The sequence below is a fragment of the Syngnathoides biaculeatus genome, chromosome 12 (genome assembly GCF_019802595.1).
Source record: "Syngnathoides biaculeatus isolate LvHL_M chromosome 12, ASM1980259v1, whole genome shotgun sequence".
Classification (NCBI taxonomy): Eukaryota; Metazoa; Chordata; class Actinopteri; order Syngnathiformes; family Syngnathidae; genus Syngnathoides; species Syngnathoides biaculeatus.
Window position 1 is genome coordinate 6,933,822 of NC_084651.1, and position 288,358 is coordinate 7,222,179.

The window sequence follows — 288,358 nt, forward strand, 5'->3', positions numbered from 1 at the left end:
ACTGAGGGACGTCCATCAGACGATGTCTTAATGTTTGACTTTTTGCGATTCGTGTTTGACATCCACCGAGAGGCGCTTTTGTCTTTTTTTTTTTTTTTTTGCCAGTTTCAACAGACGACAGTTGATCCCGGTGGACCGTCTGATAACCTGATATCATTCAGTCCGTTATCTCGACTGAGGGTACTTGGATTCAACACTGTCCGATGACGGCTAGCGTACGCTCCCCGAAGAGGTGAACAACAGATCGCATCTTGACACTTGATAAGGTAAAGATGGCTCCACACTACATAGAGTGCAGTGCATTTAAGGTGTTGTCTGTAACTGCTTAAAATCAAATACAGCACGCAAAATATAATGCGGTAAACCGACCGACGTATTTGTGGAGGATAGGGAGCAATCCCTGCCGCAAATGGCGAGAATCGAAGTGGGGAAAATTGTTTGCAATTGCTGATAGGTGTTGAGGCAATGGTCTCACTAAATGAAGCTCCTCCTCTGATGTCAACAAAGTTCTTTGGCACCATGATAGCTCCGAAACATTGTGTTTTTTAAATTACACATAAATTTGGTCTTTTTGTTACTTTGAATGTATTTATTGCAAATATCCATCCATCCATTTTCTTCGCCGCTTATCCTCATGAGTGTCACGGGGAGTGCTGGAGCCTATCCCAGCTGTCAACGGGCAGGAGGCAGGGTACACCCTAAACTGGTTTCCAGCCAATCCCAGGGCACATTGAGACAAACAGTCGCACTCACAATTACACCTATCGGCAATTTAGAGGGTCCAATTGATGTTGCGTGTTTTTTCTGGGGATGTGGGAGGAAACCGGAGTGCCCAGAGAAAACCCGCGGAGGCACAGGGAGAACATACAAACTCCACACAGGCAGGGCCGGGATTGAACCAAAATATCAATTAAAATTATAATTTGTTTTTCTTTTTAATTTTGCATTATTTAAACACTTGCAATTTTTTGTTGTACAGTATTTAATTTAATTTGTAAAATTGAAGTTTCTACTATTTATGACTTGATTATTTTAATATCATTGTGTTGTATTCAATTGAAATCAGTATAATTATATTGTTACATTGTTATTTTGTAATTTCAGTATTATTTTGATAGAATTCTTTAAAATACTGATTTGGCATTCTTTTTATTTTCACTATCCATCATTTTTAATCATCATTATTTTTAGTGATTTCATTTGAAATGACTTTTAATGCGTTTTTAAGTTATCCACCCATCCATTTTCTGAGCCACTTATCCTCACAAGAGTCACGGCCTATTATTTTAATAAATGAGTTCTGAATTTATTCAATTCCCGACAAGGCAGGGGGGGAAAAAATCTTTTCGTAATTTGGAAATCTGGAGTTCTAAACGACATTAACGCTTGTAAATAAATCACACGGATAAGCCCCCCCGGCCCCCCGTGCCTTATGACCCCTTGGGCCGTTCTTCTGTGTTCGGGACTAATCAGGAATGTGCGAGGCAAGGAAGCGCATGTAGGAGAGTTCGTCTTGAGCTGAAAGTAGAGATGATCTTGCATCAGGTCCGCTTGCCAGAAGGAGGGATCGACCATCGCCGCAGGAAGAGGATAAAAGTATGGAGCGGCGAATGTGATAATGAAGTGCTATTTTCAAACGTGACGAACCGGTGAGTGTGATTGTTTTGTTTTGTTTTTTTTTCCGCATCCTCTCGCGTTGTGTACTCCCACCGGGAGTTTCTACAACTGAAAGCCCATCGACAGCTCCCGTCAATGAGGTGAACATCTCCCTGCCTCGTTACCTGCAGGATCACGTCACCTGGAAAGTTAGCGAGTTTTTGTTTTCATCGCCGCAATTCCCCTCGAGGAAGACACGACGCCGTACAGATGTCCGCACGAAATAATGGCGATAGAAAGTAACCTGTTACCGTCCGTAAAAGCTTTATTAGGCCTGCAGATGACGTTTGAAGTGTTTTGACCCCAAAAACATTCAACATTAATTGGAGACTCGAAATTGCCCCTAGGTGTGACTGTGAGTGCGGTTGTTTGTCTCCATGTGCCCTGCGGTTGACCAGCGACCAGTTCAGGGTGTAGTCTGCCTTTCGCCCGAAGCTAGATGGGATAGGTTCCAGCTTTCCCGTAGCTCTTGTGAGGATAAGTGGCTTGGATAATGACATGACATGACTTGGTGGGGTGGTGTGACATCAGCAAGTCTGGGTGCAAGTGTCTGTCAAGAACAACTGATATTTGAACACAAATGGTGCAGCAACAACACATTTAGGCATCTAATATATAACAGTACTAACAATCCTATATTCCTTATACTCTGCGATGAGCTGAGATGATCGGAATGATACTGTACAGACGTCGATAGACAATCGCAGGGCCCACCTATGGACAATTAGAGTTTTCATTTAACATACATACTGTATGTATATTGTAAGCGGCACGGTAGATCAGCTGGTAACGCGTTGGCCTCACAGTTCTGAGGACCCTGGTTCAATCCCCTGTGTGGAGTTAGCATGTTCTCCCCGTGCCTGCGTGGGTTTTCTGCGGGCACTCCGATTTCCTCCCACATCCCAAAAAAACGCGCAACATCAATTAGACCCTCTAAATTGCCCATAGGTGTGATTGTGAGTGCGGCTGTTTGTCTCCACGTGCCCTGCGATTGGCTGGCAACCAGTCCAGGGTGTAGTCTGCCTTTCGCCCGAAGCTATCTGGTCTAGGCTAAAGCTTTCGCGTGACCCTTGTGAGGATAAGTGGCTTGGATAATGTGCCCTGCGATTGGTTGGGGACCAGTTCAGGGTGCATCCTGCCTCCTGCCCGTTGACACCTGCGATAGGCTCCAGCACTCCCCGGGACCCTTGTGAGGATAAGCGGCAAAGAAAATGGCTGGATGGATGAATTGCCCCGAGGTGTGATTGTGAGTGCAGCTGTTTGTCTTGATGTCCCCTGCAGCTGGCAACCAGTTCAGGGTATAACCTGCCTCCTGCCCGTAGACAGCTGGGATAGGCTCCAGCATTCCTCGGGACCCTCGTGAGGATAAGAGGCACAGGAAATGGATGAATGGATGAATAGATGAATAGCCTTCTGATATGCAGGTGAAAAGGAGAATGAGGGGTACTACGTTGCTTGGTAGGTTAGCAACAAGTTCCCGGGTTCGAATCTCGACCTCGTGGAGGTTGAAGTTCTCCTCTGATTGTTTGGCTTTTCCCTGCCCACATTTTCAAAACGTGCACGTTGGGTTAATTAAAGACTCAAAATCGAGCGCCCGAGAAGGAGACTGGGCTAATTGCGTCGTTCTCATTTTGCGAGATTTGTAATTGAAAGTTTTGGGGCAGTGATTCAAGGGAAAGTTTGCAATTAAAAAAAAAATTGGTCACGTTTGTAAAGTATTGCATTTGTGAGATGATCTGTGAAAAAAATTAATTTAATGTTTTTTTTTTTGTTTTTTTTTTCAACAGAGTGCCTCAGGTAAAACAACCAATCATAGACAGAAGCTGTGACCGACGAGGTCCCCCACAGGGTCATGCTGACCTGTTACCTCGGGCTTCAGGAGCTTTGCTGAAACTAGGGCGGAATGTCCACGTAAATATGATATATAAATATAAATATATCCCTTTTCGCCATTCATTTCTGCACTCAACTAAATGACAAAAATGGAGTTAGACCACTTTAGTTCTCCGAACAGCTGTAAATAATGCACAGATTTGAATCTGAATGCGTATCGTGTGAAATGAACAGAACGAGAATTGGATCGATCCCCTCTGAATTCCTTCGAGCTTTGGAGAGCCGGCAGAAATCGTCCCAACGATTTAAAAGAGATGTTTTTTGTCCAAAAGAGAGAGAATATCACACACCCTTCAAAGAGAGGAGGAAAAAGTGAGGCATCCGTCCGCGTGTTGTCAGAAAAAGCCCGCGCAGAAATAAATCAAGCGCGCGACGGAAGGTTTGATTCCTCACGGCTGGAGGAAGAGGCGAGTGTGGTCCGCTGTCAAATCTGGACACGTGTACACTGGACGGTATTTCAAAATCGAGTTGTCATGGCAACCTTGGGGAGAACAACAAAGCAAATGTAAAGGATAATGACGTTGTCTCTTAAATAATACCAGGTGTGTATTACATATTTTCAGTCTTTTGCTGTGTTTTCTTTTCTTTTCTTCTGTTTTACCACCACAGAATCGTAGCAGCGACTGCAAAGGAGGAAAAGAAACGTAATAACATAATAAAAAAATCATGAAAAAAAATAATGCAGTCATAACATAGAACAGAGGAACGAAATTAAAAAGTTAGCGTCATGCAACACGTTTACTGGCCAAGTCATCAAAGCTAAAGGGTGAGTATGCAATTTATTGTCCGTACTTTTCACAATTTCTTTTAACACTAGTTTGACAGCTAAGTAGAGTAACCCTTGCCACAGCGATAATGTCTCCTTTTCTTTTGTTCCTGTCCTGTTGTGTTGTTAGTTTGCCCCAGAGTCATCGGACCGAGCTGCATGCGTTTTGGATCCCGCCTAGCCTAGCGTTTCTGTTCCTCTGCCTTGTCGGACTGCTACACCGTGTATGACCCAGTTTCCGGAATAAACTACATTGAAGATTATGCCTCTGCCTCGAAGTCCCGCATTTGATTCCACCCCTGTACCGGAGGTTGGGGACATTCTATAACAGTAAAGAATATTTCAATTAAGTAAATGTAAACCATTTTGTAGTTTTTAATATGTGACAAGTATCCATATGTTTGTATACCATAAAGTTGTATTTTAAGGATTGGTCAAGAATGTGAAAATCAAAAACGCATACACTTTTTATGATAGCAAATTGACGAATTTTAACTCTTTAATTCCTGCATAGGCGCTTGTCCCAACTTCCAAGTTTTTCCAAGTTATTAGTATGTTTGCCACATTTTTTTCCCCCAAGAATCGTACAAAGGTGGAAAGAAACAAATGACCGTTACAGATTAAGGAGCAAAGGGACATTTAAGGTCAAAAGTTCCTCCAAAACTAATCGACTGCTTTTTGGTTTCTGCTCTGGATCCAACGCGTTCCAGTACACTCCAGATCTGGAATCACTCAGGCCACGAGAGTCTGCAACGGCCGACGGGATCTATGCCAATGGGATTCTGCAATGATGAGGCCTAACGAGGGCAGACAAGCCCGCTCGGCTACTGATGGATCGACGCCGAGCGGTCCAGGGAATCGGACGGTTCGGGTTGCGGATGGGGATGGAGAGCCGCGCTTTGTGATAGATGGCTCAATCATTCAGACGTCTCCGCCGCACTCCTGCCGGACCTGCATTCGCAGAGAGGTGCCGCCGAGGTGCACCAGCGCCGTTGTGTTTCTGGACAAGCTATTTACGTTGTCCCTGGCGGCACCGGACTGTAGAGGACCTGGCCAGAACCCCAGGTACAAGTCCACATTGTTCGTTCGACTCTGTGCGTCAACCGCAAAAGAAAGATCCAGAAGCCTCGAGGCGAGCGTGCCGGGCGGCGGACTGCACCACGGTGGCGAGAGTCGGGGTCATCGACACCAAGATGGCGAGAGGTGGGATCAGCGTGGAAAACAGCCACGTGAGTCACGTTTGAAAAAAGTTGATCATTTCCGTAACGCTTTCAACAGCAGACCAGTTTTGAATTTCACCACTTGGACCAAACGGCGGAACGCTAACACCGACCTTTTTACCAGCTATTGTGGATAAGATCGCGTTTCCAAAGCGTCGCAGAGATTGAGCGTTCGGATGTCGCCTTAAAAGAGGTGGAAATTCTTTGCCATTCCCCCACGCTCTGCCTTTCACGTCTTGATTTATTCCGTCTCCACTGTCTCACTCTTACAAATTTCCACCGCATTCATCCCGCTTTCACATTCACCACCTTCCAGATATAAATCCCCACAAGGTTCACGTGCAAAATCCGCTTTCAAACAAAAATAAAACACATCCGTGTATTCTCCTCTTTCTTCATACCCCACAGTGGTTTGAATATCTCCTGCGTAGTTTTCTACGTGCAAATGAAAATTGCAAAAAAAGGAAAATGTCTCTGTCTTTGGAAATGGCCAAAACTGACCCAAGAAGCCCCCTTTTGGCAGCCCAAAAGTAAACGATCCATTTCCAGGGGGATCAATAATGTTTCACCCCCCAGTCGAGGATTTGCACTAAATGATCTATTACATCGCAACGTTCCAGGCAACTGGCACTTGCTCCAAAGCGCCCACGGCAGGGAGACTTCCACTTTTTTTATGACCTTATTCTTCTGACTTCTCTCTGTGACATGCGTCCACTCGCTGCTGACAACAAGGTGCTCTAAAATGGCTACACCAGGCGAAAGATTGCCCTCAATTCTGACTTAAAATCAAATAATTGGCCCTTTCCTTTCCTGTGTGACGTTCGGGCACTCACCGCAAACAACGAGGCGCTCTAAAGTGGCAATGCAAGCCGAGTATCCAAAGGGTGGCGGTTCGATTGCTGATTGCAAAGTGTTTGCTGGTTCTCACCCGGACGTCATCGTCTCCACATCTGTCCTCATGCTCCCGACCTCCATTAGAGTCAACACTATTTTCCGCATGCAGAGTATACAAAACCCATTCGAGGTGAGCAAACCGTGGATTTAGGGACTCTGTGGGCAAGTTTGGTACTCGTGCACACATCTGTCTTTTGCACTTCAAACCTCTAAACCAGGCGTGTCCAAGACTGGACTCAAAACCGCAAGACTGAGGCTCCTTTTTTTTTTACGGCAATAATGAGTGCAAACTGTAAAGGTAAATACATATCAGTTGACCTGTTTTGTTAAATATAAATGGGCCTAATGGTTTTTTACAGAACTTTGTTTCTTCATATTTGTATATTCTAACTGTATTTGGGATTGTATTTAATTTTTCATCTTTCGCGCTTCGAACGTCTCAACCAGGGGAGTCAAAGACTGGACTCAAGACCTCAAGACTGAAGATGCTTTTTTTTTTTCAGTGCAGACATAGCTAGCTAGCTAACTGGATGTCGCATTTGTACCTGATAACCACTGTCGTAAAGGAAGTTGCTCAAGTTCTTATATACTGGGCGAGTTTTACCCACGGAATCAAAATCAGAACAAATGAATCGGTTAACAATGCTCCAGAACGTTACAGGGTCTTTAAAAGAAAGATTCCAGATGATCTCGTCCGTGAGTTTACCACAAGCACGCGTGACACTTCGTGGCATCAAGCCATCATCATCTGTCATTATTTATAGCCATGGTTCTCCCGCGTCGACGCTTCCAAACGCGTCTCTCTACGTTATACAGCGGGAATCTTTACCGAAAAACCACTCAGAAAGCGACGCGGCAGCCTTGGGCGTCTCGGTCCTGGAAGGGAATTGAGCTGCGATCTTCCATAAAAGCAGGGGGAACGGAGGGAGATTACAGGAGCAGGATAGATGCACTGTCATCTTTTGCATTATTCATAGGCCACACTCACGTTGCTAACAGCTTTTTTTTTCACTTTATGGGCTGCGGCTGGTGGTCATTCCGAGGTGTCTTCATCTGAGTCTTCTTCTCGTTTAAGCGCATCATAAAGTTCCCGTGGACCTCCGAAGCACGCTGAAATTATTTACTGTGAGCCCACATGTTCTGATGTGAGCCCGCAATGTCAAAGATGTCTACTTCCCATTTAAAAAAAAAAAAAACAAAACATGTCAGTCACCCAATGTGGTTTTTCTCCTCAGCAAAACACAGTCAGGCAAGGACAGAAGCGCCACCAAAATGTCTCGCACAGCTGCCAAGAGGAGCCGAGGTGGATTATTGTCATTTCTACCTGAAGACAAACACACCGGAAGCCGCAACCAAATCCCCCAGTCTCAAAGTAGGTTGATTTTAGTTTTTGAAAATACATTGGCAACACATTGCACTCGTGGGTTTCAGTTCTGGAATCAAATATGTCATATATGGTGTTAGCATGTTCTCCCCGATGCGTCTGTAGGTTTCTTTGGGCAGTGGTTTTCAGTTCTGAGGTTCTGGAATACAATATGTCGCATATGGTGTTAGCATGTTCTCCCTGATGCTTTTGTGGGTTTCTTTGGGCAGTGGTTTTCAGTTCTGAGGTTCTGGAATCAAATATGTCATATATGGTGTTAGCATGTTCTCCCCATGCTTTTGTGGGTTTTTTTGGGCAGTGGTTTTCAGTTCTGAGATTCTGGAGTCAAATATGTCTGATATGGTGTTAGCATGTTCTCGCCAATGCTTTTGTGGGTTTCTTTGGGCAGTGGTTTTCAGTTCTGAGGTTCTGGAATCAAATATGTCTGATATGGTGTTAGCATGTTCTCCCCGATGCTTTTGTGGGTTTCTTTGGGCAGTGGTTTTCAGTTCTGAGATTCTGGAGTCAAATATGTCTGATATGGTGTTAGCATGTTCTCCCCGATGCTTTTGTGGGTTTCTTTGGGCAGTGGTTTTCAGTTCTGAGATTCTGGAGTCAAATATGTCTGATATGGTGTTAGCATGTTCTCGCCGATGCTTTTGTAGGTTTCGTTGAGCAGTGGTTTTCAGTTCTGAGGTTCTGGAATCGGATATGGTAAATATGGTGTTAGCATGTTCTCCCCGATGCCTTTGTGGGTTACTTTGGGTAGTGGTTTTCAGTTCTGATGTTCTGGAATACAATATGTCGAATATGGTGTTAGCATGTTCTCCCCGATGCCTTTGTGGATTTCTTTGAGCAGTGGTTTTCAGTTCTGAGGTTCTGGAATCAAATATGTCGCATATGGTGTTAGCATGTTCTCCCTGATGCTTTTGTGGATTTCTTTGAGCAGTGGTTTTCAGTTCTGAGGTTCTGGAATCGAATATGTCGCATATGGTGTTAGCATGTTCTCGCCGATCCTTTTGTGGGTTTCTTTGGGCAATCGGATTTCCCAAAACATCCGCGCTAGGTTCACTGAAGACTCTAAATAGTAAAAACCATTTTGTAAGCATTTAATCTAAATACTTGTAACCAAAAAGTTAAATAAAACTGAACTCTACTCAGGCAGTGATTCCATTTTAGTAAGCACTTAGTGGGCGCCTGTACACCATTTGTCGTAGAACGCGTTGAGGACCATTGCCAGAAAGTTGTCACATATATGAAAGAAAAATAACATAAATTCTACTCAGCTATTGGAAAAATTCATTTTGGTGGTTTGTCGCTTTTTCCACATTGGACCGAATTTGCAAAATAGCCAACGAACAATGACGAATGATGATACTGATGAAATGACAATCATGTCGTCATCACAAAACATACTCACAATGTATCATTGATTTTTGATATTTGCTGCTCTTTTCACTGAATCCAGGGAGGTTCTTCCCATGGGGATTGTGGATTCCTCCCTTTCCTCTCATCCCGGCTAAAGCAGAGCATAACGTTAACACCTCCTCACTATTACAAGGCCGTGGAGAGGATTTATCAAGGTTAAGGAATAGATTATGTTCCGAGCAGGTTGAACCCTGCCAAGACTCCTTTTTCCCCCCAACTCCATCTTCCTGCGGGATTAGTGTCAAAGGGCTGCTGAACTTCTTCCCGCCAATAAGCAAGGGGCTCACTCTGGCTGTTCTACCCCCCCCAAGCCCACCCGCCTCCTTCTTTCCCGTCCCAGGAGGCTCTGGAGCTCTTCAGGCCGGGCTTCATCAGCCGGTCCCGGGGTCGAGTGAGGAGGATGGAGCAGGAGGCGATGAAGAGGAGGATGAAGAAGAGCTCCAACCCGGTGCAAGACGGAGGCGTGCGAGGGAGGAGCTGCACGGCGCCGGATCCGCTTAGCGGTGAGCGCCGATCCGGAACATCCGGGGCTGCTTTTAGTTGTCCTTTTATTACACATTTGTTACAGTTGTTACGCATACATAACGCACATTAGGGTTTGGGATCTCGATGAGTGCCACTGAAGGGGACATTATTACTGTTAAATACTGCATGTGGACTACTATATTTCTACTTCAAAGGCCCAATGAGTCGGAGACTTACAGTGATAGATTTTTATAGCACGGGCTTCTGGCATTTATCCAACTTTGCTCTCTTCTGGCAGTTTTGAGCATTGCAGTTCGATACAAGCACAGGTCGAGAAATACACACGAACATTAGGTACTGTAAATGAAACCCGCATATAAGATTTCACATGTATTGAAAATAAATGACAGGCAGTCAGATTGGATCTATAAAAGGTCTACACACTGCTGTTCAAATGCCAGGATTTTGTGATACATAAATAAAAATGCCCCCCCCCCCCGCCCTTACTAGAATATCTGAAAGGGATTCTGGGTTAATCTAAGACCTTTAAATGGTGCCAGGTGTGTGCTGACTCCTATTTAACATAAATTTGAATGTGATTGGTTCATTTTTGAAAGCTGCATCCCTAGTGATGGGGGTGTGCACACTTTTGCAACTACATACTTTACATATTAACTACATATTATATTATTGGGTTTTGTTTACTTCCCTTCTCAGAATTATTGTGAAAAGTGCCTATGTCCCTGTTTTTCTTAAATGGATTTATGTTACATTTTGTACACAGATCGGAAGTTTTAGTGCCATTATTATTATTTTATTTTTTGTTTTAATCATTTCAAAAATCAAAATACGTGAACAGCAATTCAAATAACACAGGAATAGCAATTAAAATAATACATAAATATTAATTTTGCCATTTTATTTCTTGAACAACAATACATTTGTTACAAAAAATATATATTTTGGGAGAAGAAGTGTAATAAAAAAAACAGAAGGTAAGGTTTGAAGATAAAATTCGACTTTGTTGTAATAGTATAACTTTTTATTTTTTAAAAACTGGATAAAAAATTGTTTATTTATTTTATTTTTGATACATAAACAGTTTTTTTTCTTGAACACCATAAATCGCACTATTTGTTTAAGAGAAAAATGTGAGGAAAAAGTATGTTTTCTTTTTTCTCCGGATTTATTTTATTTAAAAAAAATTTTATGTTTTTTTTTTTTTTAGAGAAACATTCAAGGACTTCTCGATCCACAGTCTGATGCTGTTAAACGGAGATTTTCTGCCCTACCCTCTTCATTTGCATATTCTATAGTCATTTACATCTATTATTAATTCCTATTTGCAATTCTTGTGTGTGTGTGTGTGTGTGTGTCCTAGATAACCTTTTCAAGCCAAGCGCGAGGTCAATATCAGGCAGAGAGATGCTGCAGAGGTCCAGAAGGTGAGTTCGATTCCCAAACGTCACACGATGATGTGGCTCGCTTACACTACTTATAGTTTCACAGCAACTGTAGTTTTCCACCTCCAATTTGTATTTTCAAGCACCCCCCCCCCCCCCGCATACGAAGCGATGGAAAAGCCAGATAAATTGTCTGACAGTCAAACTCAATGTTGATCAAAGATTTAGCAGCGCTAACTTGTGACGTTTTTCGTGCCTCTCAGCTATGTTGAAGTGAGTGGAGGGGCTTCATTTGTTCAGGCCACAGCTCCCTCGAATAGAAAAGTAGTACTTTGTCGTCATGTAGTGGCATCTGTGCACCTTTTCATTGTGGATTTTACCCATATAGCTTCAATATTTACATTCATCTAGCCATTTTCTTCGCCGCTTATCCTCACGAGGGTCGCGGGGAGTGCTGGAGCCTATCCCAGCTGTCGACGGGTAGGAGGCGGACTACACCCTGGACTGGTTGCCAGCCAATCGCAGGGCACATGGCAACTGACAACAGTTGCACTCACAGTTACACCTAGGGGCAATTTACAGGTGGGACCGGGATTGAACCCGGGTCCGCAGAACTGTGAGGCCAGTGCTTTACCAGCTTACCCACCGTGCCACCTACAGTATACATACAGTATGTATGTTAAATGAAAACTATAATTGTCCATAGGTGGGCCCTGCAATTATCTATTGACGTCCGTACAGTACATTTCAGATCATCTCAGCTCATCGCAGAGTATAAGGAATATAGAATTGTTCATACTGTTATATATTAGATGCCTAAATATGTTGTTGCTGCGCCATTTGTGTTCAAATATCAGTTACTGTCAGCTCACACAAGACACCCGCACCCAGACTTTCTGATGTCACGCCACCCCACCAAGTCATGTCATTATCCAAGCAACTTATCCTCACAAGGGTTGCGGGAAAGCTGGAGCCTGTCCTTGCTAGCTTCAGGCGAAAGGCCGACTACACCCTGAACTGGTCGCCGGTCAATCGCAGGGCACATGGAGACAAACAACCACACTCACAATCACACCTTTGAGCAATTTAGAGTGTCCAATTAATGTTGCGGAGTGCCCGGAGGAAACCCACGCAGACACGGGGAGAACATGCAAACTCCACACAGGCGGGGCCGAGATTGAACCCACACTTCAGAACTGTGAGCCTTACACTTTACCAGCTGATCCACCATGCTGCCCAGTATTTACATACTTTTTTATTTTTTAGAAAAATGTGAATTGCACAACTTCGATCTAACCAAAGACGCATGCACGCACACACACACACACACACACACACGCAAAGACATACACATACACGCACACACACACGGACACACTATGTTAGATGTCCAACCGTCTTCACGGGAGATATGAACAGCCCTCCATGCGTCTTATCTTCTCCTTTTTTATGTTGCTTATCTGCAAGTTGCCCCCCCACACCCCCACTCCAAATCCCCCCCACTCCAATCCCCTCCAATCGGATGGTGGCCAGCCATTGTAACTTTTTCAAAGGTGACACTATCTGACTGCCAGGATCTGCTAACGCGCCGCCGGCGGAGTGTAAAGGAATGAAAAGGGAGTCTTGTGTGCGTAAGACGCGTTTAAGCAGGTAGATAACTCGCCGTGTATAGCAGTACAGTAGAGTATTTCCCAAATCCTGTGTGTACAGGATGTACAAAAAGCTGCCAGAGGTGGCAAAGAAGAAGGAGGAGGAGGAGAAGAGAGCTGCGTCACAGGCCAACAGAGTGAGAGCAGCCCTCTTTAATAAGGTGAAGACTTTTTTAAAAAAAAAGAAAAAACTTTAGTCGGGAACTCTATGTAATAATGCATTTATTATGAAGGTCAAAATAACTGATTTGTGTAGAGTCTTTCCAAGGGACCCCGAGATGGCTAACTGTGTTTCATGGGGTAGTTAAAAGTTCATATACTGTACATTCTGTGTGTGTATGTGAATTTCATTTCAATGGTTTTATTCTACATTATTTGTAATTGGCATTGATTAAATTATATTATAAATATAATATAATTATTTAATTATTTATAAACGTAAATTTATATATATATGATGTTTTTAATTGTGTTTTTATTTTTATTTTTTCTTGTTAATTTATTTGATAATTTATTTCTTCATTATTAAAATTTATCATTTTGCAGCTATTTTTTGTGGTTGATAACAAAAGCGAGTCAAACATTATATAATTGCGATGAAAGGGAGTTATGAATTAAGTTTGGTAATCATTCCAAATTTTCAAAAGGTTACGTTGATAAAGTGAAAATAATATGATGTGTTACAAAATGTTTTGTTTAAGTGCCCTTTAAATGTGGTTTCGAAAAAAATATGTTTTAATGAGAAGCTAATTGTAGTGACCGAGGTTTAGTCACACGCTATTTATTGTTTTTACATTACTTAAATATGTCAGGAATTGTACTGCAAAATGTATTAACAGTCTTAGATTATTCTCGTGCAGCAGGGGGCGCTGTCGACCTGCTAAAGTCCACCTGCAATATATTTTTTTTTTTAATCAGCGTCACAACACATTTAATATTCTGGATCAAATCGAATCATAATCCTGGAAAAATTGTTGATGAATAAAGCAAAGAACAACAACGACAACAACAACAAAATAATCCGTGACATTATATCCCATTTGATGTTTGGACTTTCATTCTCCTCACCGAATGTTAGAATTATTACCATAACACCCCCATTAATGGTCTAAGTCATGACATTTTATGTTTATGCAATCTTTAATTAATCTGTAAAACACCTTAACACCTAAAATGTCATTATTAGTCTTATACACGGAAGATGTCAAATGATGGTTATTTACTCAAATTGAGTTTTAGTGGTTAAAGGTACAATTTGCAATTTTTAATGGACTCTTGAGGGGGTGGGGGCACAGTCACAGTCGCGGAGGGGGGGGGGGTATCCTTTGTAATTTTGCTTTTCTTCTTTTGTAGAAACTTCTGGACCAGATCCTGCAAAGATGAAAGATATACATGAAAGGGGAAAGATTTTTTTTATTATTATTTCATCCGTATTCAATTCAGTATTAACAATGTCATTGCATCTAGTTGAACTAAGATGACGTTAGTTAGTCAGTTCATGTCAAATCTTACAAATGTTATATAATATAATGACATAAAGCTGTTTAATTAAAGACCTTGAGTCACCATGCAGTGGGTGTCATTTTAATTGCATAATTTTTTTTTTTTTTTATCATGGCAGTTCATTCGGTATAAAATATTCCAAGAATGTTGTAAATCAGCAAAAAGCAACTTGACAGTGTCACTGCTAATGATGATGTTAATCAAATGCAATGGGGGGGGGGGGTGTCAAACCGACAAACACGAAACGAGAAAACTCCGCTGCTGTCGGCCGCAACTCACGCCCAGACACTCACACGCTGAAGAACCTGACCTACTTCATTTGCTGGTTTCACTCACTGGGTCCATGCCCCTTAAAGGCACAAGCGCAACAATACATTTGTTCTTGACTTGAAGCTCATCCCAACATATAGTAAGTAAACTATATAATTATTTTAATTTGCTTTTATTTTTGTTATATACAGTATAAGCTATAATTTTTTTTTAAAGGGCGGTAAGTTTTTTGGCACTGGATCTGATAATTGGCAAATCAAATCATTTTAATGGGGAATATGAGGGCTGTAGGGAAAAAATATAAAAATAATTCGGCTATGTTGACTTTAAAAATAGGTTGACGGAAAATTTCTACCTCCATCTTGCGCCAGGATCCCCCCGGAAATGGAAAAGTAAAAAGTTCCGCGTTTGTACTGCCATGCCCATGTTTCCAACAGACGCTTATTGCAGACGGACGCAGTGTTGGGTCACTGATAAATGTTGCCAAAAATCCAAATGGAGCGTCTGTAAGTATTTTTTAAAGACACTGTTAGATGGGTAATGCTCCTGTAACACAATAAGTACCGTAATTCCCAGCCTACAGAGTGCACCTGGTTATAAGCCTCACCCAGTACATTTGTAAAGGAAATACCATTTGGTACATACATACACCGTAGCCGTGTAAAAGCCGCAAGTGCCCACATTGAAACCGACATTGAAACACGAGGTATTTAGAATGGAAGACAGTACACAGAGTTTAACGCTGGCGCCACCGCGCTAACAATAGGGCCGCTGCACTATAGCTAACGCCGCCACGCTAACACTAATGCTAACGTTGCGCTAACAGGGCTGGTTAAAAAAAACATACTGGTAAAAATCACTGACACACGGGCAGTAACACGCCAGTGCAGAGCTAACAGTGCCAGACTGGTAAAATTCACTTCCTCGGCACATGTATTCCACCGGTCTCACTGTTACCTTTTCCGCTCAAGTGCGCCATTGCGGCCATTAGGGGAAAAAAATGCACAAATTAGCTGCATCCCCGCATATGCTGCAGGGTTGAAACCGTGTGAAAAAAGTCACGGCTTATAGGCCGGAAATTAAGGTATGTGTTGGTTAACTGGTAGTTAGCATTTTCCTTTTTTCATTTTTTTTTTTACTTAAAATGGTAATTGCTAGCACGCTAATGCTAATCAGGATCATGAACTGTTTAGGTTTTAGCATTTTGAGGTCTCTAATTCTGTAAACGAAACAAATGTATTTTAAGAGTTGAAGTCCCTCCCTCATAGATGAGACTAAAATGTATATTATTAAAGAATCATAGGAGAGGGTTATAATTGTATTATTTGATCAATAATAGGAGAACTGATTTTAAAATATTCAATCGGCAAAATAGCCCTTTTCTTACTTTTGGTGACATTTTGTCAGGTCCTGTGGTGTGAGTGTCTTTAAATGTAAAATATGACTCCCTTTAGCTTAGATAAAAAATAAAAAGGTTGTGGAAAAAGTGCTCAAATACAAGCTCCGCTAACAGAAGTTGCATGGATGAGCGTATTCCGTTTTCTTTGTTGCCGCATGCAAATCCAGCGACTTGGGAGTTTGTCGTAATGAGAGAGCGCCCGACGTGCTCTCTCAGGCTTACGATTGATTACAACCTGGGGCGCTCGCCACAACGTCCACGTGCCGGTTTCTGACATGGCAGATGTTAGTGACGAGGGGGGTGTTGATGCCACATCGCTTGCTTCCAGATAACGAGCACGAACTGACACGCAGTCGAAATCGAGAAGACGCCCTGCCAGGCTGCTGTGTCACCCCCCCCCATCATCATCAAAATCGTGTGGATGCTGTCTGCTGGGGCCTCTTGACTGGCTCCCCTGCTGACTCACATCCCCTGGGTGGGGGGGGACCCCGGGGTTGGGGGTTCTGATCTCACGCGGACCATTGCACTCACGCCAAGCCGCTGATTGCAAAGTGTTTGCTGGTTCTCACCCGGACGTCATCATTTCCACATCTGTCCTAGGGGGCCGCCCCTCCCGCTCCCGACCTCCATTAGAGTCAACACTATTTACCGCATGCGGAGTATACAGTGGTGCAAAACCCATTCGAGGTGGGCTGAAGTGAGCAATCCGTGGATTTAGGGACTCTGTCAACACATTTGTCTTTCGCGCTTTGAACCTCTCAACCAGGGGAGTCCAAGACTGGAGTCAAAACCTCAAGACTAAGTCTACCATTTTTTATGACAATAATGAGTGCAAACACTAAAGGTATTTACCTCTACATATCAGTTGACCTGTTTCGTTAAATATAAATGGGCCAAATGCTTTTTTACAGAACTTTCTTTTTTCATATTTGTATATTCTAACTGTAATTATAATTGTATTTGTGATTGTATTTAATTTTTTTTAGATTAAAATCTTAGCTTTTTAAGGTTTGTTTTGGCATTATTTTTTAACTGTATATGTAATTTAACTTTTAATTGTATTTTTAATGTTTTAAATATTTTTAATATAACATTATACATTTTCCTACATTGACAATTTAATTGTATTAATATACCATATTTAATTGTGTGAGAATTAATTTCAAGAGAATAATTTAAAACTTAATTTTGAATACAAAGATTGTAAAAATAATGTAACTTCTTACATGATTAGCAACATGGAGGTGCAACTGGTTGGGGCATTGGCCTCACAGTTCAGAGTTCTGGGGTCCAAATCCCTGCCCTGCCTATGTGAAGCTTGCACGTTCTCCCAGTGCCTGCGTGGGTTTTCTCCGGGCACTCCTGTTTCCTCCCACATCCCTAAAAAAACTGTTAATTATTGGAGATTCTAAATTGCCCTTAATTGTTATTGTGAGTGTGACTGGTTGTTTGTATCTATGTGCCCTGCGATTGGCTGTCGACCAGTTCCGGGTGTGCCCCGCCCCCTGCCGGATAACACCGAGATTACGCTCCAGCACTTCCGTGACCCTTATGAGGTTAAGCGGCTAAGAAAATGGATGGATTATATAATGTGTAATATGTGAATTATTTTTCCATTTCTTCTCACTAACTTCTTGATTTTTATTTGAAAATTACACGCGCACAGGCACAGTGTGTCAAAACTAAGCACTAGGACCCCGCGGGCTCCTCAGTGCACATGGCTCAACGTCGTCCGCCCGCTGTGTTTGCGGTCTGCCGGCGAGTCGTCCGCTCCTCTCCTCTTCTCTCCTCTCGTCTTCTCTCCTCTCGTCTTTCATTCTCCGTTCCAGCTGTCATGTCTTCAGCGCTCAGGCAACACTCCCCAAGGGATACGCGAAGCTAGCACATGTTTCCCCTAGCTTCAGACTTGTGCGTGGCGGAGTCGGGAAAACTTTCCCCCTCCGCTTCTCGTTGACAGCTTCGCGTTTTTTTGGGGGGAGGCTGCCTGGTTAAAGAAGCCTTTAACCTTCCCGCTTTCTACTTTTTTTTTTTTTTTTTTTTACCTTGGGACGCTTCCCCAATCTCGCTTTGTGTGTGTTTGTGTGTGGGCTCGAGTCACAAGTGGAGGGTTCCCATCCGTTTTTCACCATGAGAATCTGGCGGCGGAGGAGGAACTCTGGCTTGCTCGTCTTCGCTGTCATATGGTGCCTGACCCCGGCTATCGCGAACACTGACACCGCGATTTACAATACGCTGGAGGGTAAGTGAAAGCCGCACACCCGTCAGAGCCATTCATCCATTTTGTGCAAACATTTAACGTTTTTTGATTGTTTATTTTATTGATTGTATATTTGTTGTGAATTTGTTTCACGTCGAAGTAAGGTTTATGTGTGATGTTGTTCAGTGAACTATGAATTATCAACGCCAACTTCCCACCTATCTATCTATCTATCTCTATCTATCTATCTATCTATCTATCTATCTATCTATCTATCTATCTATCTATCTATCTATCTATCTATCTATCTATCTATCTATCTATCTATCTATCTCAGGAATCTCTCAAAGCAAACCAAAAAACAAAACTGTTCTCAAAAGTATTGAAATTAGGATGACCTTGTCTCTATTAATTCAAAAATGTGCTCAAGTGTGAAATCTGGGCCTGTTTAGTTGAATTCCAAAGCTGGAATTGGAAAATGGATATCTTAATCAACAGCACTGCTATCTAGTACAGCCATATTTGATTGTTGTGCCTGCCACGATATGTCGTCGCATCTGACCAAAGGTAGGTGTTACCTATTTAGAAAATAAATCTTTTTTTTTTGACCAATTAAGTGCAATTGGATAACAGTTGTTGGGAATAACATTTATAACTTTATGCCTTTACACAAACATTAATGCTCAGTTTTGACAAGCAATACAGTACTGTACAGTATGTGTGTGTGTGTGTGTGTGTGTGTGTGTGTGTGTGTGTGTGTGTGTGTGTGTGTGTATATATACTGTTGCAGTTTGCAGGTTTGTGTAATGCATCATTTTCAGAGCTATTTCTAATATTTTGGGCGCCTTTTGGTTGCCTTTTTTGTTTCTGAACCGTATTCATCATTTAAATGCATCGTACTACATTCCAAGCGGATCAAGAACGCTATCCAGATGTTTAACGCTCACATCATCATCTCAGCAGAGTCGTTAAAACTTTCACTCACAGGAGGAGTCGATCCGACTATGAATGCGGTGTGTAGTAAAAATAGTGCGAACCATGAAGTAGGGCAGCGGGAGGATTCTTTGATATCAGCGGGGTAGCAATTCCGCCGCCTGCATGGATTGTTTGTCGTGGCTTTTTTCCAATTTCCACCTCAGCCACAACATTAGGTACTAATGAGATCCAACAAGATCGCAACTTTTTGACCTTGTTTGACGGTATAGCTAAACCTAAAAAAAAAAAAAAAAAGTGTTTACAAGCCAACACGGGAACTCAGTGGTCTGTGTCCATGTAGATGCCAGACGAGCGAGTCAGATTTGCGATGAGAGCCAACGTTGGGCTGTTGCCACGCGCTGACTGATTTGTGTCCAAATCCAGGCAGATCGCAGTTTAGTAGTTCAGTAGCCCAAACATGGCCAAACGCCTGAAATGTAGTCAAGAGAATATCAGAATGTGCAGCGAATTGGGAAATCCACCTGGACCGAGTTGAGAAACCCAAGTTAGCGATGAGAACATCCATTTTGTATCTGCTTGTCCTCAATAAGGTCGCGGGTGTGATGGAGCGTTTGCAAATCGACTTTGGACCAGATGTGGGCAACACCCTGGACTGTTCGCATTGTTTTTAGATGAACAACCAAAGGAGAATTTAGAGTCCTCAGCAAACCAACCACGTATAGTTTTGGACTGTGAGAGGGAGCTGAAGAAATGGCAGAACCGCTAATCACTTACCGTAATTTCCGTCCTACAAGTCGCGACTGTTTTTCACACGCTTTCAACCCTGCGGTTTATGCGGTGATGAGGCTAATTTGTGCATTTTTTTCTAACGGCCGCAAGGGGGCACTGAAGGGAAAAGGTAAGTATGAGACCGGTGGGATATATGTGCCGAGGAAGTGACTTTTACCGACCCTGTTTGTGCTGCGCTAGCGTTAGCCCTGTGCTAGCGTGTTGCTGCTGTGTTACTGGCGTGTCTCAGTGATATTTACCAGTAAGTTTTTTTTTTTTTTTTTTTTTTAACCGGCCCTGTTAGCGCTAGCGTGGTGCTAGCGTTAAACTCTTTCTGTACCGGCTTTGTAAATATCTCGTTTTTCAATGTGGGCACTTGCGGCTTTTAGACAGGTGCACCGTATGTATGTACCAAATGGTATTTCCTTTACAAATGTACTCGGTGAGGCTTGAAACCACGTCCCCTCTGTAGGCCGGGAATTACGGTAATCACTCTGAAACTCCTCCCCTGAAAACAGCACCTTGGAAAATAAATCTGAAACATGTGAAATCAATTAAGCCAGATTTGCACAGTTAGAGAATTGTAACAGGATGCCAATGACATGATTTTTTTTGTCAAAAATACTCCAAACATCAAGAATTAGATGCAAAAGCGTCACTGCTGTCTGTCCCCTCGACTCCAGGGCTCGTGCCGAGTGTGGCTCATTACTACCCGTTGAGCCCCGAGTTGAAAAAAGCCAGAACAAACTGGGATTGTCCACACAAGACCTCAAATAGAGCTAAAAAAAAAAATAAAAACAGATTTTCATTTGTGGGGGAAGCACTTCATTACCAAGCTGCCATATTATGCTTTCTATTAGTGTTGGATCACCAGACACAATAGAGTTAAAACGTTTTGGGTCACGAGAGATCGGCAATTGTTTACATTGGCTTGATATACAAGGATGGTAAATGAACCATCAATTAATTAAAGTTGGGTTATTTGCAATTGATAGAAGACTAAGTATGTCGTCTATTACGATGGCAAACTAGATGAGATAACATTTAAAACATGGGAAAGAAAAGCATCACATTTTAGTCTGCATCGAGATGAAACTATCATTCGAGTCACTGTGTTGGCATCAATTGAACCGTCCAGAACCATATCGACACTGCCCCTCGGCCTCGGTATCAAGCACAAATGCATCACTTTTGTTTACAGTCAGGGCTCGTGGAGGTCTGCGCTCTACTGCGTGACTTTCAAGTTGGGTCTACTCGTTACAACAGTGCTGAAACAACAAAATCTAAGAATTACCTAGAACTTATGCAGTAATGTATCGTCCATGAAACTGTCCATTGTGATTAAATCAAGATAAGAAAAAAAACGTGCTGTGTTTGTGGAATTAAAAAGACTCATGCAACATCGACTACTAGACTGTTGAACTCATTAAAAAGGGAGATAAAAAAACATTTTGGTTTAAATCAAGGTTTATCAGCCCACAGAGTCTGGCACCGATGATAAAACAGCACAGAAAGTGGAAATAATTTCACAAGCTGTATTTTTAAAGTCTGATAAATGTCTCTCCTTGTACCTATCAAGCACTTGTCCGGGGGGCTGAGGGTGCGGTGCTCTGATCTCATTTTTGAGTCGGGGAAGCTCAATAAATAATTAGCGAGACGACCAAATGACCTGGATTAGATTTGTGGATCTGGTCTGGTCCCGGCTGCCGCGTCAGACAGCATTCATTAGAAAGATTAGCGCGTCTGTGCTGGCCAAACAAACCAAAGGCGACGAGAGCGAGACATCCCTGTCCTTTTCTCCCGTTGCCCCTGTGGGGGCGCAGCTCACCTTTCAGCGGTGTGCGCCCCCCTTCAATCCCCCCCACACCGGGATGTAAGTCACACATCCCCCTGATGAATGGCTGCCATCCGGGTTAAAACAAGCGACGTCTGCTGAAGTCATTTAGGAAATGACCTCACCGTGGCTTGTCTTTTCAAAGCCTGTCTCTTGACATTTTGAGGATGGGCTGGCATTGATTTGTCTTCCTCTGCGAGGCACCGTTGGTCATCGCGCCCATCGCCGCGATTCAGCGTCTTCCTCTCTGGCCCCGGGAAGCTACGCCACTGCTACGCTGACGTCACCAGACGTCTGCCCGGGTATACGATACGTGCTGATCCATCTGGAAGGATGCTTTGCACATGTCATGAGTACAAACGCATCTGGAAGACAGACAGTAGTACACCCTGCCCCCTGGAGTGTTTGATTGATGGCTGTGTGGTTACACTTTCTCGATCTGCTTCAAACAGGTGCTAGAAATAGTTCCCAATCTCCATTAAGTATGTAATTACCTCCACCCAAGGGGATACGCTTTTAGTTTGTATCTTGGCAGGATTACGCAAAAACTACTTAACAGGCAATGTCTGAGAAAAGGACAGTTTCAGTTTACAGATACATGTAAGTGCTTGTGTAATGTTTTATAAAATAGCCAGGTATGAATTGCACAAGACAAGACAGTTTAAGGCCAGAATGAAGAAAAATGGAAACTTCGGAAACAATGTTTTGATTAGTTGTTGATCAGTTCAGTAGTTAGTTTGCAAGTCACTCGTTCAATCCAGTAAGACTGTAAATCAGTTAGTTGTCGACTGGGGTCACATGGGCACAGGATTGATTGATTTTAGTTTGTTTGTAGCAGCAGACCGGTGCCACAAGAGCGAAAGACCAGTGTTGATGCCCCGTTAACGGTTATGGTAAACCTCAATTTCTGTGCGAACTTCAGTTCATCGTTCCAAAAATGAACTGCTTCAGTTCGTCGATCATAATTCAAGATCTAAAACTAAGTTTGCGGTTCCAAACATGAACTAGTTCGTTTTTGGCACTCTTGGATGAAAATGATCAAGAGGAAAAGAGGCCAGAATAGGCGGATTCTTGTTCACGTTCACCAAGCTCGAACGAACTAAGTTCAGTTCACGTTCTCCCAAAATATAAACTAATTCATTAACTTTCATGCATGGAACTTGTTCTGGTAGCACACTGATCAGTTAGTAAGTTTGCTCGTCAGTTAGCAGTATTATTGGAAAAAATATATTATACGGATATTTTTGACACTTTGGACAGTGTTATCCGTCTGTTTTTTAGTTGGGTTTTGTTTGTGATTTGTAGGATTTTCACAAAAAGTACACAACATATTTTGGAGAAACATTTTGTATCTTGCAAAATTGGCAAAGGGCCATTGTTAATCTCCATTGATCGTTAGTTTGGTATTTAATTAAATTGCGAATTAGTTGGTAGGTCATTTTGTCTGTTAGCAGAATTACACATAAAAAGTACAAGACAGATTTTTAGGATACTTTTGTTCGTGGTGTCACGTGGGTTAACGGCCAATGTTTTAGTTGCTGTTCATCAGTTAGTTTTTTTAGTTTGCAAGTCAGAATTACAGTATATAAAAACCACACAAGGGTTTTGAGGAAATCTAGGCAGCTGTGTTGAGCTCGTTAGTTGGCAGAGTTATGATAAAACTACTGAACAGATTTTTCAACTTTTGGTCATTGGTGTCATGCGGGCCAAGGAGAAATGCTTTCATTTGTACTGGATGATTGAGTTATCCTGTGGCTAAGGAGGAAAACAGAAACTCGCTCTGCGTGGCGCTTGTCACCGACTTTGTGATCCCCATTAGCGCCACTAACAGGACTGGAGTGGAACAGTCGCCCCACATGTCAGGATTTTTCCTGTAAAACTGAAATGTTTGGCTTTGGAGAAGGTCTGCAGGGGAAATCAAAAGATAGATATAATATTTATCCTCACTATTAGTACTCGGGTAGTTAGGAACCCAGCTTGTAATGCTAGGACCGTCACTTACAGGACTGGAGTACTACAATAATGAGTGTAAATTACATGTTTTCACATTCCACCTGCACTCTTTATTTTTACATTTCTGATTGTTTTTTTCCCCCAGTGAAGCTCAGACAGTCTAAGTACAAGTCTGTTGTCTGTTGACATTTGGATCACAAGACAGCAGAAACCTTCAGTTATTCGTAAAAATCTGTCCCTGCTCCCAGCAGGCATTCCGAATCATCTGCAAAATGGAATGTTTTGTCGCTTTGGTGATTATCCAGCATTACCGTCCCATTTTTATTACTCCATTCTTCGTTCAATCGATTCATTAGTGAGTTTGCGCGAGTCGAAAAAACACAAACAAAAAGTCCCAGATGTCAGATTTGTAAGCAGTGCATACTTGCAGTTGTCACTCTTAAATGCGCAATGGGATGAAAGGGAATAAAGGTTCCATTGTTTGAAGCATTTTGTGACATTTTTGTCCTTTTGTTGACATTGCGTGTGTGTTTTACTAAATAGAAAGAGATGTAAATGTGTATAGACATTTGCATTTTTAGAAATATGCAGTAAATTCACTCCTTGAATGCTTTTTAGAACAAGTAAAAGGAGAAGAAAAAAAAACATGACTTTGGGAGGTTGTCAACTCCTTATCACTGACTGGGAGGTGACCCAACATATGTAATAAATTCCCGCTAATCCCTAAATCCCCCCCCCCCCCCCCCCCACACACACACATTAAATTCCCATCCGGCCAAATTCTGTGTGAGACAAGACTGGAATTGACTCCTTGATCGGTCGCTCCCTCAGGAGGATTCTTGATAAAACCCCCCACAGCGCTCGGGTCTTCCTTAAAGGTTATACCTTTTTGCGACGGTTCAGGGAAGGGATGGTGGGGCCGGGTCCCACAGAGGCGGTGGATTAGCACCTTCTCGGTTTATCCACTAATTCCACTGATGTGTTGTCGCTTGGGAAATAAAATAGGAGGGCGATGACAGATGAGAAGTCAGCAAAGGGAAAATACTGACACACGTCAATGTTTTTCCTTGGTGGAGGTACTGAAGCTTTTTCTTATGAAACAAAGCACTTTGCTGCAAACACAACTTGATTGGATTTGAAGGTTTGATTTGAAGATTTGTAGTGGAAAATTTGGGTGGGTTTTCTACAAAAGTGTCATTTGAAGATGCTGACATTGCGTGACTTTTTTCTTTTTCTCTTGTTTGTACTCGTTAGGCAGTTTTATACTCAGGAATCAGTGAGTGGAAGTACTCAGAAAGCTCCATGATTGTCTTTTGTTTATTATTGACTGAAAATGGAACAAAAGCAACTCTCGAGAACCCTTTTAGTAAAATATTTAAGTGGTGATTAGCCCTCGCCTAACATTATTATTTTTTTAAATTAAATGTTCTATTTGTTCCGAATGACTAATAGTGACTCTCTTTTTAAATAAACTTTTATCAATTCGTGGGTTTGTTTTGTTTACTTGGAAAATTGAATGTCAGAACTACTTGTGTGCTTTGATGTTTTGTAACATGAATTATATTATTATTGTTAATTGCATGACTCAGGGGCACAAGCATGTCGCACTGTAATTCAATGAATCGATCCGGAATGAGAAGTTTAATTCACAAGTTTTTGCGTGACTATGCCTTTTTGGAAGTCCTTCTTTTTGATTAAACTTCAAACCGCAGAATTTATGTGAGTCACGCCGATGCATTTCCAAACCAACACATCAAATCTAGTTTTAATGTAGGAGCACTTGTTTTATGGATTAACGCACCCTCACTTCCAGCGTTTGAAGTCGTTAGAAATGCAGTTACGGGCTTGCCTTCAAAGAGGACGACAGACTTTATTTACAGACTCTATCCTGGCTAAAAATGAATACATGACCGCTGGGGACGAGGTGCATGGTAAACATTGTAAATGTTGAGGCAGGAGTGTGCCACTGAACTCTTCTTGCACACCCCCATCATCACCCCTGTTGCATGATGTTACAGTCCCGGGCGGACTTCTATCCTATCTGATGATGTATTTGCAAGGGCAATTTCCATCTTGTGTGATGTTTCTTGAATGTTGAGGTCTTTCATACAGTAAACGGTGTTAGCATCTATTGTGGATGTAGCTGTGCTACAGTTGCCGATTTCTGTTAGGATACAGCGCATCTCCTCCCAAAGCACTTTGTCGCTCATCTCAACTAGCGCAATTCGTGATGGCTCCAGGTTTCCAATGTACACTTGTAAGCCTCTTCATAATGTTCACCTGCATCACCTGATGAATTTCAATACAAGAGTTAGATAATGATGCTCGGTTTTGATTGAAATTCATTTAATAATACACCGGAGCTTCTCGGGTCCAACGTGATCTGTGATAAAAGCTTGGTCAAGCTCCCAAAATGTCTGAATTTCATTCATCCAGTTTCTATACAGTGGTACCTTCCTGTAAAGTTGTGTTGTAACATACTATATTTGTTGTGTTACACTTTCTCAAGTCAACATACCTCTTACTATTACTTGATTGTCAATGTTAAGAATAAAAACTTCATTTACTCTATTACATTGAGCAACATTTTGTTCGTTAGTTTAGGTTTTATGTGCGGTATCTGTACCAGGTTTTCTTTTTCACCAATCCAATGGAATCAAACAGAGGCAGGGAGTCGTATTGCTGCACACAAAGCCTCCATGGCCCCGCCCCTCGTAATTGCAAAGTTTTTAAAGTGGCTCATTTTTTTACGTGAAGCACCCCTGGCCTCATATTCAATCTATATTTACCTTACATCCCACAAAAAACAACACCTGTGTCATGTTTGACTGCCCTAAAAATGTCCACATTTCAGCCTGCAAGAACTTCATTCCCAACTCATGCTGTTTTGCAAATGCATACAAAAAAAGTTTTGGGAAGCCTGTTTTTTTACTTTAGTGATTTTATTTTAAAGTAGCAATACACTTACTTGAGAACAATTTCTGACCACCCTACCCACCTCTACTTTCCTGTCCAGGTAATTGATTTTTCCAAAGAGTTTTGAGGCATTATGTTTTGTCTCTCCATATCTTTCAACACCCTCTTTATTTAAAATTCATCGCTCATTTCGAACCCTTGTGTTGTCACTGTGACTTTAACAGGAAGTGCCTCTGCCAAGGTCGAGCAGCCAGCTCAAGAAGAACGCTACGGGACCACCGTACCACTGTTGCTTACTGGCCGACACAGCAGACCCCTCAGCCAACATGAACCGGGGGTACGTACTTGCAAGCCAACAAACCCAATAATAATATCTAGAACAACACTTGGTGGACCTCCATTTTGGCCAGTCAGCAGGGGCTTGTTCAGTCATTTTGGCCCCAAGGTAGTTCAGAATCCCTGTTTATCTAATAACATGACAAAAACAAAATTAAAGTACAGAATACCATTCTCTCCTCCTGGAATGATGATGATTACATATATTAATCTGTACACCTCGCTTTTTGTATGATCCTGCAAACAAAAAAAATAAATTAAAACAAAGATGACAACATTTTCCTTTTCAATCTGTTGCCTCTGTGAAAAATATACTGGAACATGCTGTCCATAAATTTTTTTGAATTAGAGCTCAAACCGCAGCATTTGTTTGAGTCACGCTGCCGCCGCCACGAAAAGCAACAATCCAACATGTGTTCTGATGCTTGTTTAATGTGGCAATGCTTTTTTTTTGGATACATGTGCATCTGTTTAGAGCTTTTCCAGATGACAGAAAAGCCGTTAGGAGTCATTGCTCAGTTTTGACAACAAACTTTATTTAAAGATGTAGCACCTCCCACCAAACATGTTTTTTTTTCTTTCTTTTTGTTTGTTTTCAGTTTCTTCCTTATAATTGTTTCCCTCTGCAAATGAGGTTCTGCGTAGGAATACACATAAGCAGAGTGGCTGCGGAGCCTTAGAAAGTCTGGGCTTAATTGTTTTTCCCCCCCAGATGAAAATGTCTTGATAAAAACTACATGTAATCATTCAGTCCAGTTGAAATTAATTTCAAATGGAGATGTGATAAGGCAAATTCTTTATTCCTCTGCAGGCTATAGAAAAATATTGTTTTATATACTGTATATGATGATCCTTATTTGTATTGTTCGGCCCCTGACAAGGTCTCACCTCGCCCTTTCTAGTGTCATTCTAGTTGGATATGAGTTTGTTTTTTTTTTTTCCCTGCAGGCATCATCAGTGTTGCAACCCACATTGTGTCATGTCTTCGCTGAGTCGTGACCGTAATTGACAAATGCTTTCCATATGCCCTGTCAAGCAAACCTCTCTTCACTTGAATGCTTGCAGATCTTTGGAAAACAAAAAGAAGCTATCAAACACGTCTTAAATAAAGTTAGAAGCATGTGTGCGTAGGTTTTGACAACTCCCTAAACATTTTTCCTGGTAGAGGGAACTTCCTGTTCCCGCTCTGTGTTCCTTCCAAAAAGTCGGTCAGTGAAGTGTGGGCACGAGTGTTAATTGCTCAACACTTATCAGCCACTCTGGAAAGATAGAAATTGGAGAATATTGGAGATGTGATTTAAAGCCTGCCGCGGTTGATCAGTCATTTGTTTTTTTTTTTTTTAATTACATCAGATAGGTTGAACCACAGCTGACGGATTATAAGAGGTGAGAAGTTGACTTTTTTTTCACCCAATTAATAAGCTAATGATTGTTTTATCTCAGGAGGTGAGCACTGCTTGGCTGCAACCGCCCTAGATGCTGGCCTAGCCTCAACTATAAATGAACATCATAAACTACATTCCGTGTCTGTCGTGCCAAATCCTCGTAGTGCCAAAATCACTATTATTTCTCGAGTTACCGAAGCACCATCATCACACTGTCACAACTCAGCAGTAATGCCAGAATTTGTGATATGCCGCCGCTGGAGTAAACAGAGCCACAAATGCCACAAATTCAGTTTATTGGGCTCCTAACGTGCGTGACTCACGAGACCGCAACCCTGAAAGGGGAGCTACACGAAACCCTAATTTGTTTTTGCAAGAATACGTTATATGTGCCCCCTGTGATTGATATTGTAGGCATGAAATGAGAATTAAAGAGATTCACTAATTTTTATCCCATCTCAGGGGGGCGCCACGTTGGGAAATATCGCCCTCTGCTGTCGACGGAAATTAACGTGATGTCCCTTGCGCTTCCATTGCAAAAGTCACGTGGCCCAAACCAGAAACCAGATAGCAAACTGTCTATGCTGTGATAACTAACAGAACTACACGTTGACGACATGATGGTTCGAACCCATTTTGTTTAAACCATTACTTATTAATTAACATCACGCCTACACGGATTGTGATCGAGAGTGAGGTGGGGTTTGTCCAAATTGAGGTGTACAGTTGGGGTACATCCTGTACTGGTTTCCATCCAATTACAGTTTAGGGACATATCTCATCATCAAATGTTTCATCAATTCAAATTAATGACCAACTCCATACATTCATCTATTTTCAATTTGTTTCCTACTACTTTTGTCCAACCTTGTGGGAAGTGGATGATGTGGAAGCAGTCTTTGTCTTTCTCCATCTCCATTGCGTCTCTTCGCATCCTGCTTTTCTTTGCGTGTGCTTATGTCAAGGAGAGGTGAAGTCGGACACGTGCACAGTTAGACTGGCAGGGTGGGTGAGATCGGGTGGCCACCTTCACTGCTGTTATCACCCGTTTCTTTTTTTTTTTTTCTCATTCCAGAGTTATCCGGCGTCCCTGCGGCTGCTGATCCGAGCTGAAGGTGAACAGCTCGTCCTGCTGCTCGAGAAAAACGAGTGAGTTTTAATGCGATTCATAGTGGTATTCATGGACAGAGGACACATACATCTTTAATCGTATCAAGGTGAATGAGTTACTATCTGTTCAAGAATGGAAGAGAAGTCATATAAGTCTGGACTATGATAGGTGGGGACAAAATAATATACCCCCACGTGGTTTTGCCCTTTTCGAAGTTCTCGTTCTCGGAAGGGCCAAAAAAGAGATGAAAGGCGATAAAGGCGGCGGCGGCGGAGGAGAAACTCTTGAGGACAAGCTTGTTCTCACTCTCCCTCTGCTTTGCCTCTCTCTGTTCTCATCACTCCCCTCCGGACTGCCGAGAATAACAGTGGACTGCGAAGCGAGGGGCGGGGATCATGTGGAGTTCATAAATATGGTGATGCACACATAAACACAGGGGAAGGGAGGACGGGGGGTGGACGCGGCGGAACTGTGAGACAGGAGTGTGTGCAAAGGCTAGGTTTTATGTCAAGGGAGAGTTACAGTCTCTAAAGCATGATGCTATCACTGATTCATGCCTTGTGTCTGCCAGTGATTCTTGTTCAAAGGGAGTGGAGTTATCATATTTTATACTTATCGTGTTTACACTTTTATTTTTGTTCTTTTGCCTATGAAACATTTGTTGTGTCACACATTTGGTCTTGGTCTACCATTTAAAACGAGTTCCAGGTGTCGTAATAAGATGTTTGTGAAATTTTCTCATCAGTGTCCCCCAAGGATTAAGGTTGATGACACATGTTCCACACCCTTGTTGGAGATCCCTGTAAAATGAAAATAAATCTAAAGTTGACACGAAAGAGAAGAGTTGTTAACAACCCTTTAAAATGTTTGGCAGAAAATTAAAGCAGAAGCAGAAGTTAACATAAACTACATCAAACGACAAATGCTTTTGGTTTTCTCACTTTCTGACATGAAAGGATTACCAAAATTATTTCGATTGTCTGAAAGTCAGAATAATGAGAGAAGGATTTTTTTAGTTAATTTTTCACAACATTCTTTAAAGTCAGAATTTTACATAGATGATCATAAACATGCATTTAAACAATGAGCTTTTCAGTGATGAGAATTTTCTGCCGATCTGTGGATTTCCGACCTTTTTCAGACCAAAATGACCATTCTCGAGATAAGCGCAAATCCGTTGAGAAAATTTCAGGGGTGGGGTAGGGTATCGTGCGCCTGCCTCTCAGTGGTGAGCTCCGAGCTGCAAGTTCAGCTTAGTGCTAGCACAAGCACGACTATCATATGCCGTTCTAACTTGCTCGGTAGTGTAAATATTTGCATTTTGCGACATAAACATTAAAACTTGTTTGCGGCAGATTACTCGATTGGACAACAGAGTTATAAGTATAACAATCCAATCGTGTTAGTGGTTAATCGAGTTTCACCATTGCCTTGTACATGCGTTCTCGGTTCTCAGAAATCGCAGTGTAACTTGTTAGTTAGCCAAGTAATGGCGCATGGGACTTAGATAGCGCGAACTGAGCGACGGTGTGTTCAAAGTTTTACGATGGCGAAAGTGTTAGAAAAAAAGGATGAAGATCGAGCGAGGGAAATTGACAAGGATGCTGGAATCAAAAACTGTTTAAGACGGGCATGGCTTGAAAATAGTGTAACCGTGCAGATAGGACTCAAAACGGTATCAACATGTCCAACCGAACACATACAAAAAGTGGACATTCCCGGACAAGTGCTGTGCACTCTGTGTTCCGATAGGAGCAGAAAATATTCAGGAAGAAACTCAACCCCCCACCCCCCCACCCATCGACAGACATTTTCAGTTTTTTTCCAAATTGATCATTCTCATCCCTGGCTTTTCCACGCCACAAAAAAAAAGAGCAATTAGGCGCTCTACAGCTGTCATTTTACATGTTATCACGATGGCTGTCAAGTCGAAAAATGGTCAAACCTTGAGCGGACGCCCTTCGTAACTTATTGCGCTGTTTTCGCAATTGTCTCTGTTACTGTTATCTTTTGAATTTCATACATACCTTTGTCCCTCCCTCAACTCGGACATAAGACAGGCAAAAAAAAAATCCCTTGGCATCCACAACAAAGTCAACAGAGATTGGGAACAACACCCGTGCGTTGGCACTGAAACGGAAGCCATCAAGGTCCACAACATTCCCGGGCACGGTGGCTTTGTGAGGTTGCCTGGCGAGCGCTTGGCTAAATCTGGAAAGCAGCAGCGAGAGATAAGGAAAACCTGGGTGTAGATAGACAAGCAGGCCATGCGTGTGACAGGAAGAGAAAAACAAGTCAACGTGGAGGAACGCGGGAAGCTGCAATTGTTTGCAGAAGAAGAGTCAAACAAACCACTCAGATTTACAATATCTGACTTCTCAACAAACTGAGACATCAGAGGAACAAACCAGTTTATTGTTTTGTTATAAAAAAAACAAAACACACACACACAGACCAGTTTACAGACTGTTTATCTCATTTGGCAATTTCTGAATCAATGTTGTTGCTGCAGAATGGAAATAATACATTTCCGAGCACACACCGGGAGATGCTGGCATCATCGGCTGAGTGTTTTTGTATACGCCGTGCATCTTCTTTCCCTTTGAAAACACACAGAGGATGTTGCTATGGGGGTTCTGTCAGCAATATAATGATGTTGTTGCCATCTTGCCGTCTGTATCAAACGGGCCTTTTCCTCTTTTCTTTCCTGCCGCAGAAGAATGAAAGGAAATGTTGTCAATGGGAAGTTGGGTTTTTCTGCGCAAGAGTACCAACCGAGGTATTGAGCATTGTGTTTAAAGCAAAAAAAAGTGTGTTGGAATAGGGACAAAATAGGATGGAGCGGACGGCTGATTTTAGCTTAATGTTGGGAGCAGATGACCTCCATTGAACCCGTGATCGCTTTTCTCCTGACGGTATTTTTTTAACATTTTGTGAAATCATGCTAAACGTCATGTAAAGTGAAAACCCACTTATCCATGGTTTGCTATTCACAAATTACCCGACAGAGGTGCCTTGACTTATGCCTTTAGTTTGTTCTGTGACCATGCTTTTAACTTAAAGCGTGTATCTCAGATCATATTTCCATATTGTAATGAATGGACATGTCATTAATGTGTTCCAATTGTACATTCTGTTTGTTCTGGTGCTGTATGTGCACCTTAGCTACCAAAGAGTAGTACCATACATTCAGAAACATATAAATAGTTTTACAATGAGTCATAGTCATGAAGCTCTAATAATAGTAATATTAGTTGAAGACGACAAAGAATATATGCCTGTGAGTATTGTGATATTATCTGTGTCGCGCTATTGTTTGTGTTCAAATATCCTTCACACTGAACTTTTGATGCTAAATGTTGGCCCGTCAATCATGTTTTACATGATAGGTTAGAATTAAGATAGCTATTCTCAACGCAGTTTTTTTGCGGTTGTTTTACATTTATACACATGGAAGGTGTTTTTCCTTCTTTTTATGTTTAATTGTGAGTTGGATTGTTGTTTCCCTTTAAGTGGCTTCCAAATGGTTAGGTCCATGCCATTCACCAGCTGCTGGTACTGAAGTAGAAGGAATGCTACGTTCATTTAGAAATAATGTGAGAGAATTATTCTAGAAGTGCCACTTCAATATCTTGGTCATTTTCCAGAAAGCAAAGTTATATTGTCTCAACTATCAAACAGAAATTTTGGGAGATCTAATGGTTCATTCAAGCTGCACACCCGTTTTTCATCGCTAATGCTCTCAAACAGGGGTCAGGAACCTTTTCGCCAGAGAGAGCCATAAAGGCCAAATATTTAAAAATGTTATTTCAACAGAGCCACACAGTACTTTAAAAACTTAGTACAAGTGTATTTGCGCATTTATGTAAGACCAACACTTTTAGAGTACAATAAGTCTCTGAATTAATTTAGATAAGATTGTTACAGTGTTGCTCACCAATGATGACAAAAGTACTTCTTACCATTAATGCGACAGCAAGTGCTGCACAGTTTTGCTGATGGCTTGGGCGTCTGTTACATACATCGTCACGAAGTGAAGCGTTGAGACTTCCAATTCAATTTGATTTGCCATCATGTTGGTCCGATGGTGAACAGTTCGTGCCGACAAAGGCATGTATTTTATACGTTTGATTATCCTGTCTTTATGTAAAGTTGGCAAAATGTTGCTTGGCAACGTCGAGTATGAATGCTTTGGCACACTCCCCATCTGTGAATTTAAACACAAAGCAGAACCCTCCCTACACAGAAAGGCTGTCCATTCTTGTTCAAAACTTCAGTACTCCTCATATTTTTTCCTTTGTCAGAAGCGTTTCCATAATTAGTTGTTCCGACACGATCAGCGTTGGACCCTTTTGCACCTCTCGACATCGACTAACACGCAAAAACTACGGCAACCCCATTCGGCCAAATTGTCTCTAAGTCATTTGCATTGCCTCCCACACCTAACTACGGCAACCCCAATCGAACAAACTTTCTCTGCACGACAGAAATCACATGTACAGTATGTCGTCATGAGGGCTCCGCGAGCCATATGCAATCACCAAAAGAGCCAGGTATGGCTCTCGAACCATAGGTTCCCGACCCTTGCTCTAAAATATCATCAAACCTTGATGCCAAGCTCTAACCACAAAGGCACAAAAGCTTTGCAATTTATCATCTCACACCTGTCCTGCATGTAATTGGGACTCATTTGGATAAATACCATGTGTTTGTCAAAGTACGAGCCTTGGAATTCGCCCAGAACGGGTGCTTCGAATCAAAACAGCAGACTCCCTGGAGTTCCACCTTGGGTCCTTCAGAGTTTTTCTTGCATCCGGGTCCGATAGACATGACCACCCAACTCAGTGTCAACTGATGAAACTTGGTGCCGTGGCCTTGCTCACGCTTCATTCAACTGCTACTACTGAGTGCAATTTTATGAGATTGTCACGTGACAGTGGAACCTCGATTTAACGGACTTCGGATTTAACAGACAGAAATGGAACGGAAAATCCGCCACTCCCATATGTTTGTCGAAAAAAACCTTTTAATTCATTTGATAGCTTTATTATATCTATATACAATCATTTTGTAATATACTGACTGGTTTTAGGCCACGAAAAAGTGCTTCAATTTAAAGGACAATTGGATTTGCCGGATGACCCCCCTCCCCCTTTCCCAGTCCATTAAATCCTTAAAGGGTCATTAAAGGCTCCAAGAAAAAATATTATTCATCGTCAAACGAATCAGAATAAGTTATATCCATATGTTTTGCTGTGGCGAAGACCTCCTCCAAAGTAACAAGACAAGGATAAAAAAAATTAAAAAATCCAGTGATATTTCCCAACGGCTGCCATTGAAGACAGGCTGAGGTCAGAGAGCACCTGTTCTGATTGGGCCGAGCCAATGAAGCTTTATCACAGGACGCATCTGGCCCGGCGACAAACGGAGCGGATGGGAATGGCAGCGTGCAAAAGGACCTCGGCCCGGTGACTGATGACTCACAGCTGATACCGCGGTCGCTGCAGGCCGCGCTAAAAATGGGGAGTCGCTCGGTGGAAGTGGGCCTGCCAGGTGTGTGCAGTTCCTTTGGCGTTATGGAAATAATCTCATTTTCTTGCACGCGTTTTAACCGCAGTACAGTCAATGATACTCTATCCACCTATTTTCTGCTCGTATTCGGGTGGCTGGTGAACTGCACCCATTCCCAGTTGGCTTTGAGCGAAAGGTGCGGTCCAATTTGGACTGTTTGATAGCCTCTTTTTGTGTGACTCATTTGGTGTGAAGTGCGACTTTTGAAAAGCAGGACATGCATCTGTGTCCTGGCTGATCAGTAAAATATTGATGAATTGCACATACATTCCGTTTTGAACGGTACTCCAAGACGCTTTTCCGACCTGTCAATCACTTTACAATAATAGCCAATCAGATGGGCGCGTTGTCTTACCCCCTGGCTTGACACGCCCCTCTCGCCGTATTGTCCCGCAAGCAGTGCTGGTTGTCAGTAGCGTGCGCTTGGAAAAGTTAATGTTACGAAGAAAATGGTCCTCAGATGCGCTTGTGGAACGTGCAGTTCTGATGAAAGATATCCTGCTAGGATACAAGGGGCCCGGTTGAATCATTTTCCAAAGCCTAAAACACAGTTGATGATGTGTCTACGATGGATTAAGGCTCGCGGAAGAGCGCACGTACAACTGAATGTGGACAATATCAACAAACACAAGGCTGTATGTTCGAAGGTAAGTGAGGGAGAAGTATTTTTTTCTGAGTTTGATTGAATTATCATCAGTGCTTTATACATTCCAGGAGAACAACTTCCACTTTGTTAGTGTATCACTGACCTGCTGAATAAAGTGTGTAATGTTTTATGCCGAAGTGTCGGGTTAGGGATACGTAAATGTGCGATGTCATGCAAGAGAAATGTGTCTTTGCCTATTTGTTCTACGTCAGACTTTTAAGACAGAGCACTGGTTTCCATTACGAGCCAAATCAAATGAATACACCCACTCACTTACAAAGACTACAATGGTATTACTCGTGATCTTTACAAGTAAAAAAGTACTCACCCTGCTTTACATGCGCAGTATGATTCCATTATTTTATCCTGTTGGATTTCAATCTGATGTTTGTGAGGTTTCAAACGTTTTTGCATTGATCGTCAAAGTTTCGCTGTAACTCTGACATTTCGTCCTGCTCCGTCCAAAATCTTAGTTCCGTGTACGTATCCTTGCGTGGAATAGCTGAGACCTCTCTGTAGGACTCTCTTGGACAAGTCTGATGCATTTGGCAAACAACATACTCCAATATTGTCATGAATATGCGATACAAAATCGACTTGAAACATGTTCTGTTCAATCGCCATTTTGGAAGTTTGTGGGACATGGCTAAGGGGGCAGAGCTTAACATCACCATCAGAAAGGTTCATTGTGCCTGCTATTCACTCATTTGAGTCACCCCCAAGTGGTGGTAACCTACATGTGTAACTACAACTGACAGATGTCCGGCTGCCATTCTATGCCTACGACCCTTCCGGCCACCATCAAACATCCAGCCACATTCATTCCTAATAAGTTTAAAACTATAGTAAAGTATAAAACTATCCAAACATATTTTCAATGTAGTACAGTACTGTTTTATAATAGATTTTCACCTTGGGTCTTGAACATTTCCCATCCACGATAAATAGGTGTTCACTCCATTCCATACACGGTCAAATGTGGACTTGTCTGGCATAGCTGAATGTATTTTGTTCACCCTTTTAGGTTTTCTTGTATTCTAGATTAACTGTGACCATCTAAGTCCTGTTTCATACGAGTATGAACATTCGCGGTCAGTACACGGTGATTTTCACATCACACCCTGTGGGAACCTGCAAACGGGATCACACCCACGATTGAAAGTCCTTAAAAAGGCGCCGGCGTCCGACTTGAGATTTAGTCAGCACGACGCGAGTGCCGGTGAGAAGGAAATCCATTATTCGCAGTGGTATTTTGGAGGCGGCGGAATGAGGGGCTTCAGATGTTGATGGCGCATAATATCATCCCCGGCGTCATTTATCGACACGAGACAGGAACACATCCTGCCGAGCGCGGCACGTGAGGAATTAGATTACCTTTTCTGCAGGCAAAGATTTCTCCAGATAATAAAATGCGCTTGTGCACCGTGCATTTATAAGTTATTTTGTGACAGGATGCAGCTATACGTGTACTTTCACAGAAGCGTCTTCCAGTACCCTTACAAAACGTTGATGTAAGACATTTAATAAACAAAAATAAGACACATTTCTCAATGGACAGATTCTCATCGCTCTTTTTTTTTTGGGGGGGGGGGCATTTTATGGTTGCAAATGGCACATTTCTGTTGCCCTCAAGAGAAATTAAAAAAAATATTCCCTCTCAGGCAGTCTTGATCAGGAGCAGTTTTGCTCACACCTGTGGACGATTTAATTTTAGAATGTTGCCACTTAAAAAAAAAGGTTTCGGGAGGGGAAGTAAAAATAAACAAAACATAAAAATAATGTGGTTGAAAAAGTATGCACACCCTGTTCTATCCAGGGATGCGGCTGTGTTCAGTATTAGCCATTCATATTCAAACTTACAACAGGGGCATAAAAAGAAAAGGACTGGAGGTGCCTCCAAAAGTGATCAAGGGACGACTGTAGAGATTTCTGGCAAGTAGTGGCTGTTCTGTACAGCAATCTGCCATTTTCTCCATAAGTCTAGTTTATGGGGGAGGGTGACGAGACTGAAGCTTTACCTAAAGGCTCCGTCACACCATGACGTTCTGGTCAACGTTCTCTGAACATTTCAATCGTTCTTTTTTTCAAATGAGGATGACACCTCTGGCGTGTGATTCACGTGTGTCTAACGCATGACTAACGTGTGCCTAACGCATGAGAAGCGTGTATCGGCGACCAAATAAGATACCCCTAAAAACCATTAGCGTGTGCTAACGTATCACTGGCGCGCGACGAGCGATTTGTCAACGTTAGACGAGCGTGTTGAGCATGTGACTAAACGGGTGAATAACGACAGAATAGCGTTTTGCTGGCATGTAATTTTTACAGTGGAACGGGAACGAAAATGTTGGAAATGTCATAGTCACTTCAGTTGTTGTCGTGAGTTTGAACAGCCAGCATCTCGCCCCTAGACGAAAAAAAGGTGGGGTGCGGACTTCAGCAACTAGCGCTGCAAGTAAGAATGCAAAGCATCGGTTTATATACATGCATGGACGTTCGGGAAACGCTCGAATGACGGTCAACAGACGCCAAAGGACGTTCGTTTGACTTTAGTTACACGCTGTGTGCGCGAGGGGATTGTTCAGTGGTCGTTGACAGGTCGCCAGTGAGTCGTTCACTGCAAAGCAAACGATTAAGTAACAACCAAGTAACGCTAGAGTAACGACTGACTAATGATAGCCAAACGCGTGCAACGCTCGGAGAACGTCTCGGGGAGAACTTTTGTGCATGTTCAAAACCTTTTTTCCGGACCGGCGTTCTCCGCTGATTCCTAGCGATCAGTGATGTTCACTAGCGTTCAAACAACCCTCTTCTGGCGCTATCCCGGCGACCATGGGCGACTACCAACGTTTCCTCAAACGCTAGAACGCTGACCAGAACATCATAGTGTGACAGGGCCATTACGAAGAGGAAAAACAACACACTCCCGATCCCACGTGGGAATATTCGTTCGGGCCCGATAAAACCCCGTTAAACTTTTTGGACACACTACTGGAATTTCAAAAGCCGTTCTGTCGGTCCGTCCTGCAGAGTTTGAAATGTGGTTTCTTGTTTCATATTCGTTCACATGTACAGCGTCTGACGTAATACGCAAGCTTGACATTAGTCTGCATTTTCCCCGCTTGATGAGGTTAATCTGTCGACACGAGGCCCGCACGTAACGCTCGCTGCGCTACGTGCGCGTAAGAGGAAGCGTGTGTTCAAAACGAGACCATCTGTGTTGCCTTGGAAACCAAAGTGGGGAGGAAGTCTGCTTCGTGATATCACAGACGGGATGTTTTTGATCTCGCGGGGACGGTCGATGACTGATGGTAATTAATGGCCGCTTGTTTAACCATCAGAAACTGACAGTGCGGATGCAAAATCAGGTTGCCATTTTTTTTTTTTTTAATGAATCTAATCAAAACCGTTTTACAGTTTTTCAAAATGTAACAAGATAAATGTGCCTCAAAGACTGTCTAAAATAGTGAAACACTATAAATGTTACTCTTTAAATATTTGTAATATGTTAAATTATAAGTATAGCTGTTCTCCAGAGACAAAAATCTATAATTACTTGATAAAATATTTTGTTGAGATCAACAACAAAAAAATATAAGTAAAATACTGTATAATGAAATGCTAATAAGCTATACATAAAATATGATCAAAAAAGGTGTCCTTTAATAATACATTAACCAAATATTAAAATAAAACTGCTTCCACTGAAAAATATGTTACTGATGAAAAATAAAAAGTAAAGTTTCTTTCGGCGTCGCCACAGCGTGTCATCTCAGATGAACGCACATATGTTTGGCACAATTTTTACGCCGGATGCCCTTCCTGACGCAACCCTTCTCAGGGAGTGGAGGCCCCAGTGGGATACGAACCCACAACCCCTGGATTATCAAACCAGTGCTCTAACCACTGAGCTACACGGCCTCCACTGATGAAAAATAAAAAAACCTAGTAAAACATTAAATAACAAATATATGTTGAATACAAAATAAATGACTTTTGTATTTTGTATATTATACTTTTTGCTGTGTTTGTGTGTGTGTGTGTGTTTGTGTGTGACACACACATGCACACACGTATCTCCACATTTATCCAACAGTGTTGCGTTTTTCTGGAAAGGCATAATTTTTCATTTTTAGGTTAAAAAAAATTTGCTCAGGAAAATATAAAACTAAGACCAAATTCAAATGTAACATTGAATAAATATTGCAAACAAAATACAATGATCAATACAACAAATTAAGATTTGAAAATTTAAACATAAAATAATTCTATTTGTCAGTTTCTGTCAATGACAAACATTTATTCAACAAAAAAAAAAGTTTCATGGGAAAATAAGTAAATTAGTTTACTTTTTAACAAAGCACATTGCATGCATACTTTTCAACAAACAATGGAATATTTTTATTTTAAAAGATAATGTAACATGTTTGTGATTCTATAAAGGTATTTCATCAATATAGCAATTGTTTAAGGACAAATGTAACATTGTAGTCTTCCAAGTGGTTTCACTCTTTGTCCGCCGTCCATCCAAACTAGCAACACAAATGTTCTAAAATTCTAAAGCACAATGCAGCGACATGCCTCCCCTTTGTCTAAGGACGATAAAATGTTATCTCACATCATTTCCCTCTAATATTCCAGACATTTGCAATTCCAATGTCATGAAGTCGTTTTACCTGTGGCTCATCTGATAATTGACATTATCTCCCCATAAGCCGGCAGCCATTACGGCTCATGTTCCACTGCGTTAGCATCGGCGACAGATCGTTCGCCCGCGTCCTCGTGTCAAAATGATCCATCAGCACCGAGCTACGTTTCCATCGCCGTCATCGTTGCGAGTTAATGAGGCGAGCGAGCGACAGATTGGAGGCTATTAGACTCGGCGTGGCGTCCATGAAAGTGTTAAGAGCGGGTTTAATGGCGCGAGGTTTTTTCTATTTTCTTTTTTTTCTTAAGAGGAGGGGAGGCACACTTGGTATGAAAGCAGTTAAACTTAGTTCTTGTGTAGAATACACAAATTGTTTCTCCGAATGTTGCCTCCAGGTATTATGAGTTCATATTAACATAATCCAAATATTTTGATTTACTGATTAGTGTTTCCCAAGTTTTGCGTCAAGGCTAATCGTACATGAGGAAAAATCTCACAGCACGCCACCGAACAAGAAGTGAATTCACGGCTCAATTGTGTGCCTTCTGCCATGAAATGAAAGACTGCTGGGGAAAGAAATCGAATGACTCGAGGCAAAATTTCTTGCTCGAAAATCCACCAGGACAGAAAAAAAAGCCATTCTGCTTGAAACTATGTTTGCACCACTGCAAATAATGTTTCACACGGACATTTATTGCTGACGGACACCGTGTTAATCCACTGATAAACTTTGCCGAGACACTGTTGGATGTGTAATGTGATTTATGAGCTACCTGAATCATTTAACCTGAATTAACCCGTTTACTATTTCGCTGTCTCAAATTGTGTACACCAAATTACCGTACCATACACTCAAAACCAACATATACAGTTAAAGATAAACATCCATGGCTCAGAATTGAGAATACAATGCATGTTGACAGTCGGAATAAATAAATAAACAGTTCACTTAAAAGACTAAAGTGGATAATAATTATTCAGTTGTTCAAGCAATAATCAAAAGAAGAATAGATTCTCAAAAGATTCGACTGCAACACCTCTGAAAGGAAGTGCATTTAATTAAGAAATGAGAAAAAGCAAACGTTGCTGGAAAAATGAGAAGATAAATCCTTTTGACACAGGGTAACAAATGGGTGTATGCTCATTTCTACAGTCAAATGGTGTGATGGATACCATAAATACCGTAGTTATGCAGTCATAAAGCTGTAATTCCCTTCACAAATAACCTCAGGGCTACAAGATATCATTGCCGGCGGCTAATTTGGCACCGCACATTGATCTGGATTCAAGTGTGAAGTTTCCTTCAGTCCAGGTACTGTTCTGTTCCTTGGCTCCACCTCAAATGTGAAACTAATGAACATAAGACCTATAGAAAATGGACGGATAAATGCCATCAGTGTGGCAAGAAATGAATTTAGTAAATGAAGATGGTACAATAGGTAGGTTGTCGAAGAGTGTATTCATCTATCCAGCTTGATAGTTCCCACACAAATAATAAAATCCCCACCACCGCCCTCGCCACAAGCATCTTTTTTTTTTTTTTTTTTATGGTCACCCTCGTGTTGGCTATATCTCCTTTTTATGTTTTACAAAGCACAGTACGGCTCAATCTCGGCCATTCACTCGTAAAATCCACGGGGTTCCTACCCACTTTTTGAAGGTTTGAAGCCGAGAGATACAAAGCACATCTTGAAACTGTATTGTCACCAGATTATGAGTCATTGTTTGTGTCAGTTTTCTCGCACAAAAAGACTTCTTTTCTTTGCTTGGCCTTTCATTTGACTCACGTGAAGATGTCCACGGCCTTGGAGTGAACGCGCTGAAAATGTTTATACTCTGAATGCACAATAGAACTTTTGGATCATTCGGTACATTTGAATGTAAAGTGGCATTCCTAGTCTTTAATATCTTTGAACACGTACTTTCTTTTACTGGATTCTGCGAGTTCATCTAGAAAAAAAAAGAACAAGCTGTTATTGTTGAGACTTTTAAGACCCATTTTTATATCATTAGGGAGCTCGTGTCAGTCATTATGCGGATGGGTTCAGCCTTTCAGCCATTGTGTTCGTTTGAGCGTTTATATGGGCAAATTTTAGCACACTATCTCATTGATCTGCTTTATAACGCTGCCAGTGGTAATGTCAAACAGTCCCATGGTCGATTGAGTGGATATGCGGAAATTTAGTAATGGCACAACATTGGCTCATATTTATAAATATATACTGAGAGAGAAAGCGTGAGAGAGAGAGAGATTATATATTTTCATGTCCCACCAACACACAAAATAGCTCATCTTGCTAATAGCATAATTGCCTAAGTCAATTTTGAGCATTTTACTAAAACAGAACAAAAAGTCTACAAAAAAAGAAGCCCTGATTGAACCTATGCACTTACTTCGACCTGAATGAATGAGATTTTTTTTTTTTTTTTGTAAAATATGTATAACGTGTTAGCTCCCTTGTATTATGTTTAGTTTGACAGTATATTTTAGTTTGGATTAGCAATTAACAGCCACAAATCACATTTTTTTCCTTTTTTGTTTCAAGAATTATTCTATTTGCCATATTGTTGCTTGTTTTGAAGCAAGGTGAGTTCACTGCCACGATGGTATTTTGTTGCAAACATTTGCTAGCAAGTCAAAGCAAAAAAATAATAGGAATAATTGGTCCAATCGATGCCTTGTATCTTGAAAAACTCATAGGTTGGGTCACTGTATTTACTCTTTGACAAAATTCACTCATTAACACTATAGAAAGGGAGAATAAAATGACCCCCATTAATCCTGAAATGCGGTAGACCTGTCCATCATAAAAGGACGCATAAAAATTCTCAGGGCCCATGCCGGAAATTTTAAGTCAGCCATTCTGCTTTGAAGCAGCGAGTTCAGGCAAATTCCGGCTCTTGTCCTTTGAGAAAGACCCACGTAGAAATTCCCCCAAGTGAGCCCCAATCTGAAACGGGTATCCAAGTCAGATGGGCGGAGTTTTCTTCATATACGCCCTTTCAAATGGGTGGAGCTTGGCGTCAAGGTTGGGGTGCAGTGGCCCATTTGTCACTGCTTGCGCTTTAATTGAGATCCATTTGTGGCTCTCCTGTTTTTAACTGGAGCTCAACAGAAATTTTTGGGTAACCAAAACAACAGCACCCATTTAAGCACGTTAACAGTCTCCAGTTCACCTAAACCTACAAGTAAATATCTAGTCACCTATACAGTTGAATAAATAAATGAACCAGGCTGCTTTATGAGGATCGACAGCAGTTGGTAAAGGGGAACAAAATATTAGCATAGTTTTCCATGTGACTCTACCCATGAAAGGCATAAAATGAAGAAAGCCGATGAGAAGAAGAGAAGTCAAGGACTCCAGTTCTGAGGATTTTGTTCTTTTTGTTTGTGTCTTTGTACACCAATAGAAATTGAGGAGACGCTGAGCTGTATGTAAATCGATTGGGAATGCAGCCGCATATGGAAATAGAATTACTGTTGTCGAGCCCACATCTTCATTTCCTCTGTCTCCCTGCGTCGTATTTGCAGCAGCAGCAACAGCAGTAGTAGTAGTAGTAGTAGTGGATTTCTTCCAAGTGTGGCCTCCAGCTACTACAGTATAAAAAGGCTTCAGGTGGCGCTGGTGGTGGAGGGGAAGCCATTAGAAGAAAATCAGCGTAGTTAGCAGTCGGTCTTCAAAGGAAGCGTGCACGAGGGGCCACGCTTCTTGCCAATGGTTTCACGCTCGAGGGGCTTTACACGACGGTGAATTTTTACAAAGTCACATGTACAGTATGCAAATGAGGCTAAGATCTACTCTGAACAACACTGTTTGAAGAGGTGACAGAAGTACGAACCCTCGGTCTCTTTAGTAGATGTAAAATTAGATGTGGGTAGTAGCATAATATGGCATATCTGTCTCAGGCATATTCGCATGTTTAAAAACAAAAAGATAGAAAGCACATTAGCCACCAGTCATTTTCAGACCCAACATCATCAAATAATTCACACAAATAAAGCCATATATTAAGACATCCTTGTTCCTCCGAATCTGGGGCCATCATTGTTTATGCTTCGTTTTTCACATTCCTCCATATTTCTGCAGTCTTTTTGTTTTCGGCTTGTAAGGTCTCGGTCAACCAAGATCTCAAGCATGCGTCACTTTATTTCTCTCTATTCACGTATTTTATGTCGTGTTGTATCTGCGAAGGTTGAAAAAAGTAGCAACCCTATTCTGAGAAAGTATGGGATAGAAAGTAGAACTATACACATACACATCTTAAGAACAGTATTTGTACTCTACTACCTCCTACCACGGACTGTTTGAAATACGATTATGTCAAAAAGTGTTTACACAGTTGTGACAAATCAAACAATCGCATCTGTGGTGACCTTTTGTAAATCGTGATGTCGTTTCAGATACAACAAATACAAAGTTGCGCGGTCATGAGACACACAAAGCAAGAACGTTTTTGTATGCCGCTCTGTAATAAGTTTTCTGCCGCATCCTTGCATGCGTGATCCCCACTTTGGGTTCTTGGCCATATATCTCAGCCTGGCATTCAGACAGTCTCGTTGGACGTGCAGTCCGACTGTGAAGCAATTGCGGGTTAGAAATGGGGGGAAGGTGGATGTAAGAGAAATACTGTAACTAAGAAGTTGAAAGGTTAGGAGTAGAATCGCAACAATGCTTTTTTTGCAGTGTTGGTCTGGGTGACATTGACATGACACTTCTGGACATGTTGATAAGCAGCTTTACTAGTCGACAGCATATTAGTGTGCTATTTTTGGAATACATTTTTTTCGTTATGTGCATTTAGGCCTTTAAACACTGTTTGCCGTCACTGAAATTGTAGTTTTCTGCAATCTCTGGCCAAGGTGAGGGATGTCATGTCGTATTTTGGGATGTGAGCCTGTCGCATCCTTGCTGGCATTTAAAAATAATGTACAATTTGCTTGGCAGCACATCTGAGTTTTGCTTGGTGCGTCTGCCTCACAGTTGAAAGGGTGAAAGTTTGAAACTCAGTTCAAGAAAAATTGTGATAATCTATAGCTATTTTTTAAGTTGAACCACAAAAACATGGCGCGATTGTCAAGGACGAAGCGGATGGTTGCAAGGAGATGAAACGTTGTTGGCGATAATCCTTTATCGCAGTCACTGACTACAATGTGAATTTCGGTATCAAAGACTTTGCGTTTTGCTTCCTAGCTACGGGTACATATCAGATTATGAATATAGCCAAGTATTATTGTAAAACACATTATATGTAGATAAATATTTTACTGTATATAGTGTATTGTATGGCTTGGGTGTGTAAAAACCATTTGCATTATTGATTAGCTGTTACGTCTGTGATATCGGCAGACTTGGCATCATTGATTCAAATTTTGAATCCGGCTAAAGTAAGACGACATCCCTCCTATATTGCCTGAAATTGCCAATTTAATGAAGAACAGTCCTTTTGACTAGCCTAACCTATCCCTTTCCCTATCCCTCACTCTTACCCTAAATCCACTTATCTTTTTCCGCATTTGTTTCCTATCCCTTCCCCTAATCCTTATCCTAATCCTAAATCCACATACCTTTTTCCTTATACTATCCCTATCCCAAACCCTTACCCCAACCTTAAGATACAACTTGAATTTTCTTTAACTGACAAACATCGAGACATTTGACTTACGACGTCCAAAGGGACACAACTGACGACTTTACTGACTTGGAGTGAGCACGCGCCTGAAGAAGGTTTACATGAGCCGAAACGTTGCGCAACAAGACTCACTCTCGTACGATGTTTTGAATTGGCAGTATTTAAATTTGGAAGTTGATCGGATGTAGTTGTCAACAAAAAGGATGGAGGCATTTATTGTTTTATTTATTCATTTATTTTTTTTTAAATTAATTGAATAGATCAAAACTTGAATTTGTCTTAAATTAAGGGGGTAAACAAATTATGGGGTTATTACTAAATTTGAAAGGATGTGAAGAGGAAGTCAGTTTGGGTGGACAAATCTTTGGATCGGAGTGCCTGTGCCACTATGCACCTAACCCTTGTGACAATCCTAAATCATATTGCCTCGCTATTATTTTCTCTTGTATTCATTTTGTCTTTTGCAACCTGGAAAAATAACTGCTAATTTGAGTTTTGGAACAAATTGTTTTATGGACAAATACGCACGGACAATTTAGTCTTTAATTAACATTCTTGGAATGAGGGAGGAAGCCAGTCCACATATACCTAGAGGAACCCCACGCTACACAAGGTATACATGTAAAGTCAACACACGAAGGCCCACGAGCCAAGATTCAAACCCAGAACCCAGAAAAACCGCTCTTGTGTCATTTCCTTTTTTCTCCATTCGTCATTGTTGTTATTGTACCTTTTATGGGCTTCTGACAAGCAAAATGACCTCACAATGGGGAGTTATAGTGCCACCTTTTACATCAAGCAGCCATTTTCTTGTGGACTAACAACGTTTGTATGGCCGTAAATCATCCGGAATATAGTTTTATGTGGCTATTAAGATTGTTTTGATCGATGGTTTGTGAGTTTCTGCACAAACAGGAGATCGTTTTGAAGGAAAATAACAGTGTTTTGTTTCCCTGGCTATTAAGAGCATCTCATTCATCACAATTAACCCTGCGCGACCATTAGCGCATCCTTAATTAGGCCGCCGCGTCTGGAGATTCACAACGCTCGCGCTCGATCGATGTACTCTGGCTCCAGCAATTACTGCAGCGTAGCAAAAGCTAAAGTGATCAGAAAAGTAAAGTCGAGGTGGTCAATAAGCAGCATAAGGCGCACAATATTTATATACAGTAGAAATAAAATAAAATCGTTTGAGCCTGAGGCTAAGTTCCTCAATAGAGACCTATCTATTTTTATATAGCGTTCGTCCTCATTAGGATTTCAACTTTGCAGACGTGCTGGAGCCTTTTAGCGCAGACTTTGGAAGAGAGGTGGTCAACACAATGAAATGAGGTCATTGCAGGGAGGATGGTGGTGTGTTTTGTCGAAGAAAAACAGAGAACTACCAACATACCTCCTCTAATTGCCATTTTAGAGAGGTGACACACCTTTGACCAGGAGTGGGTCCAAGAACAAGTACTAAAAATAATGCCATTATGTCTTGGAATTGTGATAAAATAGTTTCATTTTCATCAAATATTATTCAGTAGGAGTATTGTGAGGTAAACGTGCTAACCACTAGGGCAGCGTTCTCCCCTGTCAAAAACAGTGGTCAGATAAAGATCAACTGGAGTGTTTTTGCCAACTAGTTGATTACAGGCAGCTTCCAGAAGATCAAAACCCGTGGTTTTAATACACGAGTTCTGGTCATGCCACTCTGATCTAAGCTGGCTTTCCCAAACACGCATTTGCTTGGAATTACAGCACACGTGCCACTAATCCAATATGGAGCGCAACGCACATCCTCGCTTGCCCTCATGGCAACAAAAACAGTTATACATTCTGGAAAATAAAAATGCTTAAAATACACACACAATATTTTGGGATAACATGGTATACCAAATACTATACAGAAATCTTGTTCCAGATGCAAATGACTACCTAAGTCAAAACTGTGCCAATGATGTTTAAGTTAAGTATTACAATTATGATCTTTCAAAAAAATACAAAAATAAGGTAACCACTGTAAAAACAAAGTACATTTTTCCTTGGGTTTTTGGGGGATGGTGGAACAGATTAATAGTATTCCCATTCATTTCAATGCAGAAGGATGATTTGAGCTAAAAGCAGCGCAAATAAAGGCACCACTGTAATTCTTTTGTCATAAAGTTCATGTTTTTATTTTAATTGAATTATTGAAAACTGGTTGTATATAAATTTGTTGGTACCTAGAACACAACCAAGTAAGTTTATTATATTCCTGTTTCTGAAAATTTGTCTGCGAGTTGTTCTTGATTTTTTTTTTTCATGTGCTATAGAAAAATGATGTTAATTTACATATTTACTGACCCCCCCGTATCACAAGCTTCTGGTGTTGGCATGGCAGCAGAGGGAAGTTTGGTGTCCACTTGCTCATTTGCACGAGACCAGCCCACCCCCTCAAAACAGGCTGATATTAGATAAACTATATGAAAGAACCTGTTTTATATAATGAGAACATCACAATATGTTGCCTTTAATGGACTGTCTGGTTTCAAATTGAGCAAATGAGAATTCATAATGTTTGGGGGTCATTAGGGACAGATGTGTGAGGATTTAAAGGTTTAATATCAGCGCCTGTTATAAGAGTGTAAATTGTATTTATTGCATGCGACAAATGTTGAATTTTACTGGAGTCAATAGTGGAGAAGGTTTTTCTCGGGTTGGGGGTTGGACTTTTGCCTGCGTCCTCGCAAGCTGCGTTGGTGACAGCATGATAGGACTCATTCCCTCTGACTGTCATTTCTTGCGAACCCTGCGGAAATCTCCTCTTGACACGTCTCACATGATTGCTGAGTAAAAGTCACATTTTTATAGTTTGAAACCTTTTTTTTTTTTCCATGCTTTGCCATGGCAGTTTTGGACAAATGACTTTTTGTAGTGTAACTCGCCTTGGGAAATCAATAATGTATTTTCATCGTACATCATGCGCGACTGCGGACACGCACACAGTCACGGATAGACACATACACGCTGAGATCATCTACGTGAGGCAGCTGAACAAGTGGTATGACATTCATGATGAAGTTAAAAAACACACACACACACACATGAAATAATTACCTCTACTGAGATTGGTGCTGTTCTAATCACGGACGACATTCACATGAATCCCTTAAATCCTCACCGAATCAACTCGTGAGCGTCTAAGAAATGAATTCTCCCCGTCCCTAATCCCATTCTGTCTTTTCACAGGCGTCTTTTCGCCAGCCATTACACAGAGACGCACTACCGCGACGATGGACGTGTTGTCAGCGGTCCGCGCAACTCGACGGTACGACGCCAACCCTCCACACACACCACAAGGATTTCAATGGGGGGTTGCTTGTTCCACAATGTTTTCATCACTGGAAAGTGACCCGGTGCGTACGTGCGTGGAAGCGTGCGGCTCGAGTGGAAAACGCCATTTATCCGCTGGCCTACTTGTTGATAAGCTGCCCCCCTACCACCAGCACCCCCCACCCCTCTCTCCATTCTGAATGATTTCCAGCAAATGATGGCATCAGGGTGTTATTATGGAATCTCCGTTATTAACAGCTGACCCATTCCTTGCTGTCGGTGTCATGACCTCTGCCAAAGTTTATTTAAGGCCCACATTTCATTTTAGCTGAATGTCGATGTCCACGTTATGTCATACTCGTTTTATGCATACATTAGTTATACTTACGTAATTATTCCACTTATTTATATTTACGTTCCCTCTCAAAAAGACAATCAGAACATTTTCAATTGAGTTGTACAGGTTACGTTCATGGTGGAAGACGTTTTGAAATGATTTATCCTGCTCATATTTATTTCTACTGCAATTGGAAATTATTACGCTTTCTTCTGAACTTACTCACACATTTTGGGGCCGCTCAATTGAACACATAGTTGATGTCCTCGCAGGGAGACAAGAAATGTCAAGATGATACATGAACTAGCCATTTTTGTTATTATATAAAATCGGTAAACACAAAAGTTCATATTTTTTTACAGTGATGTGACTCACTGGCCCGTTTCTAGTAAAATATTTATACAGATGTGTGTGTGTGTGTGTGTGTGTGTGTGTGTGTGTGTGTGTGTGTGTGTGTATATATATATATATATATATATATATATATCCCCTACAGTAACTATGCTATTAATATTGACAATAGTCTAACTGTAAAATGTAGAGTGTCTCGCAGCATAATTAATATTTAATCAGCACATATGTGCTCAATATTTGTCAACCAGTCCAACAATTACTTAAGACAATCTCTGGAAATTGTTCACAAATTTATCAATGACTGCTTCAATTCTAGTGGAGTAGTGACATGACATCAGATTATTATTATTATTTTGATGCTTGAAAGTCATACATATACAAGTTATTTTACAAGGCGAGAAATCGTCTTGCCTTTTGAGAATCGTTTAAAAGATGCCAAGATACAATTGTCGCGGTTTTTAAAAGTTCGCCAAAGCAAATAACATATAATGTATGTGGCTGCCTATAATTTCCCAGATAGTTGTGAGTTGTAGTGTGTTTGTTTTGTGTGACAAGACCATGAAAATACTTGAATTTGATCTAGGAAAAGTTATAACACTGAATAAATTATTTGCACACATCCTGTAAATTATAATCCATGAATGTACTGTAAACAAACGGCGTGGGTGACACTTTCACATAAGTTATTAATTATTTTTAGTTGCTTTTTTTTTCCCCCACTTGAAAATATTTACCAAAGATGATTTAATGTAGGTCACACATAGCTCAGAGAATTTTTTTTTTTTTTTTTTTACAAAGGAGTGTAATTAAACATCATTGCATCAGCATCTTGAAAGGCTTGCTCCTGTACTGCACTGGCTGCATCTTCATTAATAACTTCGGATTGAAACAGACCAGAACGCAACTCAACGCATCCTGGTTACATTTGAGTCCAGTGGTACTTCACATACGAGTGCCTCAATTTACGAGTTTTTCAGGTTACGAGCCGTCGCTTGACTGAATCCAGTCCGGGGAGTAATTAGACTTTACATGCATCCATCCATCCATTTTTCTACAGCACTTATCCTCACTGGGATCGTAAAGTCACTTTAATTTGTTTCAATGGGAAATAATTCACTTGATATACTTTACATATAGATTGAGTTACAAGTTTGGCTGTTTCAGCGTGGGAGATATTTACTCCTGTAAAACCGAGGCAGCACTGAAAAAAAGATTTAATACGTTTTTACCGTGACTATATAATTTTTATTTTTTTTAGAAGAACTGCTACTATCACGGGGAGGTACAGGCACATCCCAACTCTGACGTGACCCTGAGCACCTGTTCAGGCCTTCGGTAAGAAACGTGACCATGATTTTTTGCATTCAACATCGTCTCCATCCCCGCTATTCTCCACACTGTTTATACTTCAGTTATTACTAATTACCAAGCTCAGTACTTTACTCCAGGCCACATCATCATTTACACCAACAACAAATTCACAATCACTAGCACTTTTATAAAAAAATGGTAAAAAGATGTGAGCCGGCTGGTCCATCACCACTAGACCAGTGAAGTAGTTTATCCAGCTGCCCCAGAAACACAAGAGATCATGCTAAAATGTAGAGTTGGTAATGATTCCAAAAGTCGTTGTGACAGACTAGTGGGAGTCATTTTTGCTCCGGGGCTCCTTCCTACACTGTAGATCATTTCTTTCAAGTTAATGTGTTCGGAAATGTGTGTCCTGGCTGGTCAGTCAACATTACAGACAACTAAAATAGCTGTTAAAGATATTTACTTATTTCACTTTGAGCTCTTAGCCGCTTTAGCAAAAGGGAAATGTCACATCTCATTGTGTCCGCTCGTTCGTGCCCTAATTGGCATCTTCTCCACGCCGCTAATGATGAACTGCAGTCGGAATAGTCCACATTTTTAGCGTCAGCAGAAATTTCCGCACCGTCCCGCTTAATTAAACACGTGATGGTCATAAGATCTTTAAAGGCATTAATATTCTGTGGTGAGATGGGATGTCACTTTCAAATGAATTTGACATTTAGTCTGTGTAAAAGTGAAGTAACTGCCCTTTACAGTGTTTAAGGAGCTTTTTCACAGCATTCTTTTTGACATAAATAGTAGAACGCGCACAGGTATTATGCACAAAATGCCAAACTTTAAATCCATGAATCTTTGTTGGGTGTCCCAAGGAAGAACCCAAAAAAAGCAAAAAAATCAGAACTCAGAAGAATTGTTGCTCTTTCCACTGCTTGTCCTCGCAGAGGCTTCATCGTGCTCGAAAACAAGTCCTTCGTCATCGAGCCGGCGTCCGGCAAAGGCCCGGACGTCCACATCATCTACCGTGCGGAGGAACTGCGTCTGACTTCAGGGGACTGCGGTCACGGCTTCAACGTGTCCTCCGTGACCCTGGAAAACTATTTAAAAACCCCCGGCCAGGCCTTCCACATGAGGGTGAGATGACATAAAAACTGCATCCATTCAGCGGTGATACCACACGACCTTGCTGTTGTCAACCTCAGTGTGAATTCTTGATGGGGCAAAGATGAACAAAGTGGCTTTTGGAGACGTTCCCGGAAAGTGTTGTTACCCGGGGTTCTTTGTCATCTGAGTCCAAAATGGCAGCCCCCGTGCAGTTTTGGCCAAAGGTGTGCAATGGGGCAGGTGCGGCGGCCATATGTCCGTGCGAGCCCAAATATTTACAAACGGGCAGTGCAAAATTAGATGCTACAATGTTGTAGTCATACAGTAACATTTTGAGAAGTGTAAGCATTGTTGTTGTGAGTTTTACTTTTTATCGACAGTAATATGTTATCTAATAATACATATATATTTATCATTTGTATATTATTAAAATTTTAAATCAATAGTACAAACAAAATGAACATTTTTATATTAATTATAATGTAATTACCATGTCAATACTACTACTACTACTTATAATAACGTGTGTAAATAGAGGCAGGAAAATTAATTGATTTTTGTTGATTTATATTAAGTGTTCTCCTGTTTGGATCTACCTAAACATGAAGACCTGACACTCAAATGAGAAATTCTGCCAATTTCTAAACCGCATTTTAATTTTTTATTTTTTTTTCCACAGCACAAAAGGGACGCACAGAAAACCACCAAATACGTGGAGCTGATCATCGTTGCAGACAACCGAGAGGTAAAAGCCACCCACCTTGATTCACATTCATCAACGGCACAATGAAGAGAGCAGGAAAACGGGGATGTGAGGGGAGGGCGCCGGGAGGAGTGGGGGGTTAGTTATATTAAGGGTAGAGCTACAGATATAGGTCAGTGTGCAACAAGCTGTGTGCTTTAGTGCCGGCGGCTTGACAGGAAATGACTCCCCAGTGGAGTGAGCAGACAGGAAAACAGGAAAAAGATCTACGCTGGGTTTCCTCCTGCTTCTACTAATGTCAGCAAGCCCAAAGGACTCAAGATCATCAACAATCGGGACAAACTGGAAGAGGAATTGTGACATCTGACCTGGCAAATGGTCTGCTGGATGAATTGACAAAGATTCCCACACGTTCACTCCGATGTCTTGGACACAGTCGTCCCAGAAGAATGGAAAGGAGGGACCAACTTTGTATTTTGGCTTTTCGCTTCCTCTTTATGAGTTACTGGTGTCCCAGTTTATACTGTATAATTATGTTGGAATTATTTATTTTTCCTTCCAAAATATTCTTTTGTTTAGTGAGTCAGAGAAAATAAAAACAAATGTAAATTTAAAACATTTAATCTATCATTTTCTGAGCCGCTTATCCTCACAAGGGTTGTGGGAGTGCTGGAGCCTATGCCAGCTCTCATTGGGCAGGAGGCAGGGTACATCCTGAACAGGTTGCCAGCCAATTGCATGGCACATGTAGACTGACAACAGTCGCACACAATTTAGAGTCTTGTATGTTTCGAGGATGTTGGAGAAAATGGAGTGCCCGGAGAAAATCCACATAGACACGGGGTGAACATGCAAACTCCAGACAGGCGGGGCTGGGATTTGAACACCGGTCCTCAGAACTGTGAGGCCAACGCTCAAACCAGTTGCACCACTGTGCCACCTAAAACATATTTATGTAATTTAATGAATTTAACTAATTTAATGTCTTTGTCTTAGAAATATTTCTCATGAGCAAAACTTTTCAAAATATCACATTTGTTCATTGAGTTTCCAGTTCTCCCTAGCAATAATGTTTAGGGTTTAGGGTCTGTCTTTATTTTTTTGTCCAGTTTCAAAAACAGGGGAGTGATGTGGAGAGGGTGAAACAAAGACTTGCAGAAATCGCGAATTATGTGGACAAGGTAAAATCTACGGAGACGGACCGAAGAGAAATATGAGCGGGTGCCATATTAACTACATACATAAAGTACAAAAAATATGCTTCTTCCATTCAGTTTTACCGAGCGCTGAACATACGTGTGGCCTTGGTGGGTCTGGAGGTGTGGAGCGACCACGACAAATGTCCCGTCACGCAGGATCCCTTCACCACTCTTCACGAATTCCTAGACTGGCGCAAAGTCAAACTCCTTCCCCAGAAACCTCACGACAATGCTCAGCTCATAAGGTAGACGATGATTTGTTATTTTGTCAAAGACTCACACCGCAGGGGCGACTAATATTAGTTCCGTACCGATGAGCTGAGAGAGGAGCTGACCACAGCATAAGGAGCAGCGCAATGACAGTTAACTGATTCAATGTAAAACTTAGCTAGTTTTTGTAGCATACAATATTATGGAGAATACTGAAGAAATTTTTTTGTCAAATTCCGGGGAAGGCTGGAACAAATCCAATGGCGTGTCAGTGGGAGAAGATGATTCGCTGTTGATTTCTCAAGGCACCACTGTATGCTAAGCCTTTCAACGCGAGTTCGCACATCCAGAGAAGCTGCTGCAATCTCGCATTTGAAACCTTCGTGTGGATCACTGCAGCGGTCCTGACGATCCTTCAAGCTTGAATCTCCCTTTTGATATAATTGATGATTTAATCCTCGTGTCCTTCTGCAGCGGGGTCTACTTCCAGGGCACCACCATCGGCATGGCGCCCATCATGAGCATGTGCACGGCCGAGCAGTCGGGAGGCATCGTCATGGTGAGCCGCGACACCCTAATCGCCCCCTCGTTCTCTATGTGGGATTGCGTTCATCTAAAGAGGTTTTGACTTTTCGCCTCGAGGGCATTCGTGAACATTCTGACATGAAGATGTATGCAATATTATTTTGCAAAAGGCCCGCCGGTGTAACGACCTTGCCAGTCGCACGGTCTTTCAATTTGGTGCTGTTTCAATCCCCTTCTCCTCCCCCCAATAAAAACTCTTTACATTTTTATGGTAAATTGCCAGTGCAAGCGCTTGCTGCGATCGCGACATATTGTTCGTACGAAAATGAGCTGCCAGTGCGTTCCCGGCTGTCCGCTCGCAAGACCATCATGTTAGATCGCAAAGTGGTTATCTTCTGAACGCCATTAGGCACAGGCCCAAACCCAGATGGACCTGCCCCCCCCCCCCCCCCCACGTTAATAGATGTGTCTTCTTCGGGCAGAGCCTTCTCCAGATGTTTACCGTACCCATTACTTTACTCATGGCAGATGGCTGCTGTGAAGATTAAAAGGCGACAAAGCCATCAGTGGCTGATCAGGAGAGGAAAAACACTTCTTGAATTCCCCAAAATGCAGTTATTGGGTCAATTTTTGTTTATTGCATTGAAATTGCATGTCAGTGCTTTAGTACGTTTACTCTTTCAAGGTTTATTTCAAAGTGAACTAGAATTTAATTGAGTTGAATGCATGCCTCTACTTGAACTCATTATATGTCTCCCTGTTAGCACTTCCTGAAGGCCCAAAACCATCTTTAATTCTGGTTGTTGGTTCAATTGTGATTAAACATTAAAAATGTGGGGGTGGGGCAGTCTTGTATAATTTACGCCCATTATTGGCAAAGTATATGGACATATCTGGTGTGTAAATGATTTTAAGATATTGACAACTCTCTCAAAAAATGCTTTAACTGCCCATAGTATTGTACTCAAGCAATACCAGGCTTTGACATGAGAACAGGTTCCCAAAAAAAATTAGCAAAACTGTGGTGTCATATTAGGAATACATTTGAATCGTATTATGTGCATTCTGAACAGTGTGGAAATTGTTCCATTGTGACTCAAAAAATAAATGCCTCCACCATGATCCACTTTTCCAGTAATTCCTCAGGGGTCGATTACGATCCCGCTGATGTTGTGGAAGCTTTCGACAGATCATGGTTTGTGCAAGTGATTGGGAGGACAAAAATGTCAAGAAAAGCTTACGAGAGGACCTGAACTTCATTTGGGGTTAATCAAAGGCACTTTAAGGTAGAAGATGTGTGCTGACGCCAATTTAATATGGGCTTGAATGTGATTGGTTAATTCTGAGCACAGCCACATAGCCAGTTATAAGAGGGTATTCTTCTTTTTAAGTCAAACTGTAGGGGTTATCTCACATTAATGGTATTATTGGTGTTATTCATTCTTCTCCATTCTTACCATACATTTTTGTTTGTGCGTCCCTGTCGCAGGATCACTCAGAGAACCCGTTGGGTGCGGCCGTGACTTTGGCTCACGAGCTGGGCCACAATTTCGGCATGAATCACGACACGCCGGAGCGCGGCTGCGGCTGCAGGATGACGGTGGACCGGGGAGGCTGCATCATGACTCCGTCCACGGGGTGAGATGGCCGTTTCGGTCCATCGAGGAGGCCCGTATTTAATTCACTTACAATTTTTCATCATTATTATATCATATATCATATATTGCGGTCAAACTCCGGGCTCTGCTCCAGCAAGTGAAAGTGAGCAATGGGCCAGAGCGCCGCTTGCGAAATCCAGCCTCATGGTTATCATACTAACAAAACTCTGCGGAAAATGGGGTGAAATGAGGGCTGGATCACTTGCACGAGAGAGACACTTGGCCTGTAAAATGGCTTGACAAGAAAATTGCTTTATGAATTGCGCGATAAATTTAGAAAAAAAAACCCATATATCTCATTTGACAAGATATATGAAGTCAGACAAGCTCATTTTCACTTGTAAATGATGCTGCAGTTTCAAACTGTAATTGGTCTTATCGCAAGGCAGCCACACAGTGTACACATGCAACACACGCACTGTAGCCCGTGACTGAAGCAGCTGCTCCAGTATTCCACCCACATCGGCTGGGTCGTCGAGATAACAATGCGACCGCGAGCGATGGACTCTCATGTTAGTAAACAGCAAAGCTGATAAGGTGAGTCCAGATATAAAGAACTGATTTTTTTTTTTTCCCCCCCCGCATCGCTCGCTCGCTCACTCACTCGTTCTGATGCCAGGGTTGGAAGTTTTGTCTGGGCAGAATTCCACCACACTGCCAAAACAAGCCGCAGAATCCAAAGATCTATCGGATTTTATTGGAGCAAAAAATTGCCATACATTGGAATTTTACTTTGTGTTAATTTAATCCTGTCATTTGTCTGGGCTTAAAACAAAAAACAATAAAAAGCATGCAGTGTGATCTAATATTTCACCATAGTTTATTTCACATTGTGTAAAAATATCGTTATTCTCTATTAATTATATGTTTTTATCAATATTTCTGGGTGGGTTTTGTCCGGGCACTCCGGTCTCCTCCCACATTCCAAAAACAGGCATTCATTGGAGACTCTGAATTGATCTTAAGTGTGATTGTGAGTGTGATTGGTTGTTTCTGTGACCCCTGTGATTGGCTGGCTACCAGTTCAGGGTGAAACCCACCTCCTAGGATAGGCTCCAAGACTCCCACCCACTTATGAGGATAAGCAACTCAGAAAATGATGGATCAATGGAAAATATTGTTAGTAGAAGGTGTGAATCACAGTTATCAAAAATCCTTTCTCAGTCTTGTTTTGTTTGTCTTATAGTTTGAGGTATCCCAAAAGCCAAAAAATATCTGCGTCGAAGTTACAGTTTTGTTTATGTGAAATTGTTGTTGTTCTTTTTCTTGAGCCCCGTTAGCACAAAACATGGTGGCGCCAGATTATTTTCATCCGCCTCATGATGAAGAAAAATTGCCACAGATAAACATAAAGTACCTGTTTGAGCAGGGCTTATGTGTACTTCATCAGGACAAGGGAAGTCATGCGGGGCATTCGTTGGAAATGACGATATAATCTAAACACGGCAGGATGAGTCACAGTGCTGATAAATTATTCAAAGACATCATAACTCCCTAAATTCTATTTTCGACAGAGTTTATGCATGACTATGAGGTAATACAGTAAATGTTGCAGTCTGGTTCTGCTCCCGCTGCAATTTTCTACAAGGGTGGTGTCCGACCCCCCATCCCAAATTTTAAACTTGCTCTCGGGAGAGAGGACCGTCTTGCTGCTAAATGATGTGATTATCGGTGGCACTGCCGGCTGCAATCAGGATGACGGCGACGGGCGGAGATCCGCAGAGAGGTGCTTTTACGCTTCGGCACACAGAGCGGAGGAGTGAAACGAGGAATCGAGGCTTGTATTTATCTCTTTTTTTTAACGCGGTGTACTTACATGCTGATAACTTGACTAAGTTTGAGCATCTTATTCCCATTGCCATCAAAGTCTTCAAAGACCTGATTATCGGATATCCCTGAAAAATTATTCTTGGTGATTGTCCAGTGGCGTGGTTTGTGTTGAGTATGAAAATGTGAGAACTGACAATCATTAATGTTAAATTTATTCAATACTTAATATTGCAAATGTTTTGTGTGCGTTCAACACCATCTTGATCAAACAGAACGATAGCCAATAAAAAGGCATAGACATGCCGACAGTTGGGTCGAATTGCACTATTTTCCCTTCCTTGTGATCAAAGTCACCAAACACGATTTTCAGATGTCTATAAAATTATGCGAGCAATTATTTTGTGTCGTCGTGTAATCATAGATCAGCTCAGAAAACCGTCAGGGCCAAACAATTGTAAATGTTAAAACCTGTTCAATATTCACAACCGCAAATCCTTTTGTGTGTGGTCAACATGATTTACATATTTATTCATTGTGAGGTGAAATGGAAAGATGGCCAATCAGGAAGCCACTTACCCGACAGAAGGAAAATAAACTGGTTTTGTTGTTATATGTTGTTTATAACTACAACTTTACGTCATCGTCAACGATAAAAACAAGTTTGCAACCGCAAATGTATGCGTTGGTAGTACTCAGATTAAATAATAGTTAGCATAGCTTCCTTTAATTCTCTTCTATGTTTTCTTCTTCGTAGTTTGTATCTCCTGGGCGGCGTGGTGGGCTCAGCTGGTCAAGCGTTGGCCTCACAGTTCTGAGGACCCGGGTTCGATCCTGGCCCCGCCTGTGTGGAGTTTGCATGTTCTCCCCATGCCTGCGTGGGTTTTCTCCAAGCACTCCGGTTTCCTCCCACGTCCCAAAAACATGCAACATTAATTGGACACTCTAAATTGCCCCGAGGTGTGATTGTGAGTGTGACTGTTTGTCTCTATGTGCCCTGCGATTGGCTGGCAACCAGTTCAGGTTGTACCCGGCCTCCTGCGCGTTGTCAGCTGGGATAGGCTCCAGCATGCCCCGCGACCCTCGTGAGGATAATTGCCGAAAGAAAATGGATGGATGTATGGATTGTAACCCCTGTAAAGGTCCATCTTGATACCGCAACATACATTGTTACATGCATGGTGTCCTGTGTTGATTTGGGGTACACCTCATTGTAACAGAGGTAACACACGCGCTGATGTTTTTGTGTGGGAGGCCTTTGAAATGTTAAAAAAAAAAAATGAAGTTGCTAAAAATCTGTGTGAACTAGAAAGAAAGGAAACAAATGTGTGCATTCATGACAGGGCTTTATGAAAGACGATGACTGAAGCAGACATTTATTAGACTTCAAGAGCTGCAATACTTGTGTGGAACTGCGCAAAAATCTGTCAAATTGTGTCAAAGTGAGATTAGGCAGGATGACGGCTGCAGTTCCCCGAAGACATCACGGTGTTTGCACAATGTGTCCTTTCTTTTACTCAGCGAACCCCCCCAAATGGTGTCATAGCATAACATTTGCTAAAAGGTCAGTCATGTTTCCCCTTGTTAGCCAGGACTAAATATTTGTCACTCCGCAGCACAGTCACCAGGAAAAAAAAAAAAAACACTTTCTCTCTCATCCATCTGAAGCTGTCAGTGAAGTGACAGCGCACTTTTACTTTGGATCTCTTTAAACATTTACCTCACGTCCAGGTCTGTTTGTGCATTTACTGCAGAGATGTAGACGTTTTAAGAACTTTCAGTGAGGTTGTTGATTTTCTGATCTCATCTCTCCTCCAAAGTTGAAATAGTAAAAGTCTAAGATGGAACGCAATGACGAGGATCCTTCTCAGCTGAGTCTGGGCGAGAGGCGGGGTTCACCCTGAACCGGTGTGACGGTCTGAGCGCTCCCCGTGCTGAAAAGTCTCCTTGTGATGAATGTGCATGTGTTACTAACAGGATACGTAGCAGACGCTTACTCGGAAATCTCCCAGTCTCATAGTTCCCCTTCTTCTACATAGAGGGCGCTAACATACGTTATAACCTAGCCCTAACCGAACCTTAAAACAAAAGTTGATTAAAAAAAGATATACACATATATATACGTTCGCTGTGTTCGTCTTTCTGAGACGTCCATAGTGAACATGAACACTCGGCTACAAGTTGTCGACTGGCACATGGTGAAACAAGGGTGGGGATGTTTCAGACTGGCTGGAAGTTTACGAAATATATACGCATGCACATTAATATACGTCCATGCGCATCACTCATAAAGAGACTTTGCAGCACCGGGAGGGCTCAGACCGTGTCACACCGGTCGCTAGCCAATCACAGAGCATATACAAACAAACAACAATTTTCCACCACAAGCATTTAAGAGTCTTCAGTTTATTTACCATACACGCGACCCACATAGGCAAGGGCGGAATCGAACCGAGTCCTCAGAAGTGTGACGCAGATGTGCTAACTAGTTTCCCATTGTGCTGCTTACTAGAATCATTTGTTTGATTTTTTTTTTTTTTTTCTTTCTTTCTTTCCTATCTTTTTGTCTTTTCTCTGAATGCTTGTCGAAGAAAATAGACCAGCATGATTTAAGGGGTTCTTTGTCATTTTGATGCCAATGTAATGATTGGATTACTAAATAATGTATCACTCATAACACAATGTCGTGCGCGGAAAGGAGACTTTTAATGATTTTAAAGAGCAGTTGTTCTTGCCGTATGTTTCCCAGACTAAATCCATCCAGTCGAGCAGAGATAGCAACAAAAGCCAAGAGTGGTACTGTAGTTAATTAACATTCTTCTTCTCACTTGATGAGCATTTCAAAGCAATCCTCACATCTTGATCAATAGAGCAGGATTGGAGCACCGAAGCGTTACCCCCGCCAACCCTTCCTAAGGCGTGAGATATTATCTTCAGCCGTGTTTGATTTTCACTTTGACTGAAGAGAAGGGGCTGGCTAATTAAAAGGCGTCTAATTGTTGCGCACAGCCAAATTAGTTCCGCGCCGACAAGCTATACACCTGGAGACCCTGCGGGGCTTCAAGCCAATATTATCCATGGAAGTCGACGTTTTCTGCTTGGCTAGTTGGTGGCCTCAGCTGTGATAATAAACACGTGCAATGTGGATCCACTCCAAACCGAGGCCGTCTTGGAATAGGTTTTTTTTTGGAAGGGTCTATTTCTTGAGCAGCGGTGGGTGGATCGGTGCTGTAGATTCTGCTGATGACCGGCAAGTGGGTCTGTCTCAAGTGAGACTAATGCAGAACCGCAAGCTAGAAAGAAATGACTGAATCCCAGTGATCCTTTACTCTGGAGTTGTTTTGAAATGAAGAGGAAAGAGAAATCCAGGCAAGGGGGATTTTAAAATCCTGGCTGGACTTCTTTGTAAGTGCCAAAAATAGGATGCTATTCATCCCCTTTAAAATGGTGCAAAACTGTTAGTGGAAAAATGCTAATAATTTTAATAGCAAAATTAATACTGCAGCCTATAAATGATACATCTCTGCATACTTGTGTGTTGCTCTCCATTTCTGGCCATCAGTTGGTTCCCAAATTTGTTAAATGTAAACAAATGTTGTGAAGTAGTTGGGTTTGCTATATTCTTTTCACGTATCATGTCTAGCCTTCCGTTTTCCCCGCCGCTTATCCTCACTACAGTCGTTTATAACAGCTCACTCAGGGCGAGAGGCGTAGAGGCCCTGTAGCTCAGTGGTTAGAGCACTGGTTTGATAAACCAGGGGTTGTGGGTTCGTATCCCACTGGGGCCTCCACTCCCTGAGAAGGGTTGCGTCAGGAAGGGCATCCGGCGTAAAAATTGTGCCAAACATATGTGCGTTCATCTGAGATGACACGCTGTGGCGACCCCGAAAGGGACAAACCGAAAGAAACTTACTTTACTCAGGGCGAGAGGCGGGGTGCACCCTGAACTGGTCACCAAAATGCAATACGGTCAAGCCCTTGATTATCACAGGGGCAATGTAAGACCCAAAGCCAAAAGGTTAAAGTCAGTCTTATAAAGAGATCACATCCTCTTTTTTTTTATTTTTTCAATATATAGATAGTCATTTTACTTCTCCCATTTCCTTTCAATGTATTTAAACTAATTGGATATACTAAATATCCCATCTATTTAAAATACACACAAAAAAAGTCCAAATAAAACACAGTATGTATTGTGAAGGAAATAAGCAAGTTTTTCAGTTAATACAAGCGGTGAAGTGTCTCTTCCACCCCCCCCCTCCCCCCAAAAAATAAGCAGATTTTCAAACGGTGTACCTTGAATTTCCATCCATCCATTTTCTTAGCCGTTTTAAGGGTCCAATTAATGTTGCATGTTTTGGGGATGTGGGAGGAAACCGAAGAAAACCCACGCAGGCACGGGGGGGAGAACATGCAAACTCCACACAGGCGGGTCCGGGACGGAGCCCGGGACCTCAGAACTGTGAGGCCAACGCTTTAATAACTGAGCCCACCGTGCCGCCTACTTTGAATTTATTGGAGTTAATTCTAAAATGTAGAAACTCCATTGCTAAAATAATGATGAAGCCCACTACGTAATGCACAAAACGATCGGTCACTGTGAAATTTTATGGGCTGTTTTGGATTCATGAAGATTGGAAATGAGCTCTATTGAACTGCAGCTCGCGCAAACACTAATAGCATATTGAATTCTGCATCATCAGTCTTCCTCATTGCTAAGCGGTCAGCAACCTTGCCTCAACTCCCCCTTGTTCCCTCCCCACACTAGATATCCGTTCCCCACCGTGTTCAGCACGTGCAGCAAGAAGGACCTCGCAGCCAGTCTGGAGAAAGGCGTGGGCATGTGTTTGTACAACATGCCAGAGGTCAAAGTGCTCTACGGGGGCCAGAAGTGCGGCAACGGCTACGTGGAGGAAGGGGAGGAGTGTGACTGCGGAGAGCTCGAGGTAAGGACCGACACTGCGCCAATTTCGATATAGTTGAGCGAGCGAATCCCAAAAGTATGGAAGTCCACCCCGAGTTCAAATCTTCAAACTGGTAATTTGTCACTCTCAGTTCAAAAAGTGAATACAGAAACGAGATATCTGAGGGGCAAAATGGTCATTGCGTCTAATGAAATTGTTTGATAGCTTAATGCGAAATGCCATAAACTGGCTAACGTTGTGGTAATTACGAAACAAAGAAAAGTAAAACTACTATACTGTCTTACAAATGGAAAAAAACAGCTTTAACACTGTATAATAAAACTAATGAAAGTAATAAAATAGATTTGTAACTTTCGTACAAGTATACAGACAGGTTGACCATTTTACAACTGCATACAAGTACATAATTTTATCAAACGAGTCTGTTAGTGCCACGGTTTTATAGAAAGCGAAACGCCATAGACGGGTTAAAAGAAATTGGCATAGGTGTTACATTAATTATGAAACTTGAAACTACTGATCTGCTATGGATCTATAAACTCAGGTTTACTTCTCTATAATAATAAAAGAATTAAAATGTTATAATTCTCTACAAGTATAAAGAGAAGCCATAAAATTTCATCTAATGAAAGGTCGTTAGTGTCATGCTGTTAATAATGCGAAATGCCATGCATTGGCCAATGGAAATTAGCATAGATTTCATATATCATTTCAAACTTTTATTGTTTAATGTAAACTTTTCAAAGTTTCCCCTCACTTTCACACTGTCACAGTGACTTCATGTTAATGTACCGTATATATTAAAAACAAAACATCTAAAATCACAGCTAGCCACTCTAGTTGTCTTTTTTTCCAGTCCGTTTGCTCCCATCGCACCTTCCGCAGGCGCCACCGCCTGGTGCTCAGCCAATCGCGCGAGTGTCATTTCCCAGTCACAGAAACATTCATCAAGTCGCTCCGAGACGGTTTGATCAGTGCGGCCTGAAATAAACTTTGCTTTTGTCTGCACTTCACAAGCACGCGCTGCTACACGGATCCATCACACACACCACGGACCACCTTGTGAACGCATGACTGCAGCTGCTCGTCTCTTAAGATGCCGGCTCAGCTACAGACGACAAAGGCTTCAGTTGATAATTGATCATGATTGTTTTTTTTTTTTTTTTTTTTTTAAATGGATTCCCCCAATCCCACGTAATGCGCGAATCTTCCTCCCTCAAGGCCAAGCAGTTGTAACTTTGATCCGCACAGACGGCTGCTGCTCCTTATTAGAAAGACCTCCAAAGAGATAGAGTGCCGTTCACAATAATCAAGGTTTTTGACAGTGCCGTGAAAAATTAGCATTATAATCTTCATTGAGGCAGAATTTCTGATGTAATTCATTTGTGCAGATACTTTGTAGCTAATGTGGTATCTTATGAGGGTATTTCATACATTTTGTTGGGTTTAGCATCAAACTCCAAGAGCAGCACAGTTTTTTTATTTTTTTACTTTTAGGTATAAGCATAGGTCAAAGGTGTAACATGATTTTTATATCAATTTTTTAATATATTTAGATTTTACAAGTTATCACAGGACTCATGCAGAAGATTATGAGCTTTCCAAGGCCATGCCAAGCCCGTTGGTGCACCCAAAACACTGTAACCCGGGTCATTTTTTAAAATTGTTCGTAAACCGGATCATTCCTAAACCGAGGTTCCACTCCACGAGTAAATTGAGTTTCTAGCCAGGTCACGGAATGAACTGCACTCATCAATCAAGGCAGCGCTTTTTTTCCAAGGGGAAAAATGGCCGACCGTAAGGTCAAGCTTCATTTGTGCGTGACGTCGCTGCTCGTTTGATGTGGAGGCGAACGCTTACGAGGAGATGAAAGCCGCCTTTCGTGTCCTCTCTAAACAAAAAAGGCTTCTGTCAGGGCTGAGAGAAAAACAGTCTAGCTCCTTTCAGCTGTCAGACGGCTTTCCGTTGCCTCCGAGACCCACCAAACATCCACAGCGAGACCGCTAAAATCGAGTTAATCCTTTCGCGTGATGGTGCAATGCGTGACTCGGAGAAATAAAGCTGATGTGTTTTGGCATCTAATAAAAGATAAAAATCACCCTGAGGTAGTTTTTTTTTTTTTTTTGCGCTACTTCCCTTTCAGGTTCTCCTTGGAGGTGGGGGGGGGCGCTAGTCTTGTCACCGTGGAGAATCTTTGCCGCGAAAAGTCCCATCCACCGTGGACCCAAGTCAGTATATGTCACATCACAAGATCTCCAGCGAGAGAGGCGCGCTCCCCCTAATTTAGATCCTCCTCACCCCCTCGAGGGCTCCACAAGTCCTAAATCCAAAACATATGAGAGCCCGTGTAGTTCTAAAGGTCAGATCGCGAGAAAACGAGAGACGGCCCTCCAGCGCGGGCATCACGTCCAACGTTCTCAGATAGGGTGTTGGGGGAAAAAAAGCACAATTTTTTTTTTTTTCTTTTGTCACTCTCTGGATTATCTTCCTTAATTTTTGATCCAGGCTTGTCTTTTAATGCCGAGTGCTTGCTTTCGAAGTGGATCAGAGCTCAACATATATTTGGAGTAGGAGCGGTGGCATTGTCTCTGCGATGCAGCCTTCCTTCAGCTGGCCTTCTTTCTGCTTCCTCCCCTCAGGAATGTTTGAATCCGTGCTGCAATGCCACCACGTGCACGCTGAAAGGCGACGCCGTCTGCGCCCACGGGCAGTGCTGCGAAGACTGCCAGGTAACGTTCAGGCTTCAAACTCACGAGCACAGCATCGACAAAGCGGGTGCACACGTGATGATTTTTATTTATTTATTTATAATTTGAGGGTTTATCTTCAGAAAGTAAATTTCTAGACATCAAATGTAAGTGCATAACTGTAATAAATCAGCAATCAGGACATTTTATTCATTGTACATTTTTATGTATGAAATGTTTCATTTTTAAATTCCTCCACTGCAGTGATAGGCAGAACAACTACATTTGTGTCCACTACATGGCAAAAGGTCCACTTATCATGTGCCAACGTTGCCATTCATACAAAAGAATAGTTTGACTCCGTCATAATTGAGGATATTGTATTGTATTGTAGTTCACAGATTTACATATTCACAGATTTTTTTTTTTTTTTTGGCCTACTCTGTATTTGCTATTTTTGTGGTGATTGCAAAGCAATAAAAATGTTGGTTTGACACCATCTCCTGGCATCTTAGTGCCAAGGAACTGTGTTGGAATGAACAAGTGGGCTTCATTTGTACCAAAGTAGTGCTTTGCTGCCATTGTTTGACATCTTTTGGGCGGTGGGATGTTTGCTATTTGTGGCAGGACTCTGTCCTAATCATCTATCTGCAGTATACATAAGAGAATATCCATCTATCCATTTTCTTAGCCGCTTATCCTCACAAGGGTCGCAGGAGTGCTGGAACCTGTCCCAGCTGTCAATGGGGAGGAGGCGGGGTACAACCTGAACTGGTTGCCAGCCAAATGCAGGGCACATCGAGACAAACAGCCACACTCACAATCACACCTAGGGGCAATTTAGAGTGTCCAATTAATGTCGCATGTTTTTGAGATGTGGAAGGAAAGCGGAGTGCCCGGAGAAAACCCACGCAGGCACAGGGAGAACATGCAAACTCCACACAGGCGGGGCCGGGGTCGAACCTGGGACCTCAGAACTATGAGGCCAACCCTTTACCAGCTGAGGTCACCGTGCCGCCACACAACAGTTTACATTTTTCTAATGTAAAATGTCTTCTTTGGTTGTTTTCAGGTGGGGGAAGCACTCGTCTAATTCATTTCCGAATCTTTTTTTTTAATCATAGTGTGGCACATATGGGAAACAGTGCAAAGGTCAATTTCAACTTTGACCGAAGGACGAGCCGAAGCCGTCCCAAATCTCAGGTCCAAAACGCTGTTTTTGTTTTTTTTTTTTCTTCTAGCTCAAACCAGCAGGCACCATGTGTCGCGCATCTGGCAACTCCTGCGACCTGCCCGAGTTCTGCACCGGCGCCAACCCTCACTGCCCGGCCAACGTTTATCTCCACGACGGCCACGCCTGCCACGTCGTGGAGGGCTACTGCTACAACGGCATCTGTCAGACGCACGAGCAGCAGTGCATCACCCTGTGGGGTCCAGGTCGCATTTGTTTTTCTACTTCGGACTTTGAACGCTGCTCTTTATGTCAGTTATGTCTGAAACCGTGCCGTCTTGTGTGCAGGAGCCAAACCAGCCCCGGGGATCTGCTTTGAGCGAGTCAACTCCGCTGGGGATCCTTACGGGAACTGTGGGAAGGATTCCAAAGGTTCCTTTGCCAAATGCGATGCAAGGTGGGGGCACTGCAGCCGCACAGGTGGGGTTAGATCAGGGCTGGGGGCGCACTATCTTTGTGCTCAAGGGCCGCATTGATTTTGAAAACAGACGGGCTTTTGTCTTGATGTTGCTGGCAAAAGTGGAGGACCCCAGCACAGCAGAAGAGCAGGGAGGCAACGCAGTAATTTTCCAAAAACAACAATAAGCGGGGGAAAAAAGCACATGGAAAAATCCAAATAGTGAATAAACAAAGCTCCAGGGGAACGAAGTACAGTGGACCCCCATTGATCGTAGGCCATGGGGATCGGACCAGACCATGAATGCAAAATATTCAAGGGTAATTGGACCCCCGTTGTAAAAAAAAAAAAAAAAAAAAAAAATCTACACCATAAAGCACTGCATCTCAACAGTTTGTGATGGACAGGATGTGTTTCCCTCCATCCACGTCTAAGTACTAGTTTTGTTTTTCTCTTATGCGTTTGCTGTGTGGAGGGATGCAAAGTGCGGTAAAATCCAGTGCCAGGGCGGCGCCAACCGGCCGGTGATCGGCACCAACGCCGTTTCCATCGAAACCAACATCCCGCTCCAGGAGGGGGGTCGCATCCTATGCCGGGGGACGCATGTTTACCTGGGAGACGACATGCCAGATCCGGGTCTTGTTCTGGCCGGCACCAAATGTGGAGACGGGAGGGTGAGCTAGTATTTGAAGTATTTTTTTTATTCAATAATTGTTCAGTGAATCCCTGATTATGCATTCCAAAAGCACCCGAAAGAGTTGAAAACCCTTCCCAAAGACTTTAAATGCAAACCTTACTTAGCGAAAATGAAGACTCAAAGTGTGCTTGCCTCAAGTTGTTTGTCACTCGCAGTTAAAGTTTAATCTAGAACTGAAACAAAATTGAATAAAACTTTGTGTATTGATTCACTAAAATGTTCAACCAAGCCATGTAATTTGTTTTATGCAAGTCCGCCATCTTAATACTAACATTAGGCGAAGTACCATAGGCGGGCTAATGGAAATGAGTATCAATGTTATGGTACTTGTAAAACTTCAAACGGCTGCTACAATAAGACCCGAGAAGCAGCGACACGTAAAACAGCATAGCTCAATTTCCCCCAGGCGCACGTGAACCATAACCGCACTTTAACAGGCGTTCGCTGTAGTCACTGAACCACAAGCGAAATGCTTTAATCTGCGCTTCCCCCGCTCGACAGGTGTGTCTGAATCGCCAGTGCCAGAACGTCAGCGTCTTCGGCGTGCACGAGTGCTCGGGAAAGTGCAACGGACGTGGGGTGAGTGCAACTCAATATTTGGGGCCGCAGCCCGTTTAATCGCTGCCGTTACCGGGCTAATTAATACCAGATTGAGACAACTTCATACCCTTTCTTTTTTTTTCATCTTTTTCAAGGTTGAACGGGTTCAGGGAATCAAATCACGATGAAGGTTGTCAGAGGAAAAGCGATTTTTATGAAGGCTGTGCAACTTTTTCACATTTTTCAATTTGCTGTGTTAACAGTGAAGTGTTTCTTCTTTTGAAACATTTCCAAAAGTGAAGAAGCAATCTGTGAAGTTGCGACCAACTATTTATTGTATTATTAAAAACAATTCAAAGTTTCGTTGGACAGGACATTCCGACGCACATTTACTAAAAGAGAACTCACGCGAGGAGCTGCTGTACACGCTCATGATGAACTGTCACTCATGATGAGATGTCCCTTAAAGGCAATACAAAAACACTACACTCCATAAAATATAAGCTTTAAAAAAGCAGTTTCTTAACATGATCTTATTGTTTTCATGCAATGCAGTGCTATTTTTTTGGTAAGTGATTAATAAAATGGATGGATGGGTTAAAAAAAAATGTAGTGATGTTTTTGTAAGCCAGGTTGCCACTGCGTGTTTTTGACCTGGTCATGTGTCACATTCTTGTTAGCATTCGGCGCTGGTCGTCAAGACGTAAAGCTGCCGCTCATCAAACCTCCCTCGTTGTGCATTTTAACCTTATTTAAGACGGAGCAACATCCAGCATCCATCCACCGCGCAGCTGCACAACTCCCCGCTCCTCCTCCAACATTACGATGACAACTCACTCGGGAATCCTCTTGGAACTGTGGGAAGCCCCCTCTTGGTTACAAGGGCTGCACTCCCTTTTGCACATGTTTTTTTTATTATGTGATATACATGCCTATTTTTTCGCTCCAAGCTAATTTTTTTTTCATATTTTTGGGAGCTACACAAAATTAACTGTCATACAACTTTTTGGCATCCTAAAGTTGGCTTGTACCAACTGTATGGAAGCCTAAAAAGGGAAATTGAGGCGTTAATGTTGGCATAGTTTGATCGTCGCCTCAAATATGAACATTCATACTTGCATACACTTGTGTGCGGTTGTGGTAGGGAGCAAGAACAAATTCCCGCTTTTAACAAAATCGTAGCCTTTGGAAAACTAAGTTAGCATTAGCATTGTAAACAAGCTGCAGTTAGCCACAGCTACTTCATGGGTAGCAGCAAGTATTTGTAATGGAGTATCAATTTAACGCTAATTGTTATCAGGCTGGTGTTTTATCCATCCATCCATTTTCTTAGCCACTTATCCTCACAAGGGTCGCAGGAGTGCTGGAGCCTATCCCAGCTGTCAACGGGGAGGAGGCAGGGTACACCCTGAACCTGGTTGTCAGCCAATCGCAGGGCACATAGAGACAAACAGCCGCACTCACAATCATACCTAGGCTCAATTTAGAGTCTCCAATTATTGCTGCATGTTTTTTGGATGTGGGAGGAAACCGGAGTGCCCGGAGAAAACCCACGTAGGCACGGGGAGAACATGCAAACTCCACACAGGGATGGCTGGGATTAAACCCAGGTCCTCAGAACTGTGAGGCCAACGCTTTCCAGGAGCGTCACTGTGCCGCCCTGGTGTTTTATATTATAATCAATTAAAAATCAAAAAGAGGTAATAAACTTTTTGCTAATTCTGCGTTGTGTCCCTGTGTGTTTGTGTTTGCCAGCATTATGCCCATTTTTAAAAAAACATTTTACAGAGGTGGGTATTTTGCAATAGTTTCAGCAAAGTTCCTGAAGCCTAAGATAATGGGTCAGCGCGAGGTTGATGCCTTGTTCAGTGATGCTTTCCATCTCTGGTTGTCCCCCCCAGGGGAGGATGGCTTCTTGCAAATCACAATAGAGGCACAAAACGGGCCCAGAGAGGGCTTATATTGACTCCACCCACCCCCACAGATCATTTTACCGATGTACCGTACTACTGTCAGGTCATTTTGACAGTTTCACCAAATATGACAAAAAATGGTTTTGAAATGCAAACCCTTTACATGGTTTTAAGTTTGAATATGTATAGTGCAGATTTAGTAGAAAGTATTTCTGCGAATGTCTCTTTATACAATCAATTTTCACCATTCATTGTTATGTCTACCGGTGCAGGTGTGCAACAACAACAAGAACTGCCACTGCGAAGCGCACTGGGCACCCCCATTCTGCGAAGGGGCCGGCTTCGGAGGAAGCATCGACAGCGGACCCACAAGATTGGCAGGTAGCTCGGCCGCAGCTGTTCAGTTTTCCATCTTTTTCCTCGCTGAATCCGCTCTGAATTTTCCTGGAATAGCGCAACTCCCAGTTGGCCTCGGCCGTGAATTACACCGCGCGGTCGTTCCAAAGAATATGACTCACAACGAAAAGACGCCCCGCTTTTAACACTCTGTGCGCATGTCTTGTCGTCGTCGTCGTGTGGCCGTAGATGTGTGCGCGTTAATGTGCGTGTTGTCGTATGTGGCGTCAGCCGACGGCGTCCTGCTCACCGTGGCCGTCCTGGTGGCCGCGAGCGGCCTGCTGCTGGCCAGCGGCCTCGTCTTCCTCAAGAGGAAGACGCTGCTGCGACTGGTCTTCACCCACAGGAAGAGCACCTTGGAGAAGCTCAGGTGGGCCCATCAAAACACAGCAGGCAAAGTCGCCCGTTCGTGGTATCTGTCGTACACGCCAATGTGATGATGAATACATAAGTGTAAATATATCTATCGTTAAATTAATAGAATACAGTAAGTCACAAAAAAGTTTTGTTTCTTCAATTTCTTGTCCATTTTAATGTCTGGTACCATTGAAGTTTTAGTAAATTACCTGAAGCGTATAATAAACATAAAATATAGCAGATTCTGGAATAATGCTTTATTTCCTAGTTACAAATGCAGCACTCGTCTTCCTGCATAGTATTGTAGTTTTTGTTTAAAGAATACTTCACGATAATTAGATTAAAAGTTCTTATTGAATACATTTATTGGATATATTTAGTTCATTTGATAAGTAATTTCAATATTGATCAGACTAAAGGGTTTCACACATCTTATTTTTCATTCATAGCATTTCAATAAAAACAAGATAAAATAAAAATGCATGTTTAACAATAATAAAATACACAATCTTAGCACGTGTGCTAATTTGAAAAACATTTTAATTAATTACACTTCACAAATCATTGAAGTTCTGATAAATCTATTTACTTTGTTTTACTACATTTACCATAATTTGCACCCTACAGAGCGCGCCTGGTTATAAGCCTCACTCAGTACATTTGTAAAGGAAATACCATTTGGTGCATACGTACGCCGCAGCTGTGTAAAAGCCGCAAGTGCCCCCATTGAAACACGAGATATTTACAAAGGAAAAACGGTACACAGAGAGTTAGAGCTAGTGCCGCTGCGGTAACAGGGCCGGTTAAAAAAGAAAAAAAAACATACTGGTAAAAATCACTGAGACACGGCAGTAACACGCTAGCGCAGCGCGAACAGGGCTGGACCCGTAAAAGTCACTTCCTTGGCACATATATTCCACCGGTCTCACACTTACTTTATCCACTAGAGTGCCCCCGTGGGGCCATTAGAAAATAATGCACAAATTAGCCGCATCACCGCATAAACTTAAAACTTACGAAATTACTGTACTTTTAGTAGTTTCTGAACAAGTTAATATTTCTTTCAAGACTGAAATCCATTTTGCAGTTGTTAAGGAGTCCTAAAGCTAAAAAAAAAAAAAACACACACACAATTATAAACTACTGTCGCCTTGATTGTAAAAATGCAGATTTTCCTCAAGAGAGTTGCATTGGTAACACATAATATAAATTATGCTGGTCAAATTTTTCTGACCATTTCCTGCAATTACAGAGCCATCGAGGCCAAGAGGCCCACCAGCCCGTCCAGAACGCAGTCCATGTGCAGACCATTACCGCAACGCAAACCTCCTCCCAAAGCCTCCGGAGCCAGCATTTACAAGGTGAGTCTTTCTCGTCCGATCCGATTGGGATCGTGCACTTCGTTGACAAGCTGACGTGGAAGCGTATTATTGATTCTGCCTCCCTCGTTGACAAGCTGACGTGGAAGCGTATTATTGATTCTGCCTCCCCTTAAGAAAAAATAATAATCATAATAATGAAGTTGACAGACACACATTCCGTTAAGCTTCTTTAATTGTGAGCCAGTAGAGGCGATGGATGCTGAAAACACGTTGTGATAACGTGACGCACAATTTGTTCTGGACGGCTCTGGGATGTGTCAGCTCATCAGTTCATTGGCGTGTTCTGGAACCCAGCAGCAACTTTTTCAAACGTCATATTTAATGTTGTAAACTTTTATGACACGCAGCTCGTTGTGTGTACTCAACTTCATGATGTCATCTCAGATCATTTGACTTTTGAAGACAAGCTGGAACTAATAGCTCACTTTTTTAACAATAAATGCATCCAATTTCAGGCTATTTTTGTTTTCATCTCTGAGTAGCCATGGTGATGTATTGTAAGTTTTACACGAAAGCCCAAACAAAGATCAGACATTTTTAGCATTAGGCCTGCTAACTTTTGCAAATTATCAAAGTACCACAAAACACACACATTTTATCTTGACTGTGGCAAAAAAAAGTGAACCCTTGCTTTTTTTTAATTTGGCATTTGCAAAGTTACATATTTTACAAAATTGCACCTTTTTGGTGTCTCTGTCCCCATGTATAAAATAAAAGTAGTACTCGGGCGCTATTTTGCGGTGTCTTGTTGCCATGGAACAATGTTGACGTGAACCGAAGATCATCCACTGCTGTGAGTTCAAATATTAATGTTAACATGGAGGGCCGGCAGTGAAAGAGCTTGTTAGTCCGTCCATACCCATGTCTAATAAAAAAAAAGGTATCTCTAGGCAATAATGAACACTTTGGGCAATTACAGTACAAAGAACTCATCCATATCAGTCAATGTTGCATAAATGGAGATATGTTTTTGATGTGAGAATGGAATGATGGGAGGGGAAAAGGTCCAAATTATTTTAGGAGATTAAGATCATTTGTGGTGAGTGATTTAAACAAGCACGTGATGAGGGAGGAGAGAGGAAATAAATTGTTTGGTTTCCAAGAAAGGGAGAGAACAATGGAAGTGAAAATGGAATCTATGAAACTTGCGGTAGAGGGGGTTCCGGTGCTCATGATGTAGAGCAGGAGCCCAAGGACGGAGCCCTGCGGCACACCTATTGTAACTGGTGAGGGGTCAGGTCTGAAGGACTTCAGATGCCCACACTCTGGGCTCTGCTTCCACATGTACACGTAAACAGTGATTAATAGTTTGATTTAGATTTAAAGAAGTTTCCATCCTAAACACACCCAAAAGAAAAAGGATTCTTAGTTTCAAATGATGACGTGTCAATGTCAATCCCAAAACTGAAGTTCCGTCGCTCTGCCTAGCCGTCCCCCCTGAGTGCCGAGCCCCTGCTCCCGCCGCACAAGTTCCACTCGCACAGTTTGCGCCGCCTGCCGCTCTACCAGCCCCTGCACATCAGCCAGCCCATGCCGGCATCGCTCAGCGTGGGCCGGCCCACCCTCCCACCTGTGCCCGCCCGACACAGGCTGCCGCCATCCCAGCACCGCGACGGCCCTCCGTCGCCGCCCGGCGTGCCGCCTTTCCTCAGCCTGCCTCGCCAGCCCGCATCCTATCGACTGGGCCAGGTTTGTTTACAAGAACGCCGTAGTTTTGTTTGTTTTTTTACATTTTTTAAAATGTTTTTTATAGTATTATTAGTGTAATGCCCTCACATGTGAGAAAGAAGCAGCACAGTTGCTGTTTGAATACCTGGAAAACAGTAAAACGCATCAACTTGCCGACTTCGCATGCCACCCACCAGGCTCCGCCTCTTAATGGCAGACATGCATATGTAAATTTCTATACATTTTCCTGACTTTTTATATCCAAATGCATGTACGAATACTTTGACGATGTGTTTTAAGTGTGTTTTAACAAGTTTAAATGTGTTTAAAGCACGGAAGCGAGACGACTATACATTTTCTTTATTATTTGGTCTCTCTCTCTATGTCGTGGAATTTTATTTATTGTGATCTGGTCTGGAACATAATTCCCCTCCGAAAACCCGCGGCTGAAAACTTTATGGGTATTTTACACTGGAGGAACATTGAGTTATGATTTTCTGGAAGGCAACATTAAAATCTTGTCTTCGGTAGGGGCTGAAAGTGTTCCTTCTCTGAATTTATTTGCAATTGTTAAGGCCGTAGCTGCCAATTCAGCAGAGGATCCCTCGAGAAATATATTATTAGTGTCCGCGTTGCGGGAAGACAGGAAGCGCTCTCTTCATACTGCATTTGGGGATGCGTGAAATGTGAGGATGATGAACAAAACAGACCACAGAGACATCAAAGATTCAGCCATCCATCCATTTTCTTTGCCGCTTATCCTCACAAGGGTGGCGTGCAGCTGTCAACGGGCAGGAGGCGAGGTACACCCTGAACTGGTTGCCAGCCAAATCGCACGGCACATGGAGACAGACAACAGTCGCAGTCACAACCACACCTAGGGGCAATTTAGAGAGTCCAATGAATGTTGCATATTTTTGGGACGTGGGAGGAGACCCACGCAGGCACGGGGAGAACATGCAAACTCCGCACAGGCGGGTCCGGGATCGAACCCGGGACCTCAGAACTGTGAGGCCAATGCTTTCCAGCTGTACCACCGCACCGGCCTTTTTTTTTTTTTTAATCGTCATTTTTTTTTCCATTTTAGATCAGTACACCACAACAAATATTCACCCTCCTTGGACATGTGACCGAACACAATTTTCCATCATGCAGAGGATGTCCTGATATGAAATCTCTTAGGGGGAGGAAAAGACAGTTAAAAGCACAAAAGCTCGTTGGAAGCAGTAGTTCAAATGCTATTCTGTTTTTTGTTTTGTTTTGTTTTTGGGGGGGGCGCATGGGTACATTATTACACAACACTATTTTCCATCTACGTCCCTTTTAAGTTTTCTTTTGACCTTGACTCAACTTCTCCACTGCCGATTGGAGATGTGAACCAAGGAAATCAATCAAATTAAAGAATGCAGGAACTGAGAAAAACTGCAACTTCCTGCTGATAACCCCCCCACACCCCCAAAACCACCACCAGGTTTGCCGAATCAGCCATATCGGAAGCAGCAGAGAGAATAAATCGCCGTCGTCCGCTTCGGTCGTTGTCTCAGTCTAATTCACTTAGTGTGTCCGGTTTAGGAGTTTTGTAATGAGAACACGGCGACGATGTGAAGCCGACGCATCCGATGATGATTTCCCATGACGCGCCGCACCGAGGTGAGCCGACAAAATGCGCGTTTAAGCCATCTGAGAGGCGGCCGTCTGCCTCCTGAGAAAGAACGCGGCGTCAAAACAAGGCGCGGGGCCGCGCGTCGGTGGGATTCTAATCAAGCACGGAGACGACGCGTCACACATTCGATAACAGATTCAATAAAAAGGGCAGCGAGAGCGAGCCAAGCGGTAAACCTCAAAGGAAAATGCGCTTAGCCGCTCATTGGGAGACGTGACGCCGCCGCTGTCGCCGTTGATATTTTGGGTTCGGAAGGGGCTTCTTCGAAGGCCGGTCACGTCTTTGTGCGGAACGGGCGCTGCCGTGCCGGCACGTTCTGTTGGTATTACAGCACCCAGGTTCGATCCCGGCCCCCCCTGTGTGGAGTTTGCATGTTCTCCCCGTGCCTGCGTGGGTTTTCTCCGGGCACTCCGGTTTCTTCCCATATCCCAAAAACATGCGACATTAATTGGACACTCTAAATTGCCCCTAAGTGTGATTGTGAGTGCGATTGGTTGTCTGTCTCCATGTGCCCTGCGATTGGCTGGCAACCAGTTCAGGGTGTCCCCCGCATCCTGCCTGTTGACAGCTGGGATAGGCTCCAGCACTCCCCGCGACCCTCGTGAGGATAAGCGGCGAAGAAAGTGGATGGATGGATAAATAAATAAATAAATAAATAGCAATACCACTGTAATACTGTACTTCATAAAAATATAAAGTAATGACATGATCAAATATATATATATAATAAAATATAAAAACGATTAAACAGTATTTGCTCCATTATTTGCTTCAATTCAGTGGACATTGTGCTGCTCCCTCTGCCGGCTTTCTTAGGGCATGATTATTTGCTAGAAACGAAGGTTCATCTGTTTGAACATTAAATATCTCGTCTTGGTAGTATATACAATTAAATATTCTGTTTTCGTTAACCGCAACTTCATTGGAATGGACCTTGCCAACTGGCGATCTTAAGCTCCGCCCCCCTTAGCTAAATTTGCTATGTCCCACAAGCTTCCAAAATGGCGACTGAACTGTACTGGTTTGAAGTGGATTCTCTATCGCGTGTTCCAGATAATCTTGCAGTATGGTTTTTGCAAGAGAGAGTTCTCCAGAGAGGTCTCAACTATTTCACGCAAGGATATGTACACGGAATTAAGATTAAGATCCACATTTAGTTGTACATGCGCGCTTCCGCGAGCCTTAATCCATCATAGACACTTTGTCAACTGTGTTTTAGGCTTTGGAAAACGAATCAACCAGGCCCCTCGTAACCTAGCCGGATATGTTTCATCAGAATTGTACGTTCCCCAAACGCATCTGAGTACCACTTTCTTCGTAACATGAACTTTTCCAAGCGCACGCTACTGACAACCAGCATTGCTTGTGTGAGAATGTGCCGAGAGGGGCGTGTCAAGCCAGGGGTTAAGACAATGCGGCTCTCTGATTGGCTATTATTGTACGAGTGATTGACGGGTCGGAAAGGTCCGTCGGGCTTGTCCCCCTGATATTCCTTCACTTTAATTGTTGAAAATCATCATTGACGTTGCAGGCAGGCGGTCTGGTCTCGAGGGACGCGCTCGGTCAGCGTGGCCTCGCTCTCATTTCTGGCTGCTAAATCACATCGGGATGACGATTCTTGATTGGCTTTTGTTTTTCGGGATGTGTATTCGTCCTGACAGCAGCAGGCCGCGGAGACCACATTTTGCCACAGCGTGGGCGAGCGAGTATTTGTCGTAAAGCAGGTGAGCCGCGGCGGCAGCCTACGCTCGCTCGGGCCTCGTCGCCAACCTTGCGTTCTGAAAGGCTGCGCCATTTGTCACTTTTGCAACAGGGCCCGTACGTCTTGATCACGCCGCCCCTGCCCCGGCGCCATCCTTCACGCTGAATTAAGACCGGCACCACTCTGAGCTGCCTGGGGCTTGTTTACTTATCGATGTTTCATATTGATCTTCTAACTCGTACGTGATTTTTAATCAAGTCATATATCCATGATTTCATTTTTTCCATGCTCTTCTCCATTATTCACCGCAAATGTCTTTTACTCACGGTTTTATTGGCGTTTGGTGCCATTTCGGTGCTGAAGCAAGTTGAGGAAACAAAGTCGTCCTTTCATTCCTCTTTTGGCATCTTCAGAAGATTACAGTAAAGTATAAAACTTTATGCGGGTTATCAGTTACTGGCAAATTTTCACTATTAGCAGCACGTTTCAACGAAATGATAAAACAAAACAAAAAATCAGTCAACAGTTGTTTATCAAGAGGGGATAATTTCCAGACCCACCCGCAAAAGTGGGACATCTTGAAATTTTTAATCATCATAATGATTCTCCCTCAGACACTTTCAAAACGCAAGATAGATTATAAGCATTAAATGTATCGAAAAATATTGTCTGCATGGCGGCGTCCGTGTACGTGCCTTTAAGAGGCGGGGCCTGCCGGGGCGGGACGCGTCTGGGTGCGAACGGTGGCACACAGCAGCACGATCGCTCTGGTTTTTGTTTTACAGAATTTTAAATATTAAAAAAATTAACTTTACAACAATTTGGTCAACTTAAGCGTTGTATTTCCAGAGCGACTTCAAAAATGGAATTTCTCACGTAGATTTTGTCCAATTACTCCCAAATTTCTATTTTAAGCGCCGCTCAATTGCAAAGAATTTGACTTTCGGTCATCGCGTGTCCCTTCGGGATTCTGGTAGTACTTCACCAAATGTCTCGGTCACCCGCAGGACTTCGACAAGCCCAGCCCGCCCCAGAAGCCGCTCCCCGCCGACCCGCTGGGCCGAAAAGCTCGCCTGGGGCTTCCTGCCCCCGGGAGAGGACCCCTCCCCATCCCGATCCCCACTGTGCCCAAGCCGCCGCCCGCCATCCCCTTACCCAGCAGGTCAGTTCGGAATTCATGATTTTTATTTTATTTGACGCCGTTATTTATTATTTCGGCAGTTCTTGAACTTTTTACTTAAGTACCACCTTAAAAATTAATATTTAACACTCCAAGTTAATGTAGGGAAATGAAAAAGCTCTACTGAAATAATGATTCAGTTACAGGTTTTAGCTCATAGATTATATGAAATATGTTCCTCAATAAATGTTTAACATTTTTATCATATGGTCAAATGCATGTACTGTATGGAAAAAAAAGTTAAATACAACCAAACTGTAATTATATATTAAACTGGCATGAATTTAAAAAATTGATGAGTAGCTGTAACAGTATACACAGTTTAAATCAATATAATAGTTTGGGATTTATTTGAATAAGTTTTAATATTTCGTTTTGACTTTGGATTTTTCAAAATCAGTTTTATTTTACTGACTGGGTTTGCAATTTTTTCTTCATGTTTAGTTTTAGTTTAGTTTTTATCATATTGAGTTTGTTTTATAATGTGATGTTTGTTTTTTTATGTATAAAAAGATGGCATAAAATATTGAGTAAATAAAAACTCGGTGAAATATACCTCTTTTATTTTTAGTCCATGAGATCAAGTGAAAAAACATCAATTTCTGAGCTACTTATCCTCACAAGGGTCGCAACAAATTGAATACAATAAAAAAATGACTTCAAATCAATTCAAAAAGCTTATGAATGAAACGGGCATGAAAATACATATTTGTTGTAGTTACAGTAGTTGATTTGTTTTGCGAATGGAAAATAGTTTGAATTAGTTTTTCTTTTAAAGCTCGTTTTTGTTTTTATTATTTATTATTACATTTTTTTTTTCAATTCCAAATTTTGGCATTTCATTTGTTTTCATTAACTAAAATAACTTTGTTTTGAACATATACAGTGTTGATACATGATAACCTCAACACTTGTGAGGATAAGTGGCTTGGAAAATGGACTGGAATGATAAGTCAACACACCCCTGTTTGATTTCCAGGTTGAACAATAAGAAAGAGAAAGACCAAGATTCCAAAATTTTTGTTATAGCCAACTCAAGAATAGAATATTAGTTGAAATTATTATTTGATTTATGTTTGGCACAATCTTTGATCTAACGAAGCCTGGATTTGTGCTCTCGGTTTCAGACCCGCACCCGTGTTGCCCTACAGACCACCAAAGACCCCCAAAGACTGCTGAGCACATTTCCCAGACTGAGGGAGTCTCTCGCTCTTTTTTTTTTTTTTTTTTTTTTAATTTTAAAATTTGCACTAATTCATCACCGAGGCTCAGCTGGACTGGTCGTCTGGCCACCAAGTACGAAAAAGAGCGGCGGATCGTTTGCTTGTGACACTTTTTTGGGACATTTGAAAGCAAAAATCAAAAACAAAAAAAGACGCCGGAGTCACGTCGGTGGTGCTTTCTTACTTAAAGGTGCTCTATCTTGTCCTCGCTCAGGTACCAACGGACTATTTATTATTTTATTTGTGCGCAAAAACCAGGAAGGTTGGACGTTTATGTAGAAGTTGTTTTATACATTTAGGAAGCAAAATGTCATGTTTTGTTACATCAAGATGCAACGACAAAAGGGAACCAAGGGAGTGACGTGAACAAAATCTGTTGGTTCTGTGCAAAAAAAAAAAACAACAAAAAAACATGCCAAATCATGGACTGGTTGCTTTTAAAAAAAAAAAAAAAGATGAAGATATTGGATCATCTACATGGTGAATTTATTTTTAGGCACAAACTTACAAACACATAAAGCCACGGATTATTTTTGGCATTTACAGCCAAGCGTGATGATGTCATCGGCACATTTTTTTTTCTGCCCAGCAAAATGTTCTTTTTTGTGTGTGTGTGTGTGTGTGTGTGGTGTGTGTGTGGTGTGTGTGTGTGTGTGTGTGTGTGTGTGTGTGTCTGGAGCATTTTTTTGTACAATGTCGTGAATTATTGTGAAAACGTTGCTGTTGTGCTTTCTCACAATTTTTTTTTTTTTTTTTTTGTCGTCAGCCTCCCTTTTTAGCATCAGCGTTTTCTCCGACACGCGCGAGTTCGGCAAGGTCGCAGTGCAATACTTGTTCCACTTGATGCCGTTTGTACTACATCCTAAATGTATCGTTTTCTTTACATAAAGGCAACAAAAGCCATGTAGAACCACTGATGGACTGTTTAGCTTCTTTTTTTTTGGGGGGGTAGAGAGGGGAAGAAAAAAAAAATAGTTTTGCTTTTTAATACATGCTATTTATTTGCCACGTGGGAAGTCAGCCATTTTTGGTGAGTTCCAATGCCCTTGGTATAAGGCAAAGACAACCACGTGACTACTTCCAACCAATCAGCAAAGAGATACACGATCATAAAATCCTTTGTGACTGGCTTTAAGTCTCCCAGTTAAAATGATATTTACGGTTTAATATACTGTGTACTGTATACGGAATGTGATGAGCTATTGGAGCTATTCTGTCCCACAGTGCCACCTTCTGCAAAAAGTGAGTTATTACAAATCTCATAACAAAAAAAAAAAAAAAAAGCTATCATTAATGTTTGAATGCGAAATCATGAGGGATGACATCACACATGAAAGAAATGTCGCAAAAGAACATTTCTATTTGGGTATCTGCAACATGTACGCAATAATTACGTCTATAAACCAAAACAAAAAAACCGTCCTTTAACCTTCTATTACCGGGGAACCGAATAGCAAAACACTTCTGTAGCATTTAATCATATTTCATATTGTATTTCATTTAATTGATATACGGGGGAGTCCCAGCGCAAGGCCAAAATATTCCTTTAACTCTGCCTCAAAGTCAAACGTTGCAGGTTTTCCACCCGACGATCCGAACAAGCGCCGCCCCAATTCAGCCGATCGGCGCGACAGGTGAGAACTTGGCAAAGTTGACGAAAAATGTCCTCAAACACACACCTGTCAATAAATGCCTCCTCCATATTAATCCCCCCCCCCCCCTAATGTTGGTATTGCTGATAATCTGAGATTATACGCGTTATTGTTCACATGCATCATTTCAACTGTTTGCTAGCCAAAACAGCAGCACCGACACGCGCAGTCTTTCAGTGTGTGTTCATGAGTTTGGTATTTGTGCTGCCTACTGTACCTTCTTCTTCTTCCCTCACCACATCCATCAACCTTTTCTTTGGTCTTCCTCTCACTCGTTTGGCCGGCAGCTCCATCCTCAGCACCCTTCGACCAATATCCTCACTCTCTCGCCTCTGGACACGTCCAAACCATTGAAGTCTGCTCTCTCGAACCTCGTCTCCAAAACATCCAACTTTGGCTGTAAATCCCTACATTCAGTTGTAGGCTCTGTGCCTTCCTCTTTTTCTTCTTAATACGAATCCAGTTTCCTCCTCTTCTTTGTCTTCTTGTCTTTGTCTGCCTACTGTACCTATAATTTTTTATGATTATTTTTATTCAAAAGATGCGTTCTCCCCTTTGCTCTGATGAACTCCCCCACAGTGGCAGTTGTCATGTGCTATATGAGTAAACGTGAAAAAATGTGAAAAATCTGAATGAAGGTTGTTTCGTTCTCCCCCCCCCCCCCCAACCCCCTCCTTGGAGGGAAGTCTCTCTGCATTTTTCCTGAGGACAGACAGCTTCCGGAGGACATTCGTCCGCACGTGGTTTCCACGCTGCTGTTTTCGAAATGGATGGAGACGCATGGCCGCCTTTCATCGACGAGCCAGGTACGGAGCACGGAAAAGTTCCACGTACGTTGCGACCGTTTTGGGACGATGGACGATTTAATAAAGCACGGTGGATCAGCTGGTAAAACATTGGCCTCACAGTTCTGAGGACCTGGGTTCGATTCCGGCCACGCCTGTGTTGAGTTTGCATGTTCTCCCCGTGCCTGCGTGGGTTTTCTCCGGGCACTCCGGTTTCCTCCCACATTACAAAGACATGCAACACTAATTGGGCACTCAAAATTGTCCGTAGGTGTGATTGTGAGTGCGACTGTTTTGTCTCTACGTGCCCTGCGATTGGCTGGGTACCAGTTGAGGGTGTACCCCGCCTCCTGCCCGTTGACAGTTGGGATCGGCTCCAGCGCTCCCCGCGACCCTTGTGAGGATAGGCGGCAAAGAAGATGGATAAATTTGTTAACCGGCGCGCAACAACACTGAGCCTCCCATTAGCTGATCACTGCATGCTCGAGCACCCGTGGGAGCATCCAAGGTAAAACTGTCATGGCAAATACGTTTACAATGCAGATGGATGAGAAAATCCCTTTTTTAAATTTAATTTTTTTTTTCAATCATAGCAAATGAAATGTTGAGTTGTGATGTGTGCCAGATGTAGTCCAGGATTTAAAAAAAAAAAAAAATCTAAATCTGCGGCTGCCTTTTTTTGTGTGTCTCCGCCAGGAGGTAATAGAGGATTACAGTGTGCACATCCTAAAAAAAAAAAAGAAAAAAAAGGATAATCACAAGCATTTGTTGTTTATTTTTATGAAGGGGGGGGATCGACTTGGGTTGTATACAAAGCAAGAAAACAGTTCAGTACTGGTATCTGATATGCACATTTTTACTTCTGTTGAAATGAATTGCAATGACAAATCATTTGTGATTAGATTATAATTATTATTTGTGAGGTGATGTATAAAAATTCAAATTCTCACGCCGATTGCATCTGCTATTCTTGACAACCTGCCCCACCCAATAAAATCAAACAAAAACGCTCCTCAAAAAAAAAAAAAAAAAAAAAACGAACACATTTATTTTGATTTAATACTTTTTTTTTTATTCCTCAATTGATGAAGTCATAATTAACCAAGCAGGAAAATCGAATTTGAAATTACATTTGATGGACGGATGAACAAATGAGACAAACAGATGGAGAACAAATTGAAATCACAACAACAACAAAATACAAATAACCAGGAGATAGAATTACAGAGAAAAAACTATTAAAGAAATTATTAAAATGACATAAAAACAAACTAACATTGAAAAAGTGACGGTAAAAAAAATAACGAAATTAAAATGACAAAAACAAACTCACATTGAAAAAGTGATGGTAAAAAATTATAAGAAATCATTAAAATAATGACAAAGCTAAAATTGAAAAAGTTATAAAAAATTATTAAAATGACAAAAACAAACTAACATTGAAGAAGTGAATTAGAAAAAAATTACAATTGCAACAAAATGAAACCCAAGTAAATGAAGCATGATATAACGAAAAACAAATTAAATAAATGAAATGGAAAAATAAAATGCAATAAATCTAATTCACAAAAATAAAACAAATTTCATCAAACCAAAATAAACAAAACAAAAACATAACACACAAAATAAAATCACCGCAAAAATAAAACAAAATTACAACAAAATAAAGAAAAAAAATACCTGAAAAAATACAATTAAAAGTATAACAAGACAAACCAAAAAAAGGGAAATTAAGACTAAATGTGGACATAAAAAACTTAACCTAAAATGTAAAGAAAATAAAAATTTAAAACCAAAAAAAATTACAGGCACACAATCAATGAATTAAATTTTTTTACATGAAAACCTTGTGTGGTGCTAATGTCATTGTTACTCAGCCGGTAATTGTGGGTCAAAATCGCGATCCCGAATTACATGAAATGAGTTCAAAAATTACAATTTTGAATCCATTTCAGCTTGGCTTCGAATTTCTGCTCGGGACTTCTTCTTGTTCACTATAAATTGTTCATAGCTGTGAACGTGACTTTGAATTTTCCCAATGACCCCCACAGGTGGCGCGCCATGCGGACGGCTCGGGTCCACTTCTTTGATCCCTAGCGACAAGCGTGCGGCGCCGATCCGCCCGCCGCCGGGTTCCCGCGCCAGGGGTCCGGCGCCGAAGGTCCGGGAGCGGCTGCTGTTCCACGAGTACTCCTCAACAGTCTCCGGGTCGTCACACCAACAACACCACGAGAGTGAGTCACTGAGCCGCGTCACCTTTGTCCTTTCGCTGGAGCCTGCTTTTAATTTCCTTGACATATTAATTTATTCGTGGGAGCATGAAAGAGAAAACATTTTAAAAAATTTAATAGCAGAGTGAATTTTTTTTTTTACTAAGATTGTGATATCAAATTCCATTCCGATCCAACTTTTTGTTGAAGCACTTTAAAAGCAGGCACATCGCGCCAAAGGGATAAAATTACATCAAAAGCAAAAAGGTTCGCATGAAACACTTAAGCTTGCGAAATAAATAATATGATACCATAAATAAAATGAAAAGACACTGTCAGTCATAAAAGGAGCCACAAAAGCAATGGGAATAAAAACTTTTTTTTTTTAAAGTCAACATCTCAGTGGGTGTCGATTGCCAAGGAGATATGAAGATAAGATTTAAGAACGAGTCGTGTTTTCATGTCTGATGTGCGAAAGAAAAAATTATTCCAGAGTAACAAGTGTGTCATAACCATCAGGAAAAAAATATAGTGGTTTTTTTTAAAGTTATCACAAAGACAAATTTGTCCTATTTGTGTGGCTTGCAAGTAAATCAGACCGCGTGCTTTTTCTTTGGCATCTTTTGGTGGAGCCTTGCGCCCGTACCGCTGGGCCAATGACAAGCGGGGCTTTCGTTACTATGACGACTATTGACGAGACAAGCAACCGGCTTGGATTTGAGTCCAAAGTAAATGGAAATAACTAATTAAAAATGACAAATGTCTATCCTGGGCGGCAGGCTCGAGATCAACCGGTAAAAGCGTTGACCTCACAGTTCTGAGGACCCGGGTTCGATCCCGGCCCCACCCTTGTGGAGTTTGCATGTTCTCCCCGTGCCTGCGTGGGTTTTCTCCGGGCACTCCGGTTTCCTCCCACATCCCAAAAAACACGCAACATTAATTGGACACTCTAAATTGCCCCAAGGTGTGATTGTGAGTGCGGCTGTTTGTCCCGATGTGCCCTGCGATTGGCTGGCAACCAGTTCAGGCTGTGCCCCCCCTCCGGCCCGTTGACAGCCGGGAGAGGCTCCGCCACTCCCCGCGACCCTTGTGAGGATAAGTGGCAAAGAAAATGGATGGAAATGTCTATCCTTTATCTATTTAGGTTAATACGGATGGTGCCACAAGACCACTTCCGTGTTCAGTGACCCTGTGGTCTTTTTGAGTTATTTTAAAAAAAAAAAAAAACCTCTGTGCCGTCCTAGTGTCACTCTAAATGTTACAATGATTTTACAGTTTCATAAATATAAAGACTGAAATGTACACGTTATGAATTCAAATAAAAGAGTAAGCCACATCGTCCTTGATGGTCGGCAGCAGTTGTAGCTGGTACAAATGTTTATTTCCATAGCACAGCAAATGTCACATTTTTATGCAATTAAAGGGTTTTGGATTTGAGAATTCAACATGAAAAAGAAAACACAAAGTAACAAATCAAAAATATGTCAATATCAAAAATAAGATAATTACTGAGCATTGAAGGCCCTTTCCTGGAAAATTTAAAAAAAAAAAAAAAAAAAAAATGGCCCAAATTAGGCCTCGTTTCACCATTGGGTGTTAGGACATGATAGCATCCAAAGTCATTTTCTTCAAACAAACGCGGCGCCCGCATCACGCTGACGTCACGTTCGGCATGTTTTTATCCGGCTGCGGGATGCCCGCAATAATCCCGCCCATGCCAAACTCTTCTTGTGGTGCCAATGCGCTAAAATGGCTCAAAAAACACATCGTCCCAAATCTGTCGAGTTTGTTGCTCTGGCAGGAAATGACACCTATAAATCGGTATCACCCACCGTTCGTCATGTACTTTTTTTTTTTTTTTTTTAAATCTATTTCTGTACAGTGGTGTCGTGCGGTACAAGTGACTCCACATACGAGTCGACAGACTACTACCACACACAAAAAGATACAAATATTCAGCTTTTGCGAGAAGATTCTGGATGGAACACTATTTGCGGGGGTGACGGACCGGGCCGCACTGCCAAGAGCGAGGGAAAACATTTTTATTTTTCAACCCCCCAAAAAATATCAGATAAAAACCACCAATAAGTGTTTTTGTGATTCCCCTTTCTCCCCCAAAAAAAGATAAATGGAAGTTTCAATATCCATCCATCCATTTTCTTAGCCGCTTATCCTCACGAGCGTAGTGGGGAGTGCTGAAACACATCCCAGGTGTCAAAGGGCAGGAGGCGGGGTACACCCTGAACTGAGTGCCAGCCAATCGCAGGCCACATAGAGACAAACAACCAATCACACCTACGGGCATTTAGAGTGTCCAATTAATGTCGCATGGTTTTGGGATGTGGGAGGAAACCGGAGTGCCCGTAGGAAACCCACGCAGGCACGGGGAGAACATGCAAAATCCACAAAGGCAGGTCCGGGATCGAACCCGGGACCTCAGAACTGTGAGGCCGACGCTTTTACCAGCTGCAACACCGTGCCGTTGAAGTTTCAAATAATCCTGAAAAAAATGCTAAAAATAATTCCATTAAAAAAAAAAAAAAATAGTTGAGAATGGGAAAAATATGGTGGCACGGGAGGCTCAGCTGGTAAAGCGTTGGCCTCACAGTTCTGAGGTCCCGGGTTCGATCCCGGAGCCGCCTGTGTGGAGTCTGCATGTTCTCCCCGTGCCTGCCTGGGTTTTCTCCCACATCCCAAAAACCTGCAACATTACTTGGACACACTAAATTGCCCGTAGATGTGATTGTGAGTGCGGTTGTTTTGTCCATATGTGCCCTGCGATTGGCTGGCAATCAGTTCAGGGTGCACCCCGCCTCCTCCCCATTGACAGTTGGGATAGGCTCTAGCACTCCCCGTGACCCTCATGAGGATAAGCGGTAAAAAAAAAAGGATGGATTTTTTTCCTGTGGTACGTGTATTGAGCTGACAAGTGAGAGGTTGAAAATGGATGGACGGAAAATTATCCACAAATATGCAAATCTTTAGGAGTCGAACTGCAAACTTTACTCGTGAACTTTTGAATGCATTTTTTCCACAACTTGCTGTTCTCTGGCAAGAAGCTAAATCTCAAAATTGACAAAAGTTGTATGATATGATTTGATTTATTATTATTTTTTCCTCCTTGAAAGCTGAATACTTTTGAAAACTTTTTGGGAGCAGAGTACAACCACCACACATGTCGAAACTTGACATACAAGTCCACCATCTTCCAAAAGGTGCAAGAAGTCTTTTTTTTTTTTGTTGACTAATACCTTGTAAAGTGCCGTCAAGATAACGTGTCGGCGCCGTCGTCTTCGGCGTCGGGCGTGAGCTGCCGCAGCAGCTCGACGTAGAGCAGAAGGCGGGCCAGCAGAGGCGTGTTCTTGTCGCAGCGCAGCAGCTTGGAGTAAACCTTCTTGTAGCTTTGCAGGAGCTCTTCGTCCTTTTTGCTGCACATCGAGAATTTGTGAGGCTCTCTGCAAGGTGAAAAGGTGGCCGGAACCGGTTTTCGGGATCCTCACCTGGGTTTGCGTTTGGTTTTCAGCATGAGTTTGATGAGCTGCAGGAGCAGGTCGGAGAAGCGAGACTCAAACAGAACGGTCAGTTTGGTCACCTCCTGGAAGTTGAGACCTCCCGACGGGGGGCCGCCCGAAGCCGGCGGGAGAGCTGCGTCGCCTCCCTGAAAACCACGGGGCATGAAATAAGAGGTGAGCAGCACCACCTAGTGTCCACTTATTTTTACTGAACTCCAGAATGGTGTTAAAAAAAATGATAAAATAGAAAGTCAAGAAATTAGCTTGACTTTAAGGGGCGGGGCCAGGTGAGTTACCTCCCCCCGCACGCGAGGGCATTTTAGTACCGCCGTTGCCGACTTTTCTTTTCACTTCACTCAACTGGATGCGTATTTGTCGTTCCAATTTCGACTTGCGACACAAAGCCGTCACGCGTCTCGTTGCGACAACCATACTTGGCCTTGGTTGTGCAGAATATGAAGAAAGTTGAGGGTGAGCTCACTTGGCTGTGATATTTGGGGTACTGTAATTTCCAGCCTACAAGCCGTGACTTTTTTCCACACGCTTTTGACCCTGCGAAGTATGCGGTGATGCGGCTAGTTTGTGCGTTTTTTGTAACGGCCGCAATGGGGCACTCGAGCGGAAAAGGTAAGTGAAATGATAGAATATATGTGCCGAGGAAGAGACTTTTACCGTCCGTGTTAATGCTGTCCTAGCTTGTTGCTGCTGTGTTACTGGCGTGTCTCAGTGATACTTACTGGTAAGTTTTATTTTAACCGGCCCTGTTAGCATTAGCGCTAGCTTTAGCCTGGCGCTAGCGTTATCACCAGCAAGAGTTAGTGCTGTGCTAGCGTGTTGCTACTGTGTTACTGGCGTGTCTGTGATATTTACCAGTAAGTTTTATTTTAACCAGCCCTGTTAGCATTAGCCCTAGCTTTAGCGCGGCACTCGCTTTAGCACGGCTAACTAGCTAGCGTTAGTGGTGTGGTAGCGTGTTGCTACTGTGTTACTGGTGTGTCTCAGTGATATTTACCAGTAAGTTTTATTTTATTATTATTTTATTTTATGTTATGTGAGCATTACCACTAGCTTTAGCGCGGCGCTAGTGTTAGCAATAAGGTTAGCGCGGCTAACTAGCTAGCGTGAGCGCTGTGTTACTGGTGCGTCTAAGTGATATTTACTGCTAAGTTTTATTTTAACTGGCCCCTTCTCTGTTAGCATTAGCGCGGCGCAAGCGTTAGCACTAGCGCAACTAACTAGCCAGCATTAGCGCCACGCTAGCAATAAACTCTTTCTGTGTACCGTCCTTCTTTGTTTTCAATGTGGGGACTTGCAGCTTTTACACAGCTGCGGCATATGTATGTACCAAATGGTATTTCCTTTACAAATGTACTCTGTGAGGCTTGTAACCAGGTGCGCTCTGTAGGCCAGGAATTACAGTAATTTGACAAGTCACAGGCATGTTAAGACACCTGGAAACTCTTTCAAAAAGTGAGAAAAAAAAATGAATCGTATGTTTCCTTCCATATTGACCTTGTATAATTGTATTTTTAGAGCATGCGACCTGACCATCAGAAAGTCCTTCAAACCTCTTTCTGCTCCTCAAGCAGTTCTTTGTGAATAATCTGGAAGGCACAGCGAGTCTCCGCCATGATCTCCAGAGCTGCAGTCAGGCTCTTCTGCTTGGCCGTGGTGCTGTTCTGAGCTGAGGCGAGACACAAAACACCAAGAGGGGGGCAAGTTATCTCCAATCTGACATTGGAGAAGACAAAGACCGTAGGCCGCAACGGAACGCACCTGCCATGGTGAACTCGGCGAAGGCCACCCTCTCCAGCAGTGCGCGGAGCAGCTCGCACGGCGCGTCTTTGAGGCTGAGGAACAAATGCACGGCCTTGCTGTAGTGGAGCTCCGCCAGGCTCCGGTGGTGCTTCCTCAAGCGCTCGTCCCCCACCTGGTTTGGTTTGGATTTGTTAGCGAAGCCCACACAGCATTTGGTTGGAGGGAGGTCGTTGCCACGGTTTCCCCACCTGGTTGCGGAAGCAACTGTGGTACATGGAGGCCAGGCGGTGGTGGATGGTGGCCGCTCTGTACTGGTACAGCGGCTGACGCGCAGACTCTGTGTGCAGGTCGCAATACTTGAGCGACTTCATCATGGCCTCTGTTACTTCCCGCTCAATCTAGAAGAAATATACCAAAAAAAAAAAAATGGACTACCGTCATTTCCGGCCTACAAGCCGCAATTTTTTACACACGCTTCCAACGCTGCAGTTTATACGGTGATGCAGCTAATTTGTGGATTTTTTTTTTCTTCTAACGGCCGCAAGGGGGCGCTCGAGCTGAAAAGGTAGGAGTTTGACAGGTGGAATATATCTGCCGAGGAAGTGACTTTTACTGGCCCGGCCCTGTTAGCACTAGCGTGTTACTGCCGTGAAAAGGTAGGAATGAGACCGGCGGAATATATGTGCCGAGGAAGTGACTTAACGGTCCGGCCCTGTTAGCGCTAGCGTGTTACTGTTGTGTCTCAGTGATTTTTACCGGTATGTTTTTTTTTTTTTGTTTTTTTTTTTAACCAGCCGTGTTATAGCGCTGCGGTAGCGTTAGCATGCCGTTAGCATTAGCGCGGTGCTGGCACTAGCGTTAAACTCTCTGTGTCCCGTCTTTCTTTGTAAATATATCTCGTGTTTTTCAATGTGGGCACTTGCGGCTTTTACACGGCTGGGGCGTATGTATGTCCCAAATAGTATTTCCTTTCCAAATGTACTGGGTGAGGCTTATAACTAGGTGCGCTCCGTAGGCCAGGAATTACGGTATATTTAGTATTTGAATTACAGATGAACAACTGTTACATGATACCTGTTCCGGAGCCTTCCTGGACAGCGGCGCGTAGTCTTGCAGAAGTGTTGCCAGTGTGAAATACGTAGTGGACAGCTCCCAGTTCACACTGTCCCAGACTGGCTGGTGGTTCTCTCGGCAAGACAACGACCTCATCGCACGTAGGTAGTAGTCTATAGCCTGGTATTTGAAAAAAAGAAGACATCTGTAGACATGCGTTTAAGGTGCGGTACACGCAGCGCAGTAGTTCAGCATCACCTTGTGGTAGTAAAGAGCCTCCTCGGGGGAGAACTCGCCCCTGCTGTCGTCCACGGAGACCACGCCCGAGTGGGCCTGGGCGCAGATCCTCATCAGTTTGCCCGTGTTGCACAGCAGCAGCGCTTTGTTGGTGCTGTCCCCTATGGCTTCAAAGTCCTTCATGCCCTTCTCGAAAAAGGCAAAGCTCTTTTTCCACACCTCCTGCTCGGCGACAGACACCGAGCTCTTCTCTGCAAGAGTGGAGACGACCGCTAATTAGACGTCCCATTTTTTTTTTTTTCCTCCCCAGTTAATTTTAATCGTAGGACCTTGGTCCGTCTGCATGGTCGCCGCTTGGTTCATGTAGTAGACGCCCATCTCGTTGCGGATGTTCCCGAGCCGTTTGAGCAGTTGGGCCAGCTGGTCCGACGCCTCCTCCTTCAAAGCGTGGGAGACGAGCAGCTCGTAGGCGGCCTCGTAACACTTGCTGCTCACAAACAGCTGGTACTCGAGGTCCGTGGCCAGGTCAGTTGCCATGTTGAAAGCTACGGGGTGACAACTACAATTGTGAGTGCCCAATTGCTGCAGTTCGCTAGTCACGCATTTACCTCTTTGCATTTTTTTCCGTGGCACTGACTGATCTGCAGCCATTTATTGGAAAAACTTGGCTGTTGGTATGTTTTTGTGGTTTTTCTCTAACGTCCTACGATCCCTCAAGATTGTGCCTAAAGTACTGCAGTGCTCCCCCATTATTTCATAGCTCCAACAATACATTTACAATGAGGTAAATGTGTTTAAAGCACGAGTGTGTCTGGAACACATCCATGCAAAACAACTATGGGGTTCACTAGCATTTGTGTCAAAGATGGACGTTGAAGTTGCACTTCTCGACCTCGAGAGGCAACAGTCTTTGTATGTTGGGGAGAAGCCAAGATGGACCTTTCCGACCTGTCAATTACTCGTACGATAATAGCCAATCAGATAGTTTGTCAGATTGTCTTAACCCCTGGCTAGACACGCCCCTCTCGCCATGTTGTCCCACAAGCAATGCTGGTTGTCAGTAGCGTGCGCTTGGCAAAGTTAATGTTACGTAGAAAATGGTCCTCAGATCCGCTTGGGGAACGCGCAACTCTGATGAAACATATCCGGCTAGGTGACGGAAGCCCGCTTGATTCATTTTCCAAAGCCTGTAACACAGTTGAAGTGTCTTCGATGAATTAAGGCTCGCGGAAGAGCGCACGTACAGCTAAATGTGGACAATATCGACAAACACAAGGCTGTATGTTTGAAGGTAAGTGAGGAAGAAGTATCTTATTATTATTATCAGAGCTTTATACATTGCAGGAGAACAACTTTCGTTTTGTTAGCGTATCACTGACCTACTGAATGAAGTGTGTAATGTTTTATGCCGAAGTGTCGGGTTAGTGATGCATAAATGCGCCATGTCATGCACGAGAAATGTCTATTTGCCTATTTGTATCACATCCGACTTTTAAGACGGAGAACTGGTTTCGATTATGAGGCAAGTCAAATGAATACACCCACTCACTTACAAAGACTACAATGATATTACTCATGGTCTTTCCAAGTAAAAAGTACTCACCCTGCTTTACATGACAGTACGATTCCAATATTTTATCCTGTTGGATTTCAATATGAAGTTTGTGAGGCGTCAAACTTTTTTTTGCATCGATTGCCAACATTTCGCTGTAACTCTGACATTGCGTCCTGCTCTGTCCAAAATCTTAATTCCGTGTACATCTCCTTGCGTGAAATAGTTGAAACCTCTCTGTAGAAATCTCTTGCATTTGGCAAAAAACATACCCCAATATTATCTGGAATACGTGATAGAGAATCAACTTCAAACATGTTCTGTTCAATCTCCATTTTGGAAGCTTGTGGGACAAGGCTAAGGGGGCAGAGCTTAAGATCGCCATCGGAAAGGTCCATTGTTGCAGATGTTCCAAAGCGTCTGCAGCACGTTTGTGCTATGCCAAGGAGGCACTTAAGAGAACGATCTTACAAATGACGACAGTCTCATTATTGCTTGACTATTGCTCTTTTTTGGGGCTTTTTTTGCCAAATCAAGTCATTTATTTTTTTAAGGGAAATGTAAGATGAGTTTGAAATTATATAAAAGGGCAGAGGGGGGGTTATAGTGTCGGGTATAACGATGGTTTAAACAGACAATACCTGCAATTATAGTCGTTTTTGAGGTGCATCACTTACTCAGATTTAATTGTAGTGGATTGTGATTTTGCTCCTGACCTTGGCAGCTGCTCTCCCTGTGCAGGCTGTGTAAGATCTCCTGGTCCTCTTTGGTCTGGTAGCTGTACTCCTCCTGGTACGCAGCCCTGTTGTCAGAGTTCTGGGCCAACATCAGCTGGATGTCCCCACACAGCGAGAGGCCGTGGCTGTGAAACAGCAGCACCTGCGGGTGTAGCACGCCGCCGATGGTGCAATACGCATCTGGGTGGGAAAAGAGGAAGGAGAAATGATGCCGAATTGATGGGAACTGATTTCTGGAGTTTGGTTGGAAATCTTACCGTAGCTCTGCAGAGACAGTTTGATATAACGCAACGCCCGTCCGTATTTCAGCAGGTTGGTGGCGGCGTCGGACAGCACGTAGTACGCCTTGGAGGCCTTGAGGAAGAGCTGCAGCTTCATCTGGTGCTGCCAAGAGCCGGGAATCATGCCCGAGCGCGTCGGGTGTTTCTGGTCCGCGTGGAAGGGCCCCACTGAGACAGACGACATTAGGTTTGGAACCTTAAATGTCGATAATCTCCGCAGCTTTATTGTGGTAATGCCGGATAATTTGGCGACCTCTTTCAAGGAGAGGAGAGATGCCTTTCTCCGTGGCGCAGTTTCTGCTGGCGCTCCTGTCTTCGTACTTGAGAGGGATGGGCGTATTGGGGTCCACAGCTGGGAGGTCACTCTCCCTCTTAATGCTGCTATCTACTGCCTTCAGCCCCTGTGCGCAGTCATTTAAAACAATTATGAAAACACACCGTTTTTAGCATTTTTGATGTTGCCATAGTTAACATTATGCCCAAATAGATCTCTCGACACTGCGTGAGACCCAGGATGCACATGTCAGGAAACAATGAGACCCAGCCCTGGAACAATGAGAGTCCCTGCAACGGTAACGCAACAGTATTCTTCCACTATATGACGGTTGTTGCATTGAGTTCCGGCTATATTGCATATTTTTATCGGCACAGTATTTTTCTTTTCCTCAAAATCATCATTGATTATCAAAATGCTTTTTCAAACTGTTTTTCAAATTATTTCATTAGTTTTTTTGTTTATTATGAAGGGGTGCAACCCTGAAAACGCTTTATGGCAGTAAATCTGTTTCTTCATGAATATTCTTTTTAACTATTTTTCCAGTGCAATTATCATGTGCATTACCGTAATTTCCAGCCTATAAATTGCGATTCCCCCCCACACGCTCTCAGCCCTGCGACTTATGCAGTGATGCGGCTAATTTGTGAGACCGGTGGAATATATGTGCCGAGGAAGTAACTTTTACCGGTGTTTTGTTTTTTGACCAGCCCTGTTCACACTACCGTGTTGTTGCTATGTTAAGCTAAGCTAAGGTATTAAATTTTGAAAACTCTTTTGGTGTACCGTCTTTCTTTGTAAATATCTCATCTTTCAACGTGGGCACTCGCAGCTTTTACGCCGGTGCGGCATATGTGTGTACCAAATGATATCTCCTATACAAATGTACTGGGTGAGGCTTATAATCACGTGCGCTCTGTAGGCCGGGAATTACTGTAATTATCCACAGTTTTTCGCCATTTGTGGGCCCAACACAGTGCTTCAAATTAATTAAGACCCTCAAATTCATTGAGGCACTGCTTCTCTGAGGTAATCGTGTTCAAGAAAATGCAAAAATCCCCCAGACTTGCCTTTAACACGTAGTTGAGGACATGTCTGCATCGCTCCTCTTTATCTTGCGAGACAGGAAAAGCACAGCCTGGCTGCAAAGACAAATATGTAACAGGTAATGAAAACGCATACAATCAATTAAAAAAAAAAAAAAAAAAAACAACACCACCACTAACTCGAATGAGCTGAGTAGATTTGTATTTCTCCGGGACCGACAGCTCTCCGACAGAGCGGATGACAGCCACAGCTTTACTGTCATCCCGCGCTCGGCTGTTCCTCTCCGAACTACTGTCGTCGCTCTCCTCCTCCACCTCCAGGTCCTCGTCGTCCTCTTCGCGGTCGTCGTTACTGTAGCTGTCCTCCGAGCCGCAGCCTCGGAACGACTCTCCTCCGTCCTCGTCGTCCTCCTGAGGCTCATCTAGCTGGAAGAGCTCTGACAGCATGTAGTGGGCCGAGGCGATGATCTGCGTGTGTTGAGAGAGAGAGAGAGAGATCAGGACTCATTTGTGGACTTTAAATAAACTATGGGAAATAAAGTGCTTCCTTGACCCGGAAAGTTTAATTTGCTCTCAAAGTACTCATACAATAGTTCCTTGAGATACAAGTGACCTTATTAATGAGTTTTTCAAGTCAGTACAAGCTGTCATTCGGACAGTTCAGAACTTTGGAAACTACAGAGGAATAAAGATGATCACACAATGAAGTCATGGGAAAGAGTAGTGGAGGCTCGACTCGGGACAGAAGTAAGCATTTGAGGGCAACAGTATCGTTTCATGCCTAGAAAGAGTACCACAGATGCACCATTTGCCTTGAGGATGCTCGTGGAAAAGTATAGAGAAGGTAAGAAGGTGCTACATTGTGCTACACCCTATGACAGAGTACCAAGAGAGGAACTGTGGTACTGCATGCGTCAGTCTGGTGTGGCAGAGAAGTATGTTAAAATAGTACAGGACATGTATGATGGCAGCAGAACAATGGTGAGGTGTGCCAGAGGAATTTAAGGTGGAAGTGGGACTGCATCAGGGATCAGCTCTGAGCCCCTTCCTGTTTGCAGTGGTAATGGATAGGCTGACAGATGAGGTTAGACTGAAGTCCCCTTGGACCATGATGTTTGCAAATGATATTGTGATATGCAGTGAAAGCAGGGAGCATGCAGAGGAACAATTAGAAAGATGGAGACATGCACTGGAAAGGAGAGGAATGAAGATTAGCCGAAGTAAAACAGAATATATGTGGGTGAGGCTACAGGGAGAAGAGATAGCGAGGGTGGACAATTTCAAATATTTAGGGTCAACAATACAGAGCAATGGTGAGTGTGGTAAGGAAGTGAAGAAACGGATCCAAGCAGGTTGGAACAGCTGGCGGAAGGTGTCTGGTGTGTAATGTGACAGAAGAGTCTCCGCTAGGACGAAGGGCAAAGTTTACAAAACAGTGGTGAGGATTAGAGATGGTGGCTCTGAAGAAACAACAGGAAGCAGAACTTGAGGTCGCAGAAATGAAGATGTTGAGGTTCTCGCTCGGAGTGAGCAGGTTGGATATGTTCAGAGGCGAGAGAGCGAGTATATTGGTAGAAGGGTGCTGAGGATGGAGCTGTCAGGCAAAAGAGCGAGAGAAAGACCAAAGAAAAGGTTGATGGATGTTGTGAGAGAGGGTGTTAGAGAGGAGGATGCACGTGATTGGCTTAGATGGAAAAAGATGACACGCTGTGGCGACCCCTAATCGGGATAAGCCGAAAGGAAAAGAAGAAGGAGATGGCACAACATATAATGTAAAGAAACCGTACCTGAGGGTGCCTGTCCTGGTCCAGAAGTCTGACGCAGTTTAAAAGCAGAGTTCGTATTGTGCCGTAGTGCTTTCTGTTTTCTCTGGCCTTGAGCATCAGGTTGCATGCCACCCTGAAGCACAAAACAAACCAGTTAGTCCTTTTTTGGTCTATTTAACAATGGACGATATTCTCCTACTTGTAAAGCAACACAGCCACGGGGAGCGTGAAAGGATTGTGGCTTTTCTCCTCTTCGGCTTCCTCGCACAGTGTCGTAAGATCATAAAGCTTCACGATGTCTCTCCCGCTCGCTAAAGGCATGACAGGAGATAGTTGAAAACGTGCGAATGAGGATTTAAACGTACTTCTCTGCTGCGCTACCTTTAAAAAGCCAGTACGTGTGACCCTCCTTGGTGCAGTTGGACTTGAGAAAAGAGAGGATGTTCTGAGCGATGTCTTTCACCACCCTGGTGGAAAAAGTCGAGTTCTCCAGATGGGGGATGTCCTCCGTTTTGATCATCTCGTATTTCTGCGGCGTGCGTATTGATGTGTTAATGAGGGTGGGATGTTACAGAGACGCGACGTCGGATGTTTACCTGAACAATACCGTTGACGTGAAAGCACATGACCAGTTCAGGAACGTTACACATCAGATTGTCCAGCCAGTAGTCAATACCTGTCAGGATATTGATGGGTTTATTGTTATCCCTGGGGAGGGGGAACAGAAGTGTGATATTAAGACATGACGAAACGGCTTCAACGTGAATTTGATGGAACATTGGCTTGAAATTAAAAAAAATAAATAAATCTCTTATCAACTGAAGTTATTGTGAAGATTGTGTGTGTTATGGGAGACAATGGAAATATTATGTTTTTTTTTTTATAATTTATTTATTTAAAACAGTTTTCGACCTTGCTGATGTTTATGAACAGCTAACCGCTACGTCATTCTGTTGCACTTTGACCTACGTTGATATCCAAAATTCCAACCTGAGTTTGAGGCTGACCGCCGGGTAGCGGCCCCCTCCGAAGATCGGCATGTTGGAGCCAACCAGCATGTGGATGTCCTCGAAGGTCCACATGATGTTTCGCACAAAGTCGTTCCTCAGACCCTTGTGGAGTGCAGTAAATTAGTTTAGTAAGGTTTAACTGCTCATTTCAATCAAATCTGCTGAGACAGAATGAACTTACCTGACTATTTTCTCCTTCATTAAAGAGCGCTGGGAGGTTTTGCTCTTGGGGCACCGACGTCACCTGCCCGAGAGCAAATTTGCTGTCTATGGGCACGCGATCCTAAAACAGTTTTCAAAGTCATTTAAAAGTCTGCTTTTGTTCTAACGTACAGTGAAGACCTGTTTATCCCAAGCAATGTGTTCTCCACGCGCAATATGCATATGCTAAAAACATTTTTACACTGTAAAGCCTCTCAATAAACACACATTTTAACATTTTTTTTCCATTTTCATGGAAAATACCGTAATTTCCAGCCTACAAGCCGCGACTTTTTTCACACGCTTTTCAACCCTGCGGCTTATGCGGTGATGCAGCTAATTTGTGCTTTTTTTTGTAACGGCCGCGAGGGGGCACTCGAGCGGAAAAGGTAAGAGTGACACCAGTGGAATATATGTTCCGAGGAAGCGACTTTTACCGGTATGTTTTATTAATTTTTTTTTAACCTGCCCTGTTAGCACTGCGCTAGCCTGTTGCTGCTGTGCTACTGCCGTGTTCCCATGATTTTTACCAGTATGATTTTTTTTTAACTTGTCCTGTTAGTGCTGTCCTACCATGTTGCTACTGTGTAGCTGCCGGGGCTGTTTTTTTTTTTTTTAACCGACATGTTTTTAATTTTTTTTTTTTTAACCAGCCCAGTTCGTGCTACCGTGTTGTTGCTATGTTAAGCTAAGCTAAGGTATTAAAACTTTGAAAAGTCTTTCTGTGTACCGTCTTTCTTTGTAAATAGCTCGTGTTACAATGTGGGCACTTGCGGCTTTTCCACAGGTGTGGCTTATGTATGTATGAAATGGTATTTCAAATATATTGGGTGAGGCTTATAATCAGATGCACTCTGTAGGCCGGAAATTACGGTATATTGAAACGTTGTTTGTACTGTACAAGCATTTTTTTTGTGTGCAGGCGTAAGGCATCTTGGTGCAAAGTAACCATGTTAAAGTGAGCTGTTGAGCTTAACTTGGTGCTTTGCCACCATCTTGTAGCATCTTGGCTCCACCTAAGTTAGAATGCGTTGTAGAGCTTCAAGTGGTGCTTTGACGCCATCTTGTGGCATCCCGGTGCCAACAAATTATGTTGAGGTGAGCTGAGAATTTTCATGTAGTTCTCTGACACTGTTTTGTGGCATCAATAGGCAATCATAAACATTTTTGGGGGGGTGTCACTTTGCAAATTTTTATGAGACAGGATTAAATCCCTAGCAATGTATAGCGCCAATGAAGAAATGCAATTTTGTAATGTCAATCATCGCTCATCGACCTGTTTACAAGCAGCCGTCTCGTCAGCGTCAGAGCCGGTGAAGGTGGTGGGCCATGACGAGCCAAATTCCTGCGACCCGCAATCCTCGTCGTCGTTCAGGTTGTCCGCAACGGGCTCGGCGGCACAATCCCCATTAATACTACAAGCAACACAAAATCGTGAGTATAAAATGAATTACAGAATAACATGGAAATTGTGTTTGTTTGAGTGATTTGAATAACTCGCCTGTAGTAGAGGAACTTGGATAAGATGGCTTTCTGATACCAGTGCTCTTTGCTCTTCTTTTTTCTCTGCCACTTCTGATCCATGAGCCGCTGGTAAAAGTCCTTTAACCACGTCCAATCTCCCGTCTGCAACGTAGACACAGCTAATACAGGATGTCCAAAATAGACAGATACCATAATTTCCGACCTACAACTACAAGCCGCAACTTTTTCCACACGCTTTCAACCATGTGGTTTATGCAGTGATGCGGCTAATTTGTGCATTTTTTATAACGGCTGCAAGGGAGCACTCGAGTGTCAAAGGTAAGTGTGAGACCTGTGGAATATATGTGCCGAGGAAGTGACTTTTACCCGCCCTGTTAGCGTTGCGCTAGCGTCAGCGCTGTGCTAGAGTGTTGCTGCTGTGTTACTGGTGTGTCTCAGTGATATTTATCAGTAAGTTTTATTTAAACCAGCCCTGTTAGCATTAGCGCTAGCTTTAGCACAGCGCTAGCGTTAATGCCACACTAGCGTTAAAACTCTTTCTGTGTACCGTCTTTGTATGTAACTATCTCGTGTTTCAATTTGGGTTTCAATGCGGGCGCTTGCGGCTTTTACACAGCTGCGGCGTATGTGTGTACCAAATGGTATTTCGTTTACAAATGTACTTGGTGAGGCTTGTAACCAGGTGCGCTCTGTAGACCGAGAATTACATTACTAATTATCAATGCATTACCTATACTGTGCCTAGTGTTCAATTTGATGCCATTAAATAATTTTCATTTGGATTTTATTATGTTCAATTGCATTCAGACTTGCCCAGTTAAATAGTGACAGTCCGCGCTACTGAGCGTGGTACCTGAGAGGACCTCATGAAGAGCTCTTGGATGTCCAGCTCATCCAAAAGGAGGGTACGACCCACGCGGTGAACGGCCATGCTGATGTGAGACTTGCTGTACGGGATTTTCAACAGCTTCTTGATGTTCTGTTAGACAAGACTATCAGTATTAGCGGCTTGTTGAAAAAGACTCATACAAAAAACGTGTGATCTGTTCCACTAACCTCTGAGTCTGATACGACGTCGACGTCATCGCCGATGCAGTCGATAAATTCATACGCCATCCCAAAACTGACAATAAAATCTTTTCTGTCACATTTTACATAAGATATAACCTCATAGCACGCTACCAAACAAAAATGTTACAAGTGGATACACAGTTAATTTCATAATGTATGTCATCTAGTGAAAGACCAATTAATTGTTCTGCCAGTTATTATATGCCACTACCGTGGATTACTGAACAAAGATACATTGTTTGTCGTAAATAAACATCACAGTTTTGAAATTTTAATCATGACGCAAAGGTCAAGACTCCAGTACCTGTCAGGTGTGAGGGAACAAGCTAAACTCTCGTCCACCGTAAAGACATTTGATACCTTGAAAATGGCTTGCCCTTGCTGCTGGAACCCAGGACAGTGGTACCAGCGGTGCCCAGCTGGGGGTTCTCCCTCAGCCAGTTGGCAGGAGGCAGTTTGAGGTCGGTCTTCTCCTGCAGTAGGGCATACGTGCTGGGAGGTGGGGCGGCGCAGTACTTGACCACAGCGCGGCTCTTGATTTCGTTGCTGCTGCTCCCTGAGCACATGGCTGAGTCCTTCGCAAGTATGAAGAATATGTGTGTGTTGAATTAAGCAATGTCAAACACGTAAAATGTCTTTAGAACAGAAGTGACCAACCAGTGGTCACGAAAGAAGCAACAAATCCCACAATGCATTGCACTGATACAGAAAAGCTTAGCAAAAATGGCTAACAGAGACACTCAAACATATCAACTAAACTTTATTTCTAGAGCATGTAAATAACTTCAGCTGTAACAAAGTGCTGTAGATAATAAAGATTGGGAAAAAAATACGTACATTATTTAAAAAAAAAACCTCCCTCTTCTGTATCTTAAACCAAACTGCCATAGTGCTTATGTTAAGACATCACAAAGCGTAAAGGGGTTTGTTTGTATTAATTCTGCATAATACACATCTTGAAACAATGTTACAACAGTGTATTTACTTGTTCAATGTTTATTAACCTGAAGTCTGCAGCTTACTGTGATGGTCTATATCCGTGTAGTGTTATCTATACTATTATAGTTCTATGAAATGTGTGGATAATTCCCCACACGACCATCACAGAGATTTTTACTTACATGCTTGTTGTCTCCCGTGGGGATGGTTTCTTCCTGGACATGGTCCCCAGGATCGTTGTCCTCCTCTGAGGCGCTCATAGTTGACACACTAGACAAGTTTTTCAGTGGCGCTACCAACACACTTTTATCGATATAGCTAAAGTTAGTCCCATCTCTTAGCTTAGCATGTTGAGCTCCTTCAGTACCATTCCGGACACGTTGGAAAGCGGTGAACGAGACCCCGGGAGGAAGGCTAACACAGACTACTTCGTTTCACGCTGTCAAACTTACGCAAGGGCAGTCGCCGCATTATGAACTGTTGCGTTTCTCCTCCTCCCCTAAAGCGACCAGTCGGTGTCGCGTCTCATGACAACACACGACTTCCGCTTTCTCCCGAAATGTTCTTTCACCAATATACGTACGTTTTGTAAATTTAAAACAGTGATAACAATGACAAACGAAGAAATGTACTAAAAAATAATATTTTACTGTCCGTTAAATATTAACAAAATTGTTCAACACGAGTATGTTAACCCGGAAGTACTGCATTCGCCCTCGTTCTAGAAAGGTTGAGAATATTCTCCATATACCTGGAAAGAACTGTTTGGAAAATGTCTCATTTTATTATCATTTATTTTACTTACAGTTTAAAAACAATATGTTATCACATGATGTATTAAATTATTCGTCTACTGCTGCCCAACAGATGGAGAAAACATACAGTAAGCCCCACAACATCCTAATAAAAATAATCAATAATAAAATGGAACACACTTGATGCAGTGAAATAGCACATAAATACATTATACTCAAGTGTTAAAATACTTAAATAACAAAATCATTATTAAGAGCTTATTTTAGCCGGTTGCTGATTGGCTAAAAAGGGGGAGAACACGGTACCAGTTGTGGGCGTGGCATTCATCAGCTGACAGCGGCATTTAAACAATCAGCTGTTGTTTGTGACGTCCCCCCACACAATCGAACGTGGAAGATTAAGAAAGGGGGACAAAAAGTCCGTTTAGTGAGCCAGAGAGGGGAGTGCGATGTATTTGTGAACTAAGATGGACCGCTGGAAGAGTCATGTGCGTGCTCGACTGCAACTCAGAGACCAAGCGGAGAAACTTCCTTACGAGGGCGTATATACAAGCTGTACGATTCTTCGTTTTTAGAAATTTTTTTGAAATTTTCCATCCATGCACTCGTCTGAGCTCACAACGGTCAATTGTCCCATGTTTTAGTGTCTCAGTTAGAAGAACGCTTTGAAGTTCGCCAGCAGTTTTTAGTCCAGGCAACAAGGTCAGAAATGTCAACTCTTATTTTGATGGTCATTAATGTTTATTCAAATTGTTGGACAAATAAAATGTCAAAATTCACTTGCTGCAGCTCTGAGGGTGGAGTTGAAGTTGAGAACATCAGATTACTTCAACTCGGCCTTCGAGAAAGCGAGCATCTCGCTGAAAAGGTAAGAAGAGAACAAAGTGAACTTCTGGAGTGTCTTCATGGTCAGGTTTTGGGTTTTGTGTCTCCTCAGCTGTCCCAGACAGTCTCGGACTTGACGACTGTCCTGCATCTGAAAGATGCTGAGCTGCAGCACTGGCAGTCACGGTAAGAATGGCCATAGCCATGGAAATTGTTCCATTTACGAGTACGGGTTGAAATATGAAATTGATATGACATCTCAGGCGGCACAGTGAAGGAACTGGTTAGAGCGTTAGCCTCACAAGTTCTGAAGACCAGGCTTTCAAACCTGCGCCCGCCTGTGTGGAGTTTCGATGTTCTCCCCGTCCCTGCGTGGGTTTTCTCTGGCCATTCCGGTTACCTCCCACATTCCAATAACGTAAATTGACCCTAAATGAGAAAATAACAGTTGTGGTGCCAGAACAGACTCTGGTCATTTTTAAAAAGGTCTAACGTGTGAAACTGTGTTGAGTTTGGTACCGTGCACTTTCCTGTTTACTGGTTCTACCTTTTTAGATAGGGTTTGAACTGTCACAAACCTCCAGTGCAGAGCTGGACCCAAATGCAGGACTCCGAGACACGAGCATGATGTTAGGCAGGGTTTATTCAAGGAACAGGGTCATACGCGGTGTAAGCAGTCCATGAAGGCCAAGGCACAAGACACTAAGCAAAGGTAGGATCCAAAAACATGAAGCGAGGTCTGATGACTAGGAAACGTGAACTAGGACTTGTCTATGACTATGAAACATAAACTAAGACAGGACTAAACTGTGGTGGCATAGAAATACTGTGACGAGGATAGCTCAACACTTCACTATTCCCATTGGTGGAGATTCCTACTGTCAGTGAATACAACTCACTAACTCTGGGCAACGAACTGGCAAATCCCAGTGACAAAAACTCCCAACTTAAATGCCCGTCTAATTAGGGTCCCAATGTGAAACACCTGTCACACAACTCCTGGCAGCAACCAAGTCTTACTCATGACATGAACATTGAAATCCCTTGTGTACGTTTATAAAAATCCGGTGGAGCCCTAAACCAGACCTCTGCGGTACACCACGTGCATTTTAGATGGTTCTGTCCTTATATCATAATGTAAATATAACCACCTGTTCTTTATTGTTGGAATTCAGTGTGTGCCAGCACCGCCAAGAGGCTCTCACTCTGGCTAAAGCAAGCAATGCCCTAAAGGCAAGCCTGAACCAACACGAGTACACCATCGAGCGTCAGACTAAAGAGCTGGCCGCCCTGGACGTGGAGCAGAGGAGCCTGACGGAGGCACTGTCACAGGCTTGGAGCGAGAAGGAGGATCTCCTACGACGGTGGATGGAAGAGAAAAAGGAAGAGGCAGACCGGCTGAATAAGTACAACGACGCGCAGGAGAGGTATACGAGCAAACGAGACGTTCGGATCGTTTCTCAGACTCCTCAAACATTTTTTTTTCTTTTCTCCAGGTGGCAGCGTGTGGCCAGGCACCTGAGGAGGCACCTGTACAGGAAGAAGACCAGCGAGCCCATCGCGAGCAGCTCTTAAGTGTGAAATTAATATGCAATTTGCACGCTCATAGTGGTTGGCAGCAACGTGGTCTGCCTCACAGTCGAGAAGTCCCTGGTTTGAATCTCACCTAGGACTTTCCAGTTTGGAGTTTGCATGTTCTCCACATGCAAGTTAAGTTCATAGAAGACTCTTGATTTTAGGTTATCGAGGAGTTAAAGTCAGATCAACAATATCTAACAGAAATTTATTATAGTCTTTGACCACGATGATAATACAGTAAGAAGTCCGACCTCATCAAAGTACCATTTTCACCTTATTACACATCCGATGATGTCACAGTGCGTTGCCCACAGTCAGCCTATTTTGCAACCGTCTCACTGCTTTTTTTGTTTTGTTTTTTTTTTCCCTTTTGCCTCAAACAGCAATTTTCCAGGTAATTTCTCATTGGTTTTGATTTACCACAAGCGTATATAATTTGAGTAAAACGATTGACCGCCTTTTAACAGGCTTAAAGTGACTGAGAAAACAAGATTTAATCCTTTTAATCAGGTGGTTGCAGTGCATCTGTAAAGAAAATGTAACTTTTAAGGATGTTTTAAAAACAAATCATAATGGCTAATAAACTTGTGTCTGTGTGTGTATAATAAGATAGTGTTTTGATAATTATCGAAATAAAAATTTGCACAATTTAATGCCCTCTTGTTTGGTATCTCTGTTCAGTTAAATCCCAGTCTATTGTAATTGTAATCGTTTTGTATCTTTTTATAAACAAACAAAAACAGGGAGGATGCTGAATCAGTGATTTGGAGTCTTAATTTTTTTTCCCCCCTTTTTGCATTTCAGTTCCTTTCCTCGGCGGCCACCTGAGAGCACGCACAAATCTCGCTGGTTGTCGAGCACGGTTTCCGTAGCCACCAGTGTTTTCCCGAGTTGTCAAGTTGGGGCGACGTGTGTGTACATGTGCCATTTTGCAGTGAAACTACTTTTTCAAACTCCGCCGGCATGGTAAAAGGTAGCAAGCGGTATTCGGCAATGTGCAATGATGGGAAATGGGTAAGATATTCCGAACTGTACCTTCTAAACTCATCAGGCACTGACTTGTATAATCCAATCAGATACACAGTAGCAACTAAAAATCATCAATTTAGTTGTGACTTTAGAATATCACAATAACATTAGCATATACTTAATTATTCTGGTATCTTTAATTCCAAGTTTAATTCGGTAAAACAACTATTGTATATCAATAGATGTTTTGAGGCATATTGTAATTTATATAATTCCCTCTTAATTTTTGCAATTTATTACCTACCATATACAACATGCAAGGCGGCACAGCACGGTGGATCTGCGTGGGTTTTCTCTGGGCACTCCAGTGTCCTCCCACGTTCCAAAAACATGAAACATTAATTGGACACACTAAATAGCCCGGAGGTGTGATTGTGAGTGCGGCTGTTTGTCTCGATGTGCCCAGCGATTCAGGGTGTACCTCGCCTCCTGCCCGTTGACAGCTGGGATAGGCTCCAGCACTCCCCGTGACCCTTGTGAGGATAAGCAGCTAAGAAAATGGATGGATTGCTACAACATGCAAGGTCACAATTCATCTTTTTACATTTTTTTGGGAAGGGTGGATTCACGTGGTAACGTGACAGTTACATGCGCTCATAAGAGTTTTGTACTTAGGATTTTTTTTTTTTTTTTTATAGTTGTAACTCTTTCCTTTCACTTTTTATCCTGGATAATAATTCTTGTGAAATAGCGTAAACCCCCATTTATCACAGAAGATACTTTTTTTTTTTAAATAGTTTGAGCCTTTCAATACCATCCCACACACTTTTAGTGATCAAAGCACATTTAAACACATTTGTAAATGTAGTTTAACTCAAAAAGAAATTCAGACATAAACATGTCAAAAATACAGAGTAAGAATGTATTCAAAAATAACATGTTTTAGACTTTCAACCTTTCAATACCTAACCGTCTGCCACACTGTGATCGCATACTTTAAATAGATTTGTAAATGTTTTTGTAAAAGATAACATTTAAATATTTATTTTTAAAAAATCAATTTAGTGGTACTGAAATAGGTGACAATCTGCGATATAAATGTATTTGAATCCCTCCAGGATGCTGGTCATTTATCTATTTATTTGTTTGTCCATTTATTTATGTATTTATGTTTGTCTATTTATTTATTTGTTTGTTTGTTTATTTATTGATTTTTCTTAATCTTGATTTGCTGTTGTGATGGGAAATTTCTCTCGGGATGAAAGAAGACCAAAGTATTATCCCTCTATGTAAAACCGAGGATTAATATTGATGCTGTATGGAATGTCACTAGATGATGCAAGTGTACTTAATGTTGTGGCCTGCGGTAATTCCTCAGTTTCCGCATCCAGACGCCCCGCCCTGCGAGGGGAGGGACCGGGAGTTGTCCACGAGCACCGGGAGGATGCTGATTCAGGTTCCCGCGCAGTTGCCGCAAGCTTTTGATTTTGAACGCTTTACCAAGACGAGACCGGACCAGGTATTGTATGTGTATCCCCCCCAAAAAATTATGAAATTATTATTATTATTGAAAATTATGAACGATGAAAATATTATGTGTGTATTAGTGTGGTACAGTAAAGCCTCTGTTCTCGAACGTCTCCATTTTTGAACAAATTTGTTTTCGAACGAAAATTTCGAGATTTTTTTTTTTTTTGCTTCCATTTTCGAACGAAAATCGGTACTCGAATCCCCCGACAAAACCCGGAAATAACATATTGCGCGCGGCCAGACCAGCTGACCCACGACGTGCTTTGTTGTAAATTCCCATGCACGCGGCGCAAGCAGCTGACCCACCAACTTTGCGTTTTGTTGTCTATTTGAACGCTTCCCCAAAAAACCTAAAAATAACATTGCGCGCGGCGCAAGCAGCACCCACGACGCGTTTTGTTGTCAATTCAAACACCCCTCGAAAAAATTTGGAAATGACATAACGGGCGCAGCACAACCAGCGCACTTTTGTTATCCTGTATAACGCAACCTCTGTACACAAACGTGTCACAGTAGTTTTCTTCTTATCAAGGACGACCGTATTAACCCCCCAATCATGGCTCCAAAGAAGGGAAGTTGCTTATTTGAAGTTATTCTGCACTTTTGTTAATAAAAAAAAGTTTCAGGGCCAGGGGCCGAGTCGCTATAGATACAGCAATGCACTCCCAGCCGAGGGTACTATACTACTAAAGCGTACATTTTAAGCAAAAAATAAATATATTTCTTAAATTATTTTATTATAGAAAGTATTTAAACTATCCGTGCATTTCTACAATGCAGTTAATTATCAGGAAAAGCTAAAAAATAAAAATGCTTCAAAAAGCCAAATTTTTTAGGCTTGGAACGCATGATTTCTTTTTCCATTCATTGTAATGGGAAACATCGATTTCGCTTTTCGAACAAATCACTTCTCGAACCGTTTTCTGGAACGGATTGTGGTCGAGAACCATGGCATCACTGTATTTGTCTTTTGGGTGTACGCTTTTAGGGGGTGTGGGCTAATGAGCGATGACAGGAGTTGGCCGGTTAGTTCAGTGTGAGCATCTGGGTGTGAGTTGCGGCCTACAGCAGCTCCTGGTGAGTGTCTTGATTTCGCATTTGTGTTTAAGACTGTCTTCCTGTTTTACAGAAAACCAGGACCTATCCAGTCTCGCACCATAACAACAAACTATCCTTCCAGGACAATATCATTGTCTTTGATGACGTGAGTATCCATCTATCCGTACACACCTCGATGTATGAAATCATATTTCGTCCATACTTTTCTCCTTTAACTTTTTGTGTTTAATGACAACAGGGCGCAGGCCGCAAAAAATGTCCCTCGGAGATCAATCAGCACAAGTCTCATTTCTGCCTGTGCCACCACGGGATTAAACCCACCACTGAGAGAAGCTCGGTCTACGGAGCTGACTTTGTGACGCAGCCCACTGTGGAACCCCAAAGGTTCCGGCGCTTCGCGCGCGATCACCGTAAAAAGTGCGCGGGGGCGACCCTGGACGGAGGCGACTTCATGTGGTTCGGACAAGACAGCTACGATGACGTCGACAGCATGGAAGTGCTGGGCTTCGCCAATCTCAATGCGGCTTCCAGACCTCTTTAATTTGGTAACCTGGACCTTTATCCACCTCTTTATACCACCACTATCAATACTGTAATATAATATACTCAACTGTGACATGTACTGTACATCATCTGAAGCGGTTCAGTATCAATATCAAATAACATTACAATCTAAATAAAATTGAGATCATCATAGTCACCAGAGATGCTCAGTGTTAAATGTACAGCGAACCCTTAATATCGCACGGGGATGGGGTCCGAGCCCTGCCAAGAATAGCGAAAATTGTCGATTAAATGATGCCCCCCGCCCTCCAAATGTGTTATAATTGCCTTTAGATGCAACAAGATGGTGGCAAAGCTCTACTACTGTCCAAGTGAATCACTTCAACATCATTCCTTGGCACAACAAGAGTACAGCGAACCCTTGTTTTGGGGCGAATAGGTGAGTTTTACAGCTGCTTAAAGAAAATAGGTTAAAAAAAATTGTGACTATATAAATTTACGAGCGTCGGGTTCACTGTATTGTGCGAAGATCACTCCAGATGTGTTTTCCTAGTCAAAATTGGCAGTAACTAGCGTAAATTCCGGTCTACAGAGTGCACCAGATTATAAACCTCAACCAGTACATGTGGAAGGGGATTACCATTTGTGAAACACAAGATATTTACAAAGAAAGACGCTACAAGAGTTGTCAAAGTTTAAATACCTTGGCTTATCTTAACACAGCAACAACACTGTAGCAACAGGGCTAGTTAAAAAAAACAACAAAAAAACATACTGGTAAAAAACACAGCCGCAGCAGCTACACAGCAACACGGCAGCACAGCACTAACAACCCGTTAAAAAAAGAAAACGTATCAAAATCCCTGCGACGCGGCAAAAACACGGTAGCGCGGCACTAATGCTAACGCTAGCATGGCGCTAAACCGGTAAAAATCAACGAGACACGGCAGTAACACAGGAGCAACATGCTAGCACAGCGCTAACAGCGCTGGTTTTAAAAAAAAAACAGTAAAAATTAATGAGACACGGCAGTAACAGTGTAGCAACATGCTAGCACAGCGCTCACGCTGGCGCAGCACTAACGGCCGTTTTTAAAAAATAAAAAAAAAAACATACCGTTAAGTCACTTCCTCTGCACATATATTCCACTAGTGTCACTCTTACCTTTTCCACTCGACTGCCCCCTCACAGTGGTTAGAAAAAAAACGCACAAATTAGACGCATCACCGCATAAACTGCAGGGTTGAAAGCGTGCGAAAAAAGTCGCGGTTTATAAACTGGAAATTACAGTAGTTTTGCTTTGACCAATCAGGAAGGAAAAATGCTTTCATAAAAAACTTGGCACTCTGACCCCGTGCGGATGAATTTGAAATGTCATTGATCAAAGATGTTGTCAGTCCACTTGCTAAGACAGTTTGTCATGTAGGCAACACTTATCGATTAAGAAGGCCCTGGGCAGATAAGACCGACACGGCAGCACAAAAGCTCATCCGTGATTGGACAAAAAAAAACGTCTCGAAGTAGTGCAGTCCATGAGGCATACGATGAAATGAAAAGTATACACTGCTGGGGATGAATTAATACAAGTTCACGGAACAAATATTAGAATGGAGGTTGTGAATGTAGGTCAGCGCTTGCGATGGTGTTTAAGCCATGCCGGCCCTGACCAAAGCGCCACTGGTAAAATGCTTCTTATCCTGTTTGGGGTCACGGGGGGGAGCTGGAGCCTCTTCCATTAATACTGGACCCAGGGCATATTGCCAAAACCAAACTGGATAAAAATCTGTCTGTATGGGTAATATTTCCAATGGACCATTTTGCCCCCATTTTATTCCCTTCTGTGGCTGCTGGTACAGTATATATCGAAATATTGTATTGTGTATATATAGTGTATGGAAAAAATAGAATAAATGTATAAGAAATACAAAAAAACCGTTTTATGCGGTTTTTCAACATTTTATTTTTTTTATGTTCAATTTGAGAGGCAGCACAGTAGTAATATAGTAAAATTTGTTGTACTCCAATGCAAGATTCATTGATGTATATTGCTCATTTATTGTCAGTAGTTGAGTATAGTGCATAATACTGTTTAATTTAATACTGCTGTTACTAATATTTTAAAGGCCTTACAGAATAAGACAGTTAACGTTTTTGTTCCATGTATCCATGCAATGGGCGGCACGGTGGATCAGCTGGAAAGCGTTGGCCTCACAGTTCTGAGAACCCGGGTTCAATCCCAGCCCTCCCAATGTGGACTTTGCATGTTCTCCCCGTGCCTGCGTGGGTTTTCTCCGGGCAGTCCGGTTTCCTCCCACATCACAAAAACGTTGCAACCTAAATTGTAGATTCTAAATTGCCCGTAGGTGTGATCGTGAATGCGGCTGTTTGTCTCTTTGCCCTGCGATTGGCTGGCGACCGGTTCAGGGTGTACCCCGCCTCCTGCCCGTTGACAGCTGGGATATCCTCCAGCACTCCCTATGACCCTTGTGAGGATAAGTGCCAAAGAAAACGGATGGATGGATTGATATCCACGCATGTAACAAAATCCAGAACATGTACCCATCCCGAAGCAGTTCAAATACTCACCAGCAGAGGGCAGCAGCTCGGTGTCTGAGCTCTGATGGAGTTATTTCAAACGTCTAATTGGGTTTTATTACCAAGAGAAAGCCAGGTAGTCAATTTCCTCCGGTTTCATCAATACAGATCAGAACATGTGACATGAACAAAGCTATTTCCTGAGGGGGGGCTCATGGGAGCGGAGGAAATAAAAGCACTCATGGGAGACGGAGACCCAGCACTCAGTCCCCCACCCCCCCGCACCCCCCTTTTGGAGTGCTTTCAGAGCAGCTGCAACTACTCAAGTCTTCATTGAGGAGAAGCTTGCAAGAATTAATTAGCTGCGGTTTTAAACGTTTGCAAAAGTGCCGCTCACGATGTGGAAATACAGCAAGACAACATTTCGAGTACAACTTTTCATACAATTGACTGAAAAGGCATCAATTAGTTCATAATTAAATATTGCAAATTAATGCAAAAAAAATGAATGTATAATTTGTTCATGAGTTGTCATTACGGGTAAGTTTAAAAATGGGAACTACCGTATTCCTATAGGTAGTACACACAGGGAGTCGAGAATGGGTTTTTGGAGCTTTGGGCTGTGTTTTATTTGTTTGCGAATGACAATTCTTAATTCCTTAAGTCAGATTTTACTCTTAATTAACTAATGTCGCTGTCATTTTCTCACTATTTTTAAGTTTTCCCATGAATTGCTTGCTCACAAGAGCTCAGCGGCGCCCATCGCTACTGGCAAGAGTTTCTAGCTCTTGCTGTCGTCGGTTCCGCACATTTGGCGTCTCCGCTGCGAAAGGTCCGCTTCCCTTTCCGCACGACGAGTTTGTTTGACCCCCGCCTCCGAGATCAACTCTGCATATGTGCTGCAGGATAGAAAAGCCCGTTGCGAGAGAACGGAAAACAAAGCATTTTGGTGTGCTTTAAGATTGCCAAAGACAAAAAGATTATTCATTGCTTTAACTAAAAATAGAATCAGTTTTTATGAGCTGTTTGGGGACCCCTGAAAATTTCGGATCCTCAAGCAATTCGGTGTTTTCTGAATGGTAAGTAAGTTTCTTTCGGTTTGTCCCGTTAGGGGTCGCCACAGCGTGACATCTCAGATGAACGTTCATATTTGTTTGGCAAAGTTTTTACGCCAGATTTCCTTCCTGACGGAACCCCTCTTGGGGAGTGGAGGCCCCAGTGAGTTACGAAGTCACGACCGCTGGTTTACCAAAGCTATGCTCTAACCACTGAGATATGGGGCCTCTGTAAGTCTACCTCTGGTACAGTTTTTATTACTGTGCAGTTGATCTTCTCCAAGGAGAAGAGATAGCGAGGGTGGACGACTTCAAATACTTGGGGTCAACAAAGAGGAATGGAGAGTGTGGTAAGGAAATCTGGTGTGGCGGAGAAATATGTTAGAATAGTACAGGACACGTATGAGGACAGCAGAACAGATGTGCAGTAGGTGTGACAGAAGAATATAAGGTGGAGGTGGGAGTGCATCAGGGATCCACTTTGAGCCCCTTCCTGTTTGCGGTAGTAATGGATAGGCTGGCAGATGAGGTTAGACTGGAGTCTCCTTGGACCATGATGTTCGCAGATGATATTGTGATCTGCAGTGAAAGCAGGGAGCAGGCGGAGGAACAGTTAGAAAGATGGAGGCATGCACTGGAAAAGAGAGGAATGACGGTGAGCTGAAATAAAACAATGTGTGCGTGAATGAGAGGGGTGGAGGGGGAAGACTGAGGATGGACGACTTCAAATAATTGGGGTCAACAATCCAGAGCAATGGTGACTGTGGTAAGGAAGTGAAAAAACTTGGCCAAGCGGGGTGGAACAGTTGGCGGAAGGTGTCTGGTGTTCTATGTGACAGAAGAGCCTTTGCTAGTACGGATTAGAGACGGTGGCACTGACGAAAGAACAGGAAGCAGAACTGGAGGTTCCACAAATGAAGATGTTGAGGTTCTGGCTCGGAGTGAACAGGTTGGATAGGATTAGAAATGAGTTCAGGAGAGGGACAGCCGAAGTTGGATGTTTTGGAGACAAGATTCGAGAGAGAAAATTTAGATGATTTGGACATGCTCAGAGGCGAGAGAGTGAGTATATTGGTAGAAGGGTGATGAGGATGGAGCTGCCAGGCAAAAGAGCGAGAGGAAGACCAAAGAAAAGGTTGATGGATGTTGTGAGGGAGGACATGAGGACAGTGAGTGTCAGAGAGGAGGATGCACGAGATAGGATTAGATGGAAAAAGATGACACGCTGGAAAAGAAGTGTGCAGTTGATCTAGAAATCTCACCGCATCACCATCAGTCATCTTCACATTTTGCCCCTTTCGCGCAGCTAAATAAGGCCGCCAAAACATTTTAAAATCCTCAAACATCACGGAAGGGAGAGCTTTTAATACCCAGCAAAGCATCATAGCAGAGAGAGCACGTGAGATTATGAGTGTGCGCCGCGCATGATGTCAAAAGGCAAAATGGCAATCTTATGTCAACACGTTTGCCTTGTCGAGTATCAAACCCCCTCCCAAGGACACGAGGCTGTACAAGACGGTAAACAAGCGCAGGGAGCACTAAAGCTTTGCGCCTCATGAATATGAAAGGCGAGCGGGCTCTAAATCCACACACTCTTCACTCTCTCTCCATGCTTGCGTTCGCCGTGATTTATTCGGAGGTGTGTGTGTGTCTACTTTGATGTGTTGCGAGGAGAGCTTTTGCACCTGTTTGAGGAGGGGGAGAAATAGCAAGAGGTGGATTTGCATGATAAGCGAGAAGAAAAGAGGAGGAGGCCGACGCTAAGCAATACCTTTTGTCCACGTTTTGGAGATGCCACTGTATGATGATATCAACTCATTATTTAATTTCCTTTGTTTAACCAGTGGAAGCGATTGAGAATGGTCTCTCGTTTACAATGTTTACGATTCCCGCATTTGAAAGCAATACGTCACCAACAATGGCCACCTCGGCGACGAGCGAAACCTCGAATGTCTTTTGCGTTGTTAAAGAAAAATGTGCGGCCCGTCAGGATTTGTGACCTCAGGGGGGCCAATGTCACCGCGGGTGACATTTGAGAGTTTGGCAGCCAAAACAATACTGAATAATTTCGATTTGCCATACCACCGGAATGCCGACTGACCTTTAAAATAAAAAAAAAAAAAAAATACAAATAATTCCTTCATCAAATTGTAGATTTGACAATCGACAAACCTTTCAGGCATATGCTTTCTTTTTATATTTTCCCCTTAAATACCCCAAAACTGGAATAACTTGTGTACCCCAATTCACAAGTATTTGTCAGTGGGTTGATACATCTTCATCCGTTTATTGAACGGCAGCAACAGTCAACACAAAATGAGAACACTCGCAAGGAGCTGCTGCAGAACACAACTTGCGTCCAGATTCTAACACAAAACCGGATCCAGCTTCTGATATCACACATCCAACACATGGATATTACAGTGTGTACATCCATCCATCCGTCCATTTTCTTAGCCGCTTATCCTCACAAGGCTCGCGGGAGAAGTGCTGGAGCCTATACCAGCTGTCAACAGGCAGGAGGCGGGCTACACCCTGAACTGGTTGCCAACCAATCACAGGGCACATGGCAACTGACAACAGTCGCACTCACAGTCACACCTAGGGGCAATTTAGAGTGTCAAATTAATGTTAAAAACTGAAGAAAAGCCACACAGGCATCGGTAGAACATGCAAACTCCACATTGGCGGCTGCGGGAATGAACCCGGGACCTCAGAACTGTGAGGCCAACGCTTTACAGCTTTATTTATAGAGCTCTTCAAAAACAGGTTACCAGCTTGGTCACAACATATTAACCTCTTGAGTCAAGGTACGACTATACTTGTACGTTTTTTTCCCCTCTTAAATACTGACTTGTGGCGGCACGGTGGCTCACAATTCTGAGGACCCGGGTTCCATCCCCGCCTTCGTGGAGTTTGCACGTTCTCCCCGTGCCTGCGTGGCTTTTCTCCAGGCACTCCAGTTTTTAACATTAATTGGACACACTAAATTGGTGTGATTGTGAGTACGGCTGTTTGTCTCTATCTGCGCTGCGATTGGCTGGCAAGCAGTTCAGGGTGTACCCCGCCTCCTGCCCGATGAAAGCTGTGATAGGCTCCAGCGCTCCCCCTGACCCTCTTGAGGATAAGCGGTAAAAAAAAAATGGATGGATTTTTTTTTCCTGTGGTACGTGTATTGAGCTGACAAGTGAGAGGTTTTGCAACCTTGTTCCAAATCTAAGAATGTGAGGATCTTATTCCCAGGGGACAAGATAACATCCCGTTAGCGTGTCGCCACACGACACCTCGGCTGTTTCCCGTTCGCCGCCGCCGCCGCCTGAAAATCTCAAAAGACCTTTGAGGAGCCTCCGTGAGGTTCATCTTGGCACTGGATCGCATACTTGGCTCATTGTGTTTTGTTTTCTAACATCCCAACGCAGTGTGCTGTATGCTGATTAGCATGTAGGTGGCAGCCATAATTACATTTAGGGCCGTTATAAACAAAGACGACACGAGGCGCACTCTGTCACGAATGCCACCCGAGAGTTTGAAAAAAGATGGATGCACTTGTCACGCGGAGATGATAGAAATGAGCTCGTATAAATTCAGTTTGAAGCCTCTAAATTATATACAGCCGATTCATTGTTTAATTTGGTATTAAATATTTAGCATACTAGTGTTAGGTAATCTGACACCCATAAATGAAAATCTGTTATGTCTATGAAATAACACCAAGATATGTGATGTGGTACTGTATAAATATTTGCAAATTTATGCATTACTTGCGCTCAATTAATTAATGAAAAAAATTTGCGTGTAACGCAAGTTAAGTCTATTATCTATGATGTAACATCACAGTATATATTACAAGGTATAAATATTTAACAATTTATTCCTTGCTGTGAATTAGTAAAAGTTTTTGCATAAGTGCTTTTCTGTTTGATTAATGAAAAATAAATATTTGTATTTAAAATAAATAAATGAACATTGAAAAAATATTAATAGATATTATTAATATTGATGATGATAGTAATAAAGACCAGGGTAAAATAATACTGTCAACTAATAATACAAATAGAACACAACTAAATAATGATGAAAAAAAATAATACTACACTAATACTAAATATACTATATATAGAATACATAAAAAATAGTCCATATAAAATCATGGCAATAGCGATTGCTATGCAATTTATAATTTGATATCCTGTCAAAAATATAATAAATCTACAGTAAAATGTAAATGTTTCTATTTTTGGTATAATGTTTACATTCTTGTGTTGGTTAAGTTATTCTTGCTTTTAAGAACCGGTAAAAACAAAAACTAAAAATGAATTGAGATCTTCCAATCCCTGTTTCTTTGCCTCATCACCAGCAAGAAAAACATTTCATCTTCAACCGAAAGGTCATTTGAAGCTTAGGAGACTCGCTTAAAGCAGAGTGCACTATAACAACCACCCCGTCTCGAGAAATTACCATAACCCTCGGCCCCCCATCAGCAAGGTGCGGCATTAGCAGGCGGGAAAGCATGCGGCTCTCTGCCGGCGTGCGTTCAAGTCCCTCAGATTTAGCGGCGCACATCATGAGCTTACACTCTGAAGTCCAAGAATTGTGTTGCATTTTAAAAAGGTCAAGCGCTCGCATTTGCTCCGGGAGAAATTGTGAGAGGAGAATTAACATCTATGGCTGCAGAAATGCCGTCTATGTTTGCCCATCGCTAATCTTCTCCCGTTCTCCAGATAAATATGTGAGAAAATGTGTGTTGTTTTCATCATTTGCAAAAAGAGAGCAAGGTTAAGTCACATATCTGATCTATACTGGTATCTTTTTTTTCTCTTTTGGATTAAAAATGCATATAGCTGTTACAAAATATTAGTCTTTGTTTAATCAAGTGTCTTCAAAGTAGTAGTTTTTCTTCATTTTAATTTTATTTCACTATGCAATTATTTTGCCCAATCAGATTTCAACCTCTTTATGCTGCCATGTCAATTTATTCTTTCCGGGCCTTCAAAATCATAAATGTTGGCTGATGTAACTTGAACTATACTAAAAATGGGACCGTTTCTTCCAACATTTTGATTTACAAATTTGTCCCCACTGGGCCAGTGTGGGTGGTCCATAATCACATGGCCATTTTTATATCGTTTGGATATTTAGTTCAACAAGCAAAACACATCTGTAACAATCTGCACACATTCCTACATTTACCATTCAGCATCTATGATGAGTATGATCAATTTTCTTACATTTTCATTTTTTTTTTGTTCATGATATTTCATAAATATTTCATAAAGATTCCGAAGTGCTCCTCAGTATGTAGCACAGATGCGTGCCGTTACATTGTATTTCGTACAGTATTAATGTTTTTTAGTCTTTAGTGCCAAATGAAGGCGCTGGTACCAAACACACTGGTATCCAAGGGGTTTCAGGAAGGTTTCGGGACTGGGGTCACAAAAGATATAGTTCAAACCAAAACTATAAATTTTTTGTTTTCTGTCATATCCTGGCGGCGCGGTTGATCAGCTGGTAAAGCGTTGGCCTCACAGCTCTGAGGTCCCGGGTTCAATCCCGGCCCCGCCTGTGGAGTTTGCATGTTCTCCCCGTGCCTGCGTGGGTTTTTCTCTGGGCACTCCGGTTTCCTCCCACATCTCCAAAACATGCAACGTTAATTGGACACTCAAAATTGCCCCTTGGTGTGATTGTGAGTGTCGCTGTTTGTCTCGTTGTGTGCTGTGATTGGCTGGCAGAAAGTTCAGGGTGTACCCTGCCTCCTGCCTGTTGACAGCTGGGATTGGCTCCAGCACTCCCCGCGACCCTCGTGAGGATAAGCGGCGAAGAAAATGGATGGATGGATAGATCAGTCATATCCTTACCCAGCATGCCAACAAAAAGATCCTGGGGGGTTTGCTTTGTTCAGTGCGTGAGAAGAGACGAGTTGTGGTGTGAGAACTGCGTAGTGCATCACCATGACAACAACAAAATGTTAACTGTGTATCAAAACTTTGGATACTTAATTGTTGTCAAATCATCTATGAATCCAATGAACGTGATTTTCAACGGCGTCGTCGAGGAACATTTTCATCTTTGGTAAACCCGCAGAAAATCTCATTCAAACCCTCTGTGGACCAGATACAATTTTGCAGAGAGAAAAATCCGATACTTTCAGAAAACGATACTCTGGACTTGAAATTTTCAATTATATGAAACCTATTGCAAATTTGCAACCCCTGCCCGGAAATTGTTAATGATAAATGGATTTCCCAAAATACGTAATTGGAAAAAAACAAGAATTATCTGTCACGAAAGAATGAGATGACGCGATTTGTGCCGATCCAGCATGCCAAAATGGCGGCCATTTTCCTGGTTTTAGTAAAATACCTATCAAATCAATACAAAATTGTATTTCTCTTTGTATTATGTTTATTGTGACAGTAAACAACTTGAAGTGTCTTTTTAGACTACTTCACTACTTGCTCAACTGAGTTGAATAGCGTTGCCTGCTACCGTCCAGCGTTCGTACATTAAGCCAATTGCCAGTTTTTATGCTAGTCGGCTAATAATTACACGACCGCCAATTGGCTGTACTCGAATATTATACAGGCTAAAAAAGAAAAAAGAAAAATACGTTTGAACGTGTGCGTGTGTTTTACTAGTGAGCAAATGGCCCCGCCTCATTCACAAAGCGAGAGAGAAGAAGGAGGAGGAAGGAAGGAAGGGGAGGGGAAAAAAAAGTGATACGCACCTCTCAATCCTGGCAGGAGGGACCGAAGAAGAAAGAAGGAGAAGAAGAAGGGCAGGGATATTGTTTACGTTGCATTTAAGTCCACAACAGGACGCGTTCCGGGGCTGCGTTGAAGCGCCAAACAGCGGCGGTGGGAATCGGGATTAAGTTTGTGTTGACATTCCTCTCCTTTAAAAAAAAAAAAAAAAGAGAAAAGTGGATTATGATCCAAATCCGAGGCGATTTGATTTGAAAAGCGTGTAGCCTGCGATGCTGCTCCTGAATACGACGCTTTCACTGTCACTCGGCATCCACCAGGAGGTAGGAATTGAGTTGTGTTGCGATAAGAGCGAACAAACAATGTTCATATGTATGCCATATGTGTGTGCATGCGCCACGGCCGTGTCGAAATCCACCGAGGCTATGTCCAACTACACCGTGTTGCGTTCACTTCCTCACCGGCGTCACACGGAATGTTGTCACAATTAGTAGGTTTAAAAAAAAAAAACACGCACAGGCAAGTAAAAGTTATCTGGAACTTAATGTTCCCACAGTGATCATGAAACTAATGAGCGGCTCAACCATGCATGTGAGCACCTGCGAGTGGAACTATAAAAGTAGATCATCCCCACGTTTCTTGTGGTTGCAACCGGGCAGCTCTTGGAATTCTCATTTTTATTGCTGCATTTTGGAGGTTCCAGTGGAAGCAAGCTTCTTCAAGTGCAGAAGTAAGAGGAGGATGGGGTGCGCGCGGGGGGGCTGTGCTATTGTCTGGACACTGAGAGGGGAGGAGATTGAGGCTGCATGCAGATGTGCTGCTGGCAAAGGACATCTGCTGTCTCCCCTTCTGGCCATTGTCACAAGACGGCTGGAATTTAGCGCATATGTCTGCGTGAGAAAGTCAAAATGTCAAAGTTGGTGGGGTGGGGTGGGCTTGACACACAGACAATGACTTTGTTTGAGACTGACCTGCAAAAAATTGCATTATTTGTCATTCACAACTCATGGATTTATGCACTTGAAGGGAATTGAGTAGTTTCATTTAAATAACAGTAGCGCTTTGTTACCGTCGTCTGTCAGCTTGGTGCCAAGGAACCGTGTAAAAAGTGAGATGAGGAGCTCCGTTGAAACACCAATAGTGCTTTGTGCCATCTAAAGAAAAAATTCAAACCTTTATTTGGGTGAGGGATGTCAAATACTCAGTTTTTCGCTGTTTGCAGCTGGGCTCGGTCCCTTTCCTGGGGTCTCTTGTGTGTATTTGTGGTTGAGTTCTCACAGGAGATGTTGCGAAGGGTTCTTGGCTGAAAGTGAGTGAACACGTACACTTCCAGTGCATATTCTCAATGGAAGCCATTTATTTTCAAGTATGTAATTTTATGTAAAATAAGCTTGAAATGATCAAAGAGTTTCATGGTCCTACTTTGTAGTATATTTAGGGGGGAGGCCCCGTAGCTCAGTGGTTAGAGCACTGGTTTGGTACACCAGGGGATGTGGGTTCGTATCCCACTGGGGGCATCCACTCCCTGAGAAGGGTTGCGTCAGGAAGGGCATCCGGCGTAAAAATTGTGCCAAACATATGTGCGTTCATCTGAGATGACACGCTGTGGCGACCCCGAAAGGGACAAGTCGAAAGAAACTCACTCACTTTGTAGTATATTTAGGGAATAATAGGCAATTATATACCTTTTTGAAGGAGTGTACTTGTTTTTTTATTTTGTCACTTTTTTTGTATTCACATTCATATTTTTTCTATCCGCAACAGATAGTAGCAGTACTGTACAGTAAAACCCGATGACGAGCAAAAAAATCATCTTTTGTAACACAACAGCCTGTGATTTTTGATACTTATATGTTTTCTACTACAAATTGAATTTGAAATTTGAACTCATTGAAAATAGTGTGCAAGTAAATATTTTAGTGCTACTACTCTCCACTTTAGATAAAGACGGGAGTTAAAGTGAAACAATTTCAGGAGAGACTTTCTGGGTTTCTGGAATTAGTCAATGGGTGTGTCCACTTGTGACACATAAAGCTTCTCTGTTCAAGGACGGAAAACCGGTAGCAACTGTAGTTGTTCACACACGACGTCAACTCAAGATATCCGATTGAACTTCATTGCTAGCCTAAACAGAAAATAAACAGTCTCCAAGTCTTGTGGCAGGTTGTGAAAGCGTTCCCTGTGCATTATTAAGGATCATACGTGATGTGCAGACGGCACGTTCAACAACGATTAGCCGAGCGATAGACTGAGAAATGATCACGCTATATCAATGTTGATGTACGCTACGAGCCTTCTAACCTTTGAACCCAATTTTCCTGGGAAAAATTACCGTGTACACTTGTGGCATCGCTGCGTATGAAAACACATTTGGAGGCTATCAAGTGCTTTCCAATTCTGTATAACCCGTAATCACGATGTCATTACTTGCCAATCAGGAAGAAAAAGTACAATAACAATGGTAAACTGAGGAATCAGGAAATTGTTGCATTTAATATTGTAGTGTAATTTAGTTTGATGTGTAATTAAAATAACGTTTTAGGGAAGTAATGCGCATGGTGACATACAAAATAGCAATGTACCCCCCAAAAATGAAGAAAACAAGTGTGGAAATTTTTCCTTTCAGTTTAGTGGTTTTTTTATGAAGATGTAACTGCACCATCAAATGAATGAATGAATGAATTTTCCTCTGAAACAATATTCTACAATGTTCTCTCCCCTCTGCTGTCACATATCTAATTCGTTAGTGTGACTGTGATTTTCCCGGAACCTTCAGTCCGGCTTGCAGTACTGATCCCTCCCCTCATCTGCCGTGCTCCACTCTGGTGGGAGTTGAACTTCCTCTGGCGTCCCCACGGTGTACTCGTGTTCCGATATGAAAGCTGCAAACGCATCACATGCCACTTCACGATGAATGTGGTGGCTCCTGTCAAGTCTTTTGATGTATCAAAGGATGGAAAATAGCATGGGAAAATGCAAAATCAAAGAGAACTTTATGGACAAGTGTACTACAAATGGCTGCTTGATTAATTAATCAATCGGCGTTGAGCTAGACATCTTAAATTCACCCATCAGTCTTATAGTTTTGGAAGATTTTATACATTCAACTTTGTTTTGAGAAGGCCCCAGTGTACTGTACACGAAAGGTCCGTAAAGGAATGCTTGGATCACTTGTGGAAGCACACAAAACTCTGACCTCAACCCTATAAAACATTTTTAAAAGATAATTTTATACCTTTGATGCCAGCGGAGAGACGATGTAGACTAGCGTGTATCTTCCGCTCCAGAAATGGTCACTGATAGTCTAGTGGTTCACTTGCCTGACTTCGGTGCAAGCAGCATGGGTTTAGTTCTCAGCCAATGATGTTGTGAAAGTTGTTTGTCCATGAAAATGAACAATATCTGCAGTACAAAAATTCCATCCATGATCCAAGGATGAATGGATTCACTTAGGATCACGTTACAGATCTTATATCCTACCGCTGATCCAGATTGGAATTGTTTGTCCTTGGTGGAGACTGTTGGATTATTTTTTCATTTTTTTTGCCATGTGGAAAAGTACAGAGAAGGTCAGAAGGAGCAACAATGTGTCTTTGTAAACCTAGAGAAAGCCTATGAGAGAGTACCAAGAGAGAAACTGTGGTACTGCATGAGCAAGTCCGGTGTGGGGGAGAAGTATGTTAGAATAGCACAGGACATGTATGAGTACAGCGGAACAAAGGTGAGATGTGCCGTAGGTGTGACAGAAGAACTTAAGGTGGAGGTGGGACTGCATCAGGGATCCGTGCTGTGCCCCTTTCTGTTTGCGGTAGTAATGGATAGGCTGACAGATGAGGTCAGACTGGGATCCCCTTGGGCTATGATGTTCGCAGATGATATTGTGATCTGCAGTGAAAGCAGGGAGCATGCAGAGGAACAATTAGAAAGATGGAGACATGCACTGGAAAGGAGAGGAATGAAGATTAGCCGAAGTAAAACAGAATATATGTGCGTGAATGAGAGAGGTGAAGGGGGAAGAGTGAGGCTACAGGGAGAAGAGATAGCGAGGGTGGACGACTTCAAATATTTAGGGTCAACAATACAGAGCAATGGAGAGTGTGGTAAGGAAGTGAAGAAACGGGTCCAAGCGGGGTGGAACAGTTGGCGGAAGGTGTCTGGTGGTCTATGTGACAGAAATCTCCGCTAGGATGAAGGGCAAAGTTTATAAAACAGTGATGAGGCTGGCCATGATGTATGATTAGAGACGGTGGCACTGAAGAAACAACAGAATGCACACCTGGAGGTAGCAGAAATGAAGATGCTGAGGTTGTCGCTCGGAGCGAGCAGGTTGGATAGGATTAGAAATGAGCTCATTAGAGGGACAGCCAAAGTTGGATGTTTTGGAGATAAGATTCGAGAGGAGACTTCGATGGTTTGGACATGTTCAGAGGCGAGAGAGCGAGTATATTGGTAGAAGGGTGCTGAGGATGGAGCTGCCAGGCAAAAGAGCGAGAGAAAGACCAAAGAAAAGGTTGATGGATGTTGTGAGAGAGGACACGAGGACAGTGGGTGTTAGAGAGAAAGATGCACGAGATGACACTCTGTGGCGACCCATATTGGGACAAGCCGAAAGAAGAAGAAGAAAAAGAAGAAGGGTCTGTTTTTATATTCAGTCAGACTGGATGTTTGTTTGTCACCAAAATATCTCAAAAAGTTGACAATAAATTTGGGTGGTATTTTGTATGATCCAACCACAAATTGATTGATTTGACCTCCGACTGGATGTTTGTTACCAACATAACTCAAAAACGATATCAGATTTGGATGGCATGTAGTATGGCCTGAGGACAAATTGGTCGTGTTGTCGTGATCCAAATTCCCAGGTTCCCATCCAAATTAGCGTTGTTTGCACTTGGCAAATGTCTCGGCTTTCATTTGTAATACTGCGAGCACTGCAGCCATTCATCCAGTAAAGCCTGTTCCGAGTGACACGGACCATTAAACGACGTTCTCAATGCTTTAGCAGTTCGAAGCGGATTTCACCGTGAGCTTTGTCGTCTCAATAGCTGTACTGCGAACACTTTTACACCTCTCTGAGCCGGCGCGCTATCTTCACATTTCAAGCGCTAAGACACTTCAAACATTTCTGTGTGCTGAATGGATTTGGCGCGCTTGACAAATGTTCAGCGGCTGTTTTTCCTCTCGTTTTTCCTGGCTGTGAAGTTTTGGGCCTGGTGGATGTGGCCAGCAGCAGGTGGTTGATTCTCCGCAATGATAAAAGACGCTGGATGCTGTGATCCTCACGTCTTTGTAGGCGCTGGCAGTCTCTGTCGGCGGGTATGAGCCAAAATATTCATCCCGGCTAAGTGAAGCCATTTTGTCGACAGCTGTAGCTTGCTCCATTTCAGAATTCCACAAAATTTCATGCTTCGTGAAAAGACTGCCTGTCTTATCTGGAGACAAAAGTGTGGTTGCAAATTCTTCATTCGTGGTGATTTTTTTTATTGTGAGGAATGACTTGAAAGACGCTTTTTTACAAACACTCAGCATAGCGCAATCGAAAACATCAAACAGGTTTAACGATTATGATTATTGCCCCGACCGACTGTTATCTGAGCAATTTTGGGGAAGAAAAGTCACTTAGTATGTGTGCCCACCCTTTAGGGTGTCATTTGAAGTACGTTGTACTGAAAACCACATTACTGATCTGTTGTATAATAAGCACTAAAAATTGATAAATGTGGTATATATAATCTTGTAATTTCTGTTTTACATTCATGATGGACGACGCCATTGCGGATGTCAGCGTGCATTGATTTGCCAAACCACTTTTACCCATTAAAGGTCCTACTTTCTGGTTTTCTGGAATGCGGCATTCCACGGAAGCAATAACTGTGCTGTTTTCAATGTCCCTTTGGGAGCCGTTTTGCTAAAATTTGCATTTACAGGCTTGAAGACACCGGCGCTTTTCCGTTTTCATTTAGCATCGCTGTAGCGTAATTGCCTCCGTGGAGTCTCAAGATTTTTGATCACTCTCCGTCTAACGGCAACTAATAGCGAATTTGTGGATTAACATTTCTGCACATGATTAACTCACTATGACTGGTGGTGATGGGGTGTGGATATTTACTCTTCCTGGTATTTATGACAGTTGGAGTTTGCTCAAACCACTTAATAACCTCCCATGCGCTCCTCGTTAACGACAAGCCATTTCCCTCCAAAGTGCTGCTAATGGCTTGCATTAACATGGAGGCCGGCCGCCGACGAGATGGAAACGAAGTGATGCGCCACCTGAATGCAGCTCGTGCGCTTACTGAGTGAGGGCAGAGGCATTGTGAGCGTTGCGAGGAAAGCGGTAAGGCTGACAGCTCGTAATGCACTCATGGATGAATGTTACCTACTGGAGGAGTCAGTCACACGGAGAGGAACTAATAGGCTGAATGTTTCAGATGATCACGGCACACGTTTTTTTTTAGATTGATCTGCACAATGTAATGACATTACAGTACAAAGGTAATAACAGCTTGGATCAATTTAACAATAGAGCGGGTTGTGGTTGCGCCACTGGATCTCATCATCCTGTGAGGTTTTTTTTGTTGCTGTTGCCTATAGAGCTTGTGCACCTACGTCACCAAAGTAACGTGACTGGGTTTACTGACAGTCTAACAAAGCATTGTCCAATGCTAAGTCGGTTGGAGACGGCATGCAAATATGTCTTATCGCACGACGCCCAGAGTTTTGTCTGATACCGTTAAACATTTAGAAGGTGATGATAAACGAAGGTACGTGGAAAAATGAGAGACACTCGGCATAGATGACCCATATTTAATGCCAAATTCAATGTTTTTGCCGATAAGAAAGTGCACTGTTAACCCGATTCCGCTTGTGTTGGACAACTGGATCTACACATGAATCTGGTGAGTAAGTCGTCAAGATTTACACGGAAGAGTTTGGAAGCGTAGAAAAGTCTGGACGCATACAAATACTTTGTCGCTGGATCTGTTCTCAATCAATAATAAATCCCACATAGCGATGGAGCCACTCAGATTTTTTCAATACAAATACCAATATTTAAATAAATGACCCCTGGTTTTACACAAACTCGCATTCATTAACTATGATTGGGGAAAAAAAAAACTTGACGGCTCGTGAACGTGGAAGCGTGTTGTGGCCACACGTTAAACTTCAGTAAACCTCTCCGTGACAGATGTTTTTTTTTTTTTTTTAAATATGCATTGTTCTCAAATGAGTCCAATGCGTATTTTAAAAAAGTAAATAAACAGCTAAGATAGGCTTGAGCCCCCGTACACGGAAGCGTGTCGCGGCCACACGTTAACCTACGTAAACCTCTCTGTTTATTTTCTTTTCTAAAATAGGCAATGAACTCATTTGAGAACAATGCACATAAAAAAACAAACAAAAAAAACATCCGTCGGGTAGAGGTTTACGAAAGATTAACGTGTAGCCGGAACATGCTTCCGTGTAGGTTGGAGACGACTCTCTGTCCCCCCCCCCCCCCTTTTTTTTTTTTTTTAAATGTTTTGTTCTCAAATATGCATTCATCCATCTATTCAATTTCTACTGGCTGTGTCCTCATTTGGGTTGTGGGTGAGCTGGAGCCTAACCGACTTTGAGCGAGAGGACAAAACTGGACAAACAACCCGTTCACACTTCCATTGACACCTATATACAATTGACGTTATGAATGAATCCAACAAATAATAATAAAAATGTTGTTGCGAATGTTGGGGGGAATAAGTAAACTTAAGACAGGTGAGCCTGATCTGAAATTTGGAACCCAGAACCTCTTGACTGAGGCGGACATCCTAGCCAAAACATTATGATTGCGTTGCCTAGCAACAAGCAGAGGTGCGTGGAAAGGCGCTACATTACCGCCATTACGATTGTTTAATTCATTTTTTTTTTTTTTTTGGTTAAATTGTCCTTGTCAGAGTATTTTGAAACAAAATGGTTTTTACTTTTACTAGTTTAGTTCCATTAGCCGGAGCTTCATTGCACTAGCTACTTTTATTCAACTCTTATTGCTTGCGTGATCATTCCATTTTAATTTGTTGAGAGAGACCCTTGGGTGCTTTCATATGACTCTGTTCCACTATTCCAGCAGCATTGCTCTTGACGTTTGACTCCGTTTGACCAATCGAACGCCAGGCAGTCGGCTGACCGCACACAAAGTGTCTGCGACCTCACAGAAGCAATGTTTCCAAAATCAATTCTCACGAAATCTGGTTAAAAACAACAGAGCTGCCTAATGTGCCGTTTGAGTATAAACGAAGAAAGTGAATTTAAAACAATTTCTTGATGGGGAATTAAGTTTAATTTACATTGTTTTATAATGTATTTATTATTGTTTCAGTTAAAATGATATTGTTGAGCAGTAATTGGATATTACTCACCAGTTTCTCGGCACTTAATTATTTTACGGACAAATATTGTAGGTAACTCCAAAGAGGTAAATTTCCATGTCCCTAGGGCTAGTTTCTGTAGCCGGGGATCGGATCGCCAAGGTCCCCGCCTTTGGCCACCACCCAGCTGACATTGCACCCGACCCCTATGGCCCCTCTCACAGGTGGTTAGATCCCGGATACAAGCGGCCGAAATTAGTTTCCTCCGCAGGGTGTCACGGCTCTCCCTTAGAGAACAGGGTGAGAAACTCAGTCATCAGGGAGGGGCTCAGTGTCGAGTCCGCATTGAGAGGAGCCAGATGAGGCGGCCGGGGCATCTGATTCTGATGCCTCCCGGACGCCTCCTCGGTGAGGTGTTCTGGGGACGTCCCGCCGGAAAGAGACCCCGAGGACGACCCAGGACACGCTGGAGAGACTGTGTCTCTCGGCTGGCTTGGGAACGCCTCGGCGTCCCTCCGGAAGCGCTGGAAGAAGTGGCTGGGGAAATGGAAGTCTGCGTATCCCTGGTGAAGCTACTTACCCCAAGACCCGACCCGGAAAAGCGGTAGATAATGGATGGATGGATATTTTAACTTGAGTACAATTCATGGGTACTCTGCACACCTGTAGTAACAAGTGTTAGAACGTGCCGTACATGTGACATCAAACGGCAAAAGAATAAAGCAATTCTGTTAATGCATTTTACATTTTGTGAAGTTCTTGCATTTATTCTTTGCACAATTCCCAATTCATTGTAAGTCAAAGAGAAATACTGTACGCAAATCCGAATCCCAGTATCTCGTGGTTGCGAGCCCACCCTTTTAAATCTCCACTGATTAATCTGTGTCCACTTTGAGCATAATTTTATGCATATACTTTTTTTGTCGAGGCAAAATAACAGTTTGTGTGGGTGGCCAGTGAGCGCCGAAAGCATTTGCATGCATATTGTTTAATTCACTCCCTTGTTATGTGTTTTGTTCCTTCCTTCCTGCCCACTCTCTCGCGTCTGAGCCTCTCAGGAGAGAGGTGGCATGAGGAGGTGGAGGAAGAGGAGGAGGAAGGCCTCGTATTGTCTCGGCAAGAGTTTCTATTTCAGCGCGGCTGCTGACATGTACTCGTGTCAGGCGGATGCATCCTGCTGATGCTCAGGGAAGCTGGAAACTGAAAGAGATGTCGAGCAAGGCCCGGCCTGCGTTTTGTCTCTCTACTGCGCCGAGCATCACTTCATTCCCTCGCTCTGCTTCATATCGCTGATGGAGAGAGAGAGAGAGAGAGAGAGATGTGTGTTTTTTTTTTTTTTTTTTTTTTTGACGTGGGGTGATACTGACATTTAGACACGGTTGAGCTAATCAAAAGTAAGCATAACAATTTCACAGATCCCTCACAACTCCAGCACTTTCGCCCCCGCTTATAATTATTTCCCTGAGAGAGCAGCCACTTAAACTCTCTGACAACATGAATAAACTTAAGACTGCCTATCTAGTCGCGGTATTTGAAAAGATCCTTGAAATGTATTTAAAAAAAAAAAAAAAAAAGCGCAGTTTTTGTAGATCACAGATGGCATTTGGAGCTGAAGTTCTTACATATTTCAAGCAATAACAAACGGAGCCACTGCATTTTCATGTTAAGCTAACAGAACGTGTCTTTGGTAGCAATAAATATTATTTTATGGGTAACTTTAACGCGACACGCGATGTGATGTAGCGTCGGAGATCCGACGCTGCGATGGCATTGCCAGGAACGCCGTATCTTAAAATACTTATACAGGGAATCCTCAGTTGAGATCCCTCATCTTTACTGGGGGACTAATGCAGATCAGTTTAACCTGGGTTGTTAGTAGAAGTTAGAAAAAGCAGAATAATTAATAAACTTGTACATCCACTTTTTGTGAGAGTTTTTGCAATGTAATTTTCCACCCTTCCCCAAAAATCAACAAAAAATGCTGTAATATGTATGTCAATGAGGAAAAATATCACTCAGTACTATTAGAATTTCTAAAACACGCAGTAATCTCAGTGAAGGAGATGTTTTTGTTAAAAGAGTCACTGATGGTGTAGTGGTGCGGAATCGATTCTCGCTCAGTGATGGTGTCGATATCTGCCCTGTGACTGACTGCCGACCAGTTCAGGGTGTAGTCTGGCTTTGGCCTGAAGCTACCTAGGATAGGCTCCAGCTTTCCCCCAATCCATGTGAGGATAAGCGGCTTGGATGGCATGACATGACAGTTTTTGTTACGCTGCATCATTTGATTGGCCATTGTGCTGGTCCTTTTCGTGTTTCCACCTTGGCCACCAGGGGGCATTACAGGACTGACAGTTATCTTGCTCATCGAGCAGTCTCAACACCACTCTTGGCATATCAGTGCGGCACTAATATTAGTCGTTTTGAGTTAAGAATAAATATATGACTGAGTTATGTCATTCGTTTGACTACATGTTGTTTTCACTGTTTTCAACCCATTTCTTGAAATTGCAACATAAACACTATTTAGCGTTAGCCTTATGCTAGCCGTCTAAAGCCAAACTGTCGCTTTAAATGCACAAGGAGTAATTATTTCGGTTTTATGCTTACTTTTCGAATAAACCTCAATTGGGAGTGGCACTTAAACAACTCGAAGACTCATTTTGGAATATTTCTTCACTCATTGTATCTGCTTGTCGTGGAGTGAGTTGAGTGACAGGCGTCATGCAGTGCCCGTAACGCAAGTCGAAACATAAAAACAAACGAAAAAAAACCAGTCCAGCATGGCTTGTGTCTCTAAAAAAAACTTTTTCGGTATTTGCAGCAAGACTCAGTCCTATCCCCGGCACGCATTATAAAAAGGTACCATGGTGTGAAGAGTCGAACTTGTCCGTAGGTGTGAACGTGTTTGTCCATACGTACCCTACGATTGGTTGGCCAGTAGTCCTGGGTGTCTGTCACCCCACCCCCCAAGAACAGCCGTGGAGTGACCCAAATGAGGACAACAGAACAGGAAACGGGTGGATGGCTCGTACGTGAGGCAATGCTAGGGAGTAAGGTCGCTGCATTCAGAGGTTCTTCAAATTCAGCTGTCATCACCGCAACTTTGCTTTCAAAATGCCACAGTTCATCCTTGCGGTCAGCTTGAGTCTCTTTCCTTGGCAGTGTTTTTCTTTTTCTTTTTTTTCCTTTTTTTAATGTATTCCAAGGGCCTCTTTGCTTTGCATAAACACTGGCACGTGTCCAACACGGAAAAATGGCAGATGTCCAAGGAAATGTTTGACTCCTGAACTACAGGGTGAGGGTCACGGTTGATTGAAATGAGAATTGGGGAGTGAATATGCTAGAAAAAAAAAAGAAAAAAAAAAACCACAGCACGGTGTGCATACATTGTACATGATATTAAATGGCACAACATCTCTTCTTTGTTGACAAAGTGGGCGACGGGCCGATGATTTTCTTTGATGTTTTATCGCCTGAGCTATTTGCGTTATGAATATGAGTATTGGCGGTGGGCTTCGTTCTTTGATTCTCATTACCATCACAGCGGGACGGTCGCCGTTTTCGGCTCGTCAGCGTGTTCGCACAAAGGCGCGTTTGATTTTTGCAGACGTTTGAAGATGTTTGATCCCTGATCCTGAACAAAAAAAAAAAAAGGATTTGGGTGGGTTAATGTTCCACTGATCCCAGGAGAAACCTTCCACTCACTGTCGTCTGGGGTTGGTGGGAAACAAAATATAGTTTTAAGGTGCTATTTTGTGATTGCTGTTCTTTCATTTGCAGTTAACTCGTGGATAACATTAGTTAAAGAATTCTTTTAATAGGATTTGTTTTCATACAAGTGCAGTAATGAGATGGTAAATGTTTTCTCTGCCCCACTACTGCTCTAGAATAGCTAAAAATATAATTATATTCCATTGTGAAAGTAAGAACCGTGTTGATTTTTATCTGACTCAATAAGGCCAATAGCTTGCGCAGTAGAGTCCCAATGTGTCTTTTGTCCAAATACCTAAAGGGTCAAGAATTAGAGAACACTTTACAGCTTGTTTTCAAGCCTCCCACGTTTTGGGAGGGCGGTCCTGTCACAAGAAAATGAGCGACCGCTCACCTCCGCCGGCTTTGTTGAGACGACGACAGGGAGTACGGCTTTGGTCACGGCGACGAGGGCAAGCTCAAAGCAGCTCTGCTTACCTTTTGCCGTCGACGTGATCGTGCAGTATGCCCGCGGCTTGATGCTGTCGGCTGGATGATTAACTCGGCGTGGGTCTTGTTATTATTTACGTCGTCAGAATTGTGACGACACTGTTCGCAACATTCTGACTGGCTCGCTCACAGACAATTTTTTTTTTTTCAAAAAGGGCAGCTCACAAAAGTTTTACTTGGTTGTTTAATTTCATACTTGATGGGTAAGGAGGCACTTTAGGGACCAAACTGGTTGGCGTTGGATTCATGAGGGCTGCAGACAAATTCAAAAACACCAGCTCGTACTATTTATTCATGTCTGTTTGATATATTTTTTTTTAAACCACAGTATACAGCGAAACTAATAACATGCCCGTGCCAACTTACTACATTATCTATTTAGCAAGCGACAGACTTTCATCTCTCTCTTTTGGCAGCGATGGATAACCTTCATTTCATGTTAGTGGCGTTTACACTCCCGCCTTATTTTCTTGCTTCTCACGTTGTCAGACTGTCCACACGGCGGGGAGAGAAAAAGAAAGTGTTTTTACTTCACCGTGCACTGCAAGGTGAAATGATGATAAACTTCAACTTTTCAGGTCCTCTAAGCCCAAGGCGAGGTCTGAACTACCGGAACGTTTCAAATAACTCCCAGAACACATTTATTTTCCTTTTTTTCCCTCTCTCTCTCTCTCACTCTCTCAATTGCTACGTCTCATCGCTGACCTTTTTCTCTGCTACTAAACTATCCCCGCCATATTTTTCTCTCAATTGTAGTTAAGCTGTCTTTGCCCTTGTCCCCTCTCCCCGCCCCAGTGTTGTGTCTGTGGCCTAACCGTATGTGGACGCTTCTTTTGTTTCGTCTCTGGTGAATATAAGCCTCTGGCCTAGGACTGGGATGTATGTCTGATAGACACATCATTTGCTTAAAGTACTTTTTCCTCTCAGAGCATAGATACAAGTGAATTTCTGTCTCACAGTTGTCTAGTTACTGTAAAAGTGACGCACGTGACGCTGATTCATTTCACGCGTGTGAAATGATTCCCTATGAAAAATTAAATGGGGGGTGGGGGCAAACTCGTGATCTCCATGCACCTCACAAATTAGCTACCCGTCCACATTCGTAAAATGAAGTTGCTGTTGTGGTGAAACTAAAGCATAATTTTGTTTTCGCCGAAACGCAAATTGCTCTCTGAGTGTTCATTAAGTTTCCCTATCATGTTTTGGGCTCTCCAGACATGTCAACTAGTGAACCGATACTCATTCAACATGAACCCCAGCCCCTCTCGTCGCGACCTCTTAATTTGCCACTGAAGAGCTTTTATAATTGTTGCATATGCATCAGGTGCTCACATGCTAATTCAGCGGAAAAGATCATTAAGTTCAACGATTTAAATTGATGCCCGCGACCCTCTCTGCACAAAAAAAAGGCACGCAAATCAGACGGGGATTATCCTGAGCGACTACTTTGAACTTGTCTAACGATGCGTTATTGGAAGATTAACTGTATTTTCTATTCTTCATAGTGAAAGACATTGTTGTGAGACTTTGCCTTCCTTATTCTATGTATGTACAGTGAAGAAAATAAGTATTTGAACACTCTGCTATATTGAAAGTTTTCCCACTTAGAAATCATGGAGGGGTCTGAAATTTTCATTGTCGGTGCATGTCCACTGTGAGAGAGATAGTCTAAAACTAAAAATCCAGAAATCACAATGTCTGATTTTTTTTTTTTTTTTTAAACGATTTATTTGTGTGATACAGCTGCAAATAAGTATTTGAAGACCCAAGAAAACCAATGTTAATATTTGGTACAGTAGCCTTTGTTTCCAATTACGTTTCCTGTAATTGTTCACCAGGTTTGCTCACACTGCAGGAGGGTTTTTGGCCCTCTCCTCCACACAGATCTTCTCTAGATCAGACAGATTTCTGGGCTGTGGAAAAGATTTTCTATTGGGTTTTGGTCTGGAGCCTGGCTAGGCCACACTAGAATCTTGAGATGCTTCTTACGAAGCCACTTCTTAGTTTTCCTGGTTTTTTGCTTCAGGTCATTGACATGAAAAACTCAGCCATGACCCATTCTTCAATGCGCTGACAGAGAGAAAGAGGTTGTTCCCCAAAATCTCACAATAAATGGCGCGGTCATCCTGTGCCATGTGCAGGAAAACACCCCCACAGCATGATGCTACCACCCCCATGCTTCACATTAGGGATGGTGTTCTTGGGATGGAACTCATCATTCGTCTTCCTCCAAACACGGTTAGTGGAATTATGACCAAAAACTTCCATTTTGGTCTCATCTGACCACAAAAGTTTCTCCCATGACTCCTCTGTGTCATCCAAATGGTCTTTGACAAACTTAAGACGGGCCTTGACGTGTGCTGATTTCAGCAGGGGAACCTTCCGTGCCGTGCATGATTTTAAGCCATGACCTTTGAGTGCATTACCAACAGTCACCTTGTTAACGGTGGTCCCAGCCCTTTTCAGGTCATTGACCAAGTTCTGTCGTGTAGTCCTGGGCTGATTCCTCACCTCAGCAATCAAATAAAATAAAAATTATGAAATAAAATATTCTCTATTGAGGAAATCGATATTGCTATTTTGTGTGTGCGGTGTATTTCATTTACATGGAAAAGGGACAAAAGGACAAGCACAAATGCTAAACACTAGCTACGATATTTCTTATTTAGAGATACATATTTATTTCAAGATTGTCTTGTTACATTGAGATTGATGTGCATGCACATTTTTATTGAAATTAACTAGATTAGTGGTGTCAGACCTGCCTCCCTCTTGGCAGACTCATGACATTCCGGGAAAATCTTGGTTGCTTTGGCACGGAACTTCACACAAGTGCTATTTGTTAACTGGGTCAACACGTAGTGCCAAACCACGCAAGCGCACCAGATTTTTGAAGCCGACCAACAACTGGGCGTTGAGTTTGAAAATATTGCAATATTGCCTTTTATTTAATCCCAATAAATAGCGCCGTGTCGTAAGGCTTCATCAGTCCGCGTTATTAAATCTTGCTGTGGAGAAAGTAAATTGCCAATTACTCTGCTTGAGATTTTAATGGCGGGACTTTGCTTGAGTTCATTATAAGCAAAGAGCTGCACGGGGAGAAGGAGGGCCGCGAGCCCCGATGAGTTTGTCTGCAGTGTGCGATAATGTCGCCATTATGCATTTTGTCTGTGACTTATGCATTATTGTAAAATGCGCATTAACCCGAGTCAGCAGTTACACGTGCCGCAGTTTCCGGCCGTTTAGAATTGATGTGAAGAGAAGTTGGAGCGGGCTAGAAAGTCCGAAGGAGGAACGTAAAGGATCTTGAAAGTTTGTTGTTTGGTGTCATGCTGTGTTGTTGCTACGTTCTGGGAAAAAAAAAAATATATTAGCGTTTTCAAAGTGTGTCCCTGCTGACATGCGCTGCTTCTACTAACAACATAACTGTGAAGAGAGAGGAGCTACTTGTAGTTAACAAGAAAGGAGTCCGGACTCAATCACGGTGAACATTTTCAAGGGTATGGAGCACATTTATAAGTTGCAAACGCCGGGATTTATGCTGGAAACGTTTGACCTCAGGTTTTTGCTTCCAAGCTGCTAATATTTTGCTGAGGTCGCCTTGCCTCACCTGCACCACTTTTCATTTGTAAAGAACAGAGTGCAACGTTACATATCCACAACAACTGAGCCGTGTAGTTTGAGGAATACTTTAAATGTCGACTTGTGTTTACATATGTTTGGACAAAAAAAAAAAAAAAAAAAAATATATATATATATATATATATATATATATATATATATATATATATATATATATTTGATGTTGAAACACTTATTTTACATCCGTAAAGAAATCTAAATCTGTTGAAGATGATAGAAATGAATGCTCGGGGGGGGGGGGGAATCATAGTTTGTTTAGTATCCAACAAGTAAAGCCCAAAAGAAAATAAAAAAAAATAAAATTTGTTTTGAATACTGCAAATTATTTGACATTTTGTGGCTTTTAAGATAAATGTGATGCTAATGCTAAAGCTAATGCTGCATGTAGACAGTCAGGCTGGAGTTTCTGCTTGTCTTTTTCTCACCTTGTCATCCATCTGTTCCACCGCATTGTGCCCATTTAAACGCAAAATTCAATGCTGTATTGTTATAGCGAAGACGTCCTGAAAGTGAAGTGACTGACAGATGTTGCAACGGCAAACTCTTACGATTGTCAGCTGGAGGTAGAGAGGCCCGCAAAAAGAGGCAGAAGGAGGAAGGTATAAATCATTCGTTTGAACGACGGCTTTACGGGCCCCTCGGAGCCCCCCGACTCGCTCGTTTAATGAGCGGAGAGCAAAGTAAAAGTGGCCTCGCCTCACCGCCTCGCCTCCTCTTTTTTTTTTTTCTGCTACGTTGCACTTTTTGCTGTATAAATCATCACCTCTTAAGCAGTCGCTTTGTGATGCTGTTGCAGTATTCCTTTGCAACCTTGTTGACTGGGGCAACTTCCCTGCCACACATGATGAACTGCAGAGTGTCGACACTGTACTGAGAGATTGAGGCTAATCATTAGCGCGCTACTGTGTGTGTATTAAGTCAGTGTGAGTCTGAGGTTATTGTTGTGGGAACCAGAAACAACCAGCAATGATCAAAGATGAAATTGCTACATGTTTCTTATCACTTCTTTAATGTTTGTCATTGAGAACGAACCCGACTGGTATCGGACAATGCCTAAACAAAGATGTTTTGTTAGACAATGTTGCTGCGGCAGACTGTCTGAACCAGGGTGTTTCCTCATTTTGGAAAGAAATACACAAAGGAAACTCTTCAATCAGTGGTCTCAATGAATCAGATATTAATCTTTATCAATTACATAATGTAAATTGTTGGGGCCAAACAGACTCAATCTCAAATCATTAAGATTACATTAAAGATATACCGTAATTCCCGGCCTACAGAGCGCACCTCGTTACAAGCCTTAGCCAGTACATTTGTAAAGGAAATACCATTTGGTACATACATAGGCTGCAGCCGTGTAAAAGCTGCAAGTGCCCTCATTGAAACCGACATTTGAAACACGAGATATTTACAAAGAAAAACGGTACACAGAGAGTTTAACACTAGCACCGCCGCGTTAATGCTAACCCTAGACCTGGGCTAACAGGGCTGATTTAAAAAAAAAAAAAAAAAACAAACAAAAAAAAAAAAACATACTGGTAAAAATCACTGAGACACGGCCGTAACATGCTAGCGCAGCGCTAAGAGGACAAAGTACTCACGCTAACGGTAAAAGTCACTTCCTTGGCACATATATTCCACGGGTGTCACTCTTACTTTTTCCGCTCGAGTGCCCACTTGCGCCCGTTAGAAAAAATGCACAAATTAGCCACATCACTGGATAAACAGCAGGGTTGAAAGCGTGTGGGGAAAATAGTCGCAGTTTATAGACCGGAAATTACGGTAACTGTTCATTTCTTGCTCAAATCATCCGTATGGGCTCAATGTTTAAAAAGAAAATTAAAAGAATGCTTAAATCACACATCTCAGATGTCAAAGAATGCCGTGAATGTTCACTGAGCCACATATTGCAAAATGTTGGGTACAGAATAATGATCAGTGGAAACATAAATCGCTCATCCTTCTGATGATTATACTGTAGCTAAGGCTGAAACGATTATTAGGATGACTTCCCAGAAGACAGGAACTTCTGATTCCAGTTTCCCTGACACTAACTTCACTTTTTTTTTTTTTTTTTTTTTTTTTTTGGACGGAAAGCTGACAGGCAAAGCAAAGGACCGCACTGCAGAACGCAGGATAACTCATCCCAGCAATTGGCCGCGTAAAATTCCATTACTATCCCGCCGTATTGCTTTGCTGCGCCTCACCGCTAAACGTCCCAATTAGAATCGCGGTTAAAGATGTCATGATAACGGCGCAGCGGGCCAGACTACAGCCTTCAGGAAATGAGTCTTGGAGAAAAACACGTAGGGGGAAGATGAACGACACTCGACTCACCCTGCCGTGTTATTCACTCCCTTCCTCTTCCACCCTTTATATGTCTTTATTTTGCTGATGCAACCACATCCAATCTGCTGACTAACTGACCCACATTCCGCCTTTGTGTGTGTGCATTTGTGTCCTTTCCTCCATCTGCCCCCCCCCCCCACCAAAGACATCGCAGGCTCCCCGTAGGCCTCAGCGGGAACCAATTAGAAGATTGCTCTTTAGAGGCGCATCACTCATTGAACGTAATTTATCAGGAGAATGCCTCGTTTACTCCGTTGCACCGCTCAAGCTCGCATTTTTTTTTTTTAAATCTCTTCTTCCTCGAGCTCTCCAGTCAATCTGTGGCACTTGGCTCCACACTTCGACTTTGATTGGAACGAGAGGCGACGAGTGTTCAAATTTTGTCGCGATGATGTGCAGCGCGTTCGTTAACCCTCGATTGTTTTCCTTTTTTTAGGCGCAGAACAACACGAAGGCAAAAGAGTGAGGACTGGACGACTTTGGATGTGACGGCGGAGAAGAGCGCGAGACCTTAAAAGCATGGCTCTGACCGACAAACACAAAGTGAAGCGCCAGCGACTAGACAAAATTTGTGAGGGTGAGGCAGATTTTAACCTTTTTTTTTCTTCACTCTTCCTCTCCTTGCTTTCCAATGGTATGCCACCGGAGGAATACATCTGAACAACAGTCACGGTACCTATTCAGCATCCTAAAGAAACTTGAATCACGCTCATTGGCACACACCACGAGGTGCTACACAATAGATTGTTGCAATCGTGATCCACAAACTGTTTAATTCTTTAAATTCAATTTTATTTGACTAATATAGGTTTTTCACAAATAAATTACTATATTGCAGAATGCTACATTTCTCATTTTAAACATGTTGCCAAAGATTTTTGTTTGTGATTTATGGGGGACTGTGACGAATTAAAAGCATTTCAATTCATTTCAATGGGGAAAGATGATTTGAGACGGAAATAGCTTTGTCAATTCTGTAATTATTTCGCAGCGGTACATATTGGAGGCACACACGAGTAAGTATTATATTTAACTCTTTTACAGTCCTAGTGTCATACAAGTGTTCCGTCTGTTGTGCCTTTGATAAAATGCCAGGAGGAGTCGAACCGCAATAAGGGAAACGTGGCAAACACCTGTCATGAGCATCACTTCCCTCCTCCCTCCTTATGTCTGCTCCATCTGTTTTCCCAGCATGCATTTTGGCCACAGCGCCAATGCCTACCATTGCCCACCCATGCATTAGTCCAGAGCGAAGGGACTGGTCGTTAATTTTCATACTTAGAAAACCGTGAGAGTTTGTCGAGGTGATTCTCACACTTTGTAGTTGGCAAATCCGACAGCGACGATGAAGACCCCGTGATGTGTCATAATCGATCATATGATGCACTGTTCTTTCCTACATAACATAGGAGATAAGTAATGGAAACAAATTGTAATCTGATGTAATGATGGATGGCATCGGTTTCAATAAAGATTCAAAATTGTCGATAGGTGTGAATGTGATTGTGAATGGTTGTTGTATGTGCCCTGCGCCCGAGATCCTGATAAGACCTTTGCGATATATTATGAAAGATAATTCACTGTAAATATTGTAATAATTGTTGAATATTTTGAAAAAAGTAAGATTAACTGTCCACTGCTCAAAGGTGTACATCTCACCTCCAGCGCAGTCACGACCCGAATCAGGCTAAGTGCAACAGAAATTAGAAATTATTTTTTTTCTATTCTTCCTCCCTCGTCTCGTCCTCATCCTCACATATTGGCATCCAGCCTCTGCTATGAGGTCACTAGAGCGAGATCTGGTTTTCTGATACCACAACCACCCACTCCCCCCACCCCTTCTCTGGGCTTTTTTTTTTTTTTCAGGCTCCGGACCAAAATCCACTCACCGCCCACACCCCACTCCCCTTCCTTTTTTTTTTTTTTCATAACCAGCTTTGAAAAACAGCAGGGAGGAGCTTCGAAAACACACACGGCGTTCTGTCGCGTTTGCGCAGCTATTTTGGGTGTGTGCTCCACTTCTGTGCTGCAGGTTCCTATACAAATCTTAAGTTTTCCAAAATAACCACTTTAGTATAAAATTGACCTATTGCGTCGATGGTTTGAGCTCAAGGCTGTTTCCCCCCCCCCACCCCCCAGATGGATTACTGGTGGAAAAACTGCTTTGAAGGAAACTATAAGTCGATTTGCTTTTGCTGCGACCGCCACAACTTTACTATTTCCTAGAAATCTGGCGAGAGCCTGTATTCAGGATGGCCATTTGCATGAGCAAAATGATCATTCATATTAAAAGGGTAATTTTTCAGTCACTCAAGAAGGCATCCTGGAGTTCACTGTAGGGGGCAGCAGCCAGCAGAGGGCACAATTACTGTACATCCCAGGACTGTAGTTGTGGATGGCATCAGTTCACTCAACAGGCGTCTATGTTTAAGGCATTTTTTTTAAAGAGGGGTAAAAATGCGTTTTTATAATAACCTAAAAAAAAAACCAAATCATTTGATTGTTTTTTTTCATATTGGATTTAAAAATATATTTTCTATGGCATAGAATACTAGATGCCTCCTGACGCATTTCTTAAGAGCGCTTTATTTGAATTTGGAGGAAAAAAAGGGTCATTTTGTGTCTTTTTACCCAAATGAATAATGATAATTAAAATGTAATACATTGCAATGTAATATACTGAACTGCAGAGGGTACCAGATGTCTGTTAGGGGTAAGGCATAGCTCATGGGTCTTTATTTGTATCCTGCATTTGTATGTTCTACAACAAATAAGATATGATTATTGTTATATCTGATTCTTTTTTTTTTTTTACTGTTTTTCTCTACATTAATAATCATGGATTTATTTGGCACCCTACACCTTGCTGCATCTGCTTTCCAGGCAGTGTTTGTTTTGATAAAGCCATCCTCCGCAACACATGGTGATATTAGTCATAGTAAAGGTAAATGCAGATGTACCTTGACTTGAGAGTTTTTCAAGTTTGGTTGATTTTTGTGGCATGTGTTGCTAGGCAAAGTCTTCGTGATGAGCGAGGTTCATATTTATCGCCACTCGAATGAAATGGGGAAAAGAATGGGGCTATTGAGGTTCTGCAACGCCCTTGCGCATGGGCAAGGAGAGCCGCAGTTGCCCGAATGCCACAAATGCACCGAGAAGGCCTGCAAAGACCTGCTTCAGGCCACAACTCACTCAAGCCGAGTATGAGGCGTGCTTAGTGATAAATGTGGTCCAGAATATTGTTACCCTGTTCAAGTGTGTGATTGTCACCAGCTTCAATCACCCATTTTATTTCCTCTACAGTGACGCTTTCAAAGACAATTACTGTTTCACGGGACTCACATGCATGCCAGTCATGCAGCTAATGTCTGTTAAATATGTATTACAATCCTGCTGACAGCATTATTTTCCACAGTCAACACTGGTACGATCGTCCCATTTCCATTTGGCGGCTCCTGCCCCTCGCCGCCGCATAAGTCAAATGAGTGTTTAACATTCGGAGCATGCTTTTGTTTCGTGACAGCATAGGAGACACTTGTATTTCTCTCCCCGGCAGTATTGTATTCGCTTTAAGTCAGCAGGTCATTTTTATTCATATATGCGTGGCTCGCCAAGGCCGAGGCTTCAAACCGCGGCTCCAGCAATGAGGAGATGTTAAAGGTTTCAAACTAAAAGCAATGTCTTTAATATTGTATATATTTGGATTGATTAAATCTGCCCACTTTAGTTATAAGTCCAAACAGAGTTCATGGACGAGTCTCCAATACACACAACCTTCTCCGCGAAATAAAATCGATCAAAGTTTTTGGGGTTTTTTTCTTTACGTAGGTGACAAATGACTCTTCTTCCTTTTCATGTTTGCATTCATTAATAGCCGCTCTGAGTTCCGATTTCACCTTCATATGGAATAAGAATATTTAGAAGAGTTTAATGAAAGAATACTATAATATAGAGTAACATGTAATGCCGTCACAGGTCCTGCAAGCATCATGGACGCTGTTTCAACTGGAACATGCCTCTACTGTTGTTGTTTGGTTTTTTTTTTGTTTTTTTGTTTTGTTTCCGAGCCGGAGGCTATTAGTGCTTCGAATTAACAGATAGAACACAAGAGCACCCTGCCCCTCATTCGCTGCCCTGCCTCGTTGTTTTAGTTTTGTATGCAGATTATAGAGCAACTCAAAGTGGAAAATACAATTTACGGCATAATTCAAATGTATCATCCTGTAACTTCTATTAATGAACAGCAATACTCACAGGTTACGAGATTAGCCAGACCTTTTGTAAATTTCATCCACCATTTAAGACATTTCTTAAAACCTATGTACAGTAACTCCTATTAATGCAGTGAACATGAGCTACAGAGACACTGGGGTTGCTTCCGGACCGGGCGAGCAGCAGTTGCGTGAAGTCTTTGGAGCTAGCATGAGGCCCGGAGGATTAGTGTCCAATCAGTGTGGATTTGACATTTACTGACAGCGCATGGGACTTAGCGGAGGGAACCGTATTTCACTCGATAACGTCGTAAGTGAGTGCCCTCCCTCCGCTGGGGAAGCAGACGGCTGAAACCTGTTGGAGTCACATCATCGGCGTCAGGTAGGTGACGTTTCAGAGGTGGGCAAGGGGTCTCTGAGGCTGCTGGACTGTAGATTATTGGCCCGATCGGTTGCCGTCGCCGTCCCCACGTACAGTCGTTTCTGGTTCACATGACGTCACTGTGCAAAAAGGAATTAAACGGGCTTTTTTGTCGTAATCCCTCGTAGCAATCGGCAGAGCGAGTAAAATGTACCAAAGAAGGCAGGGATAAATCCTATTGGATTAGTACAAGCCCGTCCCTACATCTAACCCATCCTAGCCCCTCCTTTCTTTTTGTTTTGTTGTTTTTTTTTTCAATCGACATTTGGTGGCTCAAGGCGTAGACTTGTAGGTTGTGTACGGGGTGTGTATGTTTCGTGGTGTTTATGTGCGGTGTCCTCTTTCCAAACCAGCATACTCTGAGATTAATTATTCAAGGACTATCAGCAGGAGGTAGAGCCACCTGATAGCACGGACATACAATATTCCAGCCGGATAGGAGGTGGAACCGCAAAACTGTTGCATTTTTTTGTTGCTAAGACTTGAACCAGACAAGAGAGTCGCTCCAAGTGGAATACTTCACATTTGTGTGGTACTTCTTCTGTTTTTCATCTTTTTTTTTTTTTTTCTCAAATGCTCGTCACCAACAAACAGTTAAGTCTCGGTCGCTCCCACAGTTGGGACACTTTAGGTGGGAATGAGGGTCAGTGGGACAGGACTGAGAGTGTCTACGAGCAGCAGGCAAGAGTAGCTGGCCGGCGAAGCTCTCTGTCATACGGAGAGGGGGGAGGAGGATGGTACGGGCCTCCCGCAGGGGTGCATCCTCCTGACCTGGATTTGAAGCGGGACGCGTATTCCTACCAAGACTACAGACAGATTTACCCAGGGGGTCCGAGGAAGGGTTCTGTGCCAGACCTGAACCCCTACGAACGACCAGCCATGGCTCACAGAGGATCCATTCCGCACCAAGATTACTACCCTCACGATCCGGCAATGACTCCTCATGCACCTGAGGGCTTTTATCGGCCTGAGCACCAGGCTCCACCACCTCACCCTCATCCGCTCAGTAGGTCAGGCTCTCATTTTGGTCTGGCACCCTTGGCTCGTGCTGGGTGGGATCAAGCTCAAGGTGGAAGAGGAGGACCTCAAGCCCCGCCATCAAGTTTACCTCCTCCTCCGTCTACTCCGACTCATGAACTGAATCGGTCTTACAGAGAATCTGGTGTTACGAAGATGATGCCTGACAGTCAGCGCAGACCGTCCAGAGATATGTCTCCTGCTCACTACAGTATGGAACATGCATCTCCTCGCTATGCAAATGAACCTCCACCTCTGGCTAGTCAGTCTGTCTATACTGATGTCAACGGTCGTCCGCTGGATCCGCAACAGCAGGCTGCTACTTGCCTAGTAGTAGATCCTTCCAGTCAGGGTACGATAATGAGGCAGGAGACAGCCTCACCCTATACAATCCAGCAACAGCAACAATTGCAACATCAGCAAAAACTGCAACAGCAACTTCAGCAGCAGCAACAATTTCAGCAACAGCAACTTCAGCAGGAGCCATTGCAACAGCACTTGCAACAGTCTTTGCCACCTCCCAACACCATGCCCATCCCCGACCCGAAACTTCCCATTGCATCTCCACTTCCTCCTCCTTTGCCGGCGCCCGTGCAGACCACCCCAGTCGCCCAAGTTGCCCCTGCTCCCATGCAGGCAGCACCAACTCCGGCCCCTCCAATTGCTCAGCCTCACGTTCCTCTTCCTGCCCCTCCGCCAACGGCCCCCCAGACACCTTTACCTGTGGATCACAAGAGGACAGTTGATCCTGAGTTTCTTGCCCTGTTGCGAAATGAGGGCATCTCTGAGAGCACCATTTCCTCGCTCATCCAGCAAGGATTTGACTCGACTAGCATGCTCGCTGTCATGGAGGATAATGATGTACGCACAGTGGCACCCAATCTTGGGCAGGCGCGTGTACTTTCCCGTGTTGTCCACAACTGCAAGCGGCCTGCTGAAGCTACGCCGTCTCCTTCTCAGCCGCAGACACCCATGCGCGGACGTTCTAATAGTTTCAGCCATCGCTCGGATGTCTATCACCAGCCGCACCACCAACCTCTACATCCGCCTCAGGCGTTGACTGTCGACCCTCACCTAATCCCCCCGCAGACACCTGGGGCAATGCAGACCATCTCACCTAGGATGGGGGAGGTAATAGGCCGAAGGCCCAGTAGCGCACCTTCTCAGCAGCTCCTGGAGGCCTCTGGAGGTTACCCAGGCCAACCACCCCGTTCCCCGGCGCCATATGTAGGAGCCATGATGCCCGTTCAGTCCAGACTGATGTCTGCATATTCATCAGGGTTGACCATGCAGGGGTTGCCTGTGCAGGGGATGCAGATCATGCCACAGCAGATGACTGGATCAATGCCCGCGATAGCTGGTTCCATTCACCCCATGCCAGGTATACCCCAGCAGATGCCCGTCTCCATGCCAGCTTTACCGCAACCGCCACAGCAGGTACCAAAAGCATACTCCACCAATTACACGGTGCCAATGGAGCTGATGAAGAGGGACCGGAGCTTGTTGCCCTTGTCTCCCATGCACAGCCCTCACCCAAGTCCCCAACTGATGCGGAAGGGTGGAGGACCGGCAGCAGACAATGCCCTGGTTCCGGTGGGAGGCCCAATTCAAGGACAAGGCGCCATGGCTGCTAACCAGAAGCTAAGTCGCCGCACCGGTCCACCAGTCATCGTGTCCACGATGGCATCTCCAGACACAAGTAAAAGTTTCTTCACTATTTTCCACCTCGAGTTATTTGTCTTGATCTTGCTTTGAGTTGGCTTGTCTATTTTTACATAAATATCTTATGTCGTCCTTAAGTGTTGCTGGTTTCTGACTAGTTTGGGGGGAAAAAAAGGCTCATTTGTAAGAATTTCATTTTCTTTGTACAAACTCCTTCTTTCATTTGTGCATTTTCTGCACAGTATGTCGGGCGATATCTTTAATTCAGCGGGTCTTTGAGGCATTAGTTTGTTAATTTGCATTTGTTTTGGGCTACATTTGTTTGCCACACTCCCCTAGCAAGGATTTATTTCTCATTTCACCCTCATTAGTGTGGAACATTTTCAATAACTGAACAGCACAGGCTGCTTTTATACAACCATATGGTATAATCTGCTAAGGCAATGAGGACATTGTGCAATTGCTGATGTGGTCTCACTTCTAAATGCAGAACACCCCCCCCCCTTCCCCTTCCCCCTTTCCTCCCAAACTCATGCTGTTGTAAACATGCATGTCTTATTCCATTATGATAATGAGGTGCTTCAGAGTAGCCTGGAAAAGCTTTCCGGCTACGAGCTAAAGTCGCCCAACTAGGTGCATGTGGAGGGTGCGTCTCATTCTTCTTGATCAGGTTCAGTATTTAATTTCCAGCTTGCTTGCTTAGGTGGCAACGTCGGAGTATATTTTAGTCCGGAACGGTAACGACTCGGTCCCGCAGCACCGCTGCACCAATAAAATCAAATTACTGCGCCGATAGCCGACGTGTGACTATGTCATTTTCTCTCTGCACGCCATAGTGACAAGACAGAGGGGAGGTTTAATCCTTTTGGATCCTCTGTTTCCACTGTTGTACTAATCCACAAATTCTGTCATTCTGTCCTCTTCTGTCAGACTCTCCACACACCCAGGAGGATGACACTGAGGCACTGCAACAGATTTCTTAATTAAGCAAATTTTATTGTCCCTGTGATTATAAAGTGTAAGAGAGAGAGGGTATTAAGAGACTCTTTAGACTGTCGATCAATGAAATGCTGCTGTCATTAGCACAGATTTTCACATGCTCGCATAATGATCAGAAAAGAGGTGCTTGTTTGCACGTGGAACATATTTGTTGTTTTGTGTTAGTGTGTACAGCTCTACAGCATTATTTTCATTTGACTTCATGCATCACAGTCATGAAAAACCTTTTGGGGGTTACAAAAGCCTGCGAGTTAAGCAACTGTGTTGAGTTTGACCCAAAGACACGCTTTGTGTTTTAGGTCGGAGTTACCTTTAATATGGGTTGTTAGTGGAAGCTACAGAGAATTTGCAGTATTTGGCTCTGTGTGGATTGACACATGCACTTGTAATCTTCAAGTCATTTTTAAGGGTACCGTGTTTTCCGCACGATAAGGCGCACATGAAAGCCTTTAATTTTCTCAAAAGCCGACGGTGCGTCTTATAATCCGGTGCAGTGCGCTTTATATGTGGAAAAAGTGTTAATATATGCCATTCGTTGTATGTGCGCATTATAATGCGGTGCGCCTTATAGTGCAGAAAATATGGTAATTTTGTAAAATTAGTTTGAAATCATGTTTGGGTTTTTTTGGAATTTTAGGTAGTTATATTTATGCTTTAAATCAGTGGTTCTTCTTTTTTTTTTTTTTCACTGAGTATCCTTAAAAGTGGCGGCACGGTGGCTCAACTGAAAAGCGTTGGCCACACAGTTCTGAGGTCCCGGGTTCAATCTGCGTGGAGTTTGCATGTTCTCCCCGTGCCTGTGTGGGTTTCCTCCGGGCACTCCGGTTTCCTACCACATCCCAAAAACACGCAACATGAATTGGACACCCTAAATTGCCCATTGGTGTGATTGTGAGTGCGACTGTTGTCTGTCTCCATGTGTCCTGTGATTGGCTGGCAACCAGTTCAGGGTGTACCCCCGCCTCCTCCCCGTTTTCAGCTGGGATAGGCTCCAGCACTCCTCGCGACCCTTGTGAGGATAAGCGGCAAAGGAAATTAATGTATGGATGGATGGATGGATGGATCCTTATACGTGGAATCGTGACTAACATGAAAATGCTATACAGCGGTGTAGTCGGGCAAGTTTGGTGTTCATCAAAACTGAGATTTTAATCATAAACTGTGTATTTAATTTTATTCTCAGATGCTACAACACTATGCAGATTCACTTCAAATGTATCTTTACGGAGCCTTTACGGAGTCTTTATGCTTTCAAGTGAAATACAATTGTTCTGTACTTCGCTCGGTGGCTCTTAGCACTACTGGTGCCACAGTTTTGAGACGCACTGATTTCATTTCACGAGGGGCTCTAAATGTTTTCGCTATTCGAGGCAGAAACATTTTTTGAAAGGTAAATAAACGTGAAGTCACACAAGTAAAACTGCTGCTGCTGCTGCTGCTCTTATTTTTTTATTCTTTGTCATCGGAGTGTGAATGGGCGTTAACCCCCAATAGTAACGCTTTATAATGGTAAAGCATAAAACAACACAGTCCACATTACCTTTAATAACCCACTCATTAGCTGATGTTGTGTGGAATACCCTCGAGCAAGACCCCGCCTCCGTATGACTAACCGGCACCGGCTCCCCATCCCCCACGCGGGGGATTGCTGGCCATATTTCGTACAGTGCGTTTTCCACTTTCTTTACTCCCACCCCGCGGAGGTGTGCTGGTTCCCGTCAAGCTCGGCGGTCCAATGCCAGCGCAGGTCAGTCCAGCTCTGCGTGACACGCCGGCCGTGCTTTCCTGTGGCGTGATGATTGGGGGGAGGGTCGGTGAATATTAGTTCTGGAGATGGCAGATTATGTATTAACCGGGGGAGCAGGTCAAAGCTGCGGGCAGTTGTTGCGCTGAGTGAGGGATTAGGCAGCGAAGCGAATGGGGGAGGGGGGCGGGGTGCAGGGACAGATATTGTCCTGCCACTGACTGATGATTGACAGTCGCAGGCAGGGGGAGGAAAGGAGGCGTTGACAGCTGTCAGTCAACCTTGGACTGGCGACACAGGCGGGCGGGGGGCGAGATTTATTAGATTTTGTGCAAACCTTGGCCTGAATCTGCGTGGACAGTCATTTTGTGTTGTTTGTTGTGCATCTGTTTGCCACACACATACAGCCATAAATATTTACTTCCGTTTGACCTGAGAGGATGCCCGACACTGGATTACATTTGCATGATTTCAGCTCAAAGCCGCCCGGTGTAGCCAAGACAAAATTTTAATCACGGTACAGAGGAGATGACCGGAATGTACCGGCATGAAATCCAATGTGTGTCGTTGATATCTATCTGATGTTTAACTTTCAATAAGTAAATCCACTTTTGGTGTCACACGCAGGATTTTACTCAGGCACCGCCGTGGACGATATCTCTTCCGTGCATGTTTTCCCTGTGCGTGGGTGTGTTTTCTACTGCTTTTCCCCCAAAAAATACATTTTTTTTTTTTAACCCTGAGGAGGCCTCGTAAGTCCCATTTAAAAGTGAGAAATGGGAGAAGCCAGCTGTGTGGAGTTGTTGAATTAATACAGACTAATAATAATAAGGCGGCACGGTGGATCAGTTGGTAAAGCGTTGGCCTCACAGTTCTGAGGACCCGGGTTCGATCCCGGACCCGCCTGTGTGGAGTTTGCATGTTCTCCCCGTCCCTGCGTGGGTTTCTTCCATGCACTCCGGTTTCCTCCCACATCCCAAAAACATGCAACATTAATTGGACACTCTAAATTGCCCGTAGGTGTGATTGTGAGTGCGACTGTTTGTCTCAATGTGCCCTGCGATTGGTTGGCAACCAGTTCATAGTGGACCCCGCCTCCTGCCCGTTGACAGCCGGGATAGGCTCCACCACTCCCTGTGACCCTCGTGAGGATAAGCGGCAAAGCAAATGGATGAATAAAAATAATAATTTGGTAGCAGGTTGTTGTCTTGTCACATGACACAACAGTCCATCCGTTCACACTCACGCAATCATAAATGTTTGCCTGAAAGTCTGCAAAATTCAACATTGGTATTAAGACATGTTAAATCCTGGTAACGTTCAACATGAATGAGTTTGACAATTTAGACACCCTCTGGGTTAACATGCACATAAAACGATTGGAAGCGTGACTGAAAAAATAGCGAGCAACTATGGCGGGGCTTCGAAGTACTTATTTAACAGCTGTAATATTAAACTTGAGCCGAGCTGCCTCGTACGGGACAAGCTGCCGGTCGAAATACCTGCCACAACAAACGTGTTTGAATTATCCCACTTCTACTTTTTGGATGGAAATTTCCCAAAGACGTCGAAAGCAACTGCGGCCCCTCCCCTTCGGCTCTCCGCAGCCCGCACGTCGACTGATGTTTGTGTGTGCGCGCTGGCGAGCGGTGCTGAGGTCCTCTACCCCACCAGCTGTTCCTCTTGATATCAGGCCGTATCATTTCCTCTTTCACTAATGAAAGGATGAAGTGCGCGAGGATTTCATCCATGTGTCGCTCCACTTCCCCTTTTCCCTTCTTCCTTGTCTTCTTTCGGTGAATCTGATCCCAGGCCAGCTTTGTTCTTCATGAAATCATTGCACTGTATGTGTGTGCGTGTGTATGTGTGTGTGTGTAATGAGCAAGGGGTGGTTAAGGAGTAATGAAAGAAATATGTCTCCGAACAAACGTCATACCCGACGAGATACTTTACATACGTTGCTGCGGTTTTCTTTTTTTGTTGTTTTTTTTTTGGCTGTGCGCTAGAAGACGAGGACGACTCGAGCTCAAAAGACCACAAAATGGTGAAGGGGGAGCTTCAGAGCGATTGGCTGGTTTAACATACATGAGTGACTTTATAAAACCACATTTTGACCAAGTACACTTCAGTACACATGTTTTTGTGTTTAACGAGTAACTCATCCATACTGTCTCACTTTTTGGCTGCCTCTTGTTAGGCCCAAACCAATGTTGCAGTACTCCAGTTGAAGGTTAAAAACAAACCTTTCTTCTGTAAAATATAAATAAATACAGTGGTGCCTCGGTTCTCGAACACAATCCCTCCCAGAAGGCTGTTTGAAAACCAAAATGTTCGAAAACCGAAGCATGTTTTCCCATTACAATGAATGGAAAAGAATATAATACGTTCCAAGCCTAAAAAATATTTTTAAGCTATTTTTTTTTAGCTTTTCCTGATAATAAACTGCATAGTAGAAATACATGTATAGTTTAAATACTTTACATAATTAAATCATTTAAGAAAACTATTTTCTGCTTAAAATAAAAAGGATCTAGACTTGGGGTCTTTTCTTTTTAAATCTGTATACAGATTTCTAGCTTTGGCGCAAATCCCTTCCACGCCAACACTATCCTCAGCTTTTTGCTGCTCGTTCACGAAAATAAGAAGCAACTTTTCGACTTCCTCCAAGACCTGTGGTCTATGCTTGGTCAACACGGTTGCTCCTTTAGCAACATCACTTGCTTTGAGGGCATCCTTTTGTTTCAGGATGATGCTGATCGTCGATTTCGCCATGCCATGCTTGTCTGATAGCTCAGAAACTCGCACACCAGATTTATGCTCATCTATCAAGTCCTTCTTGAAGTCGACAGTTTTCCGCACCACTTTGTTTTTTTTTCCAGCACCAGCAGTTCCACTTGCTTTCTTTGGAGCCGTGATTGGGTTGTTATTGTTGCTCAATTTGAAGAAAAAAAAGTCACTACAGTACTGGCAAACTTTCCGCGAGCAGAGGAGTGTGTGAGTCAACTTCTGGTCGTTACGACGTTTCCGTTTTTTTGGGGGGTGCGTTCGAAATCACAATAACAAATCTTCAGCTGGTCGGGGTGTTCAAATAACTTTTTTCGTCCGAAAATTGTTTTGTACGAAAACCAAGACGTTGGAAAACCAAGGTACCACTTTATAAACAAAATAAACGGCTTGAAGCAAGCACACTTTGTCTCTTATTCGGGGAACTGTGTGCGTGGTCTTTTTGTTTCCTCAAAATATGACAGTTTCCCATTTGTTGACGAGAGTGCGAACCGGTGTCAACAATACTTAGTGTTTTAACTGGTTTAAATGTGTTTAAAGAGTGGTGGGAGGGGTAAAACTATTGAAAAAATATACATACACACACATATATAGAGTATATATAGTCTCACAAATTTTCACCCATCATGGGTGAGTCTGGAACATTTGACAATAAACAGGTGTTCACTGTGCAGACGTGGGTCTTTCCATGTGTGCATATTTGTCCATATTTCACTATTTAGGCCCTCATGAGGGCTGCAATAAGTAACGCAGGTCCTCCCCCCCCCCCCGCTGTACTGCATATTCATCCACACACACTCTTGCTCACTTGCCTTTCTCACATCCTTTCTGCAGCAAATTGGTGCAGTTGGCTGACAGAGGAAAAACCCGAGCAATGGTGTCACACAGACAAGTAATGAATAAGAGAATGAGAATTTATGTGCTGACAGCGACCCCTCCCAGCGCCCCCCCAACTCGAACATCTGTCGTTCCCTTGCAGCTGTGCGATCTCTCTTTCATTCCTTCATTTCCCCCCCACCGCTGCTCTCGTCTTCTTGTCCCCTTGCACAGAATGGTGTTTGTATTTTAGTCGTGGGGGGGCAGATGGGATGATGGATTTTCGGGGTGGGATTATACAGTTGACCTTTCTCTCGGTCTGCTGTTCTCTTGTCATGAATGAGGTCTTGTTTTTCTTTAACTACAGGCTAACTCTGATTTGGACTCTGGTTGCATGTTGTAAGCAAAGATCCACAATACTTACTCTCTCCTGTTCAGTGTAAATTGCCCCCCCCCCCCAAAAAAAAAAAAAACAAAACATTTATTATTTTAAACAAGAAATAGCTTGTTTCTGTTATGTATCCAGTTGAAGATTGGATTTGCAAATAATTGTACTGTGATTTGACGATCACCATCGTGCTCGCAAAACTGCACAGTCGAGCACGAAAAATCACGCGCGTAAAATTTGTTAGGAGTAGGAAAAAATAGAACCCTATTGAAAGACGTCGCTAATTTTCTGCAGTCTTGACATTACTTTACGTGTTTGTTTCATAAACGTTAACTAAACAACACCTGCTCCTAAACAATCGGTATTCACCCCGGAAACAGGAAATGCAAGCTCACCGTACTGAGCGTGTTTGGAAGTGATGCCGAAAGCACGTCACATCACGAGCCATGTCAAAGGAAATTCAGTTACACCAGGGGTGCTCGTTGCGTCGATCGCGGAGCAGTGTGACGGTGTGCGCCCCCCCCCCCCAAAAGAAAAAAAGACCTGAGACTATCATCCACCTCTTCGCTTAATTCAGGTGTGGCCAATAAGGCGCGTTCTAGCAACCCGGCCTCTTATTTACGGCAATCGCATTTCTGAGTTTGAAATATTTTTTTCCATTTTAGTTATGTATTTGTTTATTTTATTTTTAATTTACAGCTATGTTATATTAATCCAGTAAGTTACTTTAAGGTCTTGAGATTCCATCACTAATCACATCCGCAACTTCATCTGCGGGCATGACTGGTGGACCACACCCGTAACTTTATATCTGCGGGCATGACTGACCACACCTGTCCATTTTTCAAACGTGAGTGACGTGTACTGTACAGTATTCTGTTTTTATTTACATTTTAAACAAGGTTCCACCTTAATTGGAATTGGAGTTTGTCCTGCGGGTGTTGCATTCAATTCCCTGTTCATTTGCCAAATGGCCTGCACAGTTGTTACCCGGAGGGCTGTCTTATTAACCTTCATTAGATAAATCCAATTAAAGGTGTCAATCACGCTCGCGTAGTAGTGGTAGTAACCGCCTTAATCCGTCACTCACTATTCCCCATTTCAAAAGTCTTTGAAACCAAGCGATTTAAAGGCGCTAGTCTTCATCCATGCTACCTGCTCAGTTGTGTCTGTTTACATACGTTTGTCCTCTTTGCTGTCTTTTCCACCCATCCATCCATTTTCTTTGCTACTTATTCTCACAAGGGTCGCGGGGAGGGCTATCCCACCTGTGAACGGCCAGAAGGCGCCCTGAACTGGTTGCCAACCAATCGCACGGTACATAGAGACAAACAGCCGCACTCACAATCACACCTCAGGGAAATTTCGAGTGTCCAATTAATGTTGCATGTTTTTGGGATGTGGGAGGAAACCGGAGTGCCCAGAGGAAACCCACATAGGCACGGGGAGAACATGCAAACTCCACACAGGAGGGGCTGGGATTGAACCCGGGTCCTCAGAACTTTGAGGCCAAAATTTTACAGCTGACCCACCATGCTGCTAGAGTATACATATGTATGTGAAATGAAGACTCTAATTGTCCATAGGTGGGCCTTGCGTTTATCTGTTGACGTCTGTACAGTACGTTTCAGCTCATCGCAGAGTATAAGGAATATCAGATTATTAGTACTGTTATTTATTGCGAGGCCCTGTAGCTCAGTGGTTAGAGCACTGGTTTGATAAACCAGGGGTTGTGGGTTCGTATCCCACTGGGGCCTCCACTCCCTGAGAAGGGTTGCGTCAGGAAGGGCATCCGGCGTAAAAATTGTGCCAAACATATGTGCGTTCATCTGAGATGACACGCTGTGGCGACCCCGAAAGGGACAAGCCGAAAGAAACTTACTTACTAGTACTGTTATTTATTAGATGCTTAAATGTGTTGTTGCTGCACCATTTGTGTTCAAACATCTGTTGCTGTAAGCTTCCACAAGATACGCGCACCCAGACTTTCTGATGTCACGCCACCCCACCAAGCCCCACCTCTTAAATTCATAATGTACACAGACATTATTTCAACTGCTGCGCGACTTTCTTGATGCACACCCAAACGCGTCTCGTTAGTCGCGGTAAGAAATAAGACACTGCACCTCTGGTGTATTAAAAACGCTTTTTCCTCATAAAAGAACTTATTGATAATAGATGGAATCACACAAGTGTGATTTTCAGTCCACATATTTGATTCCTCTCTAACTCAAGTCACCGTTGTTGTTGTTGTTGTTGTGAGCATGGCAGAGTTTTCTTCCGGCTTCTTGTTTGGCTCCAAAGACGCTTTGAATCAGGGTTGTTGTGCAACCTGTTTTCGCATGCACTTGACGCTCTGTGATTGTCAGAGGATTTTCTCAAGGTGCTGTTGGCGTCAAAATGAATGATTGGACCCTCTGGTGGTGAGGGGGAAAAACACAGTTAGTTTAATTATAATCTTGTATGTATCTATCTTTAATTTCTGATTGTTTTTTTTTTTAAATAACATTGAGAGGTGAAGAGCGTGGGGGGCGGGGAGGGTGGTGGTTGAGTGATATCACGGTGAACAGCTTGAGATTGTGTATACAAAAAGGTCTGGCACTATTAAAGGACCCTGAAGGCCACATCACCACTAATAAAAAAAAAAGGGGAGGGAGATTTAAAAAAAAGGAAGAAAAGAGCAAAAGAGAACAAGAGGAGGCGACACTCGCTGCGACTGGTCCTCCTCGAGCGTTTTTTTCCCCTCCCTTCTCTCTTATTTGGGCTTTTCTATCCCATCTTCTCCCCCCCACCCACTCTAACTCTCTCTCTCCCTCTCTCATTCTCTCACCCTCTCTCGCTCTGTGGCTGGCAACAAAAGGCTGCCTGACGTCTGAGTGAAAAGACCAAAAACCTGCCGCCTCCAAGAGGGTGGTGGGTGGGTGGGCGGGTAGGGGGGAAGTAGAGGGAGGTGCAAGTGAGCTGGAGGAGGAAGAAGAAGAAGAAGAGCGCGCAGAGAAGTGCTCGCCGCTGCTGGCTCGAGACAAATAGAAATCCATTTTTTTTTGGTGGTGGTGGTGGGGGGGGGGTTCCCTTTCAGCGGAGATTAAAAGGAGCGCTGCTTTTTTTTTTTTTTTTAAAGCCATCCATTCTCCATCCCTTCCCATCCCGTCCTCGAGGAAATAAAAGACATGGATCTTCAGGGGGTGAGGTGACCAAGGAGGAGGACACATTTGGAAACAAGCTCTGGGAACCTGAGAGAGGAAGGGGGAGGAGGAGGAGGCGAGAAGAGGAGAGGAGAGGAGCACCCCACGGTGAACTGTGAGAGAATCCCCTAAGACGTCCACTTCTTTTTTTCCCCCCTTTTTTCTTTTTTTGTATCCCCTCGCCAACACATTTTTTTTTGGGGGGGGGGACCATGTACAGCTCCTGATTGGAAGAATGTGGCGACAGCATTTCCCAGGCAAGAAGCACGCCTCTTTTTGTGCACGCGCGTGCACGCATGCATCAAAAATACAAAATGTGGTAGATCCAATGAAGGAGGCGGGGGCGGCTAATGAGCCTCGTTAATGTATTTGCAATGAAGTGTGTCATGCATGTGTGTGTTTTCAGAGCGCTGCACTGCTGCAACAAGGAAGGGGAGGGCGGGAGGGGAACAGTGATGGTGATTGTAAAGGTTGTCATGTGTCATCATCCGCAGGCCGGAGACAAATGTATGTGTTTGCGTGCGCGCGCATGCGTGCGTGCGTGCGTTTGCGTTTATAAGCATCATCTCGGCGGAAAAAGTGGATTTAACGTTGTCCCAGCGCGGGTTTGGTTCTGCGAAAACATCGGCAGTTAGCGGCTCATTTGCTGTTAATTGTGTTATTTATTATTTTAGCTTAGTGCCTGTGGTCCTCCCATTGGCCATACTGATTGTATGCACGCATATGAACACATTTAGAAGTTTGTCACGAGCGTTTGTGGACTAAATATTTCTTTTCGTCTTTTACAGGTCATCTTAAGTTGTTTTTTTTTTATTTGCTTGTCAGACAGGCTGACGCGCTTTAAAATGATGACTTTGTCCAGTACGTTTTCCTTACTTGCGCTCTATATGTGTGTGTCATCCGCAAGATGGTTTTCTATTTCGCAGCCGCACGAGTGATAGTGTTTGACTCCATTCCTGTTTGTTACTGATATCACCTTCTCTATTCTCCGGGCCCTCCCAACCACGTTTCCACCCCCCCCCCCCCCACCACCACCACCACCACTGTGCTTCTTGTATTAAGTTTGGAGGAAGGAGGAGGAGGCCAGCAGGAGGACAAACAAGGTCTTTGTGTGTCCACATAGTAGAAGAAGAGATAGGCTGCTGGTGTAGACGGGGCGCTGATAGGGTCCAGCTGGGGCAAAGGGAGGTTGGGTGGGTGGGGTGGTGGTATGGGGGGGGTGCGGGTTGCCTCAGAGGAGGCAAGTCTGCCAACAAAAAGATTGAACCCCCTCTCCTCCTCCTCCTCTTTTTTTTTTTTTTTTTTCACCCGATGCCAAGGGATCGTAAAAGCCACTCCAGAAAGTAGACAGTGCCAGGAACACAGTTCCCCTATTGTAGCTTGTATGTACGCATAAAAGTGAATGTTTTGTAATGTTTATGTATGGGTTTGAGTGTAATTCACAAAGTCCTCTAATAGAATTCCCCGGGAGTGAATCCGCACTCGTGCTTTATGACTGTCACAAATGCATATTGTGTACTTTGTACATAATAGTGCCGCAAAAAATCCTTACGCGAAAGCAGGAAAATCTCAGAGGGTCTTATTTGTGTCTATCTGTATTACATATATATATATATTTTTTTAGCGAGCAGGCTACTTCCTTGTTTATGAAAGACAACGTCAAGCAATAGGGATGTGTTTTTTTAATAGGACAGGGAAATTGTTTTGTTATGATTGTAATGGCAAAAATGGAGCAGTAATTGCCAAGTATAACAAACACATTTGTGTTTGTTCATTTGTTGATGAGCATACTATGTGGTGAATTACATAAAACAACGGGAATGTACCATTTGTTTTATGATGAGAAAAATGGAATGGCCCTGTTGCGAGTTAAATGACAATAGTCATTGAAATTGTTTGTGTTTTCATTAGTTGTCAGGCTACTTCCTGGTTCAAGATGTAAAATAGCCTAATAATGCCATTTTTGCGGCAAACGGGAACAGTTGTAGCATTCCTCAGCAGGCAATACTCAAGCAAAATTACAGCGTGATGAGGTAATATAATCAGAATTTAGCATTTTTTTAATGGCACAAGGGGAATGTTTCTATCATGCTTCAAATGGCAAAGTGAGAGGGAGAAAAAAATTGCAGTGAAGCATTTGTGTTTGTCCGTGAGTGGGCTACATCCTGGTTTGTGGAGGATAACGCAAAACATCAGCAACAGTCGACAAACGTGTCCATCTTATTGTTAGCAATTGGCTACTTCCTGTTTTCTTGAAGGATGACGCCTTGATCCAGATTGACATTGAAATTTAGCGGGTTTGATTTTGTATTTTTGCCGTAATCCATCTGCGTCCTCATACTGCACTGAGTTTTGGGAGATTTGAGGCATCATTCCTCTGATTTTTTTTTTCTTTTTTTTTGACCTACGAGCACATATTTGAGATATGACCACTGTATGGTGGGATTGACTCAACTCACTACACACTGAGAAATAAAATTAGTCAACATTTCTTCAAAAGAGGCTTGAAGCTATTTATTGCCTTCCCAGGTGATGTTTAATGTCAAACTTAACATAAAACCAAGAGAATTCACTTTGTGTATTTGAAACAACAACATACCTTAGCCTTCCATTCAGCTCGCTTGACGCTAATGCTGAATAGCGTCTATGCTAAGGAATGGGTTAGAAGATAAGGAAGTGCAGCAACGCATGTAGACAGACAAAATAACAGTTCTCAGTCACGCATTCTTCATCCTTTGCAAAGAATGACTGTTAGTCTTATACTGTTGTGATAGGATTTGAGATGTTTCATCCATCCATCCATTTTCTTTGGCGCTTATCCTGACAAGGGTCGGCGGGGAGTGCTGGAGCCTATCCCAGCTGTCTGAGATGTTTCAGTGTACAGTGTATTCATTATCTGTCGTGTACTGCGGCCTGTTGGCCTACGTGGCCACATCGTTTGTTTTTACGTGCTTTATGATCCAAGCCAAAATTGGAGTGCCTTTGCCCAAAGATGCAAAAGCGGGTCTCAAAACCTTCTGGTCAGCAGCCCATGTCCTCCAAGCTCTTATGGGATTATTGCCCCCTGTGCTTGTTCGGGAAGACTTTCATATCACTGCACTTGCCACAAAGAACCCCAACTGTGTTCCAGGCCCTCCGCCCGACCTCGAGCTCCCCCTGCCCTACTCACGCTCTCATTCCCCATCGCTGAGGCCCCCGGCTTGGGAGTTGCTAGGTAACCCGAACCAGCTGTTGGTCCTGAGCCCATTGAGCCGCTCTTGGCTCGGGGTCAAGCGCGGAAAAGTTTTCCTGTGAACCCGACGACCGCCGCCGTGGCCTTGACATCATCGCGCCATGGAAAATCTTCCTCACTTCCTTTTGTTTTTGCACTTTTATTGTTCCACTAATGGAGGGGCCCGGTGTGGGGGTGTCCATGGCGTGCATCGCGCCACGCTGACTACAGCGGGGAGCGTTTCAGCACCTTTCCCACTCCGGTCGCCAATGGGAAGCCTGAAACTCGACCAGTGGAAGTGACATCGCCGTTGAGTAGAAAATTACAGCGGGGCATAAACGAGTCCCCCGAAGTGAGTCATTCGTCTGTAGGTGATCTGTCCAGGAGGGCCGTCGCCAGAAAATCAAGACTACGGCACGTATTGTGTACAATGTTGGTCACGTCATGTGATCCTGTTACCTCCCCAAGCGAAGGATTTCACATTAGAGATCAATGCGAGCGTTAATCTGCTGTGAAATACCGAAGGAAGATCACTTTGAAGGAAGACCAATTGCAACACGGTCTCCCCAAGAAGATCGTAAATCGACTTGTCTGACGCTCCGATTTGGGAGTGCTCTTCCAAACCGGAAAATAAAAGAAGATCGTAACCGCTTGAAACGAGAAAATGGAGCCATATTTTCACCCGGCGGCTCAATTCGACGGTCTTCTTCTTTTCCTTTCGGCTTGTCCCGTTAGGGGTCGCCAAAGCCATCTTCATCTTTTTCCGTCTTAGCCTATCTCGGGCATCTTCTTTTTAACACCCACTGCCCTCATGTCTTCCCTCACAACATCCATCAACCTTTTCTTTGGTCTTCCTCTCGCTCTTTTGCCTGGCAGCTCCATCCTCAGCACTCTTCTTGTCACTCTCTCGCCTCTGGACACGTCCGAACTCTCGAACCTTATCTCCAAAACATCCAACTTTGGTTCTCCCTATAATGAGCTCATTTCTAATCCTATCCAACCTGCTCACTCCGAGCGAGAACCTCAACGTCTTCATTTCTGCCACTTCCAGTTCTGCTTCATGTTGTTTCTTCAGTACTACCGTCTGTAATCATGGCCGGCCTCACCACTCTTTTATAAACTTTGCCCTTCATCCTAGCGGAGACTCTTCTGTCACATAGAACACCAGACACCTTCCGCCAACTGTTCCACCCCGCTTGGACCAGTTTTTTTCACTTCCTTACCACAGTCACCATTGCTCTGAATTGTTGACCCCAATTATTTCCAGTGGGTGCCTCCATCTTTCTAACAGTTCCTCCGCCTGCTCCCTGCTTTCACTGCATATCACAATAATCGTAATTCAACGGTAAAACTCTTATTGGGATTATGTTCTGAGGTACAATAAAAATTGTGACACTGGCAATTCAGGCTTTTGGTGTACTTGCTTTCTGGCACGGGTCTGCTCCTTCCATGAAGAAGACAAATCGTGTTTGGTCAGCTTCCCATTTGCCGTTCTTCCAAAGATGCGGCCATTTACGATCAGGAATGACGAGTTTTTAGGTTCGGGCGTTCCATTTAGCTGAAACTCGTGCCGTTTTCCAGACAGTTGTTTGTGAACAATATTTAGCCAAAAAAAAACACATTTTCATCACACAACCTATCAGCAAGTAGGGGTACTCGAATGCAAGTACTGACAAAGTAGAATTGAAGTAATTCACGTACGGAAGTGTATATATTGTATCTTTTTCTTATTCCAATGTTACCGGGCCAGGATAGTCCAATAGAAAAGCACCAAATCAACTATTGGTAGTACGCTGAGGACAGATATATTATTCTTCTCTTTTTCCACCCCACCCCCCTTCCTTTTCTCCTTGTCTCTTATTAGAATCCAAAAAACTCGTTTTGTTTTTTTTTTTCTTTTGAGATTGGAACATCTGCGATCCATTTGTGGTTTGGAGATCTGGCTTGGCAGCTCTGGCAAAAAAAAAAAAAAAAGTTTTCATAGCTCCTGGAGAATCATTCAGTTTGTGATTAGCGTTGGCCGGCGGACGCTATCAAGCCTTCGGGCTTGCAGCGGCGCATTAAATCCCGCAAGACCTCCAGCGAAGAGAGCGACCTGCTGTCAGATAAAGCGTTATTTACATTTGGCCAGTTTGAGCTGAGGCCCTTTTGCGCCTCACTTGTAGACAACGGCGGGCGGCTGCTGGGAAATGATAAAACTCTTTTTAGTACATTAACGGGGGTTTGGCACAAGCGCTTTGTAATTCTATCCAAAGATTACCAGCCTTAAATACGCCGCCGACTAATGTAAACCGTCTTCGGTCACGTTGTTACATGCGCTTGCGAATGTTTACTTAAAAAGCAAGGCGATAGTTTTTTTTTTTTTTTTTTTTTTTTTTGTACAGTGCGTCTGATTCGGAGCGGAGAGTTTGAGCTCTGGTTTCGTTTTTCTCGCCATCTGGGGCTGTGGTTTGTTTGTAGGGCGGGGCAAATGCGGATTTCGTAAACCGGCGGAAAGTGTCGTCATGTGACTCCCAAGGCGACCGTCGCTTCTATGCGAAGCAGTCGGCGTCGGGAAGAGTGGGACCCCGAAAGTGGAATGATTCCCTCGACGTGTGTGTGTGTGTACAATCCGTCCACTTTCTTTGACGCTTATCCTCACGAGGGTCGCGGGGAGTGCTGGAGCCTATCCCAGCTGTCAATGGGCAGGAGGCGGGATACATCCTGAACTGGTTGCTAGCCAATCGCAGGGCACATTGAGACAAACAGTTGCATTCACAAATAGGGGCAATTTAGAGTGTCCAATAAATGTTGCAGGAGTGCCCGGATGAAACCCCGCGTTATTCTTTTCCTCTCGTCGTCTTGTTTATTTCGACAGCCAATGGATAATGTAAACTTTTTTTTAAATTTTAGGTCCTTAAAACCTGTAAAGCGTTAAACTTTGTTGTGGGTCTGTGCAGAAGTGATGTCATTTCTGTTTTAACGCACTCATGCCGGTGTCATCGGAAGCAGCGGGTCAAAAGGTCGACTTTACCATTTCGGTCATAGGGATCGCATGCTTTTTTTTTTTTCTTTTAAGTTTGAAAGCGTTGGCCTCACAGTTCTGAAGTCCGGGGTTCAATCCCGGACCCGCCTGTGTGGAGTTTGCATGTTCTCCCGGTGCCTGCGTGGGTTTTCTCTGGGCACTGCGGTTTCCTCCCACATCCCAAAAAACATGCAACATTAATTGCACACTGTAAATTGCCCATAGGTGTGATTGTAAGTGCATGTGTTTGTGTCTATGTGCCCTGCGATTGGCTGGCAACCAGTTCATGGTGAACCCCGCCTCCTGCCCGGTGACCTCTGGGATTGACGCCAGAACTCCCGCGACCCTCGTGAGGATAAGCGGCTAAGAAAATGGATGGATGGATACTATTATTGTAATACAGTATGCTGTAGTAACAGTTGTGTCGGAATGTGATTGGATGACCGTGTGGAGTGGGTGTGGCCTGTACCGCCGCAGACGGCGACGACAAGCGTGCTCGTTTTTGGAGGCGCGCGCTGCCAGTTGACTGAAAATATGTCAACTCTGCTGTCATCACTTTTGCGACCATCGGAAGTTGTTCAAACCGCGCACAAGTACAGAATGTCGTCAAATCACGGGCTCCTCTCGGACCCTTTTTTTGTTTTTGTTTTTTTTAACTTTCGTTATAAAAATATCAAAGCAGAAATAATGGCTGCCTCTGTAGTAAACACCTTCTCATGTACGCTTGGAATTCTTCCTGCAACTATTCAAGGGGAATATTGTATTCGTTTATTTATGGGATATTCCCACTAGTTCTTTTCGGGGGTGGGGTGGAGTGGATCCATTACTTTATCATCATAAGGTACGCCTGTCTGGTAATTCCCACGGAATGTTTTGCTTCTCATATTTTATTGTGCTTTTGATTTTTATTTTTAATTTTTTTTTTTATGTTTTACCAGCAAGAGCTTTTCCCATTCCAATGTTGTTGATGCGTACAATTCTTTGAATTGCTCCTTCGCCGGATTATTTTGATATCCAAGCCGCTACCAGGGGGGTGTGGGTGGGGGGGTTAATTATCTCCAGATTTCATCACGCGTTTACCGCGGCGGCACGTTCCGCCTTCTTATGCCGGAGAAAAATGCTTTCAGTCGGCAATAATCGACAGTTACTTTCGAAAGGTTCTTCAGCGTCCTCAGTGTGTGTGTGGTAGCTCCAGTGAATAATAACGCAAACAGAGCCACGTCTCAAGGTCGTTTGCCACTCATTATTCATTTCATGACCTTTTTTTTTTTTTTTTTCATATGTACTGTACTTCTCATCATAATACCCCGTTCAGGCACTTAGATGGAGCCCGGCTTTTATTAGAAGTGCCGCGCAGTCGTGTCGTTAACGGTCTGCGGCGTTAAAAAAAAAAAAAAAAAAACGCGTCGTTAAAAAGAAAAGAAAATCATCTCTTTATCTGCGGCGTTTTAAAAGCGAGTCACAAGGCTGCCATAAAAAAATATAGTTCGGCGCGGGAGACCTGGAGAGTGATGACCGGGACGGCAAAGGGGAGCGTCGATGCCCAACATAATAAAAATAGTTTTTGGTCATACTATAAAATATTGAAGGCTTGCTTCTTTTTTTTTTGGTGCCCAATTTTTTCAAGTCATAATTATAAAATACTATAAAATTATTTATTTATTTCTATTTACATATATTTCTTATTTAAAATTATAATAATTATTATTATAAAAATATTACTATTAAATGCTAAATATTTAAATTGTACACAATGCTATTTGGATGTGAATCTGCGAAAATTATTGCATCTGCTTCTGAGTTCGTCTGCTAGTTTGTGGTAGTACTTCATTCGATGGGCCTAAATTGTCCGTTTCTCGTGCTTCTACCATAGAGAGCTCACATGATGGTGCCGAAGAACTATGTTGAAGTGAGTTGAGGAACTTCCTTTTGATAAAAGTGTTGCGGTACTGCCATCTTGCGACATTTTTGTATCGGGGTAGACAATAAAATTCATAATTTGCCACCATCTTATGGTGCCAAACATCTATGTTGAAGTGAGTTGAGGAACTTCCTTTTGATAAAAGTATTGCAGTACCGCCATCTTGTGACAATTTTTTTCAGGGTAGACAAAATTCACAATTTTCCACCATCTCGTGGTGCCAAACAACTATGTTGAAATGAGTTGAGGAGCTTCCTTTTGATAAAAGCGTTGCAGTACTACCATCTTGTGACATTTTTGTGTCAGGCTAGACAATAAAATTCATAATTTTCCACCATCTTGCGGTGCCAAAGAACTATGTTGAAGTGAGTTGAGGAGCTTCCTTTCGATAAAAACGTTGCAGTACCGCCATCTTGTGAGATTTTAGCGTCAGGGAACTATGTTGGAGTAAGTTGAGGAGCTTCATTTAGGCAAACATTCTACTTAGGTGGATTGAAAAAAAGAGACTACATTGAAATGAGTTGAGGTGCTTCATTGAGACTAAAGTACTGCTTTCCTGCCCAATTGTGGCACCTATACAGTATTTGATGATGAAGATTTTGGGGGGACAAATTGCTAGTGGATTTTCGTGGAGGATTACTGAAGAGTCTACAGTGTCGGTGGTACTTAAGGGCCTAAATTGTACGTTTCTACGGCTTGCTTCCATAATTTCAACGCTGTTCCAAATAAAATGTATTTTTAAGTGGATATAAAAAGTTTACACACCCCTGGACAAAACCTTGAGGCTTCTGCCAGAATGCAAAATGTCAAAAAAAAAAAAAAAAAAAGAGAACCTACTAGGACAAGTGAGAGGCACTTTCACAAAAACTTGGCATTAGGACAGGGGTGTGTTGACTTTTTAGCATTCTCTGTATACGCTGACCCATATTGTGGGAGCTTGATTGTTTTGTTGTATCACTCCTGGTACAGCGAGTTCCTCGTGGTGGGAAGAACCGTGTCGATCTTTTTCTCGCGCCATTCAATCTGGAACATTCAAAGCGCAGAAGAGCGCCAACCTGAAATAACTACAACAAAACATCACGTTTTCCCCCCTTTCGTCATTACTCGGCCTGCCGTTATACTTAGTGGGCAAGTGGCGAAGAACAAAAAAAGATTATTAGTCATGAATAAATGATTTTTGGACCAAGGAAGTGAAATTGGACAATTTCCTGTTGTACAGCTAATGATCTGTAACGACACGCTGCTTGGGGACGACTGTTATAGATTCATTAGCGCTGCATCTCTCTCTCTTTTTCTCTCTCTCTCTCGCTCTCTCTCTTTCTTGGCCAACGTACGTTGAAGACGATTCCCTCCATCGGCGAGGGAAGCCACTTAATAAAATTCATGTCGTTATCCTGCCCAAATGTTCCAATCACCATGACAACAGGCGCCGGCAACCGGGGGAATAATGTGCGGACACCCAACAGCTTTTCCTGATAGTTCCCAGTTTTCATTTCATTTTGGGTTATAAACGTGAGCTGACCTAATTGGATGATTGAGGTGGTGACCTCAGAGGATGAGTGAACCTGTTGCCGGGGAACAGAGCAGGCACAGCAACACGGTTTGTGTGTGTGATGCAAGTCCAAGCAGGGAAACACTTCCTGTTATCATTTCCCCGTCCTTCTCTTCCTCCTCAGCGCGAATAATCAAAGTGGCGTGTCTCGGCAGGTATCCGGCCGCAGATCATGAACGGCCCCATGCACCCGCGTCCGCTGGTGGCGCTGCTGGATGGCCGTGACTGCACGGTGGAGATGCCCATCCTCAAGGACCTGGCAACCGTGGCCTTCTGCGACGCTCAGTCCACGCAGGAAATACACGAAAAGGTGCAATTTACCACTCAGTGCAAAGTAGGATATCGCCTCACGTTGCCATCAAGTGCTTGCTACTTACTACCGCACCTGGTGACAAGCCTCACCGAGTACATTTGTAAAGGAAATACCATTTGGTACATACATACGCCTCAGCCGTGTAATAGCCGCAAGTGCCCACATAAAAACATGAGATATTTACAAAGAAAGACAGTACACAGAAAGAGTTTAACACTAGTGCTAACGATAGCGACACGCTAGTGCTAACGCTAGCGCCGTGCTAAAGTTAGCGCCACACTAACGCTAACAGGGCCGGTTAAAATAAAACTTACCGGTAAATATCACTGAGACACAGCACCAACACACTAGCACAGCGCTAACGCTAGCGCAGCGCTAACAGGGCCGGTAAAAGTCACTTCCTTGGCATATATAGTCCACCGGTCTCACTCTTACCTTTTCCGCTCAAGTGCCCCCTCGCGGCCGTTAGAAAAAAATGCACAAATTAGCCGCATCACCGCATAAACCGCCGGGTTGAAAGCGTGTGGAAAAAAGTGGCGGCTTGTAGGCCGGAAATTACGGTATTTATCCCCAGCAATAAACGGGTTGATTTTAGCATACAAGACCCGGGAAAGAATGTGTTGAGCTGTCCTTCTGCTCGGCAGCAGTTCGCATCTTTTAAACTTGTATGACATTTAACCATCTTACAATGTTAACTTAAAACATCGCCTAAAGCCATTAAGACAACAACTGTTGGATTCCGGAACAGAATTAAAGCACAACACGAGCTTTATTAACCTCGGCTTAAGCGTCCGGCTCCCCTCCGGCAACCAATAAATTACACATACGCAAAAAAAAAAAAAAAAAAGTTTTATATGGAAATTCCTGGCGCGACGCTAATCCTCTGCGGTGAAGTTAATTCCGTTAGCGGTTAGTTTTGTGAATTTAATTTTCCAAAGCTTTGGTTACGCCACCTCGAGTTGAATGCGACTAAAACAGCCGATTTGGCAGCTTTTCTGTATTTAAATGCACACGTGACAAGACATTTGCGTTTAGATGATGGCAGACATATGTTTACACCTTTAGAATATTGCTTTTGTTGTTGTTGTTGTTGTGGTCAGCTCACATTTCCACTGTAGTGACTTTAGCGTGTGAGCGACTGGCCGTGAGCTGTGGTCGACATCAGCTCCTGCGTGACTGCGCCTTTCAATATTCTTCTAGTGTTCGGTAAATGGCTGTACAGGTGGGCGTGGCTAATGCGAAACTGCAAAGGATGTATGAGAATCGCCAAACATGGCGGCATAATGTATTAAATTTAAATTGCACGATCCGCAGGTGCTGAGCGAGGCGGTGGGAGCCATGATGTATCACACCATCACGCTGACCCGGGAGGACCTGGAGAAGTTCAAGGCGCTGCGGATCATCATCCGCATCGGGAGCGGCTACGACAACATCGACATCAAGGCGGCCGCAGAGCTCGGTGAGACGCGGGAACGTTGGCTTTTCGTCCAATCAGATTTCAGCTTCTCTGTGCTGCCACGGCAACGTCATCTGCCGGGGCGTTCCGAATCGGCGTTGCCGAGCGATGTACCTTAGTCATTATTTCCATGACTGTGTTAGTGGCGGAATCGAGAGGCGGTCCCAAATCGGTGGCCCCCGCCGGCTTCCGCTTTCTGTGGGTTGAAAGTCGCTCTAACAGAAACGCGACTGCACCCCCCCCCCCACCTGCCCCCCCGCAGGTATCGCCGTGTGCAACATTCCGTCGGCGGCCGTGGAGGAGACGGCGGACTCGACGCTCTGTCACATTCTCAACCTGTACAGGAGGAACACCTGGCTGTACCAGGCTCTCCGGGAGGGCACGCGGGTCCAGAGCGTGGAGCAGATCCGGGAGGTGGCGTCGGGGGCGGCCAGGATCCGCGGAGAGACGCTCGGCCTGATCGGATTCGGTGAGCTTCTTTCAAATATAAAAGTCGGAATTTGGTGCGAAAGAACTCCGATGACGTTAGTTAGTTGAGCAGCTTCCTTTTGATAAAAGTGTTGCCATACCGCCATCTTGTGACAGCTTAGTGTCAGGGAACTATGTTTGAGTAAGTTGAGGAGCTTCATTTAGGCAAATGTTCTTTTTTGGTGCATTGGTACGAAGGGACTGTTGAAGTGAGTGAGTGTGTAGGTGTACAAATCGTGTCTATTTTTTGGGGGGGCCCCGAGCCCATCGGGTTTCTCCCGTCCGAGCCGTCACGGTTTCCGCTGCGCCCCCTCCAGGTCGCGCGGGTCAGGCGGTGTCGATGCGGGCCAAGGCGTTCGGCTTCAACGTGATCTTCTACGACCCGTACCTGCAGGACGGGCTGGAGCGCTCGCTGGGCGTGCAGCGCGTCTACACGCTGCAGGACCTCCTCTACCAGAGCGACTGCGTCTCTCTGCACTGCAACCTGAACGAGCACAACCACCACCTCATCAACGACTTCACCATCAAGCAGGCACGACTAACGCAACGCAACTTCCTTAGCTTAGCTTAGCTTAGCTAGTTTTTTTTTCCTTTCAATGCATGCGGTGTGCTACTGTCACACGTTAGCAAAAAAAACAAAAACAATTTGTTTTTTCTAAAAGGAGATGGACAATTGCAGTTTTGATCACAAAAAATGCCGTTTCAATGTCCAAATATTTATCCTTCCATCCATCCTTTTTCTTTCCCGCTTATTCTCACGAGGGTCGCTGGGAGTGCTGGAGCCTATCCCAGTTGTCAACTGAACTGGTCGCCAGCCAATCGCAGGGCACATGGAGACAAACAGCCGCAGTCATAATCACACCTTGGGGCAATTTAGAGTGTCTAATTAATGTTGCATGTTTTTGGGATGTGGAAGAACCTGCAAACTCCACACAGGCGGGTCTGGGAATGAACTGCTTATCCTCACAAGGGTCATAGGAGTGCTGGAGCCTATCACAGCTGTCAACAAGCAGGAGGCGGGGTACACCCAGAACTGGTTGCCAGCCAATCAGCAGGGCACATAGAGACAAACAGCTGCACTCACAATCACACCTAGGGGCAATTTAGTCTCCAATTGATCCATCCATTTTCCTAGCCGCTTATCCTCACGAGGGTCGCGGGGAGTGCCGGAGCCTATACCAGCTGTCAACGGCCAGGATGCGGGGTACACCCTGAACTGGTTGCCAGCCAATCGCAGGACATATAGAGACAAACAGCCGCACTCACAATCACACCTAGGGGCAATTTAGACTGTCCAGTTAATGTTGCATGTTTTGGGGATGTGGGAGGAAACCGGAGTGCCCAGAGAAAACCCACACAGGCACCGGGAGAACATGCAAACTCCACACAGGTGGGATTGAACCCGAGACGTCACAACTGTGAGGCCAAGGCTTTACCAGCTGATCCACCGTGCCGCCAATCTCCAAATGTTTTTAATTAATGTGTTTAATTCAAATGAAAAAACATTTTTAAAACGTGGCCCTTGGTTCTCGGTTAGTTCATTAAAATCATTAAAACACAAGAATCGCCAAATTTGCAGATGCGTGCTTTTTATTCCTGTAACAGAAAAATCTTTCTAACTGGAGGCGTATTTTTAATTTGAAAATCATTTTAAAGACCAACAAAGTCACAAAATTTCTGCATCCATGCTTTATGTTCAAATTATGAAAAGAAGAACCCAAAAAGTTATAGTACTTGTATGTGCGTTTTATAAGCCAGCTCTATAAATGTAAATATGAAGTTTGTTAAACGTTTCATTGATCTTTTATTTTTTTTTATGCCTTTCCCATCATCACAAAACCTGTCTTGGTCGCAGATGCGTCAGGGCGCGTTCCTGGTGAACGCGGCGAGGGGGGGCCTGGTGGACGAGAAGGCCTTGGCGCAGGCCCTCAAAGAAGGCAGGATACGCGGAGCCGCCTTGGACGTCCACGAGTCGGAACCGTTTAGGTACGTCCATTTTTGATCATAATCTTACGACACGCCACCTGATAAAAGCGTCTCGCAAAGGTTCACACACAAGTGACATTTGTCGCCCGTCGCCATCCGTCAATGGCACTGACAGATTATTTGTCGTGGAATTCAAATCGGATCATTTCTCAAAGTGCACTCGCTGATCTCTCGTGACACAGCGGGTCGCATTTTTACAATTTCCCACACATTTGTAGTTTTTCATTTTTATTTTTGTGACGCTCGCGGTTTTGGCTCTTTTTTTTTTTTTTTTTAGCTTTTCTCAAGGTCCCCTGAAGGACGCCCCCAACTTGATCTGCACGCCGCACACCGCCTGGTACAGCGAGCAGGCGTCGCTGGAGATGCGCGAGGCCGCCGCCACGGAGATCCGCCGGGCCATCACGGGTACGCCGGACTCCGCCCTCGAGCGCGGGTGGACGCGACGCACGCAGACAAAATATTTTCACTCTTTTATGAATTTACATTTAGGCCGAATCCCCGACAGCCTGCGAAACTGCGTCAACAAAGAGTTCTTCATCACCTCGGCGCCCTGGGGGGTGATCGAGCAGCCGCAGCCTCACCCGGAGATCAACGGCGCCGCCTACAGGTGGGAAGGGGGGGGTGTGGCGAAGTGGGCCTCGGTGGCGAGGGCGCCACGTTTTTACAACCCAGGGCCGCGTACGCTGGAACCTCCAAAGTGGACCCGGTTCAAGAAGTCCGAACAAACATTTGGACTTCACTTTTGCTTTTTCTCAGTTTTGTAATCTGGCCCGCCAATACTATCAAGACTCCTGTAATATTTTCTTATGTGAATTTTGCCATTTTCCCTCCTGTAATGGGTTAATGCACCCTCATTTATTTATTTATTAATTTATTTATTTGTTTATTATCCGTTCATCTCATTATTTATCGTAAAAAAAAAAAAAAAAATTATTCTACGCCAGCATGAAATAAATGTAACAATTTAAATCATTTTGTGGAAATCAACTCAATAATTTCATTTTATTTAATTTAAATGAACTAAATATCAAATGATTATTTTTTCATTTGCAATTAACTAGATATGTTAGTTAAATTTGGATTTATCATTTAATTTAAACAGTAAATCCTTATTAATTTCATGTAATTGCATAACTATTTAAATTAATGTAATTGTTAATTATCCATTCATCTAATTTATTGTAAATCATTTTTAAAAATTCTACACCAGCATGAAATAAATGTAACAATTTAAGTCATTTTGTGGAAATGAACTCAATAATTCATTCATTTTCTTTAATTTTATTTAAATGAATTAAATATCAAATTAATCAATTTTTTTTATTTTACAATTAACTCGATAAGTTAATTGAATTTTGATTTTTTTTTCTTTTAAATTTAAACAATAAATCTTAATTTAATGTAATTGCATCACTGTTTGAATTAATGTAATTATTTTCAATTAACTGGATTGAATGAATATTCATTTTTAATGTAATTTAATAAATTGATAAAATGATACATTTATTTAATGTAATCCCACAATTTATTTTTATCCATCCAGATATACTAAACAAATAAATACACCAATGGTGTAATTCCACATAAATGACCAAATAAATAAATGTATTACCATTTTTTTTTCAATTTTAATTAAATGATTACTTTTTTAAATTGTTCTTTTCTGCAGCATTCATTTTTACTTTTATCATTTGGCGTCGCATCCTTTCATTCGCTCAAACGCGCGATTTGAAACGCAAAGCGACTTTGGAGGTTCCAGCGTCGACGACTTAATTCTGGCACTGAACTGCTTCTCTCGCACACAGCCGAGTGAACCAAACCATGGTACACGCCATAGCAACGGGGGGGATGCAGGACAAATTATATTCCTAATTGTCAAAGCAGGTAAATCAATTATGGTGATGAGAAAAAAAAAAATCCCCAAACCTCCCAAAAAAAACGTATTGTGTGTTACATTGACCCATACTGTGTATTGTCCCTCCCCAGCTTCCATACTGACCTTCTATTCGCTGTATGACTCCCCCCGAATTGACCTTTGGTTTCCCCCAAATTTCTTAACTATGTGGACAAATGGTCATTCCACCTACGGGAAGCGACATCAAACATGCATGTAGACTAAAAAAACTGCTTTTTCGTGACTGACCACAACTTTGTGTATAGAGGAGCTCTTGCGCCCACGTCGCCGAAGTCACGTGACTGGCCGGAAGTGCCGGTCAAGCAAGTCGAAAACACGTCTTATAGCACGACGGACGCCCAGAGTTTTGTCCGATACCGTTAAACATTTACAAGGTGATAATAAATGAAGGTACGTGGAAAAATGAGAGACACTTGGCGTAGAGGAACCATATTTAATGGTGAAGTCGATGTTTTCGCCGATAAGAAACTGGACTGTTAACCCGCTTGCGCTTGTCTTGGACAACTGAAGAGTTTGAAAGCGTAGAAAAGTCTGGACGCATACAAATACGTCGTTGCCGGATCTGTTCTCAATCGAGAATAAATCCCACATGGCGATGGAGCTACTCAGATTTTTTCAACACAAATACCAATATTTAAATAAATGACCCCTGGTTTTACACAAACTCGCATTCATTAACTGATTGGAGAAAAAAAAAAAAAAACAAGACCACAACTTGACGGCTCGTGAACACGGAAGCGCGTTGCGGCCACACGTTAACCTACTTAAACATCACTGTGACCGACGGTTTATTTTCTTTTTTTAAATATTGGGTATGCATATTAAAAAAAAAACCAAGTCTGTCGGAGAGAGATTTACCGAAGTTTAACGTGTGGACGCAACACGCTTCCGTGTACGTTGGAGACGACTGTCGTTTTTTTTTTTTTACGCGTTGTTCTCAAATGAGCCAACTTGGCATTACAAATACTTCTTGGTAATTTGAGATCGAGAAGAAGAGTTACTACCTGAAATTAAGCAATCGCTACACAGCGTGTGTGTATTTTGGTTGGGCACCATCCATCACATTTAATTGGCGAAATCCATCAATATTTTCTCATCTTTTCAGCTGGTATTCCATAGAATGACCCCTTTGAATATTTGTCTTGTCTGTTGTGACAACCAACAGCACAACAAGTCTCGTGCATCGTGAATATTCTGCTCTGGTTCAATTCCCCCACACCGTCGACCAGCTCTTTTTGACCCGCGTGACGGTCTGAGCGCTCCCCCGTGCTGAAAAGTCCCTTCGTGATTAAATGCGCATCAGAAATCACCCAGTGTCATAGTTCCCCTTTCTTGATTAATATACGCTTATGCGTATCACACAAAGACATTTCAGCACCGGGAGCGCTCAGACCGTCACACCGGCAATATGGCGCCGTGAAAATGGTGGCTGATTTGTAAATATGAAGAAAAATCAACTTTTTGTGACTGTTGCATAACTTCAACACCCACAATTGTACGCACAGAAGAAAGCAGCTCGTCTAAAAGCTTTTCTGTGCCGCCAGGTTCCCTCCAGGCGTGGTGGGGGGCGTGGCGCCGGGCGGGATCCCCCGGCCTCTGGAGGGGCTGCTGCCCGGCGGAGTGCCCGTCGCCCACTCCCTGCCCCCCGGCACCCACGCGTCCCAGGCCACCTCCCCCAACCAGCCCACCAAACACGGCGACCCCAGCAGAGAGCACATGAGCGAGCCGTGACCGGGCGCCGCCGCCGCCGCCGCCGCCCCGCCCCAACCCCGCTCAAATGCCACCGGCACGGACGGACGACCGCCCGCCCACCCGCCGGGCAAGGTCCGGCACCCGCCCCCGCCCCCGCTCATCCTGGAGGACCCAACGGAGGACGCGCAGATGAGACTGTCACATCCCTCCTGGACTTGCAGGATGGAATTCTTATCCCCCCCCCCATCTCTCTTTCCCCCACCCCCCAGGTTTTCCTTCCTTCCAGCAGCAAACGCGTCTGGTGTCATTTTTTGATTTCTTCCTTCTTCCTTCAATGTTGTGTTGCAAGTGTTGTTTCTGTTCCTGCAAGTGTTAACGCGTGTTTTTTTTTTTTTAGCCGGAGTCGTCCTCATTAGTATTAAAAAAAAAAAAAAAAAAAAACACAACAAAAAAAACATTTTATGACCAAATCATCCAATCAGTAAATTATATTTGCATTATCATCAACTTGAGAAGGAATCAAAGCAAAAGCAACAATTAAATTGAAGCCATTCTAGTTTCTTTTTCCTCCTCATTTTCATTTAGTTTGATGTGCAGTTTGGTTGTTAAATGTTCTTAAATCATGTGACCACTTTTTGTTTGTTTGTTTTTAGCGTGACTGTGTTTGTTTGTTCTTGTACAAGGTGAACATACGGTATAACATGAAGTGCAGCTGGAAACGACCAATAAAACAACAACAAAAAATGCTGTCCTAATTGATAAAGAGTTGATGGAATGTGTTTTTGTGGAACATTGATTGAAATATTAGCTTTTCAATTTGCCGAGTATTATTTTAGCGATGTTTATCGGTTATGGTTTGCATCATACTGACGGACGTGGGGAATATTAACTACATAGTTATAGAAGTCTCAAATTATGTAAACAAAGGTTCTCGTACAGCCGCTGCGCTACGTTATGCCAAACAAAAATATAAACACTTTTGCTGGTGGACATAATTTGTATTTATTAATTTCATCTTTTACACGTTTTGTGAAGTGAATTAAGGCTTTTAAATCACATTAATTCCTAATAGTTTTATCCACAAAATAATACCAATATTTACAAAAAAATATTTTTTCAAACTTTTTATTTTTAAATTTACCATTATTTACAACATAATTTAATTAGGGAAAATGCAAATTAATCAGTCATAATTTTAGTGGTGGTCGTACTACATAAAAGCTTTACAATTAATTTTTTTTTAGTTATTTTCAGTGATTTAAACGTTATAAATCAAACCAGAATAAGGAATTGCGTCATATATCTAGTAATTTTTAAAAAATATTACAAAGTTTTGGAAAAAAAAACGATTAAAACAATGCATTTATTGTTTGTAATAGATTCCCCTTTTCATAACTTGAAACATTGCTTCATTTCTAGCAGTACGTTCAACCGCCACAAGAGGGCGCAAAACATTCAGGAAGTGAGAAATTTACAGCATTACAAAAGGAGTCACTAGTTTAAAACATTGAAAAATGTTTTTATTTTTCTGGTTGTTATTTTTTTGCTCATATTTTTGTTTTTGTATGTTACACTCTTGCATGTATGTACGATGTCGTGATGCCCCCCCTCCCAAAAAAAAAAAACAATTCCACAAACCAAATATTGCATCAATACCAAGCAACACACCACAGGTGGAGGCTCCAAACCGAGAAATAAGTTGAGTAAACGGTAACAACATGTTAATAACCCGTCTGCTTTGGTTTTGATGTCATTTCTGTGACGAGACATTTTTTTTTTTTACACGACAAATGAGGTGCGTGAGGGTGAACCGGAGAGGCTGAAGAGCTGAAGTAATGCAACGGAAATGAAAAACGAGAAAAACAAGCACCAGGTTGTAGACGTCCCCTTGAGGTACTACCAAAAAAAAAATAAAAATAAAAATAAAAATACATCGGTAAACTCGACGCCCTTGTGATGTCGTTTCTTCAAGATGAACCACCCAAAAAAAAAAAAAAAAAACAGCAGAAAAATATACAGATTATGAGCTTTCAAATACAATCATAATAAATATGTCAGCTAAAAACAAAAGCAATATAGTGAGTCCACTTATTAAAGGGAAGGTCTCCCTTTTTTTCAAGCGCTTCCTTGACCTCGTTCGAGCGATCGTATTCACGTCGAAATGTCGTAAATGTGCAGTGCTTCGGTACAACTTTGAAAACACGACGATGGCTTTGTCCATTTTTTTTTTAGTTATTTTCCAAAATCCACATAATAAACGATGTGCTTGTTTTGGTACTGAACACATCAATGCTGGTAGTTCATATTAGGATATCCTTTTTTTTTGTTTTTTAAACAACCACATGCATAATTATGCAAATATGTTTTTGAGCATTTGTTCCATACCCTTGATGTGCGGCTTAAGGTACTTGTACACACTTTCGGCTGACTAATAACACGACAATCTGGCGTTTTAGTACAGCACAATTAAGATGTGGTAAACTGACACAATTTTCCATCCCTCCATCCATTTTATTTGCCGCTTATCCCCACGAGGGTCACGGGGAATGCTGGAGCCTATCCCAACTGTCAATGGGCAGGAGGCGGGGTTACACCCTGAACTGCCAATCACAGGGCTCATAGAGACAAACAGCCGCACTTACAATCACACCTACGGGCAATTTAGAGTGTCCAATTAATGTTGCATGTTTTTAGGATGTGGGAGGAAATCGGAGTGCCCGGAGAAAATCCACGCAGGCACGGGGAGAACATGCAAACTCCACACAGGCAGGTGGGTCCTGAATCGAACCCGGGACCTCAGTACTGCGAGGCCAATGCTTTACCGTTTGCTCCACCGTGCCGCCAACATAATTTTCACGTCCTCCAAAATAAACATTTTAAGCACGGGCAACCGAGGAACAAATTCAGTAAATTTGAGACTAAGAGTATAAGCACGCTAGTGCGCTTTTATTTTTTTTACTAGTGAGGACAACGAGCACACTAGTACAAGAACCTTAAGCTGGACGTCAAGGAAATGATGACGAAATCCTCAACGGGCTTCCATACGTGCATTTCCATGTCGGAATTCTGTCGTCACATTGGAGAAACATTTTTTGAATTTGTAAACTTTTTTTTTTTTTCTTTTTGAAATTCTCCACGCGCGTCACAGTTTGTCCCAAAAGTCCCGACGACTCGTCGGGTCACTCGTCGTCGTCGTCCTCCTCCTCCTCGCCGTCGGAGAGCGCGGCGCAGGCGCGGATCTGCCGGTAGCCGTCGAGCCACTTCTCCACCATCTGCGTGACGAGCGGGTGGTTGCGCCTGCGCGAGCTCTTCTGCAGCGCCACCAGCACGCCGCCGTCCGTCACGCAGCAGTCCAGCCACGAGCGAAGGAGCTTCTCCTGCTGCTCCTCGTTGCCCATCTGCGGGAAGGCACAAAAATGGACGCGCGACGCCCCCCCCCCCGCCGGGAGCTCGTTAAGTCACGCAGCGGGATGGGACGCTAATTGTGTGTCCGCCGCGGGGGTTTCGAGGTGACAGTTCGACTTGACATTACAGAACAGGGGTGCCTGGACCTTTTTTTTTTTTTTTTACCCCAAGATTTACTTTTCGAGCAGCCAGCCTCTCGCGATCAAGGGGAGGGGTCGGGGGTCCTTTTTTTTTTTTAAAGGATGAAAAATGATGAAATAGAATGACTACAAAAATGCTAAGCATATTTAAGTATATTGAGGATTCTTTGTGTGTAAACCACATGAACCAATATTGCGCAACACTACGTAATTAAACAGTATAAACATTTTTTTTGTAACCATCTGAGTTCACGTCGATGATCCCTAAACGCCACACGAATGAAAATGCACACCTGGGCTGTGTCACTCGCGTCAGTCGATTCGTCCAACTCCACTGAGAAATGCTCACAATCTCCATCATCGTTATTGTTATTATCTTGTTATTAACGATTTGACAAACCCGGAAACGAAGCTTAGGTGGCGCCTTTCGCTATTGAACTGTATTGTGCCAAAAGTGACTCCTGCGCGGCCAGTTGAGATTTTAGTTCGGTCATTTTTCTCATTCTCGGCAGAATGTCGGTGTCGAATTTTGCATGGACGGTTCGAAAGTGACGCACTTCGAAAATCACATTGTGGGGAAAAAAAAAAGTCCGCCTCACATTCCTCATGAAAGTGATAAAGTTTTGATTAGATTTCTTGAGGGTTTAAAATAGGGGGCAACTCGCTGATTAGTGTGTTTTTTCCTATATTGTCGTCGTTTGCGCATGCGCGGTGAACTAAAAGGTCAGAAAAATACGGCTCATTCATGCCCCCCCCCCCCCACCGCTGGTCGATCACAATCGACGCATCGAGCACCCCTGTTATGGAATACATCACGTCCACTTTCGGAGGAAAGCGGCCTCGAATTCCCGAGTGCGTAAGGCGGTACTTACTTCCTGCGCCGACAGGAAGTGGATGTGCAGCAGCTTGCGGTCGCTGTCGACGAGCGGCAGGAAGGTGACGGTGACGTCGTCGTCCGTGTTGAGGTTGGCGCCGGCGCCGCGATTGTCGAAGCCGTCGTTCTCCATGGCCACCAGGGCGGAGAAGTGGCCGCGCGTGTAGCCCAGCGCGATGGGACTTTTCCAGCAGAAGCTCTGCTCCCACAGCAGAGGCAGGTACACGCCTGGCAACAACGTTGAACGCGTCATTGGGAATTTCGGTCCTCCACTTGATTGTGCAACCAGATTTGACATTATGGATTTTGAACATGCGACTACTGATGTCACAAACGTTCCCTCTCATTTTTGACGTGTCTGAGCAAACGCGCTAAACCCGTGAGCGCCCCCCTTTGACCACCGTGAGCAACATCAGGCGTATTCACTGTGGTCACATCGGCGTCATCCGTGCCTCATTAAAAGATTCACATTACAGCATTTACATTACCATCACAAAATTTGAAGAAAAAATGTATTTTTGTTTTTGCAAACTTGCAATGAAAATGTCCACAAAGAAATAAAAAAATACATTGCTAACCAAACCAAGCCAACTACGTACTGTAAATTTGAAATGTCAGCTCCAACTTTGTTTCATTTATTTATTTTTAACCCACAATGATGTCCCCGTCCGTTTTTCTTAGTGTAAAACTGAATTATTGCTTATATTTATCGTATCTTTAGCAATGCGTCTTGAAAGCGGAATGATGCTCGCAAACAGTTTTAAGGTTAATGTTGTGTTGCCTCATATATTTAAAATACAGAATTAGCTTTTGTGCACTGTATTGCCTGCGCCAAGGTGGAATTTTAACATTATACACCATTTCATCCTGTACTTTCTACGTTGCCTTCAGACCAGGCCTTTTTTACGAAAAAAAAAAAAGAGAAATCTCGTCCAGTTTCACCACTTTTTCTTCATTATTAATTATTATTCACATATGCCGACATTCATTAAAGCAACAGCATTTCTTTTTTTTCCCCACTTTTGCCATTATTATCTAGAGTAAACAAACAGCATGTCTAACACGTCTTTGCTCTACATTGCCCAGACTGTGTTTCTAACTAAAGCAACGGTGGTGGGCAGTGTTTGTAATTATGAGTGTACCCCTTTAAGAGCGGAAGGTAGTTGGTGTCAGGTAATCAAGGAAGTAGAGAGTGTGGCATGGTGTGGCTTGTTAGAGACTGGGTGCTGCTGCGTATTACACACATCCATCCATTTTCTTTGCCACTTATGCTCACGAGGGTCACGGGGAGTGCTGGAGCCAATCCCAGCTGTCAACGGGCAGGAGGCGGGTCAGACCCTGAACTGGTTGCCAGCAAATCGCAAGGCACAGAGACAAACAGCCGCACTCACAATTACACCGAGGGGCAATTTTAGAGTGTCCAATTAATGTTGCGTGTTTTTGGGATGTGGGAGCAAACCGGAGTAAGAATGAGACTGGTGGAATATATGTGCTGAGGAAGTGACTTTTACCGGCCCTGTTAACACTGCGCTAGCGTTAGTGCTGTGCTAGCGTGTTGCTTTTGTGTTACTGGCATGTCTCAGTAATATTTACCAGGAAGTTTTATTTTAGCCGGCCCTGTTAGTGTTAGCGCTACCTTAAGCGCGGCGCTATTGTTAGCACTCTCGTTAGCGCTGTGCTAGCGTGTTGCTGCTGTGTTAATGGCATGTCTCAGTGATGTTTACCAGCACGTTTTATTTTAACCGGCCCTGTTAGTGTTAGCGCTACCTTAAGCGCGGCGCTATTGTTAGCACTCTCGTTAGCGCTGTGCTAGCATGTTGCTGCTGTGTTAATGGCATGTCTCAGTGATGTTTACCAGCACGTTTTATTTTAACCGGCCCTGTTAGTGTTAGCGCTAGCTTAAGTGCAGTGCTAGTGTTAGCACTGGCACTCACGTTAGCGCTGTATAAGCGTGTTGCTGCTGTGTCTCAGTGATATTTACCAGTAAGTTTTATTTTAACCAGCCCTGTTAGTGTTACAGCTAGCTTAAGCATGGCGCGAGCGTTAGCATTGAAGTCTTTCTTTGTAAATATCTTGTGTTTCAATGTGGGCACTTGCAGCTTTTACACAGCTGCGCTGTATGTATGTACCAAATGGTAATTCCTTTACAAATGTACTCGGTGAGGCTTGTAACCAGGTGTGCTCCACAGGCCGGGAATTACGGTATGCAGTTTTTGTGTCATACTGCTAACTTGAACCTGCATTTAAATACTTGGTGACAAACAGTTCTTGAAGGTTGAGTACAATTGTATTGCACTTCCACTGGCTAGTCGTGAAGTGGCGTTTGGAAATACGACGGTTTCACGCATTCATTGTTAGGAACTTTGCCACTCCGCTTGAACAACTTAGCGGAACGCGGGTCGCACTTTGAGAAGCGCACGTCGCTCACCTTGAAAGCGAGTGAACCCTAGCGTTTCCCCGCGGAAACTTTTGTAGTACTTGACCCCGTAGACGATGATGGGCCTCCGAAGTATGTGCGCAAGGACGAAAATGTGGGTCTGCTCCAAGCTGGACCCGGGCTGGAGAGGGGAGGACGACACAAAAGGTGGCGCGTTCATCTCCAATTCGCCGCGGTTAAGAGTCGCTTTGGCGGCCGCGCGTACCTGACTGGCCAGCGACAGGATGAAGGCCCAGTCCTCCTGCCACTGCTCCTCCCGCAGGGAAAAGTGCAGGCCGAAGCTTTGGGAATACCACGACTCCCACTCCTTCCAGCGCGTGTAGAACCTGGCACAGGAAACACCTTCTTGTAAAGGGGGTGATGCATCGTGAAACTTTTTAATGGGACCTATAAAAAAAAAAAAATCTAAAGAGAATACGTGCCTGTGGGTCTTGGTGGACATTTTATTTGGTGTGTTACCACCTTGTTAATGCTCAAGTTGATGATGCTATTTTCTGTTAACCTGTCTATAGCAGTTCCCATCATATGTTAGCATTAAGCTAGCAGATAACTTTTTTCTTTTTAAATCTTGAGTTTCGTTTCCCCCAAATAGTAGCTGCGCGCTTCCTTGCAACCACCGAGCTCCGTCCCCTGTTGTCATGATAATGACATTTTCTGTTAGCCTGTCTATGGCAGTTTGCATCATATGTTAGCAATTAAGCTAGCAGATAACCTTTTTTTTTTTTTTTTAAATCTTGGGTTTCGTTTCCCCAAATAGTATCTGCGCACTTCCTTGGAACCTCCTAGCTCCACCCCTGTTGTCATGGTAATGAAAACGTTCGCACGAGCGTCCCCTCAAAACTGAGTGATTTTAGCAAGAAAGGAAATATCATTCTTGATCTTTGGGGTATTTTGACAAAATTTGTTACATCTTTCTTCAAATTGTGAAGAAAAAAAAAACCCGCATGACTCCATTAAGATTAACAGGCAACTGAAATGGGTTCTACAGCTCCAGCAGATGTTCTTTTGGATCAATGTGCCAGTCAGCAGGGGGTCGCGTGGCCCATTTTTTAAAACCCAATCGTCGCGTTGAAGTACAAAACACGAGCGGCAACGTGACATGGCCGCATGTCACGTTTCAGCTGCTGCTGTCCTTGAAGGCGCCACCGAGGGGGCCTTCGCACCAGCTGCGGTGGGCGATGCGATTGGTCCGTTGCCGCCGAAGGACTTGCTGGTCCAACCTTGAGATTCTGGGACCGCAGGCAATGGGTAAATTATAGCTGTCAAATTTGGCGACTCACCAGTGCGAGCAGTCGTGCAGGCTGTCGTGGAGCGTCTTGCGCAGGACTGAGTCCTTGTCGTAGATGCCCCACGTGGCCTGTAGCACCGAGTCCAGCAGGCAGTCCCCGGCCGTGCGGTTCCACAAGGCATACAGCCGGCTGTCCAGCCTGGTCCCGAGCTCTAGGGACCAGTTGATGATGGGAGACTCCTCCTCCAGCTCTGAGCATCACAGTGAACACGCAACCGAGGCGAAAGTGACTGCTGTGATTTTGGACTGATCTGGTCACGCATACGGTAGAGAAACTGGGGACTGCCAAGTGATGCTGTTGCCATGGTGATACCTTGACCAAATCCAATCCATCCCCAAATTATACCCTCGCCAAATATTTGCTCATTTTTTCAGCGGTATATGATACAAATTAGTGACAGTTATACAACCCTATTCAATATGCAACATTTATAGTCGATTAGAAAGCTCAAAACTGACAAGCTGCAAGGACAATTTAGTTTGATCATAAAATGCGAACAATGTCCATATTTCTTTGTCCAATTTTTTTGGCGAGGTCAAAAAAATAACCCTATATATATTAGTGTAGCTTTATGTTACTTTTTAAATGTATTTTACTTTTACATGGTATTATTCCTATATTAGGCGGCACGGTGGGTCAGCCGGTAAAGCGTTAGCCTCGCAGTTCTGAGGACCCAGGTTTGATCCCGGCCTTGCCTGTGTGGAGTTTACATGTTCTCCCCGTGCTTGTGTGGGGTTTCTCCAGACACTTCGGTTTCCTCCCACATTCCAAAAAGATGCAACATCAATTGGGCACTCAAAATTGCCCCTAGGTGGATTGTGAGTGCGGCTGTTTGTCTCCATGTGCCCTGCGATTGGCTGGCAACCAGTTCAAGGTGTACCCCGCCTCCTGCCCGTTGACAGCTGGGGTAGGCTCCGGCACTCCCCGCAACCCTCGTGAGGATAAGCGGCTAAGAAAATGGATGGATATTCCTATATTGTTTTATGCGTTTGTTTTTTAGTTATGGATTTTTGTGAATACTCGGGGGGGGGGGGTTGCTTTTTCTTTTACATTTTTTTTTATTGTATATTTTTTTCACCACAATTTTAAATTTTTGTTTTACTTTTTTATTCATTTCATTTTCCCCCTATTGCATTGCTTTTTATCTTTTGTTTCTGATACACTTCCATTCTTTTATTTTTTTTTCATTTTACTTTTTTACAGAATACTGTATATATATTTTTGTAATATTCTATTTTTTCTGCTTATCTGTAAATCGGATGAGATCAGAATCCCCTTTCAACTCATTGCTTGGCCAGGTTAGGAATCATTCTGGGACTAACCGTGCTCGCCCATTGTTTTGCTACACAGGGGAAAAAAACAAAACAAAACCAAAACAAGTGAATCCAGTTTGAAACGTGACATCAGATATTGAACGCTACTTGCTTTTGGTACAGGGCGGAACGGCAACAGGCCCCTTGTGCTGATGTGCTCTCTCTGAGCCACGGCGAGTTTAATTTACTTAATAGCTGACCTTCTCAGTGCGACCTAATAGGAAGCTGCATTTTGTGCATCGTAGTAAAACTTATTACTGAGCGGGGCTGGTTTGTCCTGCAAAGCGCAGAAAGTCGTCAAGCGGTTTACTGGGCCACGTGGTCAGATCAAATCTTAATCCATTAATCTAAAAATAAATAAATAAATAGCATGGGAGCAGCGCTGCAGCCTTTTTTTGCCCAAATTTCAGGCAAAAATGACATCGCAAATGCTCGTTATGTGATCTTTATATAACCTTCGGGACGCAACATGTGAAGTAAAGCCTTTTATGAGCATGCTAATGTTTGTGTGCGTGTGATAGATGGTAAAAGGCCTTTAGAAATTGTTGAGACAATTTGGCTGAGTAGGGACTCAAGTAAAAAAATAAAAAATTAAAAAAAAAAGTGGTTGGCAGGGGAACGATCAAGGAGACGAAGGCCAGTTTTGGCAAGAGAGGAAGTGCCAGTAATAAACCACTGCAAATACTTGGCGTGCTTCCAATTAGTGTGTGTGTGTGTGTGTGGAGTGGACCACAGTCAACTTGGATCTGCTTTATCTCCCTCAAACAGCAATTCGTGCATGCACTCCCTGTTGTAATACCACTGAAGTTTATTTTTTTTTACCTTTTTGCACATCTCGGTCCAAAACCTCATCAAAAAGCTTTTCCTGAACAGCTGGTGGCAAATCCTCAATATCTGGGGACAAAAAAAAGCAACAAAAATTATTTAAAAAGCCCCATAATATGGATATTGTACTTTTTAAAGTTGTTTTTCTATTCTATTTATTACTTTTGATAACACAAAAAGGTCAAGCTTTTGTTGTCATTGTATACCATTTCAGGAAGACAAGAAATAGGGTGTGTAATTCTAGATTCTTGGGGTAGTCCATCCATCCATCCATTTTCTTTGCCGCTTATCCTCATGAGGGTCACGGGGAGTGCTGGAGCGTATCCCAGCTGTCAACGGGCAGGAGGCGGTGGACACCCTGAACTGGTTGCCAGCCAATCGCAGGGCACACAGAGACAGACAACCAATCGCGCTCACAATCCCACCTAGGGGCAATTTAGTGTCCAATTAATGTTGCATGTTTCTGGAATGTGGCCGTGAGAAAACCCACGCAGACACAGAGAGAACATGCAAACTGCACACAGGCGGGTCCGGGATCGAACCCGGGACCTCAGAACTGTGAGGCCAACGCTTTAGCAGCTGCCCCACCGTGCCGCCCACCTTGGAACACTTTTAGAAAAAAAAAGAATCCAACATAATTAGTTTGAGCACTATGGTGACGTAGTGCGTAGCACAACTGCCACGCAGTTCTGAGGTTGAGGGTTCAAATCTGGCTGCAGCCTTTGTGTGATTGTCCACGTTTCCCGTGTTGTCGGCTGCTCCTCTGTGTGGCTCCTCTCACAAGTACAATGAACAAATGTTTAAGTCCGTCGCACCACAAAACGTCACCATCGACAATCTTGCTAAGCTCGGTTGACACACAACAGTAATGAGGATAAGCGGAAGGGAAAACTAATGCATGGATGGATGTCTCCTATAACACGAGGAAAATGCTTTTGAAGGCGAGCCATCACGTCTTTGTTCCTGCCACAATAACTGCTGCCTTTCTGTCAATGCTCGGGGGGTTCTTGTCAACACAGTAGCCAATTCTTCCTCGAAAAGAGAAATGAATGCATTGACTGTGTGCGGCCGAAACAGAGCAAATCTCTGCTCATGGCCCGAAGCCAAGGTCGCCATTGTCCCGCTCGCACTGCGCGACCAATCCTTGGCCCCGGCTAGCACACTCAACCAGATACTGCCAGTTGAAAAGAGGCTTGATATAAAGCCACTATATCTAGATTTTCTTTCATAAAGTTCATACATGAACAATACTCCAGACATTGAGCCAGAAAGGAAGTATGTCTTCTTGACAGTGTTCATAACAAGCAGAACAGACAGCGGTACAAATTCGATAGCCCGTTGTCGTCGCAACTAAACGCCTGCAAGCGCCTGTTAGCGCGCAAGGTAATGGTGGTGCAGACCTGCGGGCAACGTGAAGGTGACCAGGTCGGTGAGGAAGTAGCAGGTGAAGTCCCCCTTGCGCTGGTGGAGGGAAGCGGCCACCTCGCGGCGGATCTGCTCCGTCAGCTCGGGACACACCATGGCTGGGATGCACTTGGCAGCCTGTTGGGACACCTGTAGGGGGCGCACATGAAGACAAAAAGCTTTGAGATCACGGGTATCGCAATCTACTGTAGTATCTGTAACTTTGTGTGTGATTTAAAAGGCCTTGTGCGTGACGTGGGGTGTCGTTGCAGTGTAGAGTTGGCTAGCTACTAATTAGCTAAACCATTAGCGAGTTAGCATACTTAGTGATCGCATTATTATTTGTGGCCATCAGCAGATTGTGTATTAACGTGCGTATTACATTTGTTTTCTTCAATTTGTTGGATAAATGTGAACGTGCACCAGCAATTGTGTCTAACTTTGCCCATCTTTGTTGGTGTTCATAAACATTTTCTAGTCATGCACATTTCTTATTTTTTGAAGTGATACAGCTCGTGTACCTAATTAAGTACGCAGTAAATTTTTGTGAAAATATTTTCCCGGCATTTGGGGGGGGGGGGGTCTAAAACAACTAATGCGACTTATCTGAGAGCCACCGAGGACAACAACAGGAAAATATTTGAGAAATGTCCACGGGACCGGCGGCTTTCAAATATTTTTGCAGGCGCACTCCGACGTCTCACTCTTCACTCGGCCGCTAACCGCTCAGAGCAAATTGGGCCAGCGAGCGAGCGCGGGAGGCGAGGTGTGCGCTGACAGATAATCCGGGATCACGGTGCCGTCAGAAAGCAAACTGCTATGTCCGCCTCAGGCACGAACACACAAAGGCACGCACGCAAGCAAACACACACACACACACACACACACACACACACACACACACACGTGTTATCACGGCGCAGCTTTCTCAGCGCATTCGTGACACGCAACGGTCGTCACTCTCTCCTCCGCTGACCTCGGTGAGCAGCACGGCCAGCATGTCCTGCCGCTGGAAGCGGATGGCGAGGTGCACCAGCGTGAAGCCCACGTCGAACGCCGACGGACGGTTGAGCAGGTGAACCTCGTCGGACGACAGCTGCCTCGCGATGTCGCCCCCCGACGTCTTGTAGGCCTCCACAGCTGCCAGGTCGCCCTCCACCACGCCTGTTTGGAAAGACGGGGAAATTCGAGCAGGCTGCATTTGTTCCGTGACCTAGCTCATAATAAAATTCACTTGTGTGTACCTTGGCGCTCCAAATACCACCATCACGACAAACTAAAAAAAGCACCGAAGGCCTATGTGGTCATCAAAAATGAGTCAGACTTTATTCCTAAAAGTATATTAAATAAAACTCTACTATAACAATGATTGTACATTTTAAAAAATCTACCTAAATGCATAGAAGGGCAACTATATTGTACTAAAAAAAGCAGGGCTGAGTCTCGATGTACCTTTACTTAACCACACTAAAGTAACACACACACACGTCAGAGGAGAGTATATTCTGTGTGCAACCACCCCAAAAAAGTTCAGAGCCGAATATACGTAATCGCTGTGGCAGCTCCAAGAGGTGGAGGTCTTCTTTGACTTTAAAATCGAGGGGAACGACGCTTGCCTACTCAATTTAGCCCCTTGTTTTAGCATGCTAGCAATGGCAGCGGATGCGTTTTTGACACTTTGCATTGCTGTGTCTTGTGGCAAAACAAATGCCACCCACCCCCAGAAACTGCCCTTGTCAACCGTATCAAAATCCACCACTGGTCGCCATCGGCAATCACTTTCCTTATTTAATAACCAACAAACGTATAAAGAAGTATTGAAGTATACATAAAGCACTACAGCAAAGTATGAATAACTAAGATGATTGGCTGAATGTAATTAAGACCTTGTACACGTTGTGTATAAAACTGAGGGTGTGTTTCTCTCAGTATAATGCGGTGTAATTTTACACCACTGCAATCACTATGATAAGCAAGTCCAATCAAAACCTCTCTGATAGTGCCAATCAAATAAATCAAAATTTAATTAAGAACATGAATGGCTCTGGAGTTTACAGGTCCACTGTCATGAAATGCATGATTTTTACTGTTAATAATGAAAAAAAGGCAGCCGGAATGGACTCATCCGTTTTGTCACCAGACAACATGATTTTGATGTGTATGGCTTTTGGTCACTCCATGAAAATCCTCTCGAGGGATTTGTTTTCGAAAAGGAGGAAGTGACGTTATTAGCAGAAGCCCACTCAGGCGGTCTCGTATGTTTCTACTAATTTCACCTGCTGGAAAGTTGCTCTTTGTTCTTTCGTGTTAGCCAAAATGCCGGCTCGTGGTATTGCCGGATATTATTCGAACACTCGGGAGGATGGATTTACTCTTCATACTTTTCAAAAAGACCGGTCGTCGTAAATATGGAAAGACGGGAGCTTTGTGGGTTCTAAATGACAGGTAGGTGTGGACAGAGCTACTTAAAAAAAAAAAAAATAGTTGGGGGTGGGGACAGGACGTAATCCTCTCAGAATGTAACAAAACAATCCGCGTAGTCAGGGGTGCTAAAAGTGTCGATGTATCTGTTTGCGCCGAGCATGGTTACAGCGGCGCCTTGTCCGCAAAGCAAGGCTGCAGCTGGGGTGGCTAATACATATTGTCTGGGAGTGTTTTGTTAGTTGAAAGTGATCCGCATATTATCTAAATATGGCTCAAAATGATAGGATAACATTGCCACGGTCACTTCTCTCGATTGTGAGAAGAGCTTCCTTGTCACATAGTAGGTGACACGGCGTGTTTTCAATGGCGAATGTCCCGGTGTGTCATCATGAACAGACGTTGCAGGCAATATGGCTACCACTTGGATGTCGGATTAGACTTCCGCAACTTTGTGCATGGATGACACGCTCTCCGCTCATATTTATTTTTTCGTATGGACATAGAAGTGAATAATGTCATTACAATATCAATTTTAGAATGTTTATAGGCATGACACTTGACCTTTAATCTGTATTAATCACAGTTGTAATAAACTGTCACGACAAGTGTGTCATTTCAGCAAGTTGAAACGATGTACACGGCAGTTATACATCTTGTGTGCAGCATACAAAAACTACAGAAAAACTACTTGACAGTACTATAAACACTGCGGAGCTTTTTCGCTCTCGCGTCAACAGACAACAACGCCGGGCCGCACACACAATGGATTGTGTGAGTGTACGGGATGCGGAGTGGGTGGAAGGACTCGCCGTACCATGTGGAGCAGGGCTGCCGCCGCTGCCAGCAATGGAGACAAGAGCGAGGGAAAAAGCTCCACAAGAGAATCGCAGTGTGACACAGAGGATGGCCAAAAAAAAAAAAAAAAAAAAAAACAGCAGAGCGGCGTGGGCGGTCCCGTGGCCTCGCCGCCGGCCCTGCGCTCCCACATCCCGCCAGACAACGCGCACAGTACGGCGCTCACCTAAAGACGCTTACATTAGAGAACGTCTCGCGATTTGATATCTGTCATTGGCAATCCTGTCTGCACAAAGACACGAGTCAGTCACACCAGTGCAAAGGAGATTACTTTAACTATTTGCCAGGTTGCTCCCATCAGATATGATAGGTATCTTTTCTACACAACAGCAACATGAAAAATGCTTTTTAAGGCAGTATGGGAGGGGGTTGTGTCTCCTTGCATGCATTTTCAAGAGCGCGGAAAAGAAACTGGTCGGTAAAGTGAATTCCTGGTTATCACGGGAGATATGTTCCAGACGCACCCACGAGCAATCGGTGAAAATCAGGAACGTCAAGCTATGAATGACTCCATTAATATGGTTACATTTCCGAGCTGCTTATCCTTATTAGGGTCGCGGGAGTGCCGGAACCTACTCGAGCTATCTTCGGGCAGGAGGCGAGGTAAACCTTGCACTGGTTATTAAAATTTTAAAAAGTGGAAGTAATATCTCTGCCTTGAAATTGCACAGTGATCATATTTCCACACGGACTAAAATGTTACTCCAGACCCTCGCACCTCTCCATGTGGAAAAAAATTAACACGATGGTGGCGACCCGGGAGGGAAAAGTTAAAAAGCCAGCCAATTTTACACATTCATAGTGACACCCACGTCACTCACCGGGCCTCATCTTTTTAAGTCACACACACCTAAAATCATTGATATTATAGGATGGAACCTCAGGATGGCGACCCAAAAAGGACAACACTAATATCTGCAATTCATATCCAGGGTTTTGTTTGATTAATAATGTACCCAAAAAAAAGATTAATTAATGAGGTAAGCAGTAGAATAATTGCTTCTAAAAATATTCAATAACAACCTTAAACAAGACAATAATACTGTAAACCCTTTTTTTTTGTTGTTTTTTTAAATCATTTTACCCCTCCCACTGGCCTTAATCACATTTAATCGTATTAAAATATAGTTAGAAAAACACTGAACAACACAAACTGTGCTATCCCCCAATAATGCACATACATACTCCTTGAAACGTTTGACGCAACAACGTATCGTAGCCCAAGCACGAAAGTTAGAAAATTGATGGCTTCAAGACGCACCCCCACCGGCCGCCGTTCTGTGTTGGTGCTGTTTTTACATTGTCGTAACATAAAAAAGGGACAGGAAAATTCAGTTTTTAAAGGCAGTGTAAAAGCAGCTCTAGACAGCCTGCACAGTTTTAAGAGCATGGAAAAGGAAGCAGGCCCACAAAACTGCAAACCGAATACAAAATTTATCTTTATCTTATTTTCGGGTCAGTGCCACCACTGAGCGCACTTTCACACGCCAATACAGTGTTGCGCTTTCAGATAAAATAAGATCATACTCATTTTTTAAGCTAAATATTTATCTGTTAGCTACAAATGCTGCGGCAGTAGTAGGGGTTGAATGTTAAACTTCACAGCCCTGACCTCACCCCCCTTTCATTACAGATCAAATACTAGATATGAAGGCAAAAAAACTACCAGGTCTGTCAAATCCTTCCAAAATAACAGCTTTTAGAGGAAGCACAAGAAAGGCAATGGACACATCCGAGAGATTGATGCTCTCGGTGGATGAATCGCTGTCATATATATAATCATTGCGACACTGAAAATGGTGGCTGAATCGCTGTCATATATACAATAACAGCAACTCTGAAAATGGTGAGAAAATGACAGGCTTCAAAGGGATTTCTTGTGAAATGAAAACCGTGGAAAAGACACCAGGAGACAAGCCAGTAACACCAAAAAGTGGAGGGGGCAGCAGCAGAAAATGCGAAAATGTACGTATCTGTAGCTTTACGGAATTTTTTGCTTCAATTCTTAAGCCTTGCTAGTAAAATAATAATAATTATCCCTAAATATTTCAAAGTGATACCTGGTATAAAAGCGGAACTATCACCGAGCACTTATAGATGGGTTTTTTTTTTCGTTTTTTTTTTTAAATGCAGTGAGTGATGGCAAGTCGCTGCCTGGCGGTCAATAACGCAGGCTCAAAGTCATGACTGTTGCTCAAGACGTACTGTATATGCAGTTCTGTACTTTTGACCGCAGCTCTACTTGTCACCCTATTTTTAAAGCGACAGGCCGCTTTGGAAGAGTGTTGGCGGTACACATAGACGCGCGACGTGCATGTGTCAGGGTTAAATCTCCCCAGCAACAGAGCACAAACTCGTGTTGTCCGATTGTCTTCAACGCAACTGGGCTGTGACCCCTTTCCGAGTTTTTGCGCCCTTGGCCTGAAACCGTCCATCACTTCTATGAGACGACGAACACAGAAGAACACACTAAGCGATAAAGGGAAAAAAAGAAAACAATCTAGAGTTCCTTTGAATGTTCATCCTCCCACCAGTCTACAGTGTGGGTGGCCGAACACTCGCTGCTTGTGCAGTCCAGCGTCCCTCAACTCGCGGGTAAGCAAACACAATGCAGTGTATCAGCATCCAAAAAGAAAAATGATTTTTATGTGGACTGCACTACGTAAAAACTAGGTTGGAACAGCTACTCCTAGGATAATAAAGAGGCTTATCATCATTTATTTGACTTTTTTCCACCAAATAAAGCCAAAGTAAGGTAATTTTGGTACACTGATTTACGGCTGACTCGGTTTAGGAGGTTTATTTGGCGTTGCCAGGCCAAAAACTTCAAATATGAATGCCAACAAAGGTGGTAGCAAACTTCACAACAAGCAACAGGTTTGGTCATGCCAACAATTCTTAGTATAGGAAAAAGAATTATTGACACTCTCGGTAAAATTTACTGGACATCAAAAGATAAATAAAGAATTACACGTTGTCTATTTAACAAAATGTCAAATACAAGAAAATGATATTTCAGGTAATTCTAACGTTTTTAAACAATTTATATTTAAACGCAGGCAGGAGGAAAACGTTCAGACAGAGCATATCAATACTCAAAGCACAGGGATATATTCTTTTACTCTCTGTGAAAAACAAACCAATATTATCAGAACTTAGTTGAGTTGGTCTTGCATGTTTTATTAAGCGCAGTACGGCCGTATGTGTTATACTGCCCACGAAGGCCAAGGTGTTCACAGTGGAATAAGCAGCACGGTCCACATCGAAAACAAAACAGTCAACCTTATTAAAAACATGTTCCAACTGTTTTTGTTGACGCATTGGAACAGATTACGAGTATTTCAGTATTTCAATTAATTTCAATGGGGAAAGAGGATTTGTCATATGAATGTTTTCAGAAATGAGCATGGTTCCAAGAACAGATCACGTTTGTTATGTTGAGGCACCACCATATACAGATTACGTTACGATGCTGTGGTCCATCTCACCAGACTTTAGATCAGTGAGCATCTAAAGCAGGGATGGGAAAACGTACGTGCGTAAGCCAACATTGGACTTAAAATGGACAGAAAACTGAACTCAATGTTTTTAGGCCTTCTAAGCCGGGGTTAAAATGTTACTGAACAGTTAATAAACATGTTATGACGTGGAAGTTGGATGTGTGAAATATCACAACACAATTGACCCCTCCGTAGAAATTGCATCATCTGCGTCGCTGACCAATCAGAGGCCAGAGATCTGCATAAACCACGCCCCTTTTCTGGACCCGCCGTTTCCTCAGACAACGTTGTATGGTCCAGTATAGCTTCTGTTAGCGTTTTATCGCGTATTTGGGTTCTTTAACAATAGATATGGTTAAGAGGTGTAGTCACAGACTTTATAATAGTGACGACAGGTATCCTGAAAGGCTAGTTGGTGGAGTTCAATTCGTACCCTTTCCAAAACCGAAGACCCAGTACGAAAAATGTCTTCGATGGATCAAACTTTGTGGAAGGCCCCATCATCAACTGAATCCATCTAAAATCAATCGGAACAGAAGACCGAGTACGAAAAATGTGTTCGATGGATCAAACTTGGTGGAAGACCGCATGATCAACTGAATCCATCAACCTGAACAGATATGTTTGCATGAAGGTAAAGCCTATATTTGATTTTCAATACATGTCTCATATGAATGAATTAGCAGTTCTTCACTTGCGTAACATAGCTAAGTGGGAATGATTGATACGCTTGATCTGTGTTGAGTGATATTTTGCGATGATCTGACTGCACAAATGTGTCCCTTTGTTCGCGGCTACGGTAAACCGGACTGTTTGCACGAAGGTATGCCCTTTTTTTGATTTTCAATACATGTCTCATATAAATGAATTAGCAGTTCTTCGCTTGCATAACATAGCTAAGTCTGAATGATTGACACACATGATCTGTGTTGAGCGATATTTTGCGACAACCTGACTGCACAAACGTGTCGCTTTGTTGCCGGCTAAGCTAAACCGGACTGTGTTTGCACGAAGGTATGCCCTATATTTGATTTTCAATACATGTCTCATATAAATGAATTAGCAGTTCTTCGCTTGCATAACATAGCTACGTGTGAATGATTGACACACTTGATCTGTGTTGAGCGATATTTTGCGATGATCTGACTGCACAAACGTGTCGCTTTGTTGGCGGTGAGCTGAGCAAAGCTAAACTGGACTAGCAGTCCTAAAAGCCTTCGACGAGACACCAAGACTGAAGGAAGGATGTTTGAGGACACTAAAGTAGTGATTGTCGTACTCGGTCGGGACTTACGTAGGTTCGGCACTAATTCAAGAATAATTATTGAGGGGAGCGCGTGACGTTACACAAAGAAAACGAGAGAAACAACTCGTAAATCAAGCCTCGCCTTCTTTTCCTTCATACGGCGGTTCACAAACAGCTATACAGATACACATACAGATTCTGCACACAAGTGTGATAGGTAACACGAAAATAGGAAACGGTCAATGACGAATTCGTCTTTGGATTATAATATATATTATATTATGTGGCTCCTCGGTCTTCCTCTGACTCCGGAAAGATCTCGCGCTAATATCAATGGTTTCTCCTCGATATGCATGTAAATACCATTGAAATACCCCTCGCTGAAATACTTGAAGCCCCGCTGTCGGCTTTTCAATGATATTTCACTGTTAGCTAAGAATGCGAGTGGGAAATCAGCCGGTAAATCGGGCAGTTTCGCTCTATTCTTTTCTTGCTGCGCCGCCCTTTTTGCTAATTGTTTGTCTGACGTAGGCGCACGTGGCGTGAGTACGGAGGGGTCAATTGCCCAAGTGTTGTGAATTTATTATGACACACCAGTTTCACTTTTTAAATTGAACAACTGAACTGAATTCCATTTTCTGTGCTATTCTAATTTACTGAGATGCCGTATATAGAGTTTCCTCATTCAACACGCCAGTTATGTTCCAAAAATATGCACGTTAAGTGAAATCCGCATATTAGAAGACAATCCCCCCCCCCCATTTTTTTTTTGTGTTGTCACTTAAACACTCTCGACTTTCAAACTTTTGTAAATTAAAAGTACACAACTGTATTCTAGAATGAATCTAAAGATCAAAACCTGTTTGACGCCAAAACATTTATTTGAGAAATAAATACATAAAAATCGCTCAATCCATTTTCTTCCGCATTATCCAGGACCGGGTATAAGCATTTTTCTATCAAAAGAAAAAAATATTTATATATATATATATAGATATATATATACACACACACACACACACACACACACACACACACACACGTAATTTTAATGATTGAGCTATGAGGTTGGACACGAGAAATTATTAATAGCGTCTCAGCCGCATTCTACAGTTCTTCTGGCCAGTTGGTGCGACTCTTCTGTAACCTCCTTGGTGCAGGTGTCTTGCGAGTTCCATTCCACGTTCGATTATGTTTGAGAATCCACAGACCCGTGAGAATGATTGGACAGCTCCCTTTTGACCAATCAGTGAGCGTCATTTTCTGAACTCTGCCCGTGTTGTCCACATCCGTGATCTTGTACCCACAAACTAACAGAGCGCGCGCTTACTTTATGCCTCTGAATTGAGAGTGTATAAGTCCTGCTTATATCCGAATCGGAAATATGGTGCTTCGATGTGGCTGGTGAACGTGTAATGGAGACGAGCGCTATCCAGAGAGATTACCGGGATGATATCTGGTGCGCTGTCCCACCCTGAAGCATAATTTAGATAAATGCAAACAGGATTAAGGCTTGTGGCCGACCTCACGACCGACTGAACGTATCGAAGATAAATCAGCACAAAGCCGTCTGTTCCAAGGTAAGTTACGCAATTAGTCGGCGTAGCAGCTATAAAGTACAATGCTGATGAACATCTCCTGGAATGCGACAAGGGGCTTGCACTACAAATTGACAAAACAATCCCATTATTTTCACGATTATTCATTATTTTAATCTGTAGTTCAGATCCGTCTGACAAAGAATCGGTTTTCTTTTCCTCCTTTCTGTCAGTCGAGCTACAACTACTTCATCCGCACTGGTTTGATTTTGGACCCTCTGGGTTTATTCCACTGCTGTGGTAGAGACGTGCAGCTTTGCTCACACAACACGTGAGAAATGTTACGGAGTTTGAGTCCTTGTAGAGTTTACCAATAATATGGGAGCACACCAACACACACCAACCGGCCAACACATTGCAGAAACTATAACCGGCGTTCCCGTTTGGGGAAATTTTGACATTATGAATATATGCACGTTGAAAGTAATTCGGGCCTCTCTGTACACTCTCTCGATATTTCTGATACCATGGGCAGAAAGGAAACAAATACTATTGGGAATTCGCTCTAATGAATCGCTCATAACATGCTTCGGCCGCACTGCGTCTGCCATTTTCATCGGTACCTTAGGGTGCCGAACGGTATCTACGTAGGTGTGGCTTAGGCGCCCTCCGCGGAGCCATCCATTGAAGCTGTGACGGATTATGGAGGAGCGCCGAAACCCTGGCCAGTACCTAGAGCGATTGGCAATGGTCTACAGTCCCTTAGCCAATCGGGACGCACAACACGATGCAGGCTTTCCCTTAGCGAATTAGGATACAGAATACAAAAGGCATTCATACACTGTAAAAAAAAAAAAATGCTGTAAGAAATTACACAGACACACTCAAACAAAAAATCTGTGTAACAGCAAAGCCGTGGAAAGTGAACCGCATTGTAGCGAGGGAACACCGTAGTTCAAACTCACCAACACAGGCGTTGAGGAAGAGCCAATCCGTCCTCCTCATTCTGTTTTTAATCTGCTTCAGTTTTTTGAAATCCACCTCGACCTCCTCTTTACTCCCAACCCCGGCCCCCGACGCCACCTCGATCCTCTGAAAGTCCATGTTCATCTCCGCCTCGCGTTTGGAGGAAGGCGGTGACCTCCGCTGACTGGTGCTGCAACCCCCGACCAAACCCACCACACCGCCGAGTCCTTGGCCCCCCGCGACGCCCCCGACGCCACGCCTGTTCCCCCGGTCGGCGTCGATGAACTTGGACAACGGCTGTTGCCGCTCGGGCTCCGAGGCCAGTTCAATCGGTTCGGCGAGCAGACTGTGATTGGGCCGCGGGTGGTCGCAGACGACGCATTTGAGCGCCTTTGACCAGTTCTCATAAGTGCAGGCGGCGCAGGTCCAGTGCTGTGCGTGCGTGTTGAGCCTATTGCGGTCATTGTATTCCTCGCAGGGATCCATGGCGGTGGAAGAGGGTGGGGGGCGGTATCCGGAGCCTGAGGTTTGAGGTGACTCTGTTGGGCTGCGTGGCTGCTGCTGTCCTTTATGGCTCGAGTGCTGCTGAGCGTGTTGCCTGTGACACAGGCACTGAGTGCAACGGATGGCGCGGGGCCAGTTCAGGTAGGTGCACATGTGACAGGACCACTTGCTACTGGTCTCAGGGGTATCCGCCGCACGGACCCGGGGCCGCGCGCTGGAATCGGGGCATATGAGCAAAGCGGAACTCCCCTGGGTGGGGCTGTTGCTGAGGCCCGCGGGGTCCAACGCGGGAGCGCTCTTGAAGGGCTCCTCGGTGATGATGGCGCCCGCGCTGGGCCTCTGCGCGCGGCACATGGTGCACTTGATGGCCGACGGCCAGTTCTCGTAGGTGCAGTATTCACAGGCCCATTTGCCGACCAGCTCGGTCATCGTCGCGCCCACGCCGAGGCGGCTCACTGCCGTTCGGTGAGGTTCTCAGCTCGGCGGGTCCACTCTGAAGGAAACAGTACATTGTGAGAAGAGACACATAACGTTTTTAAGAGAACCGCTTATGGTACAGACGGTGAGTCTACCATTTGCAGTGAGGACTCGATGGAAAAGATTGGTGAGTAGTTTGACAATAGGTGCACTTGAACTACAATCATAATTAAATTATATCTTAAAAATGCTACTCGCAACATTCCCTGCACTGTACTGTACTATTAATAGAGGTTCATGACAACGGTGAGTGCACAATTTACAGTGGGGATTATCTCTATCAACCACATTATCACGGTGATCAAACTGGGAGTAGTTTCAGTGTCAGCGTTGGTGCACAACCAGGAAGGCGGCATTGGGTCAGCGTGGAGTCGGGTGCGGTGGGGGGGGGGGGGGGGGGTCACATTCTTCCGCGCAATAATCAAGCACGCACATGCACAACAATAAGCGCTATAAAGAGGTATGCCATGTTAAGCATTAGGTAAACATTTTAGCTTCAATTTATTTGGGGTGCGGGCCATGCCTGTAAAGGTACACCACTGAAGCTGAAACTGTGTAGTTTTTTTTAAATTTCTGTTTCATTTTACAGTGCTCACTGTAAAGTGATTTAGGTATGTTTTTTTTAACCTGCCCTGTTAAAGCTGTGCTACCGTGTTGCTACTGTGTTCATCCTTGGGATGTTTTTTTTTTTTTTACTGGTATGTTTTTTTTTCCCCCCACCAGCCCTGTTTGTGCTACCGTGTTGTTGCTACGTTAAGCTAAGCTAAGATATTAAAACTTTGAAAACTTTCTGCATACCGTCTTTCTTTGTAAATATCTCGCGTTTCAATGCGGGCACTTGCGGCTTATGTATGTACCAAATGGTATTTCCTTTACAAATGTACTGGGTGAGGCCGATAACCAGGAGCTCTCTGTATGCCGGAAATTACGGTAACTTCTCCTTGGAACGTAATGATGTGGAAAACAATGCCTGCTTCTTCTTTTCCTTTCGGCTTGTCCCATTAGGGGTTGCCACAGCGTGTCATCTTTTGCCATCTTAGCCTATCTCCTGCATCTTCCTCTCTAACCCCAACTGCCCTCATGTCTTCCCTCACCACATCCATAAACCTTCTCTTTGGTCTTCCTCTTGCTCTTTTGCCTGGCAGCTCCATCCTCAGCACCCTTCTACCAATATACTCGCTCTCTCGCCTCTGAACATGTCCAAACCATCGAAGTCTGCTCTCTCGAATCTTGTCTCCAAAACATCCAACTTTGGCTGTCCCTCTAATGAGCTCATTTCTAATCCTAGCCAACCTGGTCACTCCGAGCGAGAACCTCAACATCTTCATTTCTGCGACCTCAAGTTCTGCTTCCTGTTGTTTCTTCAGAGCCACCGTCTCTAATCCGTACATCATGGCTGGCCTCACCACTGTTTTGTAAACTTTGCCCTTCGTCCTAGCGGAGACTCTTCTGTCACATAACACACCAGACACCTTCCGCCAGCTGTTCCAACCTGCTTGGACCCGTTTCTTCACTTCCTTACCACACTCACCATTGCTCTGGATTGTTGACCCTAAATATTTGAAGTCCTCCACCCTCGCTATCTCTTCTCCCTGTAGCCTCACTCTTCCCCTTCCACATCTCTCATTCACGCACATATATTCTGTTTTATTTCGGCTATTCTTCATTCCTCTCCTTTCCAGTGCATGTCTCCATCTTTCTAATTGTTCCTCTGCATGCTCCCTGCTTTCACTGCATATCACAATATCATCTGCGAACATCATGGTCCAAGGAGATTCCAGTCTAACCTCATCTGTCAGCCTATCCATTACCACTGCAAACAGGAAGGGGCTCAGAGCTGATCCCTGATGCAGTCCCATCTCCACTTTAAATTCCTCTGTCACACCTAAGGCACACCTTACCATTGTTCTGCTGCCATCATACATGTCCTGTACTATTTTGACATACTTCTCTGCCACACCAGACCTACGCATGCAGTACCACAGTTCCTCTCTTGGTACTCTGTCATAGGCCTTCTCTAGATCCACAAACACACAATGTAGCTCCTTCTGACCTTCTCTGTACTTTTCCACGAGCATCCTCAAGGCAAATAATGCATCTGTGGTACTCTTTCTAGGCATGAAATCTTACTGTTGCTCGCAGATACTTACTTCTGTCCTGAGTCTAGCCTCCACTACTCTTTCCCATAACTTCATTGTGTGGCTCATCAACTTTATTCCTCTATAGTTCCCACAGCTCTGAACATCCCCTTTGTTCTTAAAAATGGGAACTAGAACACTTTTCCTCCATTCTTCAGGCATCTTTTCGCCCGCTAGTATTCTGTTGAATAAGTTGGTCAAAAACTCCACAGCCATCTCTCCAAATTGCTTCCATACCTCTACCGGTATGTCATCAGGACCAACTGCCTTTCCATTTTTCATCCTTTGTAGTGCCTTTCTGACTTCCCCCTTGGTAATCCTTGCCACTTCCTGGTCCTTCCCACTTGCCTCTTCAACTCTTCCTTCTCTCTCATTTTCTTCATTCATCAACTTCTCAAAGTATTCTTTCCATCTATTTAGCACACTACCGGCACCAGTCAACACGTTTCCATCTCTATCCTTAATCACCCTTACCTGCTGCACACTGCAAATTTCATAAATTGAATATTGGAAAAAGTGAGAGTAGTGCAAGGAGTTTTATATAAGCCAGATTATTAGGTGTTAATCAAACAGTGAGTAGTTTTGTTTTCTTAGTTCAATTCACATTTAAAACATTCAATATGTTTCATGTGGGCAATGTGTTTACAATTTGCAATACCTGCAACCATATTATATTGGGTCGTTTTACTTTATTTTAGTTTTATTTTACAGAGGTTCCCTTCTTTTTAGAAGTTTCAGATAGTTAAACAATGCCTGCTTGTTTCCAAAACAGAGTTCACTATATTTCCAACCATTTAATCTTCAATCTTATTTGCGTGACAAAATTAATACGCACCAGACGTAGCTAAAGAAAGAGTACATGCTCTTTTACGCTGACTAACAGCATGAATGAGTTGAATGTCAGTGGCTTTTCAATGGAGAAGGCACTTAAATTCTTATTCACACAATGAACTGCTTCATCTTTTCACACGATCACACATTTTCTGCAACCTACGGTGCCACATTCTCCCTTAAAACCATAAAAATAAATACTGTTTTGAGTTTAAGGTCCTTAAACTTGTCCAACTTCCAGTGTTGTTAGTTCTCCCATAATCGACTTGACAAGCTGCGCTTCACCACCTAATCTTTATCTTCTACTCAAAAGCTGTGATCTCAAATGCAAAGCAATGCAACGTGGGCATTTACAAGGATCTCCTCATCATTACAGTGGTTTGCAAACCTGAATTCCATAGATAAAACTGGCCAAAACCGTGTTCTGGGCCTGCCCATTGCAAACTGTACTTGACGAGCATATACGTCAATGGCAGTAAACCAATGGATTCCAGTTGAGAATCAGACAACTGATTTGACTGAATGAAAAAAGACTGGAAAAACAGCCGGGGGTCTGCGGTCTGCAAGCGTGATCACCAATTTTAACGTCCAAGTTGTATGAATTTTATTATGAATGAAATATATTTAGTACATCTATAAATAAATGCTATTCTGTTTACAAAATGTACACAATATGATCGTTCATTATTCAGGTGCATACTTTTACCCCAAAATATTAAAAATTCAAATACAAATTCAACTAACTACTAAATCTAATCCAGATTTGCATCATGGCATGCAAGCGTGCTTTCATAGCATGTATATCGTATCTATTCAAAAACATTTTAATTTCTTGTCTTAGTAAATGATTGAAACGCATGAATTTGACAATGATTATTAATGTCTTGTGTCGTTATTGGTAAATAATAGAGATTTTTACAATTGCTTCTGAACTCTCACCTCGTTATTGTGGTGGTCAATCGATTTTGCGAATGAAGTCGCTTAACAGAGTGGTAACTTCCTTCTTTCCAACTCTATCGACGATTTCTCATTCCATCCAATCCAAACGGAACTTATTTTTGACGCATCTATCAATTTCTTTCACTCACAAGGCATCTTTCCTCTTGAGCACCCCCATCGTGTTAACTTGAAAATGGCCCGATGATCTGCCTAGTATACAACAAGCGTTTTCATTGGTCAGGAGGAACACGATCGACCAATCAACAGACGTGCATCTAATCTTCCGCTTCGCTTGCAAAAATCAGACCACAATATAAACGAGTGTGGATTCTGGCAGGTTGGAATATTGCAGAAAAATTGAGATTTTTTTTTTGTAAATCAATGCAATTTAAAAAATATGGAATTGCGCCTATAAATGGAAAAAAAAAATCACATCTGAGAATATAAATGTCCGTGGCAATGAATGAGTATTTAAAAAAAAAAAAAAAAAAGTTGTGCTGACGCTGGTGAGTGTATGATCTCCAGCAGGGGTGTGATGACCCATTTGTTAATCACTGAGTATTTTTACTTTATTTTAGCTATATTTTCTAACGCCTCATAACAATGTTAATCTTTTGTATTTCTGTACTTTTAATGGTGGTGTTATGATGTCGACAGTGGACGTACAATTTGCAGTGGGGAGGCTGGGGGTGGGTCTATAATCTCCTCTATAGATTTTTGCTTGTTAAACTAATCCACATGTGCACAATATGAAAAGAGCGTCTGGTGCAAACTGCACTTACAAGCACACCCTGTAGTTGCTCCTGACGTGGAAGTACTTGATGCCACACCACACAGCAATGCTCAATAACAATCCAGGATAGAAACCAAACACCGGCCATAGACAAATACAGTAAAAGTTAATTTATAGAAGGTGGGTCAGAGAGGCCTACAGTACTGAGAGGAGGGAGGCCGGTAACAAGAGACAGGGGGCGAATGAAAGCAGACACCCAGCAGGGAAGACGCGCGATCGTCTAAGACACTTATCCCACGCACTGAAATTCAATTCAGTGCAAAGCCTATTAAAACCAAATTTTAAAAAAAGAGGGGGCGGGGTAATCCACAACGCATGCGCATTGCTTACATTCCGTATGTTTTCGTGCTGGGAAGTTTGTTTACACGGTGAGAAATTCATCACCAGCGCGACAAAAAGCACCGCCCAGTTTTGAATGTTATGGTTTTTTTTTTTAATTCAATTATTGTTATTTTAATAACCTGCCTCGCCCCACTTTTTTACAAAGGTAGGACGTCGTCGTTTAACAGGTTCACAGGTGACGCGTTAATCGTTTCGTGCCGAAATCCAGGTACGAAACCAAACGCGTCAACGACGGAAATATCGCGAGATCGGTGACCTTGCGTTCCAAACTCGATGAGATTTGAGAGCCTGCCCACAGAAGTAATTACCGACCAAAGCTAGCTGCTAACACGAGCGGGATTATGTTTTGATTTTTTTTTTTTTGGGGGGGGGGGCGTTGCGAATGTAAAAAAAAAAAAAAAAAAAAATCCGTCGAGTTGAAAACAACAGGCAGCACCTTACCTCGTTCGGCTCCCGCTCCCACCCCCGAGCCACTCGGGCTTCTCTCACGTAGCCGACACTCGCCGCATATTGACTCGGACGGCTGGATGGCGGAGGTCCATAGAAGCCACAAGGCGAGAGCCTCCACCCACCCGCTCGAGCCCCGACCCTCCACGCTGCTCCGCGCTTGACTCTTTAAATCATCTTTAGTCCTTTTCCGGCGAGCTGAAGGGCTTTTAATGGCGTCGTGGAGCGGGGAGGGGGTGGGGGCAGCGGGGCAAGGGCTAAAAACACACCAGCGACTCAAGTATGGAGCCCTCGCTCTGGGCCGTGTTGCAGTTCGGGAGGCAGGACCGGGGATTTACTACCTGAATCTGCCGCGCGCCGCGATTGGCCGATTTCCGTATATCCTCTCACGTCGTCCAATCGGAACGCACGTACCTCATCGTCCACGTTAAAGGGATACGTCAGAGCAAAACAGTACACTTCAATGTCATCCGGAATAACAAGAACGGCGGGGGAATTTATTGACTGCATTTTTCACTCAAATCGGCGGACTGTTTCATCCAGTGGCACAATCGGGTTTACTCGTGTGTGCGTGTGTCTGTATGTATCTTTGTTGTTGTCGGAATCGCAATTAACCACGTGGTATGGGCTCTGAAGGAATGATGTCATCGTGTAAAAGGCTGCAAGCAGCCTGCAGTAATTAATGTATGGCGGCGTTCATGACACCCCGACGCGTAAAGATTGCTGAGATGGATTGTTGCATCGAATTCTATGATTATCAATTGTATGCATATGGGGACAAGGAGGCACAAGAGATCAAGAGCTATCTCCATACTGAATATTGCACGATTATTATGTTTTTGTGATGCAGAGAAAAATACAATCCATCTAAATTGGATGCAATATAACGCATTAAATCAAATCATGCATACATCTCTCAATTAAATAATCTGACGAGTTCTCACAATACTTGTGACAATTAACACATTAAGGTAGAAAAGAGATAGCAATATCCACTTTATTCGTTTCATTTTCAAGCGATTACTTCTTGAGCATTCCTAGGGAATCACAAACTTCAATCCCATCCTCCCTTCTTTTGGAACAGGCCCGTGGGCCACGGAGTGCGCGTGGGGTCCTTGCGAAGGCAACCCACAGGCACTCCATGTTGGTTGACCCCCTTTTATGAGTCTAAAATGAAGCGAGCGTGCATGTTTTTGTCATGCAGGAGGAAGTCAAAGTACCTGGAGAACATCGTGTGAGCCCCACAAAGGAAGCCCGAAGGCGAAATTCAAACCCCAAACCCAAGAAATCAAAATATAAAAGAGCGAGCAAGCCACTCACCGCCGTGCAGTCCCCCGGGATTTTTATGGAGCAAAGTAATATTACATTACATCTCCACAACTTGCATTAAGAGAAAACATCCATTTATCCAGATACGTACATGTCTTTCTTTATTAACCTAAAGTAAGACATTCCGTGGTCATTCTTTTGTCTTCTTTCAAGTGCACAAAAATCAAAATAAAAGCCTAAAAAGTACCTCTACATCCGCAGCAGGAGGGTAGGTGACACTGTGTCCCAATTCAAAATAGGAAGGGTACAGGGAGTATCACCTCAGACGCTTAAGAGTACATGAGTGTGTATAGTGTTACAAAAAAATACTAAACCTGAGCCCTGCTATTTTTCTTTTTTTATCATCAAGTTGATGTTACGCAAGGATAAACAAGTTAATACAGTAGAACCTATGCTATGGAATACTCCAAATTATGCAATTTGGGTTATAGCAAAAATCACTGACGCAGCCAGTAAATATTCTGTGGGGTGGCCAAGATTTTGTTCATACCCCACAAAAAAAAAAAAAGTCGGGTGGCTGATATAACGGCCCCCCCTTGAGAATCATCCAGTGGAATGGAATTATTTACATTATTCCTGGGTGTCTTGTGGCTCTTTAGGAACGAAACAAATTTGAGACGGAAATATATGAGAGGGGTCGCCGTTGGGGTGCCTCTCTGTCCAGTTGCTACGCCCCTGAACAAATTTGCTGGAGTCATTTTGAACATTCAGTCCTAAGCTCGAGCAAAGACACCAAGGTGCTTGCTAAAAATATGTATATATTTTTCTTTACATATTTGTTAATTCCTAGTCATCCATGTCATGTTAATTCTGAAAGGTTGAATCAAGGCAAATTGACTTTTTGTTGAATTTGTTTCCCAAAAACAAAAAATGACTTTGGCAATCACGTTACTAGGCTAACGAATTGGAGCGCAAGCAAAACGTTGTGGGGTGATCGGGGATAACAAATTCAGAATACCCAGCACACTTTTAAGACTTCAGTTCTACGGTGTGCCCTCTCCAGGTCGGGGAAGAGAGCCTTCCCCAAGTGGAGGAGTTCAAGTATCTTGGGGTCTTGTTCAGGAGTGAGGGAAGAATGGAGCGGGAGATCGACAGACGGATCGGTGCGGCGTCTGCAGTGATGCGGACTTTGTATCGGTCCGTTGTAGTGAAGAGGGAGCTCAGTCGAAAGGTGAAGCTCTCAATTTACCAGTCGATCTACGTTCCTAGCCTCACCTATGGGCACGATCTGTGGGTCGTGACCGAAAGAATAAGATCCCAGATAGCTCGGTCATCCGGGAGGGGCTCAGTGTCGAGCTGCTGCTCCTCCGCATTGAGAGGAGCCAGATGAGGTGGGTGGGGGATCTGATTTGGATGCATCTCTGGTGAGGTGTTCCGGGCATGTCCCACCGGAAAGAGACCCCGAGGACGACCCAGGACATGCTGGAGAGAACATGTCTCTCGGCTAGCTTGGGAACGCCTCGGGATCTCCCCAGAAGAGCTGGAAAAAGTGGCGGGGGAAGGGGAAGTCCCACGCGACCTGACCTGGAAAAGTGGTAGATAATGGATGGATGGATGGAGTTTACAAGCCTCCAAATGGAAATGTTTGTATTTTCTATTTGTGATGCTACTAATAGACCCTGAATGCTCGTGCAATTATGAGGGACACAATCACAAATGAACTGGATACAAAACTAGAACATAGCTCAAAGCAAAATAGCCAACCACCAACGTGCAGTCCGCCTCACCAGCAAGATGTCATATTTGTAGCCCTCCTAGTCCCACTTTTCAAACGGTGAGCAGTTCTTAAGTTTTATCGCGGTGGCTAACTTGCATGTAAATAATTTGACATTAGGGAAAATAATTGTCATCCATTCCAGGGTGTACCTTGCCCCTTACCCAAATTCAGCTGGGACAACCTCCAGCTCACCCGTGGCAAACGCTATTGAAAATGGACGGATGGATGGGGAAAATAGTTTTGAAACCAGAACTTCGTCAACCACCAACCCAAATGTTTAACCCAAGAGGTTCCACTGTATCTAAACCGCCCTTAAAAAGGGAAAACCGCAATCAGAAGTGTTACGAGCACGATTGTCTAACTCCTGCTCTAGTCAGCTAAATGTTACCCACCCCCCACCTACTGTACATTCAATATTTAATTTAGTTTCTCATATGCTCCAGTTCTCATGGGGGAAAAAAAAAAGTATACAACAAATGTCACATTTTTATCCATCGTGAGCTTTCCGATTATGAAGTCACATTTAAACAGTGCCAGTTCCTGATCAGCGATGCAAGTGATGCCCCGGTTCTCCCAGCAAAATAATTCCAAATCGAGTACAACCTGCTGGTGACCGCGTCGAACACCCCGCAGGTTCGTTATTGGACTAAAACTATGCTGGTGACTTTTATTTAACGTCTCTCGCGATCACCGAGCAGGTTCCGTGTTGCTTTGTGGTTAGGATTCCAGTTTCTAACAACACGTGACAGGAGAGTCACTGTTCCGACAGAACTGTACTTATACTCAGCGACGCCTGAGGGAGAAGGGGCAGTTCTTCGGTTGGTATTTGTCAGCCAAGAATGTTAGAGCAACACCAAAGCCGAGAGTCAGACATACGTTGTTCCTGAGCCATAAATAGAAGCAGTTGTTGTGATTATCACCACGGTTAAAACTCACACACAAGGGTTACCGACTTTTAATAGAGAATAAGTGAGCGAGAAGTGAATGTACAGTGAAGAAAATATGTATTTGAACACCCTGCTATATCGCAGGTTCTCCCACTTAGAAATCATGGAGGGGTCTGAAATTTTCATTGGAGGTGCATATCCACTGTGAAAGAGATCTAAAAAGAAAAATTCAAAAATCACAATGTGGGATTTTTTAACGATTTGTGTAATCCAACTGAAAATAAGTATTTGAACACCTGTCTATCAGCTAGAATTCTGACCCTCTGACCTCCACTTCATGTATTATCCTGATTCAGTCCACCCAATACAATCAGTAAGACTCAAACTTGTAACATGGCCAAGACCAAAGAGCCGTCCAAAGACACCAGAGACAAAATTGTACAACTCCACACGGCTGGAAAGGGCTATGGAGAAATTGCCAAGCAGCTTGGTGAAAATAGGTCCACCGTTGGAGCAATCATGAGAAAATGGAAGAAGCTAAACATGACAGGGTCGAGCCCCATGCAAGATATCACCTCGTGGGGTCTCAATGATCCTTAGAAAGGTGAGGAATCGGCCCAGGACTAACTGACAGGACTTGGTCATTGACCTGAAAAGAGCTGCGACCACCGTTTCTTAGGTGACTGTTGGTAGTACACTAAGATGTCGTGGTTTGAAATCAAGCATGGCACGGAAGGTTTGTCCGCTTAAACCAGCACATGTAAAACCCTGTCTTAAATTTGCCAATGACCATTTGGATGATACAGAGGAGTCATGGAAGAAGGTTTTGTGGTCAGATGAGACCAAAATGGAACTTTTTGGTCATGATTCCACTAACCGTGTTTGGAGGAAGACCAATTGATGAGTTCTATCCCAAGAACACCATCCCTACTGTGAAGCATGGGGCGTGGTAGCATCATGCTTTGGGGGTGTTTTCTGCATATGGGACAGGACGACTGCACTGTATTAAGGAGAGGATGACCGCGGCCATCTATTGTGAGATTTTGGGGAACAACCTCTTTACCTCAGTCAGAGAATTGAAGATGGGTTGTGGCTGGGTCTTTCAACATGACAATGACCCGAAACACACAGCCAGGAAAACCACCGAGTGGCTCCGTAAGAAGCAGATCAAGGTTCTGGCGTAGCAAAGCCAGTCTCCAGACTTAAACCCAATAGAAAATCTTTGGAGGGAGCTGAAACTCCGTGTTTCTCAGCGACAGCCCAGAAACGTGTCTGACCTCGAGAAGATCTTTGTGGAGGAGTGGTCCAAAATCCCTCCTGCAGTGTGTGCAAACCTGGTGAACAACTACAGGAAATGTTTGACCTCTGTAATTGCAAACAAAGGCTACTGTACCAAATATTCACATTGGTTTTCTCAGGTGTTCAAATAATTATTTGCAACTGAATCACACAAATCATAAAAAAAAAATAATAATAATAATACATTGTGATTTCTGGATTTTTCTTTTTAGATTCTCTCTCATCGTGGACATGCATCTATGATGAAAATCTCGGACCCCTCCATGATTTCTAAGTGGGAGAACTTGCAATTTTAGCAGGGTGTTCAAATACTTATTTTCGTCACTGTAACTCCATGGTCATTAAGCGTAACGAGGAGCAGAGTAAAGTGAAGATAGAAGCCAGGTTGTTGATGTTTTTTTTAAATGAAGTTTAGTGGGAGCTCTCTATGTTGCAGCAGTAGAAGGGAACCTCTGAAGCATCCAGTTAGTAAAGCTACAGTACATTGTGTATGTCCTCTGTGAAGCCTTGTACAAAGTACAAAAGCCGAACAGAGTGGTCAGACAGAACTATACATGTGGCAAGACAGGACCTCATTGGTATAGCACAAAGAAAATCATACATTTTTCTCGAGTTAAGTGCAGCGAAGCGCGATACAATTTCAGTTTTTTTTTTTTTTGACATTCGTGTCTAATCAATCTCTCACCAAAAGAAAATAGATTTCTATTTAAAGCACCCATATGTGGCTGATCTATTATTTAGTTGCTATATGATTATTTTAGTACTGGATTACTAACATGACAGTACAAGTCTTACGATTGTGCATGTAAAAGCAATTCTAGTCTTAAAAAAAATGTATGAAGGCTGATTAATCATCTCCCTTTTTTTTTTCTTTGAGAGGTTGTTAAAAAGAAGGCAATAAATAGTGCAAAATTGATGCAAGAGAGGGTGCCAGTTAGTGAAATGTGGAGAAAAAAGAAAAAGGAAGCAGGACCTGCCCTTTTTTTTTTTTTTTTTGGAACATGCTGGTTGGCAGAGGTTATATCCTCATTAGGTGAATAACCCTAAACACCAGACACATCCAAAACGAAGTACCCAGACATCGCCCGTTCAATAAACAAACACAGAGAACATAAAGACCCCCCTTCCAGTGAGCTGACGAGGTTTCCCCTTAAAATGGAGATAAGACAATTAAAAAAAAAAATACATTATAGCGGGATGCCAGCTGCGCATGCCGTTCACTTTCAGGACTGGCACTTTTTTTTTGATTGCTTGAGAAGGTGCGTCAGTGTCCCGCGCACACCCGGCGCCGTGTTTCTATGTGGTTTGCGAGCCACGGGTGTCCCCGTCGGGGCCGAGGCCGGACGGTTGACTTCGAGCTAAAAGGCTGGCGGGGGTCACGGGCAGGCGAGGGGCTTCGCTCACCAGGTTTTCGTACTCGCTACTGTCCTCGTCTTCGTCCTCATCGTCAAACTCCTGCCCCGCGGCTTGCCTGTCTAACGAGTCCGAGCTAGAGCCGTCGCCGTTGCCGAGGTACGGCGAGTTGGGTGCGCCGACGGGATTGGAAGAGGCGGTGCCCAAGCCCACGGTCGGCGGTCCCGGCATGGGGTGTCCTGGCGATCCCACGGCTTGAGGGCGGGGAAGTAGAGCGGCACTGGTGGGGGGAGGAGAAGAGGACGAGAGGAGAGAGTCACCTTGGGACAGGAGGTCGGCGTAAGAGGGAGGGTTGGGTGAGATGTTGGGCCGCTCGGGCGCAGAGGGTGCGTGGAAAGATATCCTGGAGAGGAGGCCCATGCCGGAAGGTTCCTTGTTATTGTCTGCCGCGGAGTCTGGATTCGGGCCTTCACGGAGCCCTGTTGACCACAGAGATGCAACACGTGAAAGCAGGCAAAATGCTGACGTTAGCACAGAAATGTGTTCACGTCTGGGAAAGACAGTGCAGTGATTCATAACCAGTGTGCCACGACACATGATAGAGCCTCAGGTGTGCTGCAAGAAATTAGGCAAATTCACTCAAGTGGTCCAAAAATTATTTTACTATACATCAGTAAGGTACTTGTAAAAACGCACCAATACGACACAGATACGCTTAACAGCCTCACATATGCCTCACGGATAAGAGCCAGGAGGAGTTAATTTTGTGTAAAGGAGGGTGACGAATTGATGAAGGCCTTCGTTTCGATTCGAATTAAGGGTCTCTCGACTGCAAGGCAGAATTGCTAACCACTACGTCACTGTGCTGCCGTTAGATTTTTATCAAATACTGTGGTACCTCGGTTTTCAAACGAAAATTTCGAAATTTTTTTAAATCTGGTTTTCGAATGCCCTGACCATCTGATCCACGACGATTTGTTATTGCGCTTTAGAACGCGCCCCCCCAAAAAACAGAAACGACGTAATGTGTGCGACACAACCAGTTGACCCACACACTCCTCTGCACGTGTCCCGGTAGTGAGTTTTTTTTTTCCTCCAATTGAGCAATTTTAACCCTCGATCATGGCTCCAAAGAACCCAAGTGGAACTGCTGATCCAGAAAAAAGGAAAGTGGTGCGTAAAACTGTCGACTTCAAGAAGGATTTGATAGCTGAGCCCGAATCTGGTGTGCGAGTTTCTGTGGTATAGAAGAAGTATGGCATGGCAAAATAGACGATCAACACCATTCTGAAACACAAGGGTCCCCTCAAAGAAAGTGATGTTGCTCAAGGAGCGACCGTGTTGACCAAGCAGAGGCCACAGGCCTTGGAGGAAGTCGAAAAGTTGCTTCTTATTTTGATGAGGCTGAAGGCAGGAAGGAAGTCTCAAGTACCGATATTAAAGCTATCTGCGCTAAATGGAACGACATCCGTAATTTCATCACCCTAACAAAGCAGAATGTTGCAGAGAACTGCAAAATTTTAATGACGTTATTACTTATCTCCCCCTCATTATTGTTTGTTTAAAGTTATTCTGCACTTTTGTTAATAAAAAAAGGTTTACAATGCTGGGGGCTGAGTCGCTACAGATACTGCATTGCACTCCCAGCCTAGCATTCTCTCCTACTAAACTATACATTTTAAGCAAAAAATAAATATATTTCTTAAATGATTTAATTATATAAAGTATTTAAACTATACGTGTATTTCTTCTATGCAGTTTATTATCAGGAAAACCAAAAACAGTTATATATTTTTTAGGCTTCTAACGCATTATGTCATTTTCCATTCATTGTAATGGGAAACTAGCGCTTTGGTTTTCAAACATTTCACTTCTCAACCGGCCTCCTGGAACGGATTGTGTTCGAGTGCTGAGGTGCCACTGTAAATGACTTTTGAGACTTACGCTTCTCCTCCTCCGCTGTCTTGCGTTTCCTGAGTGAAATTTGTTCTTTCAGCTTGTTCACATCATCTTGGATTTTCTCCTTCACGCGTTCGCTTTGTTCAACCTCCCCACACACCGCCTGAAATGAGATGACAGGAGGAGAAATCAAATGAGAGAAAACAATAAACAGAACGGTATTTTCTCTGGGAATCTGTTTACCTGCACTTTATCTTGCAGTGCACTGTATACTTGAAATATGGTTCGGATATCTTTCATTACGCCGTCTTTGTCGAAGAATTCGGCCCTGCAGGGAAGTGGATTGCAGTTGACATATCGTGAAAGTCGATACGGGAGCTTTTTACGAAGTCGCCTAGTTGTACTTGGACTGAACAGAACCTGAGTTACATTTTTAGCTGCAGTCAAAGTGTAACAAATTCAACTGGCCATTGGTCACAGTCAGTTCACAGAGGGAATACTGTGCCTCGCCCTCCTTTATAAACTGCACAGCCGGCAGGAGAGGTATTAACTGCGTCCAATTGATTTGTGTGTGATGTGTGCGTGCATCCTCTGGTAGCCGGGTGGCTCATTCCAACTCACATGAAAACAATCTGTGGCGGTGCCGTTGTGGAACTTTACCGGAGAGGAGACCGGGGCACAGTGTAAATCTATAAAATTCTCGCGTTGATATGTGCTCAGGTGCAAACAAGTGCTTGCACACACACAAAACACACATCAGAGGACACTTGCTCAACAGCTTACAGTCACCCTGGAAGTGGTGCAGATTGATGTTTGGAGTGCAAATATTACCCGTGTTCTTTGATGACCTTGGCGTAGTTGAGCGAGGTGTTGGGCACAGAAGAGACTTTGTACTCCTGCTGGCTGGTGTTGCCGAGGTTGGGGATGGTGAGGGTGATCCTCTGGTTGTACCTACTGAGTGCAGATGACTGCTTAGCACCCCCACAACACAACTCTTTAAATACTACCACACTAAAATATATATATATATATATTTTTTTTTTTACAGAGGATTAAGAAATCTTGTTGGTCTGTCCAAAATAAGATATTTATGAGAGGTGGGTGGCAAGCCCTGCTAGAAGTAGCGACTATAAGCGAGTAACTAAGCATTGCAGCCCTACAGTAAACAACATTGCTGTATAACAGCAAACTGGTGTTTAAAACCAAGGATGGAATCTATCCAAGCTGACTTCAGGTTAGAATCGGGGTACACCCTGCAGTGCACATTAATCAGGCTTATTATTTCAACTACTTGAAAAATGTCTTTGACATTTACTGTAATTTCTCGAAAATAATGCAAATTTTCCCAAAAATATTTTCAAAAAGTTAATAGGGCGCATTATATTTAGGTATGGATGGAAAAAAAATACAATCAAACTGTATAGTCGTATAAAGGTACATAGTGGTAAAAAAATGTGCACAAATACATTTCGATATGATATCTTACGTTAAACATTTATATAAATTACGATAATGTGCACCCCCCAACCGGAGCTCTCAGACCTCCTCGGGAAGCTTGCATTTTACGATCGTTAGCGTAGCATGTTTGTTGCTACTGCACCAAAGATGAGAAACGACTCCCCGTGAATTTGTTTTAACTTAAACTAAAACAAAAAAAAAATATCGACTACAACGGCTAGTTGTACAGTTGCTTTTAAAAGAAATGTGTCATCACACGTGCTGATGACGCCGCCAACCCGGAAGTAGCCCGGCAGTCCCAAACAACGAGGCTTCAGGTTGGTATCAAAACAACGTGAGCTCAAACTACCTAATACGAGCGTCATGGGCACATTAAAAAAAGGGTAGCGCGCACACAATTGAAAAGGTCACTTTTTTTAAAATGTGCCCATTACACTCATTCCCACATAGTTTGAGCTCACGTTGTTTTGATAGCCACCTGACGCTATTGTGAAAGCTGTTACGGAGAGGCCGCGCTGCGCAACCCAAACTCTTGGGATGAAAAAAATGTTTCAAGTCATCAATGACGAGTTCCGGAGTGGATCTTTTTCGAAGTGGAGATGAGTCACATGCTTCTTTTGAAGGCTTGGCCAAGGATGTGTAAATGTAGTGGCGAAACAGCACTATGCACAAATATTTAACAAAAAAAATGTTGAAGTTAAACAGTGTTAGTGTATATTTTTAAGATTGCAATATATGTGATCAACAGTATTAATAAAATGTTATGCCACCATTGAGCATTTATTTTAGTTGGTTGAGGGATTCTGTTCTGACAATTGCAGGGACCAGGACAAGCGTGTCCTGCGGCCTGTCCCGAGATTATATTACCGCTACATCAGCACATGCACAATGATTATTATCAAATATTGTTGTACGGACAGTTTTTGGAAAAACAATACAAGTACAAACCTAACAAAATATGAATACAGATCATTGCTGATATTCTGAGCATATGTGTAGCAGCAAATTGGTGGTGCGCATTGTACATTAATGGATGGGTTTTGCTGATTTTTTGGTCAACAATGGGGGTGCGCATTATACTCGGATAATTACGGGAAGTTAATCATCAATAAAACAGAGGCACAACAATAAGCGTCACTCATCAAACCGGGCCATCAATACCTGCGGTTGGGTCGGAAGAGGACGTACTCCAGGGCGTGCGTGGAGCTGTTGGCCGTGGAGATGAAGCTAAACAGGAGGAAGACGAGGTCGGGCACGCCGAGCAGCTGCGTCAGCTGCTTGTGGACGACCTGTTCCCTGAAGGACATCTGCTGCTGCGTGTTCCGCCGAAACCGGTACCAGCCAATCACGTGCTGGGTGAGGAATGAGTGAGAGGAAAAAAAATGTTTTTGTCCAATTTGACGACTGCATCTATTCAATTGGCACGAGAAAGTGGGCGAAACAAACACGACGTCCTTCACTCACTTTTCGTCTATCTTTGAGAATGCTGTTCAAGTGTTCTTCGTTGACTTTGCCGGCGTAGTCGTAAAAGCTGGCGAGAGGGGAAAGACATTTAAATGCCACATGCTTGCTGGCTTGGTGCTGCTACGCAACCTTGCAAGATGGAGCCATCTACTGCCCTAAAACGGGTATAGAATCACTAACTGATGTATCAATTTCATTTCAAATGGAATGTGTTTATTCCTGGAATTAAATATCAAGAAACCTGTAGGTTAAAAGGACGATTTATATTTTCTGTTTCATCCTTCAGTATTTTTTTAACATGACGACACCATTACTATCAAACATTGCCATAACAACTACAAATAATTGATTGATCATCTATTGCAGTGATTCTAATAGCTTTTCACACAAGTACCACTGCGAAAAAGTAGTACAAAATTGAGCAACATTAAAATCTTGAACCGTAGCAGGAAAAACAAGGCAGAGGTGTTATTCCCAAAAAGTATTTTTTACGTTACTGTAACATTTCCAAATTTGAACATCAACACTGATAATCTTCAATCTAAGACAATACAAAGTGCTAATGATTCAACTCAAATGTTTTGCATATAAACTTTAAATACCATTCAACAATTCTAACAAAACACATTTTTCAAAACAAAAAGTTCTTCAAGCATTATTAGAAATGTTACTAAGTTAGTATGTTACCGTTTACAGTTAAGTTAAATGGATTAGAAAAATATTTTGATATGTACGCATAGCTATGAGCAACATTCTATTTCATTTGCGTTTAATTCACTGATTCATTTGTACAACAGAGAGCCTGTGTACCACAAGTGGTACTCATAGCACACCGACAACCACCAATCTATCATGATCTGAAGTAAACATTTTACTTCAACGGCAAAGGCGTGATTATGCAGGCATGTGTTTTATAATCTTTTAAAAAAAAAAAAAAAAAAAAAAACTTTTTTTCATTAAGAATTTGGTCGGACTAGGCCCCCCTGAAATGTATTTCTGTTTAACAAAGCTACATTAGTACAAGTTTCACTTTTTTTTAACTGAGATGACCTGCATGTGCACAATGAAGTTCGGAGCCGTACTACACGTATTAATAATAAAGTGCAGAGAGAAAAGGAAATCTTACTGGGCTTACCTAAACAACCGTGCGCAGGGGTCATGGTTATGGATTTCTGTTGGGAAAAGAGTCATGACAGATAACTGGATAAGTGGATGATAGGGTAGGATGGGTAGATAGGTGGATGGGTGAGTAATTCGAAGGAGCAGATACTAGATAGGAGCGGCACAGTCCTTACCTACGACTTGGATGAGCTCCACGCTGCTTATCTGCGTGTCACTGATGCTGATGGTCTCCTCTTGCCTTACTTCGCCTAATAGGAAGCCCTCCTACACAAAGTACACAACAACAGCAAGAATGCTGTATGAATACTCCCGGGCCAAAACATTTCCAATGTAAGATTTGATGGCATCCTCTCAATGGTGCCTTTGTACAGGGAGCGATTCGTATCCGAAATTGTGAGCCACGGAATGGATTCAGGAAGTTTATCAGAGAAAATCAAACATGCGCACAGACTTTAATGCCTGTATTTAAGGCCTCATAGCTCAGTGGTTAGAACATTGATTTAGTAAACCAGGGGCCGTGAGTTTGTATCTCACTGGGGCCTCCACTACCCAAGAGGGGTTGCGTCAGGAACGGCGTAAAAACTGTGCCAAACAAATATGAGCGTTCATCTGAGATGTTACGCTGCAGCGACCCATTGGGACAAGCCGAAAGAAACTTACTTTATTTAACTTAAACCCATCCCAAATATAAAGCACACATGCTTCGAAAGAAAAGGTGTGGTGCGGCATTCATCACACGCTGCTGACAGAGTACACAGAATGCCGACAAGCAATATTTTCCGCACTATAAGGCGCACCTAAAAGCGTTTAATTTTCTCAAAAGCCGACGGTGCACCTTATAATCTGGTGCACCTCATATATGAATCATTATTGAGCCTTTCGTACAGCTCCATCTAACGGATGCATAACGTCACCCCAGCCTTTACTGTAGCGTCTATTCTATGTGCCTTATTATGCAGTGCGCCTTATAGTGCGGAAAATCCGGGTAATTATCAATCTTTGAGTAACATGAGTCGGTGCCATGTATATTAGCTTGTGGCTAGTAATTGATTTTCCTTCATTCATTCTACACATATGAAAGCCTGTTCGTATATTTATCCGGCGCTTGTCTTCTTTAGAGTTGGCCTTTTGTGTAGTACCACACTGCAGTGAAATTATGGAGAACAAGGGGCAGAGAAGATCCCATACTAAGCTCCAATAATTGCTGTTTCAAAAGAGAAGAGCGAATATATACAGGGCAGTCATTTTGTATGCTGTGATCATATGTGCTGCTGTGCCATGTGTGTTAAAATAGCCGTTGTTTGACAATTTAGAATTACCTTAACTATTTCTTATTTGCCCATCTATGGCATTTGGCATTGTATGTTAGCATTAAGAGCTAGAGTCCAAATCAATGCTTTTTTTTTAGGGATGTGGGAGAAACACGCAAACTCCACACAGGCGGGACCGGGCTTTGAACCCCAGACAACAGAACTGTGAGGCCGACGGTCTAACCGGTTGCCACACCGTGCTGCTGATAGCAGACTTACATGAAACTAAATTATGTTGTTTGGTTGAACATTTTGGTGTTCAATTAAATAACATTTAATTCTCTTGTGTATTTTAAAGTACTTTCAACTGAGCATGAAAAATACAACCACTTGAAGCAAGCACGCTGACACTCAGATTCAGAGATTTCCTTAAAGTGATGTTATATGATGGTCTTGTCATTGAAAGAGTGAAAATAGGCAATACGGAAGGGTATAAAAAGTGTGTTTTAACTAGTTTAAATGTGTTTACGCAGTGCGGAAGTGATAAAAATACTTTTTAAACAAATAGTCTCTATTTCGTGCATTTTCACAACTCACTGGTGTCTGCAACAGATTCACTCATTGCATGTTGGACCTGGGACCTTCCTAACTGCGAGGCAGACCTTGCAAACCACTTATGGACTGTGAACACGGTTCCACCAATTCATCAGCACGAATACAAGCACACAAGTATACAGAGTTCGTGTCGAATATGAAAAGAATGAAGTAAGAGACGCTAGCGGAAGTCAAGTTGACGGACAAGCACGTCTGTCATTCATGGTGGAAACGAGGTGATTTAAAACAGAGGTTATTATTTACTCCCATTTGTTAATATACATTTACACCGGCAGAAAACGCGTTTAAAGAGAAACTAGAAACTAAAATACAACACTTGCTAGCCACCAAAGCAGCTAACAGCTGAGTAATTCCTGGAACTTAAAAACACCCCACACACCCAGCACTTCCGAATTGTAATACAACACCAACGAGGAACCGTGATTTAGAATTAAAGTTTGCCGTTTGACGAGTGTGTAGCCGTAACAAGACTTTATTCACAATTACGCGCACTACAAAACCAAGCTCCAGCGACCACAGTCCGCCGGTAAATAGACGACACCAAAACCAGATAGCCCAGCAAGATGAGCATGACAGTGGGGTAGACAGCCCAAACTAATGGCGCCGATGGACGACACCGGGAGGGCGGTGGTGGTTGTCGCGGCATACTCACATGATCCGAGTTGCTGTTAGCGCTGTGGTAACACACAGAACTAAAAGTATAACCTGAAATGGATGCCGCCATGATGGAAACATCCCTATCAATCCCACTGCCCCCTGCGGTTGAGAACGCGCTTCAAGGGGCCGCAACGCCTCATGGGAGGTGTAGTCTTCTTTCGCACGGTACCAAACATGGAAGCCGCAGCAAGAAGTCAGCGTGGTTCCGATTCGGCAGATGACAGAGACTCGGATACTGACTTTGATTCTTCGCAGTTAGGAACCAAGGAATAGTAAGTAGTCTTTTGAGCATATCGCGGCGTGATAAAAAGTCATACAGTTTGGATGCGTGTTGTTATTTGTCGCCTCTGCAGCCACTGGTTGTAACAGCTAAGCTACATTTAAGCACAAACTGTGAAATTCCATTGTTTTATTAAATAATTAATATTATTACCGTAACGGGACCTCGCGTTTGCAAGATTTAAGACCCAAGAAAATTAAGATTAAAAATAGATTTTTGTTTTGACTGGGAAATGTTCACCAAATTAAATATGCTATTGATAATATTGTCTTTTTTTTTTGCAGTTGGGAAAATACATATGAAAAAGACTTGGAAACATTCAAAGACATTGGATACGTGGGTGAAATATGGTAACCGTTTTTATTTATGTGTATCTACATACGTTTTTACATGTATTAAATGCTATTCATCAGTTTGAGCCATAACAAGAAAAAAACATGTAATGAGTTACATTAGCTAAACAGCACTCTGCAGTTTTGTGTTTATTAAAATATTCAATATTATTATTTTAAGACCTTGCCTCTCGCTCAGATTCAGCTGGCTTGGGCTTCAGCACAGCCGTGTCACTTGTGAGGATAAGCGGTATGGGAAATGGATTGAATTAAACAGTTTGTGTCAAGATTTCATGCTTCAATGCCCTTGTGCATGTGCCCGTTCTGTCTGCCTTGGCCACCAGGGGGAAGTGTAGTACAGCCATACAAAACGTGAAGAAGAGTTTTATAACGACTGTGATTCAGTTAGATGCAGTAATAGTTGTCTCTTATCGCAGACGATAAAAATAATTTGTATGATTATTGCCGTGTCTGCTACGTGTTGGTGCATTTTTTTCTTGAAGTTTTAATTCCAGCAACATTGACGCTCGTTTTGTTAGCTCGTCTATGGCATTTTGCACTGCGTGAGGCTAGCAGACTTTCATAAGTTGTGAATGCATAATATGTAATTCCCTTTATGTTTAAACCTCAAATTCGAATGACAATAAATAGCTTGAACCAAGCACAATTGTTTACTACTACCTGCTTCTTGTTGGTTGTTTAAATTGTACGATCGCACTGTTGTGACATGGAATTAATTTTGTTTTGTCATGAAAAAAATATTTTGTCAATATTGTGAGCCAGAGGTGGGAAGAAAACAAAGTCATCGGTGTGTTTTCACCATCGTTCCTGTCGCGTATTTTTGTTTGCACATTAAGGACAAAAGTCGTCATTTTGTTTTAATCTGAAAATGATTACATGACAATGCATTGAAGCCAAAATTTTTCATCTTAAAATTATTTTTTTTTCTTCTTGTAATCTAAACTTTATTTTTGTAAAATTGATGACGCTTGTGTCTTAATTCAATTTGTTCTTTTTCTTTTCTGTCCTAAAAGGTTTGGTAAGGAAAGCATGAGCCGCGTGCTCAGGTGGATGGCCGACGCCGCTGTTCCGGAAGAGGCCGCCATTCTGGACATCGGGACAGGAAACGGAGCCTTTTTAGTTCAACTGGTAAGGGAGAAGATAAAAGAAAATCTGTTTCCGTGGAATTAATTGGATACTCTAAATTGCCCCTAGGTGTGATTGTGAGTGCGGCTGTTCGTCTCCATGTGCCCTGCGATTGGCTGGCGACCAGTTCAGGGTGTACCCTGCCTCCTGCCCGTTGACAGCTGGGATAGGCTCCAGCACACCCCGAGACCCTTGTGAGGATATGCGGCTAAGAAAATGGATGGATGTTTCCGTGGATACAAATGAACCCATTTTGTCCGAGAGTATCAGTCAAAACTGAGCAAGGTAATTTGCGGTGGGGCACATTTTAAAACAAATATTCATTGTGGAACTGGAATTTAGTAAATAAATGTTTATTGTTTTTTTTTTTGTCAAAAGGCTAAACATGGATACAAGAACTTAACGGGAATCGATTATTCCCCAGCTTCTGTGGAATTGGCAAAATGTGTGCTTCAGGCGGAGGGCTTGACACATGTCAAGGTTAAGGTGGGTACAGTACAGTATACATTACCAGTTGGTACTGCATGCACGTTGTTTGTCTCTGGGTTCCCTGCGATTGGCTGGCAACCCGTCCGCCGTGTACCCCACTTTTGGGACCAAACTCAGCGGGGATGAGGGCAAGGGATGGACACGAAATGCTCACCGCCTGTCCCAGTTCCCACAGTGGATCTTTGCCTGGTCCCGGGTACTGTTTGAAGGAAAAAAAATTCCTGGCCCCACTTGAAGATGGCCCTGAAAGCGATGGCGGTTTGCCCACAGGTCACGTTGGAGCGACCCTCCCAACCTCAAAACGTCTGCTCTGTAGCGGCGGTCCCACCGGCTGTGTCCTGTGTGGGTATACAGTTTACCGTACTGTATACATAGCAACCTTGCGTATATGTTCAGTACGTGGCGCACTTGTCACTTGCGTGCTTTCCTCGGACAGAAGTCAATATTGACATAAGTTGGGGAGCGAGCATGGGAAAGAGAGACACTGTAAAAAATATATATGTATTTATATATATATATATATATATATATATATACACACACACACACACACACACACACATGGCGGCACGGGGCTCAGTTAGTAAAGCGTTGGCCTCACAGTTCTGAGGTCCCGGGTTCAAATTGGAGTTTGCATGTTCTCCCCGTGCCTGTGTGGGTTTTCTCTGGGCACTACGGTTTCCTCCCACATCCCAAAAACCTGCAACATGAATTGGACACTCTAAATTGCCCCTAGGTGTGATTGTGAGTGCGGCTGTTTGTCCCAATGTGCCCTGTTATTGGCTGGCGACCAGTTGAGGGTGTCCTCCGCTTCCTGTCCCTTGACAGCTGGGATAGGCTCCAGCACTCCCCGCGACCCTCGTGAGGATAAGCGGCAAAGAAAATGGATGGATGTACTGTATGAATAAGTGGCTGTGTCAAAGATTAGCAACTTTTTGCAAAAAAAGAAAAAAAAATAATTTATATATATATATATTCCCCCTCCTGTTACGACTGAGTTCCCCCCAAAGTAGCACGATATTTTTAGATGACTTTTCACCCATTAAAGTCTGACTTTTCTCTCGTAAAATTACAATGTCCCCCGCAACCTTTGTGAGGATAAGCGGCTAAGAAGATGGATGGATAGATGAAATTATAATGTTATGTTATGTATTATCTTGTCCTTTTTCAGATTTACTGCTATGTAGTACTTGTAACATTCCAAATTGAGTGACCTATCTTTGCTAAAAATTAATGCATTTTCTTATCAAATTGTTGTATAAATTATATTGTGACATTTTTTTTTTGTAAAGGTTCAACTACTGTTTTTGTCTCTTAATATTATATTTTATTTTTCCTGGTAGAATTACAAATCTACTTTCCCAATATTCAGACTTTTTTTTTTTCTTGCAACATGTTAGAGTGGTCCTCGTCTCCCAGCCCGAAGGTTGTCGGTTCAAGCCTCAGCCCTCGTGGTCCTGCCGCAGTGTCCTTGGGCAAGGTCCTCGCGACCAGCAGGGACTGAGGCAATGCCGTTAAAGTAGAAAAGTGCTGAACAAGTAAAAGATATTTTTAAAAAATATATTTTGTTCTCACCATTATGGATTCAATTTTGTAAAATTACCACATTATTGATAAATGATGACTCTTGTAACTATGATTTTATTGTCATGAAATTACATCTTTTTGATTATTTCGCTCGTTAAATTTAGAATAATTTCTTGTACAATTCAAACCAAATAAAATATTCCTCACAAAATTGAAATCTTTCTCTTTTAATTTTACAACTTTTAAGTCTTCTTAGTTTTCACATTTATATTTTATACATTTATATGTATACATTAACGTAGTAAAATTTTCTCTCCCAATATTCAAACTTTATACTTAGAAAATTAATATCCCCCCCCTCCTTAACTTTTATTTTTTATGACCATTTTCATATTTTTAATTTATTTCCCAGTGTGTCCCTAATCCACGATGTCAAGCTGTACTCGTAGGGTCCTCACCCCCCAATTTTCCTTTCCATACTCCAACTAAACTCAAGGTAGACATTTTTTGTCATCCAATCCATGTTTTTTTTTTTTTTAAGGAGGTGGACTTCTGCCAAGGGGGACTGGAGGGTTACGACGTGTGCGTTGACAAAGGCACGTTTGACGCCATCAGCCTGAATCCTGCCGATACCAGCGAGGCGAAAAGACTTTACGTGGGCGCTTTAAAAGACTCCCTGAAGGATCAAGGGCTCTTCTCCATTACCTCCTGTAACTGGACTAAAGAACAGCTGCTTGAGCGATTCAGTGAAGGTGAGGCTGAAATACTCCCCTAACCTAGTACGATAATACAACGTCATATACCGCTTTGTCTGTCACTTGTCGCCTATCCTCGTTGACTTTGGGACTGGTCGCCGATCGATAAAAGCGCTCATATGTTCAGTGCGATAGTGGCTAGTCATTTTCCTGATTGCAATACTGATACCACCGTCAAAAACACATTATTTAAGCGTCAACAAAGGTGTGTGGGTGTTTTTTTTTACATGTACAATATTAACTCACACATTCCTCAATGAGGTTAGTACAGTACTTCAAATACTGAAAAGCAAATGTAGTCTGAATATTTATTACCAAGAAGAATGTTTACCTGTCCCGTCTTTACTGACGTAATTTCCGGCCTTTTTCCACATGCTTTCAACCCTGCGGTTCATGCGGTGACGCGGCCAACTTGTGCATTTTTTTCTAACGGCCGCAAGGGGGCACTGTAGCGGAAAAGATGAGAGTGAGACCGGTGGAATATATGTGCCGAGGAAGTGACTTTTACCCGTCCGGCCCCGTTAGCGCCGCGCTAGCGTGTTACTGCCCTGTCTCAGTGATTTTTACTGGTATGTTTTTTTTTTTCTTCTTTTGACCGGCCCTGTTAGCATGGCGCTAGCATTAGCATTAAACTCTCTGTGTACCATCTTTCTTTGTAAATATTTCGTGTTTCAATGTGGGCACTTGCGGCTTTTACCCAGCTGCGGCCCATGTGTGCACCAAATGGTATTTTCTTTCCAAATGTACCGGGTGAGGATTATAACCAGGTGCACTTTGTAGGCCGGGAATTAGAATAGTTGCAATTTCAGTTTCAGTTTGCTGCCATGAAATAGTAAGACAGCAGTCGACTTTTGCAGGTTTGCAAACTCCAGACAGGAAGGACCAAACGGGATCCAAATGCGCAACATTTTGACTGTGAGGCAGACATGCTAAACACTACAAAGTTGTCATTTTAAGACTATCGATCTGTAACCCACTAACCTCTCCACCAGAAATTGAAAAGTAGGTTCATTTCACTTTTGGTCTTAAACACCTATAACTGAGTACATTGAAGCGTAAATATTTACAGTCAGACCTTTTTTCACCCACCTCCCTTCATTCAACACACATCTCCTCAAGTGTGACGGTTAAGCTTCGGGCGACAACTGTCTGAAGTTTGTTTTTTGGCGAGTGGCCAGTTGGCTGTCACTTTTTTTCTTTTTTTTTGGTGTAGTCGTAGAGGCGTGCCTGCAAGTTTTCTGTCACATTTGACACCGAAGGTCCTGAGATGTTAGAAAGGAAAAAAAAAAGAGGAAAGTTCTTGTTTGACTCCTCTTTGCTTGTTAATGTGTGACAAATGAATTTTTTTTTCCTTCTTTGATGTGTCACAGGGTTTGAATTCGTTCAGGAGTTGCCGACGCCCACTTTCCAGTTTGGAGGCAAGAAGGGAAACAGCGTGACTGCATTGATATTCAAACGAGTACGGTGATGGAGGCAGCAGTGTTTTTCCACTTTTGTTTGAACCATCCATTTTCTGAGTCGCTCATCCTCAAAAGGGTTGTGGGATTTTTTTGTATGTATATGTGCATAAAATATTTGTATTGAAAGAAAATGACTGTCTGTCATTCGTTTCGACAATGAGTGGGATGGAAGGCAAACTTTTTGCATTGATGGGCCAACTTTCTGTGATCAGTTGCACAATGAACGGGGAAAAAAATGGGAAATGACACGACATGAAACTTCATAATGCAACAGTGCACGACTGCTACTTTTTGGCCTAGTACAAAAAAAATGCTGTTATTGGCTAAAAGGTGAAAATCACACTTACTCCTATTAGCAGTTAAATACATCCCATAAATCCAATGCCATTACTTGAGAATACAAGACTGCATTTCTGGCTTAGTTCAAACTGTGACATTTATTGATAACAACTGATCATGGGTTGATAACGCGACTCATACAGGGAAGTGTAGCACGCTTCAACCACGATCGGAACAATCTACAGTCGTCAAAACAACCAGATGTTAGGTGTTACGCTTGTGAAAATCTGGTATGAATCGGCCCGTGTGTGTGGCCGGAGGCTCCGTGACAAGGTTATCGTCGCAATAGAGCTCGTGCACGTGACGTCACCATTTTGCCATATTGCAGGTCAAAAAGAGCTGCTCGACTGTGGGGGACATTGAGCCAGAGCAGAATATACACAATGCCGGAGACTTGTTGTGCTGTTGGTTGTTACAACAGACAAGACAGATATTCAAAGAGGTCATTCTATAGAATACCAGCTGAAAAGACCAGAAAAGAGTGATGGATTTCGCCAATTAAACGTGATGGATGGTGCCCAACCAAACACACACGACTGTGTAGCAATCATTTCATTTCAGGGACGAATTAGTCTTGTTAATCTCAAATTCCCAAGAAGTATTTATAATACTCAGTTGGCTCATTTGTGAACAATCCGTATTTACAAAAAAAATACGACAGGGAGTCGTCTCCAACGTACACGGAAGCGTGTTGCGGCCACACGTTAAACTTCGGTAAACCTCTCCCTGACACTTTTTTTTTTTTTTAATATGCATTGTTCTCAAATAAGTCCAATGTGTATTAAAAAAAAAATGTTGGTCACGGTGATGTTTACATAGGTTAACGTATGGCCACAACACGCTTCCTATCCCAGCGGTTTATTTTCTTTTTCTAAAAAAGCATTGAACTCATTTGAGAACAATGCATACTTAAAAAAAAAAAACATCTGTCACAGAGAGGTTTACCAAAGTTTAACATATGGCCGCAACGCGCTTCGTGTACGGAGGAGCCGACTCCCTGTCTTTTTTTTTCTCCCAATCATAGTTAATGATTGTGAGTTTGTGTGTAAAACCAGGGGTCATTTATTTAAATATTGGTATTTGTATTGAAGAAATCTAAGTGGCTCCATCACTATGTGGGATTTATTCTTGATTGAGAACAAATCCAGCAACGAAGTATTTGAATGCATCCAGACTTTTCTGCGCTTTCAAACTCTTCCCTATAAATCTCGACGACTTACTCACCAGATCCACGTGTAGATCCAGTTGTCCAAGACAAGCGGAAGCGGGGTAATGGTCCAATTTCTTATCGACTTCTGCATTAAATATGGGTCCTCTATGCCAAGTGTCTCTCATTTTTCCTCATTCCTTTATTATCACCTTCTAAATGTTTAACGGGATCGGACAAAACTCTGGGTGTCGTGCTATAGGATATATTTTTGTTCTGTCTCCAACTGACTTAGCATTGAAGAATGCTTTGCGAGACCGTCAATATGGCCAGTCACGTGACTTCGGTGATGTAGGTGGACGAGCTCTATAGAATGCCAAACGGAGACACCCATTCCTAATACTTGTACCCTCAAGTACTTAAGTGACAGGTTTAGACACCCTGGTTCATAAGACTGCAGAACCCCCCCCCCCCAAAAAAAAGCTGCTTTTATATTATAACTTGTTCACAACAGGTATCATCAAGCACCTTTTGCTGTCCTCGCACTTTCAACGCAACTGTACTCAAACTTCTGTCTTCTGCCATAGAAAAAAAGCAAGAAAATAAGCCATGTTCACTGACAGGCCGTAATCCGTCTCTGGAGGAAAGCTATTAAAATGGATTGATGGCGGAAAAAAGAAGCTAAACGCGCCAAATAACGCGCATGTCCAATGCCGATCTTTTTGATCATTTCCAAATGTTTTCACATGGAACCTCTTAGCGCTGATGAGCTCTTGGCGCGGTGAAGAAATACTGCTTTGGAATCAAAAAGATTCTCATGTCATCTGGCATTAGGAGCCTTTCATTTGGTCTTCATAGCGCTCTCAACGCACGCCCAGGTTTTTACTTTTCAGCCACTAATCTTGGTGCGTTTGCGGTGATTGCGGAGCCGAACTGATTTGCCTGCTGCAGACCCAGAGGAGAAAATGTGTTTGCCGTTAAAACGGAAGTGAATGAGAAAATGGCACATCTTTTTGCGCGATGCTCTATTTGTAAATCCGCCATTTTTTTTTTTTTCAAACCGGGAATTCCGTGCATTTTTGCTCTTTGCGCCTTTTCTTTACAGGGCGTCTCTGCTGCAGTGGATCAACATGTTGATTCCCCCCCACAATTTAAAATATGCACTAGTTGCAATAACTAACACTAATTTGCATGCCAGGTCTGGATGTGGTGGTAGCACTTTTTGGCCAGATAACAAAAAAAAAAAAAAAACACATCAGCTGCAGTCTTATCTAAAATCTTTTTTTTTTTTGGGTTAAAAATTCTTCAAGGTCACTATCTTGAGTGGTACAAACAGAAACAGAGACCTGCGTCTTGTCATTTTGAATGTGACAAATTTGAGATTTAAAGAATTGCATTCTACTTCCCAGGTGAAACGGTGAACCAGCTGGTAAAGCATTGGCCTCATAGTTCTGAGGACCTGTGTTCAATCCCAGCCCCGCCTGTGTGGAGTTTGCATGTTCTCCCTGTGCCTACGTGGGTTTCCTCCGGGCACTCCGGTTTCCTCCCACATCCCAAAAAGATGCAACATTAATTGGACACTCTAAATTGCCCCTAGGTGTGATTGTGAGTGCACCTGTTTGTCTCTATGTGCCCTGCGATTGCCTGGCAACCAGTTCAGGGTGTACCCCGCCTCCTGCCAGTTGACTACTGGGATAAGCTCCAGCACGCCCTGCAACACTCGTGAGGATAAGCGGCAAAGAAAATGGATGGATGGATATTCTAATTCCCTTCGGGATCGATAAAAATGAAATGAATTGAAATCATCTCCTTGCTATAAAATATGAATGTTTATAGTTCAGCATGCCCCCTAAAACCCGTTTGCTGCCATCACTTCATAAATTGATGCAAATCGTCTTGCGGGTGTGCCATTAGTCTTCAAAGCACTGTTATCATCTTGAACAACATGTTTGAAGTTGAAAATGCTCCCGAAAACCCATTTTGAACAACACGGTCCTCATCAAGTCCCTGACCCACGGATTTGGGTTCCATTGTTCTGTCTTAAGCTGGTTAACTGCAACCATCTGTCCAACCAGAAAGGAGAAGGATCTCGAGCTAATGAGCTCATCAGGGCTCCAACCAAAGAGCGCCGATCAAGCGCCGCTGACATGGCGGTGAAACGAGACGCCACAAGTCTTGTCTGTCAATGCGCTCATTAATAACTGCCGCACTCTGGGCTCCAAATTTCAAGACGGACGGGTAGACCGATGGGAGACACCTTAACCCATCTAATTTTTGCAAGAATACCACACTAAATTGTTTTCATTTTTTTTTTTTTTCAGCACATAAGTAGCTTTGCAACATTCACAGAAATGTTCCCAGGAAGAGGAAATGGTAATCTCAAGATCAATCAAATGTTCTTTTTAAACTTTAAACCGAAAAAATTGTTTAACACTACTGTATTGATAATCATCACATTATGATTTAACGCTGCCAGTACGATATTATTAGGGCATTCTCATGCATCCTGCCATAAATAGTTTACAGTAAAGCCTTGGTTCTCGAATGTCCCTGTTTGAAAATCTCGCGATTTTTTTGCTTCTGTTATTCAATGAAAATCGGTACTCGAACGCCCCCAACAAAACCCGGAAATAACATATTGCGTGCGGCGCAACCAGCGCACTTTTGTTATTCTGTACAACGCAGCCTCTGTACACAGACGTGTCCTGGTAGTGACTGTTGTTTTTCTTCTTATTGAGGACTACCGTATAAACCCCCAATCATGGCTACAAAGGAGGCAATTTGCTTACTTAAATTTATTCTGCACTTTTGTTAATAAAAATAGTTTACAAGGCCGGGGGCCGAGTTGCTACAGATACGGCAATGCGCTCCCAGCCTAGCGTACTCTACTAATAAAGCATACATTTTAAGCAAAAAATAAATATATTTCTGAAATTATTTTATTATATAAAGTATTTAAATGGTACACGTATTTCTACTATGCAGTTTATTATCAGGAAAAGCTAAAAAAATGCTTTAAAAACTTTTTTTTAAAGCTTGGAATGCATTATTTATTTTTCCATTCATTGTAATGGGAAACATCAATTCGGTTTTCGAACAAATCACTTCTCGAACCGTTTTCTGGAACGGATTGTGGTCGAGATCCGAGGCATCACTGTACAATATAAGACCAGAAAATGTCGTTTGACGCTGTGCATGAGCACACACGGTATGACCGGCTTAAAAATTATTCCACTCGTAATGTTAACATATAAAGCTTGTAGATCCGCTGCATGAATACAGCACGATGCTTTCATTTTAACCTCTCAAGTGTGGTACTGCAAATATTTGTCTTTTTTTTTCTTTCTGAAACACGTTTGAAGGTGTCTAGGTTTTTTTTTTTTTTTTTTTTTAAATGATTCCCAACGTGTGGAAGTTTTCCACGGTAGGAGGTGGGCAACATTATGGTTAACATTATGGACCCACTTTATCCGTTCGGGCTGTTCCCAGCCGACCCCCATGACTGCCGATCCTCAGCCACCAGGCACTCGCCTTCAAGCCCCACCTCCAGAGGGGGGTCTCGTTGACCCGCATGCAAGGGAAACATAGATACATGTTTTTGTACTCGTCTTGGAGGTTTAGTGTGTACCACATATAACTTTTGGAATTACCCTATGAAATGCTGTGCACACTTGTATGGCAACTTAACATTACTTCAGTTGTTCCATTTTTACTTCCCCTCTATAAAAAAAAATAAAAAATCAACCGAGTTACAAAACTTTATCTTGGTTTTTTTTTTCCATCACAAAAATCACCCATTTAACCAGGTCTGTGTAGACTTTTTACATCCAATGTAACAGGTGTATACACGACACAAAACTAGTGGGTGGATAGATAGATAGATAGATAGATAGATAGATAGATAGATAGATAGATAGATATATAGATAGATAGATAGACAGACAGACAGACAGACTACTGTTCCAATGTTTGGGATCATTAAAGCAAGTTTTTAGACACCGGGGGGTAATTTTTAAGTAGTAGTAATTCTCAATTCTAAGTAGTAGTGTATTTATATTGTAAGCCACAGGTGTCAAACTCAATGCTTGGGCCGCCACATGATTTTATGTGGCCCGCGAAGCCAAATCTAGAGGGTCAATTTCTCTGATTCTAGTCAAAATCTGTACCAAAATTACAAATTTTTATAAAACATAAAGGATCAAGTTGAGATATTAGAAGCATTTTTGTGTTACCAAACGTGAATACTTGAAAAACACATGAGCCTTGATTTCTGATTCCAAAACTAGTTCATAAATTGATGATGTAAATATGATGAGAAGACTAAATATTTTTGTTTCAGTCATAATGGCTCTCTGAGGGAAACCGGAACAACAATGTAGCCGCCGAGAAAAATGAGTTTGACACCCATGCTGTTAATTGTCATCAGATTGTCATGTTAGGGTAACTCGTTTTTTCTACGCCCCCCCCCCCCAAAAAAAAAAGTTCAAAGTAAGTCCAATAATTCCAAGGTATTGCTTAATTATTTTTTAACGGGTTAAATTGCACTGGAGATCCTACAAAAGTAAAGTTGCGAGATAATGTGCCTTTTGTGGAGTGGCAAAAGTAGCAGTCGTATTGTAAATGCCTGAGGGAGGACCACAGTGGAGCGTACCAACTCGCCAGGTGTGTTTACTATTATCGCGCGCCACTTTTTAGTCGTTCGTTGCCCGGAAAACGTGCCTTGATGTTTATGTTCTGTTTTGCTACATGTTTTCTTTTTATCTTTTAGTGATAAAGGGTCTTTGTTTTGCGATTTAACAGCAATTTGTGTGCGAATCGGCAGCAACACAGTCCAAGACTCCCCCTTCGTGGACGTTATTAGGAGGGCCGGCTGAGAGCAAAAAAGCAACTCGGAGCTCTCAGCTGCTCAGTCTCGCTTCGCTCCTCCGGCGTTTTGGGCTGCGTGCCTTGGAAGTTTGTCGAGTTTCCTTCCCCCTCTCTGCTGTCCTCCCTCCCCAAGAAAGATGTCCTAACTCGGGGGAAAAAGACGAGCCTCTGCTGGCCAGGTAGTCACAGCATCCATTCTTGTTTGTGTGCCCGCGTGTGAACTCTTGCGGGATTTCGTCATTTTTAAGTGACAACATTGGAACAAGTTTTGTGTTTCGTCCTCTTTTTTTTCCCGTGTAGTATTCGTATTAATGCAGCTTTTTCAAATAGTTCATTTCTTGGACGATGTGTTATGAGTCATGATGAACAGTATTTTCTTACAGTTACAAGTGTGAACTCTTGCGGGATTTCGTCATTTTTAAGTGACAACATTGGAACAAGTTTTGTGTTTCGTCCTCTTTTTTTCCGTGGAGTATTCGTATTAATGCAGCTTTTTCAAATAGTTCATTTCTTGGACGATGTGTTATGAGTCATGATGAACAGTATTTTGTTACAGTTACAAGTGTAATATGTGTACGTACGTAGGTGCGTGTGTATTTGTATGCATGAGCAACCTGTTGCTGCATGTGGAGTCTGCATTGCATCTGTGTGTGGTCACAATCGAGCTTCATGTGTGTCTCTCTCTTTCACTCACTCACTCACTCACGCACGCGCACACACACACACACACACACACACACACACACACACACACACACACACCACACACACACACACACGCAGCAGCAGTTTTGAGCGTACAAAGATAACGAGGGTACTAGTACATGGATCTACTCAATGTTTTTTTTTTGACTAGTGCCACTTTTTGCATCCTTGGATGCAATTAAACCTATGTTTACCTTTAGTAAAGTACTTTTCTGCAGTATTAACACTACTACGCCCAACTGATAAGTATATGTCCTGCACTAGTAGTCTCGTTGAAGCTATTTTTAGCACCAAAATGCACACAAGTAGTTTTGCCTCACTAGAAATATGTAGTTGTCCTACAAATATGCTGAATGAACTAAAATAAATAGAATAACATTTGACTAGTTAATGCCTACTGTAGTGCTGCACTCGTAGTACAGTGACATAAAAGTGTACTATTGAACATCTAGCGCTTCACTACTACTACTCGTAGATGTCAACAAGGGCAAAGTTTTTCCCCAGTAGCAACATGCAGTTGTCCCAATGTTATGCCAAAGTTGTTCTACTAGTGCGCAGAAACGCACGCGTACACTACTACATAGTGCTTTTGTCCTGTGACAAGGATGAGTCATTTCTACTTCAGTAAAAAGGGGACTGCAATCAAGTGCTCCAAAAACAATGGGCCGCGTTGTTTTTTCCAAGCACTTTCTGTTATCACTGTGAAAATGGACAAAAAGTCTCGAGGTCCATATAAAAGTTATGGCTTGTTAAAAGAAGAGTAGAAAAAAAACCTCAACCATTTCTTGATACTAATTAACTGTCATAAAATCTGTATTAACTGTACAAGCGAGGTTTTAAGTTAAAGTTGTCACCAGTGTAAAAAAGAAGTTAGCCAGAAATGTCATTTATATGAAATGTAAAATACTCCAATTTTGATAACGAGCAAAAATGATCGTTTGGAGTGCATATCTAGTGTCTTACAAGCTCATGACTATCAGTCAACTACAGTGCGTTGACTTAATGCTTCAATAAGTTTAAAAATCGCATAAACACTGTCATGAAAATCGTGCATAAAAGCAGTGAACCTTTTTAAAACAAAAAAAAAATTGTACTCTGTATTACAACAGTTGGTAGCTAACTAGCTGGTGGCCAACACCATTTTGACATATGTCACATTTTACACCAGGTGTAATAAATAATTTGCCTCTAGTGTAATATAAAATGCTCTATCTTTGATAACTAATAACAACATGCATCGTAGCTAGACCATCATGGCTAACTAGCAAACAGCCAATTGTCATTATTATATTGCCTGGATGTAACACTCTTACTGTAACTACGGCCTCATACATGATTAAATGTCAAAACTAGTAAACTACTTCAGTATTAATGCATAAAAACACATTATCAAAAGTCACGGCTTCAAGGATGAGTGTGACCAATTTGGAAAAAAACTGAAAATGTCTGCCTTCGGCACGAAATTCTTTTATAAAACACACTGTTAAATGGTGACCTCTGGTTACTTCTAACACTGTAAATACACACCAATCATAACATTTTGAAAACGTAAAATATGAGTCCAAACAACCAAAGTAATTTTGCCAAACTTCAGACATAAAAATGTAGACTGAGTGAAATTTATATCAAACAGGCTACTTCACTTACAAGTTAGACTTCAGAAATGAGTACACAAGTAATTTCTTTATATGTATATGAGAGGGAGAGAGATCATGAACTGTAAAAGTGAGCGATAAAATGCGTGATCTACAGGGCCAGTGCTACAGATAGGCCTAATCGTATTAAAAGTTGTCAGTTATATAATATTTGAGAAATTTACGTCCAACTGATCATATCAGAACACAGAGTGCACAGCACTTTGCCGGGAACGTCCACTTTTTGTATGTGTTCGGTTGGACATGTTGATACCGTTTTCGTTCCTATCTGCACGGTTAAACTTTTTCCATGCCCGTCTGAAACAGTTTTTTATCCCGTGATTTTTATCAATTTCCGTGGCACGATCTCCATCTTTTCGCTACAAGACTTTCGCCATACTGGCAAACGTGCCGACCGCTCGATAACATATGCGTACGTATGTCTGTTGTCGTAGTAAACAGAATGCTTCTCTATGAAATGTTAACATCAGAGTGAAAATACTGACGAAATACCAACAAAATGCTGCCGGAAATCGTAATGTTGTCGTTATTATAGACACCAAATTTAATGCAAACAGATAGCAATGCCATTTTCCGCTATCGCAGCTGTGACTCATTTCACGACGAGCGTTACTGATAGATGCTGGCGGCCGGTCTTGATCACAACATCATCCCGCGTCAAGACATAAGCCAATTTTCTCAACCAATCTACGTTTCACAAAAATTAAATTTTCAGCTGAAAAAACTCGGAAAATTGCACGTTATTCTTAACAAGAACGAGTAAAAACAGGTCAACCACTGTCATACGTGGCAGCTTAAAAGTTTCAATTCTTCCACTAGCAACACTTAACTCAATTGTGTAGCATATCCATTTTTGTTGGTGATATGAATTGAGTTGACATTAATCTGTTCCAGACCCCCCACAAAATGCCACCATTGTTTTTCATTATGTTTTCCATCAAGAGAACTCGAGAAAATAACCGGTTTTACAAAGTGTAATTTGTGACGAGCTGTTGAGTGTTTTGTCATCTGATTTTGGGATTCTCGTGTGGCTGAAGCCGTTGTGACATCAGACATTTTGCAAAACACGCTAGCTGCAATGACAAACTGATGATTGTTTCCCTTTCTCACGCCGGCTCGGAAGTGGACTTGTTTTGCACGTATGTCTTAATGTTGCACGGCTGTGTGGTTGATGCATGTGGACAGGGTCAACAAAGAAACTGGTTTAGCAGTAGCAGGCCACCGTCATGGGACGTGCCTGGGACTGTGGCGGCCCCATTTTCGCGGGGTTCTCCGGCCGCCACGTCGGGTCGAGCGCTCTAGATAAAGTTGACATCGGAGAGGGTGACAGATGTAATCACAATCATTACATAGAGATTACAGAGTTTGCCCTTGTGGCAAACCTGCTCATTCTGGGATGTTCATTTTACACTCGTGGGAAAGAATGGCAAGATTGCGGCAGATTTTCACAATAATATTTGCCCCCTGTTTGCATTTCCTGCTATCACGTCACCTTGCAAACTGATGGTGCAAGTGTTTTTGTGGCAAGTTTTTCACTTCAGGGTTCCCACGGATGCTTTCAGTTTTCTGAAAATGCATTTTCAAGCTTCAAAAGGTGACTGAATACAGTTCATGCTTTGTTTTAAAGTTGAAACCGCATAATGTATACATTTTAATGTAACATAGTACAGTTGATGTTTAATTTGCGAGGGCTGATTGGGGGACTTGGTAAACCATCACAAAAGTGCTTGAAATCGACTTTGGTGTGGTTAACCCTTGGACAGTGGAACATTTACTCCAAAGTCGAATATGATCAAAAAGCCATACAACATACACAATTACATTTTTTTTTAGCATTGAAATGATAAAATCTTTTTAAGGTCGCTAAAAACCTTTAACTCTATGGAGAATGTTTCAAGTAATTTAAAGGGAAATTCCGGTGATTTCGACTAACAATGTATTCAATAGGTCACGTAATATGTACTCTATCTTGATAATGTGATGTTTAATCCTCTCTCATTTATAGTGTTTTGAGAAGATTTTTATCGACAATTACGAATTTTCAGGTGTGCCGCCATTTTTGCGAGTCACATGACCTACGTGCGCGGATGTGAGGTGTTACTTGCCGTTCCAAACGCTCGATTACATGTGAGCTCATGGCTCCGCCGCTCACGTCAGACTCCGCGTCATTCCACCTGTAGAACCATCCAAATATTCAACATTATTTACAGCCACAGGTTCAAATCTGTATGGGAGTATTCCTCCGTCTTCCCGATCATCCGATATTGCTATTTCTTCATCAGATGAGGATAAATCAGAGAAATCAGCGCTGGGCGTAAATTGTGTTCCATGTAATCAAGCGTTTCGGACGGCAGGTAACATCCGCGCACGTAGGTCATGTGACTCGCGAAAATGGCGCCGCAATTGAAAATTTGTAATTGTCGATAAAAATCTTCTCAAAACACTATTAAATGAGAGAGAATTTGAGATCACATTATCAAGATAGAGGATATATTACATGACTTATTGGATACCACCGGAATTTCCCTTTAAGGTGGCTTCTACTATAACAAGAAATGTACCTTTTTGGCTAATTAGTTAGCGGCTAAAATTTGGAGTTGACCACAATGTCCGCAGTTAGCATTCATAAGTCTTGTACAATGTAAAAAAAATATATATAGCTGTATGATAAAATGAAATAATAATAATAATAATACTCCTGTTTGGTGTAACAGGAAGTTAAAGCGAACATTTTGCATTTTGTTTTACATTCCTGACTGCTGTACAAGTGTAAAAATATGTAGTATCAGCGGAATATGTGTCCTTTCACTTTGAAGACACGTGTGGGGGATTTCTGTCTGTGGCTGTGAGGTGAGACTTTTTTTTTTTTTTTTTTTTGGGGTGAAGAATCAGCTACCTTTGCAGAGAAAATTATATTTCCAGTGCTATTTATTGTCATCACATTTACAATTTTTTTGTTTTGTTTTGTAAGTTAAAAGCCATAACAAAACTAAAAGTACTCACCCTTTCATGATGTGTGATGGAGGCATATCATGAACTTTTTTTTTTTTTTAAACATTCTTGTGAAGTATAACCCCCTTCCAAAAAAAAAAAAAAAAAAAAAAAAAAAAATTCACACTCAATCCCAAACTGACAATGCCTGGAAGGAGAATATGGGAAACATGCAGTTGTATCCAGTTTCTGTAAGGGGCCAATGTATATAATAACAATACTGTAGATGCAAAAACTGTAAGGTATGTAAAGTGGTGATAACATGCGTCTACACACATGTTCTGATGCCGTTGTTTTTGTGATATTTAATTGCAAATGAAACCAAGATAAACCATTTCAAAACTTTTGATTAATGAAACCTATAATCTGTTCATCTTAATAAAAATAGAGGTTATATTTTCAAGTTTTGAAGTAAAAAAATAACAGATAATGATAAAGCTCCGCCTTTCACTCTATGTCACTGGCATAGATAGATTGATCATTATTAATTTGTAATAATGATTTCCAAACAAATCATGTGAAATTGGAATCGCTGCTCATCTAAGTTAAGATGTAGGTGTGTTCAGAATTAACGCGCATCACAAACGCATTGTAAACCACACGCCTGCAACCATTTAAATATAGTTCAGATGCTCTTGTTATGTTTTGTGGTCATGGTTCGGTTCCTATTCAGTTAAGTATGGGAACAAAATGCAACAAAATCCCCAAAAAACATCATCGTAAACAGGAGTACAGTTGATATTTAAAATGAAACAGCCTTGACATCTGCAAGCCAGAAGCTGAGCTGCACTGTGTTTGTTTACATACTCTTTGTAACGCTAGTATTAACATGGTGAGCATGAAGCAGTTACAATTCTTATCCAGTAGGTGGGGGTGGGGGGTGGGGGTCAATTGTGGGCGCCAGGGCGCGGCCCCACCGCTGCTGACTCGCACAGAAAAGGACAAAAAGTGACGGCACTCAAAGAAAGAAACTAACATACACTTGCGATATGCAGGGCGGGGCCGTGTATGATAAGCAAGATATTGGCGAGGTAAGGTGTCTGGTTCCAGCGCCTGACCCAATTCGTGTTAAACGGCGTTCCCGTACCTCCCACGCCCATGAATGGCATTCGAGTCGGCCTATGACCATCAGCTTCGGAGTGACCGAAGATTTTATGAAGGCGGCCGTTCACATCATTGCAAATGTGCTGATGTCTGTCTGTCTATCTATAATTAATAAAAGTTACATTAATTCATAGTCTTTGCTAATATGATCCATGTAAGAATCCTAATACTCAGTGAGCTCTTGAGAATTCATGGTTGCACTGTAGTTTACTGAATGTGAGTGCCAAAAAGAAAGTGGCACAAACCACACTGGGTGCAGATTATCACGTTATGTGTCAAGTTGTGTGTGTGTGTTTGCGCACGCGTGCGTGTGCACTCTCAAGTTTGCTGAGCTTTTGTGCTCCATTCTGTCGGGGAGGCAGCTGCATGCCGAGCGAGGCGCTCATCCTTTATGCGTGTAGAATTCAACTTAGTCCACACACACACACACACACAGATGCACAATCTAAGCCCACCACCACCATCACCACCCTTGTCCCTTTTTTTTTGTCTGCGTTGTCTGAGTCTGACCATTTTCTCGTTTTTTACAGCGTGTGCCATTTCGCTTTCTGTTCCCTTCACACTGATGCTCTTTCATGCCTGTGCTGGCCCGAGGCGAAGAGACTAGAGAAGAGTTTGTTCGCCACGACTCTATTTGTGTGTGCGTGCGCGCGTGTCCTCACGCTACTCTCGATTTCAGCAGTGTTCTTCTTCCTCTGTGGCCTGCAGTCATAACTACAAACAGTGAAACTCAAACCTGTGTGGCTGCAGGGACATTGGAAACAAACACCGGCCTCCAGGGTCTTTTCCTGGTGTTTGTTCCAGTTGTGGTGTGCATATGCCCTCCTCGTTACCATGAACAGGGATTCTGATGTCTTGATGCCAAATCAGCCTGAAAAGAGAAATGAAAAACAGCATTCTTACATTCACCCACCTTAGTGGCCAAAAATACTCTAAGTCAGGGGTGCCCACACATTTTTACCCCAAGATCTACTTTTCAAGCAGCCAGGACTGTGGGAAGATGATGTTCCCAAACCATTTTAAGGCTAATGTTATGTTGCCTCCTATATTTAAAATACAGAATTAGCTTTTTGTGCGCTGTATTATATTGCATTGGATCAGGCTGTGCCAAAGTGGAATTTTAAAATGACACACCATCTCTTCCTGCACTTCCTAATTTGGCTTCAGACCAGACCTTTCCCACTCGGAAAAGAGAAAATGTCGCCCAGTTTAACCACTTTTTCTTCAATTATTACATACTCTTGACAATCATTGCATCTTTAAACAACAGCATTTCTTTTTAACTTTCTCCATTAATAAAAAGTAAACATAAGCAGCATGTCTAGGTCATCTTTGCTCTACATTGCCCAGACTGTGTTGCTAACCAAAGCAGCGGTGGTGGTCGCTGTCATTATAAAACACATTGATGGGCTGCATAAGTACTGTAACATTTGTAATTATGGGTGTACGTCTTTAAGAGTTGGGGGGGGTGGTGTAAGGTAAAGTAGGAAAAAGAGTGAGTGGCGGAGCAGCGGTCGTTGTTAGAGAAAGTTCCGTGTGCTACCTAAAAGAAACCAGTGGCTTCTTCTTTTCATCTTTTTACAGTACGTATGTGAATTGTGCCATTGGATGTAACCACCAGTCATCCCTCACTCATTGAATCACATTGCAAAATGCCACAAACTGAATAGCTGTAATACTTTCAATTTGAATTTGATTTTTTTTTTTTTGCGCACAACGCAGAATATCTGCAAAGATACTGCATCAGCTGTGCACAATTGCGCACGCGCACAGTTTAGAGGAAACATTGGCTGACGTGTTTTTTTTTTTTTTTTTTTTTTTTTTTGGCACGCCGTCTCGCGATCGACCAAGACTGCCTCGCGATCGACACATTTAGCACCCCTGTCTTAAAAGACAGTAAAAAAAAAAAAAAAGTTTGTTGACACCCAAATTGTATTTCAGCAGCCTTGAAACGCGTCTCAAAGGCGAAGTAAAGGTGGTACTACGTTTACGGTAGTCACATCATACGAGGTTTTCAGGTTACAAATAAAACGTGCCTTAAGATTACATCATCAAGCAGCACAAGAAGGCAAGCTTGGTTACTGCTACACTTCCTGTTTTTCATGAAAATATTTACGTTTTTTTTTCTTCTTCAGTTCAATAGCCATTGTCCTGCTCTCAGTCTATTACAGAGATCGAGACACACTCAAAAAAGACTTTCACAACTCTGCTGCAATATTAGTCATTTTTCACAAAAAATTTACATCTGTGATATTTGTTATATTGTCTCTTTCACTGTTGATCCACACTTTGTGTTAAATTAGCCATTCTTTAGGGTTATTACGTGGATTCCGTTTGCGACTATCCATCGCATGGAAGCAAAGTGTTCAGAATATTGTGATTTTCCAATCGTTTTGGAAAATTATTTTTAAAACATGAATTTCTCAATTATTTGTTTCCATGCGCAGTCAAGCAAATCTAGTTGGTGTGCCATTTCTTCACAAATTGCCATCATCAGTAGCATTTTTGACCCCTTTGAGATGCTCCCTGTGAACGAGGACTTTTTTTCATTTTTATTTACAACTTCCAACTTGTTGTTGCGCAAGTAGTGATGGGGTGTGTGCATAAAACAAGTGCAGGTGAGCTAATGTGTTCTCGTTAACTGCTTTGGTTCAGATGATTGTCCTAATTTACTTATTAACCAGCACGAGGCAGAATGTTGTTTGTGTATACAACATTGAAGCTCGCTGGAGCGGCCAAATTAAAAAAAAAAAAAATCAATTGAGAGGTACACAGACTAATTGCACACCCTGAACATTTAGAACCTGTTCTCCAGCGGTTATGCAATTTGTTTTGTGTGCTACCTGCACGTATACAGTTAACATCTAATAAATTTTCCCCTTAAAAAAAAGCAGGAGTTTAATCTGCAAGACCCTTCTTTGACGCAGACCCCGACTTGGCGATATGACAGGGTGGAGGGGACGTGTGTCGGTCCACGTGGCTTGGTTGGGATTTGCATGTTAGCAGGTTTTTCATACACCTGCAGGTGTTTTGCAAACAATCTTTGCAACTGCCAAGCTAATTAAAAAGATCAAATCGGTAAATCAGAGCTCAACAAAGTGCTGGATTACAGAGGTAGTGTTTAAACAGTAAATACATTTAGTACCTTTTTTGCATGACCAGCAACAAACTTATCACTTTGGACGATCTTGAGCTCAAGTCTGTCTTTAAAAGACCTCATTTGAAATGAAATGAGCCTATAGAGCTCATCCACCTATGTTATAAAATCACGTGACCTTTGTTTACGTCACCATATTGCCGGTCAAACAAAGCATTGTTCAATGCTAAGTCGGTTGGAGACGACACAAAAATACGTCTTATAGCACGAGAGAGTGTTGTCCGATACCATTAGACATTTAGAAGGTGAAAATAAATGAAGGTATGTGGAACAATTAGATAAACTCTGCATAGAGGACCCGTATTTAATGTCGAAGTCAATGTTTTCGCCAATAAGAAATTGGACTGTTAATTCGCTTCCGCTTGTCTTGGACAACTGGATCTACACATGGATCTGGTGAGTAAGTCGTCGAGACTTACACAGAAAAATTTGAAAGCGTATAAAAGTCTGGACGCGTACAAATACTTCGATGCTGGATCTGTTCTTAATCAGGAATAAATCCCACATAGTGAAGGGTTGACGGCTCGTGAACACGGAAGCGTTCGGCCACACGTTAACCTTTGCAGGAATCCATCGATGTTTTCAGCTAGTATTCAAGACAAATACCAATATTAAAATAAATGACCCCTGGTTTTACACAAACTCGCATTCATTAACTATGATTGAAAAAAAAAAAAAATGGCGTCGTCTCCACGGAACACGAAAGTGATTGCGGGCACACTTAACCTCTGTAAACCTGTGCGACAGAGGTTTATGGAGTTGTTTTTTTTTTATTACGCACTGTTCTCAAATGAGCCAATTTGGCATTATAAGTACTTCTTGGTAATTTGAGATCGAGAAGAAGAGTTACTACCTGAAATGAAGCGATCGCTACACAGGCGTGTGTGTATTTTCGTTGGGCACTATCCATCATGTTTAATTGTTGAAATTCATCGATATTTTCTGGTCTTTTCAGTTGGTCTCTTTGAATGTTCAGCTCGTCTGTTGTGACAACCAATAGCACAACAAGTCTTGGGTATTGTCAATATTCTGCTCCGGTTCAATGTCCACCACACTGTCGAGCAACTCTTTTTGACCGGCAATATGGCGGCGTGAAAATGGTGACGTCACGCGCATGAGTTGTATATTGCTTCTTCCAAACAAAATGGCCGACTCCAGGTTTCTTTTTGGGCGTAGGTTCTTGAGTCTCTTGTGCCTTCACTTATTCTATAAACTCCTACCAAATGTCATCCTTCTACGTGAAAGTCGCTTCTACAGATGAATTTTCAAAAAGATTCCAGAGGATGGTGGTCAAATAATAACAAATGGGGGTCATGCTTGTGTTTCTATCATATGTAGACAAAAATTGTAGGACATGTCTTTGTTTGAAGAACCCGCTGGAAATGGTGAAAATGATGCTAAAATGGCAGCTGGAAAACAAAATGGCTGACTTCCTGTTTCTTTTCAGACATGGGTTCTTGAGACTTTTGGAGGGTGATACTTGTGTTAGACTCCTTCTAAACGAAACTTTAAAGCTGTCTTTAGGGGACTGACTTAAAAATGTGAAATTGGTGAGTTTCTGAGTATTGTAAAGCACTGAAAATGGTGATTTCTTTTGCCCCCACAGCCTGAAAACGAACACATCTGTCTTGTTCTTCTTACGACACTGTGCAGTCGGAGGGTCCTTGGCCGACCCCTCTCGCGAGTGAATGAATGGGGCGGTGGAATGCCGCTCATGGGGTTTTTCCTCCGCAAACACGTTCTCGCTTGAATCGACTGACATACACATCAGCTTATGTAACTAACTTAGAGATGATTTTGTGTTTGTTGCTTGTTGTTTGTGTACAGCATGCCACAGGCACATTGCCACTTTTAGAGCTATGAAATTGCAAGGGGCTGCTGGCCAGCGTGTAAACGTAACCCTGATGGATTTAGGGGCTCTGGTTAGTGTGGACGCAACTGAACAGGCAGTCGCGGATAATGAAGGAGACCGCAGCCAGGAAAGGCAAAGATTCATAGCGATGGGGAGGGGGTTGTGTAATTAGCAAGGGTTTACCTGGTATATGGAGAGTCCAGGCATGTGAGGGTCACTGCGGTCGGGGCAAAGGAGGCCCCTCGTCCCTTCCCGCAGTCCTAGTGAAACACCTGATCTTGCGCCTGTCAAGCACGTCAGGGCTTCACTTTGAATAAGCCCTGCTTTGAGACAGGGGTCCTGACCCCCCCGAATAAGTTACACGCTGCAATAGAGGGCCTTGTGTTGTGTTTGCAGCTTGCTGGTCCAACATTACCACTTGGTGAACCCCACTTGTTTTGGTCGGTGGTTGTGATTGTTCTTCTCTGTTTTGGTTGCCATAGTGAGTCGTCAAAGTTTTACAGAAGTTCACCGGTGACACTTATTGTAGTAATAGTTTGATCAAGTTTGATTTAGATGGGAGAAAAACATCTTTACAAATTTAAGAAGTTTCTTTTGGCTTGTCATGTTAAGGGTCGGCACAGCGTGATATCTCAGATGAACGCTCATATTTGTTTGGCACAGTTTTTACACCGGATGCCCTTCCTGACGCAACCCCTCTTGGGGAGTAGAGCCCCCAGTGAGATACGAACTCACACCCCTGGTTTACCAAACCAATGCTCTAATCACTGAGCTATGGGGCCTCTTATATACCGTATTTTCCAGACTACAAGTTGCTCCAAAGTACAAGTCGCAACACCCATGAAATCCATAAAACGAAGATAAAAACATATATAAGTCAAACTTTGGGGGAAATTTATCTGATAAAATCCAACACCAAGAACAGACATGTCACTTAAAATTTAAATATTTTAAAATAAAAATAGAATAGAGGCAACAACAGGATGAACGGTATACTTACGTTACGTGACACAACTGAGAACGTGCCTAGTATGTTAAGATAACATTAAGAGTTATTCCGATAACTATAGCATAAATAACATACAAAGAAGTTTACCAAAACCATCCCTGTCATTCCAAATGTCCGGTAACTAAAATCCAATGAAATCTTCATCCTCGGTGTCACTTCTAAACAAGTACGCCCAATCCAGTAGACGACGCACCCCTTCCTCTTCTACGTCGCTTACGTCAGACTCATTGTCGGTTATAGTTACAACTAGCCTATTCCAGCCTTTCTGAATCCCGACAGGATGGTTTTGGTTGTCACGGAAGCCCATACTTTGTTGAGCCATCCAATCACTTCAAGGAAAGTTGCCCGGCTGATTCACCCGGAAGCTGTGCTCTTCATCCGTCATCAGGTACACGGGCCTAGATTGCCCTCTTATGGTTGTCAGTGTGAAAATAACAGATATGTGACTCCAAATAATGGATGGATTGATGTAACAATGTGTTAATAATTTCACGTACAAGTCGCTCTGGAGAATAAGTTGCACCCCCGGCCAAACTATGAAAAAAAAACTGCAACTTATAGTCCGGAAAATATGGTATCTGTGGCAACTGAATTCCCCTGTATTTCTTTCATCCACTCATGTAAAGCTCACTCCTAAGTAAAATTTTCAACCAAGCGATGCCTCGTAATTTGAAAACGTTTTTTGACTTGTACGTCAAGGTAAATTGTACTTTGATGCTGCTCCCTTATGTTCTTGAAGCTCATCCTCACTCTACGAGAAAAGAGCTCACGTGGAACTCCAAATGTTGGGTAACTGATGGTGATTTCCTGTGGCCTCCACTTTGGAATAATGGTGCTAATAGTTGTCTCCACCAAGGCACACCGATCTGCCACATGGGCACGAGTCAGAGATACTAATTTCACACAATAAAATGCATACGTAATGTTTTGGGCACAACTGAGAGTATAATCCAATGAAGTTAAGAAATAAACATGGGTGGATGCAACTTATTTTTAATTTTTCCGGGTGCGATTGCCACAAAGAAAGTGACATCTTGGCACATCCCATTTTTGTCACCTCTTTGTGCTCACTCAGCAGTGAGAAGTGCAGCCGGACCTTTTAAAGGCTGATTTTGAAACACATCATTGATTAAATGACAAGTAAAAATGATCTGGGCTACATTGTTTGACCACTTCTGAAGATGGAGTTAGCATTCTGGGGCCAATGTTCCCCCCCGCCTGTCGATACTACGGGTGACGGTCTGAGCCCTCAATGGTATGTCTTGACCTCGCTAGGAACCATCTTTATGACCTCCACCTCACGGCTTGTGAGTGGGGTGGCTGTGAGTTCATTCTGAATGGATGGTCCACCCTGCGGACTTTCAACCAAATAATGACTCCCACTTGCATGCCTACAAAAAGACCCACTTGTGCCCAAAACCATTCTTTTTGATGCTCTTATTTTGATTCCATGACAACCGCTACCAGTGTGTTCTGCATATTTTATTCTGGGGACGCTGAAGTGAACAAGTTAATATCTAAAAACAGGAATAACATTACATTATGGGTGCTAACCGTCAAATGTATTGTGGTAAATGTACCACATTTAGGTAACTATTACATTCATATTTTCCTAAAAAGGTTGGTCAAATTCAGAATTATATGTGAAATTCTCTTAAGTACTTTATTAGTCTATTATGGTGCACAGCGCAGGTATCAAACTCAAGGCCCCGGGGGCAACATCTGGCCCGCCTCATCATTTAATGGGGACCTCAAAATTAAATTGTGTGTGTGGATTTCGTTTCTTGCTAAAATAACAAAACTGGAAATGATCTTTTGCTAACATTACATTGCAAAATAAATTAAATAATAGTTTAAAAAAAAAAGCAATGTTTTACTGGCTTCAGATTTCAAAGCAAGTTTGCCATCAATTTGTCGTGTAGGTGTAATAATATGAGGTCATAGATTATTTACGTGATGGGTTCACAGTCGTAGCGGCCCTGCGAGGGAAACCATAAATACAATGTGGCCCTTGACAAAAATGAGTTTGGTGTATAGTATTTGTTTTGTTCACTGGCTGCAGCCACTGATAAAAGTCTTGACACCAGACACTTTCAGCACAAGTATGGAGTTGGTCGAGATAATTGTCGATTGACACGACACCTTCGTCAGAGCTTCACGGGTCCCCAAATGAGCGTCTATTCATCTGCTTGCCCAAATCAGAGCTCGGGCAAAGAGCCACATTATCTTAGCTGGCCTTTTCTAATGCCCTCCCCAGCCACTGTCTATTATGAGCCAAGAGCCGCTTGTCTGCTCTCTTGCCCGGCGTATACAAATCTGACTGGAATTACCACTCGATTTGACTAAGCCAAATTGAATCTGGAACGATCTAGTGGTAGATTTGTTCCCATTTAGTGATGAAACGTCCCGTCAGCTTAGCTGTAATCCGACATGATGTAACGCAGAGGAGCTCCGACATCCTTTTGCAAAGCCAGACAAGAAATGGAGTGTGATGTTACTTTATTTAGTTGGTAATACGGGTTATCGGGAGCGTACATGGAAGTGAATGGTCCAACCGTATGAGGAAGGTGAGAAATTAATGGTTACAACAGCCGTTGTTTATGTCTTTTGAAAAATGCGGTTGGGGTTGCTTAGAAATCTGAATTTCAAGCGTTGCACTCATGGCTTGGCTTGTGCGGGAACTGCATTTCTTTACGACATGACCCATCAAACGAGAGCATTCGTTAAATCACAGACCTTAGCCAAGGCCTAACATTAATGCCAAATAGTCGTTTCTTTGCCTCGCAGCTATAAGGCCGAGTACTCCGGGCTTCTTTATATATTCATGCACGAGCGCAACCCACGCGCTCGGTTTCGAAAATGTAGTTCTTCTCCGAGTCAGAGGTGTCGCTACGGCTGATATTGGCTAGGACGCCACAGGGTGGGGTTTCCTCAGCACATTTTGGTCATTTCCGGCAGCTGTTTCGACTTTCCATAACAAGGAACAAAGCAACAACAACAGTGACCGTCGAAGTGTGTGTGCTTGAACAAATGGACCTAAACGACCAGATGATATATTTAATTATGCAGCAAAATCAATCGAGAAGGAGGTGGCGTAGGTGGTGTGCGGAGCCCGGAGGATCAGCGAGTATGTCATTGCAGCATGTGAATAAACGGGCCAATCTCGAGAATTGACCTTTTTTTTTTTTTTTTTTTTTTTTTTTTTTTTTTTTACGTGTGCACGGCAGGCTATGCACAAGCTACTCAAAGGTGCTGCTTTACAGATTTTAGCATTTTAGACCAACTTTGTAACTCACTTGTTATTACTAGTAATGTAGCTTTATGCTGCATGGAAAATCTAGATGAGATTGAGCAGTCAGTGCGATCAGTAGCAAAGGAGAGGAAAGTGTCATTGAGAAACTGATATGACCCGTCGACACTGGAGCACGGGCTCACGACATTTCTTCCTCTATCTGGCTATGGTTTCTCCATTATGGCGAGCCGCTTCATTAAGTAAGCATGGCTCGGGGCTTCTGGTTCGTACCCTGCCCTCTCCCATGACCCCCTGCTTGCCAGTCTCTCTCTCACACAAACACACACACACTTAAAGACACAAGGCATTTTCAGTCACACAAAAGCCCCTCGCTGGCCTTGCCCATTACTCGTCAGTCAGTCCTAATCAGCCGAAGTAATCATACACCGATCAACAAGAACATTCCTGTTCTTTACTCCCTACAAGGCTAGTACGGTTTTTCTTTTGCTGCGCAAGGTTCAGTTGTCCTCTACTGACTTTCTGGGGATAATTAAAGCCAATGAGACTCTAACGTGTGCTTGTAAGTGTACAATACACTCTAGCACGTTCCGGTAATTGTCTAGCATGTCTAGTTACTGTCTAGCATAGAGGTCTCTATCTGGGTTCAGGCCATGAAGTTCCACACTGACCCACACTAATAGCTAAATACAAAAAAAGGCTATGATTCGAGCCGGTAAATGTCCAACACGTTCAGGTGGCTCTCTAACATGTTCCAGTAAATGTCTAGCACTCGCTGCCTACTTTCTAGGACACTCGGGTCACTGTATAACACATTTTAGTAACTATCTTACACATTTTGGTAGCTGCCTAACACATCTGGGCAACTGTCTTCCACATTCCGGTAAATTTCTAACCACACTCCTGTAACTGCTCAGCAACTGTTTCCAGTGGCACAATAGCGATAACCCCTGCACGTAATCACCACATTCTCCAACTCTTGCACCCCCCCCCCAAAAAAGAAAAAAAATCACTCGTTGGCGTAGTCCATTACTCAATGTCAGTCCTAATTAGCCTAAGTAATCACACACCGATCAACATTCCCATTCTTTACTCCAAACAAGAAGCCTAACACGGGCCTTCTATTCCTGTGAGAGGCCCAGTTGTGCTCCACTGACTTTCCGGGATAAATGGAGCTAATGGGAATCATATGCCGGGAGTTGGTTTAGGCCTTGCCAAACTAAAACATCTTGAGGGTAGTCATGGGGTTGCTGTAGATGATGGAAAGTAACACAAGCTGGTATGAGGTCTGCGTGTAGAATACCCAATAGCGCCGAGGCATGTTGCAATAGTGTGGCAACCTCCATTAAACATGTAAGCATGTTACACAGGCAAGCCTGCAAAAGCCATTAGCCTGGTGTGTGTCGCTTCCCGAAAGCGGTCGGTTGGACAGCTGCCAAGCGTGCTCTCGAATTGGCCGGTCAGCTAATGAGGGTGGGGAAACCCCGGTCCGAAGTCGACGCAGCTACGCTTGCCATCTGGTGAAAGGATGAAGGAAGGATACCTAAAAGTGTTTATTTCATCAAATTCATTTATAAAATGTTACTCACGGTAGCTGGAAGGAGCGCCGTACTGGCTGGCAATGACACGATGGTTTCCCTCCCACCCCTGATATCCGGAACAATCAGTGTTACAGCCATAACGAGTTAGCCTTCAGTGATTTGATTAAATTTGACCTTTTCCCAAGCAAAGATGCATAACTTTTACCATATCGCTACTGAAAGGCAGTGAAATGTGTTGCTTTCTTCTTCCACGTAACAAATTATATTATTTTTTTTAGTGTATCTTTGCAATTTTAGCCTAATTTGTGGAACATAGATGACCATTCGAAACAGGATAAAAAAACATGTGGCAAATCCAACCTGTATTCATTCAACCAAGTCACAATGAATGAATTAATGAATGAAACATGGTGAAATAGCTAAATGGCACATAATGTCCCATCTCTAACGGGTTAACTCCTTGTACAGATCCTGTCGACGGCATGCAGCCACAATGTGTGCATAAAACAACCACACTTCCACATAACCTCCTTCCCCCACATCTTTAGCCGTGCCGCCTTTACCCGGGATTAGCCAAATGATTCCGCCATGTTTGCTTCTCCCCTATGTTTTGGCTGAAGAAACAGATTTAGCGCACGTCAGCTTTTTAGCTTGAGAAACTACTCATTTGGCTCCTAAAAACAGTGTTTTAATGAATGGAAAAATCTGGATGCGTGTTGTGGAAAAGGATGAGGCACTTGTGGCTGTAGGCCTCGTCAAAACATCACATGATGTTAGAAGATTAGCATTCATTGCTGCAGTTGGAGACCTCCGGGGGGAATAGAAGAGGCCATGCCAGCCCCCTAGAATAACTCGTTGTTTTATTTTCCTTGACTTTGTCACCTGTCCACATGACAACAAACAATATAGTACACAGTTTTACTGCCAGACTAGACATGCAATTAGGCTTCCCATTGCCTTGGAAATAAAAGCAAAGCTCCTTCATAAAATCTCATGAAATCACCCAGCCTGTTTTGTCAAAAAACATTGCCAGCAAAACAGCAGACAACATGGAGCGCTTCAGTTATTTTGTTGCTTCAGTCACATGCTAACATTTATTGATTCGGCCAAGTAGGAAATGTGTTTGTTTGTTTGTACGCTTTGGAAAACTTAAACCAATGTCCGCCAAGGAAATGAGACATTAAAATTGTGTGCGTTTTGTGTTATTCTTTAACGAACTGTTGCGAGATGTCTTGCGTGAGGTTCATTTGTTTAGAATGACAACTACGAGACTGGAGCGGACCAGCATTAAGCACAACCTATAAAACCTTTTTACTCATGTGTGCTATTTATATGACTCAGCTTCACACAGCTCTCCTCACTATTACTTGTTTTCCATTGGTGAAGCTAAGTACAGATTTCCAAAGGTCACAACATTTGAGGTTTCGAGGTCATGTATGCCAATGAACAAGTGTAATGCCCACTCACTAACCACCGTACTTACTGTTTTTCATCAGATGGCATTATAGTTATGGCCTAAATGTGTTTTTACTATAATTGACTTTACAACTGTGTTACCGTGTTTCAGTGTCAGTCCTAAGATCTTAAAACGGAACACCATAATAAACACGGGCGACAAGGTACCATTTGCTGTAAGCCCACACACTGTGATATGGGTGACATAAACCAATGCTGTTCGCAGAGAAAATGGTACGTACATGCCAAAAATAAAAACAGATTAACATTGGCCTGCCCTGTTTCTTTGGAAGCACCAGCACTAATAAACTCCACAGTCTCAACTTTGCTGCACTTTGCCCTCAGTCTGTATCCATCCACACTTTCTCTATAGTGCTCATCCAGTCTATGGTGGAGTTTGCTTGAGAATTGTTATTCTGTGCAATTCAATGTTCTACTGTTCTGTAGCTGCTCAGCTAAAGGGAAGCAATTTAGCTTCCACCTTAAACGCAGTCGAGATTAGAGACCGCCACAAATTATAAAAGGATGTCAGCATTTAGGTGTTTGTACTGTCTTTCCTAACAGAGAGTGTCTCAAGTGCCAAGTGTGTCCTACCTCCTCTTCGCCTTAGATGGGAGGTGCCAGCTAACTGACTGCCCACCTCGGACCCTCACCCAAGATGGCTGCCTCTGTCCTCCTGCTCCTCCTTCTCTTCCTTCGCCCAGTGAGACTTGTGCAGAGTGCTGCGTTGCCATGGTGATCATTTTCTCCAAAAGTCTGGAAAAGAAGAAGGGTGTCAATGATGTAAGACCCAAGAGCAGCGAACGACGGCCGGTAAGATACGAGTGTCGCAGCATTTTGCTTCGCTCTCCGTGACACAACCTCCATCGTGTAGAAAGCAGATGTTCAAAACGCCCGCATTTGTTATTAAAGTTCGACCCGCTGAACAATAGACTGTTTTCCACCACAGAAAACGTTTGGTCTTTTTTTTTTGTTTATTCTTATTGTTGTGGGAATGATAACCTCAGTGTGAGTCTGTAATTGTCTGACACATTTTCCATTTTGGCCCTCGTGTGCAAAAAGAAGCCACACACCCTGTTGCAGTTTAGTGGTGTGTGTAAGCGAGAGATAGATCACAAGACAGGCGTGTCCAGGCAGACCTTCCTCTATGCACGGCACTATCTCTACGAAACTGGCAATACTGGACTTACATGAATTAATAGTAGCCTAAATAAAATAACTTTTTGTGAATGTGAATTTGTCTGTGTGTGATATTAAATAATATAATACTGATTAAATGAATAAATCCTACTGACACCTCATAATTAATTAATTAATAAATATTCATAATATTCATTATGATGAGCTTTTTAGGGCTTTCACTCGCGAATCTTTTTAAAATCGATGATCCTATATATGTCAGCTACTTGAGTCAATGCCACCCCACTTACCTTTATTAAAATATTTGTTACTACTGACATGGTACTTAGTGTTTGGTAAAAACTACAGAATTTGAGACAGAACTCTGCCTTTGCTAAACAGTTAGCGTTATTAGCATTAGCACACGAGCAATTACCATTTGAGGTAAAAAAAAAAAAAACAACAAAAACACTAACTACCATTCATCTCCCTCTTCTTACATCATGTTACATGTACATTAAACATTTAACAGCATCTTAAAAATCACTTACAGACACTCTAGTTTTTGGCAACACTTTTGCTTTGGCCCAGTAGTGTGTCCATCTGCAACAAATGTCTGTGCAGTAAACAACGACAGTGGTCAGATTGTTCTGGCTGGTGCAAATTGGTTCCGGCCGGTACAAATATGCTTTTATTGAGACTTCTGATTGCCTCGAGGCAGAAATGTTTGCGTTGACCAATTTTTGTGATTGACTTAGCCGATTTGGGCAAATCTTGTTTTGTGACTTTATCATCTTAATTATAAATATTACACAAGGACAAGCTTCAAGGCATGAGCAAGTGCCTGAGAAGGTTTTTTCCACGTATCCCAAAAAACGTGCAAATTAGGTCAAGTAAAGACTCAATATTGTGCATAAGTGTGAATGTGAGTAGGAATGGTTGTTTGTCCTGCCTTGAGATCAAATGGCGACCAATCCAATGTGTACCATGCTCCAAAATCTGCCAGAATAGGCTCCAGCTCACCCATGACCGGATAAGGTGCACTTTCGAAAATTGATATTTTATTATCATTAGCGTGTGACAAGAAAACGACCCAGCAGCACTGATTTTATGGTCCAATATAACATTTCCATAGCAACTACAGCTTTGTGGTTTGTTTCAGTTTTACGGGGCGCCGCCTTGGAATGCAGCGTAAAATGATCTATTCATAGCCTCTGTAATGCTATACAATTTCCTACTAAATTTACACATACTTTACAATTGACTGTGACTTCATGTAGCACTATAGCCACACAGGGGTTAAATGAACAAATGCAAATTTTGATTTCTGTGAATATTTATGGCCTCTTTTCAGCGTGAGCCCCACACCATGAGCAGAGGGACGACCCTCTTCTCTTGCGGAACTGCTGGTGAGTTCCCTTGTTTGCATGAACTTTAGCCATTAACGTCTTCGTGTCTTTGAAGTTGCACAAAAAGTTCAGATTTCAAACGGAGTGATCAGACAATATATGCAATATATGCAGTCCGAACATGTGGGCTTTTTCTTTGGCTAGAAGAGAAGTGAGCAGACCCACATTCAAAGACTGCAACATCCCCTCTCTACCTCTCAGGTTGTGTTATGAGAATTGAGGTGGACTGTTTACTGTGTGTAAATTCTTTTTACACTTATTTGGCATTTCGGAATGTTTAAAAAAAAAATGTTACAATTTTACAGGCAAGGTTTTTGGAATGGTACAATTTTACTCAGAGGGTGTCTGGACTCGCATTCAAAGAGCAGCATCATTACACGCACCAAGGCGTGTTTCCAGAGTTTAAGTGGCGTCTTGGTTTACTGGGGTCACTTTTTTTTTTTTTTTAACCAATGTACGATCATTAAGAATACAGTATTTTTTTTAAAAATGAGATGCATTCATAACCTTTGCACCAGCTCTTAAAATTAAGAATGAATATATTAAATATCAATAGAGGTTAACTTGTTGTTACATCTTTATGACAGTTAATGTTAGAGTATTACTTACAGGGTGTCTTGACACATTGTAAGACTGCATGGCAGGTTATCAGAGTGAAGGTAGATTATTTTTACGTTTTACAATGGTTAACATCTACGTTTTACAATGGTTAACATCTTTTTAAACATGCATGAATGTCAACAATATTGAAGTTCTACATTAATTATGAGGTGTCTGGATTTTCCACAATGAAGGCTCATTTTCTTTAAAAATAAACTAAAACATAATTCTTGAAGCCACAGTTCAAAAGTCTTAAAATGCACAGTACGTATTGCAGAATGACTTTTAAAATTCTTTAACATGTATTTAAAATATCCATTTTCTTTGCCGCTTATCCTCACAAGGAGTGCTGGAGCCAATCCCAGCTGTCAACGGGCAGGAGGCGGGGTACAGCCTGAACTGGTTGCCAGCCAGTATTTAAAATATTAAAAAATATATATTACTATAATATGCATTGTATATCATCAAGGCCTATTGGTTATATTTAGTGATGTGGCCTTAAAAAAAAAAAAAAGAGCATTAAAAGTGTCACATTTGTCTTCCTTAAAACCTGCTAAAGAATAACCAGCCATTCAGTGGCTTTTTTTCAAAAGTCTCTGTTATTTCCTGTTGAAAAAAAAATATATAGTTTTCAACCCTGTTTCAAGCGTCCCAGAACAGATCGTGTTCCACCTCAAAGGTTTCACTGTATTTAACGGTCACTTCCTCTTCCGAGTTTCTCGTGACCAGCGGGCACCTGCCTCTACGTTATATTTGCACGTTACTTTTGGTTAACGACAATACACTTCCGTCATAACAAAACCTCCCTATGTTCTCTTCTTCTTCTTCTTTTTAGATGTTGACATTTAAAGGAGTGTGGTGAGGGCTTTTGGTTGCATGCCTCACTCATTCAGGCGTCACAAGACATTTTTTAAGTTTCCTTTTTTTTTTAGTTGTTTTCGTGACATTCCTATCAGGTCATTGCTGCATTTAAATTGTCTGCAAAAAAGAAACAATTTCCATGCCATTGTTGGAGAACGTGATCCAAAATGGAATGGATTAGAGAGAGAAAAGCTCTTGTCTGGCTAACCAACTAAAAACAACAGCTTGAAACTATAGACTGTTTTTTCAAAGTTTTTACATGTACTATGTTTTACAAGTAGTACCCCCAGCATGTCCAACATGGTTGCACATGCTAGGTGTAAGTGTTCATCAGAAATGAGACAAAGTATATTTACTACTGTAACATTAGCCACGATTTGAACATCAACACTGCGCTTATTGGGGAAAAAAACCTACCGTAATTCCCGGCCTACAGAGCGCACCTGTTTATTAGCCTCACCCTGTACATTTGTTAGAAAAAAAAGCACAAATAAGCCGCATCGCCGCATAAACTGCAGGGTTGAAAGCGTGTGGAAAAAAATTGCGGATTATAGGCCGGAAATTATGGTACTTAATTAATAAATTCAATGAAAATGTAATCCATCCATCCATTCTGTTTGCCGCTTATCCTGACAAGGGTCACGGGTAGTGCTGGAGCCTATCCCAGCTGTCAACGGGCAGGAGGCGTGGCACTCTCTAAACTGGTTGCCAGCCAATCGCAGGGTACATTGAGACAAATAGCCGCACTCACAATCACACCTATGGGCAATTTAGAGTGTCCAATTAATGTTCCATGTTTTGGGGAGGTGGGAGGTAACCGAAGTGCCCAGAGAAAACCCACGGAGGCACGGGGAGAACATGCAAACTCCACACAGGCGGGGCCGGGATCGAACCCGGGTCCTCAGAACTGTGAGGCCAACGCTTTACCAGCTGTCCCACCGTGCTGCCATGAAAATGTAATGCACATACAATTTAAACAAAATAAGGACCCAAATACAGGTTTCAAAACAAACACCTCTTCAAATATGTACATATGTACATGGACTGTACCATCAAGTTAAATACATCTGAAATGTACTCAGGCAGCTATTCTTCCACATACCACTAAAAGTGAGCCTGTGTACTTTGCAAAGCACTACACTACTATAGACGATGAATCATTCCACTCACTGAACCGTGTCGGCCTAAATGCTTGTTTAGTAAGTGTGACGTGTTGTACTCGCTGATTCTTATCATGAAAAGCTTTCTGGGATCAGAGATCCCATGAGTTCAGATAAAAACTGTTATTAAAGGTCAGTTCTTGAATTGTTTCCTTAAACATTGTTGCTTTTGGGCTAAATTAAAACCTTGTATGTCAGGACCATCAGAAACAGAGGACACCGTTCACTGTTTTTACAGAAAAAATGTTTTTGATGAGAGCCATTTATTCCTCTCTGAGTTTCTTTCTGGGAGGCCAACGGTTCATTATGGGTTGCCTCTGACTGACGGTGTACAGGATGCTACCTGCTTAATTGCTTTCAGTCTGTGGTCAGCATGTTTCTGCTTGAAATCTGAACTAAAGGAGGAGGAGCCGTGGTGTGATTCACTGGAGATCGGCGCAAGGTTTACCCCGTCTCTCGCCCAAAGTCAAATGGAATAGGCTACAGCTCACTTATGACGCTATCGAGGACAAATGCTATAGAAAATGGATGGGAAGATGTTCAGATGTGCGCTTGAAAGCTAATTGAGTTGATCATTTTTGACAGATAAACTGATTCAAAATGGTCCTTATGGTCATTTGTCTACAAGATTGTTGTGTTTTTGAAGCATGACAATTCAATCAAATAATCAACAATAGAACAAATTGATTTAGGAAGATAAAATTGAGTGCGGTACCTGGCTGCAGCCAGCAGTGGCGCTGTTGATCCAGTTTCAACAAGTTTGTTGATGAAAGAAGTCCAACATACTAAGGTCGACATCCATCCGACAGACTTGCTGTATAGTACAGCAAGCATGGAAACAGGAGTAGAGAACATTCAGATGGAGAATCTTCCATGCACCCCTCGTCTTGTATGAATATGCCATGTAATTTATCTTTTCCAACCGTATACTTAGAGTTTATGTTTTTCATGTTTTCAGAGGCAGACAGATGGCTGAACCCAGGGCGAAGTTTCCGGTCAGGTGCCTGTCTGGAGAGCCTGTGGGATGCGATGCCCGAGGCAGGTGCCCACCCCTGGGCCAAGGAGTCGGGCCCTGCTACAGCCATCACCAGCCTGATCAGAGATCTCAGCCTGGGCGACGCCGCGTTGACCACAGCCCCCCCATCTGCCCCCGCCACCACAAGCTGTCAAGCTCCCGCAGCGCCCCCCAGCAAACGCCAGTGTCGCTCTTTATCCTTCTCCGATGAAATGGGCGCCTTTCGTTCGTCGTGGCGGCCTCAGGGCTCGAGAGTGTGGACGGCTGTGGAGAAGCGAAGGTGCTACAGCGGCGGGAGTGTCCGTGCCGGTGGGGGGCTCTCTGGTGTTCATTGCCCCACCATGCAGCGTAGCTCCAGCTTCAGTTTTCCTTCTTGCACCAGCATCCCCACAGACGGACCTTTGGATCTGCCCTTCTTCAATCAGCGACTTCCAGCTCGCCCTCACTTCACTGCCTCTCCCGTGTCCCCCACCTCTCCTTCCTCAAAAGTCCCTCAGTCCTACCGTGGCCACTTCCTGCGACCTCTCTCCCTCTCCCACGAGCAGATCAGCCTGCCCGAACTCCAGAGGGAAGAGGCTTCGGAGGACAGCTCCCCGGATTCCACCCCGGAACTGGGCCGGCGGACTGGCCAGAGGGGCGAGGGGAAAGGGTGCCTGTCCCGGAGCAGGTCACAGCCCTGCGTGCTGAACGACAAAAAGATCGGGATGAAGCGGCGGAGACCCGAGGACGCACAGGAGCAGAGACCCTCTCTGGACCTGGCAAAGATGACTCAGGTGAGCTGGAATTGGCTGACATGCACAGACAAAAACGCGCTAAGGCAAACATTTGCCGAGGTCTCATGTTGAAACTATTTAAGCAGCAGCCTGGATTTATATGACATTGTTTCAGTGACAGGGTCAAGGTTTGTTCTGCATGCTCACCCTGTGTTTGCCTAGGCTTTCTGTGGGTACTCTGGCTTCCTGTGAAATCCCAAAACATCCATGTTGGGTTCATTGAAGTCACTAAATCAAGCATTTCCAAACTTTTTCCACTAGGACCACATGCAGAAAAATAGAAGGAAGAGCTGCTAAAACCAATTCAATATGCTCTAGTTCAGCATGTGCTAAGACGGTAAACATTTATTCATTCATTCATTCATCTTCCTTTCCACTTATATTGCAGGTAAAAAAAACACGAAAAAAATTCCATTTGGTGTTATCAGTAACGTCACAAAAAAGGAAGATGATGTTATTGTGACTTTCAACTTGTCCCATCAGGGGTCACCGCAGCAAGTAACTCACAGGATTCTTTTTGGAACTGGCAGTTACTGGGTTTTGAGGTCCTGGCTAGAACTTGAATTCACGGCATCTGGATTGAAGTCAACAGCGTGTAGCACTTTTCTACTGATACAAAATAAAAAAAAAAATGCCTGATATCTTGTTACATGTTAAGTAACACAAGTTTTTCTGATGAATCAAGTTCTCAGGTGTTGCCCTCATATTATTTTTTGATTTGCATTACATTTTGGCGACGACAATGGAACTTCACTTTGCATCAGTGCCTAACTCGTTCCTCGCTGCTGGTATGAATCTTAAGGCGAGTGGTGATCAGAATAGCCGAAGCTAGCAAGGCTAACCATCTTATTTTCCAAGTCTCAGAACAGCAGAGAGGTAAGAATACCGTGGCCTAGTTAATTTCGGTGCACCGCAGAGTGTTTTAGGTCGGCGACAGTAGCAGACACAGGAGTTGAACGTCCTCTGTAAATTGACCGATTGCAAGATGAGGTAGCAAAAACACGACACTAGCCATTGATTACTCAACTTCACGTGTTAAACGCTGATGCCTAGTAGTCGGAGAATGGGATCAACGCACTAGCCTAGCGTCTTCTGAACATGTAGGGTGAAGGGGTGTGGGGGGGTTGCCTTGCTCATGAACACCTTGACAATAGACAGACTAACTAATATGCAGGCTAACATTAAAAATCTATTAGGCTGAATTTTCACAGCAACTCTTTACAACTAAACGAACTGATGTCTTTGTGTGTCTGAGAGAGGGAGTGGTGCTTACTCACGAAACATGCCTCATGTTCAGTCATGCTACCCAACGCCACACTCGAAAAAGAACCAGGCCCGGGTTAACATTTCAGCCAGTCTGTTGAGTAAGTCCAAAAAGTTTGGCCCCCCTCAACGTCCATTTGCTTATTCACCGATCTGGCTTTTATTACACAGCCACAGCAGATGTTTTGGAGTTACGAGGGTGGTCACGACATGAATTACACTTATATCTCAAGTCACCGCTACAGTAACCTACAATAATCCGCTTCTCTGGTGAGTTTGAAGTGTTTATATAGAATATTGATTCTGAGTGATAGTGCTGGTATTCAGACTGAAAGGACCAAGTACTGAATGCATGACCCACCAAATGTAGCAAAGCAATCCCAAAAATCAGATGTTTTCAAGAAGTCCCTCCGACTGGAATACTGTGCGTTCTCTGGTCCGCTAATAGAAAGTGGCATCATCTTATTCCGACACCCTCCCTTTTCCCTTTTTTTTTTTTCTTTCCAAAGATTTGTGTCACCCGAAGGACCGAGCAAGCGAGCGAGAGTTGGACGAACGGTGTTTCCTCTAATCGTGCCAGCTGCTGGGTGGGGAACAAGGCCAGCCCCGACGACACATGCGGCTGTCACGTTGACGTTACCTCGGCTAACAGGAATGCTCCTGCGTCACATGCTAGGCCTGCGCTTTCATAGATGTCTCGGGGATTAGCAGACGGATACGTTGGCTGTGTTCACGTTTGAAAGGAGGCGGGTTCGGTTAAGTTTCTGGCGTCAACTTTTTTTTTTGCCTCTTTTTTTTTTTTAATGAATATTTGTATTTGAATTTTGAGTAAAGAAGTGAAGAAATGGGACCTAGCAGGTTGGAACAGCTGGTGGAAGGTCTCTGGTGTATTATGTGACAGATGAGTCTCCACTAGGATGGAGGGCAAAGTCTATAAAACAGTGGTGAGGCCGGCCATGATGTACGGATTAGAGATGGTGGCACGGAAGAAACAACAGGAAGCAGAACTGGAGGTGGCAGAAATGAAGATGCTGAGGTTCTTGCTTGGAGTGAGCAGGTTGGATAGGATTAACAATGAGCTCATTAAAAGAACAGCCCAAATGGGATGTTTTGGAGACAAGGTTCGAGAGAGCAGACTTCGATAGTTTGGACATATTCAGAGGTGAGAGAGTGAGTATATTGGCAGAAGGGTGCTGAGGATGGAGCTGCCAGGCAAACGAGGGAGAGGAATGACCAAAGAGAAGGTTGATGGATGTTGTGAGGGAAGACATGAGGAGAGTGGGTGTTAGAGAGGAAGATGCACGAGATAGGCTGAGATGGAAAAAGATGACACGCTGTGGCAACCCCTAATGGGACAAGCCGAAAGGCAAAGAGGAAGAAGAAGAAGCCAAAGTTAATATAAATTGGACCGGCTTTTTCAAGTGGGCCATTTTTAACGATTATCCCTTATCACCTGTACACTTGTTGAATACACTGTAGTTATATTTAACTTTTAAGTACAGTGCATTTGCATTTGAACTTTCAGAAGTGTTTCCAAGCATTTATTTAGGTGCTCTTTTTTATTTTTTAGATTTTATGTTGTGTTCGTTTAAAATGATTATAAAGTTACACTGGCATATATTACTAATACTACTACATACTTAAAATATTTGAATAATTATTTTTAATTGCTTCTTGTTTTTGGGCCATCTTTGGTAGTTCCCACCATCTTTGTGTCAGTTTTTTTTCAAAGGAAGCTCAGCATGCAAACGGACTTTGACTCGGTTAGATGAACAGCAGCCCGAGACTTCCACAATACATTGAGGTTCACTTGTAGATTAACAAGACACTTACCTGTTTTACTGCCAACCTTTTTTTTTTTTTTAAACTACCTCCGTACACCGTCATGAACTTGTCCTGGATTTTATAGGTGTGTTGATGTAAAATGAAATGCTACAAAGGCGTAATAAGGGTACACTGTGGGAAAGAAATAATAAAAGTCTAAACATGATGAAGGCAGCACGGTGGGGAAACCAGTTAGAGCGTTGGGCTCACAGTTCATAGGACCGGGGTTCAAATCCCGGCCCCACCTGTGTTGAGTTTGCATGTTCTCCCCATACCTGCGTGGGGTTTTTTCCGGGCACTCCGGTTTCCTTCCACATCTCAAAAACGTGCAAAATTAAACGGACACTCTAAATTGCCCCTAGGTGTGATTTTGGGTGCGACTGTTTTCTGTCTCCATGTACCCTGCAATTGGCTGGAAACCAGTTTAGTGTGTACCATGCCTCTTGCCCGATGACAGCTGGGATAGGCTCCAGCACTCCCACAACCCTTGTGAGAATAAGTGGCTCAGAAAATGGATCGGTTATATAACAAAAGTGTAATATGTGAGTTATTTGTGTAATTTTCTCACTAACGTTTAGATAATTAAACGCGCACAGGCACTAGGACCCCACGGCTCCCTCAGTGCACATAGCTCAAAGTCATCCGCCTGCTGTTTTTGCGGGCCTCCGACGTCTGTGTTTGTGATTTATTTATACTTATACTTACATTACGTCAGCCTCAAAATATTATGACTTCATTATTACAACTTGATCCTAACATTGCAATCAGAATAAAATATTCTTGTAACATAACTTTTTTTCTGCTTAAATTGAACTTTTATTGTCATAGCATTACAAAATAAAACCCATAAGAGCAAAAGAGAAACTGTTTGGAAAAGGGCCTGTATTCTAAAGGGAGGGGGAAAAAAAATCTGAGGACATTTTTAACGAGCCACAATCATATAAGCTTAAAATTTTGCAATGTGAAAGAGGTTGAGATGCACGTTTGGCGCTGCAGAAGTTTGTGAATTTGTGTGTGTGTGTTGTTTGGGGTCCACACATAACTCCGTAGTCTCCAGTGTGTGGTGTCAGCGGAACACGTCGTAACGTGGCCTTCAGCTTCCTGCATCGCGTCAATAACGATGGCTGTGAATTCTTGGGGTGCATGACATGCTAGTCAGCGATCAGTCACCATCGCGGGTATTTACGCATGACCCGCCTCCCGCCAAACCACCCCCAAATAAATTCCTTGAATAATCTGCCAAACTGTCCGCTGTGTTGTTTGCATGCCTGGCAGTTTCCCTTCCACCTTGGCCGGCCGCTGTGTTTTTTTCGCCCCTCTCGAGCGGCAGTGGGAAGCCGTCAGACTGAGTCCGAGCTTTATCACCAAATTCGAGGCCGCTTGCCGAATGAAAAGTCGACGCAGCATTTGCGGAAGGTGGGGCCTGCAGGGCGTGATTTGCTGCCATGTTCGAGTGATTTAAGAGTGGACGTGAGTGAAAAGGGCCTGCTATCTTTGGCTTGTTAACAAAAAGCTTATGGAAGGGGGGAATGGGGTGATCTTGTTTTCCACGAAGGTGGCAAAGGACAAATTTGTCTACTTGAAGCTCCTCAACTCAGTTGAAGAATTCCTTGGCACCAAGATGCCACCAAACAAACCAAAACTGATATTTGTTTGGGCCTGAGCACCAAAATAGCACTCATTTTCAAGGAAGAATAGAAGATGGGTTCGTAAAAATATCTGCGACTAGATAAATTTCCAAATGCTTACTTCTTGCATTTTTTTGTAATTGTTTTTTAGACTGTACAGTTCACGCAGTCCCTTTCTGTTTACTAAAAATAACACAATTAAAACCCAGACAGAAGCTGCTTTCAGCCACATCTCTTACACAGACACTCACATACACACTCAGCCATCTCACACACACCCCACGAGACCCTCCCTTTGAAAGGTACACACACTACACTTACTGGACTATTTTCTGTACAATATACAAATTTTTTTGCGGTCAACAATGCTTATGATGTTTAAAAAGTGTTTAAAACATGTGGGAAAGGTAATACAATGCGTATATAAAACGTTTTTTTTTTTTTTAAGTTCTAACTCCAGCTCTGTTAATACTGGTCACCCCCCCACACCCCGCCGTGGCCATTCCTGACATGACACACATGACGAGCATAGCTGAGCAGCAACGTGGGATGGCAAAGGCGACATGACGTGGCTCGCCGTGTAAACGGGTTATCTCGCGTTAAATAACAGCCCGTGCTCCATGTACTAAACAAAACAAAACTATGTACGCTTATCTGCATCGCGTCCTCGGTACAGCGCAGATGAATGATTGATGCGGAGGTGTGCGGCTGTGTCGTCTGCTCATCAGGAATGAGTTCAAGATTCCTTCCCCGCATGTCTTTTCCTTCTACACTCTGTCTGCTTGTGCTTTTCCTCACACAGTGCTGCTTACTGACCTCATTTCGATACACTTATCCATTTTGGTGTTTTCAAATGGCCTCCCTTCCTTTTTTCTTTGCACTTTCACTGAAGGAGACGGTTGGCATCATGCTTAACACGTTTGTTTTAGTGCCCTGATATTATTTTATTATGGGAGTATTGAAGCATAGAACACACCAGCACAGTAGTAAGTAGCTCCTTTCAAAGCCACAATGAATATATGTTGAAGTCCTGTCCAACTGTGATGTGGGGTGCAAAACCTGAACCAGCTCAAAACTGTGCTGAACATCATTTAGCGCTAGACCTCAATCTGGAACATTAGTGATCTGGAGCCAATCATGGTGAAGGGCTCTGTCCACCCTGGATTGGCCGCCGGCCCATCACAGGGCCCATATAGACGTATAAATATTGTATTTGTTGCATTCATTTAGCTGTGCTTGCCCTAAAAATGTTTATTAAAATGTAATTATTCACTTTATTCACTATTATTCACTGAATAATTTTTAAATTGATTTATTGTAAATAAAAATACAAACTGGTCAAATAAGCAATTAATTGTATTTATCATTTAATCATGCTTTAATCATGTTTTATTTAATTTAATAATTTAATACATGTTAAATGAGAAAAATTGCAGTTGATTATGAATTATTTTACATCCACTTTTTTGTTAACCTCATTGACAAATGACATCTACCCATTTTTAAAAAAACAAAAAACCTGACAATTCAAATGTGCTGAAACTGCGCTTTGCCAAAACCTCGTTTACCATCTTGTAAGTGACTCGAGCTCGTGAAACCTGACATAATGATCGCCTGCATGTGTTTTTAAGTGCTTCTATGGGTGTAGTCCGTTTGCGGGTGGTATGAAAAGCTGGGCACACTACAGAAATGTAACCCCAGCAGACCCTCCCAAATCCCTGGCAGTCCCCAGAGGGTTTTATGGAAAGCACATTGTGACACCCCCCCCTCCCCCAGCCCCCTCCTCTGCTGGGATAATTAGTAGTCAAGCAATACTACGGGGACTAAACAGAGAGGGTGTACAAATCCCACTTTTTCCCCCATTCTGGTGGCAGACAGTAAAGGCCTCCCACTACTCTTTTTATCACCTGAAGTATTTGCTTTTGTTTCTCAGACCACTAGCGGGAGACTCCCGGTTCATGGCAACAGGGAAGTTGTCGGTCCTCAATTTAAAAAAAAAAAAAAAAAAAAAAAAAAAAAAAAAAAAGACCATAATCCATTCACCTCCATGCCTCCAAACATTTGCTACTCCACAGATTATTAATCTCTTCCCTGCACTGCATTCCACATGGCTACTTCTTTATCTGACAACATTAGAACTTTATTAATCTCAGATTTTTTCTCAATGGAGAGAGTTACGGGTTGTTTTGCAAAAAAAAGTTCACCTTATTCTTGCAAAACCTTTAGGTGACTAAAAACTATGCTATTGATTGTTTGTCACAAATTGCTTTCTCGTCTTGCAACTCCTCCTCTCTACCCCTCTTGCAAGTGCAATGAATATCAATTTTAGTCCAGCAACAACGTCACGCATGATTCGAAGAAGTTATATCAGAAAATGTGACATTTACAGTATCTTGAAGAAGTTAACTCTCACTCACTTATATTCAATTCTGCACAAATGTAAATGACTGGGGCATATCATGTACAGTAAATCACTTCCTTTCAGTTCCACTTGCAAGCTTAATACATTCAAGTCCCCCAACCACATCATGTGACGTAAATCGCATTATGTAACTTTTGATTTGTGACTGCGAAAGTCTAATTCAAATATTCATCACTGTAATCTTTATTATGATGTTAAGATGTTTTTGCCCTTTTCGCAGTGCTGAATGTTTGCTTTGGTTCTGTATAAAGAGGAGCTCAGTGTTCACGAGTATTAGGTTGACTCGGGATAAGACTCGTTGGCCGCTTGAATGTTTTCAAGGTCAATTGTTTGAATGATAGCAAAGTCCGGTTAGCGAGCAGTCTTGACAAAGCAAAAAATGGCACACAGTTTGCAGTTTTCTGTGTAGAATGGCCACAGCTCTGTACGTCTGGTTGCATGTGTAAATGAATCTTTCAAGGAAACACAAGATGCATTGTTTGGCATGTGAAAGAGAAAAAAAAAGTGACAGGAAAACCTCAAAATAAAAATTCCCCCCAATAAAACAAAGCTACCAAGATCAATTGATATCTTAACTGCAGTTGACTGTTCATCTTTTTTCATTTTGTTTCTTTTACGTGGTGCCCACAGAGGTTAAAACAAAAATTACGATCTTATTTTCCCAAAATGAGGACTAGAAAGAACAGAGATCTGATATTAAAAGTTGGCAGTAAAATTCAGAAAAAGAAAAGTTACTGAAGTACAGTAAAAATTATGCATTCATCTTCCATTCCTCATTAGGGTCGGGGTGTGCTTGAGCCAATCCCGGCTATCTTTTGACGAGAGGTGTAGTACACCCTAAACTGGTTGTCAGCCAATCCCAGGGCACTTACAAACAACCAACCATTCGCAGTCATATTCACACCTGCGAGAAAATTAGTCTTCAATGAATCATGTTTTTGGGATGTGGGAGGAAACCGGAGTGCCCAGAGAAAACTACGGGGAGAACATGCAAACTCCACAAAGGCGAGACTGGTTGTGAAACCGTATCCTCAGAGCTGTGAAGCTCATCAGTTGTCAACCTTCCCCATATTTCAATATATTAAGTAAAAATCAAGAAAATGTAGATTTTCATTAATATCATTCTTTTTGTTTTGTATTTTTTTCTTTATAGCAACTCCAGACTTTCCAGAGCTTGAGTTGCCCCGGATTTTCCTTCAACGACAGCTGCCGTTCCAGCTTCCCCCCATCAAGCCAGCGTCAAACGGAATTCACCGTTGTTTCTGAGCTAGGACTGGAACCCCGGCAGGAGGTGACGGGAGACGGCGAGGATTCGTCCGACGAGGAACTGGATAGCGACTCGGCCTGTAGCGTGGGCTCCAGATCTGGTTCACCACGGGGTGAAGTCGCCCTCTGGAAGGGTGACCGTGAAGCAACCAGGGACATTTTCCAGCTTGGGGGAGAGCTGGACCTCGAGCAGATCGAGAGGAATTGAAGCGAATCTTCAGCAGCGAACGGAAGGGTTATGAAACGTCTCTACTCATTTGAAAGGGAAAGACGTTGGACTGTTAAAAGACGTGGAGGACACATTTGCCTTGAAAACTGGGACTGTTTTAAACTCTAGTTGTTTTTAATTGCTCTGGAGCGTGAACGTGAGGGGGTTAGTAGTCTTAAAAAAATAAAAATAAAAAAATTCAGATCAGCCACAGTCTTCCCACCTGGTGACCTGTCCGACCTTAGCTTAGCTTGGCATCTCTTTCCTATAACTCAAAGTGGATGCAGGGACGACTATGTATACTACGACACACAACTCTGACTTTGCTGAATGTAGGCTCAATAAGCTTTAAGATATGGTCTGTTTACATGGACACTCCTAATTTGATTAGAAATATTATGGATCTGATTCATAGCACAAACTTCTGACAAATGGAAGTTTTGGTGATAGGAATGAAGCAAGAGTTTCTTAAACTTGGTTCTTGCTGTCCATGTAAACATATCCATTCACTTGCAAATTGTATATTTGAATTAAACTCTTAAATAATTAGTTGTGATATCAATGTTTATTTTTCTATTTCATTTTTTTTTTTTTTAAATGGAGCAGTGTAAATGCAGAGTGAGAGCACAAAGCGGGAGGTTCTTGGACATGGAAATAAATCTCCATTTGCCACCAATTGTCTCATTTTATTTCCTCGGTTAAATGATAGAGCGTGTGGAACATGCAGAGTCAAGAGTGTCTCGCAAGTTGGAAATGAGGAAAAAATACGAGCTTGACAAGCAAGCGTCAACATGACTGACAGAATGAACGATAACATGATCTGAAAAAAAGTTTCCATCGACAAAACCTAAGCGATAATCTACAAAAACATAACTGCAGGTTGTAAAGTGCATGCCGGACCTCTTAACTTGCATTTTATTCCCAGCTGTCGGAGTAGTTTTAGTCAGTACAGCGAAAATGTCACATCCACAAATTTGCTGATTTAATTGATAAGAGTCGTTCGTTAGTCATGACAAAAAAAAAATATTTGCTGTTTTTGTGATCAGGCCAAAGCCATGTCTAATATAATTAAAGCATTGCCTTGGGGCCATCTTGAAGCATTGTACTGCCAAGGATACTTGTTAAAGTTATGGGAGTAGCATCTTTAATCAGGTCAGAGCCTCATTTGATTGAAATTTGGAAATACTGTGACATTGCAATTCGAGGGGAAGGGATTATGCCTGACAGTCAAGACTAAAAATCCACACAACGCCTTTTACAGTAAACTTGATGAGGGGCGGGAGGGTTTTCCACTAACCCAGTTGAGTGTTCAAGGGTGCTGCATTCCAAAGCTCTACCTCCGCAAAATCTTTTGTATTTCACAAGAATTGACTGCACATGTCAAACATTTAGTCAAAGTCAATGGGAAAACGTCAATGTGCCCTAACCCCAAATTGCATCAGAAAATGGGACTACCAAAGAGCTTAATGAATCAATTTTACTCATCTTTAACAGTATAGGATTTATCCTACTCCTAGTTGAAAATTGAAATCCATCAAATTTAAAATATTTGCATAATTTAATTTCATGTCCTTTTCAAGGTCACTCAGCAGCTATGGGGTGGCACCCGAACGCCCCCTATTCACCAGCAGTTATGAGACGAAATATTTTACATGGTTTCAGTCATAACATTACCTCTTAAGGAAACAATATGGCCCACGACAAAAAAAGAATTTGTCACCCCTGCTCTAAGGGGTCCCTGAACCCAAAAAGCTCCAGTGCACCTATCACATCCAGACTCAGCCAAGCATTTTCTTGGCTTTCTAATCGCATCTCTCTGAAGTCTCTCCAAGAAGCTGCCACCTTGCAAAAGACTTTCTTCCATCGGTTCTTTTTAAGTTGCATTGAAGCCTTATCAAAAGGCACCGGGGTGGGAGAGGTTGTTTGCAAATTGTTTTTCCGACACGAGGAGGGAAATCCCTGGCTGCACAACAGTGTTTATATCCCAAAACAGGATGTCCCGGACCAGCGGCGGCCTTTCCTTCAACGGCGGGCCTTGAAGGAAGGTGAACTCTGACATCTGCGAGTGCAAGAGGTGTTGCCTTACACAAACGCGCACCCACGACACATTGACAAAATAACGCGAGCCCGGACTGGAAAATTGTTAGCAGTAAGGGGACGTCAGCATGCTCGATCGGTCAACATCAGAGGTGGTAAAAGTACTTGGGCGCTGTAGTCTGTAGTAGAAGTACAGGTACAAAAAATGATGGTAAAATTAGTACTGTTTTGACTTCTTTATTAAGCTAAAAGCAACAATGCTGAAACCTGAGTACAAAAGTAGAAATGTATTTTTACCAAAATTTAATAGTGAAAGACTGATTAGCCCATCGGCCTCAGAGTTCTGAGGACCTGGGTGCAAATCTGGCATCACCTGTGGGGTATTCGTGTTCTTCCTGTGCCTGGGTGGGTTCCCTCTGGGTACTCCACTTATCTCTCACATTCCAAAAACATTCACTGTAGGTTATCTGAAGACATTAAAATCCTCTGTATAGTTATAGTTTTGTTTTTATGTGCCCTGCAATTGGCTCGCATCCTGTTCAGTCTACCCACGGCCTCTCACCCAAAATTTGCTCGGATAGGCTCAAGCACGCCAGCAACCCTAGGTTTTCCATTTTTCAAACAATATGGAAACTGGATGGATTTATATATAGTGGATATAACAAGTCAACACATCCCCGTTAAATGGACGGATTTTGTGGTATAAAAAATATCGAGATCAGTTAAATCACTTGAAAACTATTTTTCCATCATTAATATGATCTTGCTGATGTAGGCTACAACTCTGCCAGAGGGAATTAAAAATAAACAACTTAGTTGCACACGTATACACACCCTAATCACAATACATTGCATTGTCATCTATGGTTTAAAAAAGTAGCAAAGTGACAAAGTGAGTACAAAGTACAGATATTGTATCTGTTTCAAAAATAGGGAGTAAAAACACAAATGGGCTTCAACTCATACCCAGATGCTCACTCAAAAGATAACTGGGGAGGTGCCTCATTTGAAAAACAGTGTTCCCTCACGGTTTACCAATTGCAGATTGAGTGCATTCCCATTTTTCTATGTACATATATTCATAGCGCACATAATTCACCATATCACAAGGTTTCGAGTGTATGGTGTCATTTATTTTTGTGGTTAGAAAAACACGTCCTAGGGTAAAACAAAACTGGGAAAAAAAACTGAAAGAAAAATGAATTAGAACACATTATGAGGAACATAGTGGCTAATACTATGATCAATTACTGTATTTTTAAGAGTATAGAAAGTGTTTATAAATGTTGATAACACTGTGCTTGGTCCCCCAATGAGTGGATTGTGATGTACGAACCAAGTTGTTTTATGATAGCACTTTTCTTTCTAACGTTTCTGTCAGCAACCCCCCAAACACACAGACACACACAGACACACACACACAGACACACACACACACACACACACACGTGTTTCCTTTCTGGCAGGAAATGAGCGACTGAGCAAGCCATAGCGCTAATATCTGAGGCAAAACGTCTATAAATAGGGAGCATTGTAGCTAGCCAACGTAGACAGGAAAGGCTACGTTACACAAATCAACAGCGGCCTGGACGGCCTCGATTACACGCGGGTGGGCAAACATTGTCTGTGTTTTCAAAGCAAACTCTCTTTCACTCTGTCAGCGAAAAAAGCACCGCAACTTCCCTTCAGGGACTTGAGACGAGGTCAAAACAGTGACGTCATTTTCTGTCGGACGTCTGCCTTTTAAGGCGCTGTGAGGCATCGGAATGATGCTCTCAAGAGCTTTGTTGGCTCTTTTGAGGAGTTCTGAAAGACATGCATAAACACGCTACTATCCATCCATGGGAGCACAGTGGTGCCTTGAGATATGAATTTAATTCGTTGCGTGATCACACTCGCAATGCAAAACCAATTGTATCGCAAACACTCTTTTCAAATTGAAACAAATGGGAACGCCATGAAGCTGTTCCAGTCTCTCACCCACTGAAAAATTAAAATCGCCTGATTAGCACAGGGTAAGTTCAGTGTTAGCGTGTGCTTCATGCAAGTTCATTCATTTTGTATGTCTGTTTTAATGTTTTTCCTGTTCATTGCAGTCTGAAAGTGTATCAACGATGGCGACCTTGTTTTTTACAGTTTACTCGAACAAAAAGTCAACATTAGCCACTTAGCACTTTCTACATATAAGATGATCCCAATCATTTTTTTTCCCAAACCAGTCTCTGTATTGTAACTGTATTACCAATATTATATGTTAATGTGTGACCAGCTGTTGATGAATTTTACCTAGCTTATCTGTTTTTGTGGGATGGATGAAATTATACATCATAGTTCATGTGTTTCTTATCGTTGAATTGCAAACCTTGACTGTCATTCTTTTTTTATTTTTAAACTCCATAATCCTTGAACCCAAATGTAATCATTTTCAGACCTTCCCCCCCATAATAGGTGCTTCATGAGGTGGCCTCTGCACTTGACTTCATAGCATACTGGTGGCTTGCCAGGTGTGCTTGCACTATACAAATAAAGTGTCTCAATGGTGTAGTAAATTTGCCAAAAAAGGGTTCTGAACACAAGCCCTATTGTCCACAATTGTTCTTTTGGCTGATCACAGATGACCGTTTTTCAAGGATTTACTCATAAACAATAACGGGCTTTTTTTTTTCCAACAACTTCCACTTCCAGATATATTTTCAGATGTTTTCCTGCTCCAAATTTTGGTTGCTGTGTGACAGAATGGCCGAAACAACTATTTGTGCCTCTGGATTTCAAATGACAACACTATCAATCATTTCAAACGGAAATGGGAAAGAGTATCGTGACAGTCTGAAAAGTCAACTATTTCGTAGCGGAAAATACTACCCCCCACCCCATCTCGAGGTCATGGATGAGCTGGAACCTATCCCATCTGGCTTTGGACAGGAGGAGGAGAACACCTTTCACTTCATGGAATCCTAGTTTGCACGTCTGCCTCAGAGTTCTGAAGTTTAAATCTTGGCACCGATCTCTCTGTGTCAAGTTTTCATGCTCTCCCCACGCTTGAGAGTGTTTTCTCAGGGAATGTGATCATGAATGGCTCCAACACACCAGCGATCCTGAGGTGAAGCCCTATAAATAAAGGATATAAGATGTGCAGCAAGGTAGTTTGTTGTTTTGGGGTTTTGTGTCACATGAATGCAAACATCTATTCATTCTGCTGGTGAGAGAATCTACAATACAGTGGGTAGGAACGTATTCAGCATTAAGTATTTTTCACTCTTTGTTATATTCCAGCCATTTGATAACATAATTTCAGTTCATTTTTTCCCAATTAATGAAAATACACCATGGGATATTAACTGGAAAGAACAGAATTGTTGAGAATTTTACACATTTATTAGAAAAGCAAAACCTAAATATCACACGGCCATAAGTATTCAGACCCTTTGCTGTGACACTCAGGTATTTAACTTGGGTGCTGTCGATCATTCTTGAGATGACCTTAACTGGAGTCCACGTCTGTTTGATTATACTGTTTGGACTTCATTAGGAAAGCCACACCCTTTTTCATATAAGACCTTACAATTCACAGTGTATTGCATGTCAGAGTAAATGTGAATCTTGAAGTCAAAGGAACTGCGTGAAGAGCTAAGAGACTAAATTGTGGCAAGACACAGATCCCAAGAATACAAAAAACTTCTGCTGCACTTAAGGTTCCAAAGAGCACAGTGGCCTCCATAATCCTTAAATGGAAGACATTAGGTACGTTCCGAGAGCTAGCCGTCCAGCCAAACTGAGCAATCAGGTGAGATGAACCTTGGTGAGAGTGGTAAAGAAGAACCCAAATATCACTGTGGCTGAGCTCCAGAGATGCAGTCAGGAGATGGTGAGAAATAAGATTTCCCGGTCTGAAGACACCAAGATAGAATTTTTTTGCCTTAATGTTAGGCGGAAAAGCAGGCACTGCTCATCACCTGTCCAATAGAGTACCAACAGTGAAGCATGGTGGTGGCAGGATCAAGCTTTGTTGGTGTTTTCCGGATGCAGGGACAGGAAAACTGGTTCCAATTAAATTAAAGAAGAATGCAGGCAGGTACAGGGATAAAGGTTCTCTGGAATATGCAGGACCTTAGACTGGGCTGAAAGTTCACCTTCCAACAAGACAATGACCCTAAGCACACAACTAAAATAATGGAGTGGCTTCAGAACAATTCAGTGAATGTTCTTGAATGGCCCAACCAGAGACTTGACTTAAACCCAATTGAGCATTTCTGGATAGACCTGGAAATGGCTGCCCACCAATGTTCACCATCAAACCTGACAAAACTGGCGACAATGTGTAATGGAATGACAGAGGATCCACAAATTCAGGTGTGAAAAATTTGTCACATCATTCCCAAAAAGACTGTATCCTTATCAGCTCCAAAGGGTGATTCTACTTAATACTAAGCAAAGGGTCTGAATAGTTATGGCTGATATTTCAGTTTTTCTTTTTTTAAAAAGTCAGCATAAATTTCAACAATTTGTTTTTTTTCTTCTGTCAATATGGAGTGCTGTGTGTACATGATTGAGGGAAAAAATTAACTTGAATAATTGGAGCAAATGCCTGCAATATAACAGTGAAAAATTTAAGGAGTTTTGAATACTTTCTGTACCCACTGTAACATTGTAAGCAAATCAAAACAATTCTTCTTTAAATCAGCAACACCACCGTTCATTGGTTCCTGAATTGTTCTAAAAATGGCTTTCTGTAAAGAAGGTAATAAAAAGTAACATAAAAACAACGAAATGAATAAAGGATCTCAAATTGACTTGCGACCAGACCAGGGTGCACTCCAGCACTCACCCAAAGTCATGCTCCAGCTCAACTCTAACGAGGATAAGTGTAATAGAGAATTGACAGACTGTTAATAGGTGATGTCCAACACATTGGTTAACTAGTTCTAGTTTTGTATCGCATAAGAGAGGACGTAAACAAGTTTGCATTGCAGTTGTGAGAGAAACTAGTATCAAAGCGTCGGCAAATCCGAACAATTGTACTTTATCAACGGGAATAGTCAGCAGTTAGCTGTGACCCCAATATCGACAAGCACCAGAAAAACTGTTATGTGGATGATGACAAAACTTTACTGATGGGAACATTGTGAGCTTTTTAGTCACTGTCTGGGACAGCTGTCCGGTCTCCACTCGCCTCCACGTATGGACGTAGTAGGTGCTTATGTGCTCTTGGACACAGCGCCTTCAAACAGGTGGCTGGCAGTGTCGCATGTCACTGATTGACTATTCCCCACTCCAAGTTGACAGAGTGCAACCTGACACTTTGTCACCATGGCTCCCAGTGAATGCCATTCCCTCCCCTCTGGCCCGGCGTCCCAGTATGATTTACATCTTTTAAATGTGCCCTAATGCCGGCTTTTGTTCCGTGGCAGCCACCCTGAGAGTGGGAATCTCAGACCCGCAGAGTCTGAAGCTACATTTGCATGACAACAACTGAAGAAAAACATCCAAACAGTCATATGGATTCAGTCAGCTGGGATAGACTCCATCTCATCTGCGATCCAAATGAGGACAAGCGCTATAGAAAATGGAAGGATGGATTTCATTACGTGGTTTCAAATTGAAAGTGTTTTTGGTTAATTTTTTTGATTCATCGGATATTAAGGCATGGGAGGCCAACACAACAACTATGGGAAGCTAAGCTATGACCATCCTGTGGCGTGATTCTATTCTTCATTGAAATGGGAGTTCAGAACATTCGCACAAGGAGATTTTGCCATAACAAAGTTAAAAAAATGAGACCCTAAAACAGCGCTATGTATAGAAATAAACAAGCCCAAGCGCACTGTTCCGTTGGATACGAATGGACCCCTGCAACAGATAGTGATACATGATGTAACTGACGCCCCCCACTGCCCAAAAAAACATTCAGGATTGCGTAACAATTCCACAAGATGGTGGCAAAGCATTAATTTTATATTATATTAGACAGGGCTTGGGTGGGCCTGAGCGAAAAAACTGAAAAACAGAATAGGAAACCTTTTCAACGCATCGGAGGATAGATTCTTCCTTAAGAAAATATTTCCTGTAGAGGAAAAATATGAATTCAGTAGGTTTGTAAGTGGACTAGCGTCAAATAAATGCATCCATAAATGCAACATATTCATTGTGCTTGTGAGAAGAGCTCCACCTCGCTTGTGTCCTTAAAGACCATAAAACATGGTTGTTTCTCATCAAAAAGCCCACAGTCAAATTTCAATTGTGTTGAAAATGCTTGCAAAAAAACAAGTCATACGACTATTTGAAATTGGGCTTACATTATAGTGATCAATATTCGATAAATTAATCGGGATTAATGTGAGAATAATTGACTGGCGACCAGTCCAGGGTGTAGCCCCCATTCTGAGAACTGCAAAGCAGACTTGCTAACCACTAGTTCACCACATTCTTAATTTCCATGAATTAAAATCGTCTGGATGTCTTATGTTCCAAAGGGCACCCCACCACCCCAGCCCCGCCCTCAAAGTTGGCAGTTATGTGAAGTGTTTATTTTCATGGCGGCGGGCAGTTGAACGACTTCACCTGAACCCTCCGTGTCTTTAACATGTGCGAGATAATCCTCAGAAGATGGAACTCATTATAAATCCCCATTATGAGGAGCAGATGGCTAGCTTGTTTGCTGTTGATGTGCTGTGCTACTCCGTCAAACCAAGTGTTTTTGTTATTTTTATTTTTTTTTCACAGGCCCTGACACTACTGCGCCTGCCAGGCCCACAAAGTGCTCTCCAATTACAGGAAAAAGGAGTGCCACGGGCCCACAGACGAGTCTATCTCATGCCAAGCTTTTATTCCATTTTGGAAATGGGTTGCCATGCCTTCCAAACATTTCCCGCTCTACAGCGGCCCAGTGTGTGTGTTTGTGTTATGAAACTGGCTTTTACCGTGGATGCACATGTGTTAAGAGGAAACAAATACATACGCACATGCATACACTGGCACCAAGTGACACACAATGCCCTACTCAAATAGACATGTTGTTTCTGGTTTGCGTCCATCCATCAACAACTGTAAGATCTGGGTCGAGCACAGCTGCCTGCCTGAGGGCCTCCCTCTCTCCCTCCCGGCCAGCCGCACTGGAAACTCAAGTTGTACGCTCCACAATAACTACAGAAAAAGGAAATACTGAAATACTGTATCTATTGACGGTGGACGGTCTGACGTGGAAGGCTTCGGTGGTTGGATAATTTGAAACCTGACTGAAATGTTGCAGGAACGGAGGATCCCAAATTAGAACAAGATTCCAGAACATGAACAAAAAAAAAAAAATTCTGGCTCTACAATTGATTGATACCTGTGTAAACTTATTAGATACTTTATGTTCAGTCACTCTTTTCTTAGAAGCAATAAGTTTTAGAGACAGTCCCTTTCTATTGACCAATAAATTTTGCTCTAATACCAAACTGGATTTGAAGTCATTATTTATGCCAGGGGAAAAAAAGACAAATATGTAAAGATTGTGAAAAATCATTGAGATTTTGCAACCTGATGAGGTATCCACTTTATTTATGAAAATGTTTTAGTTCAAGGGTGCCTTGAGATACAAGTTTAATTCATGTTGTCAACACACTTGTAATTGTCAAGCATCAATTTGAATGGAAATGCCATTCATTACATTTTTCTGCCATTCATTTCATTACTTCTTTTACACCGACAATATAGGAACATGCTTAATGTTATTGCCTATACCACAGGTGTCAAACTCACAGGTGTCAAACTCAAGGCCCGGGGGGCCAGATGTGGCCCGCCACATGATTTTATGTGGCCTGCGAAGGCAAACCATGTGTATCAACTTTTATGATTTTTGTTAAAGTCTGGACCAAAATTTTTAATTGTCATATCATAAATGATGACGTTGATATATTGCAAGCATTTTTGTGTTACCAAACATCAACAATAGTTGGAAAAAACCCTTGATTTCTGATTCCAAAACTAGTTGATGAATTTAATGTGTAAATATGAGGGGTCAGTTAAAGATTTTCATGGTTTCAGCCATAATGGCCCTCTGACAGAAACCGTAACTACAATGTGGCCCACGATAGAAATAAGTTTGATACCCTTGGCCTATACAGTACATAATTCAAAAGTTTAAAATGGTTAATATGGAAATAATATTCCCATTATTATTATGAGGAAGAACTACAACTCCATGGTTTTAGACACAGCATAGCACATGGTATATGCCACTGGGTATCCTCCAGTTGGTTATGAGAATAGAAACGTAACATTTATATTTCTGAAAATACGGTAATCAGGTTTCAGTAATAAAGTGGGTGTGATTGTCTTTTGAGTGGTAGTGGATCTATGACAAGATAAAAATCTCATAAATCCATCATAATTGAAGAAGGAGATACCGTTTTTGGTGCATACTAAGATGTCAAGTACTGTTACATACACCGCAAATAACACAATCTAAATAAAACAGATTTAAAAAAAAGTTATGATAAGATAACAAATCCAATGTGTATATCCCCCAGTGGGTTATAATGTACTTGAAAGCGAATCACTGCTATAGACATGAGAGAGTAATGTACTGTGAGCGTCTCGTGTACTTATGAGCATTTGAAGGATGACCACGTATGTGCGAGCAAAGCCAACATGGCTGAGTCAGGCCTCTGGAGATGCAATCAGGGTGAAATCAGAGATTACTCACAGGCACGACAGCCATGAGGAAGATGGAGGCAGACAGCCGTCTCCGTACCTTTGACCCGCTTGCCTGGTCATGGTTAACTGGACTGGGACGACAACCCTAACACCGTTAACACCACCTGGGGAGAGGAGAGATATTAACTGACCCCCTTGCTCTGGAAACCAGTTCAAAGAAGGCTATTTCAAGTTGTACTAGTTGAGCGTAACGTTGAGTAGCTGGTGTGGAAGTGCAAACAAAGCAAAACCAACCACTCGGACATTGCACATAATGACAAAAATCAGGGAAATTGCAAAACAGGGTAGCCAGAGGCTTCTTTTTTTTAGGCCACATTTACACAAGTTGGGGAATCTTTGTCGGCATGAGAACACAGTCTCTTATTGCCGGATTACATTTCACTGTCATCAGGGAAGTTTCCACAACTGTGAGTGACCTCGGAATTTGACTGTCATTCTGTGTATTTAAAAAAAAAAAAAGTACACCAACAAAATCAAATGTTCACATCCACATTTTTCTTGTCACCACACTATCTATTTACCATGTCTATAAATGCGAGAGATATTACCCGACTAATTTTAAAGCACAACCCGAGATGACTCAAAGTGGTTAGTAGTTAGCATTTGTTCCTTATTTGTGCTGACAGTGTTCTATTTTCATGCATATTCTATGTTGCAGTTAAAGTACTGCCTGGAAGCCCGCAGGGTAAATAAACAAGCAAGCTCAGGGGATGGGAAGCAAGTGAAGCAAGCTAATGCTACAATCAAACCCAACAATATTGTGATCACAACATATCAGTTTCAGTATCTGTTAGAGCTACAACCTACAATCCTACAAGGAATACAAGCAGGACAAGAGCATTAAATAGGCGCTATCACTGTTATTATGTTAATATCGCATTGTTTGTTACCTTGTGATTTCCATCCCAACTATACATTTTATAGTAACTGCAAAAAAAGTTACACAAACAGCTTATTGAGACAGTCATTTAAAAACACTCAAATGTGGCACTTGGATATGACTGTTTTCAGTTCTAACATTGTCAACAACACCATCACCAACATGTGTGGTTCTATGGTGTAATGGTTAGCACTCTGGACTTTGAATGCAGCAATCTAAGTTCAAATGTTCATGGAACTTTTCACTTCAATTTCTTCTTGCAGTTTGTGTGCTCCCGAGAGCATAAGTGGGGGAAAAAAATCAAGACAGGAATACACAAAGAGGTTATTTATTTCTTTTAAAACACATTTTCACCCAATTTATTGGATTTTCAAACAAAATTTTGACTTATTTTTACATTCAGGCACCAGTTCTTGCACCACTGCACCATAATGTCCTTGCAAATGGCGGCGAACCACTGTCAGTTAATTGATGAGGACAGTGAAACACACAAATACAAAAAAAAAAAAAAAAAAACCTCATTGGAATAGACTGTAGGCACACGTTCAACACACTTTTATGCTCAAGGTGGGGCAGCCTCAGACCATTTCCATTTTGTGTGGATTCCACATTGGAAGTGAGTATAATAAAACGGCAGCAGTGGCAAGACGGAGTGCGGGCGTGCACAGGAAAGGCGCCTGCCTTCGTCACACATCTGTAAACATCTGCAGACGAGAGGGCAGCGCTTGGAGATGTTATCAGCACTGACATTAAGCTGCTGGCAAGATAACCAAAGAACATGAAACTGATAAGTGCGTCCATATTAAATCTGGCCCGCATCAACTTGTGATGTCTGCTTAGTAAACAAAAAATAAAGGAGAGTTGTTATTGGTATTATCAAAGCTAAGGAGGTTAAAAAAAAAAGAGCAATTGAGGCCCCCCCCCCCAAAAAAAAAAAAAACCTCCTTGGAGGTTGAACAAGAAGATAGAGGAAACTTTTTTTTTTTGTCATGTTGACTGTTTCTTTAGATTGTGTGCATAAAAGCAATGGAATCAAAGTTCATAATTCAGAGAATAAAAATTCAATGTTGACAATAAAATTTAAACATTGCTGAAATCTTTCATTTGTAGATTTCCTTTTAAGATGAAGAGGCAACTTGTGTAACTTTTGACCACAAGCAAAATGCTTACCTGGACATTTAAATCACACAGGATGGCAAAACTGAATTTAAAATCGGAACAAATTTACAAGTGAAATACCCTCTGGAATGGATCATGTTCGACTTTAGAGTGTTGAGGCGGCTGCGGCGTTATTATGTAATATAATTATGCTTACGGAACTGAGATAAAACAAGATACGTCCAGTAATGTGAATGAATATGAGGGAGATAATGAAAGCTGCACAATGTGATGTGCAAGATTAAAAGTGTAACGGAGGTATGACAAAATACCATAATAACTGCATAAACCTCTTTTAAGTCTGATTTCATAAAAAAATAAAAATAAAAACATTGAACAAAAGCATTTCTTGATAAAGAAAGTTTTTTTTTAACTGTAATGACAATACCTAAACTGTACTTCAAATACTAAGTCTTTTTGTAGGACAGAAAATCAACCATTGGGTTATGCCAGGAGGGGTGATGCCATTTGTCAGGTTTGACCACAATTTATCGAGCATAATATTTTATGTGTTGTCTACATGAACCCTGAAAACGTGTACATCACCGAGGTCAAGATTTGAACTCTGGACCCTTGACTCTTGAGTAAAACATGCTAACCACTAGTACACTGTGGTGCCACATTCAATTTAATAAGCGCAACTATTTTTACACCACAAAACACTACCTTCCTGTGCAAGAGTTCCCACCAAGCAATAATCTAAATTGTACTGTAACACAAATCTGTGTGAATGGGCACAATAGGTGTTGTGCTTCCAACTCAAGGATGTGTCGAGGTAGTCGTGTTTGATCTGGCTGGAAAGGAGGACCATTAGTCGGCTAAGAAAACCATTGATAAAGCTATCATATGTCCAGCCCCCCCACCCAACAACCCCCAGTGCACCAATCCCTTTAAGGTCTGATGACATTGAAAGCCTCATCTAAAGAAGGTGACAGTGTGATTAAGGCTTACTGTACACACTCATCCGTCTGGGGCTTGTCTCGTGTTTTCACTCCGCCTTTACATCCTCGCCGTCGATGTCAAATACGAGCCATTGTTTGTTAAGTCCCACATGCAGAGGGGAAACCCATCTTCTGGCGCAGGGTGACAATTGCCGGTAAGCAAAGACGGCAAGGGGATTAGCACAGTGGTGGGCAAATTACGGTATTGTACTTCCTCTAGGACTGAACTCGCTTCTATGTCTGTTTCAAATTTCAAAGATGGCCCCAGCCCGACGTGTCAAAAAAAAGACACATGCAAAGAATTGGGTGTTCGGGTACCCATGTGCACGGCGATCAAAAAAATGCCAAGATTTTTTTGTTTGGAGATGCACTTCATGCCTGTCTGAGAGATCGACTTCTTTATCATCAGTCCTCCCCTCCTTAAACACACACACAAACATAATGAGGTATATGTTGGAGGAAGGAAAAGAAGAAGTGAGACTACTCCCTTTGTGGAACATTTCCCCAAGGTGAAAGTCCATTCAAGTGTTTCATTGTCATTTAGAGATAGGCCTGATAAAAACATACACAAGCAGCACAGTGACCTCGTGGCTACCACATCTGCTTCAGTTTTTTGGTTTGGGGGTTGAATCTTGCCTTATTGTTCGGACTTTGCATGTACTCCTTGTTTTTGCGTGGGTTTTCTTGCGTGACTTGCAGCGCCTCTTCATAGCTCCTGTCACAAGCACAACAAATACTTTTTTTTTTTTTTTTGCCATTCTATCATTTTATGTGAAAAGTGTTTTTTGGGACAGATAGACAGGAGACAAGACGGGTACCGTGAAGTGGTTCACAGTGCATCCCTTCACTGTAAAATGCTTTCCAAATACAAGCAACGCCAAAAGAAGAACGAAGTAAAAGAGGCGAAGTCAAGTGAGGGATGGAAGGAAGAATGGAGCAGCGTTACGACTTGAACAACAAACTGTGCACATGTACAAGGCCGCCTGCAGGATTTTGTGGCCAACATCTGCGTGAGACGGCCGCACAAGGCATTCTTCAGCCGTCTTCCGATGGTGTGTAACGCTGGTTTTTGAAATTGTGCGTATAGCCGCCCTACTGAAGCCTTTTAAAGACTCTTGGGGGGGTTGGAAAGCCCCGCAGCTCACCAGCCGCTCCACCCGGGCTATTATTGCGGGTTCGCTCTCCGGGGAACACCCGCCGAACGCAGACGCCCGCTCGGATGGCCTCCACAGGCCCAGCGAAAAAGTTTTTTTGACTGTTGTGATTTCTAGCCAAACAACCAAACACAAGGCCAGCAGGAGGAGGACGGGGAGGGGGGAACACAGAGAGAGGGCTGGCATACACTTCTTGGCTTGAGCCGTGAGAGAGCAGCTCATTTATTCATACCACTGCTAGACGAGGACACAAAACACACACACTCAACCGTCACTTATATTTTGAAGTTACAATAACAGTCAGAGGTTAAGATGTGAAAACACCCCACCGCAAGCTCATTTGCGACCATTACAGGAATCTGAGCTTGCTTTGCGGCTTTCAATATTTAGAATCATAAAAACAATACAACCCGAATTTACAGGTTTTCCAGAAACGTGCAACAAAATGCCACAGCCTGGCGATGGAACACCATCTATGTGGCACTCTTTTAATACTTTACAGGAATGGCTATTTGAACAAAAATGCTGCAGCAACACATTTAGGCATTCAATATAACACTCACAGGCATAAACTCTTTATCCACTGCGAAAAATGGCTAATTCCTTGAGAATAATGAGTCACATTAGTTGACGGACAATTTTTATTTTACTCGCGGACTGTGGTGAACCGTCACACACATCAGAAGGCGCCAAATGAATTAATCATGATGTAAGAACGTTTTTTTTAGGTTCAACTGTTTTATTACAGGCGGCACGGTGGATTAGATGGTAAAGCGTCAGCCTCACAGTTCTGAGGACCTGGGTTGGATCCCGGCCCCGCCTGTGTGGAGTTTGCATGTTCTCCCCATGCCTGCGTGGGTTTTCTCCGGGCACTCCGGTTTCCTCCCACATCCCAAAAACATGCAAAATTAAACGGACACTCTAAATTGCCCCTAGATGTGATTGTGAGCGTGATTATTGTCTGTCTCCATGTGGCTTGCAATTTCCTAGCAACCAGTTCGGGGTGTACCCCGCCTCCTGCCCATTGACAGCTGGGATAGGCTCCAGCACTCCCCACGACCCTCGTGAGGATAGGCGGCAAACGAAAATGGATGGATGGATGGATGGATGTTTAATTACAGTGGCATGCACTAAGGGCCTTTCGAACCCTTCTCTACTGGGCTAAACATTATCAAAAGCACTGACCTGACTTGCAATTAAAACTTAGATGAAATTGTATGAAATTACTTCCAACACTCTGTGGTCCTGTGTATTTTTTCAATCGTGTCTGGCTTGTTGATTTAGTTTGTTCAATCAGATTTCATCTTTTGTGTATGTTGTATGTATCTTTTATGCGCTGTTTTACCATAACACAAAGTTTCCTATGAAATGCTTGCTAACTTAATGGTAAGACATGAAGCAAAACAGTATATATGGACTACTAAAACTGGCATCCACGTGATGGTAATTACAAACCTTCAAACAACTTAAGTTTGCACACAAGCGGTAGCAACAGATGCAGACAGACCATATAACAATGCGCACTTGTTTTTCCTGGCACATTTAGATACAGTCAATAGATTAGACTTTCATCATCCCGTGAGGGAAATTAAATCGTTTTAAAACCGACATTTGCGGCTTTGAGGTAGGCCCAGAGCAATCATGAAAATGACACATGATAGCGCCACATCAGCATGTTTACATACTGTACATGCGTGCATACGTGGAAGGCCATTTAATCGCAACGAGATCCAATCGCGCTGATGTAAGTAAATGGGTAAACAAAGAAAGGCCTTGTTGGCTGTTCTAAGCCACTGTTACATCAGTAAAATGTTAACATGTGAACGAGGCCTTGTTAAAGGGTGGCCGTGTGCAGAGTGCAGGACGTCAGCGAGGGATTGATTGGGTGTCGCGAGAGATGGAGGAAGGACCTTTACGAGTTTTAACTACACTTTTCTGCATTAGTCACTCGTACAAGCCTCATTCTTTTTTCCCCCCATCAGCCCGCTTTTCTGAACTCATTGCGGGGCTGCTGATTTAAACAACAAGGACGCATTTGTGTTGAGTGAGTAAAACCTCATGAGTAAAAAAGAATGCTCCGCCGTCCCAGAAAATGTAATTTAACGCCATTAAAGGCTGTTGTTGTTTTTTTCCCCACATTGAATGTCCCTTAAATTAATTTTATTATTTTAATCCTGTTGTAAACATTGTGACTGACCCCGTCAAACCTAACATTCCCCTTCCAAACATCCTTTAGGGACATTCATCCATCCATAATCCAAGCCGCTTATCCTCACAAGGGTCACAGGATTGCTGGAGCCTATCCCAGCTCTCTTCAAACACCCTGAACTGGTTACCAGCCAATCGCATGGTACATTGCAACAAACAACCACTCGCAACTTACAATCACACCTAGGGGCAATTTAGAGTCTCCAATGAATGCATGTTTTTGGGACGTGGGAGGAAATTGGGGTGCCCGGAGAAAAGCCACACAAGCACAGGGAGAACATGCAAACTCCACATCGGCGGGGTCAGGAATTGAACTGACGCTCCAACCGGTCATCCACCATATCTCCAATAGGAACGATTTATTTAAAAAAGCAAAAGTAAAAAAAATTCATGCAGCACTGCACCATACTTATAGGTATTATGAGGAGTCAAAATTAAAAGAAAGTAAGTAATATTGTAAATAAGTTAATTTAAACGGTATTTTCCCATGAATGAGGCATATTAAATGCATAATTATATATTATACATATAAATGTAAAAATAGAGTAAATTCATAGAAGAGAATAAAATTGGAATTTTTGGAGAAAGTTATGAAGTTGCAAGGATGATGTCATACTTTTACCAAAATACAACAATCTCGATAGTAAAACTTTTGTATCTTTATTTTCTGATTTACTTTTTCTAAAGCTTCTTTTGACTATTTAATCTGGATATGCATACCGTGGGGCCATAACGGTGTTTGTCGCCGCCACAAAGAGACCACAAAGTGTTTTCCAATGTGTGTTATATTTCTGCTCCCCCACTCAGAAGCCTCGACCACTTTAAAGTGCAGCCATATGGAAGCAAAAGCCGAATTAAAAAAAAGCCAATGTTCACTTTTTTCATGTTTAGATAGTTGATCTCAAACACGAGCGATCGACTTTGTGATGTGTGCATAACAGCCATTTATCTGGAGCAAAATATTTACCAAACAGCTTCCTCTGATTGTCGTTCAGGTCTGAGGACGTGAGGTGAAGACACTGAGGAGGGAGGCTCATTAGCATTATTGTTATGCTATCACAAATGTGATTTTAGAGGATTTGTTTTGACCAAATTCACTACTAGTACTATTGACCCCCCCATAAATGTTTTTTAAGTATTCTAACCTTAAACTGTATGCTGGTAAATAAATTAGGAGCACAGACATATAGACAACAAAATGCTCACGGCTACATGGTTAGCAATCGCAATTAGCATTAGTGTGTTAGTGGTTACCATTTTAGGAAAAAAGAAATAAAAACTTCCATTCAGGTCACTCTTGCATTATGTTATAGGTACATGAGACATAAACCGTGTCTTAAAAATCACTTACAGATGCTCGTCTGACATTTCTGGCAAGGTTTATCAGTGGCTTAACATTGCGTCCATCCGCAACAAACGTCTGAGTGAAACATGGATGCTGGCAGAGAAAACACGGTTTCGGGCGGAACTTTTTATGGGTCCAGGCAGCGTTTCAAGTGAGAAGTTTTGCGTCTATCTTCATCGACTCAGCTGTGTTATTTGTTTTTATTCCCCCCAGACATATTTCACAATGAAATTTCAATTTGGTCTTCTTTGGCCCATAAGTCAAGGAAGGGCTCTTTTTGGGGTCTCTGGTAACGATTCCTCTGCATTCACAATGAAATTGTATTTATTCTTATTTGGCCCACGATTGATTTTGAGCTATTTTTGGCGGAATCCCCAGTCACAATTCCACGATTTGCATTCACGCTGGAATTTTTTGGGGTCGACAAGGGCTCATGAGTCAATTGGAGCCATCCACTACAATTTGTATACCATTACAACTGAAGAGAATAGAACGATAATAACACTCAGTTGGGTGCACGCCCTAAGCCGAAGGTGAAAATTCCGCAGTACATAAGTTTGACTGAAAACTCCAAGGCAATGATGTTCCATGGTAACACCCAATTTCTGGATTTGGTGGCTCACTTAATGCTCTCACTTGGCCCTGACGCACGTAAACGGTAACATAACAAAACACAGCTTTCTTACTACCAGTTAGCTTTTAAAAGAAACAAAAATGTTCAATTAAGAGCCGGGCAAATGCCAATAGAGCGCAACATTCCAACATCACAGTAAACTGAGGAACGTCGTCGTAAATCTTAAAGATAATTACTGGTTTATGAAAAAATGAATACTAATTACAATTGTGCTTTGTGAAATCCTTCTCATCTTATTATTGACTCCTTGACTGGATCGACTCCAGATGTCCCGACCTACCTTATTTTTACTCGACTTCTTTCTTCCCAGTAGGCCTCAGCATCTTGGAGCAGTTTATTTTTCAGGTGATTGTTGGCAGTGAGTCCAAATCAAGCTGTCAAGCGGGAGGGAGAAAGAATGCTTGACGTGAAAATGGAAGGTTTAAGAGCGATTCTGCGATCAAATACGTCTCTTTTCCTCCTTTTGTACAATTCCTATGGGGTGGTTTTCCCTCGCTTAGTGCTCACCACCTGTTTTGTATCACAGCCTTGCATCTTTTAAAAGAGTCATTGCGCTGGTCATAATGGGAATTATAGCCATAGACTTGGATTTGGCCTTATAGTAAAACGGGACCTCACACGTAGGCCATTTTATTGGGCACTACAGAGGAACCCAATGAGGTAAATTTATGAAATTGTATGGTCAAAATAAAATTGCAAGGTGCAACTGAAGGAGATCAAATACAGTGTAAGAGATTCATTGAAATGGATGAAAAATAATGTTTCGACTTTTGTTGGGGTAAAGACATAGTGGGGGGCGCATACCGGTATGTGGAGTTCATATGCACGATTTTGAGATGTGTCTACAAAAATCATTTCAAAAATAATGTTTTGACTTGATTGTCTTAGTACGCCCATACATGGGGAGGTGGAGTTCTTACGTATTGTGCTCAACAAACTGCAATTGTAGACTTTATAATCAATCGTGATTTTTGACTGGAATATTTCCGTGTGATTTTTGTGTTCTTGTTTTTTTTCAGCAGTGTATATTACCTTATCCCTCGCTGTGAGATGGTCAAACTCTTTGTAACTAACACTGACAATCCCGTACGTGTTACTACTACAGTATTCCCATTCAGCAAGGTCTCTGATAAACATGTCCTCCGTGGCAAAGAATAGGCCCAATGTTTACGGCCATTCCAAAGGGGTTATCGGCATAGCAGGAAGTGCGTGTGTAATGAAGGAAGCCAAACGAACAAAATAAACACACCACACCTTCTACTGTCTTGTCTTGTTAGATCCTGTCTCACTGAGTCTGGCAAGCTGCTGCTGTTGCCTCTGGGTCAACACAAGTGACAGTTGCATAAATGTGACTTATAGGATATATGTCTAGCAGGAGTGTATCTGTGGGAATTTTTTTTTTTTTTACCTGATAGAGGGGCGCAACTGGCACTCCCCTTCAAAAGTTCTAACTGCCTGTAGATAAGATGGCATTTCCCTTAGACTGGCATGTCCTGAAACAAAGACATCAACGGGTATTTTAGCACAAAACAGAGAATATTTTCAATACACACAAAAAAATAATAAGTGAATGGATGAATCCGCAGGTTGCTAATATACGGGGTGACAGTTTTTGTGTAATTCTGAATCGTGCAATCATTGGAAAATGTACTCTGCATTTGTTCATTCATTATTCATTTCATATCATCCTGTTTCCATTTTTTTGCATTTTGTTCCCTTACTGCAACCTGAGGGATCTAAACTGTCACGTTAATTCCAAGGTATCTAAGGTATCTATGTTTAGGTTTTAAAAAATGCTTTCTTCTTTTTTGTTGTAAACAATGTTGCTCCAGTGGCACGGTGGATCAGATGGAAAGCGTTGGCCTCACAGTTCTGAGGACCTGGGTTCAATCCTGGCCCCACCTGTGTGGAGTTTGCATGTTCTCCCTGTGCCTTTTCTCCAGGCACTCCGGTTTCCTCCCACATTCCAAAAACAGGCAACATTAATTGGACACTCTAAATTGCTCCTAGGTGTGATTGTGAGTGTGACTGTTGTCTGTCTCCACGTGCCCCGCAATTTGCTGGCAACCAGTTCAGTCTGTACAGTGCCCCCTGCCCATTGACAGCTGTGAGAGGTTCCAGCACTCCCCACGACCCTCGTGAGGATAAGCGGCAAAAGAAAATGGATGGATAATGTTGCTCCATGTGTGTTCAAGCAGGAATTGTTTGAAGGTTTTTAATCGCTGAAACATCTACATTAGTTTCCACTGGCCAGTCAATGGCGTTTTATCCTATGTCAGTTTTAGTATAACTTTAGCTGATAGTGACAAATAAAACGTTCAAACCAAGCTTGGTTAGCCTGTTTTTTGCAGAACTGTGTGAGTGAGTCGACGTGATGTTATACGATAGCCTCCTATTCCTTGACAGCAAGAGATTGAGAACAATCATTAAGGTACACCACCTTCTTCTTCTCCTTTCGGCTTGTCCCGTTAGGGGTTGCCACAGCGTCTCACCTTAGATGAACGCATATTTGTTTGGCACAGTTTTATGCCGGACGCCCTTGATGACGCAACCCCTCTGCATTCAGCCGTGGAGAGAAGCTTACAGCACCTGGTATTCCCAAGTGGTCTCCCATCCAAGCACTAACCAGGGCCAAACCCGCTTAGCTTCCGAAATATGATGAGATGGGGCGTTCGGCGGGTAACATGGCCGTAAGCTTATCATTAAGGTACACTTTAAAAACTGTTTTAATGAGTTTAAGTATGTGTTCGTAAGTTCAAATGTGTTTAAAGCGTATTGGCGGGATAAAACTATATATGGCGCAGGGGTAGGTCTGGAATGTGTCACTCACAATGAATGGGGTTCAGTATACCTGGAAGGCCTGTCTTCAAGTTACAAACTCGATGCAAAGTTTTCTACCAACAGCGCTACTGCACCTAATGTTCAAACAAAGCAACTGCAACTGGACAGTTCATGAAGGTCGGCGTCTTTAACTGCACCTTGTGGCACAACCTCAACAAAAGCGGACTCTCGAACTCACAATGCTCCCTCGCAGGTTATTTCTGGTGGCCAAGGATGAAAGACAGGCCACAAAGGAAAGAATGTGGTTCCTGTTGTGGTCTTAGAGGGTCAATGGTGAGTAGATCTGGGGGCGGGGTGTCTGCCTTTCACTTTGGGTGGCCCCCAGGGTAAGATGTGGGGGGTGGTTGGCAGGAGTCAAGGTCTGAGGAGGTGTGGAGGTAGGGGGGTGTGGGGTCGGGGATAGGTGCCAGAGCTGGACAGACTCTAAAGATTATTATGGGAACGGGACGACGGAAAGGACGGCACCTCGGTCTCGAGATAAGAGCGTTTGAAGGAGGCTCAGAGTTCAAGTCAGACCTCCGACTGTATCAAAACAGCGAGGGGGAGTCGAGCAGAACTAAAGAAGCCACTAACACTAAACACATGCGTGCACGCTATACGGGTGGCAGTCATCTGCCTTGTGTCTTCAACATCGAGACGTCTTCTGGGTGTTTTCGAAGGAACTCTGATAGGATTCTGCAGAGCCTGTTTGGCCGGTGCCAAGCACAATACGCAGCAATTGAGGCACAATAAAGATAATAAGAGGCAACACTCACTCAAGTGCACTGTCGGTTGGTCTTTGTGCGTCGCGATAACGTTCACACATTGTCCAAAAGTGAGGCATATGGTTTGAAGAGCTGGGAAAAGAACACAGACAGCATGAAATATACAAAACATTTTCCACCTACTTTACATTCTTTCTCAACCTGCTAAGCGGTGGCAGGTTCTGCTATGTTCAAAATGCCCAACCACACATTTAAGTAAGAGTTTTTTTTTTTTAAAATCACATAATGATGTGAATTGAATACCAAATGATTTAACATCGTAAATATTGACCAAGTTTAACATTTATGAAAAATCACTCTTACCATACCACACACAAGTGTAAACGCTTGGAGAAATGCCACAATAGGACCTTTGGTGACTTTAATTGGAGGGAAAAAAAATCTAATTCAGTCTGATTAGCAGTATGTGTTTAACCGAATGACAAAACTGACAATTCTGTTGAGCGATATATATTTTTTCCCTTGAGGCAAAGTTCACAAGTAGTCCTTTGTACTTTGTGGGTCAGTTCCAACAAAAAGTGTTCAGTCTCTGGCCAACATCAATGCTCCTCAGCAGGAAGGCCTCATCGGGGTACTGCTGACCCGGTGAAGTTCAGAAACATTTGACTATACAAACAAGAGTTTTTAATTTCTCATACACACACATAAATACCCAATGAGGAGGCACTTCTTTGTGTGTGTACTTGTGCAATAATATGCTACTCACCCGTCCTTCAATTACTAAAATGACCCAGTGTGATGATGCCACTAATGTTGAACAAACAAAGGTGAAGGAGTGTGTGTGCGTGTGTGCACATCTGTGTTTGACATCTCAATTGCAAACAGACCTTCTTAATTGCACACACAGACACACACATACACACACGCACACACTTTCTTCAAAATGATTAAAGGGGCAGTGTAACAACGTCCGTTACTCCATAAAACCAGCAGATGGCATCATTTTACTAACTTTTTTTTTTAACTGTAGAATTAGTGCACACCCCATAAAAATTTACTACCGAAAACACAATTTTGGTACAAAACCATATGATTCTGGATGTATGTACATTTGATATGAAATAATTAAAAAAAAAAAAAACGTGTAAGAGTGGCATATATTACGATTACGCTGTTTAAAAAAAACAAACAAAAAAAAACAACGTTATTTTGCACAGATGTCCTGCTAGGTCAAAAAACCTTGAGCTAAGAGCGCCCTCTTTTGACAAAAGGTGACATACGCTCAAATGAAATTGAGTACAAGAGATAAGCTTTCCCATAAATGGTGTATTGGCAAAAATAAAAATGCCAATTTCTAATAGTTTTTACATTTTAACTATGTGTATTAATGTGGTTGTAATTTATAGTTGTGTGGATGGATAGATAGATAGATAGATAGAGAGAGAGAGAGAGAGATAGAGAGAGAGAGAGATAGAGAGAGAGAGAGAGAGAGAGAGAGAGAGAGAGAGAGATAGATAGATGAGAAAGGGGCAGAGAGATGATAGACATTTTGGACAGTAGAAAAACAATTAGATGGACAGTTTGGCAGACAGACAACTTGCCACATAAATACAGGTGTATATTTCTAGCTAGATAACTCAACAGTCAGACAAGTAGATATACAAATAATAGATACGATCAAATAGATTAACATTTATATAGACAGCCAGACAACAAAACAGACTAAAAACATACTAGATGAAAAAAATACATAGAACCACTCTCCAACCTTTATTCGGCTGTTTGGCTTGTGAGTGACCAGTAAGTTGAAGCTTGCTTGTAATGGATTAATAGCGCGGTGCTGATAGGAGGACAATGGCTCTACCCCTGCTCGCTCGCACCCCACTGCATGATTGCTCCCAGTGGGTCTGATCGGTTAACCCCTTAGCCTCGCTGTTTGCTTTAGAAACCGATGGAGCGGAGTCACTGAGCTGTAAATACACACTGACCTGAACTAAGACTCTCATCATCTCTAAACTCATTTAACACCGGGAGGGACGGCCTCCATCACTGAGTGGAGGTGGCGTGTGTGTGTGTGTGTGTGTGTGTGGTGAAGCGTCAAAAGACAGTCCCAATATGATCTCCCCATCAGCCCCATGCAGGCCAGGAGATTGTCCCCAGGGCAAGAATTTATGGAAATGGCCGTAAAATGTGAAGACCCCAGTAATGGGATGTGTCGATAAAAGACACCCCCTCTCCCACCATCCCCTCTCTAGCACAATCTATTGTCGCTTACCGAAGGAGACGAGTGGCCCGGCTGTAAGACAACTCACATCTCATTTTCCCCGTAAAGCCCCGACGAGTCAACAACCATACAGGGTCTATAAATCATCATCCAGGCACACAAAGAGGCAAAATCGAGAGGGGCATATTCATCACCGCGATGGGAGACTTCATGCTTTTGTGCACTTGAATGGGTCAAATTAGTCCTTTTTTTGGTGAGTGATTTAAGACCTAATTTCCCTAATTATCCTCAGGGGAGTAATAATGTAAATCTATATATTAAACATTTTGAATGATGGAGCAAAAGTGCATTTTAAAGAAAAGAAAATGGAAAAAGAAGCAGAATTCCAACGAGATACAAAAATAGCACACAGAAATGTCTTCAATCCTCCTCAACGATACACTGAAAATTCAAACCTAGACAACACCTCGACTTATGAATGGCCTGACTTACGGGTTCTGACATACAAGAGCAAAATATTGAAAATATTGCAATTTATGAGCGCTACCAATGGTGCCAGGAA

At 42.8% G+C, this 288,358-nt stretch overlaps 9 protein-coding genes across 17 annotated transcripts; 6 read left to right on the top strand and 3 right to left on the bottom strand.

The window, feature by feature from the left end:
- The first annotated feature begins 17,467 nt into the window (after positions 1 to 17,467).
- Positions 17,468 to 80,889, top strand: adam12b (ADAM metallopeptidase domain 12b). 2 transcript variants are annotated; one of them, XM_061837287.1, is made up of 23 exons: positions 17,468 to 18,148; positions 26,738 to 26,850; positions 29,310 to 29,383; positions 49,055 to 49,133; positions 51,091 to 51,164; positions 52,085 to 52,274; positions 52,924 to 52,989; positions 54,057 to 54,128; positions 54,222 to 54,391; positions 54,831 to 54,915; positions 56,371 to 56,519; positions 63,075 to 63,252; positions 65,871 to 65,960; positions 67,160 to 67,355; positions 67,438 to 67,546; positions 68,022 to 68,220; positions 68,745 to 68,822; positions 70,969 to 71,077; positions 71,324 to 71,462; positions 72,702 to 72,810; positions 74,260 to 74,520; positions 78,872 to 79,026; positions 80,172 to 80,889. In XM_061837287.1, exons 1-23 carry the CDS (start codon positions 18,037 to 18,039, stop codon positions 80,221 to 80,223), a joined length of 2,859 nt encoding a protein of 952 aa, XP_061693271.1. In that variant the 5' UTR covers positions 17,468 to 18,036; the 3' UTR covers positions 80,224 to 80,889. The 2 variants fall into 2 exon arrangements, with proteins under 2 accessions (XP_061693271.1, XP_061693270.1); XM_061837286.1 differs by having other exon boundaries at positions 17,469 to 18,148; positions 51,088 to 51,164.
- A 2,968-nt stretch (positions 80,890 to 83,857) lies between these two features.
- edrf1 (erythroid differentiation regulatory factor 1) lies at positions 83,858 to 102,500 on the bottom strand. Its single transcript, XM_061836961.1, has 26 exons — positions 102,019 to 102,500; positions 101,258 to 101,472; positions 100,883 to 100,949; positions 100,680 to 100,805; positions 99,843 to 99,967; positions 99,618 to 99,756; positions 98,322 to 98,423; positions 98,121 to 98,242; positions 97,727 to 97,838; positions 97,512 to 97,659; positions 97,330 to 97,441; positions 97,152 to 97,263; positions 95,545 to 95,832; positions 95,389 to 95,460; positions 94,298 to 94,445; positions 94,021 to 94,212; positions 93,743 to 93,943; positions 91,804 to 92,019; positions 91,496 to 91,725; positions 91,259 to 91,417; positions 90,433 to 90,582; positions 90,203 to 90,356; positions 89,995 to 90,110; positions 88,415 to 88,572; positions 88,166 to 88,342; positions 83,858 to 84,994 (listed from the first exon to the last, which is right to left on the bottom strand). Exons 1-25 carry the CDS (start codon positions 102,094 to 102,096, stop codon positions 88,180 to 88,182), a joined length of 3,705 nt encoding a protein of 1,234 aa, XP_061692945.1. The 5' UTR covers positions 102,097 to 102,500; the 3' UTR covers positions 83,858 to 84,994; positions 88,166 to 88,179.
- Positions 102,501 to 102,889: 389 nt separating this feature from the next.
- On the top strand, positions 102,890 to 105,507 carry si:ch1073-143l10.2 (uncharacterized protein LOC565165 homolog). Of its 2 annotated transcripts, none has more exons than XM_061836962.1 (6): positions 102,890 to 103,146; positions 103,236 to 103,293; positions 103,381 to 103,459; positions 103,505 to 103,602; positions 104,592 to 104,843; positions 104,913 to 105,507. In XM_061836962.1, the coding sequence occupies exons 1-6, from the start codon at positions 103,059 to 103,061 to the stop codon at positions 104,989 to 104,991; spliced, it is 654 nt and encodes a 217-aa protein (XP_061692946.1). In that variant the 5' UTR covers positions 102,890 to 103,058; the 3' UTR covers positions 104,992 to 105,507. The 2 variants fall into 2 exon arrangements, with proteins under 2 accessions (XP_061692946.1, XP_061692947.1); XM_061836963.1 differs by having other exon boundaries at positions 102,891 to 103,146; positions 103,529 to 103,602; positions 104,913 to 105,475.
- A 221-nt stretch (positions 105,508 to 105,728) lies between these two features.
- Positions 105,729 to 109,189, top strand: tex36 (testis expressed 36). Its single transcript, XM_061836964.1, has 4 exons — positions 105,729 to 106,008; positions 107,342 to 107,482; positions 108,623 to 108,697; positions 108,791 to 109,189. Exons 1-4 carry the CDS (start codon positions 105,958 to 105,960, stop codon positions 109,091 to 109,093), a joined length of 570 nt encoding a protein of 189 aa, XP_061692948.1. The 5' UTR covers positions 105,729 to 105,957; the 3' UTR covers positions 109,094 to 109,189.
- A 10,156-nt stretch (positions 109,190 to 119,345) lies between these two features.
- On the top strand, positions 119,346 to 173,393 carry ctbp2a (C-terminal binding protein 2a). 4 transcript variants are annotated; one of them, XM_061838033.1, is made up of 11 exons: positions 119,346 to 119,670; positions 138,320 to 138,460; positions 164,954 to 165,108; positions 166,426 to 166,570; positions 166,830 to 167,036; positions 167,353 to 167,567; positions 168,891 to 169,021; positions 169,299 to 169,426; positions 169,511 to 169,628; positions 170,827 to 170,905; positions 172,481 to 172,617. In XM_061838033.1, exons 2-10 carry the CDS (start codon positions 138,403 to 138,405, stop codon positions 170,891 to 170,893), a joined length of 1,224 nt encoding a protein of 407 aa, XP_061694017.1. In that variant the 5' UTR covers positions 119,346 to 119,670; positions 138,320 to 138,402; the 3' UTR covers positions 170,894 to 170,905; positions 172,481 to 172,617. The 4 variants fall into 4 exon arrangements, with proteins under 4 accessions (XP_061694017.1, XP_061694013.1, XP_061694016.1 ...); XM_061838029.1 differs by lacking the exon at positions 170,827 to 170,905 and having other exon boundaries at positions 172,481 to 173,393; XM_061838032.1 differs by lacking the exons at positions 119,346 to 119,670; positions 138,320 to 138,460; positions 170,827 to 170,905 and adding an exon at positions 147,922 to 147,940 and having other exon boundaries at positions 172,481 to 173,393.
- A 2,160-nt stretch (positions 173,394 to 175,553) lies between these two features.
- On the bottom strand, positions 175,554 to 201,677 carry zranb1b (zinc finger, RAN-binding domain containing 1b). The gene is made up of 10 exons (XM_061838028.1): positions 201,310 to 201,677; positions 194,844 to 195,841; positions 185,292 to 185,479; positions 184,312 to 184,465; positions 182,909 to 182,980; positions 180,765 to 180,963; positions 179,690 to 179,810; positions 179,476 to 179,605; positions 177,046 to 177,275; positions 175,554 to 176,026 (listed from the first exon to the last, which is right to left on the bottom strand). The coding sequence occupies exons 2-10, from the start codon at positions 195,775 to 195,777 to the stop codon at positions 175,808 to 175,810; spliced, it is 2,247 nt and encodes a 748-aa protein (XP_061694012.1). The 5' UTR covers positions 195,778 to 195,841; positions 201,310 to 201,677; the 3' UTR covers positions 175,554 to 175,807.
- Positions 201,678 to 206,813: 5,136 nt separating this feature from the next.
- On the bottom strand, positions 206,814 to 216,499 carry abraxas2 (abraxas 2, BRISC complex subunit). 2 transcript variants are annotated; one of them, XM_061838035.1, is made up of 9 exons: positions 216,361 to 216,499; positions 214,017 to 214,107; positions 213,857 to 213,893; positions 212,722 to 212,788; positions 212,419 to 212,609; positions 210,631 to 210,750; positions 210,043 to 210,127; positions 209,845 to 209,962; positions 206,814 to 208,379 (listed from the first exon to the last, which is right to left on the bottom strand). In XM_061838035.1, the coding sequence occupies exons 1-9, from the start codon at positions 216,430 to 216,432 to the stop codon at positions 207,844 to 207,846; spliced, it is 1,317 nt and encodes a 438-aa protein (XP_061694019.1). In that variant the 5' UTR covers positions 216,433 to 216,499; the 3' UTR covers positions 206,814 to 207,843. The 2 variants fall into 2 exon arrangements, with proteins under 2 accessions (XP_061694019.1, XP_061694018.1); XM_061838034.1 differs by having other exon boundaries at positions 206,822 to 208,379; positions 210,631 to 210,753.
- Positions 216,419 to 222,473, top strand: eef1akmt2 (EEF1A lysine methyltransferase 2). The gene is given in 7 exon segments (XM_061838036.1): positions 216,419 to 216,493; positions 216,495 to 216,637; positions 216,930 to 216,995; positions 218,012 to 218,126; positions 218,502 to 218,609; positions 220,681 to 220,891; positions 222,265 to 222,473. Coding segments are annotated over 7 exon segments (816 nt in total). The 3' UTR covers positions 222,363 to 222,473.
- A 6,252-nt stretch (positions 222,474 to 228,725) lies between these two features.
- On the top strand, positions 228,726 to 263,640 carry LOC133509870 (protein FAM53B-like). Of its 3 annotated transcripts, none has more exons than XM_061837290.1 (5): positions 228,726 to 228,885; positions 247,990 to 248,238; positions 249,899 to 249,953; positions 253,533 to 254,362; positions 262,653 to 263,640. In XM_061837290.1, the coding sequence occupies exons 2-5, from the start codon at positions 248,158 to 248,160 to the stop codon at positions 262,971 to 262,973; spliced, it is 1,287 nt and encodes a 428-aa protein (XP_061693274.1). In that variant the 5' UTR covers positions 228,726 to 228,885; positions 247,990 to 248,157; the 3' UTR covers positions 262,974 to 263,640. The 3 variants fall into 3 exon arrangements, with proteins under 3 accessions (XP_061693274.1, XP_061693275.1, XP_061693276.1); XM_061837291.1 differs by having other exon boundaries at positions 248,036 to 248,238; XM_061837292.1 differs by lacking the exon at positions 249,899 to 249,953.
- Positions 263,641 to 288,358: the final 24,718 nt, after the last annotated feature.

Coding starts and splice junctions, on each gene's coding strand:
- edrf1 (XM_061836961.1), bottom strand. CDS start 102,096: ATGAGCGCCTCAGAGGAGGACAACGATCCTGGGGACCATGTCCAGGAA. Junction 98,243..98,321: donor ATGAAGGAGAAAATAGTCAG/GTAAGTTCATTC, acceptor GCACTCCACAAG/GGTCTGAGGAACGACTTTGT. Junction 90,111..90,202: donor CGCCGAGTTCACCATGGCAG/GTGCGTTCCGTT, acceptor GTCTCGCCTCAG/CTCAGAACAGCACCACGGCC.
- adam12b (XM_061837286.1), top strand. CDS start 18,037: ATGAGAATCTGGCGGCGGAGGAGGAACTCTGGCTTGCTCGTCTTCGCT. Junction 68,221..68,744: donor CCAAATGTGGAGACGGGAGG/GTGAGCTAGTAT, acceptor CCCGCTCGACAG/GTGTGTCTGAATCGCCAGTG. Junction 68,823..70,968: donor GAAAGTGCAACGGACGTGGG/GTGAGTGCAACT, acceptor CTACCGGTGCAG/GTGTGCAACAACAACAAGAA.
- abraxas2 (XM_061838034.1), bottom strand. CDS start 216,432: ATGGCGGCATCCATTTCAGGTTATACTTTTAGTTCTGTGTGTTACCAC. Junction 213,894..214,016: donor GGAGCTCATCCAAGTCGTAG/GTAAGGACTGTG, acceptor TTTTCCCAACAG/AAATCCATAACCATGACCCC. Junction 212,610..212,721: donor TTCTCAAAGATAGACGAAAA/GTGAGTGAAGGA, acceptor TTCCTCACCCAG/CACGTGATTGGCTGGTACCG.
- si:ch1073-143l10.2 (XM_061836962.1), top strand. CDS start 103,059: ATGGACCGCTGGAAGAGTCATGTGCGTGCTCGACTGCAACTCAGAGAC. Junction 103,294..103,380: donor TTTTTAGTCCAGGCAACAAG/GTCAGAAATGTC, acceptor CACTTGCTGCAG/CTCTGAGGGTGGAGTTGAAG. Junction 104,844..104,912: donor TACAACGACGCGCAGGAGAG/GTATACGAGCAA, acceptor TCTTTTCTCCAG/GTGGCAGCGTGTGGCCAGGC.
- LOC133509870 (XM_061837290.1), top strand. CDS start 248,158: ATGGTGATCATTTTCTCCAAAAGTCTGGAAAAGAAGAAGGGTGTCAAT. Junction 248,239..249,898: donor AGAGCAGCGAACGACGGCCG/GTAAGATACGAG, acceptor GCCTCTTTTCAG/CGTGAGCCCCACACCATGAG. Junction 254,363..262,652: donor ACCTGGCAAAGATGACTCAG/GTGAGCTGGAAT, acceptor TTTTCTTTATAG/CAACTCCAGACTTTCCAGAG.
- zranb1b (XM_061838028.1), bottom strand. CDS start 195,777: ATGACCGAGCTGGTCGGCAAATGGGCCTGTGAATACTGCACCTACGAG. Junction 182,981..184,311: donor CACCTTCACGTTGCCCGCAG/GTCTGCACCACC, acceptor TTTTGTCCCCAG/ATATTGAGGATTTGCCACCA. Junction 180,964..182,908: donor GGACCGAGATGTGCAAAAAG/GTAAAAAAAAAT, acceptor TGTGATGCTCAG/AGCTGGAGGAGGAGTCTCCC.
- ctbp2a (XM_061838029.1), top strand. CDS start 138,403: ATGGCTCTGACCGACAAACACAAAGTGAAGCGCCAGCGACTAGACAAA. Junction 165,109..166,425: donor CGCAGGAAATACACGAAAAG/GTGCAATTTACC, acceptor CACGATCCGCAG/GTGCTGAGCGAGGCGGTGGG. Junction 169,427..169,510: donor GATCCGCCGGGCCATCACGG/GTACGCCGGACT, acceptor ATTTACATTTAG/GCCGAATCCCCGACAGCCTG.
- tex36 (XM_061836964.1), top strand. CDS start 105,958: ATGGTAAAAGGTAGCAAGCGGTATTCGGCAATGTGCAATGATGGGAAA. Junction 107,483..108,622: donor CCAAGACGAGACCGGACCAG/GTATTGTATGTG, acceptor CCTGTTTTACAG/AAAACCAGGACCTATCCAGT. Junction 108,698..108,790: donor ATATCATTGTCTTTGATGAC/GTGAGTATCCAT, acceptor TAATGACAACAG/GGCGCAGGCCGCAAAAAATG.